Source organism: Tiliqua scincoides, chromosome 1 (assembly GCF_035046505.1).
Source record: "Tiliqua scincoides isolate rTilSci1 chromosome 1, rTilSci1.hap2, whole genome shotgun sequence".
Classification (NCBI taxonomy): Eukaryota; Metazoa; Chordata; class Lepidosauria; order Squamata; family Scincidae; genus Tiliqua; species Tiliqua scincoides.
This window is the reverse complement of record NC_089821.1, coordinates 228,399,649-228,686,828: the sequence shown is the minus strand read 5'-3', so window position 1 is coordinate 228,686,828 and position 287,180 is coordinate 228,399,649. Positions and strand designations below refer to the sequence as shown.

The 287,180-nt window shown below is 43.3% G+C and overlaps 2 protein-coding genes and 1 pseudogene across 2 annotated transcripts; 2 read left to right on the top strand and 1 right to left on the bottom strand.

Annotated features, from left to right (window-relative positions):
• Nucleotides 1-79,637: 79,637 nt before the first annotated feature.
• MAP3K21 (mitogen-activated protein kinase kinase kinase 21) lies at nt 79,638-125,719 on the bottom strand. Its single transcript, XM_066611443.1, has 11 exons — nt 124,924-125,719; nt 104,428-104,608; nt 100,792-100,940; nt 99,496-99,671; nt 96,784-97,024; nt 95,342-95,464; nt 90,003-90,119; nt 89,341-89,491; nt 83,416-83,510; nt 81,757-82,518; nt 79,638-80,031 (listed from the first exon to the last, which is right to left on the bottom strand). The coding sequence occupies exons 1-11, from the start codon at nt 125,717-125,719 to the stop codon at nt 79,643-79,645; spliced, it is 3,180 nt and encodes a 1,059-aa protein (XP_066467540.1). The 3' UTR covers nt 79,638-79,642.
• An 8,424-nt stretch (nt 125,720-134,143) lies between these two features.
• PCNX2 (pecanex 2) lies at nt 134,144-284,186 on the top strand. Its single transcript, XM_066611442.1, has 34 exons — nt 134,144-134,296; nt 143,888-144,087; nt 144,886-145,003; nt 146,535-146,571; nt 148,815-150,092; nt 154,864-155,014; nt 155,179-155,324; nt 157,229-157,322; nt 171,654-171,789; nt 177,325-177,467; nt 179,009-179,162; nt 179,262-179,294; nt 185,739-185,910; nt 186,626-186,736; nt 188,189-188,280; nt 194,106-194,215; nt 197,855-197,951; nt 202,221-202,313; nt 204,390-204,540; nt 208,158-208,299; nt 211,937-212,114; nt 219,476-219,586; nt 227,068-227,195; nt 241,417-241,475; nt 245,174-245,389; nt 255,415-255,668; nt 258,992-259,225; nt 259,908-260,011; nt 271,005-271,149; nt 272,848-273,078; nt 274,843-275,117; nt 275,679-275,857; nt 281,051-281,511; nt 284,013-284,186. Exons 1-34 carry the CDS (start codon nt 134,144-134,146, stop codon nt 284,184-284,186), a joined length of 6,360 nt encoding a protein of 2,119 aa, XP_066467539.1.
• On the top strand, nt 189,905-190,024 carry LOC136637425 (5S ribosomal RNA; annotated as a pseudogene).
• Nucleotides 284,187-287,180: the final 2,994 nt, after the last annotated feature.

Sequence of the window (287,180 nt, the reverse complement as noted above, 5' to 3'; positions counted from 1 at the left end):
ACTAGGGTTTGTACCACCTGGTGCGAGGGGCCAGTGCAGCACCACCATGGACCTTCTCCCATGCACTAGGTGGGGCAACGCTCTGAGCATTGGACACATGGTGATGCACCATTGCCCCACCTCTGCTGGTTTTTTGACTATAACTTTTGATAGAATACGGATATTTCAACACAGTTTGTTTCATTGCGTTCTGCATGAACTTATGCATGAACTGATGAACTTCTGCATCGATTGATATATTAACATGATAGTATTATTCAAAAATACCATGATCTTAACAGCTTTGGCCAGTAGTGGTGTCACACATACCTCATGCACGTCACCTGGTGCAGCCTTGCACCCCCTGGCAGTGCCACTGGCACCTGCTCCAACAGCATTTTCCTGTATCCTCCTTGGAAATACAAATGAATCCCTTGTTACTTGCAGTCTTGCTGCAACAGTGTTGCAAAGCATGGAAACCCACATGTGCTTTGCAAGGGTTTTGTTCCCTTAGCTCAGACTGTTTTCTCATTTCTTCTCCCTGCTCGGAAGGCAATAAGTTGTGTAGCTTTTATCAATAGCAACCAGGCTATAGCAGCCTTGCAAAGCAGAAATACTGCTAGTGCCTTGGAGTCTGTTCCAAGTTATTGTTTCCTTTTCCTCAGTGGGAGGAAAGAAGTAGGAAATTTCAGTACTGGTGCCCAGCTTGCAGGAGCTTTGCTATACAAAGAGCTTTACAGGCTTGAGCTAATAGGGCTTTCAGAACAATGGAATGATCAAGGCATCTAGTGATCAAGGGCTTCCAATGCACATGCTAAAATTCCCTCCTCTATACAATTGTTAAACGTCCAGGAGCCCTAAAGTTGAGAAGTTGGCAACCCTTGAATTAGAGCAAGGGTCTCCAGTATATTTTGACTAGAAGCACATCCAAGAAGCTGGCCTGTAGACAGGAGTGCAGCAAATGCTCTTTTGAGAAAGTAAAACTACACCAAAGTCTCTGGTCCCTGGGTGAGGTGGCAAATGTACATCTCAGCCCTACACATTTACCCTAAAGCATGGCACACTGTGCTCAATGAAGCCGACTCCTTAATAGAGAGCTCATAGTACCAGCTCCTATAGAGGCCAACATTAGCCTTCTGTACTTGGCAGGGTATAAATACCTGAATAACTAAATAAGAAGCAATCATATTGTGAATCTGAGAGAACAGGATGGACTGCTCCATGAACCTAACAGATAATAAAGACAGCACCCAGTGAATATGCCTAAGGAAGATGTTTCATTTTTTAGGTACCAACCCTGAAAAGTCCTTCTCTCTACCAGCCATCCACACAACTCAAATGATTATTACCCAACAGGGATGTACACATGGAAGAAATTACTTGTTCAGAGCTTTTTAGACTTTTAGAGCAGCACCAGCAACTATCTTATCCTGAGGAAGGTTTACCATCCGCCCTTCATTGTAGTTCCTGAAGTAAAGAGCAATGAAGCAGTGACAGACAGTAATGGTGAGGGATGCCCTTTCTGGAAAAACTGAGACACTTGGGCTTCAGAGGAAGGAAATCTCCCTGGCACTGAGCTGTGGCAATGAGTAGTGGCCAGTGTTTTGCCAAATTCCCTTCCCAAAGTCTAGAGAATTTATACCCACTTTCAGCTAATTAGTTCCCCTCTTCAATCAAAATAGCCCTAATCCTACAGAAAGCACTGCTGGACCCCACCACTAAGGTAGTTCACCTGTTCAGCCTGCACAGTTCCTCCTTCCTCCACTCTTCCACAAGCAGCTTGTGCAGCTGCTGCAACACCTTGGATGTCAGCAGCTCCTGGGCACGGCAGCCACACAACAATCTCCAGCAGCCTCCATTGATTCAGTCTGTTCAGTCTGTCTTTCTTCCACGCTCCTTCCTTCTGTTCTCTGTACCTCTCAAACATCCTTCCTTCTACACCCACCCACTCACTGCTGCAGGTTCTGTTTTCATCCCTGTAATGACATGGCTGCCTCTAGTGGCCACAGCTGTGCAGCACACCCATTGCTCAAAGCCTAGGTTTTAACCCCATACTTGCCTGCCAGAGCAAGGGGCCGCTGTTGACACCACACCCTATCTCTTTGATGGATCTTGTGCATTTCCATTATAGTTACCACTGAAGAGGCAACACCAAAGAGACAGCCCCTTAGATCACAGCTTCAGGTTGCTCTGAGACTGAGGGCACCCAGCCTCTTTAGCCCTTAGATTGGCCATTAGGTAGTGGGAAGGTTACCACAGGGACTGCAGATTCTGGGATGTACAAGCATCCACCTGTATCCACAGGGGATATCTACAACCCTCCCCATGGATATGGAAATGATGGATACAGAGGAACCCTCTAAAACAAGTTCAGAAATCCCCACCCCCACTGTGCAAATTATCTGCTGGTGTTTGCAGACTTCTTTGGTCTTGCTGGCTTTTTGCTGCCTACAAAATGGAAGCAGGAAACAGTCACAGGAAGAGAAGGAAAGGACTGAAAAGAATGTAGTGCTAAACCCTTTGAACTCTATGATAAGTATTGCATTCTTTTCAGTCCTGTATCTTGCTTACTGTGAGTGATTCCTGCTTCTATTTTGTAGTGAGCAAAGAGCCATCGAGACCCAGGAAGACTGCAAACACCAGCAGATAAGTAAGGTAATTTGCACAATTTGGGGCATTTTTGAACCATGAATAATTGAATTGGCAGATACTGGGGCCATGGATACAGGAGGACACCTGTCCTGGTTGCGGGAATCCCCTGCCTAGTTCCATCCGATTGTAGTGAAAGGATCTGTGATTTCACCCAGTTCATTTTGTTCTCCTGTCCAGTGGGTTCTGGCTTGGGGTGGTGACAGTCAACTTTAACTCAAGGTCCAATCCTGACTAAAGGCTGCCCAAAGGGTATAGCAGCACTGGCACAGGCTCTGCATGTATTAAAAGTTTAGTTGTACTGAAGGCAATGGTTCAAGCTGTATCCTCAGCTCTGTATAATATTATGCTATGGATAATAAATTAATACAAAGGAATGATCTCTTGTGTTTTAGAACAGAGCTGCAATATAAATGCTTTTGTGTCCTAGTGTGAAACAAATAAATCTGTGTTCATGAAATGTTGTTTGTGCTTTTTAAAATAGGATTAGAATGAATATATTCTAGGCTAGGCAGGCGGGAAAAGGGGATGATAAAATTATTTTAGATAATTTAAAAATTTTTTAAAATTTGATAAAATTGTTCTAGAAAAGAACAAGGAGCAAATTATTTTTAAAAGATTCATGCCGTAAACATGTATTCAGTCCTGACCAGTGGCGTCACTAGGATTCACGTCATCTGATGTGGGAGGCCTTCGCATCACCCCATGCAGTGGGCGGGGCAACACCCCAGGTGGTGGGCGTGGTGATCTACCATTGTCCCGCCCCCACTGGTTTTTTGGCTGTACCTTTTGTTAGAACACAGATATTTCAATGTGGTTTGTTTCATTGCATTCTGCATGAAATTACCCATTGATTGATATATGATGGGATCATTCCTCCAAACTCTGATTTTGAAAACTTGTAGAGTCTCACACACACACATCCCGTGTCAACTTACTAACACCTTATTGCAGCAGTTCTCAAACTTGCAGCATCAGGACCCACTTTTTAGAATGACAATCTGTCCAGGACCCATTGGAAGTGATGTCATGGCCAGAAGTGACATTATCAAGCAAATTAAAATAAATTATAATTAAAATGAAAGAAATAATTAAATAAGGGGGAGCCAGTCCTGTTCCACCAAGTAACTTTTCTCTGTAGTCTGCCTCCAATAACCCCCCCCCAAAAGAATCAGTGAGTTTTCCAGCCCTCCCCAGTGCCCAGTTTAAAGTCCTTCTATTTCAAGTACATCAATACGAAGACCCACCTGGCTTTACAAGTCTGAGAGCCAAATCCTATGCCTGTCTACTCAGAAGTAAGTCCCATTAGAGTCAGTTGGGCTTACTCCCAGGAAAGTGTGGGTAGGATTGGGCTGTGAGGGAAACTGTGAGTGTAAAATAGAAAACATTCCCCTTACCAGTTCAAGCCTCTTTGTTGGTCCTTTCTAGTGGGGGGGGGGGGCGTGACTGCATTCTGGGGCTTTTGTTGTGCTTCAGTCCGGATTGGGACCATTCTGGTGTCCTCAGATTCCCCTTTGCCTGGCCTGACTACCAGCCAAGGCACGTCTGCCTACTCATAAACGCTACCGTGTGGCTGCTTCGCTTCCCATAGGGCTCCATACACTTGTGTGAACTCCTCCTCCAATGATTGCAGCCCAAAAAAAAACACTGGATCAGGACCATTCTGAAGTTGTTAGAGTCCTCTCAGCCTGCCCTTTCTGACGGACTAAGGCAAGTGTGCCTACTCACGAGTAAACACGGACACATTTTGCTTGCTTTCCATAGGGCTGAATAGGGACCTCCTTCTCAGGTGTTTTTTGGGGGCTGCATTTACTGAATTGGGACCATTTACTTGTGAGTAGGCTTACTTGCCATCATCCGTTGGAAAGGGCAGGCTGAGAGGAATCCAATGACTATGGCAAGTAAGCCTACTTGTGAGTAAACACGCGATACGGCTCACTTTCACTTTCCATAGGGCTCCATGCATTTTTTCCTTCCAGTTTATTGGCCATAACTTTTGAAGGAAAGGAGCGATTTCAATTCTGTTTTTTGCATTTCGCTCTGCTGGACATTTGGCATCCAACGGTATAGGGCACAACACTGTAGCTCCTAAAGCTGCAATTTTAGCGCATCATCCTCCCGGGCGCGTCACCTCCCCGCGCGTCACCCAGTGCGGCTCGCACCCCCCGCACGCCCCTAGCGATGCCACGGGTCCTGACAATGTGCAATTTCATTTAGAACATAAGAACAGCCCCACTGGATCAGGCCCATCTAGTCCAGCTTCCTGTATCTCACAGTGGCCCACCAGATGCTTCAAGGACCTCACAAGACAACAAGATACCTGAATCCTGGTGAGACCCTTGCAACAGGAGACCCTTGTATCTGGCATTCTTTCTAATATCAGGAGATTGCACATACACATCATGGCTTGTAACCCTTAATGGATTTTTCCTCCAGAAACTTGTCTAATCCGCTTTTAAAGGCATCCAGGCCAGATGCCATAACCACATCCTGTGGCACAGAGTTCCACAGACCACCCACACGCTGGGTAAAGAAATATTTTCTTTTGTCTGTTCTAACCCTCCCAACACTCAATTTTAGCGGATGTTCCCTTGTTCTGGTGTTACGTGAGAGGGAAAAGAGCATTTCTCTATCCACTCTGTTCGTCCCCTGCATAATTTTGTATGTCTCAATCATGTCCCCCCTCAGGCACCTCTTTTCTAGGCTGAAGAGGCCCAAATGCCGTAGCCTTTCCTCATAAGGAAGTTGCCCCAACCCAGTAATCATCTTAGTCACTCTCTTTTGCACCTTTTCCATTTCCACTATGTCCTTTTTGAGATGTGGTGACCAGAACTGGACACAATACTCCAGGTGTGGCCTTACCATAGATTTGTACAACGACATTATAATATTAGCCGTTTTGTTCTCAATACCTTTTCTAATGATCCCAGCATAGAATTGGCCTTCTTTACTGCCGTAGCTCATTGGGTTGACACTTTCTTTGAGCTGTTCACCACCACCCCAAGATCCCTCTCCTGATCAGTCACAGACAGCTCAGAACCCATTAGCCTATAAAGAAGTTTTGATTTTTTGCCCCAATGTGCATGACTTTACACTTACTTACATTGAAGTGCATCTGCCATTTTGCTGCCCATTCTGCCAGTTTAGATAGATCCTTCTGGATCTCCTCACAGTCGCTTCAGGTCTTCACCACTTGGAAAAGTTTGGTGTCGTCTGCAAACTTAGCCACCTCACTACTCAACCCTGTCTCCAGGTCATTTAGAAATATTATTTGCCATTGTACCTTTAGAACAGTGATTTCCAACCTTTTTCACCTCAGGGCATACTTACAAGGCACTAAAATTTTCAAGGCACACCATTGGTTTTTTGACAAGACACACCACACTGACAGCAGGAACTCACATTCCCCAGTGGCCCAACTAACAAGTGATCCTCCCCCAAATCCCCGGGGTATACCTGCAGACCTCTGTCTCTGCTGGAGAGAAGGTGGAGTACCTCAAGACATGAGGGATGCAAACATCATCACACTGCACAAGAACAAAGGCGACAGGTGTGACTGCAACAACTACCACAGCATCTCTCTCCTTAGTGTTATAGGAAAGTTGTTTTCTTGAGTTGCACTAAAGAGGCTCCAGGTACTTGCAGACAGCGTTTATCCAGAATCACAGTGCGGATTCCGAGCCAACAGGTCCACCACTGATATGGTATTCTCCCTTAGACAACTGCAGGAGAAATGCAGGAAACAATGACAGCCACTTTTTATAGCCTTCATAGATCTCACGAAGGCTTTTGACCTGGTCAGCAGGGACAGCCTCTTCAAGATCCTCCCCAAGATCGGATGTCCACCCAGGCTCCTCAGCATCATCAGATCCTTCCACAAGGACATGAAGGGCACTGTAGTCTTTGATGGCTCCACATCAGACCCCTTTGACATCCGAAGCGGCGTGAAGCAGGGCTGTGTTCTTGCACCAACCTTGTTTGGGATTTTCTTCGCTGTCCTGCTGAAGCAGGCCTTTGGAACTGCAACAGAAGGCATCTATCTCCGGACCAGATCAGACGGAAAGCTCTTCATCCTCTCCAGACTGAGAGCAAAGTCCAAAGTCCAGCTGAAATGTCTGCGTGACTTCCTCTTTGCCGACAATGCAGCTGTCACTACCCACTCTGCCAAAGATCTCCAGCAGCTCATGGATTGTTTTAGCAAGGCCTGCCAAGATTTTGGAATGATGATCAGCCTGAAGAAAACACAGGTCATGGTTCAGGATGTGGACTCACCTCCCTGCATTACAATCTCTGCACATGAACTGGAGGTTGTCTATGACTTTGTGTACTTTGGCTCAACGATCTCCGACACTCTTTCTCTCGATACCGAGCTAAACAAACGCATCGGTAAAGCAGCTACCACGTTTTCCGGACTCACAAAGAGAGTCTTGTCCAACAAGAAGCTGACGGAACATACCAAGATCCAGGTCTACAGAGCTTGCGTCCTGAGTACACTTCTGTACTGCAGTGAGTCATGGACTGTTCGCTCACAACAGGAGAGGAAACTGAACTGAAGGGATTGTCACTCCCGAATTGGCCTTTTCAGCCACACTAGACGCTGTTCCAGACCCACCTTTCAGAGCGCGATACCATAGTCTTTCGAGACTGAAGGTTGCCAACAGTACCTGCAGACCATCCACAGCACATCAGTCTGCCACAGCACACCAGTGTGCCACAGCACACTGGTTGAAAATGGCTGCTTTAGAATCTACAACATCCCCTTAACCATATCAATAATAAATATTTTCAGGTTTAACTTTGATGGGGCTTTGTTTATTAGGAGTTCATGTAATAGCCTTTTTCATTACAGATTTAGTCCCTTTTCTTATTCTCACTCTGATCCCTGATAATTCTGACTGCCAAAGAGTCATCAATGGTTTTCTGACATTCACCAGCCTCTGAAACACTCTTTATAAGCACCTGCCTAGATATATTGGGGGGGGGGGGGTGTTTCAGCTGAACATGAAACAAAGGACTCTCCTTAATCCAGCTCAGAATGGTATAGTGCATTATGCACCTTTGTAGAGTGGCAAACTCCGGAAATTAGTACTAGAACAGTAACACACCTTGAGAAGGGAACTTGTACAAAAACGTATCATCTCATCACCCTGATTTCCATGCACTTGAAGGCATTATCAAAATGAACATGATTTTTTAAAAATCTCTGTGGCAAGAGCATTTTATTGCCTCATTACCTAGTCTTTTGAAAATAGATACATAACAAAAATATCAAAGCATATCCATTTGCCTAGGACTGCTGAGAGATACAAGAGGAAAAGAAGTTGAATGCTGCATCATCAAAGTCTAGATAGCCTTAATTGAACAATAAGGCACTCAGATATGAGCTTGCCAAGATTTAATTCACATTAAAGCTAAGTCAAGACTAGTGTTGTTTCCAAAAGGTTACTTTTCAATTGATCTAGCACTGCAAGTTTCTTTGAAAATCTGGTCAGAGGTACAAAATGGAACTGATAAGTGCTCACTGCCTTTGAACCTCTGAAGAAAAAGGTAAGTAACAAAACAGAGCTAGCAATAATATTGATATGGTTGGCAATCTTCAGTCTCGAAAGACTATGGTATAAGCCTACAGCACCCAGTATTCCCAGGCGGTCTCCCATCCAAGTACTAACCAGGCCTGACCTTGCTTAGCTTCTGAGATCAGATTGATAGAGCATTTCCCAACATGCTCAAAGTGTTGAAAAGTTCTTTACTGTGGCAGGAGAGCCTTGGGCAAATGCAGCTGTGCACATATAGTCTTCTTCTGCTGAACAATGTAGAAGTTGGGAGTGGTGACCTCATTCTGTTTCCCAACAGATTTGATGTAGTGTATAAAAAGGGCTTATGCTTTGTTCCTGGGCAATAAATTATGTTTATGACTATTATGACTAAAAGTAAAGAGTCACATAACCATAGTGGTTAGACTTTCAAAGGGTGTTGCTATGGCAATGAAAGGCTGCTGTTTCTCACACTAATAAAGGAACATCAGGGGCCCCAAGAAGGGGTGCAGTCTTGGCTTCCTGCCCATAGAGGCAGCAGCCTACATAGGGCCTCCAGGGCCACACCTACCTGACTTCTCTCTTTTGAGCTACCTTCCTCTTGCTTCCCTGGGGCGGGGGGTGGGCGGGGTTTACAGTACCCTACTCCTCCTCAGTCCCTTCTCCAGACTCACTAGGTTCTGGAGCCTCCCTGCCAGCCAGTCTTTAATCCTCAGATAGCCTTTTCTCATCCCTGGCCCTCTCATTATATTCCCCTGGTTGGTCTCTTCCTTCGTCCACTCATCATCTGGGTCCAGTCATCTTCTGGGTCCTAAGCTGCCTCTCCTAGGAAGTGGGAAGGCTCCTGCAACCACTTGCCACACTGTGCTGCTCCTCATTTGCTCCAGTAGGTGTGGGCATGCTCTATTCAATGGGCTGCTTGCCCACGCCAGTAGCGTATGAAGGGCGGCAAACGGAAGCAGTGCTCCTTGTGGTTCTCCAGGTGTTTCCTGCGCTCTCTGCAGAGGGTAAGTAGCGCTCATTGCTTAAAGCGGTGAGTGCTGCGAAATAGGGCTCATGTGCCCCCCCCCTTGCTTTTGTTTGGCTCCGAAATGGAGCCACTCTAGAAGGGGGGCTGTCAGGTGCAGGTGTGCATGTGACACAGTGATGCAGGGGGATGATGTTTCTGGTCACCCTGCCCAGGGCACCAGGAGGCCTGGGACACCCCTGGCCCCTGCCCTGCCCTGCCCTGCCCTGCTGAAACCTTTCCAGCCTCTCTCAGCCTGTATCTGGTTCTGTGCCTGCAGGGCAGGCTTCTCTCTGGTCAGGTAAGTCCAAGCCTGGACAAGTAATAAGCACTTCTCACACTAATAAAGAATAACATACCTTTTATGCTGCTATCTTCCAATAAAGAATGTGCCACTGTGCTACGTATGTCACATTCATATAATGTGGTATCAGTTGGGTGTTGGAGGATAAGTGAAAGATATATTCTGGATGCTCTCCATGCATGATATAACACAAATCTAGAACATGCTGTTCCAAATATATTTTTGTTATCAATATAGTCAAAGCTGCAGACAGGAGAATGATATTTCTTGCCATAGAGTCCTGCGCAATTACAATTTCAAATAGGAATACATTAACATTTATCACATTAATTTATACAATTACACACAAGCCAGTCAGCAAGCCCACTCTATGTTTATTTTTTTCTCCCAAAAACATTCCTAATGAAAGCAAGTTGCTTCAAGGAGCTAACCAAGACAACCAAAAAGATAGCCTTTAGATTTTGAAAAGTGATGCCAAATTCTGACATTGATTGATGGACTGCTGCCTTCATCAGTCCATCAGAGACAGCTGTTCTGTAAACACATTCCTTTCAACTTTAATACACAAATTCAGATATATTATCACTCCTGGCAGCCATTTATAGAAGCCCTGTGAGACTAACTGTAGGGCATAAATAAGTGGGCCCAGATATATATTCACTTAAATTGAGTTTTGCTGCTTATGACACTATACATCTCTCAACAGGAAGCAATGTGGCCACATGAAGAACCTCTGATTTGGAGGGGAGAGGGGGTACCCTAAACTTATCTATACTATTTGGATTCTTTTCCTGATGTGCTTAGAATGACATGGACTATGGGCCCAATCCTGAACAGTGCAAGCCAGTTTACCTCCAGGTGAGTGCCAGTGGTAGCCCAGCGCTGGACGGCGCTGAGGTACTGCCAGGCGACCACTGAAGCTCTGCTGCTCAGTGGTCGCATGGACCGCCAAGCAGTGGAGAGGTGGGGGGAGGCAGGGAAGAGGCATTCTGTGGAGGGGAGAGGCGGGTGAAGGGCAGGAAGAGGGTGGGGAGGAGGCATTCCGGGGGGAGGGAGTGGGGATGGAGAGAGGCGGGACTGGTGGAGCAAAGCTCCACCCTACATGGAGGCTCTTGATTCACCACTGACCTTTTGGTTGGCGGTGAATTGAATAGCCCCATTGCGAGGCTACTCTCTTTACCCGGAGGAAGGGGGCAAAAGTCCCCTTCTCCCAAGGAGCTGCTGGTGGCTGCCTGGAGCGTGCAGGATGCCATGGCAGCTATTTTCGGCGCAGCTGCAGCCCCACGCCCCAAGCAGCTCAGGATTGGGCTGTATGTCAGCTATAATACTTTTTTAAAAAATTGTCCCAGTGATCTATTACACTCTGCAAATGCAGTATGACATTTCTTGAATGTCCTCTATGTGTAAGTGTGACAGCATGTTTACGATTTAGTAAAAATTGTTTCTTTTTCAGAAAGCTTTGAGCTTAAGTGCTACATGGGAAGTCTTTTTTTATACAACAAACCAGTTTTAGACGTGATATATAATTCAGATTTGACTACGTATGCTTGTTGATCTACATTAATATTTTATTTTTATTATCTCTCCCATTTCATTATCTCAGAGTGGGATTTTGTATTTATTTGTGAAGGCAAATAAATTGTTACATCCCATGAGCAGTTGAGCACAAATCACTTAGCAAATGGAAAAAATGAATAGAGAACATTGCTTATAAAGGCAGTGAAATACAGATTTTAACAGCCATATATCACCATAGAATGGGCTTGGAATTGTTCAAGGAGTAGCCTAATCCTGTTTAAATTCCTGTGTGCCAATGCAGTAGGGCCAGTGCAGCTTGCACTGTGTCCCGTGGGGGAATTTTTTCCCTTGCCCCAAGGAAAGCCCCAGCCAGCACTATGGTTCTGCTTGGGCCTGCACCTGCTAAATTGCTGGCATAAGTCTGTGAATCCTTGTCAGTGGGTTGGGCCTTGGGAAGGGAATAGGATATAGTTTGCACACTGCCACCAATCCTGCCCCCTCCTGGGCCCAATCAGTCCTCCCCAACACCTCCCCACCCTCCCCCCACCCCTGTACTGCTCTGAGAAGCTCTGACCTGCTCCAGTGCATGCTGGGTCCTATACTGACAATGGCAGGACAGTGTGGCCTTTCTGCTGGCGCTTCCTATAGGTGCACTGTTACAGCATGCTTAATGGCACGTTGCAACAATCTGAGCTGGCAGAGTGCTTGCTTCCTGAGGCTGGTGCTGCTTCAGCTCACCTTGCAGCAACTCAAGGTCCTTTATGGGGGCACAAAAGTTGGGCAGCCATCATGTGCTTCCATGCCACTGTGGCATGGTCTGCACAGCAGCAGCTCTCAAAGCCTCCACTGGTACCAGTAACCTGGTGGCAGAGGCACATCACATGTGGGAGGGCAGGGGGTAGTTCTCAGCCACAGCGACTTTCGTGAGGATCCCACCCTTTCTTTTCAAACCTGGCCCACCCCTTTACTCTCAGACCTGTGCCAGGAAAATTGCTGATGTAGGTGATGTGGACCCATAAGCAATCAGGCAGCCTACTGGGGATAAGCAAAAAAATATTGTCCCCCTCCACCATTGGACACAGTGTGTGGTCTGTCAGTGTGGCTACACTGGTACCAATGGGCTGGATTAGGCTATAAATCATTTTAAGAGGTATTTGGAATATGCAACCAATAGCTTCGTAACATTTTATGGATTAACAGAGTGACCGTTTCCGTCCTTGTCTGTCTCTTTAGTCTGTCATCACTTCATTGCATCTTACATAGGAAAGCCTAAGGACCGAAGTCCCTGTAATATTCCTCTTAAGAAGTGGGAGAACAAAAGAGCTAGCTAGAGCAACTTGTCCTTTCTTCCCCACAGCTTAACCAATATACTGGCATCCAGAATTTATGCCTCTTCCATACTGAAACGGAATGTTCTGGAGTTGAAGGTGATGTCTAACATCTATATGTACTTGTAATCATGAAGGACAACTCTAATGGAGTTACTTTAATGAATTCAGAAAATCCCTTGAGTCTTCAGTTGCACAGTAGGATGATTTCTTGCTACAGAGCTTAAAATGAATTATTAAGATGTTTTCTCACTGGTACAGGCACGTGGCATTAGCATGGGGGAGCATCAAAAAAGGAATGAAACCCTCTTCCCATAAAATCTTAACTGACACACGAGCAATTAAAAACATTTCTCCCAATTAAAAATATATCTCCTCAAGCGTCGACTATCAACTATCACTTGGTTGTCAAATATCTCTTATGACCAAGTAAAAAGTGTTTAGAAATATCAGAAGGATTGAAAGAATGTTTTGCTTTCCATACCCTGACTCCTTTGGACTCACAGTCCAATCCTGAGCTGCCTGGCTCCTCAGGAGAAAGGGATGAAAGTCCCCTTCCCTTGGGTAAACTGAGTAGCCCCGCAGTGGGGCTACTCGATCCTCTGCTGACCCAAAGGTCAGTGTAGAATCAAGAGCTTCTGTGTCAGGTGGTGAGCCTTACACGGAAGCTCTGGATCCGGCTCCATCTCTCCCCATTCCTTCCCCCTGGAATGCCTCCTCCCCACCCTCTCTCCAACTACCCACTTTCTGGAGCACCTCCTCCCCGCCCTTTCCCCTCCCTCCACCCGCCTCCCCCTTCCCTGAAACACCTCCTCCCCGCCTCCATCCATGCCCTCACGTACCTCTCCGCTACTCAGTGGTCTGCGCAACCACAGAGTGGCAGAGCTTCGGTGGCCACCCAGCGCTGGGCTACCACAAGCACTCGCCCAGTGGTAGGGCCTGCAAACGTGCCTTACGGCATTTTTGCGACAATGTGCACCAGCGGTTAGCCGGCACGCAGTGTTCAGGATTAGGCAGTTAGTTACCACATAGGGCAAAGCAGTGAAGATTTTCCCAGGTCAAAAGACAGAGTACTGCAGTGTATGTTGATATATTGCAAGATACAAAATATGCTGAGATGCCCTTGTGCATTTTAATGAACGAGCAAGCCAATGTCCTGAAGACATTTCTCTAGTTTCATTGAATTGAATGCATGGGAGGAAGATATAACACAGATCAGCACAAAAGCCTAGACAGTGTTTCAGTGACCGCAGTCCACCATGCTCCTGTGCAATTCTACTGAAAATGAATTTCAATTAGACTTGCATAAAAGAGCATTTTGATAGTTTGTGCCATATATTAATTAGTGAAGGTATGGGTGGTGCCATTTGAATTTTCCAGCTCAGGAACTAAAATGCCTTAGGCTGGCACTGATTGAGCATCAATTTACATGGCATTTTATAAACAGACACACATTTTGCATTTCCTCAGCCATCAAAATATTTATTCTTATGATAGAATATTCAACCAAGAACTTTGCTAAATACCAATATAAATTGTAAATTAAAATGTATTAAAAAAAAAAATCTAACTCGTGGCTTAAGAAACCATTCTTGGCTGCAAGACATAAAATACACCCGAAGGCTGAAAACCCATTCCACCCCACCCCACTTCTGCTCAGCAGCACCTACAAAGACAGTGCAACAATTAAAACACATAGGATGTCACTTTTATAATGGGACTTCCCAGCACATGCCGGATTTGTTCATCTGATCTCAGAAGCTAAGCAGGGTCAGGCCTGGGTCGTACTTGGATGGGAGACCACCTGGGAATACCGGGTGCTGTAGGCTTATACCATAGTCTTTTGAGACTGAAGGTTGCCAACCAACCAAAATCTCTTATACTAGGATTATACTTTGAGATGCTACCTGTTTTTCCACAATATTTATTCTGCTTGTTTGGTTAAAAAATAAAATGATTATGCGGCCAAGTTAATTTTCAGATGGATCATTACAAATGAGCCTTGTAGACTCATAAGACTTTAATCAGCACATCAAATTAGATTTTAAACTCTCTGAAATCATATTCTGATATACATCAACCATTATTACATTACATGCACAATTCTAGATTAATTTATGCATTTCTTTATTGCATAATATTGAAAGTGGGTTGCTGCCCCAAACCAACATCATGCCATTAGCTATCTGAGCTGAATGTTCTTTACGGCAGTAATATGAAAAGGGCAAAAATATGGGGAAAGCTTTTTTTTTTCCATTGCAGATCGATTTCAGCCTTTGATTTGCAAGTTGATTTCACTGGGAGCTGTACCTTTATAAACACACTGGTTTCCTTTCATGCTGTGGGCATGATGTGCAGTAGGAATGATCCATCAAAGGAAAAAAGATTTTCATTAAAGAAGAAGGAAGTTAGAAATCCAAATAAATAGGTACGGCTCCATAGCTGAAGACTGGTGAAGTGTATGCCTAAGACCCATGTCTACACAAGGTTCCATATCTAGGCCAGGCCACTGTCTGAGGCAGTGAGAGTCCACTGCAGTTACTGCTGCCCACTACCATCCAGAAAGTCAGTACTTCACTCTCCTGTGGGGATGCTTAGCATGTGAATATGAGGGAACAGGCAGTAGTCTCCTGTCTTCTTTTTCCCTAGTGCTCTTTTACAATTCCCAGGTGCCCTGGGTCAGGGGCTGGGACATCTGTCAGTTCAGTTCCATTCTGTCAAAAAAACAGCTTGGGCCCAAACCACACACACAGCAATCCACATGTTAATGGGCATTTTCCATGGAACAAGTGCATGTTAGGAAACAATATTCATGTGGGGTTCCTTAACCTGTGAGTTCATGCCATGGAATATCCAACTAAGGGTGCAATCCTAACACGCACTGGAGCAGGCAAGCCAGGAGGCTTGCGCTGCATCCAATGCAGGATTGCAGTGAGCAGCGGCTCGGCCACAGGCAAGGGGAAGCTCTTCCCCTTACCTGTGGGTAAGGGCTGCGCACCCCTATGGGTCTCCTCAGACCTGTGCCACCTCCGGAAGTGGTGTAAGTCTGAGGAGAGCGGAGCGGCTTGAAGCTGCTCCGCTCACCCAGAGACGGGAGTTGGGATCCGGCATAACCGCCGGGTCCCAGCCCCGCCCCTGGCTCCCCGCACTCCCGCCCCCGGGACCGCGGTCCCCCCACACAGTAACGCCCCCTCCCACCCCCTCCCCATGCCCCCCCATGCCTACCTTTGCTGCTTATGTCGGCGCGCTCGCGCCAACACAAGTGGCAGCGCAGGAGCCGCAGCAGAGGCTTCTGCCTCTGTCCGTGCGTTGGCGCATCTGAATGCGCCAATGCAGCTATCACCTAAGGAGGCGCAAACGTGCTTTACAGCACGTTTGCGACCCTACAGGGCCACGTATACCGGCATAACTGCCGGTTAGGATTGCGCCCAAAGTCTGCAATCCTAACCACACTTTCCTGAGAGTAGGCCTATTGAACAAAATAGAACTTACTTCTGAGTAAGTAGTTCACTTCTGAGTAAGTAGTAACCGCTTTGTGAACTTTTTTGTTGAAAAGCGGTATATAAATACTGTTGTTGTTGTTGTTGTTGAGTAGACCTGGTAAGGATTGTGCCCTAATTTCTTAATCTGTGAGCCCACTAGAATCGGACCTTCTTGTGGAGGATTTGTGCTATATGTTATAGTATATGCATAAGACAAGACTGCATACAACCACTCTGTGTTCATGTATTGTACAATACTAGGCAACACCTTGTGGAAAGATGTGCACTTTTGCCTTAAAGATGATTATACATACTGTGCATACAATTTGGGCACAACCTTACCCTCACTGGAACAGGCAAGCCAAGAGACTTGCGCTGTATCCAGCGCAGGATAAGGGCCCAAGGCGGATCAGCTAGAGGCAAGGGGAAACATTTCCCCTTACCTCTGGGTAAGAAGGCCTTTCCCCTATGGGTCTCCTCAGACTTTCGCCACCTCCTGAGGTTGTGCAAGTTCAAGGAGAGCGGAGTGGCTTCATGTCGCTTGAAACTCCCTGGAAACAGGGGTTGAGATCCAGCATAAGTGCTGGCTCCCAGCCCCGCCTCCTGCTCCCCACCCACCGCCTGCTCTTCCCCCGCTCAGGAACACTTCCCTCCCACCTCCACCCCGCCCACTCCACAGGTTAGTGTCGGCCCAACCAGGCCAACACAAGCCTCACTGAGGAAGTCGGCGTGGAGGCTTGTGTTGGCCCCTGCAGGCTGGTGCATCTCCATGCTCGAGCCTGGCTTGCTCCTGAGGAGGAGGAAACATGCCTTATGGCATGTTTGCGACCCTCCAGGGCAGGTGCAAAGGACTTGTGCTGGCCCATGGGTGCCTCAGGATTGCACTCTTTGTCACATACAGTGTACACCCACAATCAGTAAAGCATACAGTTGTCTGAGTTTTGAAATGGAAATCAAAACTCAGTTCTACAAAGAAGGAACTGACTCAAGGAACATGTCTTTTGGAGAAATTCCATTTGATTTGCTATTGACTAAATCTGTGAACGCACAGAAGGCCTCTAAAATATTGATGAGGTGGCAGGAGCTTAAAATCTAACATAATTGATCTAGACCCTAAACAGAGAAGAAAGACAAACAAAAAAGTATGGAGAAACAATACTTCCAACTTCTCAAGACGAAACAATCTGTTTTTATCACACGCCTGCATGCACACTCACCCCTGCCAAAGACTCCCGACTCTAAATCACAAATCAGCCGCACTTTCATTGCCAAGCTCCATAAAGAAAGTCTTGTTTTCCACTCCTGTTCCTCTCTGAGCCTTAGGGACAAGAAGAAGCTAACAAGAATCAACTACCCAGGTGAAAACAACAAAAATGAATGTGCCTATGAGCCAGCTATTGCAAACATCATCTTTGTAAAGCTAATGTCACAAAGAAAAGAAGCAATTGCCTGCAACAGTTGTTAAAATAAGTGAAGACTCTCTGGATTCCAACATCAAAAATTCATTTTCTATGGTTTGCTGAAAGGTAAACTATCATTACATTAATACCAAAACAGCCTCTGCAACCATGGCATGAAATAAGAGCATAAAAGTAAAAGCTCTTCCGGAGTAAGAGGTAAGAGGAACAAAACAGTGGAAGTCAGGATCAGCACCAGCAGAGGCAGGATAACTTGATTCCTGTAACATTTGTTCTGCGATGGCTAACAGCCAAATCCTATCCAGATGCTGTGCCAATGCCTGTCATATCCTAATCCCAAATTGGCAGTGTTGCATCTACAAACCCAGAAGTCCCTCTGTGGCAAGATTTTGAGTTCTGTGGGGGTATCTGCCTGCTGGAAGGAGCCTTGGTGGTGGAGAGGTAGAATTTCCAGTTGGATGTCTGTGTGGAATCCTCCTGGAGCAGAATACTGTGCCTGCAATCAGAATTCAGATGAGACAAGTGTTAACAAACTACCTTGCTGTACATGTAGTGAAGAACGAGAGGTTATATGTTCCGATTGCTCCCTTTGTGCACCAACAAGTACTCTTTTATCATGGTTCCCATCAACAAAGATACCCTTTGTGGGACCAAAGAAGTATAGCCCCATGTTGTGGGGCCCCATTATCAGTCACACATGTTGTGTGACTGATAATCGAAGCTCAAGTCTCCCTGGCAGGGGCTTAGTACTGGGGTGGATGTGCTGTGCTTGGCTGCCAAATGTAGTCTGTGGCCTATGCTCTGTTGTGAGGAAGCGGGTGGGGCAGGGGGTGGCAGGAGATGCCATTTCCTGCTGTTCTTTCTGGGTTTGTTATTGTTCTTTATGGGATTACGCCCACCTATGCCAACCCTATTGGCGATGGTAGCATTTTTTTCTGATGTCAGGGGCATGTCTGTTGCTTGAAGAAGGGTTAAGTTATGGTGCACATCGACTCCTCCTTATTCCTCCCACATCCCTCCTACATCCTTCCCACATCATACCTCTCTTTCCTCCCTGTTTTGGCTTCTCTGCCAGTTGTACTGGGGTCTGAGTGACATCTGAACTATGCCATTGCTGCAGGGTTTCCAATATTATGCTGGTGTACATGTTGCATCCCTCAGTGGGTGCCTTTTACACTGGTTCCACCAGCTAACATGGAAATACATTGGCATATCTCAAGGAAAGGATTGGGCCTTCAATAGCCAGATTTTCCTGACATCTGGGTGCTGACTGATGCCACATTTTGGATAGGGAAGGAATGCAAAATTCCCAGCTGTTAAGGGTCAAACTAAGCAAGCATGTGTTTGACGTTTTATCTTTTTTCTAGTTTTAAGAACAACATAGGAAAAGAAGCCACACAAAATATCCTGAAACCACAGCATGGGGTGGCAGGGCTTATCATTTCATTCCCACTGCAATTCCTAACCCAGTTCTGCACTCCCATGTGTGCTATTTATAGTAAAACCAGAGGTTCTATTAGCCGTTAATAGAAGCTTTTAAAAATAGTGCCAGTTGGCACAATCCATCTCAGAACTCTGGTGGAACTGCTGAAGCCCCCTTACCTTCAGGTCACCCCACCCCCATCATAGCATGCAGCACATGTGGCAGGGGACATGATCGGGCTGCTATTCTATGTGCTCATCTATTTTGACCCTAAGCTATGACTTGAGATAAATTTTCATGGGCACATTTGTAATTTCACACGAAAAATTAAAAGCATGTTACATGCAAAGTATATGAATACAGTTGCGTGTTCTTTTTTTTCTGCTTTCTGCGCTCCATGTACAATGCATTATAACTGAAGGTCAACACTATGCAAGACATTGACACTAAATCTGCCATACTACACTTCGAGTGTTGCTTTGGATTCTCGAGGGTTAACTGAACTTCAGAGCAATCTCATGCACTTCTTTCAAAAGTAAGTCCCACTGGGTTCATTGGGCCAACTTCCAGATAAGTGTGAATAGGATTGCAGCTGTCGTCTATTTCAGATGCAAGTTACAGCTTACTATATTTGTTTTGCTTTCAGAATACAAAGTATGCTCAAATGAACATTTTAGCAGCAGTGAGTACAGAAACCATGATGAGCCTTACCCTAATTAATTTTAATGATTGATCTGCCATTACTTTGGCTTTCCAGGCATTTATTAAGACACAGTAATAAGAAATTGATGTAGGTCAATGTAATGTAGGTCACTGAAACTCAGGAGCTAAGCAACATCAAAAAGGATTTGAAAGTAACTGAATTTAAAGCTGTCAAGAAATGTATGGTACTCACAGCAAAATCTACAGCTATAAATTTCTGTTGTTTAGACATGATTAGCAGCCCAATCCTGTCCAGACACCCCCTGCCCTCCAGTGCAGTTGTGCCCCTGGAGCACATGCTGCATCCTGCAGGGAGTGCACTCTCCAAGGAATATTTGTTCCCTTGCCAGGGAGTAAGCATCTGCTGCCCTGATGGGTCTACTCAGACCTGTAACAGCTATTTTGGATCAAGGCCAGGAAAGGAGAAGCTGCTGCCACTGATATCTGCCCCCTTCTTGCCCTTGAAACACCCTCATTACTGACCTGTTCCCCCCCCCCATGTTCCACTACCTGCCCCCATGCCAACTTTCTGGCACAGGGGCTCCCACAGAGGCCACTGTCGCCTGGCTGCCTTTGCTCCTCATTTGACGGCCAAACTGCACTCTGTGGCACCATTGTAACGCATGCTGCCCCACTTGAACATGAATTCTGGTGAAACAAGAGGCCAACAGCAGGCCATTGGGCTGGAAGTTCAGTTACATGATTCTTAATTCAACTTGGTTGTGTTAGATACGTCATTGAATTTAGTTGGCCCTGTTATTGCTGGTGTCTCTTTAGTTTTTTTCTTCTTATTGTGAGCCTTTTGGGGACAGGGAACCATTTATTGATTTAGTTTCAGTCCATCCTATCCTACACTAAAACAGACAGGCTGTGTGGCCTGTGCTGTATCCGGTGCAGGGTTAGGGCTGGCTGTGGTGCAACCTGGGGCAAGGGGAAATCACCTCCCCTTACCTCATGTTACATGAGAGAAGCCCAAATGGGGCTACTCATATCTGCACCACCTAAAGAAGTAGTGCAGATCCAAGCAGCCTGGTGTTAGAGTGGGCTACCTGGGAGCAGGGTTAGGATCCAGCCTAAGGAAACTGGCACCACCTGCCTCCCAGGCCTACCCTGCGCAGGGGCCCACCCACCGCCCACCCAGCCCCAGAATTCCCCATTTACTCTCCCCCACCCTCCCTGAACCCCTGTGCTGGCCAAGGCAGGCCAGTACATACTTATCCGTCTGCTGGTGCAGCGGGGGCCCAGTTCGGCCTCGAGAGACTGGCACATGGATGTGCAGTGGCCTACCTCCTCCCATGGTGGCGCAGAAGTGCCTTCTGGTACTTTTGCAACACCTGGAGCTAGGCATAAGGGACTTGCGCCGGCCTAGGGCACCGTTGTGCCCTTAGCTGTGTGAAGTGCTTTGTGAACTACTCTTACTGAAAGCAGTATGCAAATATTCTTAAGAATAACAATAATCCCAAAGAAAAGATTCAAAAGATCAGTGACAACAGTAAATATCAACTTTGAAAGATGAAGCAGTCAACTGTTTGGTCAGTGCCTGCAGTAAGATTGTCCAAACTGACTATAAAGAATGTCATGATAGGGTTGCAGCTGTTGTTCACTGGAATCTTTGCAAAACAATTTTTGCAATACAATTTTCCATCATACCAAAGTTCCTGGGATCATAAACCTGATAAGATCACAGAGAACAACCAAGCAAAGACCCTTTGGGACTTCAGATTGCAGACTGATAAACATCTAGAACACCATATATCAGATAAAACAATGGTTGACAGAAAGAAAAATCAAGTTTGGTTCACTGATACAGTATTGCAGTCCCAGGTGAGAGTGGAATTGAAGACAAAGAACATGAGAAGATGACAAGATACCAAGACCTGCAAATAGAACTTGGGTGTTCCTGGGAGAAGAAGGTCAATATTGTGTCAATTGTCACTGGAGCTCTTGGAGCAGCGCCTAAAAGTCTGAAGAAACACCTCAACATTCTTCATCTTGAGCAAATTACACCAGCTAAACTCCAGAAATCAATGTTGCTTGAAACAGCAAGAATCTCTGTGATTCCCAGGATCTTGGCTAGATTTCAAATTACAGATTATATTACAGCCCAGCAGAGGAGGAGGAGGAGGAGGAGAGACGACGACGACGACGACAACCATGATGAAATAATCTACCCAGCCAGTGGCATCACTAGGGTATGCATCACCCAGTGCAGGAGGACAGCACACAGTGGGCAGGGCAATGTCTTGGGTGGTGGCATGGTGATGTACTATCGCTCAACTTCCACTGGGTTTTTGGCTATACAGTTTGACAGAACACAGAATTTCAATGCAGTTTGTTTCATTGCATTCTGCTGTAAAGTATGCATCGAATGGTATATATTATAACATGATGGTATTATTCCTACAAATCACCATTTTAGCTACTTTGGTCACTAGTAGTGTCACCCCTCCGAGGGTGTCACCTTACTAACACCTTATTGGTTCAATGCTGTGTCATAATAATATCTCATTGGCTCTTTGAACAATCAGTCTCATTGCTCCATTTTGAACTAAGAAATGTATTTTTTGTTACATAAGACAGTTGCATTTTTTTCTGGGTTTTTTGGCCGTAATTTTTGATAGAATGGAGATATTTCACACCAGTTTTTTTTTAATTGCATTCTGCTGTAAATTACACATCGAATGGTATATAACATAATTGTATTATTCCTAAAAACCGCAGTTTTAGCAATTTTTGGTCACTAGTGGTGTCATTCCCCCTCCCCGTGCATGTCACCCGGTGTGGCCCACACACCCATGCACCCTCTAGTGACGCCACTGTGCCCACCTTAAAAAAAAAAAGCACTTTCCTGTTGTTCCCCCCACACTGGTGTCTCAGAGGTACTCTTTATTTAAACAGTAAACATAATTTAACTTGTCTTAGAAGATTTTGCAGATTATAAAATGTGATGAAAACTCTTGGAAAGCACACCTGATTTGCATCTTTGCCTCAAGGTAGTGTAGTGAGGATAAACAAGATAAGGAATATAAATCAGTTTACACAGTGTTAGCCCAACACTGTGCAGTTAGTGCAGTTCTTCTTGGAACTGAACCCCATTGATCTCAGACCCCCATTTGAAATCAGCATGCTTCAGATTGCAATCCCAAGTGCTGTATAAAGAAGTGAATAATTTGGACAATTTGAATATTTTGTTATAAATTATAGTCAGGATTATAAAAAAAAGAATCATGGACAGACAGCCTTCTAATATGAATATCTGGCATATTGTATTGTGAAGACCACTACATATGCATATTATAAGATTCAGTTTCTGTCTGTCGATGATTGACATGTCAGTATATGATCTGGACAGTTTGGATTTTTGACATTTGTCCATTATGAAAGTTGTGATAGAGAAACTGTGCACTGTGAGAATTCCTTCTGAGTAAACATATATAAGATTGCACTGGTATACTAGCAACATAAGAACAGTGAATTTAATGTGCTTCAGTACTGTTAGATGAATTTCCTGTTAATTCAATATGCTTGATTGCCCTGGTTAATTAGAATGAAAGATAAACCACTATATACAAGAGAATGATACAGATAGAAATGGCATCAGCAAAATTAAAAATATGTGGAAATCTGGTAACAGAAGACTTCTTAAGCTATTAGTCCTCAATATCTAATATTCAGAGTGATAGCTGCACTCTTAAGCTACAAAGAAGACACAGAATCAATCTTTCTCAAGAAGATAAGAGTCTCCTTCTCCACTCTTATGTCTTTATTATCCCCCCCAAACTCTTATAAAAAACAGGAACATCTGAACTTCTCAATAGAGAAGAGATGCCAGGACACACACTGCGTTTATTCTAATGTAGAACAGGTGCAGGATCAACTAACACATTCACCTCCATATTCTAGCTCCCGGGGTCTTAGGCCCATGGAGCCCATCAATCTTGTGTGTCTTTTGATTCAGCCTGTAGATAATTAGCTAGAGCCCACCCATCTAACAAGGATGATGAAGTGACTCCCAAAGTTTGCAGAATATAATTGCTTGCCTGTGAGGAAAAATTATCCTCCCTGAGAGCTGTCAGGTACATCATGTATCTTTTTAGTCCTCTTGCCTTCTGTGTCCACTGATTTGCCTGGCTCTGGTCTTGGAAGAACATGTTATACCAGCTGATAATTCTATTGCTCTTAGATACACTTGGAAAAGCTTAACTAATGTTAATTTACTAAACTAGTAACAATTTTTATCACATAGAGCACTCATTCAGTCAGACACACTCGATTTACACTCTAAGAACAATACCTGGTGTGGCCCTGTAGACTGGTGGTTGTGATGGGGATCTTGTAAGCTCAGATACTCCCTCATTTGGGAGGAAAAAAACCCAGGACACATAAGACAAAGGTTCTTACTTAACACTTTCCCTGAAGTACCCGTTTTCTCCAGGCAGTGAGGACCTTTTTATATGAGGGGGCTGGATTATTTTAAATCTATAGATTAGTTGTAATTCTACTGCTTGTACCTTATGTTTATTTTCCACATTTTTATACTGCCCTTCCTCCAAGGAGCTCAGAATGGTGTGCATGGTTTCCTCCCTCCTCACAACAGCCCTATGAGATAGGTGAAGCTGAGAGATAGTGACTGGCCCAAGGTCACCCAGGAAACTTCATGGCTGAACAGGGATTTGAACCTAAGTCCAACTCCCGAACCACTACACCAGCCTAGCTCTAGGATTTGTTGGCAATAATATATCTAATACAGGATTTTTGACATTTTTTTTGGATAGGGAGCAAGTACCAATTCTGCAAGTAAGCAACATTGGCCTTTGTCAGTGGCGTAGCTAAGGCGGTGTAGGGGGTAGCAGTTGCACCGGGCATCAAGCTTTAGGGGGGCAACAAGCTGAGCTTGGTCACAATAGTGACCAAAATTATGAAAATCTTGGTATGTATATCATGTTATATATCATTGGAAAAGTAATTTACTGCAGAGTGCAATGAAACAAACTGCACTGGAATATCTGTGTTCAATCAAAAGTTATGGCCAATTAACCAGAAAATGAAAACACAACTGTCTTGTGGAATAACAAGTGGATTTGCTTAACTCCAAACTGACCTATAAGACTGATTGTTCTGAATGCCAATGAGATGTTATTATGATACAGCATGGAACCAATAACTTCTTATTTATTTACATAATTAAATTTGATTTTATCATGTGGGGGGGCTACAAAATCTTCTTTGAATCTGGGTAGCAGATAGATGCCTTAGCTATGCCACTGACTGGCAGGAGGCAGCAGAGCAAGTGGGTGGTGAGCTGCTGGGGGGAGGAGGTGGGATCCTCCCAATTTTCACGTTTTAAAAAGCCTGGGTGCGATGTCACTTCTGGTTGTGACATCACTTCCAGGGCAACATTTTGAACTCGGCACCGGGCTACATGATCATTAGCTACGCCACTGGCCTTTGTAAGCACCACTGGCCTCCAAGATGACTGCTATGTGCAGAAGTGGCTTACTGTGCAGTTGTCCCAGCAGTGTGAGAGAAGTGTCTCTAGGTGCTGCTGCCTCTTGATGTCTCCTGCACTCTGCACCCTCCTGTCCTCCTTGTGAAGTGTTAGGCCACTGCACAACCACACCTCGTCACTGGTGCCCCAGTTCTCTCCTCTTGTGGCAGGGTCAGGCCAACTGGGTTTGTTCCATTCAGTCACCATGGCAGTAGGGTCAGGCCATATGCCATAAGTGGTGCTACTAGTGATTTTCATGCCACTAGCTGAGAAACAAGATCAGGTTGTTTTTCCTGTATAGCCATGATCATAATACTTCAGTGAAAGGTTTACTAAGTTTAGAGGTTTGCATTGTCCATGAAGTTAAATGAAGCATGCTCATGAAGAAATGTGATTCCGTAATGGAAAACAACTGCTGAAAATATCTAAGAGCCTCTTCAGCATTGTGGCCCAGCACATTGTTTCTGAACACCTATTTCTTCCTGGTACACAGTGCAAATTTAGAATGAGTAGGAAAATGATATCCATTGATTCACTGACCCAGCAGTGCTTATCTGATTTTCTTTTTCAGATGGAACATCTAAAGGAGAAAAAAAAAACTCCAAAGAAAATGCAGTTCATTACTCAAGGGATGTAATTCAAATGAAAAGGTAAAAAAAGATTCCTGCTTTCTCATTAGACTTGCTTTTCTTTGCTTTTCACTCTTTATCACATCCATTTGATAGAAAATGTTTTAGAGTCTTAGAAGTCAGGCATAGTGAATTGGCCTTTCAAATTCAATCTCTTGGCTTTTAACCTGATCACTAGTTAATGGGAACTTTTTTTTATATGTGCTGAAAACCTATGGAAACCGAAAACCTAAATCACTTAAATTGAATACACAGCATTCATTGTCAAAGGTAAAATAGGCATATCCCAGTCAACTGAATGGAATTAATTATATCTGTTTTTCCATCTCTTAAACACCACTCAAAAAACCAAAAAGAACGTGCAGAGGCATGAACATTGATGAATTCTGCAGTGATTACCACAAATTGGGGTGGGAATGGATGCAGGCTCATGAAACTCATGTGCATATTGTCAGTACATCAACAATCGTAGTGTGTGTGTATACATACAATATATGAGGTAGGCAATCTCTGGATTGCCTATAGTGATCTGTTTTTGTTGGTAGTGACTGTCCAGCAAAAGTATTTACCATTATTGCTCACTGCATCCTTTTAACTGGAGATACCAGAAATTGAAACTGGGATTTTATGTACACGAAGAACCTGCTCTACCACTGAGTTTTTCTCTCTCGCCAAAGGGATCTTGATTCTAATTTGTCTTTGTTTTCCCCCTTATTTAGAATGACCGCTTAATTTCTTTTGAACACCACCAAAATTGTTGGAAAGCAGAAAGTAGGGGTTTGATGTTTTAATGGTTACTAGGGAAGAAGGCATGAGGAAAGGCTGAACACTAAAAGGAATGTACGAAGAGAGAGAGAGAGAGAGAGAGAGAGATAGAGATGTGAGTATGATAAAGACTAAGCAGACTAGTAGTGACAAAGAGATCAGATCACTAACACTCCCACCCTAATTTAGGAACTTTCTGCAGCCATGTCAACTGCTTCTGGTTGTGTATTTCTGCTGAAACCAAATCTATAATCTATTTTTGATGCAGCACCTGACCATGAAACTTGGAAAATGATGCTAGTTTTTGACTGTGACCTTGTTCTCACTGAGGTTAGTCAGCTTGTGACTGGACTATGCCACTTCTGGTTGTGGGGAGGAACCAAAGTATCCTCCATGTTGAAAATGAGGTGCTAGGGAGAAAGGATCTAGCCTAGTCACCTTCTGATTTCCTATGTGTGGTGACCTTTCTCTGTGGAAGAATATTCTCTCAGGTAAGCTCCCACCTGCAGTCTGAAGTAATATAGGCCCAGGTTTGCCACCTATGTGAGAATTGGACACGTTATTTCTAACTTAGAACTAAAAAATGAACTCAGATCTCAGCCAGAAATCAATCTCAAGGCAATATTTTACCATGGTAAAGTGGTTGCTGAGGGAACCTGTCAGCTCATTTCTTGATGACGGAAATGATAAAAATGGCGTGACGCTGCCATTTCAACTTCTTGTCTTCTTGATTTATTGTAACTCCCATTTGAAACACGAGCCAAAGTGAAATGTATTTGTCCACAGAAATGTTACCACTTACGACATATTGAAAAGTGGAAGAGTTCCAGAGAGTATTCTGGAGTAATCTCTTTTTAGCCCCAGATCCATAAAGCTGATCTAGCGTAAGTGATTCATAGACTGCAAATGAAGCATTTGTTTTATAGCACAGACTGTGGCATGGATTGCAGACAGCACTTCTCAAAGAGAAGCAAGCAGCACAATTGATGATAAAATGTATCGTCAATCTCTAAATTCAATGTGTTGAATAGTAATAAAAATGAACTCTGGATATTAAAGCTATATTTTGAGCACCATTGACATTCCCAGTTTCTTGGCATTCTCCTTCTTTGCATTAATGTTGCCCTCTGAACCTTCACACATCTGCTTTAGAGGATAAAGGGTGTTTACCTACTTTTCAGCCAAAAGATGGAGTGGGGTGCAACACTGAGGGCATATCTATAATCCAAACCTAAGCTGATTTCACCATATGACATATAACATTGGAAACTGCAGTCTTTACAGCAGTAGTCTCCTGGAATGAGTACTGAATTTGAATCTCTCTAGTTCTGAATTTGAATCTCTCAAAATTTTCTAATTTTGAAAAACATTCCTATGGATGTGTACCAGAAAGTAGACCCTACTTCATAAGCATGTAGAACAGTGTTTCTAGTGGCAGAGTGTTTCTAGTGGCAGAGCTACCACCAGTGGCACTTTAGGTGGTGTCTGGTGGTACGCTCCTGGCTGCAAGACCAGCAACACAATGTGACAAGCAGTGGTAGGAGGCTTGGTTTGGCAGGCAGAGCTCCAGTGAGTGCTTTTTGTGTGCTCAGGAAAGCGCTCCCGTCAGTCCTGAGCCCCTTACTAGCGTTTGTCATGTTGCATCTGGCCTTCCAATCCAGAAGTAACTGGTGATGTTACCAGTTACACCATCACAAGTTACTTCTAGCGGTACTTCCAAAAGGGTAACAATGCAGAATGGTATAGCAGGGAACAAACATTGAGGAAAACTGAGGTAGAAACATCTCTAATAAGCAGGCCTTTCCTTAAAAACCATAAACATTTGCATGATAGGTTGAACGTCATATACGTCATCATAGAAAAACATAGCTTTGTCCCCCTGGATGTGGCCTGTCTTGCACTATTTTGAAGATCGGATATGTTATATTGTTAAGAACACATAACAGCTAAAATTTTAGAAAACTAGTTCCACAGCAGTGAGAATTCAATTGTTAGAGTATCTTGTGAAAATTACCGTAACCTTTGGTCAAATCTAGTAAATTTTCTGAGATTTTGTGCCAGTATTTCAGAGACCCCACCTGGGTAGTAAGTTAAAGTACCCTTCTTCATGCTTTACTCTTAAATGTCCTGATACTGGTAATAGAACATGCATTCATTCATATGTTCATGAAATCTTCTCATAGAAGTTGGTAGCAGGAGAGAAAGGATCCCATCAAAAGGATCCCAGTCTTCTTCCAGGGGAATCCCTTTGGAACTATGCCACTTTCTGTTGCTCAGTATGCAATTAAGAGTTTAAACAGCACTGGGATCAAATTGAGCCAAGTTCAAGGTCTCTTCTATTTGCATTTAGAATGCCTTTTGTAACGGTGCAACTTAGCACCTTTTCCCAGCGTGCACTGATATATTGCAGTGGGTTGTGAAAAGTCATTATCCTGCAGTAGGAAGGGAGCTCTGAGTGCAGCTGTCAAAGACTAGAGAGACAAAAAGCAATTGCCTTCTAAAACAAGGGTAGTAAGTGGGGGTGGAGGAGTGAAGCTTTACTGAAGCAACAGCATTCTTCTCAAGGACAGCAGTAAATTATGCTTACTGCGTGAAAACAAAAAGCAGTGATGGAGTTCTAGGATATGCAAAGAAGTGAAAAAAATGAGCAACAAACCTACAACCAAATAATTTATTTTTTGGGAGGCAGTTATTTTCATAACTGTCTTCCACAGTTTTAATTCTGCTTTCCAGGAACTATTACAAAGCTGCTCATTGCACTGGCATTCCTGGAGGAGGGGGCAAAACACTAAGATTTTTCAAGTGCAGGGATACCTGTGCAAAGTGTCCCTCCCCCTTGCCTTCAGAGCCAGTCATGGCTTCAAAAGCTTTCACAGCCCAACTGGCACTGAAGGCAAGAGGGAGGAGGTCTTTACACAGGTTTCCCTGCGCCTGAAAAAACTTAGCATTTTGTCCCTGCTGGCACAAATCCAAGTAATTCCATAGGGTAAGCTGGATCTTGACATGGGAAAAATATCCCCTTTACCCCGTGGTGACTTCCAGCCTGTAGCTAACCTGCACTGGATAAAGCTCAGGCCACTTGGCCTGGCTGTTCCAGCACAGGTTAGGACTGCACTCTTAGAGAGCAATCCAAACCTGTGCTGGAGCAGGCAAGCCAGGAGGCTTGCGCTGCATCCAAGGCAGGTTTGTGGGTAGGAGCAGCTCAGCCACAATGGGTAAGGGCTACTGGCCCCAATGGGTCTCCTTGGACCTGCACCACCTCTGGAGGTAGAGCAAGTTCGAGGAGAGCGGAGCGGCTTGAAGCTGCTCTGTTCTCCGTGGGATCCGGCATAACTGCCGGGTCAAATCCCCGCCTCCAGCTCCCTGTGCGCCTGCCCCCGGGGCCGCCCATTGCCCATCGCCCATCGCCCACCCTCCCCCTGCCCAGAAACACCTCCTTCCCTCCTCCTCCCCACCCCCCGTGCCTACCTTTGCTGCTTGTGCTGCGCGAGTGCGCCGACACAAGCAGCTGCGGGAAAGCCAAGGCACAGGTTTATGCCAGCCTCTGCAGGCCAGCACTTCTCAGAGCACCGGCCTGGCTTCCCCGCAAGGAGGCACAAACGTGCTTTATGGCACGTTTGCGACCCTCTTAAGCTGGCCCATGGGACTTGGGCCGGCATAAGGCGCTGTTTGGATTGCGCCCTTAGTCACTGCTAAAGCATGAGATTTGAAACACACAGATGCTAACCTTATAAAAGCTTTATTTGATTACAAATACATGAGATTAATTACATTAGTTTGCTAATTTATCCCTGTGCTATTTTGTTAATTTTCTGTTGATCCAATCACACTGACATACAACCAGAGTGGCCAGCTCTGGTGTAGCTCAGTGTTTGAGTCTGGAGTTCTGGCAAAAACACATTGCCTCTGTCTTTTGTTCAGAGAGCTCAGATGAGCTAATATTTGTGCTCCCTTTTAACTTTTCTGTCAGCCTTTGCTTTTTTGCTCCTAGAATCATCCCCCCCCCCCTTTGTTTTACCATAATCAATCTGCCAGTCCAGGACTCTTTCTTCCTCCTCCCTTGGCATCCTTTGATGACCTTCCATCTGGTACGGCCTGACCAATCATCCCTATCACCCTTCTCCTTCCTTGTCTTTGGACGAGTGATCCTTCTGGCATCCCCTGTGTTTTATGGCCCAATTAGAGCCTTTTTCCTGGGAGCAAAAAGCCAGCTTGCATTTTTGGGGCTTCAATCTTGCTTGAAGCTGGAGAAATTCAAGTTACCTGTCTGCAAGCATGACAAAAGTTCCAATAATTTCAGCCCTTTTCTTTGGTTCACATATGCTAAGAAGCACCCTGAGATATTCATCTAATATCTGCTCAAAACTCAAAGCTTAGCTGCCTTATTACACACACACACACACACACACACACACAGAGCGCAGCATCAGGGCAACAGCAAAAATAAAAATATGATTAAGAATTAATCAATGTGATAAAAAGAATCAGTCAGACAGAACAAATATTAACACTGTAATAACAATAATGAGGTTTTGTTCCTTCAGAGCAAGGAATTATTCCTTTGAAGTAAGGAAATCCTAGGATACAAAGAAAAATATCCATGTGATATTAATGAGAATGCTTTGCTCTACCACTGAAAGAAATGGGGCTTAACAACCCAATCTTATCCCTCACCATTGATGTTGATGCAGCAGAGCTAACAGGGCCTGTGCTGAACCTGGGCACACCCCCCACCTGGTGGGGGGGTGGCATTAGGAGCCCTGGGAGAGGTAAGGAAAAAAAATATTTTTGTCTCCATAGGCCTCCTGGTGGCCTGAGGGTCTTCTTGAACCTATGCCAGCTATATAGCTGGCGTATGTCCAAGGGACAAAAAAAAGGGGGACAAAGAAGGGGTAGCATCCTAGTGCTCTCTGGTGCCACCAGGATCCACCACCTCCCTTCTCCAATGTGCCCCCTGCCCTCCCTGCTCCTAAATCCTCCCCCCCCCCAATTTACAGAGAGCAGCGGAGCCTCCAAAAGCCCATTTGCGGCAGTGACCTATGGGTTTGTGTCAGTGGCTCAAATTTTGTGGCACCACAAAAGGCTTCATGCTGCCAGAATGCTAGTTCCAGCAGTGCAGGACCTAGATAGGATTGGGCTGTTAAAGTGCCAAAATAGACTGGACCATGGTCACAAGTGTTAGAAAGCTTTAAAAAGCCTGAGGAGAAAAAGCAATGCTTCATCAAAACATAACAACATGTGGAACTAAAAGACTGCAATAGGCACGGGGAAGTTATGAATTCGGTTACAAATGTTTATGAGGTTGTGAGGTCTTCAACTGCATAACATAACATTAAGCAGAACTGGAAGTGAAATGGCATGTACGTAATACAGTGTCAAGTACCAAAGGGAACATTACATGAATTGAGCATAGTGATCTGTGGTTGAGAGACTTCAATAAATGCAAGAGTTTATCTCTGAATCTCATTTATTACTATCGGAGGAAAAGGCACACACAAGCATTTTCAATGAACTGTAATAATTGACCATTCAGGGAAATCCTTAAATGCATTTCAAGTAAATTTTCAAAAAGCAATTGCAAATGATCATTAAAAAAATGGTCACAGTTTATTTAGAAAGTACAGTATTATAACTTGTTAAAGGAAATTGTTGAACCTGTTAAGCACAAAATGTAGCTTGCCTACAGATAATAGTTCTCTTTCTTTGTACAAAGTCCATGACTCCATTCACCCATGAATTTGCATGCCAAAATCAAAGAAGAGTGTATCAGTGTATCAAGTGTATCAAGAGTATCAAAGAAGAGTATATTTGTATCAGTGCTGGTGGCAGGGTTGGGGGAGGGTAGACCAGTGGTCTTCAACCTTTTTCGTGCCACAACCTTAATGAATGAATAAATGAATGATGAGACTCGGGGCCCACTGCCAATCCCGCTTCCCTCCCAGGACCCAATCCACCCACCCCCTGCCCACCCCCTTTCCCCCATCTTTTGTGTTTTCACAAAAACCCTGTGAGCAGTGCGGGCAATTGGAGCTGCAGGCAAGTCAGAGAGAAGAGACTGTCCAGGAAGAACTCAGTTTTGATAAGGCAACACCATTATTTGATTGGGTCCACGTCCTCTCTTGTACAACCTTTGAAAGGTTGCCATGACCGCCCAAATGGGCTTCGCCACCTGATTGGGGTCGCAACTCATAGACTGAAGAACACTGCTCTAGACCATACCTGATTATGGGCCCATCTCAGTGCTTGCATGTGTGTGCTTGTTTGGAGAGGAGCACACCACTCCTTCAGCACTGTGGGAGTCGACCTTCCCATCAGGTCAGGATCAGCTTAGGGAAATGGAGAAGGGGAGCAATCTCAGCATGGAGAATCCTAACTAAGCCTAACCTCTGCAATGCTCTGGCAGTGCTACAGCATAGTTCCTCTTCCTTTCCATGTTTGGGATGAGTCAAGGAATGGAAGAGAATTATCAGAAGATGTCTCTTCCTTAGTGCTGTTGGGGTGCTGGGCACCTAAGTATTCTCCTCTCCTACCCACCCCATCCATGAATGAGCTTTCTCAGAGGCTTTTGCTTCATCACAGAGGCCTCTGAGGAAGCCTAACTGTGGACGGAGAGCATGGGACAAGCAAAGACAGTGCAAGTTGTTTGCTTGGTTAACTTGTGCCACTGCTGCCTGCACTGAAGAGCTTCAGAGGTCAGACATTTGGGGTCCCCAGGGAGCCTGTGGGCCTTTAGCCAGTGTCTGAGCTGGCCAATCACTGACACCAACCCTGCTTTTAAGCATTATGTTTACTGGCAGCTCAAAATCCTAAAAATAGTTCAATTCCAAAATTGCCTTTGGTAAAATTTCCATCTTTTTGATGGATGAGGGAAGACCTGTCTATTACAGAGACTCCAGGGGTACAAAATATCTCCATGTTACCTGTGCACAAAAACATATTATGTCCCTTACCATGAGATCCCTGTCTTAGAGGCAAATATCTTGTGATGCACAGTTAGGACCAAACTACATTTTCCAGTAAATATGTGTGTCTGGCTCTTCTTTTTCCTTTTAAAACAAATGTTATGGGGGAGGGGTGTGTGTGCAAAATGACCCAAACTGCAGCAGGGGTGGGGCACTCACTGTGGTTGCAAGAATGACTGCATGCCCCTTCTGCTATTTACAGAAAACAAAATGTTTCTATTTGTTTTCAATAGTATTTTTTTTTTGTTTTCTACAGACAGTGTGTGTGTGTCTTATTTAGGATCTGTGTTGTACTAGTGGGGCAAAGACCATCCACCATTCCTGCCACTGTGTAACCTTGCCTCCAGGATGGGGATCCCACAGTGAAGACTCACAAACATGGGAAAGCAAGCTGCAAAAATCAGCATTTAGAAATGGTATGTGTGTGTTTCTTCAGTCTTGAAGAATCCTTGATCTGGCCCAGTAAAGCTGCTTTTCTGCAGAAACACTTACATCAAGTTACATTAATCCGGTCAAAAGGTATTTGACTTGACATCTTTATGACCCTGTCAAGAATTCACATGTCATACAAAAATGTTGAAGATATACCCAGTTGTCCAATATGTGAGCTTAATCTTGACTCAGGTTTAAGATGGAATGAAATCTCCTCAATAGGAGCTATACAAGGCATGCATATACACACACACGGACACACATGGCCGCAGTTGACTAAGGACAAGTTGATTTTGCAGCTTGCTTTCCCATGTTTGTGAGTCTATTTCTCAGACTGTTTTTCAGTGGATTTCTAAAAAACGGATCAGGTTCATGCTTGTCTGAATATTGCAGTGACTGACCCTTCCTGCCCCACAACCTAGAAGTTGTTCTTCATCCCAATCCTAGCTGCCCAATGCTACCTAAATCCCCAAGTGGTGATGCAGTGATGCTGGTGTGAGCTATGCTCCATCCCACAGGAGATTTTCGGCTGCTGGAGATTTGGGGACATTTGTCTCCTTGCCCTGGAGTAAGCCCCAGCAGCCACAATGGATCAACATGGTCCTGTGCCAGCAATATCTGCACTGATCCAGGTAGGTGGATCAGATCTGGGAAGAGGGCTGGGATTCCTGTTGAAATCAATGGGACAGAAAAGTGTTTGCTTTGGCTGAATTGTGCCACAGCTCTGTCTGAAATAATGAGTAGTAAAAAAAAATGTGCATTCAAATTCTGCCAGCCTTTCATCTTTCACCTTTCACTACACTGTTTACCAGCCTGTTAGCCCTAGATAGTTCTTTCTCTTGTGAAATACCTGTGCATTTTGTTGAGGGAGGATGGGAATATGAAATTGACTGACATGGAAGGTTTCATAAATGTATTCGATTTCATAACCCTGGCTAATTAAACTATTAACTGATGCGAGATCACTTTTAATGAGACCTCAGTGAAATTGGGAATCACATCTGCATCCAGAACTGATTCTCACTGGAGCAAAGTCAGTTTAGTGTGTATCGGTTAGGAGGTCTTTAGACAGCATTTGAGAAATGGACAGAATATTTGTAGAAATCAAATTATGTATTGCTCATCAAGAAAGGAAGCAGGGTGTTTGGAGCAAATGTATTCATTTATTAAAGAGATTTATTGATGATGGCAAGCTTTATGCCTTGCAAAATCAAACTTGCCCTGGCTAGAAACCAAACAGAATTGAGGATGACAAAAAAAGGCTGCCATTAGTTCACCAATAAATAACCATAATGAGGTTGCAAGTCAGCTAAAAGCTCCCTTAAATTAGATTATGGGCTTGGACAGTGAAGTCTGAAAACACGCGCAGCTTTGTAAATCACTTTTTCCTGATGATCTTAAGTCAGCTTCTAAACATGCAAAGCTGGAATGCCTCCAAGTTAACCAACAGAGAAAAATAAAATCCATCTAAAACAAAAATGATTCTATAGGTACAGCTGCGGCACAACCTGGAACACCACCTGATGCCACCGTGGGACCACTGCCTCTGCACAATTATAAGCCCCCTTCCCCCCAATCCCAGCCTCTTACCATGCTCCTTGTGCATTTTCTTTACACATGGAGCAGCATCTATGAGGTTTCTGGCTCAGTGGCTACCACAAGATGCTGCTGAATGCATGCCTAAGGGCCCAAACCTATTCAATTTTCCAGGGCAGGTGCAGCTGTGCCAATGCGGTGCGTGCTGCATCCTTTGGTGGGGAGGCAGTCACAGAGAGCTCCTCAAAGTAAGGGAACATTTGTTCCCTTCCCTCCAGGCTGCATTGTGGCTGCACTGGTGCTGAAAAGTTGCATAGGATTGGGCCCTAAGCCTCTGCAATTGAAGGCAGAAAGTAGGGACAAAATGGAAATGCTGTCATCCGGTGCAAAAAGGATCATTTATTACAACTTTTGAAGACACCAGACTGTGAGAAAATGTCAGGGAGTGATGCCAGGGCAATAATATTGGTTATTGAAAGAAGCTGGTAAGTGGGATGCTTGATTCCTCTGACTCCTACCATAGCTGGATTTAACATGGCAAATGTCTTGGCCATTCCATCCACCCTGCATCTGGTCCGATATCTACAGGAAAACCTGTAAAAAAGCAGTAAATAAATGATGATGATGATGAGGGAAGTCACCTACCACCATGCAAAGCTGGTCCAAGGTTTCTTAATGCCGGTGGCAGCATGCAAAATGCTACCCCCCTTGCCCAGCCAGTAATGTGCCAGCTTCTCCTCTTCCCAATCTGCAGTATTCTCCTCCCCTCCCCCAATTCCTCTTGCTGTCTGCCCCCCTCTTCCTTTAGCAATCCAAGGAGTGGAAGGAAGAGGAGGAACAGTGGAGATAAATTGGCAGATAAAGATGGGCACCCCCCACCAATCTGCTTCCTGGGGCAACTGCTTTAGTTGGCCTCATGGCTGAACCAGTCCTGCTATCATGGGCCAGTTTGGTGCAGGCACTAGTAAGCAAATAAGCACCCATGTGAACTGCCACAAGTCTAGCATAATAACCAAAAGAGAAGATTCTTAAATTCAAGGATAAAAATAGAGATCAAAGAGCTTTTTTCTGCTCCAGCTGAAGACTTTTCATAAGTCTTGTCACCTGTTCTCACCTCTCTCTCAATTTTCCACACTGACATTTTTTGTTAATCCACCTTTGCTATACTTTAAGAAAACTGGACTGATTCCTACAGCTACTTGTTTGGTAGATCCTTTCCTATAAACATTAAAATTGGGAAAGGTTCTTAAAATAAGATGAGCTTTTAAACTCATTTTTCAGAGTCATAAGCACTCAGCTTATGGGCCCAATCCTATCCAACTTTCCAGCACTGGTGCAACTATAATGCAGCTCCAAGGTAAGGGAACAAATGTTTCCATACCTTGAGGAGGCCTCTATGACAGCCTCCCCACCACAGGATGAAGCGCACACCCCATTGACACTGTTGCACCAGCACCAGAAAATTGGATAGGATTAAGCCCTGAAACACCAGCTCTGGTCATTTATTGTTACTGAGCTGTTCCAAGAAAACAAACCTCAATGAATCGAATGGGAGAAAAAAAAAATAACAGGATATAATTTGCATATAAACCGTAACAGCACACTTCTTTTACTTCAGTCTTGGCCAATGATAGTTAAAATTAATGTGGAAAAATGAGGGTTACAAAGACTAGTTACAAAGGTTATTTTGAAAATGACTTTTGATTACACTGCTTCTGTAAATGAAACCCTCATCCTTTTCATCCAAACTGTGGCCTACCTGTGAAGTCACCATAATACTTGAAATTCTTTGCTTCCCCTGGTATATAACGAAAAGGCAAAAACAAATGTTGAGGCCGCTTTTTGCTCACCCAAATTGGAAGAAGTTTAAACCTCCCCACGCACTAAACCTATGCTCATTTTCCATACTATCCCCATAGGTCTGCATCCGAAATTGCTTAGAAAATTAAACTGGGGCTCTCTGCAGAAATTATTTGAAAAGATAGAAGCAACTAGGTCATCAATGTGAATTGTGTCTGTCCACTTCTGCCAATTCTCTGAGACGCTAATGTACATGAAGTGCTAATTTGATGTTCTCTTTAAAGAAGTTAATGTGTTAACCTGGGCAGATGGTGCTTCAATGATTCATATCTAAAAGTCAGGGAAAATAATTTCATATGAGACAGTAAAAGGACTGTTTCATCATGGTGTGATGAAGTGAAGGCTGGCAAGATATTACTCTTTCTTTTGAATTTCTTAATTCCTCCAAATACAGCCATAAAGTCAATTCTGCAACATAAAAGCAAATTGCAAAAGGTTGCCTTTTGTCCAAAGTAAGTTTGGATAATGTACTTGAGGGCTAGTGTAAGATAGTGGTTAAGTGACAAACTGCCCAATCCTATCCCCTACCACTAGTGCTGATCCAGCCGCATTGATGTAGCGTGCACTGTGCGATCAGACAGCCAGAAGGAGATAAGTAAAAGTATTATTTTACTTAAAAGTATTTTTACTTACCCTACAGTATGCTGCCTGATTGCCTGTGGGCCTTCTTGGACCCATGCCAGTCATTTTACTGGTTTAAGTCTGAGGACAGAAAAGGGACGGGGCAACCTGGGAAAGAAGATAGGATCTGGCATACTCTGGTGCTGCCAAGATCCACCCCTTCCCTCCCCTTACCTCCCCCTGCCATCCCCATCCTCAAACTCCCCTGCCCTCCCCTGTGTCTGGCTGTGACACATCTCTGCCACCAACTTGCCAGCACTTTTTAGATCAGCGATTTTCAACCTTTTTCATCTCACGGCACATGGATAAGGCATTAAAATTGGCACACCATCAGGTTGTTGACAATTGACAAGACATACCATGCAGTCTTTGGCAGCTCACATCCCCCCACTAATAATTGACATTCCCCCAAATTCCTGTGGACCACTTGTGGCACACCAGTGTGACACGGCACAGTGGCTGAAAATGGCTGTTCTAGATTGTCGAGTGATGGGGTTTTTCAGGGTGCGTGAAAATTAAAAATGAAAAACAAATCCTCTAAGCTCAGTGGATAATGCTTTATGGTGAGAAAGAATGACATTGCTGTTTACAAAGTCACTGGATCAGTTTTATAACAGATTACACTGGAGGTCAATTGTTTCAGAGGATGTAATTGATCATCACATTTAAGGGCATGCAATATAATTAACAAATCTATAGCAAGCTCTGTATGGGAGGCAGAATGAATTTCTGGTCTTTAAAATGTTTCCCAGTACAGTTTACAAATGGCCCATAATAAAGACTGCAGAGGGGAAAGCTTCAAAAAATGCAAACACTTTTAATGAGATAGAAAAAATGTGATAAATGGAAAGAGAACTGCAGCATAATTGGTTAGAATCTAGTGATATTACCTACCATCATATCTGTGAAAGTACATCGCAATCGTGCATTCAAAGAAGTAGGGATTGTTCTCCCCCGGCAAAAAAATAATAGTTTTCTGATTTATTTTGTTCACTCACAGTCACACTGAATGAACTGACTGAGGGAAAAGCAGAATCACATCTGAGTGTGAGGAAATATGAGACCCCTGCAATGGAAGCATTCCCTTAAACAGAGGCATTTGCAACTTGTGACTGTGTAATTAAATTACAATTAATTACACCATTAATTGTTCACCATTAATTGTTCACCATTCCCTTAAGTACAACCCAGCCTCTTGGTGCTAAATGGGGAAGAGTTCTGATACATTTTGAATAAACTGAAGGACATGCTACTACAGGGATCTGGAGGTGTGCAGGAACAAAGCCAAGAAACTTTGGAAGAACTACACTCTGTCAGGGATAGCAACAGTTGACCTGGGCATCCCAGGACAGTAATGCCCTTCTTCTATGTCCTGGACCAGTTCTGCTGCATCATTTCCTGCCTCAGTGGCTCAGGGGTGGTGCAGTGGAGGAGCTGCACTGCCACACTGAGGGACATGGGGGAAGAAGTGGGTGGAAAGGGAGAAGGGATCCTTGACCTGCTGCCCATTGATGAGGGCAAGCTTGCCTCCCTGCTTCCACTGCAAGTGGGTTTAATGGCTGACCTGTGTGCTCAGAGGATTCCCCTCATCTCCAACGTTCACTTGAAGGCACTGTGAGCTTCTCACTTTAGCAGCTGTCTGACTCACAGAGCCATTCCTGTCTTTCAACTTGGTTGCCCTCAGTTCCACTTTCACCCCATCTTCAGAACCCCAAAGCCATCATAGTCTTGGCCCCTGCCATGCTGGGATGTACAATTCCACACATTCAAATGTGTGATGTTCTCCCTGGTGAGTGGTGCATTGATATATGGAAAATTATTGCCATGGCCCAGCTCCACTTGCTTCCCTCATAATGACCAGCCACACAGTTGGGCTAGCACACCTGGTCTGGTGACTGCAGCAGTTTGTCAGTGTCGTTGTGAGGTTGCAATGTTTTTAATATTTTTTTTAGGGGGGGGGGGGTTACTGTTTTTTTAGGGGTTTGGATGTTCCTTTATTTCCAGTATGACTTTTTGGGTTTTGGTAGTAATTTTTCCTTAGCAACTGTCTTCGACTTACTTTGAGTCTGAGTTCAATTTTCAACATGCATCCCCATTGGCCAGAACAAAATTCTAATGTTCTTGATTCCTATATAGTTTTCATAGTTTTGATCCAGACAGAAGAGTAATACCTATTCTTTTCGCCAGTTCTTCTAGAGATATTTGTTTTGTATGTAATTAGCACATTTGATGCAAATTTTATTTTGTCCAGAAAATTAATACTGTACACAAAACCAGATTTGGAATTATTTCTCCAGTTCAGGAATGGCTCTGGGACAAGAAGATTGAGGACCTTATTTGGAAAAGATAATTTTGAGTTGGTGCAGAAGACAGTTTTGGTTTCTTGTTGAAAGAACTGAATTCATCTTCCCAGACGTGACATTATAATACTGTAATGCCTTGAGCAATATATTATCTTCTGTGCACCTTGGGGGTCTCCTTTTTTTGTTCCGGCACTGTCAGTGCATAATCTTGAGACTGGTAGGTGGTGGTATTGCATGACCAAACACTGACAGATGAAATTTCTTATTGAGTGTATCTTTCAAAAAAAAAACTGAGCAAGAAGAAAAGAGAAATGGAGTAACACTACAATTTGGCCTCTTTAAGGTAATCAACACATTGGAAACAAATTTCAAAAGATACTTCAAGCTTGTTGCATTTGTGGTAAACAATTTTAAAAGCTTCCTACTTCAAATTACTCTCACATTCAGATTGGATTCATAATACAGACCGAATACAGAGAAGCCCCGCTTTTCAGTCCTGTGGGTATTCAGCAGTGTAAACATAAATTTATCTTAATTTGCATTCAGCCCTTCACACCATATGCACAGACCCGTAAAACTCCTACCAAGGGGATGACATGAAAGCATCTATGACTAGCTGTAAATGTCCTGCTAATGAGAACAAAAAGAACAAATAACAGGTTTGGGAGTATTTAATATAGAATAATATAAATATGTTCAATATCACTTTTGTAGCCACATGTGCTTAAAATAAGCGACAATGTTATACAAAAATTGGCCTTCCAAAACAGCTTGTGTACATATTAGGAAAATTTGAGAGCAGAATTCTACAGACACACAATATTTAACTGCTGTGCCTGTATCTTTTCCCCATGGATAGAAAAGTAACTGGGTTGTGATTTTGACTAAAATATAGCTGGAGGGAAATGGTTTCTCCTGAATAGAACTGAGGTGATTTTTTGAAGAGCTCAAATATGTTAACATCCATGTTCTACTTCAACCCCAACCTGAGGCAGGCGCAATGCTTCCACCCCTTGAACAGGCCCTTTCCTAAACTGGGGCTTATACCCCGCCTCTGCTTCCATGCCATCTCTACCACTTTCCTCTTCCCCAAGCAAATAAAGGCTTATCTTGAGGAAGGAAGAGGTGGGAAGAGGCAGTTGAAGTCTCCCACAGCACAAGAGTTCTCCTATATCATTAACCACCAAGGAGTAGACCAACCTCTCTTATCATTTGCATCATTTGTTCTTTGTTTTTGTTGTAGCAGTTCATTTTTTTAGGTGTGGAATGGTTGTGGACAAGGAGGCAAGGGAGATATAGGCTGGTGTGCATGAATAATACAGAGACACAGACAGGGAGCTGTGAGAGTGACAGGCAGGGCTGGCCCATCCATGAGACCAACTGAAGTTGGTCAGGCAGCACATTGGTGGGGAGTGTCCTCCACTGCTGCTCCTTCTCCTTCAACTCCCTGGATTGGAAAAGGATGAGGTGTCCAGAGATGAAGAGAAAATGCGTAGGGGACAAGAGTGCTGAGTAAGAACAGTGGGAAGTGGAAGGAGAAGAGGCTGGAACATCATCATCCCCCTTGATGGGGGATGGACAGTATTTGTCATGTCACCTAGAAGTCAGGATGGTTTGCATTGACCCTGGTGACAGGGGTGCTTTGCAGGGTAGAAGTTCTAGACTCTGGCCATTGGGAACCCTCCATGAAGCCCTCTTTGATTTCCATACCTTCAACAGATGCTACACCTGACAATTTTGAGAAACAGAAATCATTCTTTTTCAAAAAAAATAAATAAATTAAAGCTGAGACTCTCAGAAAGCCACATCCTGGATCATGTGCGATCTCAATTTTCAGCTGTGTGATAGGTACGTGGACCCAGAATATGCACTCTGCTAGCTGTCGTACAGGAAGAATCAGGTAGCCTGGTGTTTAAAGCATTGTTGATGCTTTATTCAGTTTATCATCCGTGTAGCCTCTCTTCCCATCAGACTGCACTTACATTTTACACATTTGCACAAAATGTACATGCACCGCAGATGTGATAAGATGTTGTGTCAACAAAAGACAGCTGGCAAGGTAGGAGAGCTGGCAGCATAGTTTACCAGGATGCACCTTGTCCCTATTTCAACAGAAATGTTCTGTCATAATAGGAATCCTCCCATAAACTTGACAACAGTTCTAACACTGCATTAAAGGTGCTCTGTCACTCCAGCTTTCCCTTCAGCCTTAAAGGGAAGACAGTGGAATGCTGGATTTGATTAAGTCACAATCTCTTCTTTCCATATTGGAAACTGACTCTCTCGACAAGGTTGCTAACTTTGTTTCTGGGGTACTGGCGGGATGGAATTCTGGGTCTTCTGCTACATTGTGGTGAATGGGGGGAGGGGGTAATGGATGAATATGATTGCTGTATTGTTCTCTGTTTGTTCTGTTTGTTGTTATGTATCTCCATTATCTATGCCAATAAAGGTCTAATATATGTATGTCAGTGGAATGCTGGAAGGATAAGGAATAATATAATAAAACCCATACCTGAATGATATTGCTAAGAAACAATATTGGAATAGACTCGGAGCAATCCTAAGCACCTCTTTGGCCATTGCAAGTCCCTTGTGTTGGCCAAGGAGTGTTGCAAAAGTGCCGTAAAGCACTTTCACACCACTCTTCAAGGAGATAGGCTGGCGGAAGGATGTGCACCAGCCTCCCTGTGCTGATGTGGGCCCCAGGCATTGGTGGGTTTGCGTCGGCCGAGCTTGGCCAGCGCAGGGGTCTGGGGGGGCCTGGGGAGAGCGTGGAGGAGGCGGGAGGCAGGTGTTTCATGGGGGGGAGGGCAGACAGCAGGTGTTCCCAGGGATGGACGGACGGGAGCGAGAGGAAGGGCCAGGAAGGGCCACTTATGCCAGGTGGCCCAGGGCAATTTTAATGTGGGAAATACTGGAGGGGGGACAGTGTCAGTACCAAGGTTTTGGCAGCCCTTGGGCACAAGCCTGGCAGCCCCCCCTCTTAAATGCATGTTTGCATTAGTGTCTGCGCTTGCCAAAACCAACCACCAAAAGGGAGCTCCATCCATTGCTGCTTCTACTTTCCTCCCTCCCATTGCCTGATAAGTGTCACTGAATCCCAGATCTTACTGGACAATGACAGGGGGAGCAGCAGAAGTCTTTTAACATGGAGTCCCAGCAAAGGACTGCTGTGGCTATGGCTATGCTTTGGCTTCTCCCCACACCAGCCAGTAAGTGTCATGTTTACTGGCCAATGTTAGAGGTGGGGAGCCGGAGCCAAAGTCGCAGAGGGCTTTCCTCCTTCTAGATTTTATCTTAGAATTCCAGGCAGCCTGCCCTGGCACTGTATTGGTAATTGCAAACTCAGAATTTAAACATGGAGCTTTGCTGAAGGAGTTAGGACTGCTGCACTTGCAGCTCTGGCTCCTCCCATACCTTACCAAGGCAATAAGAGGGGAGAGGAAGCAGCAGATACCTTTTAACATGCCTCTGGGGGGAGGGGGATGAAGTCAAGGGGAGAAAGCCAGCAGGGCTAAAATTCTGGATGACCCACCTGCAGCCAGGATTTTAACATAGAGACTCCCAAAGGAGACAGATCTGTCATGTTTGCTGCTTTCTTCCTTTCTAGTGCTTAGTAATGATGGGGATGCCAGGCTCACAGGAGAAGGAAAGTAGCATCTACAGCACACCCCCAGTGCTAGCATAAAGGAGAACATTCCTCTATCTGCTGTTGGTAAACTATGCAGGACAGAAGAATGTTCTCCTTAATGCCACCAGTGTTCCATGTGGGCATAGGGGCTTCAGGGGTCAGCTGGGTGGGCCGTAGGGAGGTCTGAGCCTTCAGTCAGTGCCTAACCTGACCAATCTCTGATGCCACCCCTGGTGGGAGAGAAGGGTTAAAAACGTCCTACACTGTTGTTCTGATCTCAATCCTGTGATTGCTATTAACAGTTAAATAAAGACACACCTGGCTATCCAGTCAATGCCACATCTAGATATCACAATTAAAACATGTCTCCAAGATTCTCTGCCTCTTTCTCTCACCACTGTTGCAAACATCAGTGATCAAACAACGATTGCATGATATACTCAAAAGCTGCTTTGAATACAGGCTGCTTTAAGGAGCACTGGATTGAGGCAAACAAGTTGTCAAGGCATTTCAGAAGCAATGAATCCTAACAGACAGGTCCCTGAGGGGCTGCTTGTGAAGTGCCTTCTCTGCTACAGGGCAAACTGAAACAGGTCTGCTTGTAGCACAAGAACTGCTGGAGGCGGACTAGGCCAGGCTTGGCATTTCTGCTCTCGGACTATTGTGCAAGAAACGCTTCTTTGGTCTTTTCTTAAGCAAGCAGATGGTTGCTTGGTGCTGGGCAGGAACCCAAAGATTCCCCCCCCCCCAATATTGTTTATTTAAAAAATAATAATCCGTATTTGTATGTTTCCATGAAATGAGTGAGGGCAGGTCCTAACCCAATGGGAAGAGTCCTGGCAGTGTTTGGGGACAGGCTGTTATCCAATGTGTTGTGGCTCTGAGCCAGTAGATGATACTGGGCAGTAGGGCTGGCCTTAGGGGCTGGAGGGGCCAATTGGAAACATTTTTTGCAGGGCTCCAGGTTCACAGCCAAGGTCAGTAGAATCTTAGCGATATAAATAGATTTTATTATAGACTTTATAACTCTATGGAATGGAAAGCAATCAAAATGCGCACTTAAGAAGTGCACGTGAGTTAACGGACCAAATGGATTCAAGCACATTTTAATATAAAATTGCATACCTGTAAGCCTACAAGAAAACAAACAAAATGTGTAGATTACCATTGAAAAGTAAATAGCTACAGAACCGTTTTTTCAGTGATTGTGAAATGATTTAGTAAAAGATGTTTTTATTTTCTAATTTTACCCAAGCGGCAGGGCCCCCTTAAGTGCGGGTCCTAATTGGGAGCAAGTGGTCCAATTGGCTTAAAGCTGGCCCTGCTGGGAGACAAGCATCAGGCAGCAGCATGGTTTCTGGCTAAGCACTTCCTTGCTCACGCAAAATGCAAATCACCAGCGTAGCTACAGTTTACCATTCTTCTCTGTCGAAAAACAGCTTATCTTCCAAACAATTTGAGCAGCTAGCCACGACTGACGCCATTTGCAACCCTATGAAAATGCACAACGCAGTCTGCTTTTTTCATGGCTATGCCCTTCATTACAGGAATTGGAGTGCGTTACGATAGCATGATTCACATTATTTTTTATTGCCAGCACTAAAATATGCTTAGCATAGAAAAAGAGATTTTTCATCCTACCATCTGCTCCACCTGGAACTTTGCTTTTGAAGCAGATGCAACGTGCTAGCTACTGAAGCCAGTTCACTGGCTTTTCTTTTCTTTTTAAATAGGACATGTTTGGCAATTATGAGTTCCAGGCTGACCAAATACCAACCTAGTCCAGTCCTTCTTTTGTGCTGTGTGTACTTGCCAAGCACACAGCAGCTCAACATTGAGAAAGTGACCTTGAGATGAGGCTGGTCCCTTAATTCTGAGATTCAAACTTACTCCTGGATCCAGACCATGTCATCTTCTCGAACTGAAGGTGAACAGGAGTCAGTTGAATTTAGAATCTGTGGGAGTTACAAGCTGTAGAGGCATCTGTGTAAACAACCGGCGAGTCAAGTGAAGTTTTGAACCCTTGGACGGTCAAGTCTTGGACCCTGTGCAATGCAAGTGTATTGTTGAGGTTCTTTCTTCACAGAGGGCTAAACACAAGCTCTGTCCTCTCCCTTTTAGAATCCTCCTGTCTACTCCTGTCTACTACAGGTGTAGTGTCAATCCTGGCCTGGACAACTGACTAGTCTACAACCAACCCAAGGCCTGTCAAGCCAAAGAGTGGCTCAGTTACTAATACAATAGGGCCATATGAACCTGCAACCTTCCACTGCTTCCACTGGCCCCTCCACCTGGGCCATAGCTAGGGGGGGCCAGGGGGGGCTTTGCCCCCCTGAACGGGCAGTTTGCCCCCCCTAGCATTTTTTCCAAACCTGTCCTCTATCTAATCTGGCGTCAGTTAGGGTTGATTTGAAGCCCTTTTTGCAACATTTTTTGTGCACAGGAAGGAAGACGGCTCAGTGCTTCTGGCAGGGATTGGGGAGGAGAGAGAGAGTGCACGTGCGTAGAGTGAGAAGAACAGGGTCCTGGGGGGGCTCCTTGGAAGTTATGACCTCTTTTCACCCTACCCCCATCCAGAGCACATGGAGAGCGGGGCTGGTCAAGAACAGCTACAGGAAGGTTGGGAGAGATTTCTACTTGTACTGGCTGGGGGAAGGGAGGGTGCTATTTCTTCCACGGTGGAACATGCTAATTACTATAATGGTACTGCTGTGGGGGGCAGGGAGAAATGTTTCTCTTTGGAGAAATCATGGGGGCAGGTTCTTGCCTTTCAGATATACTTTTAAAATTAATGGCTGCTCCTTGGGGGCTGGGGAGACCCTTTTTCTGGTGGGAGAAATCATGGAAAGCATTTGAGCTAAAGAGAACCAAGAACTTGAGGGTGGGAAAGGTTCTAAGCAGGGGCAGATCTGGAGGAAGCCATGGGTGCATACCCCCCCCCCCCACTGTCCTGCCAGCAGGGAAGGGCGCCTGCCAGGATGGAGAACAAAATCAGATGTCAGGGGAACACCCATTGGGTGGGTGTCAAGGAGATTGGCAGGAATGGGAGCTCAGGTCTACCCACCCAGCAAACAGCCACAGAGGCTTTAAGCTCAATCAGGAGCCCAGGTCTACCCAAATAGGTAGACCTGGGCTCCAAGTCCAGAAGGGAGCCCAGGTCTACCCACCCAGCAAATAGCCATAGAGGCCTGAAGGGAGACATGATTGAGACATATAAAATTATGCAAGGGATGGCTAGAGACATGCTCTTTTCCCTCTCACATAACACCAGAACCAGGGAACATCCACTAAAATTGAGTGTTGGGAGAGTTCGGACGGACAAAAGAAAATATTTCTTTATCCAACGTAATTAGTCTGTGGAACTCCTTGCCACAGGAAGTGGTGATGGCAACTTGCTTAGATGCCTTTAAGAGGGGATTGGACAAATTTCTGGAGGAAAGTCCATCACAGGTTACAAGTCATGATAGGTATGTGCAAGCTCCTGATTTTAGAAGTAGGCTACCTCAATGCCAGATGCAGGAGAGGACACCAGGATGCAGGTTATGCCTTGCTGTCTTTTGTGCTCCAATGTGTCATTGACAAATGTTACATAGTTGCTAGATAGGTGCTATATAGGCATTATATAAGTGATAGGTGCTATATAGATGTTAAATAGGCTCTATATAGGTGTTAGGCATTATATAGGTGCTATATAGGTATTAGGTGCTAGATAGGTGCTAGATAGGAGTTTTATAGGTGCTAGATAGGTGCATAGGCAGTAGATAGGCATTATGTAGGCGCTAGATAGGCGCTATATAGGTGTTAGGTGCTAGATAGGTGTTAAATAGGTACTAGATAGGTGCTGGATAGTTGCTAGATAGGCGCTAGATAGGTGCTAGATAGGTATTGTATAGGTGTTAAATAGGTGCTAGATAGGCGTTAGATAGGCACTACATAGTTGCTAGATAGGCGCTAGATAGGTGCTATATAGGTGTTGCATAGGCACAAATAGGCATTATATAGGTGTTAGATAGTTGCTAGATAGGCCTAGATATGTGCTATATAGATGCTAGATAGGTGCTAGCTAGGTGTTATATAGGTGCTAGCTAGGTGTTATATAGGTGCTAGATAGGTGTTGCATAGGCACTAGATAGATATTATGTAGCTGTTAGATAGGTGTTAGATAGGTGCTAGATAGGCATTATATAGGTGTTAGGTGCTATATAGTTGCTAGATAGGTGTTGCATAGGCACTAGATAGGCATTATATAGGAGTTATTTATATAGGTGCTAGATAGGTGTTGCATAGGTACTAAATAGACATTATATAGGTGCTAGATAGATAGGTGCTAGATAGGTGCTTGATAGGCATTACATAGGTGTTAGATCGGTGCTATATAGTTGCTAGATAGGTGTTGCATAGGCTCTAGATAGGCATTACATAGGTGTTATATAGGTGCTAGATAGGTGCTATATAGGTGTTAAATAGGCACTTTCAATACAAGTAAATACTACCTGCATCACAGTGATATATTTTACTTTTGCAGGGTTGCAGGCCTATGCATTGCACTGGCGCGTAAATGAAAAGATCTGTTGCATGTTATTTCTATGCAGGCAATACATTTGACATTGCATGCAGAGATGCATTTATTCTATGCAAATTATTGTTATATGGCTTTACAGATACTGAATGCATCTTTCAAAAAAATACCCACATTATTTTTTCTTCATGAAATTTGGGGGAGTTACGGGTATTTGATGTTTCTCCATACTTATCCTTTCATTTTGCCCACCAGTATAGATACCTGACATCATTGCCCCCCTTGAAAATATAGTCGCCCCCCCACCTCTAGAATCCTGGCTATGGGCCTGCCCTGCACCTCACCCCATTCCAGTAGTTCATGACAGGCACTGGAAAAAGGAAGCAGGGGGAAACATTGCGGTGGCCAGTTTACTCTTCCCCACTTCCTTTCTTGCAGGTGGTAGCAGGCATAGGGTTGGTTGGCTCTTAGTCAGTTCAACTGGCACAATGACTGTACCCCCCTCCACAACTTCATTCCACTACCTCCACCTCCTCCTGTTCCCTCAGTAAACAAGCAACGAGTGTATATGTGTAAACTTACCCATATAGGCGCATTATGAGGGGACGACTTCCAGCAACTTGCAGAGAAATACTGTACTAGCATAATACTGGCCTACGTTTGGTGGCGCAGTTTCACTATGCTCTTTTAGGATGTGATCTTATTCATACATGTCTGCAATAGGATGGAAAAAACAGCAGCAAGCCCTATAGATTTTGACATAGGACAGGTATTTGCAAATCCACCACCCTCCTTAAAATATCATTTGGAAAATATTTCTTCTACCAAAACTACTACCATCTACATCATTTCTCTGGGAGTTGTCTCCAGAAATTGTGCCAGCTCCATGGCATTATCAATTTCTGTTATTTACTGCCTCCCAAAATGTCAGATGCCTAACCTTTTCCGGCTGTTCTCTTCCAAAGCCAATTACATATGGCAGTGCCCTAAATGGGGTTGTAAATCACACCCATAACCATGCAAGTTAGGCCATGCTAAACACAAATGCGGAAGACTTGCTTAGCGTGGGCTGACACTTCCCGTGACTGAGATCTCACCCACAGTGTAAGATATGGGTGCATGTGCTGTCCTCACAGCGTGCATTCATGATTCAATCTCACCATAGTAATGTTTGTTCTTCTTCTTAGGTCATTTCACTGGATGTTCAAAAAAGCATGCACAAGTTGTTCTCATTTCTGCTTTCCCCACAGAATTGTAATACCCAAAGCTGCTCCTAGATGGTGGGTTGGGAAAAGGTCCCAGGGCTAAGGGAGAAAGGGTGGTGCTGTTTGAGGTAGTGGATTAGCTAGTGGGTGGTCCAGGGTGGCAGATACTTACGGATGGTGTTTGCCGCAACCCCCCCATGCCACTGCTGCCCCTAGAGGCATTTTGAGGGCTGGAGAGGCCGTGCGCAGCATCCCTGTCCCTCAGAAAGGCTTTCTGGAGGCCAAAAATCATCACTTTGGGAGGTCTAAGGGCCAGGGAGGCTGCACAGCTTCTCTGGCCCTCAGAAGGCCTTCAGGGGGCTGAAAATATCACTTCCAGTTTTTGGCTGAAAACCAGAAGTGACCCATTTTTTTACTCCAGAAGGCCTTCTGAGGGCTAGAGAGGTCACACGCAGGCTCCTCGGCCTTCACAATGCCGGGGGGGGGGTGGGGAACAGAGGCAGTGGGTGTGGGGGTAGCATCTCCAGGTGGTGGGGTGGCACCCCTATAAGTGTGTGCCCAGGTGGCACAGCGGTGAGTAATGCCACTGGTTTGAGGGAGCAGGAGACCTTCAGACAGTTGAGAATCATGGAACCAGAGGAGTGAGAGTCAGGGGCAGGAGTGTAGCAGCTGATCGATGTCTCCTCTCTTACTTCCTTCAAATCCCTGCTCAGAATCCACCTTCTCTGTGAAGGCTTAGGCATTACTTCCTAGCCCCATAATGAGATGGCTATGAAGTCTAGGTACATGTACCTGAAATAATCATATATTCGGCCCCCATGTTCTCTGGTTCCAATCCCTTCTCCTTCCTCAATAATCTCCCTAGTGTCAGTTTCTAGATTTTGGGACCGTCATGGCACAGACCTGACTTCTATTCTATATAGCACTGCACATACTGATAGCACTATATAAATACATCCCAGTAGTTTTGGAACTAGGCTTCAGTGCCATAACTGGCAATTTCTATGCTCATTCCCCCTCCCCCCCTTTACCCAAACTGCCCCAAGTTGCATACATGGTAATCCCCCAACCATTTTATCCTCATAGTAGCTCTATGTGGCACGCTAAGTGACTGGGCCAAGGTCACCCACTGACCTTAAAGCTGAGCAGGAACCCAAATGTCTGCATTTTATGGACTACACCAGCCTGGTTTCACTTCTTTTCATCTGTAATGCCCTTTGTAGGACTTGGCCAGTATTTCCCATTTTTCTCATCTTCATTCCTTTCCCAGTTCCACTAAGTTCTGCATCCCCACTGCATCTTCAGTGCAGCTTGGCCTCCTTTGCTCTCAAGGAGTGGGCTAATAGCAAATGGGCTAGCAGCCACCTCTCCCTAGATTTTTCCTTCTCTCAGATGAGCTGCCTTCCCAGGCTGACGAGTCCCATCTACCCGGTGGCTGTTAAGTCACCTCTTATGAAAAGTACATCCAAACCGAGGGCCTATTCTTGTCCCCAGCCCCCAGGGGATCCCCAGGGGATATCATAGTTGTATATGATGCATGTATATAACTGCAAAATACATCAAAGTGGCTATCACGAAAGGCAGGTCCGAATCCACCGTAGAATCTCTGTGGGTTAAATTACCAGGCACGTGGAGCAATGTAATATTGGGGGCATGCTATCGTCGGTGACTGTAATAAAACTGAACTGAACAACCTCTCCCTGCCCTTTTTTGCCCCCTCCCCACCGTGTTCTGTCCCCCCTTATCACCACCCTCCCCCACTCTGTTTCATCCCCTCCCCTTCCCTTTTGGGAAAGGGCCCAAAATAAACTTTGTAGCCCTTGATAAAATTCCTCTTGGAGACCCTGGGAAGGAAAGCTAAGGCATGTATTGACTGCTGGCTGATATACTGTGCACAGTGATTGATTTGGTCAGTGGGTTGCAGCAGTGAGACCCCAATTTCACTTAATTCTTGAGAAACATTCTTGCAACCTGGGGTGAAATATCTTCCTGTTCTCCAGATGTTCTGTGTTATCCTGGTCAGTATCCAGATATGGATCCACCCCACACAAATACACACACAGGATTACTGGAGAAAAAGAATGTCACACTGGCTGGTTTGAATCTTAAAATAAACCTGAGTGTTCCATTTATTTTAAAACTTTTATATCCCACTTTTCTGTTCAGAACAGAAAATTCAAATTAAAATGACAATCATAGCAATCATTTTTATAAAGCAGCAAAGAAAGGGAAAAATAAACCAAAACGAAAACATCAGTGCTGCTAAAAATGTTTTGCTCAGTGGCAAAAATTGTGACAAATGAGTTTGGCAATTGATTCCTGGAAGTCACAGCAGATGTGGCCAAAGCCCTCTGCGACCCTTCCAAGGTAGAGAGCAATTTGTTTTTCTTTTTGTTTCTTCGAGGCTGATTTACCCAGCAGAGATGTTCCTCAGAACACGTTTTAAATATTAAAGAGTGTGCTGGGATGGAGGGAGTTTCCTTGTCAACAGCGCAGCGTAAAATTAAAATTCAGGCATTTATGAGCGGCATCTGGAGGAAGCCAATAATAAATAAGAATTTTATTTGCAAGGAGATGTAGGTTGGGAAAACATAAACGGCCCTACAGGTTTCTTGAAAAATTGCACACTATTCATAATACTAATCTTGAACGTCAGAACTCCTACATCTTATCAAATAGTGAATAATTCCTGATGGTGCTGCTGAAATTTCTGCTCAGGTTCAGCTACAGAACATCTCCGCTTTTCTAAATTTAGAAAGGAAATCTATAAAGAATCAATACACTTTCTGAAGAGCAAAGCACCTCCATTTCGCACGGATTTTAAAGGGGATTTAAATGTTTGGATTTAAATGAAAACTGTTGCCTTCATTTAACAAGGTAGTTCAGGGCAATTGGCAGCCATTTTGTTCTTGGAGTAAACCAATTCTCTCCCCTCAATGGAATTGCATTGCTTCAAGGTGGCAAGGGGTTTTTTTTTGCGTTGTAATAGGAATTTGCCATTTTAATAATAATAATAATAACAACAGGTATTTATATACCGCCTTTCTTGGTCTTTATTCAAGACTTTATTCAAGGCGGTTTACATAGGCAGGCTTTTATTTAAATCCCTTATTAAATAGGGATTTTCCTTTGAGGATACATATACCTCACCCTTGCTACAAATTAAATAACTCAACGGATTGCATTGTCCAGTTGCTATATGTTGCATCAAAGAGAGATGGGGCTTTGGAATCTTCATGTCAGCCTCAGGCTGTAGTGGAGAGTGCAGTACCATGAGAAATGTAGGGTGGCTTCATTCGGGAGGAAAGATACTATTGGTCACATTAAATAATCACAGCTGGCATGCCTGTTTCATTGCTTTCAAAGTACACTCTGTTCCTGACTGTGTCAGAGTCAAAAGTATTCTAGAATTCCTTCCTGATTATACTATTTGGGAATGGAAAGTAGTTTGATGACCAGATATAGTATTTGTCTCTACATGTGTCCAAAGGAGGAAAATGATTAGAACTGGTTATTGACTCAAGTACTTATTCAGTTATTGAATATGTATGAACTGTGCTGAGGAAGCCATCTGTGTAAGCAGAGTGGACTTTAAAAGAAGCTTTAATAATTATAGCTATCTGAATCTTGGGTAAAATCACTTCTACTCTGACCAATCTCCTGTTTAAAAAACTCAGGTAATTACAGAATTCTTTGTATATGTCAGTGAAGACTCTATCGTCTTGCTCTGAATGGGGTTGTAATCCCTCTGAAGGAGCAGGTCCACACTTGGGGGTGATCCTGGACCCACAGCTGCTCCTGGATTCCCAGGTAGCGGCTGTGGCCAGGGGAGCCTTTGCTCAGCTTTGGCTGATTTGCCAGCTGCCACCCTACCTGGCCACGGTGACCCATGTCCTAGTGACATCCAGATTAGATTACTGCAACACGCTCTACTTTGAGCTGCCTCTGAAGACGGTTTGGAAACTGCAACTAGCGCAGAATGCAGCAGCCTATGTGGTTGCTGGGGTTCATCGGTTCAACTCAGTCGGGCTGTTGCTTAGGCGGCTACACTGGCTGCCAGTTCATTTCTGGGCTGAATTCAAGGTGCTAGTTTTGACTTTTAAAGCCCTATACGGCCCGGGTCCAGGGTATTTGAGGGATCCTTTCATACAGTCCTCATTTCATACAATCCATCCCTCTTAGGTGGGAGAGGTCATCCGGGGCTTTGGAGTGGGGTGCCATCAATATGCCGATGACACCCAGCTCTATCTCTCCTTTTCTCCAGACTCCAGGGTGGCGGTTGAGGGCCTGGAGCGCTGTCTGGAAGCAGTGAGGATCTGGATGGGGGCTAACAAGCTGAAATTAAATCCGGATAAGACAGAGGTTCTCCTGGTTCGGAAATCCTCGATGCAGGTGCTGGATTATCGACTTGCTCTGAATGGGGTTGCACTCCCTCTGAAGGAGCAGGTTCGCAGCTTGGGGGTCCTCCTGGACTCGCAGCTGCTCCTGGATTCCCAGGTGGCAGCTGTGGCTGGGGGGCCTTCGCTCAGCTTCAGCTGGTGCGCCAGCTGCGGCCGTACTTGGATTGTGCAGACCTGGCCACGGTGATCTATGCCACGGTGACATCGAGATTAGATTACTGTAACGCGCTCTATGTGGGGCTGCCCTTGAAGACGGTTCGGAAACTGCAACTAGTGCAGAATGCGGCGGCCCGTGTGGTTACTGGAGGTAGGCGGTTCGACTCTGTCAGTCCGCTTCTCCAGCGTCTGCATTGGCTGCCCATTCGTTTCCGGGCCCAATTCAAGGTGCTGGTATTGACCTTTAAAGCCCTATACTGCTCTGGGCCAGGGTATCTTAGAGATCGCCTACTCCCGTACAATCCGGCTCGACCTCTTAGGTCATCAGAGAAGGCCTTTTTACAAGTGCCGCCGCCTAGGGAGGTACGTGGGGCGGCTGCAAGAAATAGGGCCTTCTCAGTAGTGGCACCAACGTTGTGGAACTCCCTTCCCCTTGACTTAAGAATGGCTCCTTCTCTTGAGACCTTTCGGCAAGGCCTGAAGACCCTTCTGTTTAAACAGGCCTTCTGAGTTCTCGGCCTTTTAACATCTTTTTAACATCTTTTAATATTTTTTACAGGCCTGATTCTTTTATGACTTGCTGCTGCTCTATGCTCTTTTTACCTAGTTTTTATTCTGACTGCTGTTTTTTATGATGTGTTAATATGTTTTTATTTGTTTTTAAATTATGTTTTTAATATCTTGTAAGCCGCCTTGAGTCCCTTCGGGGAGAAAGGTGGGGTAAAAATAAAGTTATTATTATTATTAGGTCATCAGAGGGGGCCTTTCTGACTGTGCTGCCACTAGCGGAGGTGAGGGGGATGGTGGCTAGAAAGAGGGCCGTCTTGGTGGTGGCTCCCCATCTGTGGAATTCTCTCCCCCTGGAACTGGGAACGGCTCCCTCTTTAGCATCCCTTTGGCAGGGGCTTAAGACCTTTTTATTCAGGGAGGCCTTCTATGCTGACATCAGGGGGCATGGCACTTTTTGAAAGTATTTTAATTCGGGATCCAGGTTTTATTGTATGTCTTTAATGTATATGTGTACATTTTATGTTTAGCATAGTTTTAATTGTGAGCTGCCTCGAGTGTCCTTCACTGGATAGAAATTCTATATTTCTATCGGGATACAAATTCTATAAATAAATAAATAATAAATAAAAACAATCTATCGTGACCCACTAAACAAAAAAGAGACCTAGAAGTAAGCAGTATTTTATTTATTAATAATAATTGAGGTCCTGTGCTTCCAAGGTTGACCTTATATAGAAACTGAGTTCAAGGACTGTTTCCCCAAATCTTTACGGTCATTCCAGGGTACCCAGAAGGCTGAAATGGAGAGGAAGATGTGCGGTTAGGGACGTTCAGGCCAAACAAAGGGCTGAAACTGGACTCCCTTTTTGGGACTCAACAAAAATTGGCTCACGACCCACTGGTGGGTCCCAGCCCACAGTTTGGGAAACACTGGCGTAGCATATATGATTAATGCTAGCATTGACACAAAAAATGTTTTCTATTAGCTTATCACACAAGGAAGAGCTATCTTGAGAAACCGATTTCAAGATTTAATCGGCAATTGAAGAAAGAACAAGAAACAAACTTGTAATCATTAACTGGACAAAATCAAGCACCACAAGCAGAGTTATCAAATTAAGGTTTCATTTGACTTTTATGATGCGTATAGTTCATTCATGTTATTAAAGTCAGGTCTCCAGGGTGCCAGTAGAAGTGATTTGGCTTTTAAATGATGCTTAATGTTTTCATAGAGCCTAATGACATTTTGGAGCCCTGGCTTGGAAACAACAACATTCCGTTTGCTTTCACAATACTTGTGAGAACAGGCAAGAGCTGCTAGATGAGCAACAAGGGAACTATTCAGACAAGAGTTCACATAAAAAGCTGATTGAAAGAATGACAAGTGCTTGCTGGAGGAAGGTACGGTCACCGTGACATTTTTGATGGTCGCTATACTGCTGACACTGAGTGTTGGGTTCAAGAAGGATGTATATGTACGTGCCTATGTGTAGATTCAAACATGCATCCCTACTGAACACACAATTTTTAAGCATGAAGCATGGACATCTTTGTCCCAAGGTTTAAATATGTTTGCCCAAGTAGCGAATGGATGGTGGTGTTAGGTTGCAATCTTTTGTACACTTTTCTGGGAATAAGCACCACTGGATACAATTGGGATATGGTTCTGTGTAAATATACATAGGGCTGGGTCACTGGCTACTTGGCAAACATTTGACAAGTTATGGGGCAAATTATCAGCCATTGTGTGATTAATTGTAAAAGGTTAAACAAATACATTGGCAAACATCTGTTGAAATGTCTGCTAAGGCTTAAAGCGAAAGGTCTTCATTATGCATTTGTGTGAGAGAGATTCCCCTGCCGCGGCTGCCTCTTAGTACGCAGCTAACTTTGGTTGTAAGTCAACCTTTTCTTAAGCTTTGGAGACCCATTGTCATGCTGGTAGAGTTCAGTTCAAAAGAAAATCAAATCACTTCCTGTCCACTGAGGCTAGTCTCATGAAACACAATTATGAGCACAAAATGGAAACAAAATGCCAGCCGGTATCTGGACCAGACAAGCATTCCTCTGGATGATCTGCCTAGAGACACCAAACTTGTCAGGATGGTAGGCGAGACAGAACTGACATTTCCTCACACGCTCCTCTCAGTATGGTGTCTTGTAGAGCTGTGCCTGATAGCACATGGAAAGCAAGGGAAGATTTGTTCTTTCTAACTACTGCCATTTTTATGCGTTTTGCTTTGACTTTTTAAGCACAAAGACTGCAGGCCCCCTGAGTGAGTTCTGAACAATGATCTGAAAAAGTTGGCGGCTCTGTCTGTACTCAGAATAAATTATCGTTTTTCGATTACCATAGTGGAGGTGTTTAGTGCAGAGTGTACCTCATCTGCATCTTGATTGACATACACAGCCATGGTCATCGGCCAAGATGGCATAAGGAGAGAGCAGGAAGCAGAAATATGAATTCTGCCAAACATTCCCTTCATGGGCATTTTACCAAGGCTTGACATGTCACTGATATCATGAGATTCAAGACGATTTGGTTCAAATATCACATTAACAATGCATTTTGTATCCTTTCACTCAAGAACTGTTGCAAATGTGCATACCAACTGGGCAAGTCTCAATGGACGGGGGAGTCACAGCCTGGGCATAGAGAAGACACTGCTCTAAGTCCTCCTTGCCTCACCTCTAATGGTGACAGAACCTGGAGCAGGACCTCCTCAGGTGGCCTCAGAGGGCAATCAGTTTCGGATGGGGCCAGGTCGTTGTTCCACATGTGAAGTATGGACTCTATACCAGTGGTTCTCACACATTTAGCACTAGAATCCACTTTTTAGAATGAGAATCTCTCAGGACCCACCAGAAGTGATGTCATGACCCGAAGTGACATCATCAAGAAGGAAATTTTTTTACAATCCTAGGCTGCAATCCTACCCACACTTACACAGAAGTAAGTCCCATTTACTATCATTGCTAAAAGAATGTACATAGTAGCTTGTTAAAAGTACAGGTCTGTAACATTTCCCCAAATGCAGTCACATGCCATGGTAGCATCAAGTCTAATATATTAAAAATAAAACATTGAAATGAATTGCCTTGCATGAAATTGGCTCGCAACCTACCTAGTGGGTCCCAACCCACAGTTTGAGAAACATTGCTCTATACCAGTGGTACTCAAACTTTTCTGGCCAGTTGCTCCCTTGACCCCGTGGCTGTTGGCCATGACTCCCCATCATGTTCCTGAGGGCTGGAAGTGATATCATTAAACAGGAAGTGGCCAGAAATATTAACTATATTAAATATATTAAATATAATATTATAATATTATATTTATTATAATATATTAAATATTAAATATATATATTAACTATATTGATATTAATTATATTAATCATATCATTAATTAAATGCAGATCGTAAAAATATATTATTAATACACAGCAATATACATGCTTTATAAATGATCAGCTGCTGCTCACTGTTGGAGGCAGGATGCTGGAGTAGGTAGATTTTGTCTGGTCCAGGAGGACTCATTTTTTTAAACTTTGTAAGCATACCAATAGAATTGTTTTATCAAATGAACTTTGTGAACAACCAGTCTGACCAACATCACACACACACACACACACCCCCCCCTGTGGACCCCAATCCAACTAGTCATTTCTCCCATTCTCCTTGGATAGGATTGAACCCTTTATTAATTTAATGAAATTAAATTTTTCCAGCAACTGTGGGGAAAACAAAGATAGACCATGAAAATATATCAGAGCTGATAAGGGTTTGGTTAGGAAGCTGATTTGTCTCCTATAGAAGAAGATGCACAGCTCAAGCCTATGCATGTCTACTCAGAAGTAAGTCCCATTAGAGTCAATGGGACTTACTCCCAGGAAAGTGTGGATAGGATTGGGCTGGCAATCACTTCATCAATGGCTGATAAGTATTCCCTTCAAATAGCAAGATTCATCACTTTAAAAATACAGCCTTTCCTCTTCAGTCAAACAACAAGATTAATAAATCACTTTAAAAACAGTCCCCTTTTTCTGCTCCTGGCCAAGTAAAGTGTGTGCTTGTCTCTCCCCTCCCCCTTTGCCAACTGCATGGAAGCAACTTTAAGACCCCTGGTGACTGGTAAAATGGGAAGCGTTTTATCTGGGGAGGGGGAGGAAAGCGGGAAGGTTTGGAGATCGAAAGGGGGGAGTGGAAGAGGGAGGGGGTTGAAAAGAGAGATTTCACTTTGATGAGAAGCGATCCCAGGCTGGGAACTAGGAACCAACCAGACAGGGATCAGCGAGGGTTAAGGACTGCAAGCTGAGCATGCTCGGAAGAGGGCGGGGCGGCAGCAGCCACTCTCATAGCTGAGCAACTCCTGTTTCTTCTGCTTAAAAAAAAGCACAGATGATGGGCTCATATTCTGCCCAGGCGTGTGACTGTATCACTGCGAGAGGACATCCCACGCCTCCCCTTTCAGTTCCTGGCGCCACCCTAAAGAGCTGTGCCTCACAGTTTGAATAACACTGCTCTATACCATTAAGAGATTGCCTCTCCCATCCTGCTCCAGAGTCAAAGTTTATTAGGTTAAACAGCCCATAAGCCATACACCTATAAGTTTGAAATTAAAAACAAATTAAAGCAAAAATTGGCCACATCCACAGTTCATCCTTTACAAAAACTGCTTAAAAGTAGTTTCAGTCTTGGAGGATCTGGGAGCATCAAGTACTTCTGCAACCACTTATTCAAGTTTCTGTCCCTAGCTGTTGTGCATCCTGCTCCATCGATTAAGATCTTTGTAAATATATGTTAACTTACGTGCTTATAATTAGTACATGTTTGTAGATGTACCAACAATTTGGAACCAAGTTCCCTGAATTTTGAGAAGTTGAGGAAATACTGCTGCTTTGATGCTGCTTATTCAAAGAGATACTGCTGGGATTCTTTAAATTTTCTTGGTCCTCAGGGAAAGCATTTATAATTTCTATTTCATGTTCTATTTCAGTCATACACCAGAACCAAGATGGCTCCAAAACATAAATAAGTGTGCCTCAACTCTCAGCCCCATGATTAAAGTTTTCCTTTTCATACTAAACTGGGCTCAGATGATTAATCAACTGAAGCTTTGCTAAATTGTTTTTGCCATTAAACCTTTCAGCCTTAGTAAGGACCCTAGAGAGAGTTTTCAGCTTTTGCTCAAAGTCTACCCTAGAGAAGTGAATGCACTCAGAAAACACGTGTCAGTAACAGGGGGCTTAAAAAGCAATCTCATTTTAATTGGGCATCTGTTGTTAGCCGGAATAATACAGAGAAGCTGGCCAAAGCATTAAGGATGGGTCCAACAGCAGAATTCCAGCAGATTTGCTTGTTTACACCCAGATTAGTTCTGCTTCTGTAATTTCCCTTCTTTCTCCAAAATGAGAAAATTGCACTGCTCTCAACAAGATGATAACCAGTTGTCAATCACCACGACTGGGTTGCTTTCTGGTGGACTGCTAAGATCCTAGAGTTGACAGTAAGAAACATGAGCTGTTCATCTTGCATAGTCCACCTCTAAATACAAATTTTAGGGTGGGCAGTAGAAGAGACTGTTCCAAGATATTAGCAGTGATGAGCTGTTTGAATAAGACGAAGAGGAGGCAGGCTTGAATAAAGTGACAATTTCAGGACATGGGATTGAGTCCAGAGAAGCAATGACAGAACTCTGCTCAGCGTGATGACACTGTCAACACTGACAACGCAACAGCATGACAACACTCAAAGCACTATGGAAACGCAACATATCACATATTATTCTCCTTCTTCACTCTTTCCCTTGTCTACAATGTAAACTGCCTGTCCAATCCTTCTCCTCCCTGTGCAATACCGACTGGTAAATGGGAAATTGGAGAAGGTTTGAAACTCCAGGAAGTAATTTGGCCTGGGAGAGTTGAAGAAAAATTTATCTATTTATTTATGTCATTTGTACCCCGCCTTTCTCCCCAAAGGGATCCAAGGTGGCAGAAAAGCACAAGCTCTAATTGAATCTCTAACTGAGTCTCACTCTCTCAGGTGAAAGTCTTTTCCCCCACCTGGCTTCATATCCTTGCCTTGTATTGATGAGGTATGGCTGTCAATCGGTGGCATTATTCTCCCGCACAGAGCTGGCTTCAGGTAGAATGAAATTGTTGGCAAGGTTGCTTCTGGTAGTACCCCTCCCCTTACCAAGATGCTGGGGCATGATGCTCGGAGACAGTTGCTGCTGCTGCTGGCCTTCCAAGAATGGGAAAAAAAAAAAATCATGCCTGGTACCATTGTAAAGGAAATCATGGCTGCAGTACAAAGCGGTAGCTGTCATTTGCTGGCTGGGCCCCATGGCTATATCAACAATGCCCTCCCCCCCCTCTGGAATTGCCCAGGGATGCCTGGTGTTGCTGCTGATCCTGCTCTTGTCTTTTCTGTCGGTCATGTGTTCAATGTTCTTTGGTTCTCATAACTTTACTCTTGCTAAAATGATTAGTCTGGATTTTTCCCCCTGTTTTATTACAGTTTCCCCTCTCATCAAGAATTTAACAAAACTCCTTAAAACAGTCAGATTTGCCATACCAATTAAAGAGAACCTTGAAAGAATCAGAAATTCTGAGAACAATGGAACTCTTGTCTTCCTATGTTAAAATTATTTCTTTTTTAGACAGGCCTGCTTCCTTGACTTTCCTTTAGTTGAAATGACTGACATACGATCAAACCCAACAGTGGAAGAGCTTCAGCCAATAAAAGCAGCTAATGAAGAACAGTCACAAAAACATAGGGACCTTAACTAGGGTTGCAGGGAAAGCTGAGGTCTGCAAACATAATGCACATCTAAAGCAAAAGTTTTCCACATTTGGACACATAATAAATCTAGACATTTTATAAAAAAGGAAACAGCTTAATAGTAATTTCGTTTAACAATGTTTTAAAACTAGTGAGGTTGGTTCAGAACAGAAGGCATGGAGTTCGATTTGAGCAGTGGGGCTTTTCTGTTACTTTTCTCCCCATTGCAGTCTCCTGTACCAACCAAAACCACTTGTGTGTGGAGGATCCATCAGAACAGTATAGAATGGAGAATTGCTGGGTATCTGTGAGTGCTGCAGCAGACATGGAGAAGTGGCAGAAATTGGAGGCTGTTGCACAAGTGGAGAAGCTTTTCTTCTTGTGTGAAGCACCTTTGGATCTAATGCTCTCTTGGGGTAAGCCTCCAACAGCTATATTTTCTATATTGTTGCTGTTCTGTGTCCATTAAACTAGCCCACATTTCATCATGTTTTTAGAATGATGTATTTCTCGGCTCCCACTTATTGTACCTCCCTGCTATGCATTTTCCACAAATGTTTAGGTTGGAAAAGCATCAAACAGCACCTGGCAATTTTGGATTAGCAGGCAGAACCTATTCCTAGTCCTATGGGATAAGTGATATATGCTTCTGCCCCAGTCCACTTAAGAGTATTGCACATGTGGGAGCATGACCGGCACCTGAATCTCAAAGGACAATGACATGCACAGACACCACTACACAGATGGTTTCCTTCTCTGTCCAGCAGCCAGGACTGCACACTCTTCCCCTCCCACTTAAAAATTAAACCCTAATCAAAGTGCTTCATGTTACAGTTAAAATGCCCCAAACCAGAATTTGCAACATGAACAAAGAAGGGGCACCATCCACAAAGCATTGAGGTTGCACAGCTTCCCTTAAATTTCTGCAAGTGGTTTTAACTTCCTATAGCAGGTTACAAGCTGGCTGGCTGATTGTGCTGTGAAATATTTGGTTGTTAGCTGCCTTGAATGTTCCCATTCAGATTAGAAACACAAGATAAAAATATTTATGGAGGGATAGACATCTATACATGTATTCCTTTGAAATGAATGGAGGAAGTCCATGTGCATGGGGGCCTGGACCGACCCATAAGAAATTTCTAGATTAAGGTATCCGTCTTAATATCTTCTGCAACAGAAGAGGCATAGCAAATCTACTATGGAAAAACAATACCTGTGTAAATCATATGGAAGCCACATTATCCATTAAAATCTTGAGCAGTAGGAGAGAGAATTATCTCTCTAGATGTTGAACTTTCCATTTTACATTCTCATAGGCCTGTGTTCTGCAGATTTAAAAAGAAATAACAATAATTTCCTTGCAGCCGGAAAGTTTGAGCTAGACACATGTTACCATGCTGGTTTTAGAGAACAGGAGATGAGAAGCCACACGATCCCTGCCCTCTTCTGTTAGCCCATGCTAAGCTGTCAGAAGGAATTTGTCAGCCCAGCATGGGTTGAAGGAACAAGTAAAAGTGTGAGGACAGTTTGGAATGAAGAACTACCAGTGCTTCAAATTAGGACCAGAGAAGATCTATCCAGCTTCCCGTTTGTGATGATCCCCTTAGCTGCCATTTTTAGAAAGGAGGCTTCCCTTGGCTAAAACGGGAGTGTGGGGCTTGAAGTCTGCAAGGGGCCCATTACCTTCCGCCCATAATTAAAGCACTGGCAGCCACCCCATGGCCTAGATGAAAAGTGGCCATGGCCTCATACACACTATGCCCATGTCAGTAGGAAAAAAAATGGGGAATGTTGCCTGAACTCTGAAGGTTTTTCAGAGACTTCAAGCAGGGACTTGCTCTAAGAACAAGGTCTAACTATTTCTTTGTTTCTAGGAAACTCCCACCTATATCTGTAAACACCACTTTGGGGGGGGGGGGAGAAGAAGAGGAAGGTCTCATATATATGTTCAGATATTCACCTCATCACACCACAAAACACTTCTTGAAAGAAGACAGCAGGTTTTGATTTCAGTGAGTAACATATCGGTAGAAGTTCAAATTCAGGCCCAGGAAGTGCTTGTGCACCACCTGAGCCAGCCCAAAATTGCTGGCCTTCTCTCTCATTCTCATAAAATTGTTGGAAGGTAAGCCTGGTAACAAGGTAAGGGATGCTTACCTGAAATGTAAACAGCATGGTTTTGATCTCTCGGTATGTGTAAGTTAAATGTCCAAGCAAGTTCAAGAAGAGAAAAGAAAACCCGAAAGTTACAAACGGTTTGCTGGGATTTGGCTGCGTGCTGCAGTGTTATCTCACAACAGATAAGAACGCAAGCACAGTGAATGTTCCTTTGTCTTCAAAGCACAGAAAAAAAATATATTCCAGCAGTTGGAAATTCGATTTGAAGTTTTAACATTGCTTTAAGTTCAGAAATGTCCAGTTTAAAGACTTTCAGAGCAAAAGACTGCACAAGCACACGCTGGAACAGTATAAGACACCAGATCCCCCAGATATATTATAGAGGATCAAAGTTTTAAGCATAGATCTCTTTATATTTTGTTTTTCATTTTAAAACCAGTTTTGGTGCATTAATACATGTAACTAACACATAACAGTCTTTTAAGTAAGATTTAAAGGTCTAACTACATTCTAGGGTTTAAAAGAGAACACACCAAAGTCATTTCCAGGTTCACAGGTCAGATTCCCAGAGAAAATCATTTCGCAGCAGTTTTTAGATGAACACACACACCGTGACGTCAATGGCAAAGTAAGTTGCATTCCGAAGGCTAGAAGAACGTATGATGAGATGAGGTCAGCTTTTGAACTAAGGGATTGCAGTACCACCTACAGCCTGCTCAAATAATGAGATGTACGAAGTGAACATCTGGTGATGTGTAACAGACCAATGATGCATGTGTTTCAAGGAGGGAACCCCAGATTGTAATAAAAGTCAGCTGAAGGGGGTGTTACAGGCTTTTTTCCTTCCCACTTTTGATGCTTGCAGTCTCCTTTGGAGACGTGGATGGATTTACCACCTTTTGCTGATGGATTACAATAAAGGCCTGGATTTGATCACTTTTGTCTATTGAGTTTGCTTTGGAACCTGGGATTACTGTGCAACATCTGGGATCTCTTGTAACATCTTGGTTTTTGCACCTTGCAACAAAATAACATTTTAAAGCCTCTTGCCTGCCCTTCTGGATGGCTGAAGGGGAGCTGAGTATAGCCACACCAAGACCATCTTTCTACCTTTCCCTTCCCTTAGCCAAGGCTGCTCTCAATGCAGTGGCCTCACAGGTCCTGTTTCAAGTGAGCAGGAAACTTGGAGCATGCATCAGAAGGGAAAGGGAGGTGGACAGAAGCTCTCTTTCTCCCTGCTGGTTGATGGGAAAAGGGAGAGGCAGCAAGAGCAGGGTTTAGGGCAGGAGTCGGCAACCTTAAACACTCAAAGAGCCACTTGGATCCATTTTCCAGAGGAGAAAAACCTCAGGAGCCACAAAACCCTTTTGACATCTAAAATGAAGATAACACTGCATATATAGGTTTTTTCCCCCACCTTTATGCTCTTATAGGTCCCATTTTTATAGTATAGCCCCCTCTTGTAGCTTTTAGTTAGTTTTGTCATACATTCTTGTCCTGTGTTTTCAGACGCCTGATCCTCTATGGTGTTTTGCCTGATTTCAAGGCTATTCTCTGCCTGGAGAATTATGCCCACTTTAAGCAAATTAGCTCCCCTTCTTTCCCCCAACAAATGACCCTGGTTCTGCCCTGCAGTCCTGCTGGACCCCACCTCCAGTGTAGCTCGCCTGTTCAACCTGCAGAGGTCCTCTCTCCTGCCAGCAGCCTCCCACCACTACAGCAGACCCTGGGTCATCAGCAGGTCTTGGGCACAGCAGCCACACACCAAACTCCAGTGTCTCCAGCAGTCCATTAGTCACAAAGTCAGTCAGAGCATCCAGGGCAGAGTCCAAAGTCAATAAGCCAAGTCACAATCCAAGGTCAGATTCCAAAGTAAGTCATTCAAATCAGTCAGAGTAGCCAAGTCAAAGTCAATAAGGCAAGTCAGTCTCCTCTCCTACCTGCACTCCTTCTCCATAGCACACTCCCTCTTCCTGCCTCAGGTGCTCCTTATATCCCTGAGGGCCCTATTGCCTTCAAGTGGCTGCTGCTGTGCAGCACACTCTACTGGATGCCCAGGCCTTACCCTTAAAGGGGCCACTGCTATCACCACATCTAGCTCCTCACCAGATCTTCCAGGATTCCAATACATATGGAGGTTATGACATCTGCTTATCTTACATGGATACTAAAGAACTCCCCCCACCTTCCAGAGGCACCCTGCTGGAAGGAAAAAAGGACACACACTCCAGAGGTGGGGAAGAGAAGAAGCCAGAGCTGGGGGGGGGAAGGTGGGGGGGAACCACAGGCCAGCTTCTGCCCTGCCTGCCTGCAACCCTCTCCACACTATCCTGGGAGTAAGCCCCATTGGCTACAATGGGACTTCTGAGCAGACAAGTTGGTTTGAGCTCTGAGGCTGCAGTCCTCTCCACACTTTCCTGGGATGAAGACTACTTGTGAGTAGACCTGCATAGGAGGGGGCTGAGGCTGCAGACCTCCACACCTTCCTGGGAGGAAGCCCCACTGACTACAGCGGGGCTTACTTGTGAGTAGACCTGCAGAGGAGGAGGCTGAGGATACAGCCCTCCACACCTTCCTGGGAGTAGCCCAAGGACTACATCAGGGCTTACTCTGGAACAGACCTGCGCATGCTCCCACTCACCCGTCCTTGCACTTGGCCTTGAGCAGGCTTCAAGGCTGCCATCCCAGGCACCCTTTCCTGGGAGTAAGCTTCATCCTCTGTAATGGGGCTTACAACTGAGTAGACAAGCATTGGAGCAGGCTCCACGGCTGCAATCCCAGGCACCCTTTCCTGGGAGCAAGCTTCATCCACTGTAATGGGGCTTACTACTGAGTAGACACACAGGATGTCTCCTCTGCTGTGGAGGAAAAGCCTCTCCTTGCACTGAGTGGGGACCTGCTCAGGGAAAGGCGGGCTGCAAGGGCTCCCAATGGCTGAGGAGGAAGGTGGCTCAGGATTGGCTGGTGGTCAGCCAGTGAAGGGCCCTAAGCCATTCCAACAGAAAAAGCCAGAAGCCTGCTGGATGCTGATTGGCTGAGCCTGCTGGAGAGTTGGGGAAGGGAAAAACAGGGAGCTTAAGCCTGCAGAGCGGGCAAAATTGAAAAGGGAAACCAATGCGGGGCAGGTGGGGGTGAAGGGAGAGGAGGGCAGTGAGCTCAGGGGGTGGAGGGAAGCAGCCTGCCCTCCCAACACAGGTGCCTCCTGTTACCCCCTTTGCCACTTTCACCAGGAGGAGCCGCAGCAGACAGCTGAAAGAGCCGCATGCGCAGGTTGCCGACCCCTGGTAGGGCTACCCAGATTTTCTTCCTGCTTTCAGTGAGAAGGAAGTGGATCAGAGTGCTGACTGGAGTGACTCCATTAGTGGTGTGCTGCAGGGGCAGCAGGCTGGCAGAGAGAGAGAGAGAGAGAGGACGAGAGAGAGAGAGAGAGAGAGAGAGAGAGAGAGAGAGGGCACCGCTTGTCAGCTTACCACCCCTTCCAATTTGTGACATTTTCCATCTGCCTCATCAGTGAGCCAACCCTGCCCAGGCTCGTCTCAGAGGAATTTGAATAGAAGATGTACAAGGTATTCCTGTTGATTTCTATTCAAAAGTACGTTTCATTAATGTCGGCATGGCTCACTCCCATGTAAATACATAGGATGGCAGCCTTACAGCGCAAGCCAATGCATGTCTACTCAGAAGTAAGTCTCGTTGAATTTAATGGGACTTACTCCCAGGCAGGTGAGAATAGGATTGCAGCCTAATTTATCTTAAAACACTTGTTCCTGCCTTTTCTGATCTCACAAGAACAACTCAAGACAGCTCACAATTCAAATGAGATTCAGTGAAAACAACACAGTGTAAATAATAAATATATGCCAGGTCAACAAAAGGTGTATGACCAATAGAGCTTTCAACTAATACTAAATAGAAAACAACACTTTAAAAAAGAGGAAATGTCCATGTGATACTAGAGAGAGGCAAGGGAACAAATATGCTCCCTGGACTACATTTGGATGAACCATGCCCAAATCATCATTAGCGGTAATACAAACAATAAAGGATAACACCTAGCTTTCAAATAATCTGAGGTTAAGCTTTGGTCAGTTTTCTGGTAAGGGTGTGAAATGCAGTATATTTTTCATGTGTATTTTAGATTCAACCCAAACTCCAAGTCCCTGGGTGTATAACCACAAATGTGTCAAAATTCAGACAATCCAGCACTGCCCTCTGGTGGCACTAAGATGATCTAAGGATGCTGCTGAGGACCAAATGATTTGAACTGAAAATATACGAGTTAGCTGAAAAAGAAGAATGTTCAGGTCATTCAAAGAAAGCTTCATCTGGACACTTATAGTGTGTATTGATCTGTAAGCGAAGGGCTTTGTCAATTATGGCAAACCTTTTGGGTTCAAAATTTGGAAAACGCCTAACTTTGCTGGCGTGTCACCACCTCTCCAAAGCAAAAGAGAAACAATTCTTTATATATTCGGTATTTAAAAAAAATACAGTCCAATCATGCGTAATGCGCTCATGCCTAGGGAGGGAAAAGGGAGGCATCCCCCACCCTTTTGTTCCTTTACTTAACCTGCTCTGTTCCTGTTCACTTCAAACAGAAGCCCTGGGGAAGAGAGGCTGTGCATGGAGCTCCCATAAATAGGTAGATAGGCAGGCACACCCCTCCCCTGTGACTAAGGAGGGGGAACAGAGGTACCCCAACCTTCCTTTTCTTTTACTTACTGGAGCATCATGTGCAGCTTGTCTCCCTCCTCCACACTACTTCGCTTTGCTTGGCAGGATTGGGTGGGGGTGGGGGTGGGGGTGGGGGGGGAAGAGGTGGGAAGCCTCTGGTGGGTTTGCAGCATTGGCATTTGCTGGTCAGATCTGCAGGTGCTTGTGCAGGAGTGGGTAGGAGGGTGCAGAAGGGAAGGGAAGGGAAGGGGGAAAACCAAGGAGGCTGTCACACATGCACCCTGGACTTTGTCTCCAGGGCACAATCCTATGCAAGTCTGCTTAGAAGTAAGTCTCACTGAGTTCAGTAGCACTTACTCCCAGGTAAGTGTGTATAGGATTGCAGCCTAAGTTCTTCAAGTGCTCACCTGCACAGACATACATAGTGAAGTTTTGCACATGTGCAGAACTGACCTCAGAGGTTTCTAGAACTTTTTTGTGCATTCTACCCCATGGGAAACCCTATGCGTACCATGAGCCTCAAGGATAGGAAGAACACCCAACCCCTCAGATCCTTTGAGAACTGCCACCTAAATTCAAATTATACTATTGGAAGAGAGGTTTCAGTTGCTGACAGACCTGCAGAGGGAATGACCACTTGAAGAACTATAGGTGCAGGTAAGCAACCTGTTGTCTCCTTTGTTGTCTCTGTGTAGTCACCCATAATAGAAGTTAGCTCGTTTCCCCCTTACCAAGGAATGGATGCAAGTTGTTCAAGCGATTTTCTGCTGAATAGCCCATGTTCAAGGTTACTATTCAGAATAGCATGTTGGGATCATTACAGTTTGTTAACAATGCCTTTGAGACATGGATATTATTATATTAAGAATATTTATATGCCACTTTTCAACAGGAGTAGATAAATGGATAAGAACTAATAATAATAATAATATTAAACTTTATTTATATCCCGCCCTTCTCCCTAAAGGGACCCAGGGCGGCTAACAACATGTAAAAAAAACAACCAGATTTTAAAAAACATTAAACACATAGCAGATAAAAACATTTAAAAACACATTAACAGAGGCCATAAAAACAGTAGTCAGATAAAAGACAGAATAAAAGAGCAAATCACAGAGGAATCAAGCCTGTAAAAAGCTAAAAGATGTATAAAAATGTTAAGAAGGCCAGAAATCAGAAGGCTTGTATAAACAACAGTGTTTTCAGGCCTCGCCGAAAACTCTCAAGAGAGGGAGCCATTCTCAAATCAAGAGGAAGGGAGTTCCGTAATGTTGGTGCCACTACTGAGAAGGCCCTATTTCTTGCAGCCACCCCCCGGACTTCCTTGGGTGGTGGCACTTGTAAAAAGGCCTTCTCTGATGACCTGAGAGGGCGAGCCGGATTGTACGGGAGTAGGTGGTCTCTAAGATATCCTGGCCCAGAGCTATCCTGGCCAACTATTGTTGTAAAGGCCTCATGCATAGTCAGGTCAATTAGATTACTGCTGTCATAGATGCCACGTGACCTAAAACTCAGTGGGTCTGATACGCTGGTTGAAACAATGATCTCTGAAACGCCGTGATTAGAGACATTATGGTCTTACCCTTGAATTGGCATGACAGTGTGTAGAATCCAGTGGTACTCCTATGAATGGAATATGCTGATTTGGTTTCAAAAGGGGCTTGTGATTGGCATACAGGGATATTTGCAAGGGCAGGGTTGAGTTGGTGTTTGGATTCTGCATTATACCGCAGATACTCGCCTATAAGGCAATCTCACAGATAAGATGAGGGCAGGTTTTCAACCAAGAATCATGGAAGGTTCCATGACCCTTGGATAAGTCGGGGGTAAAACTTGGGGAATGGTGCTTGTGAGGAAGAGCTGCAGCTTGCCCTGGAGCCTGATAAAAGAGGGAGAAAGAATCTGAGCCATGCCACTGTTTGTGAAGACATTAACAAGGGGCTTCAGTAGTACTATGTGCCATTCCCCTCAAAGCAACTTGAGCATGGTATTGTATTGTAAACAACCACAACAACAACCCAGGTCTGAAACTGCAGAAAAGTGTTTGCAGTTTTAAAAAACATCCAAAACAAATGCAGCACCAATAAAAGCAGCATACACAGCCTATCTCAGCACAACACCCTGCTTCAATTGCTGCCAGACAACTTTGTATACTGTTCACTGTTGTTTCAAGAGGCACTCCTGGGTTTGGAGTTAAGGAGCATGCTCAGAAAACTCTGTAAGAGAGCTCTGACAAACATACTCAAAGCTGTTTGTTTATAAGCTGTCTGCAATAACTTAAAATGTTCGTCAGACACTTCACAGACCCTCCGCAGGGACTATTAAACCTCCTCCAGGCTTCTCCTGCAGCCGAGACATGCGTGAACAGCCTTTACCCCTGAGTGACTTGCAGATGAGGTGACAATCCATACTTGATCTATTGGTAGAATGTCTTGCCTTACAGGTGAGTGGCAAGTCAACTGTCCAGCTAAGAGAATGCCATTATCTCTTGATGCCAAAGAAACTCCTCATCCCTATGGGATGGGGATGAGGATGGGGAGGTTAGAGAACAACAAGACAAAGGCAGAGTAGGAGAAGAAATTGGGAAAGGTAGCGTGATGGAATGTGATAGACGGTTTGGCACAATGAGAGGATGCGGGGACAAAGGAGCGAATAAGCAGCCCATCCTGGGGCATTCCGTGTACAAATGCTTTTATGCGAATGCCCGAAGTCTACGAGCAAAGGTGGGAGAACTGGAATGTCTGGTGACAAGGGAAAATATTGACATAGTGGGCATAACGGAAACCTGGTGGAATGCGGAGAATCAGTGGGATACCGCAATCCCGGGCTATAAACTCTACAGGAGGGACAGGCAGGGGCGTGTTGGAGGTGGGGTGGCCGTTTATGTTAAGGAAGGGATAGAATCCAGCAAAGTAGAGATTGAAGGTGGGTCTGATTCCACCGTAGAATCTCTGTGGGTTAAATTACCAGGCTTGTGCAGTGATGTAATACTGGGGGCGTGCTATCGTCCTTCAGACCAGAAATCGGATGGGGACCTTGAAATGAGGAAACAGATCAGGGAGGTGACAAGGAGGGACAGGGTTGTAATCATGGGGGACTTCAATTATCCTCATATTGACTGGGTCAATTTGTGTTCTGGTCACGATAAGGAGACCAGATTTCTTGACGTGCTAAATGACTGTGGCTTAGAGCAGCTAGTCACGGAGCCCACCAGAGGGCAGGTGACTCTGGATTTAATATTGTGCGGTATGCAGGACCTGGTTAGAGATGTAAACGTTACTGAGCCATTGGGGAACAGTGATCATGCTGCGATCCGTTTTGACGTGCACGTTGGGGGAAGAATACCAGGCAAATCTCTAACAAAAACCCTTGACTTCCGACGGGCAGACTTCCCCCAAATGAGGAGGCTAGTTAGAAGGAGGTTGAAAGGGAGGGTAAAAAGAGTCCAATCTCTCCAGAGTGCATGGAGGCTGCTTAAAACAACAGTAATAGAGGCCCAGCAGAGGTATACCGCACTTTGCGGTATACACAGTATACCGCAAAGAAAGAAGGGTTCCACTAAATCCAGGAGGGTGCCCGCATGGCTAACCAGCCAAGTTAGAGAGGCTGTGAAGGGCAAGGAAGCTTCCTTCCGTAAATGGAAGTCTTGCCCTAATGAGGAGAATAAAAAGGAACATAAACTGTGGCAAAAGAAATGTAAGAAGGTGATACGGGAGGCCAAGCGAGACTGAGGAACGCATGGCCAGCAACATTAAGGGGAATAATAAAAGCTTCTTCAAATATGTTAGAAGCAGGAAACCCGCCAGAGAAGCGGTTGGCCCTCTGAATGGTGAGGGAGGGAAAGGGGAGATAAAAGGAGACTTAGAGATAGCAGAGAAATTAAATGAGTTCTTTGCATCTGTCTTCATGGCAGAAGACCTCGGGCAGATATCGCTGCCCTAACGGCCCCTCCTGACCGAGGAGTTAAGTCAGATAGAGGTTAAAAGAGAAGATGTTTCAGACCTCATTGATAAATTAAAGATCAATAAGTCACCGGGCCCTGATGGCATTCACCCAAGAGTTATTAAGGAATTGAAGAATGAAGTTGCAGATCTCTTGACTAAGGTATGCAACTTGTCCCTCAAAATGGCCACGGTGCCAGAAGATTGGAGGATAGCAAATGTCACGCCTGTTTTTAAAAAGGGAAAGAGGGGGGACCCGGGAAATTATAGGCCGGTCAGCCTAACATCCATACTGGGTAAGATGGTGGAATGCCTCATCAAAGATAGGACCTCAAAACACATAGATGAACAGGCCTTGCTGAGGGAGAGTCAGCATGGCTTCTGTAAGGGTAAGTCTTGCCTCACAAACCTTATAGAATTCTTTGAAAAGGTCAACAGGCATGTGGATGTGGGAGAACCCGTGGACATTATATATCTGGACTTTCAGAAGGCGTTTGACATGGTCCCTCACCAAAGGCTACTGAAAAAACTCCACAGTCAGGGAATTAGAGGACAGGTCATCTCGTGGATTGAGAACTGGTTGGAGGCCAGGAAGCAGAGAATGGGTGTCAATGGGCAATTTTCACAATGGAGAGAGGTGAAAAGCAGTGTGCCCCAAGGATCTGTCCTGGGACCGGTGCTTTTCAACCTCTTCATAAATGACCTGGAGACAGGGTTGAGCAGTGAAGTGGCTAAGTTTGTAGATGACACCAAACTTTTCCGAGTGGTGAAGACCAGAAGTGATTGTGAGGAGCTCCAGAAGGATCTCTCCAGACTGGCAGAATGGGCAGCAAAATGGCAGATGCACTTCAATGTTAGTAAGTGTAAAGTCATGCACATTGGGGCAAAAAATCAAAACTTTAGATATAGGCTGATGGGTTCTGAGCTGTCTGTGACAGATCAGATCTTGGGGTGGTGGTGGACAGGTTGATGAAAGTGTCGACCCAATGTGCGGCGGCAGTGAAGAAGGCCAATTCTATGCTTGGGATCATTAGGAAGGGTACTGAGAACAAAACAGCTAATATTATAATGCCGTTGTACAAATCTATGGTAAGGCCACACCAGGAGTATTGTGTCCAGTTCTGGTCGCCGCATCTCAAAAAAGACATAGTGGAAATGGAAAAGGTGCAAAAGAGAGCGACTAAGATGATTACTGGGCTGGGGCACCTTCCTTATGAGGAAAGGCTACGGCGTTTGGGCCTCTTCAGCCTAGAAAAGAGATGCCTGAGGGGGGACATGGTTGAGACATACAAAATTATGCAGGGGATGGACAGAGTGGATAGGGACATGCTCTTTACACTCTCACATAATACCAGAACCAGGGGACATCCACTAAAGTTGAGTGTTGGGCGGGTTAGGACAGACAAAAGAAAATATTTCTTTACTCAGTGTGTGGTCGGTCTGTGGAATTCCTTGCCACAGGATGTGGTGCTGGCGTCTAGCCTAGACGCCTTTAAAAGGGAATTGGACAAGTTTCTGGAGGAAAAATCCATTATGGGGTACAAGCCATGATGTGTATGCGCAACCTCCTGATTTTAGAAATGGGTTATGTCAGAATGCCAGATGCAAGGGAGGGCACCAGGATGAGGTCTCTTGTTATCTGGTGTGCTCCCTGGGGCATTTGGTGGGCCGCTGTGAGATACAGGAAGCTGGACTAGATGGGCCTATGGCCTGATCCAGTGGGGCTGTTCTTATGTTCTTATGTAAACACTGCGATCACAGTCATACACTTTATGAACACCTTTGGTGCTGGGGACATGTCAAAGAGAAGCATACAATACTGAACACTGAGCACAGATAAGTCCACGACATTGGAAGTATCACAATGTAAAAATAGACATCCTTTAAGTCTACAAAAGTGTCTGGTTCACAGCTGTAGAGAGGAATCAGGATATCCGGTATTGATATCATGTGGAATGTCTTGGTCTTGATGAAAGTGTTGACATTGTCTCGGACGGTGTTTCTCAAACTATGGGTCGGGACCCACTAGGTGGGTTGCAAACCAATTACAGGTGGATCCCCATTCATTTCAATATTTTATTTTTAATATATTAGACTTGATGCTCCCATGGTATGTGACTGCATTTGGGGAAATGTTACAGCTCTGTACTTTTAACAGGCTACTATGTATATTCTTTTAACAATGATAGTAAATGGAACTTACTTCTGGGTAAGTGTGTGTAGGATTGCAGCCTAGGATTGCTAAAAATTTTCCTGCTTGATGTCACTTCCGGTGGGTCCTGACAGATTCTAATTCTAAAAAAGCGGGTCCCAGAACTAAACATCTGAGAACTGTGTCTAGGAATATTACACAAACTACCATCTTGCTTTGATACCAAGTACCACCTAGTAAAAGCCTCAATGACATTGACCAGGAAGCACTAACTCACTGACACCATTCAAGGAAGGCATCTATTTTGAGCAGAGGCTGGGATTGTTCAGTAACATAAAACACACTTGATGATGGAAATTCTAGGGCACAGCCAGTGCTGGCTATGTCGATCACTTCATTATCTTAAGCCAAGTGCCTAATGAGCAAGATGGAAGGTTTAAAACTGCAGCCTGCCTCAAATGAGTCAGGGCCCCCTTCCTCTGACACATGTGCTTCATCAGAACAAGACATACACATTAAAATCTGTATGACCTTTGGCCCTCAAACACCTCCCAGCAGACAGATCTAATAAAACTGACACTATTAAAAACATTTTTTAAAAATATATTGTATACCTTGTTTCAACAAAAATAAAGATGAAAATTGAGGTAAAAGTCTGTTGATTTTTTTCTAAGGAATGAAGGGTAAAAGAAAGTGCCCCTCACAATGCCATTTTAGTGTTGGTCAAAAAGGTACTGAGACGCAGAGATTTTTCTCGCTTCAAAGGACAAACTGCTCGTGTGGTTTTGTTCATTTGAGAGCAGTATAAATGCTTGCCAAAGCTCTGGTAGTTTCTGACATTTGCTCTGTACGTGTGCAGAACTCCACTATGTGGACTGCGCAGAAACTACAAAGAACCAAAGTGATATGTGGACAGACTAGGTGTGTACGGTTATAAGCTAAGCTGGTATTGTGAGATCTGAAAGGCATTATGAACTGGAGGACACAACACTGAACTGATACACATTTGGCTATCTTGGCAATGCAAACTTACCTTCTAGTTTGCATTGAAAAGGGGTGCTTTGTTTGATGTTAATATGAACTTTACTTGCATGATGCAAATGTTCCAATAGTAGATACCTTAGAAAGATGTCTCTGGAATTAGCAAACTTTTTTTTTTTTTTTTACTTTTGCCCCTGAAATAACTTCAGTAAAAAGTGAGATTATCTTTATTTCCTGAACAGAACAATGCACAAAGGGATTACGCCTACTTTTGGTGGTAATTAAGACTGTGATTTCTTCCAGGTGTAGCACATTAGACATTTTCCCTGTAACATTATAAAGCCTTCTAAAGAGCTTTATATAAAATGCTCTAAAAGCTCAAGGGGCACATGCAAATCTCTTAAATTTCCTCCAAAGAAACTAAGGGAGCATGACACCAATGTCACTGCGCATTTGTGAACTAGTGGGCAAGAACATAAACCTAATGGATGTGAATGGGCAAACTGGTGATTGTGTTCTCTTAATTTATAACACAAATTTGGAAGAGGTATCTGGATGGGGCAGTACAAAGCACAGTACACTAGAATTTAAAATGTTCACCACAAGAAGTATTTTTATTGGAGACAACAAACAGTATTTTTTCTTGTTGAGTTGAATGCTTTTTCCTTTTTCTTGTCTGTTTCTTTACACAAACATATTGCTCTACATAGATGGGAAATTCAGCAATATTTTATTCTTTCTGGTAATATTTTATCAAGAAATCAGAACCTGGAAAACATCTAAACATCTAAACCCATTTTGGATGGATGGTGCTGCTAGACTGCATGATTCAACATGAAGTATAGAAGGGGACAGACCACACAGCGCAGTTGCATGCACTAGGTGCCAGGTTCAATCTCTGACATTGCTAGGGAGGGCTAAGAAAAGTCCATTGCCTGAAATCCTGAAGAGCCACTGTCAGTCAGTGTAGACCAGTGTTTCTCAAACTGTGGGTCGGACCCACTAGGTGGGTTGCAAACCAGTTTCAGGTGGGTCCTCATTCATTCCAATATTTTATTTTTAATATATTAGACTTGATGCTCCCATGGTATGTGACTGCATTTGGGGAAATGTTACAGACCTGTATTTTTAACAAGCTACTATGTATATTCTTTTAACAATGATAGTCAAAGGGACTTACTCCTGTGTAAGAGTGAGTAGGATTGCAACCTAGGATAGTTAAAAATTTTCCTACTTGATGATGTCACTTCTGGTCATGACATCACTTCCGGTGGGTCCTGACAGACTCTCATTCTCAAAAGTGGGTCCCGGTGCTAAATGTATGAGAACCACTGGTGTAGACAATACTGAGCTCAATGGATCAATGGTATGGTTTAATATAAGGAAGCTTCACAGGTTCCAAAAATGAAATTTGAATTGCTTTAACAAACACTTGCACAACATTTGAGTGCAAGACCTGAGAGATTCATGGTGAGGGCACACAGAAGTCATCACAGGATGAGTTTGCTGCATAATCCAAAATGTTTCTCATCTTAGAAAAAAAATGTTACGCATACTGTCCTTAAACCTCTAGTTGTAATTTTCAAAATAAAAATACACACATACCAACTAAATGCAAGACTTATGCAAATTTCCTACAGCTGTGTGTCCTCCTTACATATAATCAGCCAAATAAAAAGATGAAGTTATGAACTCCAGTTGAACTGTACCTGATTTTAAAGGGACACTTAAAAAGTATTGTACAGCCTCTGATAAGTGGGTAAAAAGTTTCTGTACTTAAGAAACTCATAGACCTATACAAAGTATTGACGAGAAATGGAACTGAACAACAAATATAACTTAAATCACAACCTACTATACAGAAAGAATGTAAATTATAATGAGCAGACAATATGCCTTTAAGGCAATACTTCAAGTCCTCAGAAATGCCTGCAGCTTCCTTTGCAGGGAGGTTGTGTTAGACCAGGGATTGTTACATGAGGGGGGGGGGATATCAGAAATGACAAGCTAAAGAAATGACTTTTAGCACTCAAAACTTAAACTGGCCAGGATTGGGTAAAAGGTGGGTAAGTTCCCCTATATGAGCATGGCTGAACAAGAGCAGAGATCAGAGTTTGGAAAGACAAGAGGCAGAGAAGGAAGAAATATGGAAAGGGTGGGACAGCACTGTAATGAAAAAAAGAAATATGCGAGAGGAGTGGACTGGAATTAAAAACAAGCTGAAAAATATTGCTGCATGTCTATATCTACAATAGGAAACAAGTCCAGTTAGATTTAGCTGGAATGCACTGATTTCTGACTGCTTTCTTACCCTTTGTGCCTTTACGTCTCCCCCCTCTCAAAAGCTTTTAAAATGATTTGTTCTAGTATGTATTTCTTTATTCAACCCTTTCCCCAAATTTATAGTGCAAATACATTCTTGCTGCTTGATTTCTACCTTGCTTTCTGAACTTTGGGCTTTCCCACCCCACATCTAATCACCATCTCAGATGACCCAGTGTTGGCAAAGTGGCTGTATCATAAAGAAAAAGATTCCCAACATGGAAAGAGAGGGATGCTTTTGTGGAGACAACCATTTAAGCAAAAACAACTTCCGCTTGGTGGCAGCAGGAGAGTCTACAAGAGAAGAGCTATTTTTGCTCCCCTCCCACACTCAGCGTACAAATTACTGCTTAACCATGGAAGTGGGCAGTTTTTGTTCTGTGATATATGCAGATCTACTAAAATGGCAATTATGAATTACAGGTCCAGCATATTTATACACTGATTTTTTATACACGGATTTGACTCAACACAAATGGTCCCTGCAAATGAGAAGGAATGTGCTGATCCCTGGAGAAGGGGAAAATGCACCCCTTTAAAATCAGATTAAAAAACTGAACAGTCCCTTAACAATAGCCTACTTCATGAGAGAGAAGGAGGGCAGCTAGCTGACAATCCATCAATCCTTCTCTCTCCAGCGGACCCCTCCCTTCCCCTGAGCACATGAAAGAAAGGTGATCGCTTTGCATTGGTGAAGGGAGGGGCTAAGTGAAGATTTCTAAGCCCTTGGAGGAGGACTGGTTGATGGATTGTCTTCTTAATGACTCTTTATCTTAGGGTCAAAAGGTCAGCAAGGTTGTTTTTAAATCACTGGAGCAAAGAAACTTTGTTTTTTAAATTGATTTGCTATAGTGCGTTTTTTTGCCATCCACGTGAGTGCTTGGAACGGAACCCACACAAATAATTAGTCTCAACCTGTAGTATTTTAAAAAGAGTCAATCTCAGAAAACCACCAACTTTACATAGTAATGCCTCAACATTTGAAAATGTCTTCAAGAATTCATTTAAAATGAATACTGTGATGTTATAACCCATCAAAAACAAGCTGTAAATTAAACTCACATAACGAACGTCAAATACATTTTTGTCAATAAATAAGTATTACAATTAAATTAACTGCTGTACATTAACTGACACTGAATAAGAAGCCAGATTCATAAGGCTTTAGCTTAGACCATATACTGATAAGGAAATTCAAATAATGATCATTGGCAAAGGAAAGGAAACAAAAAATTAGAAGTTTCCAAAACCAGGGTTCTCCAACAGCATTTTCAGCTGTACCAGACAATAAGTATATAACTAAACTATTTTTAAAATGCCCGCCCCCTCCCCATCAATTTCTTCCCCACCAGCCAAAAGTACTTTAAAAGTCATTTTGGAAATTGTGATCAAGTTACTACTAAGCAATTCTCAAGAGGGAACTCTTATCACAGAAAACCAAATAGATTCATAAACTTTAGTGTATCTCTACCCGTATATGAACTTTCATATGAAAGATCTTAAATACATTTAATGAAGTTACCAGCTATGGAGAATGTGTGATAAAAACAAATTTCACTAAAAAATTGTGACCACATATATGCCAATTTCTGAAACAACTTTGGGTTGCATCCAAACCCAACACTCCACTTGCAATACTGGTACTGCAACAAGCCCATCCACCCTGGGAAATCTGCTCCTGGGAATTATCCTTCAGACGAAGTGCAATATTTGTTTACAACTCCTTACTTACTTGGGTAAATCCTGCATTTGGTGAAATTTAAATAATATCAATTTATATTACTTACACAGCTATCTTCTAAAACTAGAGTGGATTCCAATGGTGAAGAAAATGACCAAATGCAGTTTAAAAAAGAACCATAAAGCCACATTCACAAAAGTGGTTTTTCCTACATGCCATCTGCAGGCAAAACTCCCTTTTCCAAATAGGACCTTCAAACTGCTAATGGGAAAAATGCATGGCAATATCAACACTGGAATAAAAGGGTGTTTTCACATTTTTGCAGAAGGGAAAGGTATATTAAAAGTGTGAAAAATGTATTGATTTCCATGTGAATATATTCATTCAGAATATTGTTGAACACCAACACCACAGACGGAGCAGCAGAGCAGTGCTCCCCTCCCAGTATATACTTTCAATATTTAATATTTTATCTATCTAGTGGTAGTACTATTGATCACAAAATTTACTATTGTTCACACAATTTAAGAAAAATCAGCATAAAGTTGTTGTACAGACACACATACACATACAAATCTTGATTTTTTTTTCCTTTGAAAGAGGGCATTAAAAATAGACCCAAGGCACTTAAGACAAGAATTCACTCTCTAGTTCATATATTGATGGCCGGCAAGCCTTACTCTTTATCCTGCACAAAGGCACTGTACAGTCTCTGTTCTGACCTTCTACATCAATATCAAGTAATGAGGGCATATGAGATTTAGTTCTCTCCTTGGTGTCGGTCAACAAATTAGTCTTTGAACTTCTGTCACCCTCTAAATGATCCATCTCAAAAGGGCTTGACTTCGTACTTTGTGGAATGGCTTGCCAAGGATCTAGCCTGCTTCTTAAAGAAGAAGGTCGAGGTCTTGGTATAATGTTGACAGTTCCGTTCTTTTCAGCTGACCCATCACTGTTTCTTTGTTGGAAAGATGGAGTGTTCAGTCTCTCATGGGCTCCACTAGCAATCCCGTTAGCTAGATGAAGAATAGAAATAACAAATAATATAACTATTCACCTTGTGATGATGAAATAAACACAAAGAATAAAAGACAATGACATTTCTTTTGGTACCAGTTAGCATTTAGCAAATCCAGAAGCAAGAAAGCAGAAAAAATGGTAGATGGCACACAATCTACTAGACACTATTTCAAGGAGCATCTCAGGGATAGTTACTAGGGCATCTTCTTTGCTCTTTTCATATGGCACAAAAATGAAATGGTTTAACTAGTTGGAAGACTAATGTGAAATGTGGTAAAACACCTGCAAGGTCATGTATTTCAGGTGATCCTTAAATCCCTTCCACTGAGTTGTTGCAAGGTAGACTATAACGTGACCAACACCAGGAGTGAGTGGCTAAGACAAGGCTTAACTTAACCAAACCTAAGGGTTTACATACATCTCAGAATATGGATAAGTTTTATATATTTTGTGTTCAATAAACAGCTAATGGTTTCTGGTTACAGCAAGCCAGGATGCTAGATTAATTCTGGATTACTAACTCCAAATGCTTAAATCATGAGTTATAATCTAGCCATCAGACTTCTTTGAGCCCCAGCTATATCTATAAATGCATGTTCTCTCTATCTTTTGTTCCTTCTGCATAGGAAGAACTGCATGCATTTTTGAGACACATGTTCCCAATTAGTCTAGCATCACAAAGGTACAGATAACATTGCCATCATTGACAAATAAAACAATTAATCAGTGGATTGAAGACCTTTTGACTTTATCAATTTCTGAATATATTGATAATAAATTTCTGAATAAATTGAATAAATAGCTTACAGACAACAACTATGAAAGGATATATTTGTGGATATTTGGAAGCCTTTCCTAGACTTATACATATAGTGTGTGAAGAATCCAGTAGTATAGATTGCTTAAATATATTTATAATATCTTTATAATTTATTTCTTCCCCTCCTTTTGAAATTTGATACGTTTTATTTTCTCTTTGCATTTGCTTTGCTTTGTTTTTATCTGTATTTTAAAGTGTCTTCAATGCATTTTTTTCTCACGAAGAAAAATTAAACAATCATAATCCGTGTTGTACAGAGATACTGAAAGTGGTTACAGCAATGGTAGGACCCATAGTTACCCTCTCCCACTCTCCCAAGATAGGACATGTACCAAAAACAAGTAACTTATTTATTACCTAAATACATTACTGTTCCATGGTCATTTCAGTGTTACTTGAGACATACAAAATTATGCAGGGGATGGACAGAGTGGATAGGGAGACGCTCTTTACACTCTCACATAATACCAGAACCAGGGGACATCCACTAAAATTGAGTGTTGGGCGGGTTAGGACAGACAAAAGAAAATATTTCTTTACTCAGCGCGTGGTCGGTCTGTGGAACTCCTTGCCACAGGATGTGGTGCTGGCGTCTAGCCTAGACGCCTTTAAAAGGGGATTGGACGAGTTTCTGGAGGAAAAATCCATTATGGGGTACAAGCCATGATGTGTATGCGCAACCTCCTGATTTTAGGAATGGGTTAAGTCAGAATGCCAGATGTAGGAGAGAGCACCAGGATGAGGTCTCTTGTTATCTGGTGTGCTCCCTGGGGCATTTGGTGGGCCGCTGTGAGATACAGGAAGCTGGACTAGATGGGCCTATGGCCTGATCCAGTGGGGCTGTTCTTATGTTCTTACTTGTAATACATAGTGATAAGCAAATATATTTTTTTGTACTCACTTGTGATATAACAGGAATTTCCATCTGACATGGTTCGTCTGTGACCCAAAACTTTCACATTTGAGGATGAGGAATTTGCCAAATGCAGAGATCCTTGCTTCAAAGGAAGAGTGAGAGATGGCAAATTAGGACTCAGAGCAGGATTAATTTTGGCTATGTGTTCTTTTTTGCTAACAAGGGTTTCAGACAAAAAGCATTTAACAGGAGCATCCTGGTTATTCGGCAGTGAGCTTCCAAGAGCATCTTCACTGTCACACTGAAGAAGGCATTTAGTGGAAGCAGAAGACATAGAGAGAAGATTCACAGTGCTTGCAGATGGATCCAGTGAAGGAACATGGGTCTCCTCTTTTCTGGACTGTTGCAATCTTACAGGGCTTGAACTTCTGTGAAACTTAGAAGCTCGCTGGAACAGTCCATCACGCTTTTTCTTTTCTTCCTTGGGCAATACTTCATCTGGAGCCTGAAATTTGTTCAGCTCCCTAACATCCAAGCCCAGCGCTACTGAAGCAAGGAGGACAGCACATCCATATAAAACACAGTCAGTTTTCTTCTTCTGTAATGTTCTGCTAAGACTGTTTGTGGGAGTCATTTGTGGAGTGCTATTTGCAGAACTTGCTGAATTTCCTTCTTCAAAGCTCTCCTGTTCGACAGAATTTAGTCCTTGATCATCCTTCCAAAGAGGTAGATCAATGTAGGCTTGATTTGGAAATTTTAGTTGCTTTGGTCGCTTAGCATCCATACTTTCAGAGGAATGTCTCTGCTCTGTACAGACACAATACTCAGATGTCAGTAAGTGTTCAATTAGAACATTGTTGTTTCATTACAGATATGAAATGTTGCCATAGATCTTTTTTAATTTAAAGAGGCAAATGAAAACCCTAACAAGTCAGAAGCAATTCAATTTAGATAGGGATTGCTTACTTATTAAGTTATGTAAATATTGTACTACTCTTCAGGCTACAGCACCTGAAAGCAGTTTTGGGGAACTTGCTTTTTTTAACAGCCACCTATGTCTATTAGCCTTCTTTGGCCTATGTTGATGGTGAACGTCTTTGAATTTAGTGCTTATTTTGAATGCAACTGCTACATATACTGTAAAAAGATATGGAGATATGGAGCTTTTTTGTGTTATCCCTTTTCTTTTTCCAGCTTTTATCAATACCTCTGGGTTTTTTTCTGCTAAAAAATATTGTGGAGTTGCTTCTTATTGTGAAAACTCATGATTTTCATATAGAAGACACCATGTTTAAGCCCCAAACAGTCCATTTAAAATGTCTTAGGATCAGAGCAAGACTTGAATGCTGTAGCACTATTCTTGGAATGCATTTCTTGCTCTTACAAACCAGATCATTTGTGAAGCAAACTGGTAGCTTATTCTTTATCAGCTATGAAATTGTCCTCCAGGTAAGAATTTAGTCAGGAGAAGCAAGTCAATCAACAAGGGAAAATTCAAGTACCACAATCTCCACCTCTCAAAACACCCTTGGGTTCTGTGAGCTCCCCATAGGAAGAGAAGGGATGTGGTAGGTCACAATCTGGGAGCCTCTGGTTTAAGGTGAAGATTCAAGCACTCTACAATTTGTGATTTGACTTTGTGAGTTTAATTATCACTACAGTAGTATTCTGTGTGCTGTACCACTCAGTTATATACTCATTTACCTTGGTCCAGGAACAAGGAAGCTAAGGGAACACCTTTCTGATTCTTCATCAAAAGGGTTGACCAAGGACTACTACCATCTGAGAGGGGTCTTATTCTGAAATCAGAGAAGCAGTTTGACATGAAGAAAATTGCATGTTTCCATTGATGAAAGTCTATTGATAAAAGTCCATCATTGCAGAGGGCTGTATAATAAGCAGTGTGTGCAGAAGAAAGCAAACCTCCCGACTTTCTAGAAAAAAACCCACTCATGAGGACCACTGAACCCCCTGCAAGTGGATGGTATGAGGTCCAGGGGGGTGCAGTGTTAAGGGAAAGCAGTGAACACCAACACCATCACCCTTCTGCACAAACGGAAATGACTTTTATTTGCAGAAGAGAACACAGAAGAGCCCTACTGGATCAGGCAAAGTGTCCACCTAATCCACTACTGTGTATCTCACAGTAGCTTATCTGATGCCTCTGGAAACACACAAAACAACAAGATACCTGTTGACATATAAATACAACATATCCTATTGCCACTTCCTTGCATCTGGCATTCAGAGACAGGTTGAATGTCAAACCTCTAAAACTTGAAGGTTTAATACAGTCATCATGACTTGAAACCTGTGACATATGTTTTCTCCACAAATCTGTCCAATCACCTTTAAAGGCATCTAGGCCAGGAGCTATCACAATACCTTGTGACAAAGAGTTCCAAAGATTCATTATACACTGGTTAAAGAAACAGAATATGGGCCTCATCCTGTATTCATGGATCCAGTATCCACAGTTTCACTTATCTGCAGATACAGGGAAACCCTATATAAATAGTTGCATCCCCCTCATACATACCCATTACTTTTGTTTTTAGCAGTGATGGAAGCATAAGTGTTTCTTGTTAACAAAGGAACATTCCTGCTTAACTGAAGACAGAGAGACTAACTGAATATTAACAGGAAGCATGACAGTTCCTGCTGGTTGGCTACACATCCTGTTCTTCAGTTAAGCAAGAATGTTCCTACATAAAAGTACATTTTTTGACATTTTGTGCAGTACTGGATTAATTTACCAAATATATAGGCCATAGCCCATAGTACAAGGGCAAACAAACAAGGACAATAAAGGAGTAATATCCTATACACATCTTTTGGTATTAAAACTGCATTGTGAAAAATTAGCTTCCTTAAACTCTAGTTTTGGATATTACTAAAGAAAAAAGATCCAACTGCTTGGCCAATTTTCTTCCTTATCCTTATCACTAAGAAAAGAACTCACCTTTTCTTTCACACAAATAGCAATGAAATATTATTCAGAATTATTTAAAATATAGTATTTATATAGAACAACTTTTCAACAAAGATGTTCTCAGTGTGGTTTGCACAGCAGAAAGAATGAAAAGATTGTGAGCCTGGACTATCAGCAAACAGGCACTAGAAAAGTTGCTATGCTGGGGGGGGGGGATAGGGACAGATGCTCTCTCCCTGCCAAATCAAGAAACACTGCTTTAAAAAGCCACCACTTTGCTAGTCAAGAAATCATTTCTGGTCCTTGAATAGAAAGGATGAGGAAAAGACTGCAGCAAGAAAAGTCCCTGACTATACCTGAACCAAAGCTAGAGAGCTTAAAACCTACTGGGCACCGATTGAAGCAAAGAGCAGTAAAATCTATTATGGTAACACGCCAAATTTGCAAGGTACTTTCCTACTGAATGCAGTTCTTTTAGTAGACCCTTGACCAGAGGACAAAGCAACAAGGGCAGTTGTATCTTATGAATCTGGATCTGAGCAAAGGTTCAACACAAAAAGACATCCTTCGTTAGCTGATCTAAGAAATCCCACCTTCTCTATCCCAATATTAATTAGGAGCCTGAACTATCTATTTTTCTGCTTTGCTCTAGAAGGGTAGCATTCATTTTCTGCATGCAGGGCCAGTAGTTAATAGCTACACTGCAAATACCGTATTTTTCGCTCTATAAGACGCACTTTTTCCCCCCCAAAAAGTGGGGGGGAAAGTGTGTGCGTCTTATGGAGCGAAGACTGCAAAAAAAAAAAAAAACTCCGCCCCTGGCCCCGCCCCTTGCCCGCTCTGCTTGGCTCGGCTTCCCAGGAAAGCGGGGGTGGGGTGGCAGTCTTGCTGAGCAAGCCCGCGTGTCTACTCAGAAGTAAGTCTCAGAGTCACTGGGGCTCACTCCCAGGAAAGCGGGGGTGGGATGGCAGACTCGCTTGGCAAGCCCAGGTGTCTACTCAGAAGTAAGTCTCAGACTCACTGGGGCTCACTCCCAGGAAAGCGGGGGTGGGTGGGTGGGATGGCAGGCTCGCTGCGAAAGCCCACGTGTCTACTCAGAAGTAAGTCTCAGAGTCACTGGGGCTCACTCCCAGGAAAGCGTGGGTGGAATGGCAGTCTTGCTGAGCAAGCCCCTAGAGCAGGGGTGCTCATTATGTCGATCCTCGAGCTACCAGTCCATCTCCAGGCAAAATGAGTCAATCGCGGGCTTCTCTCCTGTCCACGCATCCCTAGGAGTGAGCCCCTGGCAGGCTTGTGAGCCCAGGGAGCGAGCCTAGGGAGTGAGTCCAGGCAGCCCAGGGACTGAGACGGGCTCCTCCCTGGGAGAGGAGGCGCTGGCAGGCTTTTCTCCCGTCCACTCATCCCTGGGAGTGAGCCCCATTGGCTCTACTGGGGCTGACTTACCTTTCCCCTGCTTTTGCACTGGTATGTATGGAGATCTGCGCCCCCCCCCCCACTTTCATCTGTTGGTTCTGTGTGCAAGGGGTTTTGCAATGGTCTTGCTGTGATGTCTATACAGAGATCTTACCTGCCCCACACTTTTCCCCTGCTTTTGCACTGCTATGTATGGAGATCTGCACCCCCCACTTCCATCTGTTGGTTCTGTGTGCAAGGGGTTTTGCAATGGTCTTGCTGTGATGCCTATACAGAGATCTTACCTGCCCCACACTTTTCCCCTGCTTTTGCACTGGTATGTATGGAGATCTGCCCCCCCCCCACTTCCATCTGTTGGTTCTGTGTGCAAGGGGTTTTGCAATGGTCTTGCTGTGATGCCTATACAGAGACCTTACCTGCCCCACACTTTTCCCCTGCTTTTGCACTGCTATGTATGGAGATCTGCGCCCCCCCCCACTTTCATCTGTTGGTTCTGTGTGCAAGGGGTTTTGCAATGGTCTTGCTGTGATGTCTATACAGAGATCTTACCTGCCCCACACTTTTCCCCTGCTTTTGCACTGCTATGTATGGAGATCTGCACCCCCCCACTTCCATCTGTTGGTTCTGTGTGCAAGGGGTTTTGCAATGGTCTTGCTGTGATGCCTATACAGAGATCTTACCTGCCCCACACTTTTCCCCTGCTTTTGCACTGCTACGTATGGAGATCTGCGCCCCCCCCCCACTTCCATCTGTTGGTTCTGTGTGCAAGGGGTTTTGCACTGGTCTTGCTGTGATGCCTATACAAAGATCTTACCTCCCCCACACCTTTCCCCTGTTTTTGCACTGGTCTGTATAGAGATCTGCTCCCCCCCCCTTGTATTGGAATCCAGGAAGATCTGGTGGGGAGGTAGATGTGGTGTCAGCAGTGGCCCCTTTAAAGGTAAGGCCTGGGCATCCAGCAGAGAGTGCTGCACAGCTGCAGCCACTGGAAGGCAATAGGGCCCTCAGGGATATAAGGAGTACCAGAGGCAGAAAGGGTTTGTGGGTTTTGAAGGAGTGCAGGTTGAAGGTAGGGGAGGAGACTGACTGGGTTTATTGAATTTGGAATCTGACTGTGGATTGTGACTGGACTTGGATACCCTGATGGATTTAACTGACCTACCTGGAACCTGACCTTGGACTGTAATTTGGCTTATTGGCTTTGGACTCTGATTTGGTAACTCTGAATGATGGGACTGATTTACTTGGCATCTGTGGACTGGAACTGGACTCATTTTTGCTTGCTGCACTGGTGAGTTGCCCAAGGGGGACTGATCAGCCTTAAGCAGGCACGAGGCCCAGTGGATTGGAATTTGGCAGAACATCATGGTAGCAGAAAGATAATGTGATCCCCTATTTGTGTGCACCTGCTTTTGTCAGCTTCATAAATTCTGACTCTAGCGATGATGAGTTCTTGGTGTTTCCAGAAAACTAGAGTGCTCAAACCTTTAAGTCTCTCCATTTGTTAATGACAGTGATAATGGTTCTTAATGCCACTGTTGACTGCTGTTCACTTTACATGGTTCAAATGTTGTTCTGTTATAGTTTTAAATATTTTATTACACTATTTGGTTCAGAATATTTTTTTTCCTTGTTTTTCTCCTCTAAAAACTAGGTGCGTCTTATGGTCAGGTGCGTCTTATGGAGCGAAAAATACGGTATGTGAAATAGTTTTCACCTTTTGCTGCAAGCGCAAAAAAAAAAGAAAAAAAGATGTACACTGTTCACAATAAATCCATACTATTCTGAGCCAACTCTAGATCTCCAATTCCCCCATTCCACCCCGCTTCTCTTATTCTGGACATCAAGCCCTAGAAATTCATGTTTGCATTAAGTAAAATCTAAGAATGTTTCCAGATGAGCTCACCTCTACCCTCAGTCCTCTTTACTTTCATCCCAACTGAGTTCAGACTGTACTGCCACAGCTTCTTATGCCTATTTATTACATCTATAAATATATAGATAGTGTAACAAGGCCAATGGAGGGGGTAAGGTCATGTATAGTTATTAGCCATTATCGAACTAAAAGGAAGCACTGTTATACAAGCTATGTGTTCCAAGCTGCCTCTGATTTCTACACAATTAAAGTCTGGTATAATCTGAGTGATAAACAGTTCAGAGCAATTTAGATTAAAGGTAGTGATTAACACTACGACCAATCTGACTAGGAACTTGGATGCTATAATGTGCTTACCTACCTTTCCTACCTGCTTCACTGCTGAATAAGAATGCAATGCAGAATGGGTTGCTGTTCAGGGGCACCACATGTAAAATATCCCTGTATGTGAAAGGCTAACAAGGAGGGAGATTTTGATGAGAGGTCCTTTAAAACAAGCAACAGCCTCTACATGTATACATTCATCTTCCTCCCATGCCTTCTGAATAAGCTTTCAGTCATGACCTGTTCTATTGGGGAAGGGCTGTAGTTCAGTGAGAGAACACACGCTTTGCATGCAGAAGATCCCAGGTTCAATCCCTGGCATCTCCAGGTTGGGCTGAGCAAGACCCCAGACTAAAATCCCAGAGAGTTACTACAGGTCAGATAGACAATACTGAGCTAGATGAACTAATGGTTGGACTACATGTAAGGCCTCTCCATATATAAACAGTTGCTTAAATTTAGTTTTCACTATGGTTTGGTTGAAAAAGCACTTCACATTTTTTCAGTGCATTCTCAACTACTCCCTCAGAATTTACATGTTTTTTGTTCATGTCTTCAGTACCAGGATAAACTGTAAAAAGGTTGGTTTTTAAGGCTCCAGTGAATTGCACGTTCCTTTACCTTAGCCCATAGGCACAGCTCGGGAAATCTTCTAAGACTTGGGAGCAAAGAAGTTATTTGATCCAGGTGTTTGTTTGACCATCATAACTGAACTTAATACTTCAACAGCATCTTTTCATATCTCCTCTCAGCCCAAGGGACTGGTAAGACACTGCCCTAGGCATCCCTCACCATTGCAAAATTTTGCAAAGCTCAGCCTGAGTTATTGTTAAATGTCCAGGAATTAAACAAACAATAGCAAAAGTTTTACTTTTCCTGTGATTTTCTTAGCTGTTCAACTAAAGTTTTCCCTCCCTTCCAAATACACATATTTTGTCACAAGAATTCAACTCAAAACAAATTTAGGCTCATTCTCAACCTAGAGTTGCTGGTTTTCCTTTGCTCTCCCCCCCCCCCAACAGGGTAATCAGTAACCTGCAGATTAAAATAAATGTCATTTCCCCATGTCACATAGCAGTCATACCTCTCTTTACAATCTGCACGCTCTTTTGTTTGAACCGAGTTTGGCCCCCAAGTACAACCTCTCTTCTTAAAGCTTCGCTTCACATCTTCAAATTCTTCCTGCTGAAAAGCTGTGCTTCTTCCCCATGTTTTGTTGCTTTCATCTGAGGTCACTATAGAAAGAAGAAAAGGACTCAATAACAATTCAAAAAAGTGTTACAAGCAGTATGGCAAGGCATTTTTGCAAATGCTGTAAACATTCATATTATATAGTGTGAAAGATGATTTTTTTTTACCATTGGAGGACGGATATGCATTAAGATCACCAAGTTAAGCAGGCAAAGAATTAATCAACTAAGGTAGGAGACTAAGAAAGGAAATTGAACTAATTAGCAGAAAGTATCCGATTTCTTTTCATGCTTTAATTTTCTTTTATATAGAAGTTAGATAAATTCAGATAAGTGATAAGACACTGAGCACAAGCATACTGTACCTACAGAGTAGCCTTTTGCAAAACAACTTAATAAGAAAACATCTTGACATAATATGCAACAGGTATATCTGCATTAATCAAAAATGCAATCATTGTAATGGATATCCAAGTGCTCAGGCTACCACCATACAAATTTAGCTAAGAGATAATTATAACCAACACCTTGTATGATTTAACATGCCATGTCTTGCCTTTTTTCTTAACCCAACTGGGAAGCTCATATTCGCTTGTGATATCTACATCTTGCTGGTACACATATATACTGTTTCTTCGCCCATTAGCTGTATTTGAGTCGGTTTTGGAAATCACTGAAGGAACATTTAGAGAATATGGATGAAAATGTCAAGTTGTACTTGAATGACTTGGAAACATCAGTATTGAAAATATATTTAACTAGACGTTCCAGAGGTCTGAAATGCATACTAGAAAAAACAGCAAACAGGCAGAGTAGGAAGTACACGCGGCCTTTGGTGATCCATTTTTAATGACTGAATTCTATGACACATAGAATTCTATAATACAATGTACCAACAAGAAACTATATAGGATAAAAGACAATCACAGTTGAAATCAGCACAGTATCTCAATTTACTGTGTTGTGGTAGTCTGTCAATTCAGGCGTCACACCAAACTATTGCTTTTTTAAAAAAAACTTTTATTTATTCTTTTGTTGATGGCAAGCCAATTCTGAGCTACCTGTTGCACCAGGACTGCTGTGGTATCCTGCGCACAACAGGGCAGCCACCGGCGGCTCCTCAGTGAAAGGGGACTTTTATCTTCTTCCCCTGGCTAAGGCAAGCAGCCCTACAATGGGGCTACTTGATTCTGCGACAGCTCTTGGGCTGACATAGAATCAAGAGCCTCTATGTTGGGCTACTGGCCTCTTTGGGCATTTGCATAAAAGCACTTGTATACAAAGTCCCTCAAGATGGGCTGCTTATTATCTCCTTTATCCTTGCAGTCTCTTGTTTTGCTGGATGGGCTATCACATCCTATTATGTTTCTGCTCCCAATTCCTACTCCTAATCTGTCCCTGCCTTGTTCTCTAACCTCCCCATCCTCATTCCATAGGGATGAGAAGTCCCAGATGCCCCCCGACTCTCCTCCAGGGATCAGTTTAAAAGCTGCTCTGCCACCTTTTTAATGTTATGCGCCAGCAGTCTGTTCCATTCTGGTTCAAGTGAAGCCCGTCCCTCTTGTACAGGCCCAGCTTGTCCCAAAACGTTCCCCAGTGCCTAACGAATCTAAACCCCTCCTCCCTACACCACCGTCTCAACCACACATTGAGACCCCTGATCTCTGCCTGCCTAGCTGGCCCTATGCATGGAACAGGCAGCACTTCTGAGAACACTACCTTTTGGGTCCTGGCTTTCAGCTTCCTACCCAATAGCCTAAATATGGCCAATATTGGGTAGCTTCCTACCCAATAGCCTAAATATGGCCTCTAAGACTTTTCGGCCACACTTCCCCACGTTGTTGGTGCCAACATGCACCACAACAGCTACCTCCTCCCCTGCTACCTCTATCAGCTACCTCCCCTGCTACCTCTATCAGCTACCTCCCCTGCTACCTCTATCAGCTACCTCTATCAGCCTATCTAGATGAGAAGTGATGTCTGCAACCTTTGCACCAGAGAAGTACCAAAGTATAATTTAAAAAATCAATTTCAAACCATGACTTTGAATTCTGGTTACTGGTTGATGTCAAAGCATGCTTTTTCAGGTAAGACAGATATCACACTGAATAACAATTTATCTTTCTTTATTATGGTTTGGTGTGACATCTAAACTGAGTCAATTACAACCTTACCAAAATACTGCACAAGTACAAAGATGGTTGAGGTTACTGAGAGGAATTAGTAGCAGGGGAGTTGTTGCCATGTAACACAACACTATAAGACAACCCAGAAATTAGACAGTTGTATGTGGCAGGGTACAACTTATTTCCACACCTACTTTATACACTGTGGCCCAAAAGAGAGGCCTTTATTTGTATGGGTAGAATTAAGCTTGTGACTCCTCACAAGCAGTTCTTTAATCTCTGCAAATTCCCCACTGTCCCTGGAACTGATCCCACCTGGATATGGGGGCAAGCTTGTACATTAATTTGTTCATTTACAGACTTCAAGAGTCTCTCATATACTCAGGCATATTCAAGTTTGGGCACTATGTCAAACAGAAATTCAAAGTATAACTTCTAAAGGAACAAATGACTTAGGAATAGGACTGCCTATAACAGTCTTTATGAGTGGGAATGACCTTTACAAAACAGAATCAATAACTTAAATATAATACCTGAAATATAATATTTAGAATTCAGTAAACATAATATATAATATTCCATTAAAAATAAATCTTGCATGAGCAGGAACTTATTTTTCATAAACTTTTTAAATTAACACAGACATGATAGGTCTTTGAATGCCACAGTTACAAGAAGGGTTTTAACAAAAACAAAAAACCCACTATCTAAATTTTCAGTTGTATGAAAAGGCACTCTTTTCTTTCAATATGACTTTGCAGTGCAGACCTAATCAACCAAGTGGGAAACACGAAGTGCAGGAACAAGAAAATATTTTGGCTTTACCCAAATAAGTACACAACTTTTAATGTTTGTACAAACTCCTCTCCATCTTTATCTATCAACTGTGGAAGAACAGAAGATAATGGGAACAAAGGATTAAGGAAATGTTTTCAGAGAGGAAAAAAAAATCTTTTGTTTACAAGACATCCAAGTCGAAAGACTGACACACAATGGTCCCTTTCAGTTCTGGGAAACAGGAGTGATAATTTATTACACTCAAACAGAAGATGCTGAATAATTAACTAGCATTTAGGGACTAAGACCTATGGGAAAGCACTTAGAACTTAACTGAATGCAACAGTCTCCCCGCCCCAGCTCCCAACTCTGGAAATCTCGTGGTATTCCAGCTTCTCTTCCTAAACCATATTTAGGAATTTACTATTACTGTATTTTAAAAACATTCACAGATATATAGGAGATCACATGATTTTGCACTGAAATACAATTTCTAACACTTCTGACTATCTCATGCCACCAACCTGTAAATGTATGGATTGCCTGTGTAAAGTTAATCTAGGTAAATATGGATTAGTAATTAAATGGAAAATTCCATGTTCAGGGACAGTACAGTTCTGAGTACAAGATATTGAATGATCAACAGGGAAGGCCACCACCACCTTCATGCACTGAACTTGAGTTCTTCAGGAAAAAAAATCTGCCCCACAGCTTTTGAAAACAGAGTGCTTAACTAGATGGATAACTAGATGCTTAACTAGATGGGGCTGTTCTTATGTTCTTATGGACCACTTTCTGATCCAACAATTCTCAATTTCCTGACCCAACAATTCTCAATATCACAGAACAGAAAGATAAACCTTTGCATGAAGTAATTTTTTAATTTCCATGTCAGCTGCCAATGGCGAAAATCCTGCAACCAGTCATTCATACAGGCTGGGTGCAGTAGGGCTTGTGCTGAACACACTTAAGTAGATGAAAAACCACAGCAACCACTTCACATCCAATACCCTTCCCCCCCCCCAAATGTTTTGCAACAATTTTAACAACTGTTCTCTTTCACTGTCTTTTTTGTACTGAATTATAATTCATCATCTGTCCTGTCTTGGCTACAGAACTGTCCACGCTTTGTTATTAGCTGACCTTGCCAAGCACGCCTGACTGATTTATGTCCCTTGGAGAGGTTAATGTATTCTCCCAACACTAGCAAATACCATATCCCTGAACAATTTGTTAGGGTCCATGCACTTATAACTAGAAGTGCCTAGAGATGAACACAATGAGCTTACTTCTGAGTTTAATAAATGACACTGTTTTCAAACACCTCTACATATAATCTTTGACCATAACTAAGAGAACAGGACAAGTCCATGAACTCCATGAATTGTGGAGTTCCATGAATTGTCCATGAATTGTCCATGAATTGTGCAAAGTCATTCTTAGAATCTTTTCAGCATGATACTAAAACATGGTTAAAGAAGCTTAACCATAGTTTGGCATGGTCCAAATTGCATCGTTTGAAACTGGCAAACAAAGAGCAATCACGCTGCGAAGTGGATTTACAGTCAAAGGTTTGGTTTGTAAACTATGATTAGTGGAAACCACGAATTAGGGTAATGCCTGAATTGAGTCTTACAGCACAATCATATGCATATCTACTCAGAAGAAAGTCTCATTTCAGTGGAACTTACTCCCAGATAAATGTGTATAGGATTGCAGCCAGGAAGTCGGATCCTGTACTGCCCAGCGCCGATGCTCCAGCCCCACCACTAGATATCATAAAAGTGCTGTAAGGCACTCTGGAAGCAGTGGTGAGCCCACTGTGCCAGTGGAAAAGTCAGTGCCAGTTGGAGCTGGCCCTTAGCACTGTAAGGACATGTCGCTGAAGTGGTACTTCAGTGGTAAGGACTTCACTGAAGTGGTAAGTTTCCCTGCTGGGCAGTGAGGAAGCCATTTGGCAAAACACGGTGGAGGGAGAACGGACCAGAGGGCAGATCGGGCCCAGGAGAGGGGCAGGGATGGCAGCAGAGGCTGTCGCAGAATCCTCTGCCCCCTACCAAGTCACCCAACACAGGTCTCCCTGGTTCTGCGCCAGCTCAAGGGCTGGCACTGAGTACACCCATCAGGGCCAGCCATGTTCGACACTGGATAATGGAACTGAGGTTCCCTTACCCCGAGGAGAACTTTGGCACCTTCCCTGGTCCCACAGGATACAGTGGCAGCCATATAGATGCTGCTGGGTGCTGGGGAGGACTGGGCCCTTAGTCATGGTTTCATGTCAGTGCCAGTATAACCTTTAACATGACTAATGCTAACCATGGGTTGCTCTTTAACTGCATAGTAACTCTGAAAAAAAACCCTCTAGTACACACTATTGTTCTATCTATTATTTTGCCACCTTATGCAGCATCTTTGAGCTTTAGATTAAACTGCCTTTGAATAAGCACCGGCAGTCCAATCCTAACTTGTGCTAGAACAGGCAGACCGACTGTGGAACAATTTGCAGTAAACGGGTATTTATCCTCTTACCCATGTTGTGTGCCAGTCAACCGTATGGGGCTACTCAGTTCTGTGCCAGCAAAATCACCACTGCTAATCCAAGCAGCCCAGTGCACCACTAGGCTGGCTGGGAAGGGATTATGATCCAGTCTAATTTGCCAAGGCCAGTCCCACCCCCTCCCAGGCCCAGTCCACCCACTGGCCTGCCCTTCCCTGAACAAAGACACCCTCCTTCCGCCCTCCTACCACCCTCGGCCAGTGCAAACTTACTCTCCACTGGTCTGGATCCAGCATGGAGAGACCAGTGCGTGCCTTCATGCTGACTACCTGGCTCACAAGGAGGCACAAATATGCTTCCAGCACATTTACAACACTCCTGGGCCAGTGCAAGTGACTTACGTTGGCCCATCTATCACTCTGGATTACGTGCCCAGTCACATAAAATGTGCTCATATTGATCAGGAGAATTTAAAAAAACCTGATATAGACTTACACTGTATAGCTCGAAGACGAGGAATTATTGGGGGACTACTTGGTGGACTAGAGCTGTTACTATTTAAACTTCTTCGCTTATCCAGATTTGGGGAAGCTTGTACTGTTATCTTATGCTGGAAATCTGTTATAAGAAAAAAAAAAATAGTGAGTTTCATTGTTCGTAAACGAATAATTCAAGATACAGACCAGCATGCTACTATACATTAAAACAGGACTTGTATGGTACAGATAATATTTGAATATAACACAAGTATAAATTAAGCATTTGTTACATATGCAATCCTGCCCCAATTCTTCCCCGACTCAGGGAAGCATTTTTACAGTGCAATGTTACACTAGTTTATTCAGTAGCAAGTCCCTTTAAGTTTATTTATTTAAGGCAATTTATACCCTGTCTTTCTTCCCAATAGGAACAACCAAGGTAGCTTACAGAATATAGGATATAGAAGTTCCATGGTGTTTATCCTTACCAAATTTTGCAGGAGAAATACAGCCTTAGCCTTATAACTACTTTGTGATGCAAGTTTATCACCTGGTAAGCCCCAAAGATGTGTGGATTTGAGCCTGGCTTCTCTATATCCAGATCAAACATATCAGACATTACACAACACTGTTCTATGCAATGTTGTGTAAATTAGTAATTTAGTGGAATCTAGATTGAAACACCCACACACTGTCTTACAATCTTCCTAGTAATCGTGACAACAACAAATAGAAACTGGTCATAGCAATAACTAATCACTTTGAATTCACTAATAGGGAGTTCAGTTTTACCCATCAAGGAAAAAGTACCAAGTATACAAGCTGAAGAATAGGTAAGCAGATAAGGTTATGGATGTCCGAAAAGAAGCACCATATAAATGACTCTTAACATCAATGAATCAGGAATTTCATCCATCACTTCCATTTCCTCATATGTTTTAAGTACTTAATGCCACCAACAGAGATTATGCCAGCCTCTGCACAGCCAAATGAAACTTGAGGTTTAAATGTTGTAAGCCAAGGCAGAGAAAAATGCACAGGATATTCTAAATTGCCATTAAATGCCAGATACAAAGTTCAATATAACACAACCTAGAATAAGGCATCCATACCCCACTCCAAACCGTGAGACATGAGCAACAGGTGAACTGAAGTGAGTACAAAATACAAAAATCAAGAGAAGAACTTACAACTTGCTGGTTCCACCCTTTCACAGTTCATTTGGTTCTAGAGGCAACCTTCACGGCCAATTGACTGGAAGGCAGAACAGAACTCCAACACAACTATTCTGACCTGACCCTCAATCTCTAACCTAACCCATAGACAAGAAGGTAGCCATCTCTTTCTGTACTTATAACAGTCATTGTTTTCATACAATTAGACAATGATTCTATTCGATTCAATATTTTGATGGTAATCTTTGGATCATGAATTTCCACAGGGTGGACAGAAGCATACCTGAAGGCAGGCTAATTCTATGCCCGTCTTTAAGTTTTAACCGGCTTTTTTTAAACTTTCCCTTTCTCTTTTTCACATTGGGTTTCTCTTGATTTAACTGAAATATCAAAATATTTAGCTCTCGCTCCAATACGTTGATCTCTCGCTCTGCTAGCTGCTGTTCACGTCGTTTCAGCAACTCTTCCTGCGATTTCTGATGAAGAGCTGCTCTCGTTAGTTCCTCTTCTCGTGACCTCAGCTCCTAAGAATAGTAAACAAAATAATAATAATAATAATAATAATAATAATAATAATAATAATAATAAACAACTTTATTTCTATCCCACCCTTCTCCCTAAAGGGACCCAGGGCTGCTCCCTAACAAAATACTGGTTAGGACACGTATTAATTTCTGCCTTGTGAAAAGAAAAATTCCCAAGCCCTTTATGGATCGCATATTTGCAAACATTTCAAATAAAGCTACAACAGATTGCTCCCTCTCCAATCCCCCCTCACTTACTCTCTTTAAAAAGAGAAGAAAGCTCTTAACCTGAATCTCTCCACAAAAATATAAAACCCTTTCTATTAAAAAAAACAAACCTTGAGTAGGTTACTATTTATCAAAGGGCAGGATAAGTACACTAAGATACAGGTTTTTCCAGTGCAATCATTTAAGATTTGAAGTTCTAACTGCCATTGCATCTAGACAGAACTGTGTGGCAAGAGCAGTCAGAACCACCATTCATACTGCTGAGGGTAGAAGACAACTCCAAACACTTTCCTGTAAGCAGAATGTTGTCACACTGTACTGTAACTCAGCAGGTAGTGGGCGGTCCGGGGGGCAGGCAGGTGGGGAACAGGAGGCGGGCTGGGATCCTGCTGTTCTGCCAGATCCTAACTCCCATTCCCAGGGAGTTTGAAGCAGCTTCAAGCTGCTCTGCTCTTCTCGAACCTGTGCCACTTCAGAAGGTGGCGCAAGTCTGAGGAGACCCATAGTGGCAAGGGCACCTTACCCAGAGTAAGATGAAAAGTTTCCCCTTGCCTCTGGCTGAGCCACCTCGGGCCCCTAACCTGCACTGGATATAGTTTGCCTGTTCCAGCACAGGGTAGGATTGCGCCCTTAGGGAATTTCTCCTCAAAATTTACTAACCTACTCCATTTTCTGTATTACAAAGCAAACAAAAATAAGGTCTCAGGTATCATATAACTGCAATACCATTCATGATAAACAGACCTTTCTAAATCAGCTCAGGATTGCACTGATAGCCACACGTGTATGTTTTCTTGCCAGTAGTTGAATGTGCCCTGATCCACTGCAAAGAGGAATGCTAGTCTACATGAATGGTCCCAATCCGATCACCATGAAGCTCAACAAATGCTTCAGAAGGCAGTCTACCCCCACCCCCAACTATGGTAAAAAAGATAAAAACAGGCTTGAATAGCTGGTGAAACAAACTTTTTTTATTAGTCTCATAAAGCTAGGTGGGTCCTGATAGAGTCATTTTGAAAAGTGGGTGCTGGTGCTAAAAATCTTGGGAACCACTACTAGGAAGTATTAGATTTTCTTAAGATATGCAGCATCATGTGTTTTGTAATGAATATAATCATATATAAATATTGAATATTTATAATCTCCACTATTTCTTGAAGGAAGATTCAGATTTATAAGCCACACTGCCTCTTGCACATTCACAGATTATGTCAGGAAAATACAAAAATATATGGAACGCTATCTTCTCTCTCTACTTGGCTGCCCAAATTATTTTTTTTACTTGATCAATCATATTACCAGAACTTAAATATATAATATTGAAGGAATTATGAAAATGTGAAGTTCAAATGTTGTCGGCTACCTTCAGTCTCGAAAGACTCTGGTATCGCGCTCTGAATGGTGGTTCTGGCACAGCGTCTAGTGTGGCTGAAATGGCCGATTTGGGAGTGACAAACCCTTCCACACTGGGAGCAAGTGTAGTGTGTCCCTGGTCAGTCTCCTTGGCTATGTGCCTTCCTTCTTTGCCTCTTTGCCTCAGTCTGTTGGCAAAGTGTCTCTTCAAACTGGGAAAGGCCATGCTGCACAGCCTGCCTCCAAGCAGAACGCTCAGAGACCAGGGTTTCCCATCCCTTCAGGGGCACCCTATAAATGATTGCCATCTGCCCCCTTCCTTTGTCCCTTCTGCCACCACTGTTTGTGGTTCTCCATTCCCCTCAAGCTCTTCGCCAATGGGCATGGCGTTGCGCCACTCTGTGCATATGCCTGCATTCTGGAGCTCCCCGAGACTCCTTTTAGGAAGATTAAAAAGTTTGGAACCTGCTGTACTACTGTACAAGACAGTCCAGTATGACAGAAATAGGATATTAAAAACAAGACAGGAAATCTGTACCTTCAAAGAGAACAGTTAGCAAATACTCTCTCTTTTAAACATGTTTCTCCCTGGAGCTTCCATGGCTTATGAGGGCTAGCAATATCTGAATAATTGATTTTATTCTGTCTAACCGAATAGGTAACAAGAAAAATACATGATCTAAATAAGAGTCATACAGTATGATATGGCAAACAAGACAGCAGTCTTCCTCATCCATCAAATGTTAAGGTGTGCTATATTGATTGACTCTGAGTTGGAGCCATAATGGGCAAGACTCCTGATCTTTCCTATCATACTTTGCATTTAGAAACACATATGCATACACAGAGTAACAAAATTTATCAGTGTCCTTTCTTTAAAATGCACTCACTTTTTCCTTGGTCCTCAATTCATCAAATATCTGTTGTATTTCAAGTTTCCAGTCATCTTGCATTGAATGAAAAGATTCCTGAGGCATCTCAGTCATAACGGCCCTCTCAATGGCAGTAAGCTGCTCCAGAATCAAGGCAAATGATGGTCGGATATGAGGATCCTGTGCCCAGCATTCTAAAATTCATCAATGGTAACAGTCAGAAGAATTGGGAGCAGCACTTTAATTTAAACCAGATTGCAGGAATTCTAAATTATGTAGCATTTACTTTGAACAATTTGAGCTTTCCATTCACATGAGTTTGTTCCTGTGCAAATCCCATAAAAGCTATGGGGGTGGGGTTCGGTTCAGACGTTGTCAAATGGAGCAGTGACCAACACATAGTGGGTCATGAGCCTAACACATGGAAAGTACCATGTCACTTGGGCATATACATGAATCAATGCATTCATGATTTACACAATGTCTATGGTCCTGTTATTACCAAAAAGGGATGAAAGAAAAGTGAGCATACAGTGCATACACCTGCACATATGCCTAGGTTACACAACAAGTTCCTAGGTTCAACAGAGACTCTGCATGATCCCAGGACCAACACCATCAAGATTAATTTTCCGTCAACACTGGAAGCAGCTTTATGGAAGGTCTGGCATGCAAGGGTTTTTAAAACATAGCATTCATTTTCCATTTGAAATCTTCAAGGAGTGATGAAGCAAGACCACCAGCATTAAACCACAACTGAGTTGAGTTATATCACTGAGTTGAGTTATATCACTTTCATTGACAACTTAACTGTAGTGGTAAAGAGAGTGACTGCTAGGGACCATGTCTTGAAATATACCGAGTCCTGCAAGATTTCACCAGGTATTACCAACATATTTCCTAGCCTACGTTTATAGCTTTAAAATATTTGAGAGCCAGTGTGGTATACTGGCTAAAGTATTGGGACAGGTTGCAGAAGCCAGTTCCAATCCTCACAGCTTGGAATTTATCTCCCAGTTTAAGCTACCCTATATTGTTGGGAGGCTACACAGCTGCTCTGAGCTTTTTGGGGGGCAGGGTGGAATACAAATTAATGGATAAAGCGAGCAAGCACTTTTGAAGATAAATGCAGATTTAGAAATGAATGTATTCCAGTGATTAATGTGTTAAAATGCTTTTAGTACAGGACTGCAATGAAATGGAAAACCAGCGTTAGCACCATACTGAATGAATGTTGAAGAAACAAAACCTACATGACAGACAACATGCTAGTTGCCTTCTAATTTTTTTTTTTTAAATAAGCAGCACAAGTACCTTTCATTAGTTTAGCAAATGGTTCAGGACAGGTGGATGGAATGGGCAAAGTAAGCTTATTGACAGCAACGCCATAAGCCACAGCAAGACCATCAATGCCACGGTAAGGGACTTCTCCCGTAAGCAGTTCCCACAGCAATACGCCATAACTACAAAGTAAAATTTTAACAGTTAGATGAATTTCCTTAATGTAGACATATGCCTAAGCAAAGGGCAGGAAAGGAACACGACCTGTCTAGAAAGCTCTTTTTTAAAGAAAGGAAGCTAGCCAAGCGCACCACTGGGAAGACTACTCCAACTCAATCATCACCCTTTCAACAATGCTTAGTAATGCTATATGTGTTCACAAACACAGATATTATTACTTGGTAGTCAATGTAAATTGGCATGCAGAAAGAAGAATCTCATGAGGAGTACTACAGTGGCTTCAGCTCTCTTTTTTTCCAGAAAGTTAGTACTTTGCAGGCTGCTACTGAAAACAAGTTGAAGAACTCCTATTTTCCCACACCTCTTCCTAACATTTCAATCTGAAATGGTCAAAGGGGAGTTTATTGTAATATGCAATACTGTATTTGAAAAGTATGACAGCAATTTCCTTCTGTTTAATGAATTTTATCCTTAGTCTCAAAAGTAAAATTTAACCAATCATTTCACAGAATTCATAGTAGTCTTAAGGAATGAGAAAAGGCAGCATACGAAGAACTTAACTCCCTCAAATGCCCCAGTTGCGGGCAGAGCTAATTTATTTTCCTCACAATTACGCAGGCAAGTGTTTTATATCCACATACTTACATTTATTCTGGTGAAAACCTCAATTTCTTTTCTCAAACTGAGGCTACAACACAGAATAAGGGACAATTCTGCCAGGTAGTATCCCAAGGAGAATAAGTGAAAGGAAGCTTCCACAAGCAAACGTCCCTGCCATCTCCTCAGCACAGTTGTTCCCTGTTCCCCCCCCCCACCCTACCCCTTATAGAGCCTTGGGGAACCCTAGAACAAGTTTTTATGGAGTGAAAAGGGCTGCAAGGTGAAAATCTCTCCCCCATGCAAACAGAAGTGACTTTCATTTATGAGAGGGTCATTTACAATCCAGCTTATTAAGCAGATATAGTGCATTATGCAGACAAACACGGAATGCAATATAATTTAGGGAGCAATCCTAACCAATTTTCCAGCACTGACATAGCTGTGCCAATATGGCGTGCACTGCATCCTGAAGTGGGGGGCAGTCAAGGGGGGGGCCTCTTCAAGGTAAGGGCATGTTTGTTACCTTACCTTGAGTCTGCACTGCTGCTATGTCAGTGCTGGAATATTGGTTAGGATTGCACCCTTACTTTTATACAGTGTCACTCCCTCCTTCCACACACATGCAAGCATCACACCAGGCCATGAGAGGAAATAGGAGACCTGTATAATTTCCCTAATTTCCATTGAGCCCTTGCATCTTCTCCTTGGTCATGGAATGTGAGCTGTATGTATTCACATTCATTGTAGGTATTGAGAGCAGACTAAACAAGGAGATGGGAGGCACATACATTTTCCTGAAACATTCTGGAATGATGAGGTATGGGGGGGGGGTAATCCTCTCAGGTCAATTTATAATCACTTACAAAATAGAAACCACACTTAAAACTCTACCTATGCATACTTACTTCTGCAATATAAGGAACGCATGCAAGAAAAAAGGCAGAGAAAAGAAGTCTTGAAATGTTTTCATAAGAATAATTTCAAATCCTCTCCCTCGAATAACATAACAACAAAAGTTAAACTGGGACCTTTAATTAAGCTGTTTAGAATATACCACCTTCTTATACTTCACTAAATACAGCAAAGTTCAAAGTGGCAAGTGCTCAGAGCAGTTGCATTAAATCCACAACACTATGCTTCTATTTAAATTTCAATGAAATCAAGGAAGGCATGATAAATAGAGGGCAAATAAATAATGTTTTAAATTAATACACAATACTTGTATAGTTGAAAGATATATCGCTGACAATTAATAGAAAAATATCCTAAGAGAATTATGTAACAATAAAATGCCTAAGAAGGCAAACCCTTTATCCACCCCCGCCCCATTACACCCACTCCCCACTTCTGGAACACCTTCCTGCCCCAGCCCCTCCATGACATGGTGCTTAACTCACTTCCACTGACTGCCAAGAGCTCAGATTCAGCACCAACTGGCTCATGTGTAGTCCAAACACACTTTACAGCAAATTTGCAGCACTCTAGGCAGTGGCAGACCTTGGAGGGGCAGGGGTTGCAAATGCCCAGGTGCCAGGAATTTAGGCGCCTGGAGGCAGCACCGTGACCCGCCACTAGCTCCGCCCACCACCAGCTTTTGAAGAAGTGGGGAACAGTGCTGACAGCGGCTGTGCTCTTGAGCCACTCTTGGCGTGGTGCCAATGCCAATCTGAGGGTTGCTCCCCTCCCCTTTCTTTAAAGGGAAGGAGAGGGGGCAGCACTCCAATCAATAACAAACCGTGCCTATAGTGGCTGCAGGAGTGCAGCCACTCTAGGCACAGTCTCCAACCATGTCTGACGGCCACCCTCCTCTCCACCCCTTTAAAGAAAGGGGCAGCCCTCAGAACAGCCAAGGAGTCACCTGGGAGGAAAAGCTATGAGTCTCCTCTAAGTTTGAAGGAGATGTGTGCCGCTTCAAGCCCCAAAGGAGCCGTTCGCCCTGCTTCTAGCCGCGCAGACAGCTCCTTCAGAGCTTTTTTGTGTTGCTGGAAGGTGCCCAGGAGACAGGCGGCACTTGCCTCCTGGGCGCCTTCCAGCAGCGCAAGAAAGCTCTGTTGGAGCCTTCTGTGCCACTAGAAGCAGTACGGAAGATTTTATTGGAGCCTGGGCTGCTTCCTCCCTCACCCCTTTTTAAAAGGGGAACAGAGGAGGCTACATGCCTGAGGTAACTGAGGTGACGATGATGCCACCGCAATTACTTCTGGGTCGGGGGGGGGTGATCAGGATAGTGGCCCCTGGTTCAGAAAACACCAGGAATGCCACTGACTCTAGGTCAGCATAGCAGCTGCTGCACTGGCTGAGTCAGCACTTAGGATTGCACTGCGAGTTACTTAAGATATTCCAAGCAGCCTTACAGAAACATGAGAATTTTACTGTTAACATTATACTTCCTGAATGCCTTTCATAGCCAAGCACATTAGTATGGTGTAGTTGTTAGACTGGGAGAGAGTGACTGGCTCAGGGTCACCCCACCCAGTGAGGTTAATGGATGAGTTGGGAATGGAACCTAGGCCTCCCAGTTCCTAGTCCATCACTCTATCTCTAACCTATCTTACAAGGTTGTTGCCTGGATAAAAAGGGCGTGTGCGTGTGGGACAATGTGCACCGCTCTGAGCACCCTGGAGAAAGGGAGTTGAGTATAAATGCAGAAAATAAAAAGAACACACATTTATCTCCTGTCCTTTATCTCAATGGATCCAAGAAAGAATTTATTTTATAAATGAAGCAGCCACTGCTTAAAAATCCCCTTGTGTCAGCTGAAAGTCTTATTTATATAGGACTGATTTGCAAGTTAATTAGGGAAATGGTTCAACCTATGATTGTCTCAAGTTAAATTTAATTGTACAGAAGTAAAAATTTTAATTAAAAAAAATCAGAATACTGAATACTTACCTCCAAATATCACTTCCTTTAGAAAACATGGAAGACTTGATAACTTCAGGAGCCATCCACGCGTAGGTGCCTGCGGCACTCATTTTAGTTGTTCTGTGCCACTCTCTAGCCAAACCGAAGTCTGTTATCTTCAAAGTTTTATTTTGAATATCATCATTCTCTATCTTCTCAAGTAATAGAACTATAAAATGAAAACATGTTAACAGATTTTTATTAAGCCAGATTAAGCACAATCTGTCTACAGCAGTGGTTCCTAAAGTCCTCCTTAGGAGGAAGAAACCATGTAAGTGTTTGCAGGGGCGGGGGGATTGCAACAATGTAATCCCCAAGATCACGCTGCTGAAAGGGGGGGGGGTTCCTTTCTTACTTGAAGCAAGTGACAGGGTTCAGGAAGGAGCCCTGCAGACCCCTATGTAAGGCTCCCAAATTGCTGAAAATTTTTCTTTTTTTTCATGATTGGAAAATGGAAGCCCACTTCTGATTGCTTTTTAAAAAAAATTTTCAAGGTTTGGGGAGACTTGTGGAGGGGTCCGCAGGGTTCTCCACACCTCCTGGACTCCATCACTGACTTCAGGTAAGCTAGGACCCCCCCCCCTTTCTTCAGCAGCAGTGCGATCCTGGGGATGCGTTGTTGCAATTCCCCTGCCCCCACCCCTTAAAGGGCCAAATCTAAGTGCTTCCCTGGCTGGTGGGTCACAACCCACCAGTTTGGGAACCACCAGTCTATAGTGATTGCAAATGGGTGCAAATTAGTTATATTTAAAACATAGCTATATACACATTTCATGGATTTACATTATAGCTTTTCTTATTAAATCAGTGAGAATTTGAATTTAGCTCACTGTAAGAAATCCAGGGTGCAATTCACCATGTATGGCAGTTGTGCTTCCATCACTTTTCCTCCCACTAGGATAAACATGTTTAAATGCTGGATTCAGACATGTGCAGTGCAATCCTATCTTGCACTGGAACAGGCAGGCCAGGACACCTGCACTGTATCCAGCGCAAGATTGGGGCCATAATCGGCTCAGCCAGAGGCAAGGGGAAACTCTACCCCTTACCCCTGGGTAAGCCACAGCCCCAATGGGTCTCCTCAGACCTGTAACACCTCAAGAGGTGACACAATTCTGAGGAGAATGGAGTGGCTTAGAGCCGCTCTGTGCTGCTCAGGGAATTGGGTTGGGATCCAGCATAACTGTCAGGTCCCCGCCCCACCTCCCACTCCCTGCCTACCTCCTGGAACACCCGCCTCAGGAACGCCCCCCCTCCTGCCTTCTCCCCAGTGTCGGCCGAGCTTGGCTGATGCAACTTTCCCTCACCAGGTTGGTGCAGAGGCTGGATGCAGCCTCTGTGGGCTGGCGTGTGTCCCTGTGCCAGCCCAGCCAACACACAAGGAGGCACAAACATGCTTTACGGCACATTTGCGGCCCTCCTGGGCCAGCGCAAGGGACTTGCACCAGCCTAACACAAGGTTGGGATTGTACCCTTAATGGTTCCGTAACAGCTCATATAAATGGCCTATCTGCATGAGGTCTCCAACATATGAATATGGGAAACACACACAACACTGCAGATTCAATTTTCAAGTACAGAAATTTCTGGTTTTAGATCTCATTCTGGTCACAGTTGAATCTGTGACATAATTCACAAGAATACAGTATAGGATGATGAAGCAGTAAAGTTATTGCCTGACTATATCATTACAGATGGAAGAACTGTACAGTAAAATTCTTCCTAATGACTAGAAGTACTTGCACGTACAAAACATATCAGGGAGAAGGCTAGAAAAACTAAACTCTGTTTACTGTTACAATGAAACTTTTCCAACACGTTGTAGCCATCTTTGTACAAAGCGACTGTGTTCAAGCCCACTTGAGAGATATACAGTTCGAAGTCCAACTTACAGATAAAGAGTTGTGATTTAGTTTTTTCCCTGGCCATATAAATTGCAAAGCACCTTTAAGAGATAACCAGTTAACCTGTCTGGGGCTGTGGAATGCATACCAGCAAAAGACTCGTGACCCTGCAATTGCAGAAAATGATTAATATTTTACTAAGTTGTTTTTTGTTTTTGTTTTTTAAAAGACATCGTTGCTGGTGCATAACCATCTGTCTTGAAGCACTGGTGAAATGTAGAAAAAAACTGAAACTCTGTGCCCCAGGTGGCACTTGAACTGGAAAAAAATGCTGGAACTCTGTGCCCCAGGTGGACAATAATTAATAGCCAAAGAATGTCGCTAATGTAACAATATGAACATGATGCCCTTTGTGTTTTAATGAAAGGCCTATTATTATTGTTCATTCAAATCACGCACAGTAGAATTCCACAAATTCCATGTCAGTCAGTGCGACTGAAACTAAAAAACAAACAAACAGCCTTGGAAAGGTAATAGCTGGCACACCACCAAGTTTCATTTTACCCAGGCAGGAAGGGAGAAGCAAGCATGGAACAACTTTCCATAAACAGAATGAACACTAATTACTATATATACTCTGCATATTTTTTTCTTCTTTTCATTTATCAAACTGGGTGGCCAATGAATGACAACCTGTAAGGGACTCCACTGCCTTGTGACTGAACAAATTATTGTTGTCTGTTGCCTAGCAACCTGCACTAGGCCATCTCTTGCAGATCTCAACAGATATTTGCCCCTCATTAGCTTCATATCAAGATAAGTGACCTTTAAAAACTTTATAGACGAATTCTGTGCATTCAATGATACGTGACTGAAGTTCGTAAACAGGAGATTCAGAATACAGCAGCTATTTTGAAGCACATACACTGTACAATGATTCAGGGTAGGAATGCTATATGAAAAATGCTCCATAGAACAAAGATTTGTAGAATTTGATCACGCACAACAGCAATTAGTAGCCAGGACCACAGAACAAACCCAATCCTAAACTTTTGTAAACATTGAGTTTAAAAGCACCCAACAGGAAAGTGCATTTTCAGAAGGGACACAAGGCCTATACAATAAAATATTTTAGAACGGATACTGACAGCAATAAGATATACGTACATCTCACCTATTTAAATACATCAATTAGTATTTCATTTTACCCCTGGGGCTGGGGGATAAGAATAAGCCCTCAGTTTGGCTGTACTTGTCGTAAGAGGCGACTAAACAGCCACCGGGTAGATGGGACTCGTTAGCCTGGGAAGGCAGCTCATCTGAGAGAAGGAAAACTCTGATCCCAAACTTCCACTGCCTTGTGGCTACATCCAGTTATGGAAAAGGCTTCAGGAGTCAACCTCGAGGCAAAATCTGGAGCCGGAGTCCCTGAGGCAGTTCATGGCTGAACACAGTCATGTTCTGGCAACTCCTGCGACGCTGCTGGAACCAACCGTATTGGCCTCTGCCTTTCCATTGGACCATTTCAGCGACGTGGAGAGGGGGGATTTGCTGCATGGGTAACAGTCTATCCTCCATATCTACTCTACCCAGGCTTTGTGCTCTGGAGGACACTCTGTTCCAGAACCACCATTCAGAGCGCAATACCATAGTCTTCTGAGACTGAAGGATGCCAACAATAATAGTATTTCATTTAGTAGCAATATCCAAAAAATCCAAAACCCGTTTCTGCCCAGCCCACAGGTGTACACATTTGATCCCTATTGTGTATACACACCATTGGATAGAAATGGCTTAAATCCCTAAATTAGACTAACAAGTTGTCACAGCATTTTAAAATAAGATCAACACATATGAATCAATACATATATACCTACTGTACAATCGGAGACGTTAGCTGCACTAATCCGGACCAAGGTGGTTCGTTTACAAGGGTGTCAAGATGATAACATGATCAAATTAGAACAGTGTTTCCCAAATTGTAGGTCAGCACCTGATTTTTGGTGGGTCGCAAGCATGCTGAGGCCATGACACTGCACAGTAAAATGGCAGACAACCTGATGTCATTTCTGGGTCACATACACACACCCCATGTCATTGACCATGTTGTGCTGCATTTCCCAAAGCATATTGTGTTGGTGGGTTTTGACATACTGTTTGGGAAACACGACATGACACAACCAATAACCTGGGTTACGCAAATGCAACCCAGAGGCAATTTCAGGTCATCTACCATTTTACTTTGCAGTGCCCTGGAAATGGACCCCGGATTCACCATGGACGAAGCAATGGGCCACCAAGATAAGGAATTTGGGAACCCCTTTGTTAGAGCATTTCTTTCCCAAAGCACCAGTGTCTAACCTCCTACATTCTCTTCAGGATGGCAAGTTACCCCATCCACTCAAATTCACAGAGTTAATGGCTTAAACCCCTAACTATGTCTGAAGGATGCCCTCCGTCCCATTTTGACAGCAGTTTCCATCATAACATCATCTTCTTCCAATATCCATTTACCAGATCTCCTTGATTTTCATGGCATGAAGATTAATCAAGCAGGATGTGACCATGGTGACTGCACTGGGGGAAATATTACAGATCTGTACTTTTAACAGGCTACTTACTATATACAGTCATAAGCAACAAGGATACGGACCAGCACTCCCATTGCCAAGTGAGGCTTGACATTATGTGAAGCCTCCAAAGGCGAGGGGAGTGAGGCCTTTCTGAACCTCACAGAAGCTCAGAACGCCCATTTGGCCAAAAACACATGACTTCCTGTTCCCAGAAGTCACGTGTTTTTGGCCAAAACAGCTAGTCTGAGCATCATAGCTTCTGGGAGCACAGCCCCCTTCAGCTTTAGAGGTGAAGTGAACAGGGGTGAACAGGGACCAGTGACAGCCATTGCAAATGCGGGCCATTGCTGGTTGGAATGTCGCAAAGCAATGCTCACCTATACATGCTTTTAACAATGATAGTCAACAATGGGGTCTGCTCCTGGGTAAGTGTGGATAGGATTGCAGCCTTTGGATGTTTGTAGAAATTTTTTTAAACAGATCAGCAACTGCTTAGGAGGGTTAGAAAAGTGGTTATTTTAAAGAAAGTTTTAAACTTTACTTATTGTAAACTTTCAATTTACTTAATTGATTTGATTTTGTCATGTGGGGATGTTAATTTTCCTCTTGATGACATCATTTCCAGGTTTATGACATCAATTCCAGTGGGTACAAACAGACTCTCATTCTAAAAGGTGGGTCCTGGCGCCAAAAAGTCTGAGAACCACTTAGAAAGTATCTATCTAAAGGTGATTACAAGGCTCTTTGGTCTGGGTAGAGAGACACAAAGAGTAATGCTTTTATAATCCGCAAATGGATTATGCAACTACTTCTCTGTTGCCTTTTTACAGCAATTGATGCCCAAAGGAATTATTCCAGGTGGTGGACTGGTTCTCTCCACAGATCAATTTTTTGCATGCTCCAACTAGTTTAAAACAAATTTTATAGGTAATATGGTCAACACTTGAACACTATTATTTTTAATGCACTCAGAGTGCAAGTCACTGGGTGTTCAGGTCTGTCTTGTTTTACAAAAGTCATTCAACATGCCCTGCACAAATGTAGAGGGCTTTTTGGAAATAAAGAATTTTCCCCCCTCCCCCATATCCACAGGGGTTCCATTCCGGGCATGCTGTAGATACAGAAACTGTGGATATGGGGGAACTCTATACAGCAGCGTTTCTCAGTGGTACTTGAGGTGGTGTCTTGTGGTACATGTGGGACCCCCCAGACCCCCATCACCTGGTAGCAAGATCAGCAATGCACCACAACAAGAAGCAGTAGGAAGCTCGGCTAGGCTTGGTGGGCAGAGCTCCAACACGTACTTTTTGTGCACTTGAAAAAGTCCTTCTGTCTTCCCTGAGCCTCTTACTGGTGTTTGTTGCATTGTGTCTGGCCTCCCAATCTCAAAGTAACTGGCGATGACATCATTGCCAGTTACTTCTGGTGGTACTTCCAATAGTAGTCGAAGTGGCACAGCAAGGGACAAGGGACAAACACTAAGAAAGGCTGCTGTGTAGAATAGCAGACTCCCGCATCTATTACCTTTGGGTTTTTTTAGTATCGGTTGAAGCATGTATCGGTTGCTAGTATTGGTTTCTTAACAGAGAAACATTTTTGCTTAACTGAAGAACACAACACACAGGCAATGAGCCTGCATGTTACAGGAAGGAGACTAACTAAACATCAACAGGAAGCAGGAAGCTTCCTGTTAATATTCTGACTGTGTCCCTCTATCATGGAGGCTGCCGGCCTGCCACATTCATCAGTTAAGCCATGTCTGTCCAACATTGCATATACGCAACAGGAATCAAATGTGTACACCTGTGGGCTGGGCAAAAATGGGTTAAGCAAGAATGTTCCTCTGTTAAGCAAAAAACACCTGTGTTTCAACCGGTACTAAAGAAAAATGAAGATAAAAGGTGCCGGGAGGGGGTGGAGAACCAAATTCACAGATACGGGGGACGCCTGCATACAAGCAACCTTGCAAAAATGGAATTTGTGCCCATATAGGTTACTTACTATTAGTATACTTAATATAGGCTATTTGCAATTTACTATTAGTATTACTGCCTACCAGAAGATATCAAGACCTGATTTTGGCTTGAACTATCAACCTTTCTTCAGAGAAGTCAGGGTGCCAGGCATAAGTAGCTTGTCCTATTTAAAATGCAAGGGGAATTCCAACATTCCAAACAACATGAATATCTTCTCTACAGAGAGAGTGTTTGCCTCTTCAGACAAACACTCTGTGTGGGTGGAGCAGAGCACAATTCTAGCAGATGCACTGATGGACACTGTCCAACCCCATAGAATCTCTACAGTTCTGACTTTACAGAACCCCATACAATCTCTGAATAGGGCTTCCTGCTCAATAAGGCTTCCCAAATCTATCTCATACATTACTGTGAAAAGGGACTGGGGGAAAAACATTATCACCCTGAGTGCCTTGGAGAAAACATGGAACTTTAATCATGCTTAAGATAACACCCCTCCAAGCATTGCATAACTGTTACTAATTATTTAATGTTTCCCACCTTTTGATCAAAATGGTTACAGCAACAATACAAAACAGCAGCTCTTTAGGCCTCTGGCCAATGGCAGAAGCCAAAGTACGTTTCCCTTTGCCTTCACCCTCCCCGCCTGAAAGAACTCTGTTCCAAGCCTTGAACTAACCTTGAACTAAAAAAGCAATTTCCTTGCAGCTGCTCTTTCTCTGGACAATGGTTGGGACCAGGCTGATCTTTCTCCTACCATGATTATCACCCTGGGAATTGGGGTGCAACTGAGGCCAATTGTAGAGTATGCTTCTCTTTGCTTTTCTAGGCACCAGGCAATATTTCTGGCAAATGTTGCAAACCACCTTTAAGCCACTGAGCATCTGAAGTGCTGATACCATTCAAAGCAAAAATAGATACCAATGTTTCAACAGTACAAGACTGCCACATAGCTGTAATACACTTTGCACCAACAACTCAATCTCTACTTTTTGACAGTCACAAGATTACCACTATGGAACATCTTTGGAAGAAAGAGTGACCAGAACAAGATCACTGATACAACAAGAGGTTTGGAGTATCTAATAATGGGAATAGTTCTTGTACATGTCAGCCGCCGGATTCAATCTGTCACTAGCTTAACCTAACAATTAGGCAACCATTCAGCTTGTTACTCGCTTTGGAATGTTCTCCATTACACTTTTCTATACTCATATTCTTAACAGCCGCATGAATCTCAGATACGTTTGTGGCATATAAAGATCCCACTTTTCAGCTCAGAAGGTTTCCAGAGTTGCTTGAAAAATATTTCACAAACAATAAATCAGAGTGCAATCCTAAACGTACCTTGTGCCATTGCAGGCCCGCTGCACTGGCTCCCAAATGTTGCAAACGTAAGCATGTTTGCAGCGGTTCAGGAGCAGGCTGTGCTGGCACAAAGACGGGAGCCAGCCTGCTCATGCCGGAACCCATCCCTGTGCTGCCAGGACCAGGTACATTTTTGATGGCCAGGGTAGGTTGATGCAGGGCGGAACAGAGGTGGGGAGGGGGTGGTTTGGGAGGCAGACTGGGCTGGGGGGTGGTAGCAGCTTTATCCAGAGTTGCCCTCCAGCCACCTCCTAACAGCGTAGGCCAGTCAGCCTGCCTGTTCCAGCGCAAGTCAGGATTGGGCTGACAGTAAAACAATAAAAAGCATTAAAGCAATAAGCAACAGGCAATGATATTCATTACTGCATTACGTTCATTACACTACTAGTTATTCATTATTGCAAACACCTAAATCTGTGAAAATGTGTTTACCTTGAGGAGATTCTTTCAAATCACCAACCACATCATTGTCATTAAGTAAACCAATGGTAAAAAAGATGTCAAGGGTTTCAGTCCTCAAGACTAAAGCTTAATTTCAAAGCCAGGTATAGTGCATTACACTAACTCGTGTGCCTGATCACAAAGCATAGGAAACCAAGCAACTCATGTATGAACTGACTCCTTGAAAAATGCATGAGAAAAGGGTTATTTACAGCCATTTTGTAGCAGGGAATAATGAAGATACTACCTTAAAATTATATGCAAATGTAAATCTTTGGCAGAAGTTTGATGCCACAGGTACTTTCAAATGCATTGTTGTTCTTCCCTAAACCTCCACCTTGTTCATGTTCAACATAAATTGTCAACAGTTTCTTCCAAGGCTTATACTCAGAACTGCTACCCACTTAAGGGTTTGAGACCATTTAAAATATACAACTGTCAAGGGCAGATAATCCCTTCTTAAAAGCATGTGCAAATTAAAGATTGGGTGTATCCAAATACTCCTGAAGAGATCTAAACCCAAAGAGCCTAGCAGAGCATGCCCAGTCATATTTCTAGCAGTCTACCTAATCTGACTCAAGTTGTATTATGGAATTTCAAATAGGCAGGATTTGGAACTGTTCTAGTAAACAAAAAGCTTTTTGATGAAGAATACTGAGTAGAGACTGAATGAGGGTCTTCCTGCTCTCACAAAAAGAAAAGTTAATCTAACAGAGTAAGAGCATCATTTCTACATCAGACTGGGCCAAGACATTTAAGACGAGAGAAATTGAGTTAGGTAAAAATGTTTAAAAACTAGGATTTGAAAGAAGCTGTTCAACTTGAAGGGGAAACCTGCTATTTAAAACAAACAAAAAATAAAGTTTCCCTGTAGTTTTTACAAAGCCATGATTATAATGTTTACCACTTGATGCAATACAAATACAAATGTTTAACACTGCCTTTTGTTGTTTTATTTGAAGCACTTGAAGATTAGAACATCTGAAAAAATTATTCAAAGTAAGTTCTCTCTCTCTCTTTTTAAGTTTTCGCTGCTTTGCCACTCTCTTTTATCTTACCATGAACAGCGGTCCACTGTTAAATTCACACTGCCCAGGAAAGGCCAGGTACAAAAATCCCACAGTTCCATTAATTCATAAAGAAATTGTTTTTGTTACCTTGGCCTTCTATGACAGGGTAATAACTTATGAAAGATAAAGCATAAAAAAAAAAAACATTCTACTGTTGTCCTGTTGGAATGTTAAGACTACAACAATAACACTAAAAGCTGACTCAATGAAAGTTCCAATATTGTTATATTTCTCAAGTAACAAAACTTGTAGAATAAAGTCATTGCTTGCTGCAGTGTTTTGGAGGAAGCAGAGGGGACTGGCTTATCAGGCTTGAGTTAAAAGCACACCTGCAAAAACAAACATTTCATTAGCAGGGAAAAGAACAAAGCAGAACTGTTCTGCCAACACTGTCTGTCTGGGGCTGATTCAACAACAGCTATGGCCCTTGGCAGTAAAGTTCAGAGAAAAGAACTGATTTGGGACTACCATACTGGTATACTCTGGTAGGTTCCCAAAGGACTTTTGAGACATTTTTGAAAGATGGAAGGGGGCAAAAAAGCAATATAGTAAGAAAAATCTAAATACTTGGTACATTATTTGTATGATTTCTTTTCAAGGACTATCAAGCAAAGTTGTGCCCCTCTGAAGAAAAATGATACCAGCAGTCTCCAAGTTCGGAACAAACACTTCCTTCTATGCACATCACAATTCCCATACTAGAGTGGTTCAGACTTAAAGCCAAGCATGCTGTCTGCCAGAGATCCCGACCTCCTCTATTTGAATACACATTCATCAAACTCCTGAAATGAAATGAGCCCCCTTCCCCCTCCCCCCAACAGACATATATGCTGGCCTATTCGGCTAAGGCTGCTGCCCAGCCAGAATTCATTAACATTTTCCCCAGTCTCCAAGTCCATCAACTGGTATCTTTTCTCAGATACTTCCAGATACCACAGGTTTCATGTTTTTCTCCCACCTAGACAGTTTCCAGACCATCCTACAAATGGTAACACTTTCAGTGGAATCTGACAGATGGTAATACATTGATTCTAGAATCCATCAGGAAACAGAAGGATGGATTAGATTGCAGCCAATTTTAAAAGTTGATTCATGTTTGTAAAATGATGTAGAACACCAATAATGTAGTGAAAACATTGTGAAATTCCCTGAAAACTCTCTCTTAAAACAATCACAAGCTACTAGATAATGGCTTCAAAAGTAAGACACACATACTTTCAGTCTCAAGGTTATGAAAAATCAGCAGAAGCCTGACACCCTTTTTGAGTACTTTGTTACTGCACAAGGACATCCGTATTCAAATCTTGCAACATAAGAGTTTACAACAAAAATTGAGATAAGAGCTGAAAGTTGACAAAGAAGTTATTGGTCCAGCAGATTTAGTCACTTTCCCAGACCAAGCCTAGCAGGCCAAGGCCCTTCAATTTTGTTGTACATAAACAGACACTCAAGAGAAAATGTTGAACAGAACAGAGCAATGCAATTATGGAACTCCCTATTGGGGGAATTAAGATCTACCCCATCCTTCATGGTGTTTCAGAGAGGGTTCAAAACTTTTTGCTTTGATTGGCATCTGAGCAATGGGTTGTTTGCCTCCTGTGCCTCTATAGCAGTTCCTTGAGCATTAAGAGTTTTGTCCTCCTTCAGTTATTGTATTTTTTTTCTTTCTATAAATTGTAAGCTGCCTTGGGCATTTTTCTGGCAGAGGAAAGGCAGGATAAAAATCTGTCAGTTAAACAAATCAAGCAAGCAAGCAAGTAAAAGGAGGGGATCATCAGTAGCTGAAACTTTCAGACCTCTCAAATCACAGAACTGAGAGACAGAGTGAATTATAGCACAGAGTATTAAACGGGACAGAGTGACTGTGTCCAGCTACCACCTCCAAAGGGAAATTTTCCAGTAAGCAAAATCTCTGCTCCTGAAGTGCTAGGGGAAGGAAGCCATCACATCTGAGATCTACAGAAGCAGCATCCACCGCAAAGCTGTATCCCATAATCAGCGGCTCACAGACTATGTGGGCACCACTCTGTACACCCTCCTTGTACAGGATGTTGTTACAGCATTAGAACCAATTACATTATTGAAACAAAAAACTGTTCAGAGAAATTTCAATAGAAATCAATCAATGTTATCTGTGATGGTTAAGATTGCACCTCCATTCTCAGAGACTGTAAAGCTCAGCACTTCCCAAACTGCGGGTTGTGACCCAATTTTTGGACCAGAACGCTGCAAGGCAGTCCGACGTGATGCAACTAATAAAGCAGGTCATGCACCATATCCCCCTGCAGCTTCCTGGTCACTGTAGGCCCAGGACCCACTTGGGACGATGAGGGGGGTTGCAAAGGTAGGGAATTCAGGAACTGCTGTTATAGCATTTATTATCAGGTGCTTGCTTATCCTCCTCCCCTTTCTATCCCTGGATTGAAGAAGATAGAGGGGAGGAATGGAACAGAAGAGGAGTTGTGTTAGAGAAGAGAGTGGTGGGCTAAAAGTAAGTGGAGGAGCATTTAACATACTGTATAGGGCACCAAGAAGTTGTGTTCCAGGCCTAGATGATGGGACAAGCACAAGACAGCTATTCTTATCATATGGCTGGCTGCTATAGAGGACAAAATGCTGGGCCAGACAGACATTTTGTCTGATCCAGCATGACAATTCTTATGTTCTCATTACTGGCCCAGAAAGGTCCAGAAAGTTTATAAACTAAATTAAAGATAAGCAAGATCTTCTGCAAGACCAAGAAAGCACAAGTAATCATATTAAAACAACCTCAAAGTCAGGAAACTAATCAGAAAAACTTTAGGAGAACAAAGGTCTTCCATGATGAATCTCATCACCATGGTTTTTGTGTTGCTTGCCAGAAATAATTTTACAAAAAAAAAATTCGAACAAAGAAATGCTTGAATTCAGTTGCTACCCATGCACTACAGGATGTGCCAGAGCAAGCAGAAAGGGATCTGGTTAACCTCTGACAGCAATGCAATTCCTAAGTGATCCTTTATTATTTTCTCTTGCATCAACTATTTCAGTAGTTCTTAATGTTTTCTTGGTTCACAGACCCCTTTGATGAATCTGATGAAAGCTATGGACCCCCTCCCCAAAAAATACACATATGCAAAAAATTGTGGATTTTGTGCCCAGCTCATATATCTTCTGAAGCCCATTCGTGGACCTGAGGTTACATTATATCACTGACAGGCCAAACCCATTGGGTATCACTGCCAGCAGAACATGTGTTCAGCCAGTGGCAACTGCTGAAAAACAGCTGTAAGGCATGTTTTGGCAATGAACTGAGTAGCACACTGCCCAAACACTGGTGGAAAGGCCAGAGCCTTCCTGCCTCTATCAATGGACCCAAAAGAACCCGTCAAAACAGGTAAGATGGTGGGGGAGGGTGGAACAGCGGTGGAGAGGGGGAGGTGCGGGGGGTGGGGAGACTGCAGGAGGGAGTGGATCTGGCAGCAATGGTGCATGCTGGATCCTGACCCCTCCAACAGCAGCCTTCCTGCCCACTTTCTTTCCTTGGATTTGTGCCAATGATTTTCTGAGACCCACTGAGGGACAGGAGGCTTAGGGAGGGGAAAGGGGAATATAAATCCCCTTTCTCTTCCAAATCCTCCTCCTTCAACTCCCCCGATATAGCATATTTCTTTTTGGCATAGCTGCACCCGGGAGGGGGAGCATAGGAGTGGGCTGTGAATGTCCTTGTGCAAGGTAAAATGACTAGACACACCTAGTAACCTTTGTACACTTACCATGCATTAGGGATGTAGAGAAATCTTACATTTATCATAATTGTTAGTTACTTCTTCACAGGAAGGACTCCTAATCTTAAAAGTCAAGATAATAATGGCACTCTCTGTTTTAGGTTATCATAGCTCTCTGTTGATGAAAAGAAACTGCAATATAGCCTACATGCTTCCTGTGTTTAGGTGATTAAGGGTGCAATCCTAACCGGCACTTCTGCCGGCACAGGCAGGAGGAGGCCAGGAGGGTTGCAAATGTGCCGTAAAGGACGTTTGCGCCTCTGTGGGAGGAAGCTGTGTCAGCGCAGCCAGATGCGCCACAGCATGGAGGCTGGCAGAAGCCTCTGCGGTGGCTTCCTTCCCGCTGCTTGTGCCAGCGCACCCGCGCCACACAAGCAGTGAAGGTAGGCGTGGGGGGGCAGGGAGGAGGCAGGAGGGCGTTTCTGGGCGGGGGGGAGGGTGGACAATGGGCAGCCCTAGGGACAGGGGCGCAGGAAGCCAGGGCGGGGCTGGGACCCGGCGGTTATGCCAGATCCCAACCCCCGTCCCCAGGGAGAACGGAGCAACTTCAAGCCGCTCCGCTCTCCTCAGACTTGCACCACCTCCTGCAAGTCTGTGGTGGCACAGGTTCAAGGAGACCCATTGGGGCCAGCAGCCCTTGCCCAAGGCTAAGGGAAGAGCTTCCCCTTGCCTCTGGCTGAGCTGCTGCTGGCCAGTAACCCGCGTTGGATGCAGTGCAAGCCTCCTGACTTGCCTGCTCCAGAGCGGATTAGGATTGCGCCCTAATGTACCTAACTTTTGCCAATAACACAGGCCAACACGTATTTTGCTTCCTTAAATGTTACACCAATTAATGGGTATATTTGGGGTGCAGATTCCAAAAATGGCATCTGTTTTGCCCTATCATGTCTAGTTTTGAAGACACGGCATAGCCTCTTTAGTGAATGGTTCAAGCAGCTTCCTCATGAGGAAGCCTACACCATGGCTTCCTCATGAGGAAGCTGCTTGATCCAATTACTAATGAGGCTATAGTATATCTCCAAAACTAGATGTGATAAGGCAAAACAGTTGCCATTTTTGGAATCGGCACCCCAAATTCATATAAAACCACCATAAAGTTTGGGTTAAAACTTTTCTGACCCTCAATTTTGTAGGCCTGTGTAATTAAAGCAGTAATCAACCAGATTTAATGTGACCCTAATGTGCTGGCAGTGACAATAAAGTATTCCCAACTCCTAAATGTTGATTGCCAGTAACTTTCCTTTCTCCATCAGTTACCACTGTCCTTTTTTCTGTCTTGTGCATACCATACCTCCCCTCCACTGTCTTACACACCCACTCCTCTTGCCTCTTTGTCTACCAATTAAATGGTGAATAAGTACACCCATTGCCTGGGCATTCCATGTTTTTCAGTTTGGCACTTGTGGATTGAGGAAGTTGTTTTTTTCCCCAGAGATCGTGATCCGCTTTGTACTCCAAATCCGTACACTAATTGTTATACCACCACATCTAGCACCAGATTAAAAAAATTGTCAGGGAAAAAATATTACGTTTATACCCAGCTGTTGGTCCCGCAAAGATTTAAAAGATACTGTTGACTGACAGACCTGTTACAGATTTCTGTAAAAACTGACTCGGAATGCATTTGTTTCTTGATTGTTGCACCAACACTACTTCTGCTACAGGGATTTCAGATTTTCCCCACACTCACTTTTTTGTACCTTAGAAAATAACAATTACCCAGATAATGCATTCATTGTTTTTTTGGCCCTTGAATCAAATATGGATGCCCAAGTTTCACAGATGTTCTGTATTGTTTGTGATGCAGTTAGCAACCAGTAAAAGAAACTAGTCAACACATTTTTTTGAAGTTTTATTTTAATGCTTTGGTGGCTCTATGCTCCTCTGCTGTATAGTTTCAAGAAAGGCATTCATTGCACACATGTATGATCTAATAGCAACAAGCACCTCCACCACATTGCCATTTTGTGAACCTTTATTTCCATTTTATTCTTGGTGGCGTCTACTATTTTCCACTTGTGCCCTGAAGTGAACAACTAGTCAATTCTTTTGTTTTATTTATTTAGTTGAAATATTTGTATCCCATCTTTTACTCCCACTGGGAAGCACCCAAGGATACAACAGCAATTCATCCAAGCCATACTTGCTACACACAATGGCTATCTTACCCACTTAGGCGTGAACAGGAGAGTGCACTATGCTTTTTAGCAATTAATCAGGGAAACCTTTATGCTAAGGCTAAAGCGCAACTGGGGCATGTTTTGACAACCCTTCAGAAACTTTAGAAAATAAGATGCCAAACATGTTCACCAAAAAAAAGAGGAATCAACAGAACACATGTCCAAGCAGATGTGTTTAAGACAGAGCAGGTAAGCACACAGCGTATGAGCAATCCTTTATGGGGAAAGATTAACTGTAGCATGCCTTCCACCATCATTTGTGTTACCTTACAGTTCTCTCCTAAACATGGGTGAAACACTGATATTTTTGGGACTTATTTCTCAGTTAGAAGTGCAATTAGATCTTCAGCTCAAGAATATTTGTTCTTTTCTGAAATAATGCAGCTTCAACTGGACTTGCAAATGATAATAAGCTTCACAGAGCAACAAATGTTCAATGTCTCCCTTGTACTTGCCATTTACTCAGAAGCGTTAAATAAGACTTATTTCACTCTTCTGAGGGCTTCTTGCATCTCTCTCGTAATCCTATTATATTATTACTTATGTACAAACCTCAGCCCCATATTCATGGACCATATCAGATGGGTGTACAAGCTTAAACTACATAGGTAGGACCTAGTTTAACTCCTTCCAGCTGTGGTAGCACCCAACCAAATAAAAGAAGAACTCTATGTACTTTATGTGAGTGTGTGGGGGGACGGGAGTATGTGTTTCCCTTTGTGTATATATGTGCATAGTGTAGCCTGCCAATGTAAATATAAAAGTAGGCATAAAAATGGTCTTACTAGCCAAAGTAAAACTGATATGACTTTCGGTCCTCATGATGAGAAAATGTTTACAACTGTTAACTGCAACAAGCTGATGTACACACTATTCATCACACTACACATTATATAGTTCGAAATTAATGCAAAATGCCAGATCTTAAACTCCCCTGTTTTCCAGAACAGGCATAATTTTCCCTCATTACTTTTCAAAGAGTATTCAACGGTGCAAGGAAACTCTTCTGTTGACTTTGCATGTGACCGATACTGAAGCATGCAAGATTTCACGGCTAATGCTCCCAATAATTTTCCTCCTCCTATCTGAACATGACATCAAAAAGGAAGCATAAGAGGAGCCAATCAACATACAAAATTATTATTTTCAATCTAATTGTGATGAAATAGTTAACAGTTGTGGTTTCTGTGGAGGATTTCCCCTCCACTTCTCAGGTACTTCATTTTCCCTCCAATATCTGAGGTTCAAAGCGGAACCAGCTAATTGGAGAGCTGGGGAAGCGAGGCCAGGGAAAAGAAACACCAGGATTAAGGAGATTTTCTCTCTCTCTTCTGGTGCTTCAGCCTTGGCAATTCAGGGAGAGCCCACTTGTTCGTGAGCAGAGTGAGAGGCTGCTGGGGAGAGCCCCAGGTTCAGAAAGACTGTCTGCCAGGAGCATCAGGTTTTGTTTATGTTAGTTTGTCCTTCAGACACTGGGAGCTCTTAGTTACCTCAGCTTATGCTAGGTCAAGTTGGGATCCAAGCTCTTAGCCTGCCCGTGAAAGCTTCCCCGCAGCTTATCTGCAGATTCAGGGTACGTTTATTCATAAGAAGCCAAGTCTGTTTAAATCGTTCTTTTCCCATCTCTTAATAAATCTTTTTTTTGCTTAAAACCTCTGCCATGCTCTGGGAACAGTGAATTTGTCAGCCTCCCTGCTCTGCAGGTACTACTAGCAGAGTGAGCACATTTTAACAACCCCTTCTTTGGGAGGGGTTTTGCCCAAAGAACCCCTCTGGGAACCAGATCTCTTGGGCAGGTGGCAGCCGACTAGATCTACCAGGTCTGGTCCCACCAAGCTGCACATTAAACTGAAACTGATTGGAAGAGTGGAGGACAGGAAGGGAGTGAGTGCTTGGTACTAGGCATCACTGCCCTGGATCAGCAGGTGGTCGCTAGAAGTCCCCCTCCTCTTTCATGACACTAATCTTCACTTTGCTTTGCCAAAGCTTGGTTCTAAGCTCCTTCTCTTTCTCTCTGTCCTACCAAGAACTGATCAATTCTTCACAGAGTATAAATTAGGTATTGAAGTACTGACAGGCTGCATCCTGTACAGGTGCTCCACTGTATCCATGGGGGGAAAATTTTTGCTCCCCCCACGGATACCAAATCTGCTGATAAAATGGGGAACCTATTGTTACTATGGCACTAAGCCCTCATATCTCTTCCACTGTAGCCTGTTATAGAATACTAGAAGCAGCCATCCAGAACACTAGAGGAGGGAGACTAAGAGAACGCTAACAGGAAGCCTTCCTCTTCTATAATAGGTTGCAACAGAAATTAGTGCTTGACACTACAGTAAGAACAGGGTCTCCTTTTATAGATAAGTAATGGGTGGGGGGCATAGAGCTACAGATAAGTAAGTCAGTGGATACAGGGGGACACCTGTGGATACCATCCACACATAGCTGCAACTATCCTCATTCAAGACCTGCAGTATGCTCATTCAAATGTTAACTGAGCTAGTCCCTCAGTCTAACATGGGTGGCACAGTTCTACAACTGACTGTGAAGACATTGCAAACTTGTAGTAGTTTTTTTGGTGTGCTACTCTTCCCATGCTCTCATTTCTGCACCAAACCATGAAAAAATTTCATGTGGGAAAGCTGCCACACTGTTTGTTTGTAGAACAGCAGATTCCTCAGGCTGCATTTCTCATCACGAAAACTTCATTCAACCAAGTGTTGTAAAAAACAAAGGACTTCATGGCCAGATGAGTGTGTAAATCCAATTATGATGGGGGGGGGGTTTGAAATTCAACTGTTGGCCTAGTAGCAGTACAAAAAGCTCCTACAGAACACAGCACCATATGCCTACAGACATAAAATAGTACAGGGAATTGTTTAGTACCCCACCAATATTTAAAGTGGAGAACAACAACAGTGAATCTCATGGATAATGTGTGAAAAAAACAGACATAAACACATGAGAATGAATCCCATCAAACCCAGTGGAACTTATTCCCAAGTAAACATACACAAAATTTAACATCTATGGTTACTTATATGATTATAAAGAAGGAGGAACATAGTCTTGGAGAGGTGGACACCCTTAAAATGTAAGGCTTGACCTGGAAGGGGAAGGGGCCTGAGGTGGCTGAGTAGCCATGTTTTTCTGAGCTCCTGGAAAGCTCTTGGAAAACACGCTATTTCTTCCCAGAATCATGAGTCTGATGAGATCCAAGGATCAGTGGTCAGGAGAGGCCTTGATCCTACAGATAGTGTACGGTTTCAGAGAAGAAGGGTCCAGCCAGGGACTGTTTTTTCTCCAAGGGAACCCAGCCATCGATGTCGGTGATGGTGAGGATTCAATGTTGAAATTAAGCTGAAGGCTCCAAGCAGGGAAGGAAGTTGAAAGAAGCAAGTGAGTGTTGTTTCCTTGTGTGTGTCTGGCATTAATTGACTAATTGACTGCCTGATGAAGCTTTTGCTCCAGAGAAGGAGGGACAGGCTTTCCCCTCCTGGGAGAAGAGGAAGGAGGGGGAAGTTTTCTCTGTTTATTTGTTTGTTGATGTGAGAAGAAGCTTTGGAGGAGATCTGCTGAGCTTGTTGTGGAAATATGAGTGCATAACTCTAACTTTATAAATCTAAAATTCGTTGGATTACAAATTAACCGTCTTAGAATACAATTATTGTTGTGGAGTGTTCAGTTTCATTTTCCTGTGCAGAGCTTGTGGAGTGCCTGTGGAGAGTGGCTGGAGACCTGCATTTTTTTTGTTTTGCAAAAGTGGTTGATAGTTTACATTCCTTTGATTATCGCTTGGAAAAGAATGTGGTTGACATAGAAACAAATATAAATAACAGAAATAAGATCTAAACAGAAATAAGAACATCAGGGACAACTAGTGGACTAAAAAAAGAGACTACAAGGGCAAGAACAGGACTTGACAAGTGAAGTAAGAAGAAAGAAGATATAAGAAGGAAGAAAAAGGGTGACAGGAAAAGGAGAAAGTTAGGAGCTCTTCTGCTCCAGAGTCCAGCTTGGGAAAACTAACACAAGAGGAACCAAAAGGGAAAGAATAGAAGCAGATAATACAAGACAATATAGAGAAATTTGTGGCGATGGGACAGCAACAAACAAATCAATATCTGCGGGTTCAATCTAGTTTGGATGCGTTAACTACACAACTAAATGATCTTAGTGTGCAACTTAAAGATGTTATATCCGAATCACATGAGAAAAAACAAAGGATTATGGAAAAAGTACTGGAAATGGGAAAGCAACAAGTAAATCGATATTTACAAATCCAAATTAGCCTGGAAATCTTAATTCAACAGACAAATGAGTCTAATACTCAACAAACAGGAAAGGATCAACAAAAGAGCAAAGAAGATGGAAGATAAATCCAAAACACTGGAGATAGGACAAAACAAACAATTGGAAGAGACAATGTTAATGGAGATCACTTGGAAGATAAAGACTCAAAAGTCACCAGACCAGAAAGGAGAAAAAATACTTTCTTCTTCTTGAGTAGGGGTGTCAAACTTGTTTCATACCAAAGGCCTAAGCTAGCATTCATGGTGACTGCTGAGGGCCGGAAGTGACATCATTAAGCAGAAAATGATATCATTAAGCAGATGATGGCCAGATATAAGCACTCTGTTCTCACAAAGAAACTCATTAGCTGTAAATGACAGAAGAGAAAGTGTGCAAATCTGGTTCATATTTTCAAGATATGAGACAGCCCAATTATTATGGGGGCCAGATAAATTGTTTCCAGGTGCCGCATTCAGTCCACAGGCCTTGTTTGACACCCCTGAACTAGAATACACTGTTCCAGACAGGCTGGGCCTTGAAACATGGATGCTTTAGCAAACTGGGTTACAACATCAGTTCTCAGAGTGTTTCACTACTGCACACTATTCATTGCATGGGGGGAAGGGTCACTTCCAGTATTTGATAAGTTGTTCATTTCTTCCTTTCTCCATTCGAAATGGTAGGGATTGGCTTTCTTTATACACACATCCACTACTATTTGGGCCATCTCAACAACCTATTGTCATCCACCCCCATCAAACTTTATGCCAGAGCAGTCACGTAAAGAGCACAGGATGCTTTTTGTAGCTTTTTCCAAAGATATTTGTTACACTTATGCAGCTAAGTGGTCGACACTAAACAAGAATGAGTTGTTTTAAACTAATCTGAGGCTAAAATCAGAACATATGCTTAACAAATGCAACTTCTTAAAAGTAAAAACAAAAAACAAACCACCCAGGTCCAAATACTTACTATTGCTCGACTTGAGGTCTCTGTGAAGGATGGAAACTATGGCTTCTTCGTGTAGGTATAACATTCCACGAGCTATCTGTACTGCCCAGTTGACCAGGGTATGAGGTGGTATGCGACGGCCCCAATGGCTCCCACCCGTGGCTGGGGATGCCCCAGACAAAGCTCTGTTGAGAGGTCCTCCCCTTGCAAACTCCATAACCAGGCAAAGGTTGGGTTCCTGCAAACTTACACCATGAAGCTCAATGATGTTTGGATGTTTCAACATGGAGAACAGTTTCGCCTCTTGCTTCACACTCTCTGCAGTGGCCATAATGTCCTCATCTGGGTCCTGCCGGGCTGCTTTCACTGCCACTTCCTGGCCCTTCCATATAGCTCTGTAAACTTTGCCAAAGCCCCCAACTCCAATGACTTCCTGAAGTTCCAGATGCTGAAAGTTAATCTCTTCTAGAGAATCCAGATGGCCTCCACCACTTGCAGGATGCCCATCACTTACTGTTAGGCTTTGGCCAGACTTGTCCAACACTCCTAACTGAGGATGTTGGTAACGTCCTGGTTGGTAAGTCACATAGTTGGCTGGGAAAATGCCTAGGCAGTGGCGGATTTTGCCTGCCCACCAGCCATCATCTCCGGAGACTGCTGCATCTTTAGAGAGAACTTCGACCACTTCTCCCCGCCGCAAGCTCAGCTCATCTTCTCCAGTTGCTTCATAGTCATACAACACAGTCCACAGTGGGCAGGACACGCCACTGGTGCCCAAAGTCCCTTCAGTCACTCCCTCGGAGCTCAGTAAAGCCATGGTCAAGGCAGTGGCACTAACCACATCAATTTCAACTTCAGCATTGGGAAAGATCAGGGAAACCAGGTAGGAAACTTACTCCTCACTGTTTTAGCCCAGCTTAAGGGCAGTGGTAGAGAACATGCAAGAAAGGAGGCCCTGAGGGAAAAAAGCAGCATGGCAATGGTGGGAAATTTGGGTGAGGTTGAGGAGATGATTGGGGGAGGGAGAAGAGCGGGGTAATGGGAGGAGACAATTCCAGGGGGGGAGAGGAAGTGGGGTAGGGGAGGAGACGATTGGGGGGAGAGGTAGTGGGGTAGGGGAGGAGACGATTGGGGGGGAGAGGAAGTGGGGTAGGGGAGGAGACAATTCCTGGAGGGGAGGGGAAGCGGGGCAGGCGAGGAGACAATTCTGGGGAGGGGAAGCGGGGCAGGGGAGGAGCCAACTGGGGGGGAGGGGAAGCGGGGCAGGGGAGGAGCCGATTGGGGAGGAGGGGAAGCGGGGCAGGGGAGGAGACAATTCCTGGAGGGGAGGGGAAGGAGGAGGGAGTGGGGCAGGGGAGAAGACAATTCCTGGAGGGGAGGGGAAGCAGGGCAGGCGAGGAGACAAATCTGGAGAGGGGAAGCGGGGCAGGGGAGGAGACAATTTTGGGGGGAGCAGGGTAGGGGGTCACAGAAGCTGAGCACAGGGAGATGCACAAACCAGTTGGGCCCTAAGGAGCAGAAAGAGAAGCCAGGGGGACAAGGGGGGGGGGTCAGGAAAGGCAGGGAGGTTGCAATGGTCTGGGGTAAGGCGTGGAAGAGGCTGCACCCCCTGCCCGGCCTGAGAATACACCGAGGAGGAGAAGCTGGTCCAGGCAAGCGCCAGAGGGACGCAGAGCGGAGAGGGCTGGAGGCGGCACAGGGGAGCTGCAGGGCAGGTGAGAAGAGCCGGGGGCGGCCACAGGTCAGGCGCCAGAAGCTTCCGACGGCGGAGCCTCGCCCGGGACCGAGGGGGTCTCGGTCCGCAGCAGAACAGGCGCCGCCACTCGCCGCTCACTCTTCCTGGCCGACTCCGCCGGGCGCAGCTCTCCAGCAACTCCTCGCTGGCCCGGATTGGCCGACCGGGGCACGTGACGCGCGAGCCCCGGCCCCCGGAGGGGGTCAAAGAGTGAAGCTGTGCAGGTGCCTGCCTGCCTCCGCCCCGGCGAAGCGGCGCCCAGAGCAGGAGGGCGGGCGCTCGCAGCGCGCTGCGCTCTCGGAAGGCTCCGGGAACGAGAGGCGGTGAAGGGCAGCGCTGCGCTGCGCTGCCTTTGGTCTTCTGAGAGTCGAGGGAGGGTGGATGGGAAGCTCCTGCGGCCGCGGCACAGCCCCGGGGCTTCCCCCTTGCGCACCCCTGGGCAGGCCGTTTCCACCCACTGCGCCCTCGTGCCAGCAGAATATTTGGCATTAAATGAGCTAAAGCACAAGCAGGCTGCTGGAACTCGAGTTGCAGCCGGCGCCGGCCAAGCAGGACGAGGGGACGAAAGCCCTGGGCTGCTGCTCACGACGACCCCTCGCAGAGTGATATTACACACAAGCACAGCTTGGGAGCCGTGGGTGTAGCTGCTCTGGCAGCCCTCGGGAGGCTTCACACAGAAGGGGGGGGGTTTGGCGTTGCCCTCTTTCCAGCTTCCGTCGCTGACCTTCACTGCATAGCATCGCCCAGTGCTTCTCCCACATTGAGCACCGGGACCCACTTTTGAGAATGAGAGTCTGTCAGGACCCACCAGAAGCGATGTCATGAACAGAGGTGACATCAGCAAGCAGGAAAATTTTTCACAATCCTAGGCTGCTATCCCACCCACACTTACCCAGGAGCAACTATCATTGTTAAAAGAATATACATAGTAGCTTGTTCAAAGTACAGGTCTGTCACATTTGCCCAAATGCTGTCACAGACCATGGGAGCATCAAGTCTAATCTATTAAAAATAAAATATTGAAATGAATGGGGACCCACCTGAAATTGGCTCACGACCCACCTAGTGGGTCCCAACCTACAGTTTGAGAAACACTGGCACAGCCTTATGTCAGTGGTTCCCAGCATTTTTTCATATGCATACCCCTTCATAGGCCTTTTCCATAAACTGTACCCCTAACTGTACAACTGTACAACATAAACTGTACAACTAACAAAATGTTTGTAATTAATATAATTGCTGTTTCAATTTATGTGTTTTCAACTACTGATCCAGATCTGATAATACACAGTTTGATGACCAAAAGCTAGCAGTTGGTGGGGCTTTCACAGCCACCTAGCTGCCTCCCTTCCTGCCTTGCCAGTCCCACAAGGCATTATATTACAGACTTTTCCATTTTTTCCACCATTATTCACTTCTTTCTCAAGTAACCCTAAAGGTCCTAGCAAGTACCCCTGGAGGTAAACATACCCAAGTTGGGGGTCAGTGGTATAGACAGGGGTCTCCAAACCCCAGCCCAGGGGCCAGATGTGGCCTGCAGCAAGCCTCTATTCGGCTTGCGGCCAGCCTCTTGTCCCCTGAAAGCCTCTGGCCCACTTGGCCAAACATGACTGGAACTGTGCTCTGGTTGCGTCTGGAGAGTGTTCTAAGGGCCAGAGAGTTTGAAGGAATGAGCCCATTCATTCATTTATTCACTCATCTCAGTTCCATTTCTCATTTATTTATATAAATTTTATATTTAAATTTTTTTTCCAGCCCCCAACACCGTACCAGATATTTGATGCGGCCCTCTGGTCAAAAAGTTTGGAGAACCCTGGTATAGACCATGGAAACATGTATTCTAAACTACTTTATTTCAGAAAGACCTAAACATTTTTTTTGCCTCCATTCTAAAGCCCTACTTTGTCATGATCTCTATTTACAATATACCTACAGGTACATTCAGTAGGTTTCATGCATTAAAAATTGGTACAGTACTGTGTTTAATAAAGTAGCACAAGTTCAACCCAACTGCAATCTGGTGTCTTTGCTGGGGGGTGTGAGTGCACATAGAATGCTAGATGCAGGGAGGTGGCAGTGAGATGCAAGTATCTTGGGATCTTGTTTGTGCATCTGGTGGGCCGCTGTGAGATACAGGAAGCTGGACTAGATGGGCCCCGGACTTGATCCAGCACAGTTCTTATGTTCTTTTATACAGCAAAATACGTATATGGATCTGCTGCTAACAGAATGGTTTTTGACCATTTTTATCTGTCAGAAATCCTGAAGTCCAGATCCCTCAACTGGAATTCTGCTTGACAGTACAGATGTTACAAAGACATGGCGCCTTTAAAAACAAAACAAAAAACAAACACCCTACATGTTGCTAACTCATTTGCAAGTCTGTGAACATTTGTTATATGTCCTATATGATATTTCCTCTTTGGTACAAGTGCAGCACATCTGACTAGTGGTGTTCAAAATGACCAGTTAAACTGGTCCAGTTTATCACGCTTATTCTGGAGATTAAGGGCCCAATCCTATCCAATTTTCCAGTGCCAGTGCAGCTGTACCCATGGGGCATGCACTGCATCTTGTGGTGGGGCAAGAGTCACACAGGCCTCCTTAACATCTGTTCCCTTACCTTGGAGCTGCATTGCAGCTGCAATGGTGCTGGAAAATTGGATAAGATTGGGCCCTAAGAGTCCACGCCTATGCACGTCTATTCAGAAGTAAGCCCCATTATAGTCAGTGTGGCTTAATCCCAGATAAATGTGGATAGGATTACAGCCTAAGAACTGTTCCAATCCTGCTTCCTTATTCACAGTGTAGAGCTACAATCCCACACACACTAACCTTGAAGTCTCTCACTTGCATACTCTTCCCCAGTTTATCTCTGCCTTTACTTTCCTCTGTTGGCTCCCTTGTGTAGTTTTTTACATTGTGATCTTCTTGGCACAGGGACTGGTCTTCTAATACTTTGTAAACAGCAGAGAGAAAGATTGAATATAAATCATTTAAATAAATAACTAAATGGTGACATGTAAATAATAATGGTTATTATGCCCCATTGAACACAGTGAGTAAACCTGCTTAGGACTGTGGTGTGGGTGAATCAATGGAATTCATCATGGGGACACCATGTTCATAAGCCTGTTTGTACCCCAGTGAATGGAGTTGAACAAACTATTTGAGTGCCTCATTAATAACAGTATCTCATTGACATAGACATATGAGAGTCCAATCCATGAGCTCATGTCTACTTAGAAGTACATCCCATTATAGTCAATGGGGTTTATTCCCAGGTGAGTGTGGAAAGGATTGCAGCCTGAGCTGGTAAGGCCCAGTAGTTACCATAGGGTGCAGTAGTGTTCCTTTGGCAGTTTCTTATGCAGGTGAAACAATAAAACTATTGGGAATGCTGTATCTGAGAGCCTTTTATTGCAAAACTTTGGGCTGAACATGCTCTGGTGCACTTCATAGGCCACAACTGTTAGTTTCTTGGACATAGGGTTTGTCATGGAAGATCAGAAAATCATCAGGTGGATGATGTGGTGTTGACAGTGATTCCATGTTTTGACAGCTGTTTGACAGCTCTGGGAAGGGCAGGGCTAGCTCCACTGTAATCAGTCAAGGCCAATGGAGACCTGGATGGATGTTCTGCCAGATTTCCCTTCCAAGCTCCACCTGGAGAATTATGCCCACTTTTAGTTAATTAGCTCCCCTTCTTTCTTCAAAAAATTACCCTGATTCTGCCCTGCAGTACTGCTGGATCCCACCACCGGAGTAGCTCACCTGTTCAACCTACAGAGGTCCTCCTTCCTGCCACTACAGCAGCCCCTTGGTCCTCAGCAGGTTTTGGGCACAGCAGCCAAACACCAGTCTTAGTGTCTCCAGTAGTTTTCAAAGTCTGTTCGCACATTAACCCAGTCTGTCTTTCCTCCTTCTGCTACCCACCCCAAACTCTCCCTTCATCAGGTGATTTTATGCCTGAGGGCCTTATTGCCTTCAAGTGGCTACAGCTGTGCAGCACACTCTGCTGGATGCCCAGGCCTTACCCTTAAAGGGGCCACTGCTGATACCACATCTATCTCCTCGCCAGATCTTCTGTGAGTCCAATACAATGGACACCTGAGCTTCATTTGACCTTGATGGGACTTTGAATGGACTTTGACTGAAGAGATGGCTCACCTGAGCCTAATTTGGACTTAATGGAACATACAAGGATAAAAGGTAGCTTCAGAAGGTGTAAAGCTACGTGATCCAGAGGAAACCTGACCAAGAGCTACCTGATCCAGGCCTACAGGACATGGACAGACCAGGACCTATAGGAGAGGATTGGACTACCAGGATCCTGCTGGAGGAGAGACTCTATTTCAGAAGACTGAACTGTGCTTTAGAGATTGGATTGGACTTGGACTGGAGGCTTCAGACCTTTACCCACTGAGTTGTGAAGTTTTGGGGAGGGAAAGCCTCTGGACAAGAGGACTTGCAGGGAGTGTTTGTAGTAATAAATTCTTGTTAATTGCTCAACTGATAAGGAGTTCTGTTCATTTCTTTGCACACCACAGCTGTTGTTCTTGGAAAAGGAGGGGGTGTTAATTGGCCAAAAAGTGGGCATTAGAAGGGAGTTGAAATATTTGGAAAGGACAGGATTTGGAATGGTCCAAACTGTGTTTAGAGGGTGTAAAATGGAAAAGAAAAATCTCAATTCCTTATTTGTGCTGTCCCTCTGCCTCTGAAGTGACTAATGAGCCAGAGATATAGATTAAGAACTAGAACCACTTTCAGCCTAGTATGACATGCTGTCTATTTCCTCCCCCCCCACAATCTCTGGACATATTTGGATGTATTACTTATAGATATCTCTTCTTTCCATAGGCTCATTTTTAAAATCTTACAATGCAATCCTAGGCATGTTGGTTTGAAAGTAACTCCCAGTATGTTCAGTGGGACTTAGTTCAAGGTAAGTATGCATAAGATTGCAGCCTTACAACATAAACTTATCCATGTTCACTCAAAGTAAGCCCCACTGATCAGTGGACCTTATTCTCAGAGTGTGTAGGATTGCAGCCCTATGCTATGAATAAGGAAGTAGAACAGATCTACAGCAAGGCATAATGTGTATAAAATTACACCCTGTACACACTTACCTCAGAGTAAATTGAACTTAGTGGGACTTAACTTTTGAGTACATTTGTACAGTATAGCATTGGGCTATAAGTGTATCTTTTCTGGTCAAAGTTGTGGGAATATGATTTAGAATTTGGCTAGGCTGTCAGTTAGGATTGGTATTTGGTAAGCACATACCATACAATCATGACTGTTTCTGTGTAGAAATGGGATATTAGCTTACCAAAAATGGTTTTGTTCAGCAGTTGTATTCTTTGGGGTCTAGATCTGTGCAAAAGAGTGTCTTGGCTTGGAACAGAGACCTCCTGCCAACCACAGAGAAAATCTTCTGAAATGTGAATGCTGCTGAGTTCAATTATCTTTTGAGAATTGTTGTTTCTAGTTTCTAGTTTCAGCCACTTCTTACAGAGAAAGCTTGTTGAAGCCTCCAGGGTAATACAGGGAGCCTGCTAGAATTGAGTGGGTGCATGTAAAATTAATGACTAATATGTGATGAGAGAATTAATCATAATTAATGATGAGGAGCAGGACAGAGCTTGCTCATCTTCTTCAGCAGCAATTAATTCTACTTCCTAGATTCAATCATCTGGAATTATTTTTTAAGTCTCGGCTAGCACTGGGCCTATAGACTACATACCATATAGGGAATCTATATTCATATCTGATCTATGAGTTCAATAAGAGCACACACACCAAAGCAAAGTTAAATTATTTGCATATCATTAGTATTTTAAAGTATTAATATTAGTAATGGTAAATAAAGTTGTGGGGTGAAATTGCAGAACTAATAATACAAGTCTTCCTCTTTTTGCCTTCAAAATGTTTTAGGAGTGTTTAGAAGAGATTTCCCATTGCTCCCTCTAGTGGATACATTGTAAAATGCAAAACCTCACTGAGCTTGATCTTCCTAATCTAAGGAAACTACTGTACTGTATGTACTGTATGTAGCTGCCCTGGGTCCCTTTAGGGATAAGGGTGGGGTATAAATAAAGTTTATTATTATTATTATTGTCTTTATATGCATTGGAATGCTCCAGTGTCCCTGTTAACCTTAGGCTGCAATCCTATACACACTTTCCTGGAAGTACACTCCACTGAACTCAATGCGACTTATTTTTGAATAGATATGACTAGGATTGCTCTGCTAGCATATATTGCATTTACAGTACCCATTTGTTGTAGGTGCAACCAATGTTTAAGTACTTTAAAAATATGAAAGTTTGATACAGAGACAGACGAAGGGCACAATCCTAACTAAGTCTATTCAAAAGTAAGTCCTATTTTGTTCAATGGTCCTACTCTCAGGAAAGTGTGGTTAGGATTGCAGATTAAGATTCTAAATAGAACAAATTTTATTACTATGTTAACCTTAGTAAGCTTATGTAGCATAAATAGTCTATAATGCTGTTTATTAGGGAAAGACAACTGAATGACTGCAATCCTATGCATGTCTACTCAGTAGCAAGTTTCATTGAGTTCAGTGGTACTTACTCCCAGGTAAGTGTATGTAGGTTTGTAGCCTGAGTTGGAAAAACATGGGGTTTTTCCATGAGAAAGGGTGCAATCCTAACCAACTTTTCAGCACTGGCATAGCTGTGCCAGTGGGGCATGTGCTGCATCCTGTAGTTGGGGGGCAGTCACAGAGGCCTCCTCAAGGTAAGGCAATGTTTGTTCCCTTACCTTGGAGTTGCATTGCCCTTACCTCTGGAAAGTTGATTGCACCCAAAGACAGGCACATAAATGTAAAGACGGACAAGCGACCTTGAATGTTTGAGGCAATTTAGAGCCCAGTCCTACTATGCATGTCTACTCATAATCCCATCATAGCGAATGGGTTTACTCCCAGGAAAGTGTGGATAGGATTGTAGCCTCAAAACCCAATCCTATGTCTACTCAGAAGTAAGTCCCATCATAGCGAATGGGCTTACTCCTAGGAAAGTGTGGATAGGATTGTAACCTTTGAGCCCACTCCTATGCATGTCTACTCAGAAGTAAGTCCCATCATAGTTAATGGGGCTTACTCCCAGGAAAGTGTGGATAGGATTGTAGCCTTACAGGATTTGCCATGAACGATTTGAGGATTTGCATGCATCCAGCGTGCCGTAGATACGATTCTTCTACGCGTTCACACGTGGTCTGCAGAGGAATCGGAGCAGCCTGCAGAGAGGCTTGGGCTGGAGCCGAGCCGAGCTCCGCCTTTTCTTCCCAGCCTTGCGCTCGCAGGAGAAGTGGCTGCGATGCTGCTGGGCGCCCCGATGCACGATGGGAAAATCCTTCGAGCATCCGGCATGGAGGTCCAGCAGGCGCCCGGCTCCAAGAAGCATCTCAGCAGCCACCGCCTGAAGCCGCGGCGGGGAGTGTGAGCGGGGGAAGAGGCGGCTGCGGCGGGAAGCGATGGGGTCTCAGGCGGTGCAGCTGCTCCGGCAGGGGGTATGGGCGGCGCTGACCGGAGGCTGGTACCACGACCCGGAGCTGAGCAAATTCACCAACAGCTGCCATCTCTATCTGTGGCTGTTCTTGCTGCTGCTGCCCATGGCGCTGCACCTGGTGAGAAGGGAGGTCCCCACGGGAGGGGGGGAGGCGAAGCTGGGTGGGAGGGGATGGAGAAAGAAGGGGAGAGGTAGGCCTCACCTCTGGGGGATGCACACAGTACCCCGCCCTGGGCCCAGGATGTGCATAGGGCTTGGGGGGCTGTGGGAAAATGCGGAGACCTTCAGAGAGGTGCAACAGGAGATGGTCACAGGATGAGGGGAAGGCATGGTTGTGGAGATGAAGAGCTGAGGAGGACCAAGAGGAGAGGTCTAATAGCAGCTCTACCATTTCCCTTGCAGGGGCTATTATTTTATTAGCATTTTATCCTCATTTATCATGGAGCATCCGAGTATATTCAGGTCACATTGTTCTCTCAAAGCTGAAGTCTTGGGAATGAGTTGAGTACTCGGACTTGGTTTTAGGTCAGCGATTTTCAGTCTTTTTCATCTCAGGGCACACTGACTAGGTGCTAAAGTTGTCAAGGCACACCTTCAGCTTGCTGATAGTTGACAAGACACACCATGCTGCTAGTGGGGGGAATAACATCCCCCAATGGCCCTCATAATAAATGACCCTCCTGCAAATTCCCACAGCACACCTGCAGACCATTTGCGTCACTCCATGTGCTGTGGCACACTGGTTGAAAATCACTGTTCTAGGTAAGCAACGTTAGGAATTGATTGTAAGATCTGTAATATGTTTGCTGTACTTATGGAATAGAATAGAAAATTTATTTATCATTGTACCCATGTACACAAGTACAACGAAATTAGGTGCTTTTGCAAGGTAAAACAAGACAAAACCAAAACGAAATAACAATACAACAAGGTCAGACAGACTACATATACAATCACCACATTACTAAAGCTCTGTTCAGCATATCACTGTACCCCCGCATTTAATCTAGACACTGCACTAGGATAGAAACTGTTCTTTAATCTACTCGTTCTTATCACCCTGCATATTCTTCCTGATGGCAATAATTCAAAAAACTGGTAACCAGGATGTGAAGGATCTCTCAGAATTTTTGAGGTTTTTGACATTATGGGAAAAATAGATCAAAGTAAATAAATTGTGTAGATAACGGGGTTTCATTTGAACAATACGGTGTACTTAATTGTATAATTAGAGAACTTTTATGCCACTTTTCAAATAAAGAGTTTGTAAGGTGGCTTACAAATCGAGAATCACACCAGCACAGCTAAAAGTTCCATTACATTTAGCTGTTCTATTGACTGACAGCATTTGACATTTAATTCTGAAGGGCTACCAGAGTTCAGAACGTCCAAATGCATCTGCAAGAGTTCATTATGGGGACGGACGGACACCTAAGACCAAAAAAAAAAATCACAGAAGAGTTATGGAAAGTATTTTGGTGTATTGCAGTGAAGTGCGTTTGGGAGAGTGTTATCCGTGAAGTTTAGTATAATCAAATATCTGAAAAAATTAACATATCCAGCAACTCTAATGTTCTGGACTCCTGAAGCCTTTTCCACAACTGGATGTAGTCACAAGGCAGTGGAGGTTTGAGATCAGAGTTTTCCTTCTCTTAGATGAGCTGCCTTTCCAGGCTGATGAGGCTCATCTACCCGTTTGTCTCACCACTGCTCCTTCTCCAATTTCCTGATACCCACAAGCCCCTCTTGCCCCTCCCCCTGCATCCCATTTGTCTCACCATTGGTCCTTCTCCAATTTCCTGATACCCACATACGTACATGTATACATACATACATGTATACATACATACATACATACATACATACATACATGATGCGCTACATACTGTCTCTGGAAAGACAACTGCTTCAAAATCAACAAATAATCCTAGGCAAATTTCTTAGTTTGGCTCCATTCAAATTCAGTGCTCCAAGTCCTCTAAGAATTTTAAAGGCAGCATCAGAGAGCTCCTGTGGGCAACATCACTGGTTGTGTTAGCGGAGAAGTCTCTGAGCTTCACTTCCTCTGCCCTTCCCCAACTACGTCTTCAGAAATTCCTCATGTCAACTTTTTCCAGCAAGTAACAGCAATGATAGGAAAAGCTTCAGTCACTGAATTTCTTCCTCTCATATAAATACTGTATGTGGAAGCACAAAGCTCCACAAGAAAAAAGTTGACACCCTTATCCAGAACAATTGAAATGTACATAGGAAGTACTTGCATGCTTCCCATCAGTTCTCCTGCATCATTACAGCATTCATGCATACATTTTTCCATCTGAAAACACACTGGCACATGGTACATGCCAAATCACTAATGTTCAACCTTTTTGGTAATTATGCTCTAATCAAATCCTAAGTACTAGATCAAAATATGATACTTAACACAATACATCTACAATAGTCCTCCCCACCTTGCTTGGTCCCTCCTGCCCCTGGTCAGTGATATCACAGACTCAACTGCTGGCACTATCAATTGAGCACCACATGCTAAATTTAGGAGAAAGTAATAAAACAGTGTCTTTTCCAGTTTCATTTCTGCAACTAACAGAACAACTACTTCCAGTTTCATTTCTAAATCTACCAACACAACACAAACCCTACAGCATCTGTGGTGTTTTAAAATCACAACTCCAATCACTCTGCAAAACTCTCACTTCTATTTATGTGCAAACGGAAGTGGAAGGAGCAGGCTTTTATCAACAGCCCCATGTAGAAATGAGGAGGCAAAGGTGACCTTGTAAATATTAAATACCTGCACCAACAGTGCTCTAAATGTCCCCCTGCTCCAGTCCCCAAAAAGTGTCCTTTGAAGTACATATTGCAAAGGAGGCTTCAGGAGTCAACCTCAAGGCAAAATCAGGAGCCGGAGTCCCTGAGGCAGTTTGTGGCTGTACACAGTCACGCTCTGGCAACTCCTGCGACGCCGCTGGAACCAACCGTATTGGCTTCTGCCTTTCCATTGGATCATTCCAGCGACGTGGAGAGGGGGGATTTGCTGCATGGGTAACAGCCTGTCCTCCATACCTTCGTTACCCAGGCTTCGCGCACTGGAGAGGACACTCCAACTGCATCGGCACAACACGGGAAGCAGCAGTTACCGGTTATAAGTCTTCGCTCGATTGGCGTAGAGCGTGACGCCAGGGGCTGCTTCCGACGGTGGGAGAGATCATTGCATCTCATTGGGCAGCTACCGCCCGTCTTAAGCTGGGCAGTCCCCAGCCAGTAAGGTGTTGCCTCGCCATGGTCCGTTAACCTCACGGGGTGCGTGGGGTTTAGGGTGAAAACCGACAAGTGGATCGACAACTCTGCACCATGCAACAGAAAACTAAAAACTCCTGCCCTAAAACTGGGCACCTGGAACGTAAGGACAATGACACCTGGCTTCTCTGATGACCTGCAAGAAATAGACGACGCACGCAAAACAGCTGTCATCGACATGGAGCTGAGCAGACTGCAGATGGACATCGTCGCTCTTCAAGAGACTAGGCTGCCAGATTCCGGATCTGTCAAGGAGAGAAATTTCTCATTTTTCTGGCAGGGAAAACCACCAAACGAAACCAGGGAACATGGTGTTGGCTTTGCGTTCAGAAATACCCTGCTGAAATCCATCATCCCACCTACTGTGGGAAGTGAAAGAATTTTGTCCCTGCAGCTCCAGTCTTCAGCAGGACCTGTCACTCTCATCAGTGCTTATGCACCGACTCTGTCGTCTCCAGCAGAAGCCAAAGACAAATTCTATGATGACCTGGCCACCACTATCAAGAAGATCCCCGTAAAAGAGCCATTGTTCATCCTCGGCGATTTCAATGCTAGAGTTGGTGCTGATAACAGTTCGTGGCCCACTTGCTTAGGTCAGTTCGGCACTGGGAAGATGAACGAAAATGGCCAACGCCTGCTAGAGTTTTGCTGTCTTCACGGTCTCTGTGTCAGCAACACATTCTTCAACACGAAGCCCCAACATAGAGTCTCCTGGAGACACCCAAGATCAAAGCACTGGCACCAGCTCGACCTGATTCTCACCAGACGCTCCAGCCTTCCCAGCATCAAGATCACGCGCAGCTATCAGGGTGCTGCTTGCGACACCGACCATTCCCTGGTGTGCAGCAGAGTGAAACTGCAAACAAAGTGACTGTACCACACGAAAAAGGAAGGAAGACCTCGCATTGATACCAGCAAGACCCGGGATCAGAGAAAAGTGGAGGAATTTGCACGAGTGCTTGAGGAATCTCTTCCAGGCCCGGTTGATGCAAACGCATCCAACAGATGGGAACATTTCAAGAATGCCGTTTACAACAACGCCTTGTCCATATTTGGCAAGAAGACCAACAAGACGGCAGACTGGTTTGAAGCCCACTCTGAGGAGTTGACACCAGTCATTGAGGGAAAGAGGAGAGCTCAAGCAGCATACAAGGCCTGTCCCAGTGAGCGCAACCTGCAGGTCCTCTGAGCTGCTCGAAGCAAAGTCCAACAGACTGCCAGGAGATGTGCTAACGTCTACTGGCTCCAGCTCTGTTCCGAGAGACAGATAGCAGCTGACACGGGCAACATCAAGGGGATGTATGATGGTATCAAGCAGGCCCTAGGTCCAACACAGAAGAAAATTGCCCCTCTGAAGTCTGCCACTGGCGAGGTCATCCAGGATCGGATGCAGCAGATGGAACGCTGGGTGCAGCACTACTCTGAGCTATATTCCAGAGAAAATGTAGTCACCGAAGAAGCGCTGAACAACATTGAGTGCCTGCCTGTGCTGGAGGAGCTTGACAGTGAACCAACCCTAGAAGAACTTCACGTGGCCCTGGACTCCCTTGCCTTTGGCAAGGCACCTGGAAAAGACAGCATCCCTGCTGAAGTCCTAAAGTGCTGCAAAGAGATCATCGTCACTGAGCTGCATAAAATCCTCTGTCTCTGCTGGAGAGAAGGTGGAGTACCTCAAGACATGAGGGATGCAAACATCATCACACTGTACAAGAACAAAGGCGACAGGGGTGACTGCAATAACTACCGTGGCATCTCTCTCCTTAGCGTTGTAGGAAAGTTGTTTGCCCGAGTTGCACTAAAGAGGCTCCAGGTACTTGCAGAGAGCGTTTATCCAGAATCACAGTGCGGATTCTGAGCCAACAGGTCCACCACTGATATGGTATTCTCCCTTAGACAACTGCAGGAGAAATGCAGGGAACAGCGACAGCCACTCTTTATAGCCTTCATAGATCTCACGAAGGCCTTCGACCTGGTCAGCAGGGATGGCCTCTTCAAGATTCTCCCCAAGATTGGATGTCCACCCAGGCTCCTCAGCATCATCCCATCCTTCCACAAGGACATGAAGGGCACTGTTGTCTTCGATGGCTCCACATCAGACCCCTTTGACATCCGAAGCGGAGTGAAGCAGGGCTGTGTTCTTGCACCAACCTTGTTTGGGATTTTCTTCGCTGTCCTGCTGAAGCATGCCTTTGGAACCGCAACAGAAGGCATCTATCTCCGGACCAGATCAGACGGAAAGCTCTTCAACCTCTCCAGACTGAGAGCAAAGTCCAAAGTCCAGCTGAAATGTCTGTGTGACTTCCTCTTTGCCGACAATGCAGCTATCACTACCCACTCTGCCAAAGATCTCCAGCAGCTCATGGATCGTTTTAGCAAGGCCTGCCAAGATTTTGGACTGACGATCAGCCTGAAGAAAACACAGGTCATGGTTCAGGATGTGGACTCACCTCCCTGCATTACAATCTCTGCACATGAACTGGAGGTTGTCCATGACTTTGTGTACCTTGGCTCAACAATCTCTGACACTCTTTCTCTCGATACTGAACTAAACAAACGCATCGGTAAAGCAGCTACCACGTTTTCCAGACTCACAAAGAGAGTCTGGTCCAACAAGAAGCTGACGGAACATACCAAGATCCAGGTCTACAGAGCTTGCGTCCTGAGTACACTTCTGTACTGCAGCGAGTCATGGACTCTTCGCTCACAACAGGAGAGGAAACGGAACGCTTTCCACATGCGCTGCCTCCGACGCATTCTCGGCATCACCTGGCAGGACAAAGTTCATAACAACACAGTCCTGGAACGTGCTGGAATCCCTAGCATGTGTGCACTGCTGAAACAGAGACGCCTGTGTTGGCTCGGTCATGTCGTGAGAATGGATGATGGCCGGATCCCAAAGGATCTCCTCTATGGAGAACTCGTGCAAGGAAAGCGCCCTACAGGTAGACCACAGCTGCGATACAAGGACATCTGCAAGAGGGATCTGAAGGCCTTAGGAGTGGACCTCAACAGGTGGGAAACCCTGGCCAGGCTGTGCAGCATGGCCTTTCCCAGTTTGAAGAGACACTTGGTCAACAGAGTGAGGCTAAGAGGCAAAGAAGGAAGGCCCATAGCCAGGGAGACAGACCAGGGACAGACTGTACTTGCTCCCGGTGTGGAAGGGATTGTTACTCCCGAATTGGCCTTTTCAGCCACACTAGACGATGTTTGAAAACCACCTTTCAGAGCGCGATACCATAGTCTCTCGAGACTGAAGGTTGCCAACACACAATGTTCTGGAGGTGCCCAATATTGCAACTTTTACTGTAGTTCAGTTTTATGGTGCAGTTCAACAGGAAACTGTAAGTTCTGTTGTTTTTGACAGGAGAGCTAGTATGTGTTTTTGTCTCCCTCACTGGAATCAGTGGAATGTAAAAGTGCTTGATTTTGATTGGACTGTTAGTTCATGTAGTGATTTTGAACTACACTGCTTATTGATTAACTTATATTTAGCCTTGATTTTAGTTAATGAATTCATTTTTTAAAATATTACAGTAGTCCAACCCAGCTGATAGTTAGCAGCATTTTTAAAGAATGAATCCACCCCTTAAGTAAACTTTATAGTGTGTAAAGATATTTTCAGACACATGTATATTAAGAGATGAAGAAAGGTTTTTCACACAAAACATTACGTGAATATCCCTTTCACATATTCCAAGTCAGATTTAATATCTGACTGTAGTCTAGAAAATTACATTAACAGCATAATGTTGTGCACACATTTCTGTGCCTTGGAGAAACAGGGTCTGGTGCAGAAATCTGGGCCACATGCCATTTCTGTGAGTTAAAGGATTCCACAAACATTATTCCATTGCTGTAGGGAGTCTCCCTCAGCCTTCTTTGTACCTGGTGAAGTTGATTCACATGTGATTTTGTCATTTCCGTATTTTCATTTACTTTAAACATTTATATACTGTCTAGTAAAAAAAAAAAAGGTTTGCCTGAAAAAGATAAGAAGCAATAAAACCATCATGAAAATCTAGTAGCAAATAAGTGGCTAAGTAGAATTGATGAACAATACATTTCAGGCTTTCAGAGCAAGCAGCAGGGAGTAAAACAACTGTTACAGCCCAATCCTAACCAGCGCTGGCTCAGCAGGGTCACACAGCACATGCTGCATCCTAAGCTGGCTAGAAGCAACCTGGAGGTCTCCTTGAAGTAAGGGGACATTATTCCCCTTACCCTGGGTAAAGCCCCATCCTGAGGAATGGGGCACTTAGATCTGCACCAGCAAAATCGCTGGTGCAAGTACAAGAAGTCCCTTGTTGAACTTTCAGGCCCCAGAGAGGCAATAAGATACAATGTGCACTGCTGCCACTGATCCCTTCCCCTTTCTGGACCTGATCCATCCCTCCCCTATCCCTTTTCCTCCCTCCCTGTGCCACCCAGTGAGAGCTTACCTGCTTTGTCAAGCACTACTCCTGCATTCAGCACCAGCAGACAGTGCAGGCCTTCCCTTAAGCGCTACTTAGTCTCCAGGCGCCGTAAATGTGCTTTATGGCATGTGAGTGACACCTTAGGCCAGTACAGCAGTCGTGGTGCTGGTGTAAACCAAAGATACGATTGTGCCCTTAGTCTCCACAAAGGCTGGAGAGAAAATAATCATTTAATGCTGCTGTTTAAAAGGAAAGAAGCTAGGTGAGCATTTCCAAAGCCAGTGTACCAAGAAGTTGCTGTGTACTTTTTTTGTAAGCACCTCCTGTACACAAGCCATCAGAAGATGACAGTGATCCGACAGGCTCATATTGTACATTGTGTTTCTTTAATGTTAACATTTGACGTGATTCTGTGCTCATGGCATATCTAGCCAAACTGGCTCTCATCACTAGCACAGATAGATGCAGTGCCTGTGCTTTATTGATGATAGTGAGGAGTTTCTCTTGGATGCCTCTTGCAGAACAGCATAGGATATTAAAGGTACAATCCTAAACATGCTTACCTGTGAGTAGACTCAGTGGAACTTCTAAGCAAAAGTGCGTAGTTTTGTGCTTTAAGGCTTGTTGACTGGAATAACTATTTGTGTGTGTTTTAGTAATCCTAATGCAGTCATCTCTGGCAGTGCAAAGAAGATTAAAGCGGAACTTGATCCTATTTATGTGAGATAAACATACTGTTCAGGATGTAATATTAGCATAGGAAACTAGTAAATCCTGGTTTAAAATAGTGATGCTGCAGAAGCACAGGACTTTGAAGTATGAACTTACCAAGTTAGGAGACTTTGGGCTTGTTATGAGCCTGTTTGAATGTGTCTTGGCCTTTCTTGCCTCCGCCTCCTTTTTGTAGCTACTGAAATACAGTACATGTTAGTGACCTTCTGCAGGCCCCTACAGCTTTGTGGGTAAGAAGACCACTGGTAAGTATAGCAAGGTATGCTGTTCTTCCTGCCGTGTTCTAGGGCCTTATCAACAGTCTTCCTTATCACTGCTACATCATATGTTTTAGCAAATGGAAAAGCAGGAGAAGTGAACTCATGGCGCCAGGATTAGGGAAGAAAGGCCTCTAGGCTTCGTAGTGTTCCTAGTGACATTATCAGAAGTCTGATAAAACCTGGAGCTCTGAATGGCCCAAAGCTTATAAGAAGTTAGTTAGGGATCAGACTGAGTTGAGTCCAAATTAGCTTTCTCTTATTTTAGGGAAGCATATAGTAAATTAAACCCAGGGTAGTTCATCTGTCTTTAGTTTAAAATGGGTTTAGAGAACAGTTGTGCAGTTGCCACATCTTAATAGAGTTCTTAAGAGTCTGAAGAATTTCAGCTACTATGACAGGCCAAAGCTAGTTTACACAGCAATCATAGGGTCTGCAAATCCAAGTTGCATAGATAATGTTATTGTGAAAATTGGGTCACCTGCAAGAGAGAATCTTTAGGGAAGGAGATGTTCTTTCCCTTAGCCCCTCCTCTCCAGGGAGTTTCATAAGTGGTTTTTGGTGGAAGAGTTTTGGAAAATTCTACTGGACCTACCTAAGGTAGCAATGGTATCTATGTTTCTTCTGCCCTCTTGCAAATCTAAAGGGGGGGGGGTTGTGTACACACAAACTTTGAAGAAGTCTCTAGTCCTCATCTTTCAACTTTTCCATGAATTTACAGAGAGAAACACAATTGCTGTCTCCTTATGTATTTTAGGAGTTTAATAATACCAGCATACCTGACAGCTTTGTTGTAAAAATGACTGAGATGGTATATGTCACGTACTTTGAAAAGCTTTTATGTACATATAAGCACTATTATAATTTCTAGGTATTAGGATGACATTAGTATCAGTTATGTTCAATATTGTTAGAAATTGAAATTGTCACACAGTAAACACATGATATTTCTTTTGGTAAGCCAATATATTAATTGCATTAACTCTTCACTATTTTCATTTCTAGGCATTCCCTCCCAATACCATCACAGCATTCATCTATTGTAGTTCTGTGACTTTGTTTTTCACAACGATCAAGGTGATCAGTTATCGCCTACATCTTATGTTTGACAAAGGTGAAGTAATTCAGCAAAAAGTCATTTGGAGAGATGGGAAGCAAAGCAAAGAAGCCAAAAGAGATAATGCTGTCCGGCATATAAGTCTCAGGTAGGTTTTCTTTCTTGTTATGTAATACTATTTTTTGTGACATAGGAACATAAGAAAAGCCTGAATGAATCAGGCCAAAACCTATCTAGTCCAGCCTCCTATATCTCACAGTGGCCCACCAGATGCCTCAGGGAGCACACAAGACACCAGCATCCTGGTGCCCTCCCTCACTTCTGACATTCTGAGGTAGCCTGCCTCTAAAATCAGGAGGTTGTATATACCCATCACGTAATCTGTGATGGATTTTCCTCCAGAAATTTGTCCAATCCCCTTTTAAAACCATCCAGGCCAGATGCCATCACCACATCCAGTGGCAAGGAGTTCCACCGACCAACCACACACTGAGCAAAGGAATATTTTCTTTTGTCTGTCCTAACTCTCCCAGCACTCAATTTTAGTGGACGTTCCCTGGTTTGGTGTTGTGTGAGAGGAAAAAGAACATCCCCCTATACACTTTATCCATCTCCTGCATAAATTTTGTATGTCTCAATCATGTCCCCACCCCCCAGGCACCTTTTTTCTGCTCTGGTTAGGAGGCATGGATGTATGGAAAGAGGCATTTGCACTGCTTACTGGATAAGAATCCATGTATGCAATTGGGTGCAGCAGATATGGTTTCTCCCTCTGCCAGAAAACTGTTAATTGTGCTGGGCAGCTTTTAGGAGTAGGAGAACAGCTAGTTGATCAATAAAGCTGCCAGTTTTCTGACAGTACTATGTACATGCACATTTGAATCAGGATTAGTGATTGTAAGTAATAACCATCATTGACTTCTTTGTTCTTTATTGTATTGAACAGCAATAATGTAGGGGATGGTAGTTTAGCTGAAGAGATCAAGCATAATGGTTCAACACCAACCATCCACAGCAGTGTCAAAGTGCAGGCAATACTCTCTCATCACTCTTCAGGACTATTGGTTAGTAAACTTTTTTTCTGGAATGATATTCCCATGCTGTTTACATAGCTATTCAGAAAAAAACAAGACCGATATAGTAATGGCATATTATATGTTCTCATACTTCAAAGGAATACTTTAAATTGACAACAGTTATGTTGTATTAAGGTCTGATTAGTTGCAACTAAAGTCTATCACATGTGTTATCATATTGGTTGTGTATCTATTCCGCTATCCTCTAAACAATCCTGAGGCAGCTAATAAAAGTGTGAAAACAATTTGATTTGTAAATTTAATTTACAATAAAATCAAATTTAACAATTTAAAATAGTAATTAAAAACAGACAACAAATGAAATGTAACAGAAGCAGCAGATACAGGGACAACTTGCAGGCCGAAGCTTGGTGAAACAGATATGTCCTGAGCACCTGTATAAAAACAAAGAGAGAAGGGGCTTCCTTGAGGTAGGGACTTCCCCTTCTGGGGGCCTATCACAGAGAAGGCTTTGTCCCACATTTATACCATTCAGATGTATGAACCTATAATAGCACATAAATTGCCTTTGTTCCTAGAAGTATTTCACATTAACGTTAAAAATATTAACATAAGAACATAAGAACAGCCCCACTGGATCAGGCCATAGGCCCATCTAGTCCAGCTTCCTGTATCTCACAGCGGCCCACCAAATGCCCCAGGGAGCACACCAGATAACAAGAGACCTCATCCTGGTGCTCTCCCTTGCATCTGGCATTCTGACATAACCCATTAATACGTTTTATACGTATTAATACGTTGAGTATAATTGCATCTAGTTTGCGTAAGTATTATTTGGGGGCAGTGAAACAAACATAATTAGAAAAGTCAGAAGTATGTGGCTGCCCAAACAATGTTTTTAACTTAATAGAAATTAGGAGTGAATGACAAGTGCTTTATACAAGGTTGAATTTATTACACAGAAGAACACGATGAAAACTAAGGTACAGTGGACCCTCAATATCTGCAGGGGATTGGTTCTATGACCCTCATGGATGGTTCCATGGATTATGAAATCTGCGGGGCTTTGGGGGGAGGAAGGATTGAGGCATTGCCAGAACTCAACTGGGGGCCGTGTCAGGCCCTCTGGAGGTTGCACCAGCCTCCCAGTCTCCTTAGAAGGCCTCTTGAATGCAACCGGAAACAACTTCCAGTTTGTGTCTGTAACTTCTGGTCACATCTGGGAGGTATTCTGAGGCCTGGGAAGAGCTGTGCAATCCTGTCCCAAGACAAACTTCTGAGTATCTTGGGAGGAAAGGAGACAATGAAACTAGGACACTTTTGGAAACTGCAATCAATTCTAATTGGTCAAAATCACAAAAACCTCAGGGATTTACCCATGTTCGCTTGAAATGTGCAAATCTCCAGCCCTTTCAGGCCAAGCAAGTAGATGCATGTGCCTTCCTAAATTTAATGGGCTGTGGGTTGTCTCCACTATGATTTGCTGCTGCAGAATAGTCAAGTTCTACAACATTTAAAGAGAGTCTGTTGATTGTATTATGCATCTGCTTCATTTTAGGAACTGCCAGCACAAGAAACTCTTGAAGATCTGAAAGGTACTTTGTGGATCATTTTTGTTACAGTAATTAAATTGTTCTAAGAAAAGAAAATAGCACTTCTCAAAGTGTGCTCCACAATCATAAAGTAAACTGTGACCAAAACTTATATAACAAACGTGTTTGTTTAATTCAGAGAGATTACTTGCATGAACAGACACCTTTCAAATTTAATTTAGTTTCTCTCTTCAGCTAAATAAATGATCTCTACCTCACTTCCTTCCCATACTTGAAAAGTTTTCTCTCTCTTTGTGTCTTCCCCTTTTGACTGTAGACATCCAAACAAGAAGCTAGTTGTTAAATTTGAAAAAGTGTTGTTCCCCAAAAGCTTTGTGAGTTCCCTCGCAGGCATTGTCTTCCTGAGATGAGCAGAGGAATCCTAAACCTGGCTACCTAGATGCAAATCCTTCTCAGTTCAGTGGAACTTACTCCCTTGTGAATGTATTTAAGATTAAAACCTTGGGGCCCAATCCTATCCAACTTTCCAGTACTGGTGCAGTTGCAGTGCAGCCCCTAGGTTAGGGAACAAATGTTCCCATACATTGGAGAGGCTACCATGACTGCCTCCCCATTACAGGATGCAGTGCATGTCCCATTGGCATAGCTGCACAGGCACTGGAAAATTGGATAGGATTGGACCCTTGGTTAGCTTTCTTCTGCCTGCCCTTATCTCCTTCCTTTAAACTGAGATCATTTTATTTGAAACGCTTGACTATTTGTGCATTTTTTGTAGAGAGGAATTAGCTCCTTCTCTGACCTGTACATAGTTCAGATAAACTAGACTTCTGGATGTCTGATTGGGTTCTGAATCAGTCTTCTGAGGATCTGAAGTGGCATTTCAGAAGTTAGGAAAAAATACGTTCCTGCCAGAAACTCCAAGGCTTTTCAACTTTGGCATGAGGGCAGGGCCAGACAGTCAGTGAGGCCAGCTGCAATGTTACCTCAGGCAACAGATTAATGGGGAGGGGCACTCATATCTGCCTACCTATTTACCCTCACTGCTCATTCTTCCACTTCCTCAATTGGAAAAGGAAGAACGGAAGAGGAAGTATGGAAGGAGGAGAGTTCTGAGTTAGATTATAGAAGAGTGGGAGGAGCAGAGGTTGGCACATATTGGGTAAAAGGTGGCAGCATTTGACATGCCACCTCAGGTGTCTGGAGGTCCTGGGATGGCCCTACATGACAGTATTACTTCTTCAACACACACTATAATCTACACAGCTTGGATCACTGTGGCCTTCCCAGTAAAAACTGGGTGGTTCTTACATTGCATTAGATGCTGCAGGTGGGCGACAGATTATTCACCAGGTGGGTCATCACTTTGCTCCCAATGACAATTCATGTTGTCTTTACCATGTAACCACTGCATAGGAAATTATCATATCTCTAAGTTTTTCTGTTCTGATGTTTGTTGTTTTTTCCATATGCTCTTACTGTTAGGGTCAGCCATCGTGTCCTTATAGTCCCTTCCATGGTTCTCCAAAGCAATCTTTGAGACTTTTTTCATTATCCTAAATCAGGGGTGTCCAAAGTTTTTGGCAGGAGGGCCACATCATCTCTTTGACACTGTGTCAGAAAGATGGGGGAAAAAAAGAATTAATTTACATTTAAAATTTGAATAAATTTACATAAATTTACATAAATGAATATATTAAAGATGACCTTATATGAATGAATGAAGGTCTTGCAAAAGCTCAAGGCCTATAAAAGGCCTTGCACAAAGCAAGGCTGGCCTTTGCTGCCGCTACTGCATCAGAGACGTGAAACAACAAGCAGTGGAGGGAGCCCTCATCCCATAGCTCACGCAAGAGGTCAAACAGTCATCCTCATGCTGGGAGCTGTAGCGTCAGCCCAGTGTGGGCTCCAACAAATCTCTGGAGGCTCACTGGAGGCTGGGGGCTCCCTGAGGGCCACACTGAGAGGCCTTGAAGGCCACAAGTGGCCCCAGGGCCGGGGTTTGGGCACCCCTGTCCTAAATAGTCCTAAATCCTAATCTTCCCTTCAACTTTGTGTTGCATACAAAAAGAGAATAAAATGCCAGTATATTGTGGTGTCAAAAGAAATGCAGTTGTGGCTATATTCAACTGAAAGCTATGACTCTTGAATGCTGCATATTTAAATGCACTAGGCACTGTCCCAATTATTTTCATGGGGAATTTAATGCAGAGTTTTCTGGAATGCGTATGATGACAGAACTTCAAGCTTCATTTGTCAGAACTTTTCTTTGTGTCTTTTCTTATTAGGAGTAATGGTTTTGGATGACCCACCTGCCCCACCACTTTCATCTACCTCACCCTGTGTCAAAGCAGATATTTTGTCTGCTTCTATGGCACTTATGTCAAATGCTACCACATCAGCAATTGTGGCCAAACCAATGGAGACTCTTATTGGTAGTGCAACCAGTGAAAAAGAAGAGAAAGTGCAGCCTTCTGGCATAGAAGATACTCTTCTTGATAAAAGTGTGGTTAAAAAATTGCCAAATCTCTCTCTGTCTCAATATGACGTTTTAAAAACTGGCATTTCCTTTGAGCCTTGGAGCAATGATAATTCAATCATTCTTTCTGAGCATTTTAGCAATCCAAAATGTTTCAAGAAAGAGAAATTGCTAGATACGTCTGCTCAAGACAGCATTACTAGTAGTTGTCCACAGTGTCATACGGTGGCAGCCAAGGGAAATGACGGACCTTTGGAAAGTTCTTATACTGATGACATGAAAGTACGTCTTGATGATTCTGAGAGTGAAGTAGCTGTGGCTCTTGTTGACAATTCTCTCCCTGGAGATCCACTGTCGCTACATGAACCCATTAAGATAGTTATAACTATGAGTAGTACCCAGAACTCAACCACTGATTTGGAAGGGTCACTCCATCTGAAAATGTTGAACACTGAAAAATCCAGCTCAAATCCAGATTCTGGTGTTGCTATGGTGGATCAACACAATAAACAAAACAATAATGACCAGATGAGAATCCCTGTGATTACTTTTGAACTGTCTGATGATAGTGGAGGTCATGCTTATCAAGAAGCAAGTGAAAGTTTACGAACGCCAGACAATTTAAATGTAGATGCGTCATCCAACCAGTGTTCTGGCTATGAATCTGGTGAACAAGACAATGTCATAAAAGAACACAGTGATAATCCAACAAATAATCATGTTGACATAAGTAACTGTCCAGAAAATGCTTCTGGGAATGTGGCAGTCACAACTTCACATTCAAAAGAAGGACAGCAAAGTTTGGGTCTCCCGTCTTGTAAAGCAGCTCATGAAAAGAGACATGCTCGTGTGCTCAGTGTAGACAGTGGGACAGATGTCTTTTTAAGCAAGAATTCTACAGAGACTGTAAGTGACAAAGAAAAACTTTTACCAACCTCTAAGTCTGACCTGGAAGCTAAAGAAGGACAGATACCAAATGAATCTAATTTCTTGGAATTTGTCTCACTGCTGGAATCCATTAATACCTCAAAGGCAACTGTATCTGACTGCAAACCAGAGACCAGAAAAGATAAGGGGGTAGCTGCAGGTATGCTGCATGATTTAAAAATTATTTGTCTCTTCTTTGTATGACAGATTTCCAGGCACCTGGTTGCATTAACAGTGGTTGTCACTTAAGCCAGAATAGCTGCTTATACCCAAATGTGGCAAGGAGTAACACAGTGTATAACCTTTTTTTAATGGAAAAGGTTTGAAATACCACATGCTATTGCATATAATGTTGAACCAGTGATGTCAAACTCATTTCACATAGGGCGCAATCCTAACCCCTTATGTCAGTACTTTCCAGCACTGGCATAGCAGTGCAAATGGGACGTGTGCAGTTGGGTGTCACTCATGGAGGCCACCTCAAAGTGAGGGAATGTTTGTTCCCTTACCTCAGAACTGCATTGCCTTATGTCAGTGCTGGAAAGCACTGACATAAGGGGTTAGGATTGTGCCCATAGTGGGCCAAATAACTTTCATGACACTTGCTGAAGGTTAGAAATGATGTCACTAACCGGATGATGACTGCAAAGTAGCACTTTGTTCTCACGTAGACACTCAACTGCAAATGACAGAAGAGATAATGTGCAGATCCCAGATATGGGAGAGCCCAATTATCATGCTGAAAAAGCCCAGTTACCACTGAGGCAGACTCATTGCCAACGCCGCTTCTGCTGCGGCATCACTGTAGTTTAGCAGCTCAGTGGTGGTCTGCAAAGTGAAACCTTGGCAGAAGTGGAACAAATGACACCTTGGCATCATCTCTCACCCCTCTTGGACTGTCCCTTCACTTGGAGTGTTCCTTGCCTTCCGAGGCCTTCTTCCATCTCTTTTTCCCAAAACCTCAGCAGAAATGGCATTGCTGAAAGGGCAGCACCAGGAGGGTCCAGTTGTTATGGGGAGCCGGATAAAGAACTTCCAGTGGCTACATCTTGCCCACAGGCCTTATCTTTGACACCCCTGCTTTAAACTATTTAAAAGTAAGTTTCACACACTCTCTCTCTCTCTCTCTCTCTCTCCTGACATGAAATTGATGCTGCAATCCTATGCTCTTTTGTGCAAGGCAGTACATAGGCATAAAGCCTAACATTTTGGGTTAGCTTCCATCACCAGTATCAGGGATCACACAGATCTGTGATTATCCCTCCTGTGCTTGATCAACAGCGGCAATCTATATTTCTCTATTAGTGTTTCAAGGATGTCCCTGCATAGCTCAGCAACAAACAATCCAATCCTATACACATCTACTCAGAACAAAATCCCGCTGTAGTCAATGGGGCTTACTCTCACATTAGTGTGGATAGGATTGCAGCCAGACACCTTGCTGTTCCCCCCGTGGATAATCAAAATACTCCCTGTGCCCAGTAATCCAAGAAAAATCATATGTATTTCTCAGTACATAGTTGTGCCAGATGGTGTACGCCTGCAGTTGCATACAGTTGATACAGCGCAGTTGTTGTTAATAATAATAATAATAATAATAATAATAATAATATTAATAATATTAATAATAATAACACCTCACCCCAGCACTGTCTGTTTTAGTGGCTGTCTGCTGGTATTCTTTTGCATCTTTTTAGATTGTGAGCCCTTTTGGGACAGGGAGCCATTTAGTTATTTGATTTTTTTCTCTGTAAACCGCTTTGTGAACATTTAGTTGAAAAGCGGTATATAAATACTGTTATTATTATTATTATTATTAACAGTATTTATATGCCGCTTTTCAACAAAAGTTCACAAAGCGGTTTACAGAGAAAAATCAAATAACTAATGGCTCCCTGTCTTGAAAGGGCTCACAATCTAAAACAGGGGTCTCCAAACTTTTTGGCCAGAGGGCCGCATCAGATGTCTGGCACGATTTTGAGGGCCGGAAAAAAATTTTTAAATATAAAATTTATTTAAATAAATTAGAGATGGAACTCAGATGTGTAAATAAATGAATGGGCTCATTCATTCAACCTCTCTGGCCCTTAGAACACCCTCCAGATGCAACCAGAGCATAGTTCCAGTCATGTTCAGCAAAGTGGGGCAGGAGCTTTCAGGGGACAAGAGGCTGGCCTTGGGCCGGATAGAGGCTTGCCATGGGCCGCATCTGGCCCCCGGGCTGGGGTTTGGAGACCCCTGCAAAACACCAGCAGACAGCCACTAGAAAAGACACTGCTGGGGTGAGATGGGCCAGTTACTCTCCCCCTGCTAAATAAAAGAGGAGCACCCACTTGAAAAAGTGCCTCTTACCCAATTAGCAAGCAGTTTGTGAGGGAAGCATCATAACACCTGTCCCAGTGCAGGCAATTCTGAGTTTGGGGAGATTTTTTTCAGGCACTGTAAGTACAGCCATGACAGGAAGGAGGTAATGGCCATTTAGCTTTGAATAGAGAGAGCTCCTGAAAGCAGCTTTGCTTCCTGGACAGAGATGGACTGTAATTGTGACACATGTAGTGAGTGCAGAAATTGTAACTGCCTTCTGCTTATTGCTTTGCATAGCAATAAAAATAGAACTTTAATGACTTTTCCCCATGTGCAAGCTATCCCTGTGCAAGCTATCCTTGCCACAAATGTGTGCCCATCTCTTGGGAGGGAAGATGCTCTGGGAAGCTTGTGATCAGGATAGAAACTATAGCAAGTGCTAAGATCTAAAGCCTCCCCAACTCTATACTTTGGTTTCGTAACATTTCATGCGCTCCTTTGCATGCTATTTAAAGGGAACTGGAGAAAAAACAAGGCTCAGTTCTTGAACTGGTAGGGAATGAGATGGAGGCAACAGAAACAGAGGGGAAGGGATCTGGGTGATCTCTGAAGGAAGAAGGCAGTGTAGCAGTCTTGCGGGTTATAGAGACAACAGGGGCATATTCTAGTAGTGTGAGGAAGGCAAAGACAAGGATGCAAATGTTGGGCTGGAGGTGTGAGAGAGGGGCAGCCCAATCCTGAGCTGCATGCCGGGCTGGTGTGCAGGACTGCAGTGGCACAAAAAATGGCTGCTGCTGCTGCAACTTGTGCACTCCAGGCAGCTGCCAGTGGCTCCTCAGGAGAAGGTGACTTTTGTCCCCTTCCTCCAGGTAGAGCAAGTAGTCCTGCAATGGTGACCCAAAGGTCAGCGTAGAATCAAGAGCCTCCATGACAGGCAGCCAGCCCAACATGGAGGCTCTGTATCAGGTGGAGCAAAGCTCCACCATCCTGCCTTCCTCCTGCCCCGCTCCCTCCCCCTATATTGCCTCCTCTCTGCCCTCCCTCTGCTTCCCCCCTCCCCGGAATACCACCACCCTTTATCCCCCCATGCCACCTCTCCGCTGCCTGCACGACTGCTGAGCGGTGGAGCTCCAGCGCTTGCTGAGCACTTCCCCAGTGCCGGCTAGCGCTGGTGGAGCATCAGTGCTAGGGCCTGCAAATGTGCCTTACAGTATATTTGCGACAGTGCGCACTGGTGGTGAGCTGCCACACAAAGCTTAGGATTGGGCCCTGAGTAAGTAAATGGGAGATGAGTAAGTAAGTGGGAGGTGAGAGACTAATCCTATCCAACTTTCCAGCAGCTGCACTTTCCTATCCAGTGCAGCTGCAATGCAGCCCTGAGATAAGGGAACAAATGTCACTGTGTCTGTACCACAGGATGCAGTGCATGCTCCAAAGGCACAGCTGCTCCAGCACTGGAAAATTAGATAGGATTGGGCCTTCAGGCTGCAATCCTATTCATGCTTTCCTGGGTGTCAGCCCCTTTGAACTCAATGGGACTTATTTCTGAGTAGACACCCATAGCTTTGGGCTCTAACAGTCTGATCTTGTGAATACTTATGTAGATAGTAAGCCCCACTAAGCTCAGTTTTGTATAAAAGTACTTGGAACTAAGTGTTAAGTAGGGCTGCTGTCTGTGATGGGTGCTATACCTGGATTTTTCCCCCCTAATACGAGGTAAGATTAAGAAAGGGTCACCCTGTTAAAATTTCCAGAATATTTTCAGTAATCATCTGGAGATACATGCTGATCTCTAGAGACTCCCAGCCAATTATGGAGGTTGACAACCCCTGCTATCAGAAGAATTTAGATGGGAAGGTAGAAAAAGGATGAGGGATCACTTTGTTGCAATATTGCCTAGAAACCTAGTCATAGGTCAGTTTTACATAGAAGAAAACATCCTACAAACATAAAGGAAAATGTGGCATCTGATATTATTTATACAGCACCACCAATGCACATGAGTTAGATTTGCACAAAGGCAGGTCCTTGCCCCAAATAGCTTATAAGTTATGTTCTGTGGACGAGAAGATGTCTTGCAATTGTTGATTTTAAAATTTCTATCAAACTCATAGTTGACCCTATGTGTGTGAGATTCTTCTAAAACACTCTCTTTTAAAAAGGGGGGGCAGGAGGTCTGGGTAGAGCCTCAGTTAGCCCAAAGATAATATTGGAAGGTTGCCAGTTTGAGGACACTGGCAGCTCTGGGAATGGCGAGACCTTGAAGCAGCTGACAAGCTGAGCTGACTTCTACTGGCTCTTTGGTGTGAGCGAAGAAGTGTCTTGGCTGCCCTTCATGTGAGAGATGAAGGAGCTGCTTGTCAGCCTGCGTGGGAGGCAACTGGAGGCCAGAAGTGATACCAGACCAGAAAGATCCATCTGAAATGTTGTGTGGTTCTTGCAAGACAGACCTTCCTTTGATTGTAAAAATCCCCTCAGGGATTTAGAAACAGCCTGCCTATGTAAATTGCCTTGAATAATGTCAGAGGAGTAATTCGATGACCAGAAAGGTGGTATATAAATACCCTGTTGTTGTTGTTGTTGTTATTTCATGACTTGCAGAGAGAGCCTTCCTTTGTGTATTTCAGACTGCTGTATAGCAGACAAAAAGGAAGGACATCTGGAAACAGAGAAAGCCTGTGCACATGGTTCTTCTAAACAGGACAAGTCAGAGGTGCACAATCATGATTGTGGTGCTGTTAATCCAATAATTTCAGAGCCTGCCAAGTTCACGGCACAGTAAGAACAATTTCTTTCACATTTCCAGTGACTGTGATGTTGAATGTTAGTTGCCTTTATGGGGGAAGAGTTAACATACACTTTTATTTAACCTCTATTGTTGTTTTGCTGAGGACAAGAGAAAACAACTGCTCATTTTAGTTTTGAAATATTTTTCTGACAAGTCACCAGGGCACCAGGCAACGACAGATCATCTACCGGGTCACTTCACAGCAAGACGGTTCTGTCTTACAAGTGATAAGTGGGCCTGAAGCTTCAGTGCAAGAAGAAATGTCTGTGGATGCAATGCATGTCTTCATAGATGAAAATGGTAAGCTGAAACAGAGACGCTGGGGTGAAGGAGAGTTTTCTGTGAATAAAAATTCACCTCCAGTTTAGCCTGGAGAAGAGAAGGCTGAGAGGGGATATGATAGCGCTCTTCAAATATCTGAAGGGCTGTCATGGAAGAAGGGACAAATTTGTTCTCAGCTGCCTCTAAGAGTAGAGCTGGGTACAAATTGTAAGAGAGGAGGCTCTGGATGGGCTTCAGGAAGAAATTCTTGATGGTAAGGACAGTTTGGTAGTAGAACAGATTGCTGAGGGGGATGGTGATTTTTTTTAGGTTTAGATTGGCATTAACTCAAGTTCCAAGGAGTCATAAAGTAAAATAAGATGTAAAGAGAAATAATGAATTAAAAAATAAGATAAAATAAGATAAAGGTCACATGAATTTTAGGGTTAAAATGCAAACAAACCAGACAGTAAACATTACACCAATCTCTTTCCATACTTTTCTATGACTGACAAAAGAAAATTAGCAGTGCCCTGCAACACGTAGATTCATCTGCTCTGGGAGCCCATTCTTCTTAGCTAGATTAGGTTCTATATCACGGGTACCCAAACACTGGCCCGGGGGCCACTTGTGGCCCTCGGGGGCTCCCAGTCCAGCCCATGGGGATCCCCCAGTCTCCAATGAGCCTCTGGCCCTTCAGAGACTTGCTGGAGTCCGTGCTGGCCCGACACAACTGGTGTCGGTGCGAGGGTGACTGTTCAACCTCTCACCTGAGCTGTGGGATGAGGGCTCCCTTGCTCCCTAGCAACACTACTTGCTGTTTCACATGTGTGATGCAGCAGTGGCAGCAAAGAAAAGGCTGGCCTTGCTTTGTGCAAGGCCTTTTAGAGGCCCTGAGCTACTGCAAGACCTTCATTCATTCATATAAGCTCCATCTCTATTAAATTCATGTATGTAAATTTATTCAAATTTTCAGTTTTTCCCCCAGCCCCCAGCACAGTGTCAGAGAGATGATGTGGCCCTCCTGCCAAAATGTTTGGACACCCCTGTTCTATATAAATAAAGCGCATAGCTGAGTGAATTGGACAAAAGAAAAATATATGGGAGAGGGTCTCAACCTGGAGCAAAGAACAAGGGCAGAGCTGATCAAGAAGAGGGACCTTGGTGGATTCTTCCTTACTGGAGATCTTTGAGCAGAGTCTTGACAGGCACTTGCTGGATATGTCTAGGTCACATGGGTCTCCAAACAGTTTGGCCAGAGGGCCGCATGAAATATCTGACGCAGTGCTGAGGGCTGGAAAAAAATCTAAGTATAAAATTTAAATAAATAAATTAGAGATGGAACTTAGATGAATGATTAAATGAATGAGTGGGCTCATTCTGACCTCTCCAGCCCTCAGAACACCCTCCAGATGCAATCAGAACACAGCTCTGGTCATGTTCAGTCCCCTTTCAGGGGACAACAGGCTGGCCGCGGACCGGATAGAGGCTCACTGTGGGCCTCATCTGGCCCCCAGGCCAGGGTTTGGAGGCCCCTGCTCTAGGAGGATTTCCTGTTACAGGCGGGGGGGAGGGGCTGGACTAGGTAACCTTGTAGGTCCCAACTCTATGATTCTATAAAAATATTCCTTTATTTTTCCAAAATGTGTTCTTTATTTCTTTGATTGCAGTACAATTACATATAAACCAAGCATGAGCCAAAGTCGTGCATGCATGGGGGAATTCACTTTTTTAATTAAGAGAGGTGCTGCATGTGTGGATTTTGTTCATGTATCTGTTGAGCAACTCTGTCCTTACAAGAGTAACTTGAGGCAGTATTTCTGCTGCTGGTGAGTGGTGTGACCATATGACCCGTGCTATCTCATAATGTTCTAGTTCTTAATTAAGTAAATGAACAAATAAAAAATTATGGTACTGAACTGATTGGAGTTTGTTTTTTAAAGGGGAAATTAGATCCTGTTATTTAAAGACTGGCACTCAAAAAGAAGGAAGTGTCCAAAATCCAGCACCCAACTGTGACTTTGTTTCCAATGCTCAGTAAGTAACCCCTTCTTCTTGAACGTATGGCCTTGTTCATTTTTGCATGCCTATAGTTGTAAAAGAATTATGTGCTGAATAATAGGAAAAAATAATCTAATGTGCTCTAAAAATGTCATATTTGATATGTGATAGGAGAGATTTTTTTTAAAATGATTTCATTTCATGGTATTATTTTCTAGTAGTTGTCAATTGGTTTTGCAGAACGAAATATCGGGAGTCAGTCTTTTGTAAAATGTTTGAGCCCTTGGAACAATTTTGGGGGAGTAAATTTTAGGAATGTGTTTGGCACAGACTTGGGTTTTGCGCTAGCAAGAGGTAATAGCTATATTCCTCAATGCTCCACTGGTGCAAGTCATGGTCTGTTGAAGGCCTCCCCTCATCTTTCTGAGGCTTCCTCACAAGTCTTAAGTGGGCAGCAATATCATCACCCCCTGGGCACACCAGAAGACCTCCAGAATCAGACAGAGGAATTCAGGATGATCCAGGTTGAGGAGTACCTATCACTTGTGCTTTTCTAGAACAGCCTCAGCTCTCTGAGCTAACTGTGTTACAGCCCAATCCTGAAGGCAGCAGTGTGCCAAAATGGCGACTGATGTATCCAGCAGTCCTGACAGGGCTGCTGGAGGCCTCCTCAGGAGAAGGGGACTTTCATCCCCTTTCTCTGAGTAAGGACACAAGGACTGCAGTGGGTCTCCTCCAGTCTGCACCAGCTATTTTACTGGAGCAGACTAGAGGAGCTCTGTGTCGAGCTTTTCAGTCTGACATGGAGGATAGGATCTTTCAGAGCAGGGCTCTGCTGGTCCCATCCCCCCTCCTGTCCTGGTTTCTACCCCTGCCCCATCCTCCTCTGCCCTCCCCCCACTCCAGAGCACCTTCCCTCCCAGAAATTCCACACCGCTGTCCAATGGTGCGCCTTACTGTGGGTGCTCCCCTGGTGTTGGTCTCTCAGTGCTGGACCTCCTTGCTCTCCCAGTGCTGTAAACATGGTGTACACACACAGTGCTGACACTAGAACTCAGTACCAGCACTAGAAGGGTATAGGATTGGGCCCTTTAGTGTTTTTGTAGCAGAAGCACCTTAGTAAGGACTAGATCTAATGGGCTTACTAGATTTTGATTAAATATTAGGGGAATAATATAATAATAGCACTTATTATCTGCAGGGGGTGCAATGTCTCTTTCACACTGGAGGGAGACCTCCTTGTGGAGGCTGGGTGGCCATCTGCTGAGATTGCTTTAACTCTGGGTTTTATGCATTGAGTAGGGGGTTGAGGTAGTTGGCCTTAGGAGCTTTCTGTAATTGGGAAGAAAAATAAAAGTATAGCTAGGGAAAAGTTCAGACATAATTATTAAATAAAGATATCCTCATTGCTTTAGCGCATCTGGTCCATCAATACCAATGTATAAAGTACTTCAGTCTTTGCCAGTCCTCCATCTGTCCATCTATGCCACCATGAACATAGGTGATGTTGCCATGGCATAACTCAGAATGGTGCCTCAGGTCTGCAGTTTCAAGTTGCAGAAATGCAGGGCTTGTGGTTTGATTTAAAGAGACAATGTGAATGAAGGAACTCTTTTATTTGCACAGTGCCTGTAAATCAAACAGGCAGTCCCAAACTTTCATGTTTGGAAAAAATCATGCAAGGAGCATGGTAAGAATGTGGGTGATTCAGTTTCTGCTCACTTTTAGTAGGTGGAAAGCAGATCAGTGCAGGTTTCATCTGAGGCAGGCTGGAGGGAAGCAGTGACGTCAGCAGACTTGGGGTGAAAAGCTCCCAGAATCTACCTCATAAGAACAGCCCCGCTGGATCAGGCCATAGGCCCATCTAGTCCAGCTTCCTGTATCTCACAGTGGCCCACCAAATGCCCCAGGGAGCACACCAGATAACAAGAGACGTGCATACTGGTGCCCTCCCTTGCATCTGGTATTCTGTCATAGCCCATTTCTAAAATCAGGAAGTTGCACATACACACCATGGCTTGTAACCTGTAATGGATTTTTCCTCCAGAAATTTGTCCAATCCCCTTTTAAAGTCATCTAGGCAAGATGCCATCACCACATACTGTGGCAAGGAGTTCCACAGACCACACGCTGAGTAAAGAAATATTTTCTTTTGTCTGTCCTAACTCTCCCAACACTCAAATTTATTGGATGTCCCCTTGTTCTGGTGTTGTGTGAGAGGGAAAAGAGCATCTCTCTATCCACTCTATCTTTTTCGTGCATAATTTTGTATGTCTCAATCATGTGCCCCCTCAGATGCCTCTTTTCTAGACTGAAGAGCCCCAAACGCTGTAACCTTTTCTCATAAGGAAGGTCTCCCAGACCAGTAATCATTTTAGTCGCACCTTTTCCATTTCTTTTGCACCTTTTCCATTTCCACTATGTCCTTTTTGAGATGTGGTGACCAGAACTGGACACAATACTCCAGGTGTGGTCTTACCATTGATTTGTACAACGGCATTAAAATATTAGCCGTTTTGTTCTCAATATCTTTTCTAATGATTCTAAGCATAGAATTGGCCTTCCTCACTGCTACTGCACAATGGGTCGACTTTCATCGAGCTGTCGAGCACCACCCCAAGATCTCTCTCCTGATCTGTCACAGACAGCTCAGAACCCATCAGCCTATATGTGAAGTTTTGATTTTTTGCTCCAATGTGCATGACTTTACACTTACTGACATTGAAGCGCATCTGCCATTTTGCTGCCCATTCTGCCAGTCTGGAGAGATCCTTCTGGAGCTCCTCACAATCACTTCTGGTCTTCACCACTCGGAAAAGTTTGGTGTCATCTGCAAACTTAGCCACCTCGCTGCTCAACCCTATCTCCAGGGAGGGAGGGGGGAGGGAGGGGGGACCAGTGGAGTGTTGCTGCACTGGATCCAAAACCTCCATGTTGGGCTCACATTTACCATGCTGGGGCTACTCCCTTTACCGGGGGGGGGGAGGGGACAAAAGTCCCCTTCTCTCAAGGTGCCACCCGCAGCTGCCTTGGGCGTGTAGTATGCAGTGGCAGCCATTTTCAGTGCCGCTGCAGCTGTGCGTCCTGGGCAGCTGAGGATTGGGCTGTTAGTCAAGTGTTTTGGATAGGTAGGCCTTGTCTTTTAATCTGGCCTACTTCATTGTGGTGTGACGATAAAATGGGGTTGATTCATGCTGTCATCCAGTTAACTTTGGGAGGAAGGATGGGATACAAATGTTAATAATAATATCAAGCATCAGACCTAGGGTCCCTTTAGTTGAGCATTCCATCTCTTACTCCCACAACGGTTAACCAGGTGCATCTGGTTAACAGTGAAGTTGTTTCATTTGTTTATCTTTAATATTAAAAATTCAGTACAGTATAAAGATACAAAATATTGGTTAAAATTTCAAGTTAAGTACATTATATATAAAGCACAGAGGACCTTGATCATTGTATGGTCTGAATAAAAAATGACAGTAGGTTGTCTTATGATTTTATTTATTTAATGTATTTATATCCTGCTGTTACTTTCATGGCATGTTTGAAATAGCAGTAGTTGCATCATGTTGTCTGCAAGATATGAGATCAAAGCTGTGCTGCCTCTGAATTTGGTATGAGCTTCCTTCCTAGAAACACATCCTAGTTTCTTGTTTTTTCACACAAAGAGGTGCAAAAAGCAGACTAAATGGTACACACTCACCTTGACTGACAGTAGGCTTTATGACAACTTCTTCATGCAAAATTCATTTCTTCAGATAGGGAATTCAGTTGAAAGCTTTATGATTAATTTGTCTTGTTTGTTTTGGGGACATGTTCGTCTTTCCAGTAGCAGTAGAAGCCCACAGGCTACTAAGAATTAATTCTAGGAAAAATAGCAGTTCTCCACTAGTAACTAGGGGGAAGGTTAATTATAAAACACCCTGTTAAAGCAAGTTCTTAACTGCTATAGAATACAAGTGTGTCTGGCCTCCGGCATGCAGGAGAGCTTGTCTAGTCAGTCTACATACTCAATTTAGATTCATTCCCTTAAATAATTAGCTACCGAGTGCTTTGTACTACACAAAGGCACCATCCCAAACACCTTAATGGTACCGGAACTCTTCTGGGCAGTTGCGTTTGCTTTTGATAGTTTTCAGTATTGCAGTATTCTCCAAGCTCTCAGCAAACCTATTTGGCACTCCAGGCTTTTTGTTGAAACAGGAGCAGGCAATCTTTTTGAGTTCTTTGTCCTTGAATGGCATCAAAAAAGCAGGCTTTTCCTCTCCTCCCAGGCAGCAAGGTGATTTTAAGTGACAGGGATATCCTTCAGCTTAAGCAGTAAGCTGCTAATCCTTATTACTGATGCAGAGTAGAGACTGGTATTTGACAGATATTTTCTGCTACTCTGCTGCACACATTCAAACAATGTGCAATGAGAATCCAAGTGGTTTCTGAGGAGTTATTATGGAATGTGTGGTTATTTATTATTAATGGCCAGACTGGGGCTTCCAGGATACTTTAATTTATGGATCATTACATTTATGGATCATTTATACCTTTTCACTGCAGTCCCGTGCACATTTTCTTGCAAATAAGCCTTACGGGTGTGTAACCTGGGTCCAGCCCAGGTGGCCAGGAACTCCTCAGGGGTAGGGGCCTCCTTGGGAGTAAGACCTAAGCACCATCAGGACTGGGATCCCAGGCAGGACACCTCCCTGGGAGTAGGGCCTAGTGCCTCCCGGGAGCAGCCACGTGGCCAGAAGGGGTGTGGCTGGCCCAGCCCAAGACTGACCTCCTAAGGAGGCTGGGCAGCCTAGAGAGAGGACACACCTCTCCAGGTGGGAGCAGGGTCAAGGGGAAGGCCGGAGGGGGTAGCAACCCCAGCCTTATTCAGGCCCCAAAGGGAACTTTGCCTACCTCAGCCCTGGAGAGAGGGACTGGGGGTTGGGAGCTGCCCGATCCTAGACCCGCCCGGGCCCCAGGGGTGACATCAGGAGAAGCGAAGCTACAGCCCCAATGACTTGGAGCCAACTACCTCCACTGGAGGCCAGCTGATTGGGGGGCAAGCCCGGAGGTACCAGGGGTTCCCCTGAGGACAACGAAGCTGACCCCGGACAGCAACACGGCGGCCATCGGGAACCCATACCCCTGGCCAACAGGCATAAGCCGGAGAGCCGAGCCCGAGTCCTCAAGGGGTCAGGGAGGAACAGGGAACGAGCCTATCGTGCGCCAACGGCACGAGTCTGTGTAAGGCAAAGGGGCCTGTGCCGTAACAGGCCCCATGAATGTCAAGAGGTTGACGCAAACAGCTGTGCAAAACAGCTGTGTCTTCCTCCCGTCCTTTTTTCCACCGATGACCAACTCTCATCGACAGGGTAAGCCCCCCGCGCTCGGTCACACCCCAAGGGGCGGGGTCTCCGCCCGCCATGGACATTACAGGGTGCCAGCAGGTTTAATTCCCAAAAAGCATGGGTGGAATTGCAGCCTTAATGTATTTGGTATCGCTTAAAAGTTGATTTTAATCAAATGTTCATGATCCGGAACTTGCGTGATCAGAAAAAGACAGTCTGGCCTTCTTTTCCATCTTTAACAGTCATTTGATCTGTTAAAAAATGAAGATATTAGCAGTGGAGAATATATGAAGACAGAGTTACTGCTGAAGGCCCAAGAACAGCCACTGATAAGAACGTTGTCAATCATAGCCACAACTGTTGGGTTGGCTGGCTAATGTACCCATGAAATTGGCATCATTACTTATGCTGCAGTCAGTTTTTTTTTCCCCAGTGGCCATTGTTGATCATCATCAGCTGTGATGTACTGAGATCTCTGTATATAGGTTGTCTCTTTTCAAATCCAGTAGGTGTTACTGAGCAGCTAAACTGAATGTATGAATTTACCTGAGATAGCTACTCCAGATCTGAATCACTTCTGAAGGTAAAAGCTGTGAACATTTCTTTCAAGGTCAGCTTTTAAGGCTTTCGAGTTCCTCTTTCAGAGAGAATAGTTCATGACTAATGTGAGAAACCAGCAATTTTCCTCACTCACGTGTGATCAACCAGTTTTCTTCTGTAACTTAATAATTTCATCTCGATGGCATCCTTAGTGCAAAAAAGTAAACAAAAAAATTCTAACCCTGTATGTCAGAGGTTCTCAAAGTGGGGCATTGTGATGCCCCAGCCTGAGTCCCTGTACCACTTTAAGGGGCAGGGAGGAGGAAATGCAGCAACATGATCCCCAGGATCACGCCACTGTCAGGGGGGATGGGATGGGACAGTGGCTTTCTTTCACTTACACATCAGAGCAGCAGGCTCCTGGGAGTGTGGGGAGCCCCATGAAAGCCCCTGTAGGTCTCTCTGATGCATGCAGAATGAAAATAGAACAGTCACGACTCACTTCCAGTTTTGCTATAGCAAGTAATTTGCAAGTGGGTTGTGATCATTATTTTCATATTCTCTGCGCATCAGGGAACCCTATGGAGGTTTCCATGGGTCTCCTTGCACTCCTGAGAGCCTGCTACTGCGATACGTGAAGTGAAACAAAGCCCCTGACAGTGGTGTGATCCTGGGGATCACATTATTCCATTTCCCCTCCCCCACAAGGTACACGAGAGTTTTACAACTGCCTGTATGTGTTCAAATCAAAGAATCTTGTGGCACCTTCAAGACTAACAAATGTACTGCAGCGCCAGCCTTTGTATACTGCAACCTGCATGATGTGTGTTAATGCCATGACTGAAATTTATTTGAAGCCAAATACATAAAATTTTACATGTTGGTTCAAAGACAATATAGCCATTAAATTTTACTGGCTCCTGTTAATACTCTGGATCATGACACTATTGATTATATGATGCAAGTTATTGTGGAAAAGTAAAGAGAAAGAAGTATCGCCTCATGGTGGCAGCAAAATATCTTTAATCAAACATCTTTCACTGTAGCAAATTTAAGGCAGGTGCAATCATCTGGAAGGTTATAAAGAAAGAATATCTTCTGTAGGAATTGAAGGGAGCTGTCTTACGAAACTAGAATATCAAGTATTTTCAGAAGTATTTGACAACAATGTTATTTTACTCACATCATCATCATTGGCATCCTTCAGTCTCGGAAGACTATGGTATTGTGCTCTGAAAAGTGGTTCTGGAACAGCGTCTAGTGTGGCTGAAGAGGCTAATTTGGGAGTAACAATCCCTTCCACACTGGGAGCAAATTTAGTCTGTCCCTGGTGTGTCTCCCTGGCTACAGGCCTTCCTTTTTTGCCTCTTAGCCTCATTCTGTTGGCCAAGTGTCTCTTCAAACTGGGAAAGGCCATGCTGCATAGCCTGCCTCCAAGCAGGCTGCTCAGAGGCCAGGGTTTCCCACCTGTGGAGGTGTGCTGTCTGCTGTCTTGTTGGTCTTCTTGCCAAATATGTTCAAGAACAGCATTCAAGAATGTCCTTGAACAGCATTCTTGAAATGTTCCCATCTGTTGGATGCATTTGCATTGGCTGCGCCTGGAAGAGATTCCTCAAGTGCTAGTGCAAATTCCTCCACTTTTCCCTGATCCTGAGTCTTGCTGCTGTCATGTGAGGTCTTCCTTCCTTTTTCGTGTGATACAGTCGCTTTTTTCACAGTTTCACTCTGTTGAACACCAGGGAGTGGTCAGTATCGCAGACAGCACCCTGATAACTGCGTGTGTTTTTGATGCTGGGAAGACTGGAGCGTCTGGTGAGAATCACATCGAGCTGGTGCCAGTGCTTTGACCTTGGGTGTCTCCAAGAGACTCTATGTTGGGGCTTCGTGTAGAAGAATGTGTTGCTGACGCAGAGACCATGATGACAGTAAAACTCTAGCAGGCGTTGGCCATTTTCGTTCATCTTCCTAGTGCCACACTGACCTAAGCAAGTGGGCCACAAACTGTGATCAGCACCAACTCTAGCATTGAAATCGCCAAGGATGAACAATGGCACTTTTCCAGGGATCTTCTTGATAATGGTGGCCAGGTCATCATAGAATTTGTCTTTATCTGCTGCTAGAGATGGCGCATATGCACTGATGAGAGTGACAAGTCCTGGTGATGATTGGAGTTGCAGGGACAAAATTCTTTCACTTCCTGCAGATAGATTCCAGCAGGGTATTTCTGACTGCAAAGCCAACACCTTGTTCCCTGGTTTCGTTTGGTGGTTTTCCCTGCCAGAAAAATGAGAAATTTCTCTCCTTGACAGCTCCGGAATCCGGCAGCCTCGTCTCTTGAAGGGCGAAGATGTCCATCTGCAGTCTGCTCAGCTCCATGTCGACGACAGCTGTTTTGCGTGTGTCATCTATTTCTTGCAGGTTGTCAGAAAAGCCAGGTGTCATTGTCCTAACGTTCCAGGTGCCCAGCTTTAGGGCAGGAGTTTTCTTTTTTCTGTTGCCTGGTGCAGAGTTGTCGATCCGCTTGTTGTTTTTCACCCTAAACCCCATGCACCCCATGAGGTTAATGGACCGTGGCAAGGCAGCACCTTACTGACTGGGGACTTAAGCTGGGGAGCCAGCTTAAGGCAGGCGGTAGCTGCCCAATGAGATGCAATGATCTCTCCCACCATCGGAAGCAGGCCCTGGCATCACGTTCTATGCCAATTGAGCGAAGACTTATAATCAGTAAACTGCTGCTTCCCTTGTTGTGCCAGCGCCGTATGAGGAAGTTGGAGTGTCCTCTCCAGTGCACGTAGCCTGGGTAAAGTAGATATGGAGGATAGGCTGTTACCCATGCAGCAAATCCCCCCTCGCCATGTCACTGGAATGGTCCAATGGAAAGGCAGATGCCAATACGTTTGGTTCCAGCGGCATCGCAGGAGTTGCCAGAACGTGACTGTGTTCAGCCATGAACTGCCTCAGGGACTCCAGCTCCTGATTTTGCCTCGAGGTTGACTCCTGAATCCTTTTCCATAACTGGATGTAGCCACAAGGCAGTGGAGGTTTGGGATCAAAGCTTTCCTTCTCTCAGATGAGCTGCCTTCCCAGGCTAACGAGTCCCACCTACCCAGTGGCTGTTTAGTTGCCTTTTACGACAAGTACAGCCAAACTGAGGGCCTACTCTTATCCCCAGCCCCCAGGGGATTATTTTACTCAGAAGTAAGCCCATTGTGTTCAATATGACTTAGGTTGTAATCCTTTCTTGTAAAAGGTTTCCCCTGCACAGTTGTATCTGACTCTAGGGGACGGTGTTTATCTCTGTCTCAAAGCCAAGGGAGCCAGCATTGTCCAAAGATATCTTCTGTGGTCATGTGGCCAGCATGTCTAAACCGAAGCTGTTACCTTCCCACTGAAGTTGTACCTGTTATCTACTTGCATTTACATGCTCTCAGACTGCTAGGTTGGCAGGAGCTGAGGCAATTAACAGGAGCTCACCCTGTTCCATAGCACTGAGGTCTCAAACTCCTGGGCTGCAGAACTTCCAGTCCAGTGTCTTTAACCACTCAACCACCGCACCTCAAATCCTTTCTTATTCACCGGAAACAAACACCTCTAATTATCACTTTCATAATTTTCCTACTTGCCAGTTATTTTGAAATACTTAATATTGGATATCCTATGAAGTATTTTTAAAAGAGAACATTTAAACTGAGCTTTGTATTTGGGTTTACAATCCTGAGCAGTAGCAATTAACAGAAAAATCTGTCATTAATTTCAGCAGGATCAGGATCACAGTATTGCTTGAGGATTTGAGTGAGCAAATTATTCAGGGCAGCAGCTTTAACTGAATGTTCAAAGTCAAAGATGGTTTTTTTCATAATCCAATTTTTAAAAAATAAATATGCTTAGAGACGCTAGCAAATTTCTCTACATTCCATGCTTGAGAAGAATTCTTGAAGTCCAGAAAAGTCACTCCAAAGGAGAGGCAAGCTCTAAAGGTTCCTGAGGAAATTCTCCCCTTCCTCCTTGCCACTGTCCATATTGCCTTGCCATATGGAAGGTGTTGCTTTTCCCCTTCTCTCCTGCCCGTTCTTCTCCCTTCCCGCCATTACGCTCCCCTTTCTGTTGTTGTTCTGTGACTTGTTAAAGCAGCAACAGAGAAGGAAAGGAAAAACCTTTATTAGTTTAGGGCCCAATCCTATCCAATTTTCCAGTGCTGGTATAGTTGTGCCAGTGGGGTGTGCGCTGTATCCTGTGGTGGAGGGGCTGTCACTGGGACCTTCTTAAGGTATAGGAACATGTGTTCCTTTATGATGAGGTTGTGTTGTGGCTACACCGGAGTTGGAAAGTTGGATAGGATTGGGCCCTTAGTCCCTATTGGCAGCTGCTGCTCCTGCTGGAGCCCATCATAGTGCCAACAGAAAGAAAAAAAAGTTCCCATCTCTCCAAATGAATATTCTGCTGTTGCTGCCCTGCTGCTGCTGAAATGGGTAAGGATAAGGTGTAGGGTTGGCAGGAAGAAGGGAGAGTTTCTCCAGACTCTCCTGATTGACATGGTTAACTACCCAAGTGTTTTCCATTGTTGGATAATCATTTCCAAGCAAATTCAGGGTGAGTTTTCAAAAGCTTGCCCATCTCTTCTACAAGCTTGCCCTTGTATCCTTCAAATGAAAAATGCTAAAAGTCAACCTTCTTGTTCAAATGTAACAGCAAATTACAAGTTTTGGACCCGCACATTCTTCTCTCCTTCCCCCTAATTTTTGTGTGAGGGGAGGTGATTTAAAATATTTTCCTTATGGTTTCTCAGTGTGGCAACTTGTAGACTTTTTCTGTTATTCCAATGCGAGAACAAACTATGGTTTGCACAAATCACAGTTTGCTACATTCAGACACATTGGGAAACTGTGATTTGATGCAAATCGGAAGCTGAAATTCCTCATTTTTCCCCCTTACACATGAAGGAGGGAAAGGAGGAGAAGGGAGCACAGAAATGTGAACCTCATGCCTGCTCATGGTCAAAATAGTAACAACCATGGCCTGGACTAGGCCTCAGGAACTTGGGCACATTGCTGTTTTCAGTATTTTAGGCTCTCGATATTTTTGGCTTAAGTGACAATTTCACACTTGGAGCAGTGCTTTGTTTGCTGCCTGAGCTTATTGGGTCTGATCAAATCATGTTCCCTGAAGAACAGGAATTTCCGTATTCCGATCATGGACATGCATGAAAACACCTGTTAGGCAATAGTTATGCCAGATTTCTTCTCTTATCAAATTAAGCTGTGAACAAAGCTTTCTGTAAACAAATTAACTTCTGAAGCTTCAGTAGAGGGCACTACATACCTTATTATATAGGTCATGCCATACATAACAGGCTTATCAAATAGAATTTTATTTACTAATTTACGTTTCAAAATGCATTTATTAATTCCATTGCAGATATGGTTTGGTTTACTGTGATAGATCTCTGTGAACCCAACCTTATGCATTTTTCTCCCCCCCACCCTCCCACCAAAGCAACAATGCTAAATGGGCTAACACTGCAACCATAGTGGGGGGTGGCAGCAGCCAGGAGCCTTCAGCAAGGAAAGGGGATTGTAAAATTCCCTTACCTCCACAGAAATCTCCCAGCCTGCAATGAGTCTTCTTGGACCTGCACTGGCAAGTTTGCCAGCGCAAGTCTGAGGAGAGAAATGGGGCGGGGAAGCTGCTGCTGGAAGAGATAAGATCCATTTTAGGCCACCCATGATGGATCCTCTCCTTCCAGCAGCCTCCCCACACCCATTGCACCCTCCCTCCCTCCCTGGTTTCGCCCCTTCCTACCTCTGTTCTGCCCTCCCACCTCCCCCCCCTTCTGTCATTGTGCCTTCTCCTGTGAGAGGCATTTTCCTTGCTGGCGGGGGCAGAAAGGCGCAGGCCTTCCTGCCGGTGTTCCCAACAGGTTGCTGACTCGCATGCTGTTGGAGTGTCTTGTGCGACATGCGCTGGCTGCTTTGCAGCTGTCAGCTCCGTTGGGCAAGCCTTGCCACCGTTGGGCAGCAAGGGAAGAATTGGGCCCCGTATTACTTACTGGATTCTGCAGACTACTGAAACTCTTCTTCAAGATCCTGCATACGATTGCTACTTAAAAAAAATTCATTTATATTTCACACACTTCAAACAAACACAGAAAGAAAATGACTAGTCTTCTAGTTAGTATTTAGTGATTGTGTGGTGGTTGCCCTCTGAAGTGGTATGCGTTTTTAAATATATTTAAGTATGTGAAAATTAGAGCATTCAGAGTCTGAAGAGTTTTTGAATATGTCAAGTGGAAGAAGGAAGACAGGGGAACTGAGGTGAATAACAGAGGATGCAGAGAAAATATAGCTCAGCCCTGCTGTGATGGAGCACATGCAACACCTTTGTACTAAAATAGTTCACTACTGGCCACAAGCTGCATATTGCTGATAAAAGTTTTATGCCCAAATGAAAAAAATCACTTGCTGTCATAGCTCAGATGGAGCAGGTAAGGCTTCCTGAGAGTACTAGACTACCCAAGAATAATTTGCATCACGTCTGTTTGTATAAGTCACATCCAACTCAGGGTATTCAGGCATGTTCTCAAAGATGCTTTCCTGCATTGACTAGGTAGGTTCCATGATGGCGTGTATTTTGTGTGTTGCTGTAGCCACCCTTCCTTCAAATGGAAACACCACCTGCATGCCAAAGGTCCTCACAAAGACCTGGGAAGAGTGCAAGAAGTTGTTTGTTCATTCTCTATATGTTAAAATATGTCCTTGGTGTAAAAAGGAAACACAAAGGGAAAACTAGTGCACATACCAGCACTTGGCGCGTAATGTGTATGCAGATGTGTGTATGTGTAACCTGAAGATAAGAAACTTCATAGTTGTGCTTCACATGTAGTTGCCTTAGAAACAAAATCCCACAAGGACTGTGAATTGGAATTAGTAATGAAAGAAACATACCAAGTGTGTCAAAACCAAATATAGGAGAACAGATCTTTTTGGATGATATTCATTCCTCAGTGAACCTGGTTGTTTGCATGCGGAATGTATACATATATGGCCGCAGTAGCTCCTGTCTGCTACTTGTCAAACTTGTTTCATAGCTGTATTAAAGAGATAACTGGGCAGCCCAATCCTGAGTTCCCAGTAGCAGATGCTTACTACTTTATCCAGCAGGGCCAGAGAGGCTGCTGAAGGTCTCCTTGGGGGAAGGGTACTTTTGTATGCACATACTGCTGGTGCTGAGAATAGGATTGGGCTCTTAGAGACCTCTGCAAAAATAGTGTCTTGCATTTGTGATTATGTTTACAATAAACGGAGGTAAGTCCACAATGCCAAACGTAATGGCTGTGAAAACAATCCTGTTGGGAGGCTGCAAGCTCAGTGGTAAAGTATATGTGTTGCGTGCCGAAAGTCCCAAGTTCAACCCCCAACATCTGTAGGTAGGGCTGAGGGAGCCCACCTGAAAGTCTGGGGGCTGTTGCTGTTCAGTTTGAACAATACCAAGCTATATGCACCAATGGCTTGACTCAATATAAGGAAGCATCATGAGTTAATATATGATTTGTTTATTCCGTGAAGTGGAGATTCTTTGCTATATTTGATTCTTATCCATGGTGAAGATAAAATAGTGTGGGAGAAGAGAACTGTCTATGCTGCCCTGAGCTTTTTGGAGGAAGGGTTGGATAGAAATGCAATGAAACAAATATCCCAAGTTTGAGGTGCATTTCACCATAAAAATGCAACTATACAAACTTAGAAAAAGTCATATTGATCTCCACAGGGATTATTTGGACTATGTAAAAGATAATTTGGGGACTTCCAGGTGCATGGAACATTCCCCTGTAATAAGGGACTAGTAGTCAGAAATGTTTTAGTTATACTTTGAACCAAGCTTCTGCAGTGATTCCTGCATTGTTTGTCCAGTGATTAAAGAATCAAGGTCCACAAAATAGTGTTCCGGTTCAAGATGGAAATTAAGGGAAATTGTCTGTGCATGCTCAGACATAATATTGAAGAAAAATGTATTTACAAATATAAAAACACAGGCATTTGCCCAATACAAAGCTTTGTCCTGATTTTAGGTTGATCGTTTTGCTACTGTTGTTCTGTTAGCTGAATGCATGCCACCTCTCTCTTAACTGCCCTGCTAGGTATCTCAAATTTTTCTTTTCTAAACCCACTTTTCAGATATCGAGCAAATTATATAATTATTCTTCTCAGTCACTGAGTAGACAAAGCATCAATAGCTGTTTCAGGTTTTTTAACTGTAAAACTAAAAATGCCAAAACGACATGCCTCGTGGATAGGAGACTGATTTGAGATAGGATTGAAAGCCATTTGGTGAACTGCAATATTTTGTAAATGACTATTAACAGAAACTTGAGGGAGGTTTTCTTTTCATCCAGTCTGATGGGAAGCTCCGGATTTTACCATCCATCCCTAAAGCCTCCCAGTCATAATGCATTAATAAAGCACAAATTAATTCTACTGCCTTTTTCTCTTGTGTACAGTGAAACACATTACAGCTCCTCTAGTACAACTACCTCAGAGAGCCAAGAAGTATCTTCGGGTGATCATGGGCCAAGTGCATTGCAACAGCAGCTGTTACTGATGGTGGCACGGAGAACCCTTTCTGAAACCCCACGGGTACAGTGTAATACTTCAACCCCTAATGTTTTTTTGAAACGTGTTATGTAAATATGTTCCTCAAGGGGACCTTTTAAAATTACAGCTTATATTGATTCATTCATGGATTTAAAGTACTGGGTTTATAAGTATTAAGTTTCTAACTCTATAAATATTGATGTGCACACATCAACATTATTTCAGGATACTTCTTCTACATAACTAGGACAAAAGACCCCATAGATTCTCCAGGCTTAGAGAAATGGGTATTAGCTTTCTCTCCCCTTCCGGCCACCCACATGCCTCTAATCACCTGGATTATGCTGATTATGTGTTAATATTCTTTATATATTCATTTATCATTTATTGTCATATACTTCATATACTCTGGCTATGGTATACAGGTGTGCCCCGGTATCCTTGGGGCTTAGGTTCGAGACACTCCCCCACGCACATACCGGGGATCTGCAGATACCAGGGATGCCCTTTAAAAAGATAGGGAAAGTGAAGGAGAATGCTAAAAATAGCTGTTCCAACCACAGTACAGTGAAACCTCAACATTTTCAGGGCTGCAGGCAGTCCTCTGAGCTGCCTGCAGCCTCTTCCTGGTTGTACCAAGGCTCCTCTCTTACCCAAATGTCACCCCAGAATGCATTGCGATGCATTCCCTTCCTGGTTGTGATGCATTCTGGAGTGACATTGGGAAAGGGAGGAGCCTTGGAGCAACCTCAGAGATACTGCAGGCAGCTCGGAAGACTGTCTGCCAGTGGCGTAGCTAACAAGGGGCGGGGCACAGACTGCCCCAGGTACCAGGCTTGTGGGGGTGACACCACAAATGCCCCAACATCGTGGAGGTTATGAATAACCCCATCATGCTGTATGCCGTTGGATGCAGAATTTCCAGCAGCATGCAATGGAAAAAAGCCAGAGTGAAATATCTCCTTTCCATCAAAAGTTACGGTCAATAAACCAGAAACTAAAAAATGTATGGAGCCCTATGGAAAATGAAACCAAGCCATATAGCGTGTTTACTTGCGTGTAGGCCAACTTGCCATAGTTCATTGGAAAGGGCAGGCTGAGAGGAATCCAACGACACCAGAATGGTTCCTATCCAATGAAAGTAGCCCCCCAAAACACCCAAGAAGGAAGTCCCTCCCTCCAAGCAGACAAATGTATTGAGCCCTATGGATAGCGAAAGTAAGCCACACGGTTGCGTTTACTCACAAGTAAGCAGACTGCCTTGGTTGCTGCTCAAGTCAGGCAAAGGGAAATGCAAGGTTGGCTGTATGGTCCCAATCTGATGAAAGCAGAGCTCCACAAATGCTCCAGAAGGCAGCACCGCCCCTGCCCCCCCCCCCCCCCGAAAGAATAAAACAGCGTCAGCTGGTAAGGTCCATTTTCTTTGTTTTTAGACTTGTAAAGCCAGGTGGGTCCTCATAGTGATATGCTTGAAATATAAGAATTTACACTGAACCAGGCACTGAGGAGGGCTGAAAATCTCTCTGATATTTTTGTGGGGTGGGTGTTCTTGCAGGCAGGCTACAGAGAAAATTCACTTGGTGAAACAGGGCTGGCTCCCCTTATTTGTTTGTTTGTTTGTTTGTTTGTTTGTTTGTTTGTTTGTTTGTTTGTTTTTCTTTAATTTAATTATAATTATTTATTGTGCTTGATAATGTCACTTCCAGTCATGACATCACTTCTGGTGGGTCCCGGACAGATTGTCATTCCAAAAAGTGGGTCCTAGTGTTAAAAGTTTGAGAACCACTGCCTTAACTCAAAACAGCCCAATGAGACATCCTCGGGGGGTGGGGGGCGGATGACACCTTAGTGACCAAAATTCTGGAAATCAGTGCTTTTAGGGTTAATGCCATCACGGTATATACCATTTGATGTAGAATTTCATCCATTGCTTGTGGGGAAGTATTCACTGCATTTATTTTCTGGCCATCATTATTATTCATTTCATGTCGTGACTATTACTTTCTCTGTCTCATTCACCTCACAGGGTTGTTGTGAGGACAAAATAAGGGGAGGAACCACGTACACCACCCTGAGCTGCTTAGAGGAAGGGTGGTATTAAAATGTTAATTAATTATGTCATATGGGATGGGCCCCGGGTGTCAAATGAGCTAGCTACGCCACTGCTGCCTGCGGCCCTGAAAATGCAGTGGTTTTTGCTGCGCTACAGTAGGAACAGCTATTTTTAGCATTCTCCTTCATTCCGTATCTTTTTAAAAACCATTGCAGGTATCCTCTGGATCACCAGATAATTGAAACTGCAGATACTAGATTAAGGGGGGCCCACCTGTATTGAAATATTATAAGAACATAAGAACATAAGAACAGCCCCACTGGATCAGGCCATAGGCCCATCTAGTCCAGCTTCCTGTATCTCACAGCGGCCTACCAAATGCCCCAGGGAGCACACCAGATAACAAGAGACCTCATCCTGGTGCTCTCCCCTACATCTGGCATTCTGACTTAACCCATTCCTAAAATCAGGAGGTTGCGCATACACATCATGGCTTGTACCCCATAATGGATTTTTCCTCCAGAAACTCGTCCAATCCCCTTTTAAAGGCGTCTAGGCTAGACGCCAGCACCACATCCTGTGGCAAGGAGTTCCACAGACCGACCACGCGCTGAGTAAAGAAATATTTTCTTTTGTCTGTCCTAACCCGCCCAACACTCAATTTTAGTGGATGTCCCCTGGTTCTGGTATTATGTGAGAGTGTAAAGAGCATCTCCCTATCCACTCTGTCCATCCCCTGCATAATTTTGTATGTCTCAATCATGTCCCCCCTCAAGCGTCTCTTTTCTAGGCTGAAGAGGCCCAAACGCCGTAGCCTTTCCTCATAAGGAAGGTGCCCCAGCCCCGTAATCATCTTAGTCGCTCTCTTTTGCACCTTTTCCATTTCCACTATGTCTTTTTTGAGATGCGGCGACCAGAACTGGACACAATACTCCAGGTGTGGCCTTACCATCGATTTGTACAACGGCATTATAATACTAACCGTTTTGTTCTCAATACCCTTCCTAATGATCCCAAGCACAGAATTGACCTTCTTCACTGACGCCGCACATTGGGTCGACACTTTCATCGACCTGTCCACCATCACCCCAAGATCTCTCTCCTGATCTGTCACAGACAGCTCAGAACCCATCAGCCTATATCTAAAGTTTTGATTTTTTGCCCCAATGTGCATGACTTTACACTTACTAACATTGAAGCGCATCTGCCATTTTGCTGCCCATTCTGCCAGTCTGGAGAGATCCTTCTGGAGCTCCTCACAATCACTTCTGGTCTTTACCACTCGGAAAAGTTTGGTGTCGTCTGCAAACTTAGCCACTTCACTGCTCAACCCTGTCTCCAGGTCATTTATGAAGAGGTTGAAAAGCACCGGTCCCAGGACAGATCCTTGGGGCACACCGCTTTTCACCTCTCTCCATTGTGAAAATTGCCCATTGACACCCACTCTCTGCTTCCTGGCCTCCAACCAGTTCTCAATCCACGAGAGGACCTGTCCTCTAATTCCCTGACTGTGGAGTTTTTTCAGTAGCCTTTGGTGAGGGACCGTGTCAAACGCCTTCTGAAAGTCCAGATATATAATGTCCACGGGTTCTCCAGCATCCACATGCCTGTTGACCTTTTCAAAGAATTCTATAAGGTTTGTGAGGCAAGACTTACCCTTACAGAAGCCATGCTGACTCTCTCTCAGCAAGGCCTGTTCGTCTATGTGTTTTGAGATCCTATCTTTGATGAGGCATTCCACCATCTTACCCGGTATGGATGTTAGGCTGACCGGCCTATAGTTTCCCGGGTCCCCCCTCTTTCCCTTTTTAAAAATAGGCGTGACATTTGCTATCCTCCAATCTTCTGGTACCGTGGCCGTTTTGAGGGACAAGTTGCATACCTTAGTCAAGAGATCTGCAACTTCATTCTTCAATTCCTTAATAACCCTTGGGTGTATGCCATCAGGGCCCGGTGACTTATTGATCTTTAATTTATCAATGAGGTCTGAAACATCTTCTCTTTTAACCTCTATCTGACTTAACTCCTCGGTTAGGAGGGGCCGTTCGGGCAGCGGTATCTGCCCGAGGTCTTCTGCCGTGAAGACAGATGCAAAGAACTCATTTAATTTCTCTGCCATCTCTAAGTCTCCTTTTATCTCCCCTTTCCCTCCCTCACCATCCAGAGGGCCAACCGCTTCTCTGGCGGGTTTCCTGCTTCTAACATATTTGAAGAAGCTTTTATTATTCCCCTTAATGTTGCTGGCCATGCGTTCCTCATAGTCTCGCTTGGCCTCCCCTATCACCTTCTTACATTTCTTTTGCCACAGTTTATGTTCCTTTTTATTCTCTTCATTAGGGCAAGACTTCCATTTACGGAAGGAAGCTTCCTTGCCCTTCACAGCCTCTCTAACTTGATTACATATTGATTAAATATTGATACATCATTTGTAGTTTTCAAGCTTTGTGAATTGACAGAATCTGCATAATCCTTGCCTCTGTAGAATAGATTTTGGAATGATTCCTATGAAGGCACACACATCAATAACATTAAACACATATGTTCTGAGTGCCGTCGTATGTTCTGAGTGCTCCTTTGCATGTATTGAGAGCTACATGGCCTGTGACTGTAGCCTAGCCTCCTGGGCTCCCTCGGACTGTGTGTGTTTGAGAGCCCACTCCTATCTTTATTTCCTCCCCAACTGGTGTAGCCGCACCAAAAACAGGTGCGCTGTACCAGCAGGGATGGGGGAGCCTAGATTGGAAGGCTTCAGAGGCAAAGGGAATTTAAGTTCCCTTACACCTCTGTAAGCTTCCCAGTCCACAATGAGTGTTCTTGGACCTATGTTGGCTATTCTGAGGAGAGAAAGATGGTGGGGAGGTTGCAGGAAAGGGGGATAGGATCTGGTGTACACCATTGCTGCCAGGTTCACCTCCTCCTGCAGCCTCTCAACCCACTTTTGGATTGAAGCTTCCAAACTGTCTTCAAGGGTAGCATGTGTGCTATAGTTTTGCATCAGAGATGGTACTAAGGCATAGGTTACTATAGCCCAGGGGTGGCCAACTTTTCAACCTTAGGGATCCCTGGACCTTTGTGTAGAGGTGGGAATGTCAGAAGGTGCAGCTTGTCGTCTGTGAGATGGCAGCCAAAGAGTGCTTCTGGCCATGGCCACAACCTGTTCCTCCAGGAGCAAAGCCATGTCCAGGAACATTGCAAACTTTGTCCTTTGAGAGGTGCACCCCAGGTCCAAATCATAGGAAACACCTTAGTGCAATTCTTGTCTTTCTGTTTACATTGTAAATGGTGTATGACATGCTCTCATTACTACAGTGAAATAAACTTAGGTTTTAAGCACAAGAAGCTAGCATATTTGAAATGTGTTGTGTTCACAATGGCAGAATAAAATGTACTAGAAAAGTTTTTAATATGAAGAGTTTTTCTGTTGTACAAATTATAACAGGACAAAGGTATGGAACTGCTCTTGGGCAATGCAGTGTTATGGAAACAATACATTGTTTTGTTCATCTGTTGATTTTATTTTAAAGCACCTTAGCCAAGACCTCGAGGATTCTTCATGTTCCTCAGTACAAAGAAAAATTAATAGACAATTCTACAAACTGGTTGTATTTCCTGGCAAGTGGATAAAAATATGGTATGATCGCCTTGCATTGCTGGCACTGCTTGATAAGTAAGTTATTTTTTTAAATCATTAACATAGGATTAATGTCATTCGGTTGTTCCTCAGGTGACATTTCAGAAGATAGGACAATGAAATTTCAGTAAAAGTAAGGTTTATGGTATAGTACTACTAATATAATCTTGAAATATGACTACAGTTCGTTCTTGTTATCCTCTAGGGCAGTGTTTGTCAACCCTTTTTGTGCCACGACCCCAAGAAATAAACAGCCCAATTCTAACTTGTGCTGGAACAGCCAGGTCAAGTGGCCTGAGCTGTATCCCACTCAAGGAGGGCAACTATGGGTAAGGGGATATTTTTCCCCTTATCCCGAGTAATGCCCCAGCCACCCCTTTGGGACTACTCAGATCTATGCCAGTGAAATTACTGGCACAAATCCAAGCATCTTGTGTAAAACTGATTGGGCTGGGAGTGGGGGTTAGGATTAGGTCTGTGCTGTCATGGCTGATCCGGCCCCCGATCTGTCTCCCAAAATACCCCCATTCAGCCCTCCCACCACTGTCTCCCAACCCCTGTGCTGGTCTCCCTCAGCTGATGCTAACTTACTCCGTCCAGGTGTGGATCTGGTGTCCGTGGGCGGTGTCGGTTTCTGCACCAGCCCAACTGGCTCTGGAGGAGGCTTGAACGTGCTTTATGACACGTTCGCAACTCTCCTAGGCTGATGTAAAGGGCCTGTGCTGGCTGATATCGGTCTCTGGATTGCACTTTAAATAAAGTATGAGAGGGGTGATCTTTTGCAGATACAGGAGTTCCAGTGTTCTCATATAGCTCTTCCACCCACAAAGATTTTTCTGTTCACCTCTGTGAAGTGGGTAGCTCTGCATGGACCAGCTTGTGCAGAACTCTGTGTATTCATCAGAACATACATGGAGATTTGGACTGGAGGCATGCAATAGCATACCAAAAAAAGTTAAGTTCACTGAACTCCTGTGTATATCAGTGGGAAGTGGATGCATAAGTTATGGGTTTGTTGGCATCCTTCAGTCTCGGAAGACTATGGTGTCACGCTCTGAATGGTGGTTCTGGAACAGAGTGTCCTCTCCAGTGTGCGAAGCCTGGGTAAAGTAGGTATGGAGGATAGGCTGTTACCCATGCAGCAAATCCCCCCTCTCCACGTCGCTGAAATGGTCCAATGGAAAGGCAGAGGCCAATACGGTTGGTTCCAGCGGCGTCGCAGGAGTTGCCAGAACGTGACTGTGTTCAGCCATGAACTGCCTCAGGGACTCCGGCTCCGGATTTTGCCTCGAGGTTGACTCCTGAAGCCTTTTCCATAACTGGATGTAGCCACAAGGCAGTGGAGGTTTGGGATCAGAGTTTTCCTTCTCTCAGATGAGCTGCCTTCCCAGGCTGACGAGTCCCATCTACCCGGTTGCTGTTTAGTCGCCTCTTACGACAAGTACAATTTTATGGGTTTAAAACCAATTTTATGGGTTTAAAATCAATTGAAGTCACTTAACTTGTCAGTACTGGTGTACTCGTGGTTGCACTTATTTCCAAAAAAAGAAAAACAACCCTGTGTTTTATTTTTACAGGACAGAAGATATCAAGGAGAATGTTTTGGCAATTCTACTTGTTGTTTTTGTTTCCTTTTTGGGGTTTCTAATTATGAACCAAGGGTTTTGTAAGGATATCTGGGTCTTCCTATTCTGTCTTATTATGGCAAGCTGCCAATACTCCCTTCTAAAGGTAAAAAAGAAAAGTTCAGCACACACATATATTTCCTGTTCATTTTGGATCTTGGATGCAAACTCCTTGCTAATGTGATTAATTTTGTCTTGTTTTTAGAGTGTTCAGCCTGACCCTGCCTCACCTATACATGTAAGTTCCAGCAGTTATATATAGGCTGTAATCATTGACATTGTTGGTCTGTCAGGTGGATCCATTAATTTTTCAAAATGTTTGGAGCAAGCCGTTTTCCTATAATTGTAATACAGTATTCAACTAAAATTTCACCTAATTATTTTATTTTTAATTCGCTATTGTTGATGCATGGTACCAAGTGATTTTGGAAAAAACCCACACAACTACTGATTATGGATGACTTATGTTTTCTCATGGTTAATTTAATCTTTTCCTTGTAATTTTGTCTTTCCGTCTGAGTTATCTGTTTATCATGAACATCAAAACAGGACAAATGAGAAGCATAATTAAGGAATCAATAGTGGATAGGTATGATATATACTAGCAATGTGTATTGCAGATCCTATGTGTCTCAGCTTGACACTACATAATAATGTAATGTCAAGCTGAGACACATAGGATCTGCTAATTGCAAGAACAAAATTATCTTATCCCTAATTGACAAAATGTGGCTTCAGATGTTGCCAGGAAACACGCAAAAGAGAATGTGCAAATGGCTGGCACATTTGCTTTTTGCAATTCCTTAAGTCTGACTTGGTGACTTGCACACATCTTCTTGTGGGTTGATGGTGTCAGCTAGATATGCATCTAGAAATTGCCAGTCTCCCTAAGGCTGCAGTATATGAGCCACTGATTTGGATGTTAACTTGATATGTAGAAAGATTTGTGAAGTTATTCTCTTTTTGTCTGCAGATAATTTCCAAAGCTACTCAAAATGTATAATAGAGGAAGATTTCTCTATCTTTTAAAAATTGGCTTATGTAGTAATCTTATACAGGTCGTCCATGAGGGTTCTGTCTCGGACAAAAATCAGTGGATACCAAATCAGTGGAAAAATAGGTTCCACTTCCAGGTTTCTATTGTTACCCCAGAATGCATTGGTATAGAGACTGTACCGAATTCAGCCACTAGATGGGGTGAATAATGGAATGAAATTATAATTATTTAAGGTAGAAAATTGGATTTTGGTGCTTTTTTTCCTTGTTACAAGGCATTTAAAGGTGGAACTTGATATCAGTGGATACCACTTGGTATCGGTATCCACTCGAGGTCCACCTGTATACACTTACGTGGGAGTAAGTTTTATTAAACTCAGTGGGGCTTACTTCTGAGTAGACACCATATGCTTGCTCTGCCAGTGTGCCAGATTTTAACCTCCTAGATCAGGGGTGTCCAAAGTTGTTGGCAGGAGGGCCACATAATCTCTCTGACACTGTGTCGGGGGCCGGGAAAAAAAAGAATTAATTTACAGTTTAAATTTGAATAAATTTACATAAGTTTACATAAACAAATATATTAAAGAAGAACTTATATGAAAGAATGAAAGTCTTGCAATATAGCTCATGGCCTATAAAAGACCTTGTACAAAGCAAGGCTGGCCTTTCCTTTGCTGCTGCTACTGCATCACAGACGTGAAACAGCAAGCAGTGGAGGGAGCCGTCATCCCACAGCTCATGCAAGAGGTCAAACAGTTGCCCTCACACTGAGAGCAGTTGCGTTGGGCCAGTTCGGGCTCCAACAAATCTCCAGAGGGCCAGAGGCTCATTGGAGACTGGGGGCTCCCTGAGGGCCGCATTGAGAGGCCTCAAGGGCCGCATGTGGCCCCAGGGCCGGGGTTTGGGCACCCCTATCCTAGATTATGTTAGTTCTGTAAACTAGCATCCAGGCCAGAAGTACTTTAAGATGAGAAGTATTTCTGGTGAGAATTCATCTGGTTACTAGTTTGATTTATTCTGTGTTGATATATGCTTGCATGTTTTAGATAAGCTAAATTTTTTAGTGAGCGTATACAGCAGCATTTATGCGGCTGTTCAATTTGTTGTTGTTATGTTTTTAAACTGATGTATATTGTTTTGGGAACTGTGATGCTGAAAAGCAGCCTCAAAATATTAAATACTAAGCAGATGAATCATTATGCAACTTCATTCTACTCTTGTCTTATTCTGAATAACAGAAGTTTCCAAAGTCCTATATGCAAACATGTATTTGTGTGCTGATTTTCAGTTCCAAAATATTCTGTGGTGTAGGGCACCTTCTCTTCCTTCAGAAAGACTGTAGGATTAAAACCCACACCCTACACCCACAAAATGTGATAAAATAAATAAAAACCTATCAAGAATGCATGACTGAATCACTGAGCGTTCTTGCTTTCTCTTCAAATGAGAAAGTAAATAAGTAAACTGTATTCCATAAAGTTTATAAAGTTTAGCAAAATTTATTCCAGTTTATGATTGTAGCAGATACCAAAATTTAATCCTGTATTTCACTGAGTTTCTTCTCCCTGCAGAAATAAGCATATGGAATTGCTTAGATACACCAGAGTTTAAAGGCATTTCATGCTTTGATGCAAGCTAGGCATTGCCATTAAAGAACATATTAGTATGTCGTTTCAGTCATTATTACATATGCTGTTTCCAATAATTTCTAAGAAATAAATATTTCAAACCTCACTAAGGAGGTAATTTTCTCAGTGCTAAATATAAGTTTTGTTTGTTGGTTCAGCTGTATGCAATATTGCGAGTGATAATCAAATCAGTTGCACGGGCAGACATTAATAATGTGTACATTTGTGTTAAAATGAGAAGAAATTGGTTTAATCAAAATTGCATTATAACAACATCAAAGCCTGATTTGCTGGTGGTGTCAAAGGCAAAGTGCTTAATGATTTTTAATGAAAGCATTTTTCTCATGACAATAATGGGATTCAAGTTTGGTAATTCTCAAAGTTGTGATGGAATACTCTTTATTGAGTCTATAAGTTGCTATTATATAGTAAAACTTCCTCGATTTGAATTTCTCTGTTTCTGATATCTGATTCTAAAGGAGATATCTGGGCATATCTTAAAAGGCAAAGTACTATAGGACCATTATTCCATGTAGCTCACAATAGTCTAGTTCAATTATTTTCAGCCCATGTTCCGTGGCACATTGGTGTGCCACGAATGGTCCACGGGTGTTCTGCAAGAGTTTTGGGGAGGGTCATTTATTAGTAGGGCCATTGGGGAATGTGACTACTCTGCCAGCAGTGTTTTGTCGATTGTCCAAAAATGGGTGGCATGCACTGAAAATTTTAGTGCTTTGTCAGTGTGCCATGAGATGAAAAAGGTTAACAATTGCTGGTCTAGTCTGACTTGCAGCAGTTTTCCAGGGATTCAAGTAGAGTTCCTTTCCTTTCCTACTTTGAGATGCCAGGGTTTGAATCTGGGAACTTCTGAGTACATGGGTTAAATACATCAGTCTGCCCCAAATGCCTTACAGAAGAAGACAGTTTTGACAAAAATCTGAAAATCTGGGCTTGACCTATCATACCACCTCTTGAACTGAGATACCCTAAAGTTTTGTCTTCTCATGCCTGTATTTGCTTTCCTTCTGCTCCAATATTTGTCTTTGGCAAGTTTTAAAAAACTTGTCATTAATATACAGTGGACCCACCATATCCACTGACCCCGTACCTGTGGGTTTAATCAACCGCAGATTGAAAATACATATTTCTAAAAATTCATACACTCTGCTGTAGCCTTGTTCATCTTGCACACTGCCATTTCACAGTGTTTGCCTCACTGTAGCCCATTTATGCCAATTACCAAAAGTTCAGGCAATTTACGCAGGTTCAGGCAATGTCCCAATTTTATGTGAATTTATGCAAATGTGCACCATTTTGTCAGTGTAACCTCTGCAGAGCATCTGTGGTTTTTGGTATTTGCTCAGGGTTTCGAAACCAAACCCCTGCAGTTGCAGAGGGCCCACTGTATTTCATATAGTTAACACCATTCTTTTCCATGCCTCTCTGAAAATGTAATGCACATCTAGCAGGGATGAGAACATCAGAATGATGCTGTACAATATAAAATGTTGTGAGCAGCAAAAGTGTTTTACATTTTAAAATACATGCAAATTGAAGCTTATATGCCATTCAGAATGATTCCACGGCTAGGCATGACAGGGAGCCATATTGTACTTCTTCATAATTCACATCACTGCATTAGAGTGAAACTGCGCAAGGTGGCTTGATGCTAATGTGAGGACACATACCCCCAGGGAAATTAAAGCATGATTAGCTTTTTGGCATTCCCAACATGCATGGCCTTCAGCATTTAAAACCTAGTTGGGAAGAGTGGGATAGTGGAGGAAGTCTGTTCAGTCTGTTCCTGGGTTTGTATAACCCCTGTGGTTCTGGCGTCTTAGAAATGGCAGTAGAACCGGAGGCTCAGTACTGCTTCCAACATTACCTAATGGTGTAGTGGTTCTGCTGTTGGACTTGGATTTGGAAGAGCCAAGGTCAAATTCATGCTCAGCCATGAAGCTACCTGGGTGACCTTGGGCCAGTCACTATCTTGCAGCTTAACCTACCTTACAAGGTTGTTGTGAGGACAAAAAGAGGAGGAGGAACCTTCCACCATCCTGAGCTCCTTGGAGGAAGAGCAGTATAAAAGTGTGAAAAGTAAATAAAATAAACTTTGCTATCCCCCCCCCCCCAGCAAATGTCAGGGAGGAGTTCACCCACTGCTTTTCCCTATACCAGCCATTTTCAACCTTTTTCTGTTCAGGGCACACTGACAAGACACTAAAATTGTCAAGGCACACTACCAGTTTTTTTTTTTTTTTACTTACATTAAATCATTACAGTACAATTGGTTGGTTGGCAACCTTCAGTCTCGAAAGACTATGGTATAAGCCTACAGCACCCAATATTCCCAGGCGGTCTCCCATCCAAGTACTAACCAGGCCTGACCCTGCTTAGCTTCCAAGATCAGACGCCAGTACAATTAATTTTTAATATAATTAATACAATCAAATCATTACATGATAAAGAAACTCACAAGAAGTGTGGAAAGGAAAGTATACGTGATTCTGGAAAGGAGGAAAAATGTTGTTGTTAAAGTGTTATGCCAGAAAGTGTTGGCAAAAGAGGTCAGATTAAACACATAGTGGAGAGATGTGGGGTGAGGGGCAATGAAGAGACTTGATTGAAACAACTGCAGAATTCAGCTGGAGTGGGAGGGGGAAGAGAGAAAACGTGAGGCAAGTGATTCTGGACCTTTGGAAGGTGAGGACGAGTGAGGGGAGGGACAGTAAGATTGGTGCTAACTGCAATTATGAGATTTGGGGGGGAATGTGCCTGTGGGCGGGAGTGGGGTGAGGAGAAGTGCCAATTGCCTGCTCCTGTATTAAGAAAAAAGTGAGACCAAAAGCCCAATCCTTGGCATGTCTACTCTGAAGTAAGCCCCATTATAGTCAATGGGGCTTACTCCCAGGTAAGTGTGGATAGGATTGTGGCCCAACGCCCTTCCTCTAAAAGGCAAAGTAGGGCGGGTCGCTTTGGGGAGTTGCCAGCAAACTGTGGCAAGGAAAAGAGACTGGAAGGACCCTTTTAGCCAGCCAGTTCTTCTGCTGGTGGCCTCTGCAGACTCATTCGCTTCCTACCTGCTTGCCTGCTCCTGGCTCCCTCTTCTCACTCACTCTGCCTGCACCTCCTCCAGGTTTCTCTGCTGCCCAATCAGCACGCGGGGCAGGCAACAACCGCCTCAATGCCCAAGCCTAGGCATGTCTACTCAGAAGTAAGCCCCATAATAGTCAATGGGGCTTACTACCAGGTAAATGATATGGTTGCAGCCTTTGTCTTGCTCAGGAGCAGGAGCAAGAGACAGCAGGAGGTGCAAAGCAACCGTAACCAGCCCCTTCGCTGGCTGCCTGCTCCTTTTTCTTCTGCTGCCGCGTGAGGCTCAAAGCAGCCACTTCCCCCATGTGCGCGGCTGCTGCCTGTCTGATCTCACCCAGCGGCACACCTGAGGCAGTCTCATGGCACACTAGTGTGCTGCGGCACAGCAGTTGAAAACCGCTGCCCTATACTGACATTTTGAGCTTACAATCAATGTTGATACAGGTAAGAATTGCAGCATGACTTCCTACCATGTGGCCTAAATTTTCTGCCATTACAGAGGAGCGCAAGAAGAATCCGTCCTACTTAGCTGTTACGCCACTAGAGATAATGTTGGAAGAGGCTGTTGGGGTAGGCTTTCATAAGGGTTGGATCAGGCTCTTAACCCATTTTTGCCTGACCCACAAGTGTACACATTTGGTCCCTGTTACGTATATATGCAACTTTGGGAAGAAATGATTTTTAATGTTTAATTACTTTGGAGTAATGCTTTATGGTCATTAATGTTGCTTGTAATAGAATTAAAATGGTTGTTGTGGAAGTCTTTTATATATTTGACATTCACTTCAATTTAAATTAGATGACATTTCCTAATGTGCATTACTGTATTTAGTAATGTATTGCCATTATTCATTAGTATTTGTCTATATGCTTCTTGGTTTTGTGCAGCCTTTACAACTACATGTATAAGAAACTATTATGTCAGTATTAAATATATATATTGTGTGTCTGCTTTTTTTCAGGGGCACAACCAGGTGATAATATATAGCAGGCCTGTATATTTTTGTATCTTGTGTGGCCTTATTCTCTTGCTAGATGCTGGATCTAAAAATAAAAGTCCCTCTATTTATACAGTATACGGCTTGAAAGTCTTCTCACCTGGATCACTTCAGGCAGCTAGAGATCATGCGATGGGTGAGTCAAAATTGCTCAGTCAAAATGAATAATGGGGCAGTGCAGTCTTCCACTTCTGTCAGTGTGGAGTTCTTTTGCGCTCCAAGGAGTGGGGATATGATCAAGAATAAGCCTTTAAGCACGATCACTTGTCTTATGTGAATCCTGCACATATAGAACTTTACTGTCCAGGGAAGAAAACTTGAGAGAAGATATTTGTTTATATATAATTTATTGAGCTTGGAAGTCCTTAAACTCTATCATAATGGACCTTCCTGGGTCATAAAGAAATCCGTTTGAACCTCCTTAAATGAAACAGTGCTTTCCATCTGCAAATGTCTGTTTAGAGAAGGCTGAAGTGGGATGTGATAGCGCTCTTCAAATACCAAAAGCATTGTCGCCTGGAAGCAGGCAAGCATTTGTTTTCTGCTGCCCCAGAGAGTAAAATTAGATCTAATGGGCTTAAGCTGCAGAAAGGGAGATTTTGATTGAATATCATGAAAAAAATGCATAATGGTAGGAGTAATTACCAAGGAAAGTGGTGAGGTCTCCCACACTGGATATCTTCAAACACAGGCACCTTTTGGAGATGATCTAGAGAAAATTTTCCTGCTTCAGACAGAGGGTTGAAGTAGATGGTCTTAAAGGAGAAATTGTCCCAATTTTTCATTTTTCGTATGAAGCCATTGAATGAAACCAATAATCTTTCTATCTCTTTGTGTGTGTTTAATTTCAGCATTTTTATATTGCTTTCCCGCAATTTCTCTTCTTGGCCTTTTCCCACAAATCAACACTTTTTGTGTGTATGTCCTGGAACAAATAGATATGCTACTGTTTGGTGGATCTGGTAAGTGTTACCGCCCTGCTAAAGCTTGTAAATGGGGAGGGAGGGAACTCATGTTGTTCAAAACTGATTTCGGTCCGAATCCTATGCTCATCGGGTGGTGTGCAGTACAGAGAAGGAACTGGAGGTCTCCTCGGTGTTAAGAGCTCCGGCAGCTGCAGTGGGTCTATTTGAAGCTATTTGGACTACTCAGAGCTGTTCCAGCAGGCGCAGAAGGAGACCCGTGTTGGGTGGAAGGGGGCAGTATTTGGCCGCAGCCTCTTCCACCATCCCTTCCCCCTCCTGGCCCTCAGTTTAGGGCAGTTTACCTAAACATTAACAGTTAAACATTAAATTTTAAAAAAATTACAACCTTCCCCCACCTGACTAGTAGTTAGAAAGGCTACTTTTAATTGATGGTTCTCTTATATTTAGCAGACAGAGAGCAACTGTCCCTGTTCACCCCAGCCTAGAGTCTTTTTAAAATTATGAGCCCCTCTGGGACATGGGCCCTTTGTGATAGGATTGTTTGCAAGAAAGTAAATAGTTTTATTTTCCCAGGTTTCTTGATGATTATATTAGAGGTTCCATTTGTTTGGCTAGCTAGGAACTCTAAACTGGGGGTTGGAGGTAAAACTCATAGCATACAGCAGGCCAGATAGTATTCACGGCATCTACTGAAGGCCAGAAGTGATGTCATTAATCAGGAAGCGACCACATTAAGCAGGTGATGACCAGAAAAAGCACTTTTTTCCTCAGTAATTCATTAGCTGCAAGTAACAGAAGAGAAAACTTGCAAACATTGATCATGTTTTCAAGATATGGGAGAGACCAATTACATGACCCACCACTTCAGCATTGCTGCCTCTGCCAAGGCAACACTTTACAGCTTGGCAGCTGAGAGGTGCTCTACAAAGTGGCACCTCAGCAGAAGCAGTGCTGGTGAAAGTGGTCCGTGTGATAATTAGGCACTCTCACCATTGCTCTTTCGGCAGTGCCACTACTTCCATTGCATCACTTTGCAGCTTAGTAGCTGATGGTGGTGCTGGGAGAGCCCAGTTGTCACGGGGGCAGATAATGGCCTTCTGGGGGCCATATTCAACCCATGGGCCTTATTTTTGACACCCCTACTCTAGACCTTTCTGCATTATTCTGCATTACAACTCCTGCCCTTGAAGTTGTGCAACTTAAAAGTTCCTGGCGACACGTACCTTTATGCATTGTATCACAGCAATCTGAATGTTGTGGTTTCATTTAATTTGTATTGCGGTAATATATGGAAGATTGTGTTTTTAAGACACATCTCTGGTTTCTTTGTGGTCCAGTAATTGTCTGAATTTATGATCTAATTTAATTCATCTGAATAAAACTGCTGGAGATTGAATTAAAGTTTGCCATAAATTTTGTTAGTTTTCATTTGTGCTACAGCAGCTGTAACTAGGTCAAGAGTAGTAAATTTGAATGTCTGTATTTCAGCTGCTGTAGGGATGTTATCTTCGCTGTACAGTATTTCTCGAAGCTGTATCATCGTGTTTGTCCTGTATGCATTCTGCTTCAATGCAGTAAAGGTAAGGAGGTGGGATTCTGGCAGCAGAACATTCAGCAGCTAATAGGCTGTAGCCTCAGTTTCCTTACTGACCTTCTCCCAAAGACTTGTATGCATCAAGCCCTAATTTGCATGACCCTTCTTCACCCACCCCCATCAGAAAAAATGTTAAGGAAAGTAATGTTATATAAACTGGCGCCTTGTACATGTGGGTCTTTACATGAAGATCCTGAATTCACACATTACATCCACTGCACGGTGGAAGAGACACTTTGTACCCCCTTCACATCCTGCAAAGAATTTTGCACCACCTTCTGTGCCTTTTGTGTGGACTGAAAAAAGGGTATTAAAAGTGAAAGGAAGAAAAGCTGGGGAATATTGTTTGAGATTAGGGAGGAAAGAATGAGAATTTAATGTGAACACATTTGTCAGTTGCTCCGTATAGTTTTGTTCCCTCTGAGGGTTAACAGAACTTCCAAATCGTCTTTGGTAAATAGCATTAAGGACAATCCTTTTTAAATATATTCTCCCATTTGCACATTTTTCCCCCAGCACAATCGTCTAAATTACGCCAGGCAGGTGGCTTTGTAGATAAGCAATCATGCCCATGGGCTTGACTACATACCGCTTTGAAATGTGCTTATGATGCTACCCAAAGTTAGGGAGTGCTGTGAGAGATTTACAAGATATCTGCTGCAAATTACACATATTAACTTCAGACTTTTCCAGTTCACACAGGAAAATTACACCTAATTTGAATTTTTATGGCCCTGTTCTTCTGAAGATACTCTTAAACTGAATAATTAAGCATGCAAAAATGATACTACTAATTTCATCTTCCAACCTTAGTCCACTCTGGTGCTGAAATTTTCCTTGATCCTTACATAATGTGAAGGGCTTTGAATAAACCTGATTTCTTTCTTTTTGACCTTAAATGCCTTCCATTGCCCATTCAGAGCACATTTGTAACAGAGGAGCATGTCTGCTAGTTCTGTGGAAAGGCCACTTACATAGTAGTGTTTTGCACCTGTCCCCGATGTGTCCTGAATCGACAGAATAAATAGTATGAAAAACCACTTTTTCCTCAGACAGCCACTTAACCTCTAGGCCAATCAAGGTATAAGACATGCAAGAAAAAGATAAACAAGGGAAGATTAATTTGGAAGTTGAGGTGATAATACAGGAAGCATGGATTTGGGAAAATAAGCCGGCAAACTGTCAGAACAATCCATAATAACAGTGAAAATGAAAAAGTATCAAGTTCCTTTGTAAAAACAGTGGTATACAGTTCTACACAAGCCCTTGCAAAAAGGATAAAAAAGAATTGGAAAAAGTATAATGAACAGCAATAACAATGGAATGGCTTCCATATGAACAGCAACTAATAACACTGGAGCACTTTGAAAAGCAAACGGATGGAACAAAGGATGCAAAAAGATTTGTGAAAAGTAGCATGTTCTCTTTGAAATAACATTCTCTATGGAATTTAACATCCAATGGGTTTAAAGCCGCTCCAACCAACTTTCATACTGTGTACAGTTGACTTATGGAACGGGTTACTAAAGGCTGCAGTGATTTGTGCACTCTGTACCCATGAACTCTGCACTGGATTTATTGTGAACTGCTTTGGTGGTCCCTTTTATGTAATCGAAAGCAACTGTTATCCTGCAGATGCCCAATCTCATTTGATCTTGGAAGCTAAGCAGGGTCAGGCCTGGTTAGTACTTGGATGGGAGACCGCCTGGGAATACCGGGTGCTGTAGGCTTATACCATAGTCTTTCGAGACTGAAGGTTGCCAACCAAATAAGTAATCTATATTCAAGACAACTATCATCTTGATTGCAGATGTTTTCCAAAAGGTGTATGGCGCCCCCTTCCTGATGGTGAGCCACTTTTGTTGGGCTGTCTCTTAGCTTTTATCTCTCATGAAATTAGCCCACAAAGCAGTTTTATATGTGGCCAGCTTCATGTGCCATGTTGCATTTTTGTAGATACTTCTTGAAAACAGTGCTGCGAGTCACCAGACTCCACCATCCCCATCTGGCATGACCAGTATTAGTTCACAACTACTTACTCATGGGCAGCCCAATCCTGAGCAGCCCAGAGCTGCGGGACACGGCGGCTCCACAAAGGGCTACTGCAGGAGTCTCCTCGGGAGAAGGAGACGTTCATGTAGGGTGAGCAGCCCTGCCCAAGAACCCTGGATCCTGCGGAGCTCGGCTCCATAGACCCGCCTCTCCCCTGCCCCCATGAACGCCCCCGACCATGCCTCCCCCTCCCCAGAATGCCTCCCCCATGCCCCCAGGAACGCCCCCATTCCCCATTGCGCAGCCCGGCAGTTGCAGGCACCGCCGAGCTGTGGAATGCGGGCGCCCGCCAGGCAGTGGCTCAGCACTGGCCGGAGCTGAGCCACCTCCAGCGGGAACCCAGTGATAAGCTCCGCAAACGTGCCTTATGGTGCGTTTGCGACTGTGGTCCGTGCCGCGGAGGCGCGGTGCAGAGCATAGGATCGGGCCCTTTCACTTATTTTATAGCTAGTCTTTGCAGGAGGCTGTCCTGCTGTCTCTACTTGCAGTCACATATTAAGCCAGGACATCTGCTATCTGCATCCTGTGCATATACCCTTTAAGTACAGAACTATTCTCCTATATAAATGTTTCACAGGTTCCCTTGGCTAGTTACAGTTCAACTAGATGAAGTTGATAGAGTTTAAGCTGTGGATCGATACTATTCCCACACTCATATATCATATTAATGAGCCGTGAAATACTTTGTGATACCTGATTTTTTAGAAGCAGTAATAATCCATACACCCATGATTCTAATACTAATTTGTCTTAATTAAAGTCTTGACATGGCAATGTGCCGGAAGTGAAGATATCCTTCAAGCTGCTAGAAGTGTCTGTAGATATTTTTAAAAAGTCCTGATAGCCACAGATGCACATTTAAAATAATTCCATGATTCATTAAGAATCTTTCATAAATGGGGGGGGGGGGAGGAGACCCTACCAATTCAGCATATTAAAATAATGCAAAATATTTTTTGAGATTTTGAGAGATTCGTTTTATCCATTTATAGCCTTGGAATCTTCTGTGGGTATTAGAAATATGAACTTTGGAAATAGCTATCAGATTTTGTGCTGCTCATTAAATAATGAGCAATAAGATGCTCAATAAATGTCGAGCTGAATGTGTTATGTGTCTCTTAAGGCTTTCCCCTAGAGATATGGCTTTACAGAGATACAGAATCACACCCCTGAGTTTGAAGAAAGATTACTGTAGTGTGCTAATAGGAGATACCTTTGAATTGCAAAGTAGATGTCGTGCAGGAAAGTAGAAAAATTATTGCCTGTGCAATTATGACTCACTTAATTCTGGCATATTTAGGCCTATTTGTATGTGCAAGCAGTAGTAATAGACACTGGCTGAAATGTAGCCCATATGGCTAGCCCTTGGTGTAAGGCAGTACCCTACACAATTCTAGTCATGTCAGTCATCCCAGCACAACCCTGTTGTTTTCTGGCTTTGTGGTAGTGGAATGAGAATTTCTTCACACAAGTGACCTGCCATGTGAAGTTTTTTCCATGTGATACAGTGTAGTGTGATGTAGTGGTTTAGCATGTTGGTATGGTGTAGTGGTTTAGCATGTCAGGCTGAGAAGATCCATATTTATATTCCATGACCATGTTCATAGGCCATGGCCTAGTCCAGATGTGTCAAACATAAGGCCTGGGGGCTGTATACGGCCTGCGGAAGCTTTTTATCTGACCCTCAGACTCTTAGCTGCTGAGCAGTGCTGAGGTGTTTCTGCTACAAGGGTAGCCCACATGAAAATTGGGCTCTCTCATATCTTGAAATATGATCAAGATTTGTGTATTTTTTCTTCTGTCATTTGCAGTGAATGAGCTCCTAAATGAGAAAAAGTGCTTATTTTTGGTTATGACCTGTTTAATGTCATCATTTCCTGCCTAATGACATCACTTTCGGCCCTCAGCAGGCATTATGAATGTTATTCAGCCCTCTGTATGAAACGAGTTTGACACCCCTGTCCTAGTCACTTTCTCTGATGTTAACCTGAGGATGAACGGGTAGAAAGAACCAAGTTTGCCATACTAAGATCTTTGAAGAAGTTATGACCCCTGCTCTGAGTAGCAGCGTGGTATCTGTTCTTGACAAGGTGAGACTAGTAGGATCATGCAGGCAATACTATCCCCCATCTTGGCCCTCCCACCAGGCCAGAGCTTGAAAATCTGGAAACATGAGTCCCCCCTCTGAATAGGACACTCTTAGCACCATCTCTTCCATGCCAGGGAAATTCACACTTCTCAGTGGCTGTATTTCAGAAACAATAACTGGCACAAAAAAAAACAACTGATGGAGAGGGAGGAGTGTATTCCTAGGGAGTTTTCCAGTCTCTCGGCAGGGAAGCAAAGCTTGGTGGGGGTAGTTTGAGCCTAAGGACATTTAAGGCCTCTCTGCCTGTCATTCAAGTCCACAATATGTTGTATAGAAAAAAGTCACTTCTGGTTCAGTGCTACAGGGTCCAGTCAGGTATATGCAGGAAGCTGCTGTCTGTCCAGTAATGGGATTTGTATCTGGAATTATACTGGGGGGGACGGGGGGACCCTGCAGTTGTGTCACATAATAACACTAAATACAAGCAAGGCCAAGCTAGAGCATGTATATAAGCATCCACAACACATGCAAATTGCTTCACATGTAAATGGCACATGTGTGTATAAATTGCCTCTTTTCAATTTGAAATAATCGCAAGTGAGAACTTAATCCCTTTTGATCACCCACTTGCATGGAATTGGAAGGGGAAAGTGGCAGAAAGTGACTTTTTAGATACAATGTACCTCGGAGTACCAGACACTAAGGACAAATAGGGGAAGGCCCATTACCTTTGTCCTGTGCTAATGAACATCTCTCCAAAGCTTCTAACTAGCCACAGTTGAAAACTGAATCATTGGTCTCATCCAGCAGGGCTCTTCTTTCATTCATTCATGTTTAATGTACTGCATATCTATATTTTCACCCAATGTTTATCCCATAGAATGAAATGTATGGCAAGATAAGAGATCCTGAGACTTTTCTGAGTATTATGGGGTTGAGCCAAGAGAATGCTAATATAGGAAAGCTTGGAGGAATTTACATTCATCCAGGGCTAGGCAAGAGGTTGAAGAGGAAGTACCCTGAGTGAACGCAGAAGAAATTTGTCGCAGAAGCTGGCTAAGGGGGTGTAGACAGTTGAATAACCAGCCTCTTAAGTCTGTAGTCATCATTGTGCGGTTTTTGTACTGTGCAGTCCATTTTCCACTAAGGCTGTGAATAAGGCTTCAGTAGAGGCAGCAGTACAACTATGAGAATCACGTATTTGACAATTGATTATGCTGCCTATTTTGTATCCTTTTCTGAACCAAAAAGGCAGCAGCTATTTGTACCGAGCAAGCAAGAGAGGGTATTGACAGTCAGTCACGGTTTTGCTCTTTTGGGGTTTTATTTCAGGTTACTGTGTGCCCTGCACCAGCTTATTTCTTTTAAATTTCAATGAGGATTATTTGCTTTGCCTCTGAGTCTTCAGGTATGAAGTGAGGAGGGGGAAATCTGACTTTCAAGTAGGTTTGTTTATTTCTTTAGCTAATTACTGATTTTAGAGATATTGTGGTTTGCTTAATTATTCAGTGTCTTTAACATCATTTCTTCCATGTTAGGAAGTCTGAGACGCAATAATTCTTTTAATATGTGGAGGCATGGGTGAACCACAGTGCATTTATGAGTGCAGGTACTGTTTAGATTCCTTTCATGATGTAAAGATATTATTATGTTCCTTTTCACATCTGCAGGAGCCATGGGATGCTCAGCACATTCCTGCCTTGTTTTCTGCTTTCTGTGGCCTCTTAGTTGCCCTTTCTTATCATCTTAGTAGGCAAAGCAGTGACCCCTCCGTTTTAATGTAAGTAACTTGCAAACAAGTTTTCATCTATTTGCCACAATACTATGACTTGTATTGATACATCCATTTCATGTTTTGTAAAATGTTTTAGGCTAATACTCTGGGCAGCTCCACTTTAGTTATAGGAACATAGCCATCTGCTTTATACTGAATTGGATTATTGGTGCATCTAGGTTAGTATTGTCAACTATACTAAGTGGCTTGAAGAGCAGTGGTTCTTCAGGGTTTCTGATGGGAATTTTTCTCTGCTCTACCTGGAGATGGCAGGCATTGCAACTGGGACCTTCTGCATGCAAAGCATGTGTGCTACCTCTGAGCTGCAGTCCTGCCCCTAGAACCTTTCCTTCCCCCATGCTCACTCTTGACCATTTAGTCATCTGCCAGGGAAATAGAAGAAAATTTCTGTGTCTTTAGAATTGTAGTCTGACTTCTCAGTCCTCAAAACAAATTGAGAGTGCGTGAGTCATGCACATGTGCATACATTGATGTGCAGACTTGCTGCTTCTCGTGATGTGCTGGGATGCTGCAGATGTTGCAACACAAATTTTCATAGCTGAGGATGTAGGAATGGAATTAATCACCATGATCACAATTTAAAATCCCATAAAACTGTGATTCTCAAACTTTTTTGACTGGTGGCTCCCTTGACCTACTGGACCATTGGCCATGGCTCTTCATTAAGGCTACAGTCTATTCCAGGGGTGTCGAACATAAGCCGGATGCGGCCCGCGGAAGCTTTTTATCCGGCCCTCAGGCTCTCAGCTGCTGAGCAGTGCTGAGGTGTTACTGCTACAAGGACAGCCCATGTGAAAATTGGACTGTCCCATATCTTGAAATATGATCAAGATTTGTGTATTTTCTCTTCTGTCATTTGCAGCTAATGAGTTCCTAAGTGAGAAAAAGTGCTTTTATTTTTCTTTATGACCTGTTTAATGACATCATTTCCTGCCTAATGACATCACTTCCGGCCCTCAGCAGGCACCATGCATGCTGTTTGGCCCTTGTTATGAAACTAGTTTGACACCCCTGGTCTATACGTTGTATCGGACTGAGGGTTGTTTTTTTATTTGCAAGGATTCCATGGCTCTCCTGGCTGGTCTTGTGGCTCCCCAGGGAGCCATGATTCACAGTTTGGGAACCATTGCCATAAAGTACTTACATGTGTTTTTCTTAACAAAAAAAAAAAAATCAATATCACTGTTTTCGTCCATTTTTATTTCTAAACAAATTAGGCTCTTGCTTTTTGCTTTAAGTGAGGAAATTTTGTGTCCTTGAAATCATTGCTTGGTTGCCTTTCAGAGTTCCTAATCTCTTCTAATACCTTTAATCACATCTCTGCAGTTTGATTTGCTCTTAAATATCTTGTTTGGGATTAAAACAATTTATTTCTCATATTTAAAAAGCATCAAATATTCATGGAATAACCGTGATTAAAGTGCATAATCCTCTTCCCCCTCCCCATTACTTTGAACTAAATTAAAGGGTATTCATGGGATTGGGAATGGTATAAAGGGAATGTGATGGCATAAAGATGAAAAAGAAGTTGGAACATAATTTGAAATTTGAAATTGGCATACTTTGTACTGACATGACAATTTTTAATTCTAAATGTGACTATTGGGAAGAATGAAGGTACTGCAATTAAGGGTAATTTCCCGAGCACCTGAAATCAATATCTATGCTGTTTTGAAGTATTTTGGTCTCTAGCATATCACCTATAGTATAGTATATTACCTACAGTATATAGCAAATTTTGGGGAGGAAATGCCACAGGGTGTGGTGATGACACCTGACCTTGATGCCTTTGAAGTGGGATTGGACAGATTTATGGAGGAGAAGTGCATTGCATGTTACAAGTCATGACAACTATATGCAACCTCCAGGTTCTACAGGTAACCTGTCTCTGAATGCCAGATGCAAGAAAGTGGCAACAGCATATAGGTAATGTTGTCTTTGTATGCTCCCAGAGGCGTCTGGAGAAGCTGGACTTGATGGGCCCTTTGCCTGATCCAGCAAGGCCTTTCTTACGTTCTTATGACACCCTTCACCAGCTGATACATGAATTTTTAAAATTGCATTGTATAGTTATAAAACTTTAGACAAAAACGTTTCATACAAAAAGCAATGCATCCCTGTTTTGGACACATAGCTACAAATTTCCTTTCCTCTTACTCCATATACTATAAAATAGTCAGTACTTATTATTTTAACATTTTCATATGAATTGGTTCTAATGAAACAATTTCCAGCTTTCCAAAGATTATGCACTTGTTTTCTTGTCATCCCAGAGTTTCTGTCAGGGTCAATTGATACATGAGAATCCTCAGCTACATTTGCACAGCAAGTGCTCTTCCACCCAGCTATGGCTGCTTTCTCTGAAATGTGGAATTTGTTCCCTGTTTTCCCTGTGTATCCCAGTGCACATCAGTGCCACACTGAGGAAAAATTACTTTTTCATTGGATTATTGCACGATATTTTGTGTGTGTCAACATTTTGAGGGTAAAAATATTGTATGGAAAGTTGTAACTCATTCTGGGAGCTGATGTCAGAAATGCAGTCAGTGCCAGCCACTTCCTGAACATAAGAACAGCCCCACTGGATCAGGCCATAGGCCCATCTAGTCCAGCTTTCTGTATCTCACAGCGGCCCACCAAATGCCCCAGGGAGCACACCAGATAACAAGAGACCTCATCCTGGTGCCCTCCCTTGCATCTGGCATTCTGACACAGCCCATTTCTAAAATCAGGAGTTTGCACATACACATCATGGCTTGTGAACCGTAATGGATTTTTCCTCCAGAAACTTGTCCAATCCCCTTTTAAAGGCGTCCAGGTCAGATGCCATCACCATATCCTGTGGCAAGGAGTTCCACAGACAAACCGCCCGCTGAGTAAAGAAATATTTTCTTTTGTCTGTTCTAACTTTCCCAACACTCAATTTTAGTGGATGTCCCCTGGTTCTGGTGTTATGTGAGAGTGTAAAGAGCATCTCCCTATCCACACTGTCCATCCCCTGCATAATTTTGTATGTCTCAATCATGTCCCCGCTCAGGCATCTGTTTTCTAGGCTGAAGAGGCCCAAACGACATAGCCTTTCCTCATAAGGAAGGTGCCCCAGCCCAGTAATCAATCATCTTAGTCGCTCTCTTTTGCACCTTTTCCATTTCCACTATGTCTTGAAACATGAAACGTAAAACATGAAACACATCCATGTTTTATAATTACACCCAGCAGCAATTCATGTTTGCTGGAGGGCTGCCAGTTTTGGCCGGAATGCCCCTGTCCAGGAAGGGAAGTCTTGATATTCTCACCAGAGGACATTCCAAGCTGTGGGGATGGCAGAGGGGTTGCTAGCTGACCACAACTGAAGTCTGACCAGATTTTTGGGGGCGATAGTTGTACAAGATACTCATTCTGCTTTCCCAAAAGAAATGTAATATTTACAACTTGGCATTGGATACTATATGGGTTTCAGGTGCCAGATTAGCTACCATAAACTGCCTTTGACTACCTAGGTTTGTTGGAAAGGTTAGGCATTAGTGTCTATATTGCCTTCTACTAAGAGTTCTACAAATAGATAACTGGCAAGCTACTAAAATGAGAATGTTCTAAATGAGATTAATTTTTTTTTTAAACCAGGTCTCTAATTCAGTGCAAATATTTTCCCCACTTTCTGCATCAACATTTGGAAGATTCACAAGCTGATCCACTTCCTGAGAAGATGAGAGAATCAGTGGTAGGTGTCCTTTGCTGGATTTATAGGTTCCTGTGCACAGGTGTCCTGTGAAATCCCATAGTCATAGTAATAGTAGTAGTAGTACAAGATTTCATGTTGTCTCATCAAATTATTTAAATCTCTAGTGGAGACACAAGTTTGGAGTAGAACTGTGAATTGTTTCGGATAGCATCTTGGTTGAATGACAAAGTTTTTAGCAACAAGTTTTCCTTGCACTGACTTTAATCCCCTGGAAGAAAGGCATTGGGTTCTTTCAGGTTGTAAAATGGAGCAAGGTTGCATATTGTGTGGATGGGAATGACTAATCGTCATGTGGAAGTTAACAGCATTTTTTGCTATATTCAAGTAAGGCCAAAGCAATCTTTTGTGATGTAAAAGATCTATGACAGTATTTCAGGTTTAAGTTTGAAGTTTAAATTTAATGTGCCCTTGGTAGGGGAAGAAGATTTAACTCTCTCCTTCCATGCAATTTTCCTGCTCCAAATTGTTCCCCCTAATCAGCTGTTCCATGAGACAGGAACCTGGGTTTTCTTCTCCAATGGACTCATAACAATTTCAGTGGGAAAGGAGGGTTGACATTGGGAAAATAGCATGATGAACAGGGTGAAATAACCCTCCTTCCTGCTGCTGCTCCCATAAGAATGGAAGTCCCTGCCCCAGTGGCTGCTTTAAACTGTTTTTTTGTTTTAAGTTGGGATTTCTCTGGTCTGATCTCCGTTACTGCATCTGTTTTGACTCATAGATAGGCAACTTGTACAACTCCCATAAGAAAAGATGAACAAGGTACACAGGCACCTGGAAATCATGTCAGGGAAATGCATGCGTTTCCATTTAATACTTTATATGCAAGAAGAGGAACCTCTAGTCACTTCACTGCCCTTTGTTGTCATTTTTTTGAATATCCAGAGCTGGTTTGTATTTATTACCAAGTATGATTACTGTGATCCCGGTCGAAAAAGATGAGATACATGGTTGTTTTTGAGCTCTTGGTAACCTGAACGCAGATGGATCTAGTCATGTTTTCTTTTACAGCAGACTGACGTAATTGCCTTGCTTATTTTCTCAGTTTGGTTTCATGAAATCCCTTCTGCCTAAGGGCCTGTCCATGTGGCAGCTTCCTGCACCCTGGTTAGATACTGTATACCACAAGGAGGGTGTTGACCTTGGAAAAGACATATTTCCCCTGCTTTCTCAGACACTTTTTTCTACCCCACATTACTTGATAACCAAACATCCTTTGTAGTGCCGATTCTGTAATGCATTGAACAATATTTTATAGTTCCAAACCACATTATCATATAGCTTACACTGCAATCCTGAGCTGTACTTGGGCTGGTGAAAGTCCCTTGTGCCAGCCCAGGAGGGTCACAAACATGCTTTATAGCTAGGCCGGTGCGCAGAGGTTAGAATAAGCCTCCGCACTGACTGACACCGAGTCTTGTGTCGGCCAAGGTTGGCCAACACGACTCTGGGATTGGTGTGGGGAGGCGGGAGGGAGGCATTTCATGGCAGGGGGAGGGCGGGCAGTGGGCAGCCCTGGGGGCAGGTGGGTGGGGAGCAGGAGGCAGGGCTGGGACCCAGCAGTTATGCTGGATCCCGACCCCTGTTCCTGGAGAGTTCAGAGTGGCTTCAAGATGCTCGGCTCTCCTCAGACTTGTGCCAACTCAGGAGGTGCGCAAGTCCAGGGAGATCCAAAGGTGCAAGGTTGGCTTACCCGAAGGTAAGGAGAAAAGTTTCCCTTACGGCTGGCTGAGCTGCTTTGGGCATCTGTCCTGCGCTGTATACCACGCAAGCCTCTTGGCTTTCCTGTTCCATCACAGGATAGGATTGCACCCTTAGTCTACAAGTTACAACTTTCACTAACTGCAATTACAGTGGGTCTGCATTATCCATGGTGGTTCCACTCCCGGAACCCCTGTGGATAAGGAAAACTGTGGGTATTCCAACCTTTGGTTTTCGGTCCCCCCCCCCTCTAAATCTGACTGGAGCTCAGCTCAGCATCCACAGATGGTGAAATACATGGATGCTGAACCTGTGCATAATGCAGGCCCCCTGTATGTACCTTATCTCCCAGAGCCAACCTCCATCAAGAAAAAGTATTAAATTGTAAATTAACGATACTATGTGAAAACATAACATTATGTACTTGAGCTCCTTCCTATGAGTTCCTATGAGTTCACGTCCTATGAACGTGAGTTCAGTCTAATCATAAAGTATATGTCAGGAACTTCATATTAATCTATTGTGTGTGTGTCCATAAGTTTACGTGTGCGCGCGCACAGAGAGAGAGAGAGAAAAAAAAAATATAGTGTTGTGGATAATATTTATTCTAAATGAAGTCCCTGGAAATCAGTACCCTTTTAGCTGAAGATAATTATCCCACTCCTCAAGATCAGACCAGAGGGATTTACTGTTTAAAACAAATGTATTTGATTTCTCATCCGTATTACTGACTTACATTACTTTTCCAGTGACCTCTGCTACATTTTAGTTCTTGAATGGCCCTGTAACAATTGTCAGCTTTGGTGACTGGAATTGCAAAACGGCTATGTTGGATAATTAACCACTCAGCTTTGAGGATGGAGCTGCCTAGATGTCTAATTAATTTCCTAGGTATCTGCATGGTTGATTACTGCATTAACCAGCAGCCTAGGGGTACTCATGTGTTACATCCACACTGAACTTCCTTCCTGGCCTTAAGAACCAGTAGTCAGTGACTAAAGCTATTCATACAATGCTCCAAAAGCTTCAATTAAGGGCAAAAAGAAGACACCACAGCATGTTTTCTGTTTTAACATCTCAGGTTTGAGTTATCCCAAAGAGCTTTCCAAGAGACATTTTCTTTGTAGTACGATAGGAAGAAAGAATATGATAGAAAAGATAGGAACTTTTCTCCAAAGTTTAATTAATCCAAAAGCACAACCCAAGCTATCTTCTCATTAGACTTTTTATTTCTGAGTCTGTTACTGAAGTGAATATTTAATACGCAGTGGGTCCAATCCATAGATGCACTGATGTAGACACATTGTATTGTCTAGGACTGTGACAGGATGAATACGGATGTGCATTTCTGCCTGTTTTGCAATATTTCTGTCTGTTTTGCAAATTGGAGGATATTTCTCCTCCAATACTGTGTCTTGCAAATAATATATTGGAATTCTGTCTGGATCTGGATGTACATTTTGGTTCATTAGGTCCACTTCTAATCTGCAGGCACATAAATTTTTCTGTACTTGTGAATCTCCTTGACTAGATTAGGTTAGTAGTGTTATAAACACTTTTACCCCAGTAGTGTGTTTTTTTTTTATTCTCTTAGGACATTCAGAAATTTTCTATGTAGGAAATTGTTTTTGCTAAACTGATTCTAGGGTGCTTATAGGAGTGTTGTTAGACTGGGATTCCCCTGTTGGGAATTGCTTGAGTAAAAAATAAAACAGTAAAACTCCAGCTACTTGGAATTAATTTCAGCTACACTGAAATTAATAATAAAATGTATGTTTTTAACATGCAGAAATGTGCATCTCATCCTTTGTACACTTATTTGTGGGAAATAAGTCCTGTCAAGTTTAAATACATAAATATTGTGTCTGAGCACACTGTGGACGTGCCACACTAAAACAACCTTTGTGAATGGCTGTGTGCATATCCATGAAGGTTTTCATTATGCTTTTGCAAAAATTACTCAGTCTAGAACTTTAAGAAAATGCTGCTAGTTTAAAATTATGTACAGTTGCCATTGACAGAATAATTACCTCATATGTATAGATGTCTCACATTTTATTTATATATGATGCCCATTTACCGCCCTTCCTTCGAGGAGCTCAGGGAGGTGTACATGGTTTTTTCTCGTCCTTCCCCTGCCCAATTTTATCTTCACAGCAACTATGAGGTAGGTTAAACTGAGAGAAGGTGCTGACCCTAGACCATGGGTGGGATCTGAGTAGGATCCTAGTCTATTCAGGCCATTAAATACTGATCCCGTATATCTTCTTTCATTTCAGATGTTGTGTGGAGGGACTCCTCAATAAACTCTGTATCTTGTGTTGGTTTTAACTTTCTTGTATTACAGTGGGCAGGTTTAAAAGTTTCTCCAATATAATTTTGCCTGAACACCAACTGCTGAGCCGAGTGTTGATGGGGATTTTACTTTAAGTGATGACTGATATAGTTATAGTGCAGCTGTCAACTGCTGAGGATGGAGTAGTTTAATTTAGCAAGTCAAATTTGGTATTTGCCTAAGATTTTATATTTTAAAAATTATGTTCACAGAGGGAAACCTTGAAATCCGATCTCATTGTGTGCTCTGTGGCTGCCGTGCTATCATTTGCAGTCAGTGCCAGTACAGTTTTCTTGTCATTAGGGGTAAGTATTATAATTATTTTCTTCTACATTATTCTTAAAATATCTCTGTTATTCAAAGGAATGAGACATTATAACAGGCTATTATAGAAGACAGAGTAGGAGAACAACAAAGATGTGCTTGTAAGGGGTAATGGAAGTGTCATATTGTTTCATGAATACAAATATGTAGTTTTAAATATATCCTAAAATATATTGTAATGCACTGGAATTTTGTGGCAGTGGTAGCAAAGCCTCTGGCATAGTTTGAGGTTTTTATAATGCTTTAAATGCTTACAAGCATTTTGCCTGTCAAGAGAAGTTGTCAGCCATGGGATACTTACCACAGTCTTTCATGAGTTGAAGTAAAAGGTCAGTTAGGTCAATAAGACAGGCTTCAGAACAAAATATATAGCAGAACAGAGGGTAGGATAGGGAACGGGCAGCCCAATCCTGAGCTCCCGTGGTGCGCAGCTTTGTTGGCACCAAAAACGGCTGCTGCAGCATCCTGTGCACCTCGGGCTACTACAGGCAGCACTTTCATCCCCTTCTCTCAGGTAAGAGAAGTAGCCCCGCAATGGGGCTACTCAATTCACCACTGAACAAAAGGTTAACTGAGGTAAAAGTGTTTGTGTAGGGCACTGAGCCCGCACAAACGTTCTGGATCCAGTGGAGCTCTGCTCCCTCCCTCCCCACCTCCTGCCTCCCTGACACACCTCCTCCCCGCCTCCCCGTCATGCCTCCTCCCACCCTCTCTCTACCCTCCACCTGCCTTCCCCCTCCCTGGAACGCCTCCTCCCCACCTTCCCCCTACCCCCACTTTCCTCACTGTGGCTCAGTGGTCCGTGCAACCACTGAATGGCGGAGACCAGGTGCCCAGTGCCACCCCGGCATTAGGCCTCGCAAAAGTGCTTTACAGCACGTTTGCGACAGTGCATGCTGGTGGTAAGCTGTCTGGTACAGTTGGTGTCTCAGGATGTGGACTTGGAAAACCTAAGGGGAAAGCCTGATTTTATAAATTGATCTAGGCATACACTGTGGAGAATGGGACGAGTGATAAACCCTAAACTGGACCGCACTAAGCAAATCTCCTTTGTAGAGCAAAAGAAAGTAGAAAAGTGAACAGCAGTAGTGGCACTCATGTTGGTTCACATCTTCCACCCTGGTAGTAACAGGCTGTGCCTTAGAAAGGCATCGTTTTTACCCCAATTGATGGTGGAGGCAAAAAGCACCTAGAACTAAACAACTTCTGAGGTGAATTTCTGCATGGATGGCTGTCCTATTACACAGAGCAGGTTGTCACATGTATGGAATCCATAGTGTGAAGCATTTCTATCCCCCCCCCCCAGCCATGGCCAGGGATGTCTGGTGATGGTGTAGAACTCTCCACAAAAAAAGGGATTATGAATGTGTCAAGTTGTTCCATAAATTACTGCCAAAGTATGGAACTGTTGCCATGCCTAACTGTTTCAGGTGATCTTGTGTTTCAGGTAGCTTGTGGACCAAATATAATTGGCCTTACCAGTCCTGAGGAAGATAAATTGTAAACATTGATTCACCAAATGAGAATGACAAGCCTTAGGCTGGATCACTCTAGGCTGGCCTCCTCAGTGAAGGAGCCTCTTCATATCTCCCTTCAAATTTATCAGGGGAGAGAATTTTACTGTACTCCCCAAAGTGTTCCTTGCACTTCATTTTTATAACTGGCATGTTCTAGGTTTCTGGTCTTTTTGCGTCCTGTTAGCATTCCCTTATGAGACACTTTCTGTGTTTTATCACCCAGCACGGTGGACTCCCTGAGCTGTGAATTCCTACAGAAACATTTCCTTTCTCTTCTCCTGAGCTGGGAAATAAATAATTTTTGTGTTTAAAGCACATTATAAAAAGAAAATGAGAAGAGTAACTTTTGCTTTCATTTCCTCAATTTCACATGTTCCCCACCTGCAAGTATAGATTTTTCAAAATAAAAATAATCAATTCTTGAATGAAAAAACTTCAAGAAACTCATGGTGTATAAAATTTAGAAAGCATATTTATTGTATCTTAAACATGGCTTTTAAATAAGATTCAGTTTTTTCCCTTTTCTTTTTCTTAATTCAGCCATTTCTCAGCATTGTGCTTTTCGCTTTAGCATGGACAGTGGGATTCATAACGCACTACGTACTTCCTCAGCTTCGCAAACACCACCCATGGTTGTGGATTTCCCACCCTATCCTTAAAAATAAAGAATATCAGGAGAGAGAACTGAGAGGTGAGTACAGGATTGGTTTGTTTGGTTTCTATGGTTTAAATGACACTGTATGCCTATACCTATCTATATAGATGCATATTTTATATTTTTCATATTCTCGTACATTAGAATTGGTGTGATAATTTTGTACATCAGTGTGATATATGAGGCATTGTCATTCACAGAAGACAAAGGAAACTGAAAATAAACGGAAATGCAAGACGCACTGGATACGGTTAGCACTAAGTCACTTAGGGCGTAATCATAACCAACTTTCCAGCACTGGCCTAGCCACAATGTGGCCACAAGGTAAGGTAACAAACATGCCCTTACCTTGTGGAGGCCCCCTTGACTGCATCCCCACTGCAGAAATGCAGTGCATGCCACATGGGCACAGTTATGTCAGGGCTGGAAAGTTGTTTAGGACTGCACCCTTACTGAGTGTAGGGATAATAGCATACCACAGCAGAGATAATGCAGAACCTCTCAGCACTTGCCATAGAGACACTGAGAAGAAGAGGGAACATTGAAACAGAATCCTGGTGTTCTGTGTTGTCTTTCCCAGATTCACAGTAAATGTAGCCAGTGTAGAGACGTTCTGAAAAAAAAACTGTGGATTCCATTCTTAATAAAATCCTTTGTGGGTTGTGCATACGTACACCCCATTTTGCATTACAAATTGTTTTAAATTGTTTACATTTGTTTGTAGTGTTTGAAAATATCAGAATAATCACTTTAATAATTCGAAAATTGCAAAAACAACTCCTCCCTTCAGTGTTTCTGTAGCCCAAGCTAGGTTGAATCAAGATACTGAGAAATTCTCCATTTACTTCTGGAGTGGTGAGTGGTTTCAGGTTTGTGTGTATCTAGGGTATCATTTATTACGATAAATACTTCATCTTATGTAGTATCCTCGTACTTCATCCTATGATTATTCCTGTTTAAAGTTGTTAATGGGGTGAACTGGAGAGGAAGTTAAGGTGATCTATGGTGCTGTACAAAAAATTTCCAGTTCTCCCTGTAACTGTGCTTTCACGTAGTTTGTGTTACAGTGATTACAACAGAGACAACACATGTCTCTGTTTCCAGTGATAACTACAAGCCACAGCTAATGAAGCCTAGGTGCAAAAGTACTCATTCCAATGGTAGGAGTCTGCTCAAAGAAGATTAGATTGCTGCATGCACCCAGGGAAGAGGGCTCCATCTCTCAGCAGCAAGTGTGTGCAGAGTGTGAGAAGAAGGGGAAATAAAATTATTGTCTGCTGTTGTTTTCTCTGATATTCTCACTCATGTATCAACTGGCCCTTGCTTGCTGACTTCATGTGTTGTGGGGGTGGTTGATGGCTTATGTTATCTCTGTGATATTGGTGTTTACTAAAAATGAACAGAATATATGACAACAACATGTTAAAGATAAGACAGCACAAAGTGATTTGCTGAAGCTGGGATTTTGTTATCAATTTTTTGGTACATATGAAGTTCACATAGTCTTGTAGACTGCTGAATTTTTGTTATCTCTGTGACCTCAGCCCACCAAACTCTGCTGCTATGCAACTTCCTGGGGGTCTGACTGGGATTCTGCACGAGACACTTAGGAATAAACAGAGCTTGTTCAAGAGCAGTTGGTGGTGGTCTACTCCCTTTGTTTAGAACAGTCTACCATCTGTACTCTCCCAATGTATGCAGCCAATTAATTGAGGCACCTGTAGTTATTCTGTCCTTTGACTTTGTTCTGTTGCCGTTACTGGCCCTTAAAACTTAACAAAATAAAATAGAAACATCTACATTGATGTTTAATCAGTATGTAAGCCATCTTTTAAAAATCAACCCTTCCTCCTTTATAAATGCATTTCAGTGTTTAAATTTCTGGCACAATTATTTTTCAGATGTTTGGATGTAAAACAAGGTTTGAGGGCAAGATATAGAAGCCTGCAATTTCCATTTCCTGCATTGCACTCTCATGAGAAATATTCAAGCTGAATGAAAAAAGGTCACATTGTTGATAATTTGGTTTTAAATAACTGCTAGCTTCAGCAGATGGTGCCTTGAACAGTAGGGATATCTGTAAATATTTGAAAACTCGGAGACTTATTTCCAGTTCTCTTGAAATTCTCTCAGCTAGGAGCTGTCTCATGTTTGGTAACATTGGCTGTTTTTTCCCCCCAGCTATTCTCTTTTTTTTGTCCAATTTAGAAACTTGCTGTCAACTTTTGATGGGTCTGTGCTTTAATCATTCTCAATGTGTGTTTTTGACACATTTGAAGAGAAGAATGTCAGGACAGGGGGCACTTGTGTGACCTCAGTCTCTTTCTGAAACCTGTTCAACTGCTGAAAAAAACATCTTCATAAGATGCATTATAAAGTTAAATGCTTGTGTTGGGAAAGGGAGGGGAGTAAGTAGAATAATACATTTCAAAACAAATCTTATATCCCAAAATGTCCCTAGTTTAAGAAAAGCTGCATCTTGGTGTTTACCCTAGACAGAGAAAGTAACAGAAGTATCACTCTAACGGTTTTAATTCTAACTTAAAATAAAATAGCTGACGTTGCATAATGTCTCAGCATTACATACATTAGAATCCAACCTTGTAGTACAGTCTTCAAATATAGTTGCTAAAATCTTGATATAGTCCCATCCCCCCTCCCCCCCGTGTATATTATTTTTATACAGTACAGTCATTTTTGTTCTCCAGAATATTTATGAAGACATTTTCTCCCAAAGCCAATAATATTACTCTTATTCTAAATTATGGTTTATGCCCAGAGAGGAAACACAATACATTCAGAGCTAGAGCAATGATTCCCAAATGTTTTGGCTGGTGGCTCCCTTGACCTACTGGGCCATTACTGCACGTCCTCATTAGGGCTACAACCCTATACATTGTATTGGGCAGCAGGTTTTTTGCAAGGTTTCCGCAGCCCTCCTGGCTGGTTTCCGAGGCTGCTCAGGGAGCCACAGCTCACCATGTGAGGACCACTGAGCTAAAGTATGCTGTTAAATATGGTGATTGGTGTGTGTTGAAGTGGGGGGTGGGTTTCAATTCAGAAACTCAATGTCTTGGTAAAAAAAAATAGAACAACTAATAGAGGAACCTGTTTCAGTAGTTACATTTTGAATTGGACTTCAGCTCTGAAAAATGCAATAGAAGAACTTAATGATCCATCATAAAATAGGCATAGTTTACTGTTGGCTTAATATACTCCAGTCTACAGCTACTATTGATGTATTGTTCTCTGATTTCTTTACTGATTGAGTGCTGCCCTCTTCCAACAGTGTGTGCCTCCTCTAAGCAGTAGTTAGTTTTCTTTATTGTTCTCTTTCTAGTTACCTTCTGTCTTGAGCTGCCATTCATTTTCACTCTTATTGAACTTTGACCTGGTACATTAACAATACTGTTCAGTGATCTGGAGCTTAGCCAGCATCCAGTTGTTCATGATGGTACCTTTGGTATGGCCCCCTGGGATTCTTGCTTGTCTTTTAGGTTCTGATGGAGCAGCAACATCCTCATAATGAGAACTTATTTTGGCATTCAAATGAATCAATTTGAATCAACTGTATCAATAGAATCTATAAACCGTAGTCATTATTTGCATTGCAAGTGTTTTGACAAAATATTGTTTTCTTTTGAACATTTCAGATGCTGCCCATTTAATGTGGTTTGAAAGACTCTATGTGTGGCTTCAGTGTTTTGAAAAGTACATCCTATATCCTGCAATAATATTGAATGCCCTCACCATTGATGCTTTTTCTATCAGCAAATACAAGACACTGACTCCACAGTGAGTTACTTATATTTCATGGTGCATAGAATTAAGAGTTTAGGAACTGTAAACATAAGTCACTAGCAGTGTTTGCAAGAACTTGCAGCGCTGTATAAAACTAGCGCTGTTGTATAGCAGTTGTCATGTTTCTGAAAGATGTCGCACAAGCAGGAAAAGGTTACAGTGGTTCCCAAAATGTGGATCTGTGGCCCACCAGTGGGTCATGACCAAATTTTTGTTGGTTTGCAAAACTGACAGGGCAGATTAGGCCGTGTGCATCAAGGGTTAAACAACCTGCTATTTGGGGGGTGCGCTGCTGCCCAATCACAGAGGCTTCATCAACTGGGAAAGTGAAACCTTTTTTTAGGTGGTTGGCAACCTTCAGTCTCGAAAGACTATGGTATAAGCCTACAGCACCCAGTATTCCCAGGCGGTCTCCCATCCAAGTACTAACCAGGCCTGACCCTGCTTAGCTTCCAAGATCAGACAAGATCAGGCATCTGTGGTGGGTCCCGTTGCAAAAAGTTTGGGAACCATTGGGTTTGGATTTAGTTGCACTTTTCTTGTACAAAGTGTTAAAACAGTCATTTCATGAGCAGAAACAGATTGTAGCCTAATAGATCTGTATTGTGGCCTGCAAGATGCATGGTTTCTCCCTCTTTGTAATTCAAGGCAGATAACAACCAGATAGTTTTGTTAGAATCTGTGGTTGGTTACCATGTATGATCTGGTGAGTTGAATTTGGCTTCCATGAAGCACAAATTATGCAGATCTTTTATAGTGATAACTTCTTCTCTTCTGGAATGCTCTTGCCCCTTTCCCTTCAAATTTCATTCATCCTCATTTATGCCAAATCCAGCAATTATTCTCATCACATTGAAGGGTACCTGCCAGCACAGAAGCAGTTGTCGGTATTTCTTTATGTTGCCTTCAAATTTGAAAGCATGAATGAGAGAAGAAGATCTGACAGGCTAAGAAAGAGTTTCTGACAGTTCATTTACACAGCAATGTTTGGAATAGCCTCATTGCAAGCAAATCTAGAGATCTGCATGAAGGGACATAGAGCAGAGAATAAGTGCCATTTATAATCAAATCTGCCTAAATCCAGCCATGCTGAGAACTTTGATGAAATGACAAGAGCATAACCTGCATCTAGGTATCCTGGAGGTCTTGAAACAACTTGCTTGTGTCACTCATTGCTGAAAGGCATTCTACCATTTTGTAGTTTGGTGGGTTTTTTCCTTCATTTAATTTGGAGGTATTGACCGTAGCACAATTTTCTCATTATATGGTATGTTTGGAACTCATTCAAAACAACCTTTTATCATTCCTTCTCTGAAGTGATGTAATTTCTACATGGCTAATTTCAAGGGCCAAACTAAAATTTACTTTAAACTAGTCTCTGAAGCAGGACTCTCCAGACCTTTTGTTCATGGATCAGATCTGGCACCCGGTCTAATCCCTCCCCTGTGTGAATGGAACTTAGCATTCCATTGGGGAGCCTCCGTTTCATGCCACCATGTCTCCCCCAAACTGCACTTTGACCAACTGCTTCTGGGACACTGAGCAACAGAAGCGACTGCCCAGAGCGTCCCTGTCCCTCGATCAAGTAGGAATACTCATGGCGATCTAGTGGAATAATAAGATGCAGTCCAAACGGGGACCACATTTTCATTACGCAGTGGACACAGGTTTGGCAATCGCTTCTCTAAAGGGTGGGTTTTGAGTCAGAAATTGTCTTTGAAGTTTTTGAATAGCTGCAGAACAGAAGGCCCAGTTTGGCACGGGAGTATAGTGCACCATGAGTCAATGAGTGGGGGCTTTATTGCTTTCCCTTTCACTGTTTTCTTGGGCAAAGGTTGCTCTCAAAGAAGTAATTTGAAGGATGCACTGTACCCAGCGGGGGAGGAGTAGTGGAGGCTTCTGAAGGGAAAGGGGATTGAAATCCCCTTCTGTAAGCCTCCTACCAACAATGGGGCTTCTCAGGCATGTGACTGATTTTGCTGGCACAAATCCAATGAGAGAAAGGGGTTGGGAGGCTGTAGGTAAGGAGGGTAGGGTCTTCTGGATCTACCCCTCCCACAGACTTCCTACCCCCATTCCCCTCCCTGCTTCATTCTGCCCTCCCCCCACCACCTCCCACTTCCTGCACTGGTTTATCTTCTCTGACAGGTGGCCAACATGATGGCAATGTGTTCCACTGGCACTCTGGCATAATGTGCTGCCATAGCGCACTTTATGGCTGTCTGGCAAACACTAGTTCTGCCAGTGCAACAGCCCAGTAGGATTGATCTGTCCATCTCTGAGCTCTGTTCTTTCCCTGACGTCATTTGTTGCTGATTCTACTTTGATATCCAAAGCCACATTAAGACCCAAGTACTCCCACACATGACTTTTGGAGTGGGACAGTACCTTTGGTAAAGAACCAATTGCTTAGTTCAGTGTTTCTCAAACTGGGTCAGGACCCACTAGGTGGGTTGCAAACCAATTTTAAAAGGGTCCCCATTCATTTCAATTTTGCATTTTTAATATATTAGACTTGATGCTACTATGGTACATGACTGCATTGGGGGAAATGTTACAGATCTGTACTTTTAAGAGGCTACTCTATATGCTTTTAACAATGATAGTCAATGGGGCTTACTCTTGGGTATGTGTGGGTGGGATTGCAGCCTAGGATTGTTAAACATTTTCCTGCTTGATGATGTCACTTCTGGTCATGACATCACTTCTGATGGGTCCTGACAGATTCTCATTCTAAAAGGTGGACCCCAACGATAACAGTTTGAGAACCACTGGCTTACTTCAGTGAGGTGCAATAACAGAATGAATGGCAGGATAGTTCAAATTTGAAGGCACTGTATGAAAGTTAGTGAAGAGTGATTGTAAACTCTTCACCCAAATGATACAGAATTGTGATCACAATACAGTTAGTCAAGAACTTTCCAATAACAATGAGAAGCTATGCCATGCATTTAGATTTAGTAAATCTAAATTTACTAAAGATTTACAGTTAAGAATGTATCTACAGGTTGAGTCTTGTAATTTGCAAGGGTTCCATTCCCAGAATTCATGTGGATGACAAAAATTGCATTGAAGCAAATCCATTTAAAAAACAATGTCTCTTTGCTGGGCGATTTAAAAACAGCCTTATCTTACATCTTTGTGATGTAAGACAGAGTCATTAGGCAGATAATCCATCAATCAGTCTCTTTCCAGGTGCTTAGAAAAGCTTCACTCCAGGGCAGCAACCTCTCCTTGCAGAGCACAGCACTGGGAAAAGAAAGCAAAGTGATTATCTTTCTTTCACATGATCTGGGGGAAGGGAGGGATCGCTTGCCTTGGAGTGAAGCTGTTCTAAGTGCCTGGAGAAAATGATTGATAGATTGTCAGCTGACTGCCCTCTCTCACATTAATGAGGCTATTGTTAAACAACCTTTTCCCTTTAATTTCAAGGGCCCTTCTCATCCTGTTGAGATAAAACTGCATAAAAAATCTGTAGATAATTGGGTTATACCTGCAGAAGCAGAAATAAAGGTCTGGTTTACTTGGAGATGAATTAAACCAAGAGAAGCAGACCAAATGTGTTTTCTCATTGTCCTATATGTGTTAATTTACCTGATTTGAGGTACATCTTTTCTTTTTCCTCTTACAGCTGTGATATCTTCCTGATTACAATTGCAGGAATGAAACTCCTACGGTCTTCATTTTGTAATCCAATTCACCAGTTTGTTACATTAAGCTTTACTGTAATCTTCTTCCAGTTTGACTACCACGATATCTCGGAAAACTTCTTGTTGGACTTCTTCATGATGTCCATTGTGTTTAATAAGGCAAGTGAACTGTTTCTTAAAACTTCAATATAATTTTGAGCAGTGATATGTTCGCTGTTTGAAATATTCTTTAAAAAAAACCACCCATCATGCTGCTATGCTGTCAAATGCTTCTGGCATAACTTTATAAATCTAATTTGTGTTAATCTTTTTTATTATCACAACAAGCATTTATACAATTATATCCTTCCATAGCGTCAAAATGTCTTTAATAAAATGTAATAGACTTTCATTTTATTAAAGTAAAATGTCTTGGAATGTCATGTTGATGTCCTGTGTTGACATGCTGAAGAAATTCTCAGCTGTAGAGCAATTATTAAAAATAGAATAACTAATGAATTGGAACATGTCTTCCTAGGTCACTTGTGAAGCTCTTCCTGCCAGACTAATTGCTTGCATTTTTCTTTATTTTTTCACTGTTTCTGGTCCTTGACTTAACAACCTCCTCTAGGAAACTATCCCATTATCTAATTAACTTTAACTTAAATTAAGCCAGACACTATGAATGAAATAAATCTTTCTTCTTTGTTTCCAGGTCATAATCCCTTATTGTATGTTCCCTTACACTTGCCCTCTAAATTCCATATTGATTTCTTTCCAGTTAATGCTGTGTATTCTAGTACAGAACTTCTTGTGTGGCACAAGTGTGCAGTAGATACTTGAAAATTATGCTGCCCAAAGCATTTGTTCCTGATAGGTGCCCAAACTGGACAGGTCAAGAGTGAGGGACCAGTCAAAGTACAGTTCCATCTACCATGCACTTCCTATGTTTCACCTTTTTTATTAACATTCATTTAAATTTTTTGGTAATTGAAATCCCACAAATCACATGTTTCGGTATAAAGATTGTTGTGACATGCTGCTTAGTGCTGGAAGATACATAACACACCTAAAGAAAAAAAAGCATGATAGCAAATGGTTGGCCTGCCCATGTGTGAGGGGTTCTGTAAGTGCAGCCTTATGGCTGCAATCCTATATAGTTTCCTGGGAGTAACCTCCGTTGAACACAGAGGGTTTTACTTCTGAGTAAATATGCATAGGATTGCACTGCAAGACTGATTTCTGGAGAAGGAAGTAACCTCTGCAAAATTTGCCCATCTTTATCATAAATTGAATTCTCTCACAAGTTCCCTCATATCAAAATGAGTTCTTTGCATGTTGGTGTTCAATGCCACAATCCAAAGCCTGGCCTTTCACTTCTAAATGGAGCTCCTGACATATATTTTGGCTATTGAACCTACTGCTATTTTAAATCACCATAAATGCATCACATTTGTGGAAGGAATACTATTGGTCAGGAACCAAAGTGAAAATCAAAGGGCAGTGTTTGACACCCCTTTGAGATTTAGAAAATTAATAATAGTTGATACAATTTTCTTTGTAGGCAGAAGTCAGAAGGCAGAAGTCAGGATAATTCTTTAAAAGTAACTCTTGTAAACTGCTCAACAGCTGAGGGAATGAGACTATGGGCACAATCCTGCCCTTTACTTGGGCCTGTGCAAGTCCCTTGTGCCGGCCTAGGAGGGTCGCAAACATGCCGTAAGGCACGTTTGTGTCTCCTCAAGGTGAAGCCAGGCTGGTGCTCAGAGAAGTGCCAGCCTGTGGAGGATGACGCAATCCTCTGCGCAGGTTGCATTGGCCCAGCTGGGCAGGCACAAGGAGGACAAGTAGGTGGGGGAGAGGCGTTCCTGGGTGGGGAGGAGGGCGGGCGGGCAGGCAGGGAGCCGGAGGCGGGACTGGGATCCGGCAGTTATGCCAGATCCCAACCCCCGTTCCCAGGGAGAATGGAGCACCCTCAAGCCACTCCACTCTCCTTAGACTTGTGCCACCGAGGAAGAGACCCATACAGGCCAGCTGCCCTTATCTGGAGGAAAGGGAAAATGTTTCCCCTGGCCTCTGGCTGAGCTGCTTATGGCCCCATCCTGCGCTGGATACAGTGCAAGCCTCTTGGCTTGCCTGTTCCAGTGCAGGATAGGATTGTACTCTATAAATAACATGTACAAAGTTGTAGCACTAAATTTTGATCCACAAGGAGCTATGGCAGGGTAGTGCATTAAATACTGGGGTTGTAGTTACTGAATTGCACTGAGAGTGTAATTAGGATTATTGGATTTTGCAGATTAATTATCCAATTTGCAGGTGGTTATTTCATCACATAGGTTTGATTCTCAAGAATTTTCAACATTTTGTACTCTGGCATTTTAAAAGGCACATTTGGGGATATGACAACTCTATGAAAAGACTGTGTGCACAATTTCCTTTTCAGTCAACATCAAACAGTATATCCATCTCTGCTTTTGAACTCATGTTGGTCTACTCTACTTTAGCAGGAAAAGGAACTGACAGCTCCAATCAATGCACTATGCAGTCACTACAATGTTCACAACTATACCCGAGAGACAGAAAACATATTTTTATTACTGCCACCTTTGGCTATGCAGAAATTATCTGAAAGTGACAGCCAGGATCTTATTATTCACTGAAGGTGTGATTTTTCCCCCCTATGTCTGAAAGGCGAAATGCTTTTCTAAGCCTTTTAGGTCTATGTAATCATCTTGATAGAAATGTGCATCACATCTAAGCCATGGCTAAGAGAACATATCCACTTTCTTTTCTGCTAGTCATAGAAGACAGTGAAATAAAAACACAGCAGACAACCCCATCTTTATTAGTCAATGTTGGCTAACTAACTTTTGTCAGTTGCATAATCATTCACTGGGCAGATAAAAGAGTACTGGAACTCAGATGTCTGTTCCCTGGTTATCCACAATGCCAAATAACTGTGTAACCATGCAAGACTGGGCTAGATAAATTGGTAATCCTAGTTTTTTCTTTTGTGTAGTTTCTGTGCAGCCACACATAAAGGAGTTCTGTCATCCTGACAAAATAACATTAAGACCGGAATTACCTTCTCACCTAGGGTGGTCTAAGCATTCCATGTTAATCAAAACTCAACACTGTCTATTTTCTTCAAAGCTCGACTTTATAGGGTGAAAGGGACTCTACAAAGGCTGAATGTCAAGCAAGCTCTTTCCTTCTGTATTGACAGAACTATATCAGGCAGGGTTGTTCCTTAGCCTCTATCTACTAAGAGCCCTGCAATGGCAAAACAAGTTTCTACTCAATATGTGGTTCCTTGAATAAATACTCCCTGACTTACCAGTTGGCTGAGAAAGCATTATTCTTTTCCTTGGTACCACATTCTACCAAAGTGGTTTCATTCTCTGCTGTGAACCTGTGAGGTGTTCCTAGAATACTGCAGAGCAGTACACACCATCTGTGGACACATCTGTGGTCTACTAGCACTATGCCCTTAACACACAGTTGAGAGGAGATGCCTCAATGAGGGCACTGTCCTGTAGAACATCTGATCAGTCTGCATCCACCTACAGGTAAGGGGGAGCTAGCTGAACTCTATTCTGTGTGACTGCACAGAAATCACAAACGAGGAGGACAGATTGCTCACCTGTAACTATATTTCTTCAAATGGTCATCTGTGCACATGCATTCTGTTCCCTGTGCAGGTCTGGCTCTAGTTGTTTGCTCTCTCTAAATACTACAATTTGTAATACTTGGAAGGAGATCCTCAAAGGAAATGAGGAATTGAGCATTTTCCCCACATAGCATTTTTCCCATTCAAGCACAGGGACAGAACACTCCACAAAGCTCTGAAAACTTTCAGGACCAGCTCTTTGCCCGTGTAGAATTCCACTACATGTGTCTGGGCAGATGACCACTTTAATAACTTTAATACAAGATAACCAGTCTGTCCAACCTTATCAATACCAGATTTGTTTCCAGTTTCTTTTCATACAAGTAGTCAAGTAGACAACCAACCACTGAAGGTGTTATTCCCAATCTAACATTTGAAGTTTGGTCATTTTACTTAATATCACAAATTGGCTAAATGGTGCTTGTGTGTCCTGAACAAGAAAATGAACAGGATGAATATTTTCCATGCTGACAATCTTAGTTTTGGAACCCTATTTTTTCATCATTTCATACATGATGAATGTATGAAATGTATGTATTTGGCACCCCAAATTCATATCAAAGCACCATAAAGTTTGGGAAAAACTTTTCTGACCCTCAATTTGGTAGGCCTGTGTAATTAGTCAATGTGAGATGGTACCCTTGTACTGCAAAACTTTGTTGGCCAAATTTGTTGAGAAGACATTATGCCAATGGTGCAGAAGATAAGGCCTCTGGATTCCAGGAGCTCTAGTTTGAGGCATACATGTGGACAAGTGGATGGCCTGCCTTATGTCATTGCTTATAGAGCTAATTCTTCCAGACAAAAATTCCACCAGTTATACAGAATTAGTGGTGTGGCTGGGCATGAGGGCTTTGGAACAGACAAAATTTGAAACAGAATTACTGGTTTGGCGTTTTCCAGCAAACAGTGGATTCAGAAATATTTTTCACCAGTGTGCAACTACTTTACAGTCACTAGGAAAAGCAAATGGAGCGAATTTGTCCAGAAGAGTTAAAATACACAAATGCTCCTTCAATTTGCGCTCCACAAATTGCAAATATCTTGTTTTCCCATTGAGTGGTGCTCATATAGTGCATCATTTGTTATATCTGTCTCTCTGAAGCCTGAAGAGAGGTTATTTCCGCTACATTCAAGCTTCCTGTATTTCAAAATTTCTGAACACCTTTTTCCCAGACTATAGAATATTTTGGGATATCCTTTTAGTTTTAATAATTTATCTAGTCTGTTTTTACAAGGAGGTTTTGACTAAAAAAAATGAGGTGTCTGGACAGCTGAGTTCTTCAAGGCTTTTGTTTTTAATCATATGGCATCTTGTGGTTCTGAAATATGTTCATAGGATGACAGGAAATCCTGGACTTTCATTGTGGTAATCAGATTAAATATTCTTTCTAAGCACAAAATGTTTGCTGAAGATGTCTTTACTACCTTTGTCTGAAATGTTTTATATGTTCTGCTTAACCCTTGTCCTTTCACAACTGTGTGTTTGACTCTGATTTATCAGTCAAGGTCAAAACATGTCAGAATTTCTTATGAAAAAATGTTACAAAATGTATCTGTCAACTTAATCTGCTTAACAGAAGCCCACCTGCTGGAGGCTCTCCTTGGGTGGTGGTGAGCAGTTGTACTGTAGCTTCAAGAATGACGAACTTCAAGAATGACATGTGCATTAGAAGTTTAAAAAGGGGGGGGGGAATTTCCATTATAATATTTGGATTTGTGTGTTGTTTTCCAACAGTTTTCCAGCATTTGATTCATCAATCTTAAATTCCCAAGGAAGTGTTCAAATTTTGTGATTTCAGCTCTTAGTGACTTTGAACATGTGTCAGTCCTAAAACATTTGGTGACAAAAGAGACATTTTACATGTAAACTACATATCAAATATATTGGTTAAAAGCATACCAAAGATTTTTTAATTAAGAAAAATAGCTCATTGGAAGGTATCTGCTATTCTCTGCAGACAAAAACATGGGGGGGGAAAACCTAAGGTATACATAATAAGCAAGTTTTGATGTTTATGGGGCAGTCAGATTTATAGAAGAGAAATTGCTCTGCAGAGAGGAATTCTTTTCCATCAGCACCTTGGCAGTCCCCCAGCTCTGTCAATTTTCTCCAAAGACGCAAAAGGATTTCTAAAGACATTCATGAGCAATGCATGTTGGTGAGATAAACACTAAATTAGACTATAAATGGGCAAATATTCTCTCTAATTGGATATACATAAAAGAAAAGCATTATAGTTTCAGTTCAATAATGGAAACGCTAGGATTTTTCAAATGAGGCGTCTGACAGTTATGTTGTTATAACAGGGCTATGAATTCAAGGATCTTGAATTCTGCATTAAAATACCCCAAGGTCTGTGATTACAAAACACAAATGTAACAGGAATAAGTTATGCTAATTGGGCACATTCACATAATGTTTCTTAATATGCATGATTCACGTGATTTGCATAGCTGCACAGCTGATGAATTCTGCAGACTGCTTTCAGCAATTTTGTCCCTCTTGGAATGAGTTTTATGAGTAAGTGAGGGCTATTGGAATGGGAAGTAACTGCAATAACTGTATCCTATTTTAGAGGGTTCTTATCTTTTTGTGTCGACACTTTTCTTGATCAGCTGGGGGGAGCGCAGTGACATGATGGTGCAGTCAACACAGTACTTTTCCACTTGCCCAGATTTTTCAGATCAAGGAAGGTATAGCTTTCTTTCATGTAGCATCTTATAAACTGATCAGCTTTGCACCATGTTCAATCTGGGCTGACAAAACAAGTCACCGTAAGTGAGCATAAAAAGTGGCTGCTCCAAGATCTCCAAGAGATCCAAAGTGGACATGGGAATCTGCAGAAAATGATGATCATGTACAGAACTCTTCGTCCCACCCCAGCCCAATGTCTTCCTTAACATCTCATACAGTTTAACTGTGTCCTGGTATTTTGATGCTGTGTGTTTCCCTGAGTGGTTTCTACAGGATTTGATTCATCAGTGAATTTTGCATTAGATACCTTTTTCTATACTCCATGAAGCAGATTTTTAGTCACTTGCTACAGCCCTCAGCAGTGGTAGAGGGGTAAATTTTGAAGCACTGGGTCTCTTCATGATACCCCTTAGCCATGCCTCCATAGCAACACTACCACCATCATCATAGCCGCATCCCATGAATAAATCACAAATCAACCAACAGTCATATTTTAACAATTCCACCTCCAGATCCCCTCTCCTGGTTAACCATCCATCCAGGATTTTTTGTTTTTCCCCTTAGCCAGTTATAGCTCCCCACTTCTCTTTTTAAAACATAGAATCCATCCATTTCCTTTTCCCATCACAGGCAACAACTGGCCACCACCTTCTTTCTCCCATACCAGGTCTAGATGAATTTAGGTGGAAGATTTCACTACCCTCCTGTAGAGTGGGAGAGGGAAACTGGCTTACCCACCACTGTGTTTCTCCTCCAGTTGGGTGCACCCACTGCTGCTTCTGGAATCCTGGCAACAGAGGTGGAAGGGAGATGTCCAGTGGGCTTTTTTGTGTGGCCTCTGCTGCCTCACCTCTTCACTGTGTGCCTCAAGCTGCAGTATCCTGTAGATGCACTCTCTGAACTGCAGCACAAGATGCACAGAGAGGCCCCTGTGCTCTCCTCTTCTCCACTTTATGGTCCTATGTGGAGGGGTCCAGATTTGTCAGAGCACTGCTGCTCCTCAGACTGAAAGGAGTACTTCCACTTCAGTATCTTTACTGTAGCAACGTGTGATGTAGCACAGTTGTAAAATGGGTAGCTGGGCAGTGTGGAAGACATAAGGCAAATGCTCTTTTGAACAATGGCTATGACATAGTCTATCATAACTAGTTTTTTTTCTTTTGCTTTCAGCTGTGGGACCTACTGCAAAAATTACAGTTTGTGATGACGTATACTGCTCCTTGGCAAATTGCTTGGGGCTCTTCATTCCATGTGTTTGCTCAGCTCTTTGCAATACCTCATATCCTTTGAAAAAGTTTCTGTTTTGGAAAAGGAGGGTATAGAGTGTTAAACAGGTAAAATAAGAACAAGTAAATGAACTGAGGAGTGCAGTTCATTATTGTCAGTTATACATTTGACTGCCTATCTGCTTCTAAAGTTTCTTTGCAAATACTATGTAAAGATGGTTAGTGTACATCATTGGCACCAAGACAGATACCCTGACTGGACAGTACCTCAGGCAGCCCAATCCAGACCGGTACTTGATCTGGCACAGGACCCTTGTGCTGGCTTCTGAGTGTCGCAAACTTGCCATCAAGCATGTTTGTGCCAACTTGGGAGTCAACTGGGCTGGTGTGGAGATCTGGATCCAGTCTCTGCACTGGCCAAGGATAGTAGGTATGCACCAGGTGGCGCAGGAGATGGGAGAGGGTGTTTGGAAGGGCATTCCAGGGAGGGGGAGCGACATTTCGGGAGGGCAGAATGGAGGAAGGATTGGGCCTAGGAGGGGCAGGATCAGTGGTGGCAGTTCACACCATATTCTAACTTCCACTCCTGGACCTGTCAGCCTTACACATGCTGCTGGGATTTGCATCGGCTAAACATCTGGTGCAGATATGAGTAACCCCATAGGGCATGCTGGAGTTCAACACAAGCAAGGGGAAAAATATCTCCGTACCCCAAGATGACCTCCAACAGCCTCCCAACCTGCACTGGATACAGCGCAGGCCACTGTGGTCTGTTTGTACCTGCATAGGTTAGGATTGCACGCTCAGACTCACAAATGTTGGACATTTATCCTAAGCTAGTTGTGTGTACTAATTATTCTGATATTACATTTTCATTATGGTTCCATGCCTATGTGCATTAAATTGTAATATGGGAAGTGATCTTCAACAATGGAGAACAGATTTTTGACCAGGTTGCTTCAGTAGTTCATATAATTTAGAATTCTGTCCCTAAGAGTATAACATAGGCAGAGGTATAATGTACTAAAATCAGTGGGACTTGAGGTCTAACACAGTTGTGATCCTGTCTACAAAACCACAGAAAAGCCCATCCAGGTTTACAAAATCCACATGGTCAGGATCATGTTTAAAAGGTTTTTACTCATGACTTTCCCATGCATGCACCTGTATAGCTCTTACCTGTCTCATTGGACACTAGTATGCAAGATGCTATGCATATGGGGTACCCACACAGGACTTTTCAGCAACAGTTTCAGTTCTAGTAATTTTAGGCATTCAGAAAAGTATTGATAGAGTACTGTAAGTGATTTGATTTTTTTTTTCCTATGTAAAGCCCCCCAAAATCTATTACAAATTCTTTAAGAAAGAACTAGCATATCTGCACCACAAAGGGATGTGCTTATGGAACAAAGTATAAAACTGGTACATTTCATCACATGAAGATAGTGAGGGGGCATTCTACCATGGAACATCAGAAATGAAAAACAGTTTTCATGCACCTATGACACTTGTGTAGAAGACTACAACATTTCAGCAAGCTTTCCACAACCTCTATCCAAATTCACTTGTCTACATTACTAAAGGTACAGGATCTAGCTAATACAACAGGATCCCAGCTAATGAAGGGGTATTTTACAGTGGAAACTTCAACATTAAAACAAAATGAAGGTTGCCGTTTAATACTATTAGGTGCCAATCTTATGCATGTTTCCTGGGAGTAAGTCTCACTGAGCCTGTAGGACTTGTATCTCAGCAGACATGCATAGGATTGTACTGTAAAATATTATTTCAGCTTTAGTGAGTTGTGTGCTTTCCAAAAAAAGAGAACTGCTTTCCTTTCTGTCTGGTTATCCTAGATTTAACAGTTAATTCCCAGTATGGGGATTCTGATGTTCCCTGAGCATCAGAGGTTATTCATTCATTTCAGAGGAGCACCTAGTGCTGCATTGCATTTGGGTTCAAATAGATAGTTGGCATTATATATCATTTTTTAAGATTAAATATTTTGAAATAATCTTTAGTGTCCTTTTCCTCTTTAGTGTCCTTTCTCCTTTTTGTTTCTCTACCTTGTATATACCTGGTGCTGGTGGCTTTCTGCCCTTCTGAGCCAAAATGAATCACAACTCCACTGTGTTATGACAATTGAAGTTTGTTGACATTATTCCCACCCCACCTTCCCTCTTTATGTTCTCTTCATTGGTTTTTGAAGTTGGAGGCTCTAAGGGTTACTCATCTCAGACACCCACTAATATGCTTAGACACCATTCTACAGCATTCTCTCTTAATACATGCAAGGAATTGTCATTATAGTCTTGACAAACAGTTTTTGAAACTCCTGACTGTTTCAAAAGCTCAAGTAACTTGTAGCAGAAAAACCTAAGCACGTTCTTTGACTTGTGACAAGCAAAAAAGAAAAGCATTCTAAACTGTGTTTTTAGTTTCTCAACTCTATATATCCATTTATTTAAAAAGTTGGCAAATCTGTTACTCATGTGACATGACATTATTAACTGTTTTAGATACCCTTCTATATTATACCCTGGGGGCTGGGGGCTAAGAATAGGCCCTCAGTTTGGCTGTACTTGTCGTAAGAGGCGACTAAACAGCCACCGGGTAGATGGGACTCGTCAGCCTAGGAAGGCAGCTCATCTAAGAGAAGGAAACTCTGACCTCAAACCTCCACTGCCTTGTGGCTACATCCAGTTCTGGAAAAGGCTTCAGGAGTCAACCTCGAGGCAAAATCAGGAGCCGGAGTCCCTTAGGCAGTTCATGGCTGAACACAGTCACGTTCTGGCAACTCCTGCGACGCCGCTGGAACCAACCGTATTGGCTTCTGCCTTTCCATTGGACCATTCCAGCGACGTGGAGAGGGGGGATTTGCTGCATGGGTAACTGCCTATCCTCCATACCTTCTTTACCCAGGCTTCGCGCACTGGAGAGGACACTCCAACTTCGCCATACGGCGTCGGCACAACACGGGAAGCAGCAGTTTACCGGTTATAAGTCTTTGCTCGATTGGCGTAGAGCATGACGCCAGGGGCTGCTTCCGACGGTGGGAGAGATCATTGCATCTCATTGGGCAGCTACCGCCCGCCTTAAGCTGGGCAGTCCCCAGCCAGTAAGGTGTTGCCTCGCCACGGTCTGTTAACCTCATGGGGTGCGTGGGGTTTAGGGTGAAAACCGACAAGCGGATCGACAACTCTGCACCATGCAACAGAAAACAGAAAACTACTGCCCTAAAGCTGGGCACCTGGAACGTTAGGACAATGACACCTGGCTTCTCTGATGACCTGCAAGAAATAGACGACGCACGCAAAACAGCTGTCATCGACATGGAGCTGAGCAGACTGCAGATGGACATCGTCGCCCTTCAAGAGACTAGGCTGCCAGATTCCGGATCTGTCAAGGAGAGAAATTTCTCATTTTTCTGGCAGGGAAAACCACCAAACGAAACCAGGGAACATGGCGTTGGCTTTGCGGTCAGAAATACCCTGCTGAAATCCATCATCCCACCTACTGTGGGAAGTGAAAGAATTTTGTCCCTGCAGCTCCAGTCATCAGCAGGACCTATCACTCTCATCAGTGCTTATGCACCGACTCTGTCGTCTCCAGCAGAAGCCAAAGACAAATTCTATGATGACCTGGCCACCACTGTCAAGAAAATCCCTGTAAAAGAGCCATTGTTCATCCTCGGCGATTTCAATGCTAGAGTTGGTGCTGATAACAGTTCATGGCCCACTTGCTTAGGTCAGTTTGGCACTGGGAGGATGAACGAAAATGGCCAACGCCTGCTAGAGTTTTGCTGTCATCACGGTCTCTGTGTCAGCAACACGTTCTTCAACACAAAGCCCCAACATAGAGTCTCTTGGAGACATCCAAGATCAAAGCACTGGCACCAGCTCGACCTGATCCTCACCAGACGCTCCAGCCTTCCCAGCATCAAGATCACACGCAGTTATCATGGTGCTGCCTGCGACACTGACCACTCCCTGGTGTGCAGCAGAGTGAAACTGCAAACAAAGCGACTGTATCACTCGAAAAAGGAAGGAAGACCTCGCATTGATACCAGCAAGACCCGGGATCAGAGAAAAGTGGAGGAATTTGCACGAGCGCTTGAGGAATCTCTTCCAGGCCCGGCCGACGCAAACGCATCCAACAGATGGGAACATTTCAAGAATACCGTTTACAACACCGCCTTGTCCATATTCGGCAAGAAGACCAACAAGGCGACAGACTGGTTTGAAGCCCACTCTGAGGAGTTGACACCAGTCATTGAGGAAAAGAGGAGAGCTCAAGCAGCATACAAGGCCTGTCCCAGTGAGCGCAACCTGCAGGTCCTCCGAACTGCTCGCAGCAAAGTCCAACAGACTGCCAGGAGATGTGCTAACGACTACTGGCTCCAGCTCTGTTCCGAGATACAGATAGCAGCTGACACGGGCAACATCAAGGGGATGTATGATGGTATCAAGCAGGCCCTAGGTCCAACACAGAAGAAAATTGCCCCTCTGAAGTCTGCCACAGGCGAGGTCATCCAGGATCGGGCGCAGCAGATGGAACGCTGGGTGCAGCACTACTCTGAGCTATATTCCAGAGAAAATGTAGTCACCGAAGAAGCACTGAACAACATTGAGTGCCTGCCTGTGCTGGAAGAGCTTGACAGTGAACCAACCCTAGAAGAACTTCACGTGGCCCTGGACTCCCTTGCCTTTGGCAAGGCACCTGGAAAAGACAGCATCCCTGCTGAAGTCCTAAAATGCTGCAAAGAGATCATCGTCACTGAGCTGCATGAAATCCTCTGTCTCAGCTGGAGAGAAGGTGGAGTACCTCAAGACATGAGGGATGCAAACATCATCACGCTGTACAAGAACAAAGGTGACAGGGGTGACTGCAACAACTACCGCGGCATCTCTCTCCTTAGCGTTGTAGGAAAGCTGTTTGCCCGAGTTGTACTAAAGAGGCTCCAGGTACTTGCAGAGAGCGTCTATCCAGAATCGCAGTGTGGATTCCGAGCCAACAGGTCCACCACTGATATGGTATTCTCCCTTAGACAACTGCAGGAGAAATGCAGGGAACAACGACAGCCACTCTTTATAGCCTTCATAGATCTCACAAAGGCTTTCGACCTGGTCAGCAGAGACGGCCTCTTCAAGATTCTCCCCAAGATTGGATGTCCACCCAGGCTCCTCAGCATCATCAGATCTTTCCACAAGGACATGAAGGGCACTGTTGTCTTCGATGGCTCCACATCAGACCCTTTTGACATCCGAAGCGGAGTGAAGCAGGGCTGTGTTCTTGCACCAACCTTGTTTGGGATTTTCTTCGCTGTCCTGCTGAAGCAGGCCTTTGGAACTGCAACAGAAGGCATCTATCTCCGGACCAGATCAGACGGAAAGCTCTTCAACCTCTCCAGACTGAGAGCAAAATCCAAAGTCCAGCTGAAATGTCTGCGTGACTTCCTCTTTGCTGACGATGCAGCTGTCACTACCCACTCTGCCAAAGATCTCCAGCAGCTCATGGATCGTTTTAGCAAGGTCTGCCAAGATTTTGGACTGACAATCAGCCTGAAGAAAACACAGGTCATGGTTCAGGATGTGGACTCACCTCCCTGCATTACAATCTCTGCACATGAACTGGAGGTTGTCCATGACTTTGTGTACCTTGGCTCAACGATCTCCGACACTCTTTCTCTCGATACCGAGCTAAACAAGCGCATCGGTAAAGCAGCTACCACGTTTTCCAGACTCACAAAGAGAGTCTGGTCCAACAAGAAGCTGACGGAACATACCAAGATCCAGGTCTACAGAGCTTGCGTCCTGAGTACACTTCTGTACTGCAGCGAGTCATGGACTCTTCGCTCACAACAGGAGAGGAAACTGAGCGCTTTCCACATGCGCTGCCTCCGACGCATCCTCGGCATCACCTGGCAGGACAAAGTTCCAAACAACACAGTCCTGGAACGTGCTGGAATCCCTAGCATGTATTCACTGCTGAAACAGAGATGCCTGCGTTGGCTTGGTCATGTCGTGAGAATGGATGATGGCCGGATCCCAAAGGATCTCCTCTATGGAGAACTCGTGCAAGGAAAGCGCCCTACAGGTAGACCACAGCTGCGATACAAGGACATCTGCAAGAGGGATCTGAAGGCCTTAGGGATGGACCTCAACAAGTGGGAAACCCTGGCCTCTGAGCGGCCCGCTTGGAGGCAGGCTGTGCAGCATGGCCTTTCCCAGTTTGAAGAGACACTTTGCCAACAGTCTGAGGCTAAGAGGCAAAGAAGGAAGGCCCATAGCCAGGGAGACAGACCAGGGACAGACTGCACTTGCTCCCGGTGTGGAAGGGATTGTCACTCCCGGATTGGCCTTTTCAGCCACACTAGACGCTGTGCCAGAACCACCTTTCAGAGCGCGATACCAGAGTCTTTCGAGACTGAAGGTTGCCAATACTACTACTATATTATAACCCCAAACTAATTTAAATGGCAAAAAGTCAGTCAAAGTTTCAGTGACATCAACTTCAATGGAGAGCTTAAGCAATGGAAGTGCTTATATTTTGACTGGATTGTGGCCCAAATGCATCCAAAAGACTATAATACTGAAACTGGATGTACCGTGCATGTAGTATTTCATTGGCTTGGGTAAATGACAGGTACCCAACAAACTGGGGTAATCGAATAACTGATATTCAGGTGAGCGTTGCTCTCTGTCCTTTAATGTTCATCAACTGCATGTTTTATTTCAAGACCAATGTGTTTGGTTTCAAGACCAACCTCTTTTCATTTTTCCTTCTCAAAATTTAATGTTCATGCATTTGTCATTTTGTTGTAAGTGCAATATCCTCATTCTTGATGTTTAAGAATCTGAAGACCTGTGGTGTAAAGGCCTTAAAAAAATTTGCCATGAGTAATGAATGGATAAAACTGCTCTACTAAAGCAAATTAGTTCTTTATAGCTACACATGATCCTAGGGACTCCTGGAGTATAGAAATCAGTAGACTAAATTCTGTTTTTTCCTTTGTTACCCATCCTAAAGCCCTGCTCAGTTAAGCTTAGTCCTTACTGAGGTGGTGAAGTTGAGCCTGAACTGTAATACTTCAGACAGCAGACTGCGAGCCATGTGGTTGTATGCCCCTTTTACAACACCATTTTCTGCACGTGGAAAGCTAGCATATATGGAGGGTAGGCTAGGCAAGAACCTGTCTCCCTGTCCTGCAGTTGTCTGCATTGAGATAATTTATTGGCAAGTAGTATTGGCGAAGAGTATTCAATTATGTGAGCCTCCATTTTGCAGTCTGCAGTGGTACAGCTCAGAGACTGGTTTACTGCATCACTGAGAGCTAGGCCTTTGACTTGTGTATTCTTCAAGTAAGAGTACAGGTAGTTGTAGTTCTTACCTTGCTCCTTACCAAGTTACCTGTTTGTTCATTGCTTCTGTGTCTTTGGGAAGAAAAAGTGCATTAAATAGCTCAGGAGGTGCCCGAAGGAGACCATAAAAATGCAGAGAGTTCATTTGTGTTACCTTAACTTGATCTTTTCAGACTCTGCAATGCTCCTCTTTCAAACTCTGGCCACTGCGGTTTTTTCTACTCCACTGAGTCCATTTCTAGGGAGTGTCATTTTTCTCACATCATATGCCAGACCAGTCAAGTTCTGGGAAAGGAATTACAAGTAAGACAAAGTGCTATAAATTTGTGTTGTTGTTGTTGTTTTAATTATTAGGCATTGGGGGGTTAATAGCTGATATTTTGTACACAATTCTATGGATTGTTAGGATTGCTTCCTTATTTTACTGTTCTTCTTGGAATTGTTGCATTAGTGTTTGGTAGAACGTTAGTCATTTCTGAAAAGAAAAATGTATTTAAACAATAATCAGAATGGAGTTGTCACATCACATTTACTAGTCATAGAAGACCAGCAAAACTGTGGGGGGAAATCATAACTGTCCTGAATGTCAGCAGCTATTGATTCAGCAGCTACAGTTGGAAACTAAATCATTTTTGGCCTTTGGCTATAGAAGTCAAAATGAATTAATATAGTTTGTGTTCGCCAGTTAACATTCTGCCAGATAAGTGGTGGTGGGTGGAGAGAGGAGTTCTCACCTTTTAAAACTGAGCCTGTAAGAGTCAAACTACATATTGTATTTAGTCATATGTAAGACATGTGTTGGCTTTCAGGATTGCTCCTGCTGCATCCAAAACGTTGCCTCTGCACAGTCACAGAGTATGGCTGTGGTTTTCTACAAACATCATTCATTTCAAGGGCTGCAACATTTAAAGTGCAATCCTATCTTGTGCTGGAACAGGCAGGCCAGGAGACCTGCACTGCATCCAGTGCAAGATTGGGGCCAGAAGTGGCTCAGACGGAGGCAAGGCGAAACGTTGCTCTAATAGTTCTCCACAATTCTAATAGGTCTTCTTGGACTTGCGCTCCCTCAGGAGGTGGCACAAGTCCAAGGAAAACGAGCCGCTTTGCACTGCTCAAGGAACGGGGTTGGGATCCGGTATAACTTCCAGGTCCCAGCCCCGCCACCTGCTCCTAGCCCGCCTGCCCTCCCCCCCCCGGAATGCCTCTCTCCTGCCTCCTCCCTGCCTCCTGTGTCGGCCGAGCTCAGCTGATGCAACCCTCCCACTCCAGGTCGGTGCAGAGGTTGGAGGCAGCTTCTGTGGGCTGGTGCACCTCCCTGTGCCGGCCCAGCCAACTCCTGAGGAGGCGTGCGACCTGCCTGGGCTGGCGCAAGGGACTTAGGATTGCGCTCTTGGTTGATGTTCTAAAGGCACTGCCAGTAGAGTTCTACACATCCTGTTAGCCATCCCCACTGTGGCCATTGGGATTTACAGCACTGCAGACAACACTGCTGTTGCCACCACTGGCACCCAAATCATAACCTCCAAGGGTACCACTGCTCCCCCCCCCCTTGCCTTGGGCAAGAATCCCTGCATTGGGAGAGCAGAACCTTGCAAGAGGAATGCTGAAACCGAAAAGCTGTCCAAGAAAATCCTGCTTCTTACAAGGTGTTTGAAGCCAGCTTTTCTGTTTCTAATGCTGCAACAGATGTGCTGAAGTGGGTAGGGAAGGGGAGAGGGACCTAGTGCAGGTGTGATGGAGAGCTTTAAGGGCAGTCTGTACCTGCGGCAAGGAGGAAGAGGATATAGGGCTGTGGGCTCCGCAGAATCCACTGCAGAGGGAAACAGAAGCCCTAAACCTTCCCCAAGGAAAAGAGAAGGATGTTGGAATGATATAACCTTTCCCTCTCCCTTTACCTGAGACACTGATGGAGGAGAGAGAGAGAAGGTGTGACCATGTTACGAGGATCACATGTAAATGTAAGACCAAGTTAATTCCAGTGGATAGTATTCTGTGCATAATTATTTTGACATGCACATGCACACAATCACAACAGATTAATCGTAGATTTAAAAAATTACCCATATTGAATTGCTGTCAGTTCCAGTGCAAGGTATGTATGTATATATTTATTAGATTTATATACTGCATTTCTTCCTGAAGGGCACCCAAGGCAGGTTACAAAAGTATTAACATATAAAAACTACAAAATACACAGAGAGAGAGAGAGAGAGAGAGATGCAGAACCGCAACAATAAAACCACCAGTTGATAATTAGATTATTAACAAAAAAACCAATCAGCAGACATACCCCTTAAAGTACCTTGCTGAGGTCAGAAGGCTTTTTGGAAAAGTATTTAGGCCTCACTGAAAGGCTTCTAGAGAAAAAGCAGTTCTTAACTCAAAGGGGAGGGAATTCCATAAGACAGCTGCCACTACCAAATTACTACCCCCCCCCCCCACACACACAGATGTTAAGAAACATTCACAATGTGAATTGAAACCATTGGATAGTGAATTTTTCTGCTCCTGCAGTGCCCACCAGAGGTATGAAAAGCAGCATGAGTAATGTAATGAGTGTGGCTTGATGTTAGGAGTTGGGAGTAGAACATTTGGTGTATGGATGTTTTATTTAGTGGCTTCAGTGTGATATGAACCACATATAGACCAGCTCTCAGGGCTGCCTCAGCAAGAAGCCATCAATACTGGGAAGTAACTGAGGTGGGAAGAAAATATTTGAATCAGCTGACTCACATTATTGTTTTCTGTGTGTGTTAGAGTGACACAAGCAGTGGCTGTTGTTAGAGTGGCCCACAGAAGTGGCTGTTGCCCTGCTTAAGTAAAGTATAGATTGGTTTGAAGTGGGACTGGATGGCGGAAAGGGAACAACTCTGCTGCACTGCCTCATTTGCGAGGCAGAGATGTGTGTTATATGATTTACCAGCTTATATCCCTCAACTGCACATAGATAGATTTGGGTTGTCCAACTTCAAAATGATAGCAATACTTGGCATTTGTGCTTTTGAGTGTTCAAAGTGCTTCATGTGAACTTTTCATCAGCCCTGCAAGGTAAGTAATCTTATTATCCCCAAATTACAGAGAAGGGCCTGAGGGTGAGAAGGGTTTGCTTGCTTGAAGACACCTCGTTTGGTCATGGCAGACTTGGATTTGAACCAAGAAAGTCCTGATTCAATGCTCAGACGCTTTTGTAGTTGACACAGTGCCCCAACTCTTTCAATGTACTGCAGATGTTATTAATTTTTGACTGCTATGGGCATCATCATAAGAACTATGCCCTCCCTGGAGGCCTTCCCACAGAGGCTAAAGAATTTTCTTTTTCAGTTAGCCTTCCCACCATAGTGTTGGTTTGTACACTGCTGTATTGACCATTTTTAGATGCTTTTCTTATTGTCATCACTGCTACATTTTACGGTACTTCTTGTACAGTACTATGTATGTTTTGCTGATGCTTCTGGTTTTTTCTTATCTTTTACTGTTTTTACTTTTCTTGCTTTTCTATTTTAATGAACCTTAATTTTAAGCTGACTTGGGTGACCTGTTATTGGAGGGGTGGGGGCTAGGGCAGGGTATAAATCTTTTAAATAAATAAATGGTGTCACCCAGAGACAAAAATGACTGGGTCCTGTAAAATAAAATTTTTGAAAGACAATTTCCTGACTACTGGCTCAGAATCTAACATCAACCAATACAGCAGAAAAGGTAAGGGAGAGAATGAAGGAAAGGAGTGAAAGGTATAAAATATACCATATAAATAGAAAGCATTTATATATTTAAAGACCCTGTCGACTGAATTGTTCAGTTTATCTTGCCTTAGTATAAACTAAACTCTGACCACTTCTTTGTTAGAGGCCCTGTCAATCTTGAATCATACTGCCATGTTCCTTCCCCTATGTGGAGGCTGCTGTTTTATTCTTTATTTTTACAGCTGTTCAAATGATTGCATCTTAAAGGTAGGAGGAGTGAAAAGGAAATGGCAGTAAATTTCATTTAATGACTAGGCACTTGAAAGCTTCAGCTCTATGTTCACAACTTAACCTTATCCTGACTTCTGAAAAGAGAACAGTAGCAGAACTATGCAGAACTATGCACCTTACTCATCACCCCTTCTCTATCTTATTTTTTTCCCTATCTTTTAAAGAAGTGGCTACAACAGTGCAATAAGCTGACTTTCATTCCCATGTGTTTGCTGGATCCCAAGCACTAGGCTGTATAAACAAGTTCTGTGTCATGAGTCTGATGCACCTCTGTTATAGAGCTGCCATCAGGAATCTTGCATTTCCATTTACAAGTCATTTTCTCATCTCTCTCCTTTCTTCCTTCCTTCCTTCCTTCCTGCTTCTGTTCTTTCAAAGTCATCTGTCACAGTTTCTATTTTGAGGATAGCACAGCTTGTGTTTGCTTGGGGGTCTCTGGTGAATTGCTGCAAAGCATAACTAAGTCAGTTAAGTGTCTCTAAAGAGGTTAGGATTAAACTGCCAACTTTCTTTGTGTCACATTCCCAGCTTTTCTGCTATACTGAGAGAAAACTATAACAGGTGTCCAGCTGTTCAAACGCATCCCATGCATTCTTCCAGTAATTATGGTCCAGAAAATAGCCACACAAAGTGGTATAGCATTGGGGAAAGCAGTGGAGGTGAAGAACTCCTTTATTTTCCTGAAGTTAATATTCTATTTTGCTGCTTAACTTTCTATTTGTTGGTAAGAGGAAACAAAATTGTATTTGCCAGGATGCCCATGTTTCCAGGTGCCTCCATGGCCCAATTCAAGTGAGTACTTTGGGGCCTTTAATTTCAGTCCTTGTTGACTTCTTTTTCTCCATCATGTACTGAATGGACATACAGGCTAGATACCTATGACCACTTGCTCCATGGTGACCATCTGTAAACTTGTCCCTCCAGTCGCATAGGGAGCCATTTATCTGTGCCAACTGACTGCAGAATGAGGTATATTTATATGCAGGCATGTTCCTGTGCATAAAAAGAATAACCATGTGGTGGCAAGACAAGTGTTATAATGCTCCCACAACCACTCACAAATCTAGAAAAGTAAAGGGTTCATTACACCTGATTCTACCTACGGTGTGCAGCTGTGAGCCTGACCTAAAATTATAGTGAACCCAGGAACACTCATCTCAGGGCTTAATATGATTTACACAACTGAAACCGATCCAGTTTACATGTTTTGATAGTTCATAAAATGACAAATTGTGAAACATCATTTTTTGCTGTCTTACCCCTTGGTTTGCTCCTCATTTTTTACATTGTTCTTGCCTATGAAACTTCCCTGTAGACCTCCTAGCAAGTAAATGCTTCTCATCTCTTTAAACCAATTTCTTGTCCTCACACTATGGGTGATTAATTTTGATATGAGACCCTCTAGCAAAGCATTTCAGACCAAAATGTGATTTCCTCTCCCACAGTAACTTGAATCAAATTGAGGGCCAATACTTAAGAATCTGCAAAAAATAAAGCCCTTCCTTTTTATGTCTCTGGACGTTTGTGAAAATTAAAAGGTACTGGCACCTTCTTTGGCCTACAAAGCCACTGAAATACCAATGACAGTGTCATTTTAAAAAATGTCTTGTTGGTCCATGATATAGATGACTATATCCTAATCCTAAGCACTTATTTGCTGGTCCCATACATTTTTGGCATAAATGTTTTTGGTTTTTTAAATGTATTTTATTTACTGCTTTTAGCCCTTGAGAACCCACACAGGCTTTGGACAGCAAATCTAAGTAAAGAGCACAGTCCAGGGTAGCTCCCTGAAAAAGTTGTAGGAGCTGAGTCACTCTTTATTGGGGGGGGGGGTTATGTTGGCAAGAGAAAATGTCACACATAAGAGCAGCATGCATGGGAGGGAAGAATTTTGGAGGGCCCATAATCAGTGGTGGGATTCAGCAGGTTCTCACCTATTCTATAGAACCCCTACCTAATCCAGCTGTTGGTTCTAAGAACCGTTTGCTGGCCAGGGAGCTCGCGCCTTGAAATGTCAGGGCTAGCCCTCCTGGGGGCAGCAACAGTGCAGGACAAACCCATCCCGGGGGGCGGAAAGGGGGTCGCTCCCAGTGGATGCCGAGGCTGCTGGGGCTGAAGGGGCGAGCCGGACACGGCCAACTGGAGTCTCCCGCGCCGCGGCTGCTGCTCACCAGCCCTTGTGAGCTCGCTTTCACAGCTCCTGCGAAAGGGGTGCGCCCGCAGATGCAGCCTGCTGACGAGGGTGAGAGAAGCAGCCCAGCTGCCCACCCCGCGCTGCGCCTCCCCTTCCCCGGCCAAGTTGGCCGACTGGCGAGTAGACTGCTCCTGCGCCTAGAGGCTCCTTGGGCTCAGCTCTCCCAGTGGGTCAGGGGTGCCAGCGGGATGAAGAGGAGAGCGCCAGAGCAGCTCCCGACCAAAGAGCCCCCACCAACCCCGAGGGCGAGCCCTCCGCTGCACGTCCATGGACACACAATGGAACTTACCTCTGGGTAGGCACTGAGCACAATCCTAACTAGGTCTACTCAGAAGGAACTCCTATTTTGTTCAATGGGGCTTACTCTCAGGAAAGTGTGGTTAGGATTGAAGCCACTGTCAATCAGAAGTCGAAGGGAGGAAGCATCTCATCCTCATCTCTGAGTTTGCCACACTTTCCTGGGAGTAAGCCCCATTGAATACAGTGGGACTTACCTCTGAGTAGACACTGTCAATCAGAAGGCAAAGAAGGAAGCATCTCATCCTCCTCACTGAGGCTGCGATCCTATCCACACTTTCCTTGGAGTAAGCTCCTTTGGTTATAATGACTTACTCCTGAGTAGACATGCCTAGGGGTGTGCTCAAAGGCTGCAGTCCTAGCCACACTTCCCTGTGAGTAAGCCCCTTTGGCTATAATGAGACTCTATAATGAGTAGGCATGCATAGGCTTGGGCTCTCATGCTGCAGTAAGCTCTGTTGACTATAATGGGACTTACTTCTGAGTAGACAGGCATAGGGATTGTGCCCTTACTTCCCACAAGCACAGGACTGCAGCATGGGGTTGGTTTTCATCCTTGGGGTTTGGGAATGCAGTTTTGTGCCTGGGATCTTTTCATTGCAATACAACGCGTTGTTACACAACGATTGTATAATACACTATCAGACACATAGAGGCAATGCTCCCACAGCTGAAATTCTTCAGGTTAAAAAAAGGCAGGAATGTGGCACAAAACATTACTTCATTAAGGGTACAATCCTATGCAGGTCTTCTCAGAAGTAAGTCCTATTGTGTTCAATGGGTCTTACTCCCAGGAAAGTGTGGATAGGATTGAAGCTTTTGTGCAGAATTCTATGCATATCTACTCAGAAGTAAATCTCTTTATAGCCAATGGGGCTTATTCCCAGGAAAGTGGAAGTAGGATTACAGCCTTAGGGCACAATCCTATGCATGTCTACTCAGAAGTAAGTCTTATTGTGCTCAGTGAGGCTTTCTTCTAGCACCTGTGCAGTCACAATGCAGCCCTGAGGTAAGGGAACAAATGTTCCCTGCCCTCCACCACAGGATGCAGTGCATGCACTATTGGTACAGCTGCACCGGCACTGGAAAATTGGATAGGATTGGGTCCTAAGTCCTCTTAACTGTAACTTTCCAGCACCAAGTCCTGGAGGTCTCCATGTGACAAGGGAATGTTTGTTCCCTTACCTCGGGACTGCAATGTGGCTGCATTGGCTCTGGAAAGTTGGATAGCCCTTAGGCTGCAATCCTACTCACACCTGAGAAGCAAGCCCAATTGACTATATAATGTGATTTACTCTCTCAAACCCTGGAAGTCAACAACTCCCCTTGAAATGGTTGGGCTTCTGAGTAGATGGATTCTGAGCATTGGATTGCAGAGTTGGAAGGGGAAGCTTTAGCATTCACTGGAATTCTTTTTGGGGCTGGGTGGTAAAAGCAATAGAGCAGCATTTCTCAACCAGTAGTACTCATACCACCAGTGGTACTTGAGGTGGTGCCCAGTGGTACTCATGGCAGGACCCCCCCCACCTCCACTGCCTAGCAGTGAGACCAGCAATACAATGCAACAAACAGTGGTAGGAGGCTCAGTTCTGCTTTTCTTGCACTCAAAAAAGCCTTCCCATCTACTCTGGGAGCCCAATCCTATGCATGTCTACTCAGAAGTAAGTTCCATTATAGTCAATGGGACTTACTACCAGGAAAAAGTGGATAGGATTGTAGCCTGAGCCTCTTACTGTGGTTTGTTGCATCATGTCTGGCCTCTTAGTATGGAAATAACTGGTGATAAAGTCATTCCAGTTACTTCCAGTTGTACTTCCCAGAGGTGGGCCATGCAAAATGGTACAGCAGGCGAGAGGCAGATGCTGAGGAATGCTGTAATAGAACAAAAAAGAAGGGGAGATATAAAGATGTTACTATGCTGTTGTTGCTTTTGGTTGATGATGAGGTGTCAGACTATGTGCTCAGTGCACTTTTGCTGACCAGATGTTCACCACTAAAAGTGAACCAGATCCTTGAGAGGATTGACTGCTCTGGTAAAAATCACCAAGTTCCCACTGAGAAGGAAGGTGGCCCAGCTCAAAGCCCAGTGCAGCAAGTTGGTTTGTGCAGATGTGAAGGTGCTATGCTGCTGTGGTGTCTCCAGAGGTTGGTAACCTGGAGCCCTGGCAGTTCCCACCTCCTCTTCTTGGTGCCTTCCTGATTTCATTATACAACTGCCTTGAGAATTCAAGAAAAAATGTCCATTTGAAGTGTGCATTTCAGCCGCATGTTTATCCTCCTTGGAAACTAGTGGCCAGAGGCCTGTAAGTATGACTATAGAGGACAGAATTGCAGCCTTGCAATTTGGATTTAGACATTGGGTTAAAGTTACAGTGCAATCCTGTGACTATCTACTCAGAAGTAAGTCCCATTATGTTCAATGGGACTTACTCCCAGGAAAGTGTGTACTGTACAGTATAGGAGTGCAGCCATAGTCTTTCAACTTCCTTTGCGGCAAACAATTGAAGCTGAGTTGCTCATTGCTCATTAGGACATAGAACCTGTTGTTAATTTATTTGAATCCCACCACTGCCCATAATGTACAATTAAGTGATTTTTTCCATCTAGTGCAGAAAGCTCCAGCCATTAAAACCTTCTGGCACATTCATTGTAGATGTATTTATTTGAATGAATTCTGAGCTGACCCCAGAAGCCTTCTGCAAAGCTGTCAGACCCTTGATTTAAGGTGAAAGATTCAGAGAAGTAGTTGGCAATTTGCATCCACACAGTGCAAAGAGGCTGTACGTACTGTAGAGATAGTCACTGTTGGGGTATAAAAGGTCTCAGGGCCAAGCATTAATGATGAGCTTAACACAAGGAGTAAATTGGAACAACTTTTTGATGTAGAACAGCAAGTCTGAGGAAGAGGGGACACAGTGCAGTTTGGGATTGTGGTATGCAGGAAACTGAGTCAACACTTTCCCTTTGCTATGTTTTTCTGTTGAAAATCCCCTCCCCCCCCCATAGTGTACTTCAGTTTATCCTGAAGATATGTTACTATTCAGGGGAGGGTATTTGCAAAAACAATGCAGAGAGAAAATGTTAACTCCCCTCCTCATGCACTGCAGTCCCAAACTGCTCGCCCCCCTACCTGTCTTTTTTAAGTGAAAGACCACTTCATGCTTATTTCTAACATTAAGACTGTCAATTAATGAATACCTTAAAGACTCAGGCCTACAGTGTCCTATAGCATCAGCTTTTGTGAATTAGAATCTGCTTAAGCCATTTCTGCCCAATGTTGCATATGTGGAACAGGGAACAAATGTGTATATCTATGGGCCGGGTTAATGATTAACTAGAAATTGATTAATCAGAAGATAAAACAAAATGATTCATTGATTGAACAAAAACATCAAAACTGTTAAGCTGTGATTGAGAACTAGGAAATAGAGGTTATATGCAGGGGAAAGCAGGATGAACGTGAATATTGAGGAGGCTGCCAGAACAGGCAAAAATGAAAATAAACAATAAAAGCTTTTGGAATTTCCAAGATAATGCAAAGAACAACTGAAATGGAAAAACAATAATTCAGGGTCTCTTTTCCAAAAAGAAAATAAAAAATCAGACAACTTCTCTTTTAGCTGCTGCCATAGTCCTTCTTTGGAACTATTGCCTGTGTCAGCCCATAATGCACTTTGAACAGAAGCCACATTTGTGAAAATTAATTGGGAGCACATCCAAGAACTGTTGGTCAGTAGTTCCTTGCCAAATGAAGAGACGTACAATTTCAGTTCATTGAATGACTTGAAGATGCAGCACAGTAAAGCTCCTCAGAGGGAACAAGTCTTTATAAGCCAGCCAAGACCCTGAGCTCAAATGCTGAATGGGAAAGAAGAGCGGAATGAGACAGAAAGAGAGGTACCTACTCAGCAGTACAAGCTATAGAAAAAAAATATGAATAATCCATTTGAGAACAAACTTAGTAACATTTCTTTTCAAAAAGGTAGAGCTCAGTATAAGTGAGGGCTTAACTCCACAAGTTATTTTTAACACCTGTGATCAAATCTGGGATATATGAAGTAATAGTAAATAACAAGGTGCTGTTGAGCATGTGCAGAGTTTTTTTTACTTCCAGTGTAATCACAATTGGCCTTCACACATGATGATATTTAGAAAGAAATCTGGACTGTTAACTTTTAACAGGTATCTGAATATGGAACTAAGATGGCTAGATTTTTCTGGGTGCTAGACTTGCGTAAATGAGGTACTGATATTTTATATTAGCAATATATTTCAGAGACGTCTCATTACTATAATGTAACATACTAATACAGTAATGTGATGATATAAGGCATAAACCTGGGCATTTCCCATTTACCTTTCTGGGCCTTGAGAGAGAGCAGGAAGTAGTAAAATCACTTTAAAATGTAGTGTTGTCTTTCAGAATTAGTTAGTTTCTTGCTGGAGATGCGCACAATTTTCACATACTCTTCAGGGCAAGCACCAAAGGACCTGCACTCAGCTTGTGTGGAATAATGCCACTCAGGAAGAAATTCAATTACTGGGCTAATTATCACCCTGGCTGAGTGGTAAGAACAAAATTTAAAGTAAGAAGCCACTGGAGAAAAGCCCAGATTGCCCAGTAGTCCCCGAAGTTCATTTTTAAAAGATATCCTAGTTGACAGCTGAAAGCCCAAGGGTGAATGTGCAGCTGAGTCCAGAATAGAGGATATTAGAATTTTAATACTGTACAGATTCTTCTAGCTTTTAACAAGTTGCAGCAATCCAGCTGCCATAATTGTGTGGAGGTTTTAAGGTCCAAAATAGACTTTGTGAATGTCCCTTAGCTAAACTACTTCATATTTCCTAAATGTTAGTAGTGAAATGGGTTCTCTGAACTTTGTTGTACTATAGTCATGTTATATTAATTGCTTGGAGAAATAGGGGTTAAAATATTTAAAAGAAAGATAGGGGAAAAGTTCTGGGTTCTCTTTACAGAGATGGTGGGGTTTTTGGTTTGTGTTTTTTGGTGAACCGCTAGGTCCACTTCACTTATTACTTTTTATGACATTGAGATTAATCTCCCATGTTGACCCATTTTGATCTGAATGGTAGGATGGATGGGGATGGAGATGCAACACATACAACAGAAGCCACTCTGTAAATTTCATTTCTTCTCTTTATGTTGATGTGTGAAGTGAGGCTGCACACTAAGAGTCTGATGACTCTCAATAAGGCTGCAGTCCTAACCCACTTTCCAGCCCTGATATAAGGGCAATGCAGCTTCGAGGTAAGGAACAAACATTGCCTTACCTTTAGGGGGTCTTCTTTACCACCACCACCCCACCGCAGGATGCAACACATGCCCCACTGGCACAGCTATGCCAGTGCCGGAAAGTTGGTTAGGCTTGCACCCTAAGAGTCTGAAGAGTCTGAAGAGTATTTTACCCATTTCGCCTCCCTCTATAAACTTATTTTGTAAAGTAATGCTTGGTTACCTTCAAGAAGTCTTTGGGAAGTTTAATCTTCAAAAGGCTACTTCAACTGCAAAGGGATAAATGAAACACCATCATATGTTAGACTGCTAAGACAGAGTTATTTTGCTGAAAATGCGACTCTCCTCTAAATTTATCTTCTTTATAGGAAAGTGGAAAGTGCTGTCTCTAGCTCAGAGATTATGTTGATCACCAGCCACTATGTTGCATGGGCTTCTTCATTCATTATGTGTTTACAGTGGGCCTCGCGGGGTATCTGCAGGATCTGTTCCAGAACCCCCTTCCCCATGGATACTGATTTCTGTCGATAATTAGATTCACAGAAAGCCGTCAAAGAACCTCCCACGTTCCGGTTGTGCCTTCCGGTTGTGTCCAGGTGGTGTTCTGAGGCACAGGGAAGCCACACATGGCCTCTCCAGGTCTCAAAATGCTCCCAGTGGCATCCAGAGGCATTTCGTTTTCAACAAAAACCAAAAGTGCCTTTCAAATGCCTCTGCGATGCTTTCTGAGGTGCAGGGAAGCTGCGCATGGCCTCCCCACATGTCAGAATACCTTCCAGACATGACCAAAAAGTCATGTGAGACCCTCCAGCATGGGCCAGCACTTACATTGAGTCAAATCCATGAGTGCCAAACCCGCGGATAAGGAGGGCCCACTGTGTTTGTATACCTTGGAGCAATAGTCCCCAAACTTACTGTGTCCATGCTGCCCTTTACACTGACAAGGACGCGTGTGGCCTCTTTTTCCTGGCTTGATGGGACAACAACATGTGAAATTCCATGCCGCATCGGAAGAAGAAGCCATGCAGAACTGTGTGACACCCCTGTGAGTGTTCTGTGGCACCCTCGAGCCCCACAGTACACACTTAGGAACTTCTGCCTTAGAGCAAGGATAGGTAAGCTATGCCCATGGGCCAGATTCAGGCTATCCCCCAAATCATCCAGCCTGTAGTCCCAAAAAGATATATCCACCTGGCCCATGGTCCTAAAAAGGATTTAAGTTCGTAATTCTGGTTGGCAACCTTCAGTCTTGAAAGACTATGGTATAAGCCTACAGCACCCAATATTCCCAGGCAGTCTCCCATCCAAGTACTAACCAGGCCTGACCCTGCTTAGCTTCTGAGATCAGACAAGATTGGTCATGTGCAGGGTAACGGTTGCTACATAATTCTATATCTGTATAATTTACAGTGTAAGTAGATGAAGGGCAGAAGCTTCTTTTGAGCATCATTTTCTGTTTGGGAATGTGTCACTCCATGCCGCACCCATCTCTTTTTTTTCTTAGCTTTATGGCCTAATTGAGAGGTATGGATTGGCCCTGGGAACCATTGTAACAGTACAATAGCTGTTGCTTGCAGTACTGCAGGCTGTGTAGTGAATATTTTTTACTCGTCTCGATTTTAGTTGGTCTCGACCAGTATGAGTAAAATGGCTGCCATTTCTGTCTCATCGCTGGAATACATGACAAGACTCCTGACTTGCTCAGGTCTCAGGCAACATTGGGAGCACCCAATCTAGATAAAGGGAAGCTATGTTGTTGATGGAACCTACAAAAAAGAGAGTGTTCTGTACTTCATGCCTTTTGAACCATAAGCTCAGTTACAGAAATTATTTGAGATTGTCTTTATAGTTATTGCAGTGGCATTTGTGGTTCTCTTGATACCCTGCACTGTAATTTTGATAGCCTTCAGAATTCATGTGCTGGAAATAGAATTGCAGAGGTTCCCCCCCCCCTTTCTATGGTCCTAGTAAGGCTTATTCCCTCATATGTCTTGGTATGGGAAGCATTTTAAAATTATTTCTGTGGTAATATTTGATACTATTTAAATGTAAAGTGGGGAGACTGACAGTATTTCTTTCAAGTTAGAATTAGCAACAAGTGCAAATTTTAATGAAAGATATAAATATAAGATTGCACATAAATGCAAGAGGTATGATATCTATTAGAGGTGGCTTCTTATGTGAGATACCCCACTTGTTTGAAATAATCAATCCTAGACAGTAAGGAATCCAGTTGACACACAAAGTAGGTGCCTTATAGGTACGCAGAGAAGATTGTAAGACTGAAATATAGTACATAGTATAGTGTAAGGGGAACAAGCACATACCAGTTAGATATGTCTCCTAATGCACATGATCTGTGGCCACAAACCCTGCTGCCCCAGGTTCAACACTTTGCCTACAGAGGCAAGTGCTGAACTGAAGGAGAACTTTCTCACTGTGATTTGTAATGTGAGTGGCTGATGTTTCAAATCATGAGTGGAAACTATCCCTTTATTCAGTAAGGGGCCTGGCCACATAAGGCATCAGTACGCAGGTGGCTAGTGTGCTTTTGTTCCCCCTTAAACTGAGTACAGTTGTATTCAGGGATGAAACATGTATGGACCCTTTCTCAGTCTTTCTACGCAATGTTGTGAGAATTTTTTAAATTGTGCCTTGGCTCACTGGTTAAAAATCAGTATCTTAGTATGTGGGACGGGATAAAAATGCAATAATAAGTAAACCCTCACTTGTACAGCGTGACACTGGAAATCATTCCTGTTGCTCAACCAGGATAATCTGTAAGCATCTTTTTATTTCCAGCACAAAACGAGTGGACCATTCTAATACAAGACTGGCACTTCAAATTGAAAAGGATGCAGGTATGGAATAGGATTTATTTTATTTGTGTTTATGAAGGTGACCTGATTAAAAATCTTGAACACATTTTATTGTACATGTAGTTAAGTATGTAAAATAAATTCAGTTTCCTTTTACATTTTAAAATGCTTTCTGAACACGTGGCTTATGGGTTCGACTTATTTTGCGTGAAAAAAGCATTTTTCCTGAAGGGGATATTTTTCTCTTTATACCTAGTAAAGCCCATTGGGTATTTACTAGCCCATTGAGTAGCCTATTGGGCAGGCTGGGGTGTTAATAGGGTTAAAGGAAAAATATCCCTTTCAGGAAAATGCTTTTTTCACACAAAATAAGTCAAACCCAGATCTGTGCCAGATAAGTTTGTTCAGATCTGTGCCACCTATTTAGCTGGTGCAAGTCCAAGAACCCCCAAGGGCATTCAGGCCCGGGAGGGAGGAAAGGATATGGTGGAAGTCTGTTATGTCAATCCTGTCTTTTCCCAGGCCTGATCTGCCCCTATTTCTGCACTCCCCTTGCCCAGAAATGCCCCCCACCCTGTTCCATATCCTGCTGCCCTGCCGCCACACGGTGCAGCTCTTTCCACTGGTGGCAATATGCAGCATTGATGGGGCAGTGCAGACCTCCCTGCCGGCGCTGCTTATTCTCTGGGTGCCGCAAACATGCTTTACAGCACATTTGCTACACCCTTGGCCGACGCAGGGACCACTGCGCCTACGGAACACTTTGATACGATTGCACTGATGGTAAAGTGCAGTCACTCTAGAAAGGCCTAGAGAAGTAACTCTAGAGTTGGTTAGGCACATTTCAGGAAAAATCTTTAAGACAGTGACCAAATGCAAAGGCTGGCAAGACTCCTGTATTTTTGTTGGAAGACAGAAGTATGGCAAGAATCTCACAGTAGCCAATAGTGACTTTAGAATTTTATAGTGCCATAATATAGATAGATAATGATATAGATAGTGCTATGGATATGTTCTTTAAGGACAATCAAACAACAGAATCAGGTACACGACATTGTCTTGCACCCAGATTTCTGGTTCACATTCAGTCCTCATCAGAATATTCAAAACGAAAAGTTTTCCACATCTACTTGTTGAAGGACTTCGAATAGCCTTTAAATGACTTTAAAACGCCTGATGGTGAGCACCAAGAAAATAAAAGCACTGACCAAGCCAAACTATGTTAATTAATTAGGTAAGAGAATTCAAACTGACTGGCACTGTCAGACTGTATGACACTGTTTTGGCACAGGTGGAAGGTTTTGTTTCGTTTCATTTAATCACATATATTTAGGTTCTCATTTTAATTTGCCTTTAGCACACTATCTGCACTTCATGGATGCTTAGACTTGTGAATTAGACTTCACAGTTCTCTGAGGGCTGATCATTCTAAGAGCAAGGTGGGTAGGGACACTTATGCATGCTGAGGAATGGAGAAATGTGATAGTGATTAAAGCACTGCATGTGAACACCAGTGTGGATATCAGGTCTGAATCCATAGCTGGTGTTCACTGTGGTCCATGGTGAGCATATTGCCTACTCCAGTCTGTTTGTCTGTTTCTTTAACAAATGTATATCCCAATTTCCCTATTCCTAAGCAGATGTCCAAGGCAGTTCACAAAGCTCCATAAAAATAACAAATTTACAATATACAGAATTCCAGTAATCAATAAAAATAATTGGGGGTCAGCTATCTGGACCAGAGCAAGGCTGCTTAATGAAACACCACACATAAAGGCATAGAGGGCAGACACCAACACCATCACCCAAATACCTGGCAAAACAAAAACATTTTGAGCTGTTGCCAAAAAGCCATGACGGAGGGTGTAGTTTTTAATTCCCCTGGTAAGGAATTGTGGTGCCATTACAGAGAAGGCTCACCCTTGCATTGCCATCTCTCTAACTTGGGACAAGGGTGGCTCTTTCAAGAGAGATCCCTCAAATTACCTAAGAGGGTGGACCAGAATGTATGGGAGAAGGTGGTCCCTTAGATAACCTAGTTTCCAACTGTGAAAGGCTTTAAAGGTCAATACCAGCACTTTGAATTGGGTCCAGAAATGAATGGTAGTTGTCAAAGCAGCAGTCCAACAGAATCCAACCACCTAGTACATGTCCCAAACTACACACCCATTCTTGTCATGGGCATGAAGACGGTCTCAGTCGCCAGAGAACCCTCTCTATGTCCTCAGACTGTATAAGGTAAAAAGAGTCCATAATAATGGGACAAAGGCCATAGGGACAACTTTCAGAACTGATGATTTCAGTCCAAATCATGGAAAATGTCAGCAATTTTTATCTGCAAAGTGACTTGCAAACTTGTCGCAGTGGTCTATTGAGCAATCCAACTCACTTGCTAAAGGCTAAATTATGGACAATTGCAATTCACTATTAAAAATAAAAGTGGAGAGGGGAGCCTTGCTGGTCTGTTAGAAAGAATCCAAATGAAAAAACGCATCATAGTAACTTCATTGGGACCAACTAGAACTCACAAAACTGATATACCATTCGGGTTTTGCAAATCTCTTCATCGGAATTAGCTGTAGCATGCTGCAGACAGAGCTTCTTCTATGACCTCCAATAAAAACATCTTTTCCTTCCCCTTCTCACTTTTTTTTTCTTGTTTAAAACCTAACCCGAGGGAAAATTCTATGCAGCTTGGCAGCTAGATCACAAGTGCAATGCAACTCTGAGGTAAGGGAACAAACAGTGCCTTACCTTGATGAGGCCTCTGTGACTGCCCCCCAACTGCAGGATGCAGCACATGCCCCACTGGCACAGCTATGCCAGTACTGGAAAGTTGGTTAGGATTGCGCCCTTAGTTGGTCTCAGTAAAGCTATTATGGAATTGTTCAATGGAATTTCAGTATTGTTGTTGGACTTTGATCTTTGCCAATTTGTTCATTCAATAATGCCCTTGGTTGGTTATCCATGATGAGTGAAACTGGAGAATTAAACTTATGTGTCCTGTAACAGAAACATTTGCTGTTGAGCTACTAAAACCTGAAGTAAGTACAGTTCAATGCTTTTATTTATTAACTACATTTTTTCATACAGTTAAATTAAGGTAACATCCTTACTTAAACATATGGAATACAGAAACTCCAGTTGTTTTTAATAAGCCAGAGTGGTGGAGGTCCAAGGCTCAGATTTGTTGTAGAGCACCCATATAAATAAGCAGGTGGGGGTTTCCATTCATTTCAGTGTTGGAGAGTGTCCTATCCACTGCTATTGTGAGTGATCCAGTGGAGCTCTCTGGTGCTCATTAGGGTTCTGCATTTACAACTGATCCACTGGCAACTGGGCCTGTCCTGCATTTTAGAAAAATCCCCTAATATTCATTAATTAAAGATCCCCCCTGACTTTTCCTCCAAAAGAGCTCAAAGGATCTTAATGGTTCCCAGACACTCTTCCATCCAAGACCTGTTTAGTTGCAGGGTTCAGCTCTGTATCCTGTGTCTTCAGACCATTCACTAGGCTCCCTGGAACATAAGAAATATGGTCACAGCATATGTAGTGTAGTTAAGTGATTTAAGCAGAACTGACTCAAAATATGATATTGTGTGTTTCCAAGGGAATGGTTCTAACTGTCTACAGAGGAGCTTCTGTTAAGTAATTATAATATATAATTATTTTTAGGGTTTTTAAACTTGGTGATTTTGTTCCTTATCCCTTTTACAGTTTTTGTGTTGCTGTGATTTTAGGAAATGATGATAACAACCTCAACTCCATCTTTTATGAGCACTTGACAAGATCTCTGCAGGAGTCTCTTTGTGGAGATTTGATTCTCGGGCGCTGGGGAAACTACAGCTCTGGGGACTGTTTTATTTTGGCGTCAGATTACCTGAATGCCTTTGTTCACTTGATTGAAATTGGAAATGGTCTTGTCACTTTCCAGCTCAGGGGACTAGAATTTCGAGGTAAGCACCCTATGTAGCTGAAAGAGCAAAGGTCCAGGGAGAACAGAAGGTTCAGATACCATATGCTGTCTGCATAATTAAATGGCACGGCAAGTTTCAGTGTAAGCTTAATATTATTTATCCATATAGGTTGTCACTACATCATTTTGAATTCTTTAGATGTAAGTAGTTTGAGTCATTTAAAAATTACCAGTACTTTAAGGGACATCCTTTATGAAATGGTCGAAGGAATGGTAAATCTGAAGTACATTTTGTACTGCAAAATTAGTTTTCACTTATCACATTACAGAGGTTCTAATGTCTGATTCCATTGTATGCTAATAAACTCATGATACAGTGGTAGCCAAATGGAAGATTAGATGTTAGCTCTAGTCATCATTTGAGATGTAATCTCAAATGCATTTGCAGCCCAATTTTATGTATGTTTTCTCAAAGTCCTGCTAATTCCATACAGTTTACTCCCAAGTAAATGTGCATAGATATGCAGCTTTAGAGGGCAATGCATATCTTACAGGGCAATGCCTTGCATGTCAACCCAGAAGAAAGTTCCACTGAGTTCCCCCCTGTGTTTGCATCCATAGAGTCCTTTACCATCCAATAATCATCTTCTCCCCTGATTCTAACTTAGCATATTCCACCGTGGTCTATCCTAGGAACTGAATCTGTGATGTATAAATGTACCCAGAGGTAACTGTAATGTGACTGCTTCAAACCACAGGGTTCATTTTCTTTGTAGTTTTCTTCCTGAGTTATCCCAGTAGTAGTAGAACTAGACATGACAAAACAAGACAACTTAACAAGATGCTCCCAATTCTCAGTCTGGTGGAAGAGAAGTTGGGGGTTTGAGCAGTGAAGCTTAATTGATTAGAAAGGAAGCAGTGTGAGGCTCAATGGTTTCACTTCAAAGAGGTTCAGATGAATCGCATTTGTGTTTGATACATGCTGCGCTTGTTGGTTTAGTCCCCAAAGTATAACTCCAAATTTAAATAAAAAAGAACACTGCAGGCCTTGCCTGATCAATTACCTTGCTATCCCATATTGAAGCAACTGATATGGAACACCTGTGTGTGTGTGTGTGTGTGTGTGTGTGTGTGAGTGAGAGAGAGAAAAATTTGTAAAGGGTGTGATTATGAAACTTGGAAAACATTGTGATTCTTCTGGATTCTTCTAATGTTTATAACTAATCAATCATTATTCTTGGAAAAAGTGTGCACTTTGGAAAAGAACATTGAAAAAAAATCTATTTTTCAAAGATTGATTTGCAAAGTTTATTATTGGGGGGGGGGAAGCTAGCATCTACTATTGTTCCTTCTTGCCTGCATTTGCCTCTGTTATGACTTCCTCCATTATGACATTATGACTGACTAAGAAGTTCCAAGCGAGGACACCAGGCTGCCCTTGTGAAGGGAGTACTGGGAAAAATACACATTGCAGCCAGCCAAAGAACCTGCTAAAAGAGAGCCAAGCTAATGTTGCAACAGTCCCTGCTAACTGAGCAAAGAAGCACCTTTTTATGTGGTATTTAGCAAGGAGAGAGCAACTGTCCCTCTTCACCCCACCACAGCATCTTTTCCGGTTTGCTGTTCGGTTGTGTTTCTTCTGTATCTTTTGCAGAATCTTTTAGATTTTGAACCCTCTTGCAATTGGAAACCTTTTATTTATTTAGCCATGTAAATCACTTTGTGAACATTTTAGTGAAAAGTTGATATATCAATATTCTTAATACAGTACTAAACTTCGTCTGCTTTTCTCTAGCTTCATTAAAAAAAATAACACAGAGGTTGGTTCTCGTTTACTGCTCAGAACTTTCTGTATCTAGTTTATACAATGTTAGATGAGGTCTGATGTGAGCCTGTAGTTTACCTCTGTTTGATCTGTTTACCATAAGCAAAATGGAATCTTGGCCAAAATGGGGAGAAACAGGTGACTACTGACCCAGCGGTTGGGTAAAAGGGCCCTCAGACAAGACATATGAAGATATTACTTTTAGGTAGCTTTGCTGATACTTGAGGTACTACTGCTTTCTTTCTGCAGTTTCAGTTGTCCTTCAAATAGCATTATTAGCTGCTAATGGTTTTATGACATATAGTAATAATAGGGGCATTCTGCATTATACTGCATACAGCCTTATTGTAGGGAACACTTTTTGAACAGATGAATGTGAACCATTACTCAAAATCATTCTTTACTGAAAGAACAGCTCCTACTCCCTTTTCCTTTTGCTAATATGTACGCAATTAATTCACTGGATGTGGGGGGAAAAGACCATATTCTTCTAGATTAAAAGCATTATGGTCATAATACATTGACTCTTTAGTGTGTAAGACACAATGGTGGGTCAGAAGATTGAAAGACTCTTTCTAAGGGATTTTCATTTAAAGGAAGACTAAAATGCTCATTAAGTAATATTTGACTACAAATTATTCAAGATTATTCTGAGGGTAGTTATATGAGCCTGTTGCTAGAAGGAATGCACTAGAGTCTGTGCATCAGCCTGATCTTTCAAGAAGGCTGATACAAATCTTCCTTCATTGACCATGTTCCAGAAATTATAAGAAGGCAAAGCAACTGAATCAGATCCTTTCATCTTTTTTTTTTTTTTTTTTGTCTGCCGGAAGAGAAACTGTATTTGCAGCAAAACCAGCAGAATCCTATGTTGCTCTGAGTACTCTAACCCAGGGGTGCCCAAACCCCGGCCCGCGGGCCACTTGCGGCCCGCGGTGCGTCCCCATGCGGCCCCCAGGTGGGTCGTGTACCTCCAATGGGAACACGGCCCGCGGAAGAATCACCGTGGCCCGCGCTGCCCCAGCGAGCTCACGATATGTCTTTCCCTCGCTGCCGGCAGCAAGGGCAAGACTAGCTTTGCGAACAGTGCAGGGCCTTTTATAGCGTTAAAGTAACGCGAGACTTGCAGGTCTCGCGTTACCTTAACACTGAAAGCACTTGTGCCCATGCGCAAGCTGAGTCTCTCCCTGCCTGGCTCCGGTTAACACGTGGAGCCTGAAGCAGCAGGGAGAGACAGAGCGCCTGCGTCGCCACCTCCACGAGGGAGGTTGGGCGGGCGGGAGAGCGTGCGTGCGAGCAGCCAGGCAGGCAGGCAGGCAGGCAGGTGCTTCAGCAGCAAAGTTGCCGCCACCGCCAACTGTATGCAGCAGCAGGCACCTGTGAAGAGACCAGGCACCAGGAGAGAGACTGCTCCACCGCCTGTACGCAGAAGCAGCAGCAGCAGCACGTGCCAGGGAGAACTGGCGAGCACCACAACAGAAGCAGCAGCAGCAGCCACCACTCTCACCTACAAAGCTCCCTCCTTTGGTTCAAAACAAAGAGTGAGTCCCCATTTAGAAATACTTTATTCTTTATTTACTGTTGCCTGCAACCTTCCTGCCCAAAATATGTGCTTGCTCTGTTGTGGAACTTTACCAATGGTTTCTCTCCTCCTTCCACCCCCCTTTTTCCTGGATAAAACATGCACACCAGCCCTGCATTGTCTGCCTCTGGTTTCTAAAATGCCTGCTCTGTTGTGGAATTTTACCAGTGGTTTGTTTCCCTCCCCCTTTTGGATAAAATGATGCACACCAGCCCTGCATGGTCTGCCTCTGGTTTCTAAAATGCCTGCTCTGTTGTGGAATTTCCCTCCTTTGTCCCCCCCCCCTTTTGGATAAAATGATGCACACCAGCCCTGCATTGTCTGCCTCTGGTTTGTAAACTGCCTGCTCTGTTGTGGAATTTTACCAGTGGTTTCCCTCCTTTGTTTCCCCCCCCCCTTTTGGATAAAATGATGCACACCAGCCCTGCATTGTCTGCCTCTGGTTTGTAAACTGCTTGCTCTGTTGTGGAATTTTACCAGTGGTTTCCCTCCTTTGTTTCCCCCCCCTTTTTGGATAAAATGATGCACACCAGCCCTGCATTGTCTGCCTCTGGTTTCTAAAATGCCTGCTCTGTTGTGGAATTTTACCAGTGGTTTGTTTCCCCCCCCCCCCTTTTGGATAAAATGATGCACACCAGCCCTGCATTGTCTGCCTCTGGTTTGTAAACTGCCTGCTCTGTTGTGGAATTTTACCAGTGGTTTCCCTCCTTTGTTTCCCCCCCCCTTTTTGGATAAAATGATGCACACCAGCCCTGCATGGTCTGCCTCTGGTTTCTAAAATGCCTGCTCTGTTGTGGAATTTCCCTCCTTTGTCCCCCCCCTTTTGGATAAAATGATGCACACCAGCCCTGCATTGTCTGCCTCTGGTTTCTAAAATGCTTGCTCTGTTTTCTGGATAAAATATGCACACCAGCCCTGCATTGTCTGCCTCTGGTTTCTAAAATGCTTGCTCAGTTGCTGTGGCCATGTGCGGTGGGCAGCACCCCCTCTGGTTTTTCCCATTTCCTCCCTCAGATATATCTGCTTTTATAATTTTTTTAAAATTCTCTTTCTTTAGGAGTGGGGTTTTGTGCAGCAAAATGTGTATGTAACTCCACTATTCTGTCACTGATGTTTCCATGTGTTCCTTGACTTTTTTCTTCCTTGCCCAAAGGTGTGTGCTTCAGGGCACATCCTGCCTGTTTCTGAACAAGTTATATCTGTGGGGGCATCCTGCCTCAGCGTCAGCTTATGTCTCCATGTATTTCTGGCTTTGTCTGTATGCTTTTTCCTGGCCAAGAGGTAGGTTCTTGCGTTTGTGTGTGTGTGTGAGAAAGAGAGAGCTCACACACATCAGTGACATTACTAATACTGCTGTCTCATTACTTCCCTCAGGTATGGATAGAAAGAGGAGAAAAGTGGACAACGAGGGCCGTATTTTCAACCCAGAATGGAGCATCAAGTACTTTTTCACACACTGCAATGAGAAAGCTCTGTGCCTTATCTGCAATGAGAACGTTGCTGTTCTCAAGGAATACAATCTGCGTCGCCACTATGAGACCAAGCATGAGAGGACATACTCGCAATACACAGGAGCACAGCGTTCTGAGAAACTGGAGCAACTCAAACGAAATTTGGAGTCACAGCGTGCTGTGTTCACGCATAGGAGAACAGAGAATGAAGCTCTGACCAAGGCCAGTTACAAGGTGACCTACAGATTGGCTAGAAAGGGGAAGCCATTCACAGATGCAGAACTAATCAAAGGCTGTGTAGTGGATATGGTGGAAGAGATAAACCCAGGTTTTGAAAGTGCTTACAACATGGTGAGTCTGTCACGAAGTACTGTAACACGAAGATTAGAAGATATTGGAAACAACATTGTCCATCAAATTGTAGACAAGGCAGACCAGTTTCAGGTATACTCTCTGGCTCTCGACGAGTCTACAGATGTGTGTGACACCTCACAGCTCCTGGTGTTCTTCCGTGGTGTCGACAGCGAATTTAATGTGACTCAAGAATTGGCATCAGTGCACAGCATGCATGACACAACAACTGGGGAAGACATCTTCAAAGAATTAGAGAAGTCTTTATTAGAATGCAAGCTGGACTGGAGTAAGCTGAAATGTGTGACAATTGATGGAGGAAAGAACATGTCTGGGGTGAAGAAAGGGTTGGTTGGACAAATAACAAGAAGAGTGGAGAGTAGTGGACTATCAAAGCCTATGTTTCTGCATTGTATCATCCATCAGCAAGCACTGTGTGTAAAATATGTGGACATGACTTGTGTTCTGAAACCTGTGGTAGAGACAATAAATTACATAAGATCTCATGGGCTGATTCATCGCCAATTTCGTGAGTTCCTGAAGGAGACTGATTCAGAGATCATAGACTTGCCCTTCTATACAGCAGTCAGATGGCTCAGTTGCGGGAAGGTCCTCTCGCACTTTTTCCAGCTCAGAGAGGAAATAAAATTATTTCTGCTACAGAAGAATCACCATGTACCAGGCCTGTATGACACTGACTGGCTCATGAAACTGGCTTTTTTTGTAGATTTGATATCACATGTGAACCAACTCAATATCTGTATGCAAAGAGAAAACAATCTAATCAGTGATGTCTTCTCACTTGTGAAGACATTCAGGTCCAAACTGCTGCTCCTTGGAAGGAATGTACAACACCAGAACTTGGAGCACTTACCCACCTGTGCAAAATTGCGGGCTGAGACTGGAGCAGCATTTCCATCATCATTTGCTGCAGAAAAAGTCAGGGAGCTGCACAAACAATTCACAGAACGCTTCTCTGACCTGGATGCTCATGCAGAGGAAATAAAAATGTTTCAGAATCCCTTTGACTGTGACGTGGACAGACTGCCAGGTCAGTTCCAAATGGAAATAATTGAATTGCAGTCAAATGATCTGCTGAGAGCAAGGCACAAGGAAGCAGACCTGGCACAATTCTATAAATCTCTGCAGACTGAGAAATTCCCAAACTTGAAAGAATTTGCTCGTGGATCTCTCTCTATTTTTGGGACAACATACCTCTGCGAGCAGACATTTTCAAAAATGAAATATGTAAAATCAAAATACAGGTCCACATTAACTGATGAGCATTTGAAGTCATTACTGATCATTGGCTCCTCCAAACTAGTACCAGATTACAGTGAACTATTGAGATCAAGGCAACAGCTCCACCGCTCTCATTGAAAGTTCATAGTGCTCAAAGTTCATAATGTTCAATGTTGTTCATAGTGCTCAAAGTTCATAGTTCTCGTGTTTTGCCTGTATTATAGTTCTCATGTGTATTTGTATTATAAAGTTCAGTAAAATTCATTTGTTCATATAAGTTCCATCTGTAATGTATTCATTTATGTAAATTTATTCAAATTTGAAATGCAAATTAATTGGGTTTTTTCTTCGGCCCCCGACACTGTGTCAGAGAGATAATGTGGCCCTCCAGCCAAAAACTTTGGACACCCCTGCTCTAACCCATGAAAGGACATATATTATGTACAGTTTGTTTGCCTTAAAGGTGCCACAGGGTTCTTTATAGCTTATGTATGAGATGTTGGTTAGCTAGAGGATCTGGTATACTGTGGAACAGCTGTTCAGATCTGAGGACACTAGGAGCCATTCAGATTGTGTAATGTGTGTGTGTTTTGTACAAAATGTGAGCATGCCCACACTACTTTCAACAGTGAAGTTGTTTTTGAAGATCAGGTTCTAAAGATGATCCAGTTTGGGTTAGTAATACTTTGAATGTCCTCCTGGAATTAGAAGCATCATTTGCTGTCCAGTGGCAGGGAGTTTCTTCTGTTCTCTCAATTATCATGTTTTTGTATCCTAGAATGCTTATCCAAGAGCCAAACTAGATGTAACATTTATGGATCTCTATTTATGTCTTTTAAAAATAATAATAATGGAAGTCTGATCCAGACTGGGACTGTGGTATGGGAAAAGAGATGTTTAACACTTTATCCAATGAAAATTCTTCCTCCAAGCTGCTGTTTATCTTGGTAGGAAAAATATACATGCTGTATGATGCCTATTTACACAGATTGTAAAGAGATTGGGATGCATTCACAGATGTCCAACCTCATGTTTAGAAAAAACTCGCAAAATGGATTAGACACTGCCTTGTCAAAGAGATAGATGCGTTTCTGACCTTTTGCTAAAAAGTAAATTTGACATAAACCAACATACAGTACAATCCTATCTAGCACAGGAAGAGCAGTGCCAAATGGCTTCTGCTGCATCCTGTGTTGGATCTGAGCAAGCTGAAGGTCTCTTCAGAGTAAGGGGATATTTGACCCCTTATCCCAAGTATAACCCCAGCCTGCTCAATGGAACTTCTCAGAGCTGCACCAACTATATTGCTGGTGCAGACTCCATGAGCCCCATGTTGGGCTTTCAAACGCAGGAAGAAAGATAGGATTCAGTGAAGAAGGTCTCTGCCTGTCCCAACCCTTCCCAGGCCAGTCTCAACCCCACTTCTGCCCTCTCCTACCACCTTCACCATGCCTTCACGCTGCTTGGTGCTTACCTGCTCTCCACCAGTGGCCATGGCTTCAACTGTGGCACCAACAGGGCAGCACAGGCCTCCCTGCTGATGCCATTTACTCTCTGGATGGTTCAAACACGCCTTACAGCATGTTTGCAACACCCAGCACCAGTGCTGCAGTCACAGTGCTGGTGCTAGGGCAGTGTTGGATCAGGCTGATAATCCATTGCAATAAGAAATTTTGCAGCAAGGAGAAACAAAATCAGAAGTTTTAGAGAAAGAGCATTTTGTTCCCTTTTGGAAAGGGAAGGAACCTTAGCCATAGTTATGGATTCACTCAGTCTTCCCTTTTAGTCAATTCTGATTGTTCTTGTCAACTCATGACTAGAATTCAGTTTATGGAAGCACCCACGGAACTAAAGCTAAACATGTTTATTGAAGGAACTGATGAAGTGCTTCTAAACTTTTAACAAGTGTACACAAACCAAAATGTTCAATAGCAAATGCCCATCATGCAAAGTTGAAAAAAGGTTGGACCTGCCAAAGTTAACAGTCCAATCCTGAGCTGCCCAGCACCCAGAGCAGCAGCAATGCCAAAATGGCTACCACTGCATCCTATGCACACCGCGCAGCTGCCACTGTCTCCTTAGGGGAAGGGGACATTTGTCCCCTTCTCCCCAATAAGGGTGCAGGACCCACAACAGGGCTACTCAAGTCTGCACTGGTTATTCTGCCAGCACAGACTAGAGAGTCCTCATGTCAGGCCAGAAGGTCCAACACGGAGTTCAGGATATGGTGGAGCAGAGCTCTGCTGATCCCACCCCCCTCCCGCACCGGCTCCTCCCCTTCCCTGCCCTCTCCCACCCTGACTGACCTGCCCATCACCCAGAGCTCTCCTCTTGCTCTGGGTGGTGGGCCTCCTACTGGCACTGGGCTCAGTATGGACTGGTGCTGAGCCGGCAGCAGTGCTGACCCAGTGCAGTCGTGGGCGTGCCTTATGGCATGTTTGCGACTCTCAATGCCACCATAGGGCCAGCGCTGAGAGCTCAGGATCAGGCTCTGATTCTTCAGTGTATTAAAGTCACATGAGCTATTTCCCCCGTTTGCCTCATTACCTAAAAGGTGAGAGGGGTTGAGATTATATCCTTTGCTGGACTAGATAAAATGGGTAGAGTGGGTAAATGGGTAGAATTGTGAACTTCTAAATTTCATCAAACTGCTTCAGACTAATGCTACTTGCTTTTTGGCACTTCTACCAAGTTGGTCCAGTAAATATTATTATCAACTCTGTGGCCAAAGTCTAAAGCTTAGTCAGTTATCAGCATGCAGATAAAGCTTTTGGGCAAACAAAAGCTTCCCATTCTGTTCAGTTTGAAGAAAACTTCAGCACATGCTGTGAATGATTGAACATAAAAACTATTCTTTGTTGTAAGAAATGGGACCGCCCTGGTTTGCTCAGGTTTCCATGTACACATAGGACTTTAAGCATGCTGTATAAGAACTTCTGGATTGGGCTATATGAGACCAAAATGGTAGCAATACCACGTGGCTAATGTTTGAATTGTCTTTTTTATGGAGTTATTTATCTTTTTTCAAAAAAATCTTGGTTTCTTTTGCACAAAATTCTTCTTAAATGTTTTTGGTTTTATTGGTGAACATGTCCCTTCTGAACATAAATCTATAAAATGGCCTAGAGAACACGAAGTTTGTGTTCATTATCCTGAAGGCTAAGTCTCTGGTATGCACTTCTATATTGAATCCTCATCCTTTCTACATTTAAGGTTAAGTACTTGGATGTAATTATATTTCTTGTAATTTATGCTCTCCCATCCAAGTACTAACCAGGCCTGACCCTGCTTAGCTTCCGAGATCAGACAAGATCAGGCATGTGCAGGACTGAAGGTTGCCAACCAGAACCAGAATTTATGCTAGAAGCATAGAATTCTGCCTAAAGCATAGAATTGGACACGTTTTACTTTATAAGGTAAAATGAGCAGGCTTCACTTCTCTCTGTTTAGCACAGATTAATGGGCACATTTTATTCATTGATGTAGCTCTCTTTTTCCCCCCTTCCAACTGCCATTTATTATGTATTTGAAAGAGGACAGACTACCAGCTCTGAACAACTCATTTGCATTGATCTCTCCAATAACTGCCTCCTTGTGCTTTTTTAACTCCCAAGGGACTTATTGCCAGCAAAGAGAGGTGGAGGCAATAACAGAAGGAGATGAGGACAATGAAGGCTGCTGCTGCTGTAAACCAGGGCACTTACCTCACTTGCTGTCATGCAATGCAGCTTTTAACCTTAGATGGCTGACCTGGGAAATAACACGGACTCAGTATATCCTGGAAGGATATAGCATTATTGATAACAATGCTGCCACAATGCTCCAGGTGTTTGATCTACGAAGAATACTCATCAGATATTACATTAAGGTAAAGGGTTACCAGTCACCTCTAGGAAGAAAACATTTGTGATCAAACAGCTTGATCTCTGATACAGGACTGTAGGTGAATAGGATTTGGTGTACCTGTTATCACATTAGAGCAGTATCATGACTTACAGTGACCAGTGGAGCAAACAACACAGAAGGCTACATTGGTGTATCATCTCAGTATGGCTCTTTTAACTTTTCTGATGCAAATGTGGAAAAAAGGCATGATGGGGGTGGGGTGCCAAAACTAGCACAGTCTTAGCTGCTTCCTTGTGCCCACCCTTTCCCTTCCATACTGATGAATGTTGTGATGACAACTCTTGTTTAAAAATCATGACTAACTGCACAGGCTCATCACTGAGGTGAATACTGCTAGTGGACTTTGAGGCACCAAAGTAATTGAGCATTGTTGCAACCTCATCAGCACCTGCATCACAAAGCCAAATTGTCAGGGAAAGGACAGTGAACAGGAAGCAAAGACAGGGCACCCAAAGCAAATGCTAATCTTTCATAGTCTTTCAGCAGTCAGAGTAGTATGCTCCTGAGCTTTCACTTCCATTAGCCATCAGCATTAGGGCAAGGCAGTCAGTGGTACATTTAGCAGGAATGAATCAGAGGTCAAGTTACACTATATTAGCTTTCAGGCATTGTCTTCAAACAGAGTTTCTTGCCTCTCTGCTGTGGAGATTGTGGAGGGAATTTATTGAATTCGGGGCTGCAGTGCTGCACACTTACATGGAAGTAAGTCCCATTGAATCCAATAGGGCATTACTTCTAAGTAGACACATAGGATTGTGTTGTACATTTATCAGCTGGTGACACTGGACAGCAAAGACAGGATATCCACTGGAGTTGGGGATACATTGCTTGAGTTGGTCTCCAGAGATCTCTCGTGTTTGCATGACTGCCAGAGGATATTCAGTATCTTCTATATTTATTCCTTACAAACTGGAATTTACTAAATAGGAGGCTTAGCCTAAAGTTAGGGTTGTTTCAGGTGATGATTGCAATAATATCCGACCCATGCTGAGCTAGTTGAAAATGTACTACAAATCCATGTGTTACATGAATTGGCTATTTTAGCTTTAACCTTGAACAGAGCAATTTAACAGCCACAAAGATGGAAAAATACTATATTCTATTCTTAATAAACTTTTAAATGTTGAAATGTAATTCAAAGAATTTAAGTGCCAGTGCTATCAAAAAGAGACCATTTTCTTTAGTGAGAAAAAGAAGCATATGAATTGCTGCTATCTTAAGTTCACATGCCATGGCAATTAAGAAATATTGCAGACTAGGAAAACACTGGGATTAAGATGATGACGATGTACCATAATACGTCATTGTTACCTGAGGCCTGAAGAATATTTGTAGGAGTTTTTTTCTCCGCTATCTTAATTTTATTGTATTGCTGCCTAGGAATGTGTCTGTGCACAGCCTATATTTACCCATTAATGAGGCAGGCGGAGGCATTGTCAAGCAAAAGAGAAGGAGAATTAGAAGTCAAAGACCTAATACATTAGCAGTCAGGCACTCGTGTTGTTGAGGAACACAGTGCAGCCACGTAAACATCAGGCGATAGCATCATTAGGATAGCAGGCGAAACGTAAACCTTGGAAAGGTTTAATTTTGCATTATCATATGCTTGAGGATTGCATATTTATCTTTTAAACAATGCCCTGCACTTGGTATTCCGAATTTATGCTTTTTTCCCCTTTAGTTGCCATTGAGCTGACAGCCAAGGGGGGGGGGGGAAGCCTCTTTCTCCACATAAAAGGGATTTTTGCTCTTCTCTAATAAAGTGGGTCAATTCCTGTAGCCTTTCTGCATATATTTGAAATAATTTCCTGTCTGGTTACTGCAGGTTATTGCTTTCCCCAGTGCTTCGCATTCTCTTTTCAATTTATTTCTTATAAAATATCTGTTTAAAGAAGGCAAAGGTATGCTGTATAGTGTGGTTTTGAAGGGGAAAAAAATGCTGTTGTTTTCTGCATGGCTCTTCTTCAAAGGCTCTGTGCTTATCACTTTCTACACACTGAAAAATTAAGAACCCGTCCTTGTTTTGTAGCCCTCTCTGTGTCGTGTTTCTTTCAAAGAAGAGGACCTCTTTTCCACGTTTAATTATTAATTTGGATATGAAACTGGGAGGGTGGCATCCAAGAATTTTAAATAGGCTTCATAGCGCTGTTTCCATTATGTTCTTTGTAACTCCAAATGTTATTGCTGCTTTTACCATCCAGTTATTGTGCACGGTTGAAAGACAATTCTATCATCTCCCACAGTGGCAGCTTTAGCTTTTGAAGGGACCCTGAAGCAAAAGCCCTTCAAGGGACCCCGCCAAAAGTTGCTCTTCCAGTGTTTTGAAAAGCACATATGGAAAATACCAACTAACCTCTGGGGTGCCTGGGAACCAGACAGCATATGGATACAAGTCCTCTTTCAAGCCGTTGCCCAAAGTGGCGGCAGGGAAGGAGAACTCTCACCCATGCATGTGAGAGCAGCAGACTATCCTCTTTCTTCCCACGGCATGTTTATAAGTCCAGGTGCCCTGGCCTCCTAATGGTGCATTGGGGTGGTATAGCTGGAATATCTGGGATTTGTAAAATGCTGCCAGAAAAGAAGAGGATGGACAGTTGCTACTGCTGCATTCCTGTAAGTCAGCCTGGCCCAATGACAAGGCATTACCAGAAAGCAGGCAGAAGCAGTGGGTCATTCTTTTCTTCTCCTGGCATCACTTAGCAATTCCCAGTCACCTTGGCCCCGAATGCAGTAAGAATTTGGATTCAGAAAGTTTGGAATTTTTATCTGCTGCTGTTTTGGTTGTCATCATTGTCTTTTTAAGTGGCTTTATTTCTTGTTTTATATCTCTGGTTATATGCACTGCTTGATGAAAATTTATTTTGAAAAGTGGTTGACGAATCTACGTATTAAAAATAAAATGCAAAAATAAAAGCACAGCATCATGGTGCAGGACATCCCTATAGACATCCCTGACTTACAGGATGGTGATAGCAAGAAGTGGCACAGGAGACCCTTGCTGTCTCTGGGATAAGTTGGGCATGAGTATGGGCCCTGGGACAGGCAAAGCTACATGATCCACCAGGCCCCTACCAGTGGAGCTCCCCCAGTCTCCCATTCCAAGACATGCTTGTGGACAGTCATGGCCCCAAAGGCACAGGAGGGGCAAATAGTGGTGCTGAGATATGGAAGAGAATCTAATTTATTCTTCATGGGTTGCTTTTCTCTCATCTTTGCAGTAATTAAATAACTCTGTACTTTATGGGCTATTCAAACAAACAACATCCTTTTACTTTTCATCACCAGAGTATTATATACTTTACTGCAAGTTCCCCCAAAATCCTGCACTGGATAAGAGATGAGTCATTCCAAAAGATATTGCAGCCTTTCTCCAAATGGCATTATATAGAACGTGACCTTGCAATGTTCAACATTAACATTGATGATGACTATGTCCCCTGCCTCCAAGGAATCACCAGAGCAAGCTTCTGCAGTGTTTACCTGGACTGGATTCAGTTCTGTGCTGGGAAAAGAATAGAGGTGCATATATGTCTTTCTTTTTCTAATTGTGCATGGTCCCCCCCCCCACCACCTCATTTGTTGCATTCTTGTTAGATCCATTGTATAGACCAGCATTAAGGTTACTTGTTCCATAATAAAACAAGGAAATGCATCATGTTGAAGCATATACCATGATTGCAAGTAACCCCATCTATGCTAAAGGGGATACTCATTTCCTAATGAATATCAACATGTCTCTGGGGATAATAGGACCTTGGTCCAAAACCTAAAAGACTCTACACTGCATAGATTTTAAAAACAGGAACCTTTACTGTAACCCTTCAGATGGGGGAAAGTGTTTGTGTCGGTGGTGGGAAAGAAGATAGGTTAATATCTGGTTAATTAGTTCCTGGGCCTGGACTGCTCTGGACTGTCTCCAGCTGAAACAGTGTTAGCATGAAAGAGAACAATGTACTGTCTACTAAGGACAAGCAGGAACTGACAAATGATAACCAAATACTGGTCAATCCTGTGAACTTTTTTTTCTTCTGAAAATATATAACAGTATCTTGATTTTCAGTGTAGCTGAGTGACTTATTGAACCTTGAACTAAGAGGAAATAAAGAGCATTAGTTAAAAGTTATAATTTTTGTGCAGCTTTGTACTGTAACACTGTGAGATTGTCCTGAAGGACTAACTAAAAGCATTGTGTGTATTTCAGCCCATAGAGTGTGATGAAGATTCTCCGCTAGTAACTCTTTCCTTTGCACTGTGCATTCTGGGTAGGAGAGCACTGGGAACAGCATCACACAATATGGCTATCAGGTAATTTTAGATCAACATCATGACAGTTATGACAGTGTTGTAATAGTTTGCTGGTGGCTCTGAAATTTGTTCATTTATCTGAAACTGGTTTGCTTTTCCATTTATCAAGAAATGCTATGGGTTAGTAGCAAAACTAGAAACACAACAAATACACCTCAAACTCATTTTGAAGTCAGCCCTTGGCAACTTTGTCAAAGAAACGTGTACAGTAATGAACTGCACTGTGCTTGTGACAAAATGCTGTATAATAGAACACCAGACCCAGTTCTTCTTTTGAGAATGAACTTAGCAAATATGACAACCTCTTCCACTAGTTGTCTCCGATAGCACTGGAGATGTGTGCAAAGATATGAACTGGAGAGGAAGACAGTACCAAAGATTGGAAATAATTTTTAAAATATTTTCCTTAGGAACCTATCAAGACCCTTTCTGGTTGTACAGTTCACACCATCTCTCATCTGGCAATCAGAAGCAGCCTGCCTCTAAAATCAAGAGCTTGCACATACCTGCAATGACTTGTAACCTGTGATGAACTTTTCGTCCAGAAATTTTTCCAATCCCCTTTTAAAGTTATCCAGGCAAGATGCCATCACTACTTCCAGTGGCAAAGAGTTCCACATACTAATTACATGCTGGGTAAAGGAATATTTTCTTCGGTCTGTCCTAACTCTCCCAACACTCAACTTTCACGAATGAGAGAGATCTTGGGGTGGTGGTGGACAGGTCGATGAAAGTGTCGACCCAATGTGCGGCGGCAGTGAAGAAGGCCAATTCTATGCTTGGGATCATTAGAAAAGGTATTGAGAACAGAACGGCTCATATTATAATGCCGTTATAATGCCGTCCAGTTCTGTTCGCCACATCTCAAAAAGGACGTAGTGGAAGAAGAGGCTACGGCGTTTGGGCCTCTTCAGCCTAGAAAAGAGACGTCTGAGGGGGGACATGATTGAGACATGGGGATGGATAGAGTGGATAGAGAGATGCTCTTTACACTCTCACATAACACCAGAACCAGGGGACATCTACTAAAATTGAGTGTTGGGAGGGTTAGGACAGACAAAAGAAAATATTTCTTTACTCAGCTTGTGGTCGGTCTGTGGAACTCCTTGCCACAGGATGTGGTGACAGCATCTGGCCTGGATGCCTTTAAAAGGGGATTGGACATGTTTTTGGAGGAAAAATCCATTATGGGTTACAAGCCATGATGTGCATGTGCAACCTCCTGATTTTAGAAATGGGCTATGTCAGAATGTCAATGCAAGGGAGGGCACAAGGATGCAGGTCTCTTGTGATCTGGTGTGCTCCCTGGGGCATTTGGTGGGCCGCTGTGAGATACAGGAAGCTGGACTAGATGGGCCTATGGCCTGATCCAGTGGGGCTGTTCTTATGTTCTTATGTCCCCTGGTTCTGGTGTTATGTGAGAGAAAAAGAGCTTCTCTCTATCCACTCTGTTCATCCCCAGCATAATTTTGTATGTCTCAATCATGTCCCCCCTCAGGCATCTCTTTTCTAGGCTGAGAAGCCCCAAACACTGTAGCTTTTCCTCATAAGGGAGGTGCCCCAGCCCAGTAATCATTTTGGTTGCTCTCTTTTGCACCTTTTCCATCTCCACTATATCCTTTATGTGGTGACCAGAACTGAACACAATAGTCCAGGTGTGGCCTTACCATCGATTTGTACAATGGCATTACAATATTAGCTATCTTATTCTCAATGCCTTTCCTCATGATCCCAAGCATGGAATTAGCCCTCTTCACTGCTGCCACACATTAGGTCGACTCTTTCATCGAGCTGTCCACCAGCTCCACAAGATCTCTCTCCTGATCTGTCTCAGACAGCTCAGAACCCATTAGCCTATATGTAAAGTCCCTCCTTAGGTACAACTCCTACCACCTTCTTGCTCAGAGAACATATACAGACTCAATATGCCTAAGCTTGTACACCCTTGTGATCTGTTCCCACATTACAATTCTGCTCTGTGTTGGGGAGGGGCGAGGCAGTCAGAGGCTCACATTTACACCTTGCCACATTTAAGTTTTTGATACCAGAGCTTTGAGTGAACCACTGCCATATCTTGCAGCTAGACCAGATGCCAGTAAATCAAATGATACACAATTGAACAAAGTATTAAGATGGAGAAACTTCGTTTGCTGTATTTTAAAGTTATGTAGAATTTAGCAAACACATAAGAGTAGAGTGTTTTTATCTTTCTGAGTGTTGATGCAATTCATTAAGAAGTTATAAGACAAGATTAATGTTTACAGAGCAATGTTGAGCTGTATACTGCTGTGTCGGAAGTGAAATTGACATCGTATACATAAGCTAGCAATTTGCATTCATTTACTCATGAATTATGTCTCGCCAATTAATCAGACAACCTTAGCAGCAAGCCACAATGGTAAATATGCCACTGCAATGTATGTAAATAACACTTCTGTTACCTGTCAGTGTAAATGCCAGTAGAAGCCAAACATTATGTCTCAAATTATGCAACATATTTGCTAATTAAGAAGCAGAGCACTGCTATATGAAACATATACGTATATCCTTGTAACTATGCAGCCTCCTCTATGGCTCAGCTGTATAAGCTGAGAAGTCATATCACATCACCAGTTGTAGCTCATGCTGTATGTGACTTTCTTTTTAATCATGGATTTTGTGCATGAGTGGGAAAAAAAGCAACAAAACTGAGTTTTTGTTTCTGAGCAAGTGGATGTCAGGACTAAAAATGTGATCTCTAAGCCATAAATTGATTCGGATCTTGCTTGAGCAACAAACTGACTAGGTGGCCTTAGGCTAACGCAGCCCCAGACCTTTGTCTGCAATCTGAGGATATTACTAACTCACCTTGCCAAGTGGTTGCAAACATTACTGAGAATGGAAACCTGAAATGTTTTCAACACTCTGAAGTGCTGCATACATTTTAAATGTTAATTGAATCATAGCTGTCCTAGTCCAGCGGTTTCCTAGTGTAGAAGGTGAGGGCTCTTTCATGCATGGGGCAACTCTTTTGGGATACTCTGTAAGTGCACAATGGGAAGGATAGAGGTCAGTCTTATGTGCATGACTCAAGATGGGATTCCACTGTGCCTGAGATACTGGTGTCCTGAATGCATGGAGAGGTGAGATCCATTGCTCTGACTCTGAATATAGAAGATCTTGCATGTGTCAACACAGATACCGCACAAACTTCTGATCAGGTTTCTAAACATTCGAGGCTCCATCCAAAAGGTATTTGCAGGCTTGCAGTACCACAAAGGAAAAGAGGAAGATACAGAACACCATGAAGCAGTTTGCAGCCAGTCCCTTTTGGCATGTCAGCATCTATAGCATATGGAGTGAGGCTTTTGTCCAACCCCCATTTTGCCTTTAACAAACCCAGTCTAGTTCTTACAATAGTCCTGTATCTGCGTTTACCTGTCCTTCTGAATGAGAGTTATGGGTGGAATGGCTCCCAGATGAACCTGCAACTGGTTTGGCAGTGCATGGGTCTGAAGCTTGTCTTGGATATCTTCATGTCCACAAAACATGACCTGTCAGAAATATGTAGGTGTTTCAAAACTGTGCATGATATGCAATCTCATGCAATATATTCCAAGGAGACATCTGTCCCATGCCTTTACGTATGCCTCTTTGCTCTTGTTCCTTGGTTAGCAGTCATATACCATCCGCCACCACACATGCACATAAAGGGCCTAGGAGACGGGGGTAAAGGGGGTAATTTGTACCTGGGCCCGGGGTCCAAAGGGGGGCCCTGGAGTCAAAGGAGGGGCCCCAGAAATTTCCTGGGATCTTACGTTTTCCTATCTACTCAAACTTGTTGCGTGCACAGGATGCTGGGGACGCTACTGATGCCATGTGGGTTGGTAGATCTGGGCTCCAAAGACTTTTCCAGCTGTCTCTACCCTCCCTTTACCCTGTTTTGCCCCTCCCTGCCCCTATTCTGCTTGCCCGTCACCACTCTCCCCCACTCTGTTTCACCCCTCTCTCTTTGCAAAGGGGCCTAAAAGAAACTGTGTAATCCCTGATAAAATTCCTCTCAGAGGCCCTGTGCGCATACTACCAAACAGATGACTGGCACTGTTGGAACTGACCGTGTTGACCCTCTGTTTGGGGATGTGCCTGCATTCCTCCCCACTCCAGCAAGGATGACCCCCATGCACCATCCCAGTACGAGGGGTTTTGCTTTGGTTTTAATACTGCAGCACCTTTTTGTACTTTTGAAGTACAGTAGGCCCTCCTTATTCATGGGTTTGGCACCCACAGATTTGACTCAACGCAAGTGCTGAGCCAGAGGGAGTCTCCTCTTCTAGCATTCTGTAAAGCAAGAAACATGGCTGCTTGGTGTCACAGCAAAGGAAAATAAATAGGAAATGGGTGGGGCGGAGAACCATGGATAACAGGTACCACATCCTCAGATACAGGGGAATGCCTGTGTAATGTAACTAGAAAACAGACAAATTTACTTCCTACCAAAGCTTTTGAGACTGAGAGAGAAAGTCATTCTCTCTGTTTGGCAAATTTAGCTTCATTGGCCTGACATCAATTCATAGCTACTTCTAAGTAGATTTGGAATAAGCTTGCACTTAACATTCTGTCCCTTTCCAAAATACCTACTTTAATTCTGCATTGTGATCTCATTAGTTTAAATATTAACAACCCCATAAAAGATGAAAATCTCATTCAAATTGAATTATGTTACAGGAACTGAATTATACTATTTGGATGTGTGGGTGTGGGGGCGTGCGTGTGGGATTATTTGTACAGAAGCTTAACTAACTCTGGCTAAGAAAGCATGATACAAAATAGCACATTAGAACCATGTTTAAATTATCCCATCTCTAAGCAATGGAAAAACCGTTTCAGAAGCCATTTATGACTTAGCATGGAAGTCTGGTGCTCAAAGGAAAGAAGCTAAACAGAACAGTCCTTTGCATATGCCCCAATGTGTTTAGAAGGATTTATTCTGAAGGGGACGCGCAAAGGATTGAAGCCAAGGATCCATTGGCCTTGCCCAAGTGAGCAGCACTCAGCAAGCTTTCTGGGTTTCTGTGTGCTAAAACTGACCTGCTAGACTGAAAGAAAGGAAAAACCCCTAAGGGAGACTTTGAGATTAAGCAAGTTAGCTAAAGCTTCCAAATGACCTCATTAAAGTCTTCAGAACAATGCATATTAAACTGAGGAACTGCAAGAGAAGTGAACTAATAGATATGCTGACCATTGAAAAGAGAAATTCAGGCAGTTCTAAAAAACTTCACTGCTGTAATAACATTTGCATATTTTAGATCATTTCTGTTTTCATAAACTGATCTCATCATACAGCATTGAAAGACATATAAAATATTTAAAATAATTGAGCTATAGAATTGTCTGCTGCTATTTTGTTCCTAATGCTAATTTCCTTTGCAATAGCAGTGCTTGCGTTTAAGATGCTGAATGGGCTCTTTCCATCCAGGCAAACTGATTCTCCAGTGTAGTTCTATAATCTGAATTATCTCCAGTCAGGGTGTATTAAAAACTTTTCACCAACATCTTTGTTGCTGCAGCTGATGTCTTGTAAGGCCGTTGCCATAGTTGTTAACATTATTATTGGTATTTCGTAAATATGCAGGCTCCTTAGTAATGAATTCAAATCCTATTGCATGCAAGTACAGGTGTGCTTGCCACTTTCCCATTCCCACTTTCCTATTCCCATTGTCATGCAGTTAGGTCATCAAGTGAACAATCAGTCCAATCTATTGCCTTTGTTGTGTAAACAGACACTCCCTCCCTGACACTAGCTGGCTGCATAGGCTACTGGAGATAGATTGCTTCTTCTTTGCATTAAGAGCCTCTCTGTTGTGTAAACAGACACTCTGCTGCAGGCTGTGGGAGATGTGATTGCTTAATTAAGAGCATCTTTATTGTGTGTTGACCACCATCATATATGCAATCCATCATTAAGCGAACAGTTGTTAAGTGGTGCATGCCCATATAGCAAAAAGATGTTCTGTGCTTTACAATTAATAGTAAATATCGTTGCACTTTCTCAAGCTGTAAGGCTTCTGCTTACACCAAGCTGCAAAAAGCACATTCAGTGATGATGCAAATTATCTTTAAGGAACTTTTGATGGCTGTGTAGTCCAGGGGTGGCCCACCTCTGTCAAGTGTGCTACTAGTGGCCCATGGACACTTTCAAAGTGATATTCATGAACTCACCTGTCATGGCGATTCTAGTGGGCTACGGCAGGGCAAAGACGTCAGAGTGGAGGCTCAGCTGATCACATGGGCCAGAGAAACCACTCAAGCAGGTCCGGAGAGGATCAAAATAAGGTAGAGTGGCACATTCAAGATTATGTACATAAAAAGTGGCACATAGCCTGCTGGGAGTTGGCCACTCCTATTGTAGACCATGTTTTCACAGTCCCAAACTGAACTCTGGGTCATTTAAGAGAAAATGTGATGGAGCAGATGGATTTTGCTACCATACATCATGCTACTTGTATTTAGTACACAAATAGCAAACATGTGCAAGGGTGGAAATTAGGCGGCAAATGGAGTCATAACACCAAACCCACCACCTTGTGTCAGCCGTCACCAAGAGGGCAGTTTGCTTGGAGAGGTTGCAGTTGGCCTGCTTTCAGCTTTGTATCAGTGGAGTTGGCTCAAAAAATGGACTGCAGCCTTCTGGCTGGGCTTATAGAAGAATAGAATTTCCCTAGTCTTAGAACGCTTTAGATTTGGGCCTCACTCCGAACCAACTTGTCTTTTTAAAGAGGATCAAGCAGCTCTTCTCCTACAGAATCTACTTGCCTGGTTACTTGCTACCAACCCTGTTTAGCCTTCCACAGCAGCCTACTTCTCTCATGACTGCGTCTTTAGATCACCTGCCCTAATGCAAAATCTGCCCCTCTGAGGCTTTGGCCCCTGCACAAGCCACACCCTGCAGTATGAACACTGCTTCAGAACAATGCAATTCTATGCTGCAGGGATCTTGTGTTAAGTAGGTTTTGTACAAGGAGATGTGATCGGGATGCCCGTGTGGTTGTGCTAGTCACACATGCTCCCGGATCACGGGCTTCCAACTCTAAAGGGCATACATGTGAAGGAAGCTTCTTGGTATGATAATGACATGTGATGGGATTCAAAGAAAGTTACCCTATGAGTCTTACAAATGCTAGGCATTCTTCCCTGAATTCACATTTGCCTACAGCATACTGGTAACCTTAAAAGAGGTGAACACTCAGAACTATGGCATCTGCCTACTAATATTTCAGCAGTGACAGTACTTTCCTTTTTTCATGTACTGTCTTGACAATATTCTGAAGAAAAGCTTTTAAGAAATTGTATGCCTTTTGCTGTTTGCCAGTTTTATTTTTATAGCTTGCTGCCTAGTGAAACTGAGATTTAGTAATGTATTGTAGCAGAGAATTGACTGGTGCCTTCTTAAACTTTATGTTCTTACAAAGCACCTTTTTGCTGCTCCTGGAATAATGAAGAAAACTCCATTACATGGATGGATTGCATATTCTTAAAATAAATACAACCTGCCCCCAAACGCTTGAATGGCAGTAAAGATATTTTAACATCCTAACATTTCTCTCCAAGGATGCAATCAAACGTACATTCTTGTAAGAATGTTAAAACCATGTCGGGTAGATTAAGTAGCAGCCTGTGGGATTGAAATTGATGCCCCAAAGTCTGGTTTCCTGAAAAGTATGACCTGGTTCCCCCCCCCCCCCAAAAAAAAAAAACAGGCTTCAGGGCTACTGCACAAGTCATTGTTACTAAAAATGTGAATTGTATGTAAACATCTGTTCTTTAGGTCTGAGCGGATTTAGGTAGGCCATCTGCATTAGATCCTGATGTCTTGGCTGGCCCTTGTAGAAAATTGGGTGCAAGTTTTCTTTGGTTGTGACTGCATTTTGTTTTGAACAAGTTGAAAGCATCTGACCACCTAGTTGTCCTCCTGGAGGCTAGGTATGCCTCTTTTTGCAGGATAAGGACCTTAAATGACTGTCGCCCAGACCTTTATGGATTGATCACAGTTCAGTTGACGGCCCTTGACTGCTTGGTTGGGGAGGGCAGTGAGCCATTGGTATGTGGTCATCCTTGCTAGCATCCCCCTGGCATAGCTGTTCAAGATGCAGGCTGTCGGCCCTAATGGGTAGAGGTGCTTGAAAACAGTGTTATTTTAGTCAGACGTAAGCCCATTGCATTCAGTAAGAGGCTGTAATCCTATCTTACTCACTTGAAATAAGCACCTCTACGAATGGGGACATTACAGTGGAAAACCCACTGCCCCAGCTAACAGAGGAATCTCAGATGCAGCTTTCCTTATCTTTGCATCTCCATGCCAAGTATAGCTGCACCTGTTATGCCACTGTCACATAGTTCCGAAAGGTACAGGAGCCCTGGGGTGAGAGAGATGGTAAGTCCACAGTGGAATGGCTGACTTCCCACTAGTCACTGCTGCTGCTGTGTGGTACTTAGTCTCTCCATGACACTGGTGGTGGGAATATCTTTTGGCAAAGTCCTAACCTCTAGGTGTGCTCCAGGTGTGCACAGTCCTACAGAGCAGCTACTCTGCCAGCATGCACGGTCACAAATATGCTGTAAAGCACTTTGTGACAGTGCACTCTCTGGGCCACTGGCAGGAAGGCCAAAGTCTTCCCATGTGCTCTGGCAGAAGAAGCTACACATATAGAGCAGGTAAGCACCAGTGCAGGGGCAGAATGGGGTGGAGTGCCAGTGGGGGTGAGGGTGGGTGGATTGGGCCTGGGAGGGAGCAGGCTTGGCGACACCAGCACGTACTGTATCCTGTCCCCCTTCCCGAACCTGATCCACCAGCACGAATAAGCTCAGACTTGCACCAGCAATTCTGCAAACAATACGTGAATGTTCCCTTACCTTTCATAGACCTCCATCATACAAAATTCTCCTGCAGGATGCAGCGCAAACCATGCTGGCACTGCTGCATCAGTGCAGGGAAATTTGCGCTAGATTAGGCTGCCCGTGTTTGCATGTTGGGACACTACCTCATTGCATGCAGAGAGATAGGGGGATGAATGAAGGACAACAGGCTCTGCTTATGACTTTCTGCTCATGGTTGTGAGTACTTCAGGTGTGTTTCCTTTCTGCATGTGTTTAGGGCTTCACATGTTGGGGACCACAGAGTAGTCACTGAGACAATACTCAACCATCTAATATAGGGTATTGCACTGAAATGCTTTCTGCAGTTGCTGTTGATGGAAAGATTTTCAGGTTCTTGTCACTGACGCAGTGCTAAACAGTCACAGACCTTTTAAAAGGGTTTCAAAGCTTTATTTACAGCTCTTTACAGATTAATTGATTCGTTTGCCCTCAGCTTCTTTCTTAGTTTCTCAGAGAACCACACCCAGAACCTCATATTCATACCTTGAAACAAACAAGTTACCCATGTGACACTGCATGTCACTTCCACCTCCTTATTTGGCATATTATGACACTGGTGCCTGGTTCCAGCCCTAACTAGGAAGTCATTTTACCCTTCTAAGGAAAAGTTCCTGTCCCACAACTTTGGTTACACAAGACCTTGGAATTTTCCTTTTTGGGAAAGCCATGATGTACGCGTTGTCTTTGCTCAGGTCACCCTGACATAATGGCTATCCTGTTTTTAAGAGAAACACCAGTCTTTTTCTTGGCTCCTATTTCAGTTATTTTTCTCATCTGAAGAGAAGTTAGGTTAACTCTCTAAAATCTCTATCACTGTTACCCTGGATCTGAGGGAACATAGTAGTGTAGGTTGGTTGGAATCCTATGTAACCATGTCCCCTGGTGTGCTCGATTTTCCCCTTTGTGCTGATTAGTCCTGCTAGAATAAGGTATTGTTAAGCTAAGGTTGTAGTGCATTGGGGTTGGGTTAGATCAAACTTGGCTTTCTACATATGCAGGAGGCCTCTTGGTGCCTGTACAGTGTGGAGGAAGAGGGGAGAGGTGTGGATGCAGGTCAGCATCTGCTCAGCCAATATATCTTCTGCACATGATGTGACACATTGGCCTGGCCAACCTTGGGCCAGCATGATGCGGTATGGCCTAGAACAACTCTCCTCTGGGCTGCTCCTGGCTATTTAAAGAGAATTAACAAAGGTACAAGCCTGTGATTTTCCAACCAGTTAGCTGCCCTAAGATAGCATTCATCCCAAGATAACCCAGTAGATGTTCTTGGGGATACTGTTTACCAGTAGGGTACTGGAAATTTGGAGCCTATGTGCTTTGCAGTACTAGGATGTTTTCCTATCAAGCTGCCATCAATAAAGTTTCTTTTTTTAATGTTTATTTATTACAAATACAGGACAGGAAATGGGATGGACTTAGGGATAGGACTACACAGGTTATAAATTTTCAACCATTGTAACTTGGTCAGGTTTGTCTGTAATTCTTGTTCTCCTCATCTTGGTTTGTTCTTGTTCTGGTCAGAATCCTATCCTGACCAGTGATTAAATCTCTGTGACTTACAAGTTGGTTTGCCTAAGCAAGCATTTTTCTCACAGCGGCGGAGTCATGTAACTCACAGTGATGGACCTAGTGCTGGGCAAATGGGGAAAATACCCCGGGCATTGAGCCCACATGACTCCAGGACTGCATGGGAAGCCATACTGAGGCTCTCCGACGCAACTGGAATCAGTACTTGCAGTTTTCTGGGAATACTGTTTGAGGCAGCAGGAAAACCTCATAATGCTTCGCTGGTCTGTCTTGGAGTCGCATGAGGCTCTGCTTCGTTGGTAAGCATGGGGGGACAGCGTGGGGTGGGGGAGTGGCATGGCGGACCTTTGCCCGGGGCCTTGAGGGCAGGTCCGTTACTGTAACCTCACTCTGTATTTTAAAGGCCATGCTCAAATATGCAGTTCAGCATGCTTACACTGAAACCAATAGAATATGTTCTGGGTTGCAGCTGCTCTTAATAGAGGGAAGAGATACATTGTTTTGAATTTGTTAAATGGGGAGGTCTGCAACTTATGTCATTATTCTACAGTTTAGATTCCTTTCTGTACGGACTCCATGCCTTGTTCAAAGGAGATTTTCGAATAACCTCAAGAGATGAGTGGGTGTTTGCAGATATGGACCTATTGCACAAGGTTGTTGCTCCTGCAATTAGAATGTCATTGAAGCTTCATCAGGCAAGTATTCCCCCAGGCAAGCTTCCCTGCAGAAGTAACACTGCTGGTATTTAATATTTTTAAATAGAATTCTTATAGTGGTGGCAATATGCAAGGTATAAAAAAAAGAACAGAATGCTCACAAAGTGGCCCAAAGAGACATGAAACCCAAATGAAAGAGCAACCGTGTGATTGTGGTTTTCTTTGGAAAAATTTACGTTCCAGAAATAAAATCATTAATTGCTGGGGGCTGAATCCTGCAATTCTAAGCAGGCATATTTTAAATCACTTCCATGTTCTACTTGCCAGAAAACTCACTTACAAACCATAACAAATTGGTCTATCAGCTCCCTATGTCAACAAATAAATTGATACGCATGAATGATTGTTTTTCAGGAAAATTGTTTTTCAGGCAAACAGCTGAACATTGTGTCAATTCTCCTAAGCACTGTAACTGCTCACCTGTTCCTTTCAAAATGGCTTGTGCCACTGGCACATTCTAAATTTGGGGGCAGACATTTCTTGAGATCGCTAGAATCCAGCAGGTCTGGCCAGTGGCATAGCTAATGATCGTGTAGCCCAGTGCAGAGCTCAAAATGATGCCCTGGAAGTAATGTCACAACCGGAAGTGACGTCATGCCCAGGCTTTTTTGTTTTTGTTTTTTAAAGTGCCTCTCTAGCAGGGGTAACTGTTAGTATACATGGAAAAAAGAGCTGACTCATACTAACACCTTATTGGTTTCATGCTGTATCATAATAACATCTCATTGGCTCTCAGAACAACCAGTCTCCTAGGTCAGTTTTGAGTTAAGAAAACCCACTTTTTGTTCCATAAGGCAGTTGTGTTTTCACATTCTGGTTAATTAGTCATAACTTTGGATAGAATGCAGATATTCCAATGTAGTTTGGTTCATTGCATTCTTCATTAAATTACCTTTCCAATGATATATAACATGATGGAGTTATTCATACATACCAAGATTTTCACAATTTTGGCCATTAGTTTCAAGCTCAGTTTGTTGCCTCCCTAAAGTTTGTTGCTCGGTGCAACTGCTACCCTCTGCACCCTCTTAGCTATGCTGCTGGGTCTAGCAGTAGTAGAATGGTTTTGAAGCAAATTAGAGACAATGACATCATCACAGCAAAGAGGGTCTTCTGCACCAATAAGGTGTGGCCTACACATACAGTGAAGCCTTCAGAGCTAACTGGCAGCAGAAACTGCTTTCAGAACATGGAAGGACATGGGCAAAGCTTCAGTAGAATCCATATGAGAAGCACAGTTGCACTTACGTAACTATATCTGGAGCATAACCCAGTGGCTTAGCCCATCTCTACCTGGGGTGAATATGATTGTTCATGTTTTCAGTTTTATACTCTTCAATCCTGAATTTCAGGACACATACTCTCTAACTCTCTAACACATATTGGGTATTCATCTCATAAACTAATCAGGTTTCCAAAGGGCTTCAAGGGAATTCTTTCAGGTCTCTTTGGAATTCACTTAACTGGGATGTGAATTCTGGTTTTTTGGATTGTGAAAGTGCCTCTAGCCTGAATCCCCATACTCCTGGATCATGTTGATCTTAAAGAAACAACCTTTTGCAACTGAAGCTGAGCTTTCTTACTGACCTGCTAGAAACGAGTCTGAGCATTTGGCTCTTAACCGATGTCTCTTCTCAGAAATTCCTGATCATAGCCATGCCTGTCATTTAATACTAGGACCAGTTTACCTGTCCGGATGAATACGAGGACTCTGCAATCCTTTATGAGGCAATTCAGTCATTTGAAGAAAAAGTTGTGATTTGCCATGAAGGAGACCCTGCCTGGCGTAGCGCTGTTCTTTCAAACAAGGAGGAGCTGCTCACTTTGAGGCATGTTGTAGATGAAGGAACAGATGAATATAAAATAATTATGCTGCACAAAAGCTACCTGAGCTTCAAAGTTATCAAGGTACCACAGTTACCTAATGTTAATTGTTTCACTGTTAGGCTCATAATGTTGCTTTTTAAAAGAACAAAAAACTGTGGCTTTTCCCATTCCAGAAACTCTAGTCTAGTGGATAGCAATTGTTTTTCAGTCCTGTTTTTTGTACACTTGAACACACACATATTAGGGCTGCACAATTTAGTTAGTTGACCTAGTGAAAATCCTTTGACAGATTAAAAAGTTTATCCCAATCAGTTGGAATTTTTTAAAAAATGTTGGTTATTACCAATTCAAAGGTAACAGAAGAAATACTGCTCTTCTGCATAAGAAAGCATCTGAGATGGCACCTGCTGGGAAAAATGCATGCATAGTTTCAAGTGGGTACTTTCCTCTTCAAAACTAGTGCTTTATTCATATGCAAATATATCTGTGTGTGTGTTTTATTAAAATCCATATGATTCATCTACTTAGTTTCTTTTGAGTGACAGCCCGTGCCATCCATATAATCTGGCACAGTTTGTGTTTTTGAACTCATGTACTATACAAATTCATGGGCTTTTCTTAAGGAGTTTCCCACCATACATGTTTAAATTATCAGAATTCCTCAGTTTGCCAAAAGTGTGTTAATCCCTTCCATGTTTAAAAACCAAGGGGTATGGCAAGCTAAACAGCCAACTGATTAGCTCTCAGTTTGCTTTGCTTTTAATACTAAAAGGGGGAGCTCTACATCTACTCCTAGGTGCAAAAGAGGGAAAATAAGATGATTGCTGGGCTGGGGCACCTTCCTTATGAAGAAAAGCTAAGGTGTTTGCGCCTCTTCAGCCTAGAAAAGAGACGCCTGAGGGGGGACATGATTGAGACATACAAAATTATGCATGGGAAGGATAAAGTGGATAGAGAGATGCTTTTTACACCCTCACAAAACACCAGAACAAGGGGATAGCCACTAAAATTGAGTGTTGGGAGAGTTAGGACAGACAAAAGAAAATATTTCTTTACTCAGAGTGTGGTTGGTCTGTGGAACTCCTTGCCACAGGATGTGACGGCATCTGGCCTGGGTGCCTTTAAAAGGGGATTGGACACATTTCTGGAGGAAAAATCCATTATGGGTTACAAGCCTATGTCAGATGTAAGGGAGGGCACCAGGATGCAGGTCTCTTGTTATCTGGTGTGCTCCCTGGGGCATTTGGTGGGCCACTGTGAGATACAGGAAGCTGGACTAGATGGGCCTATGGCCTGATCTAGTGGGGCTGTTCTTATGGTCCTTTTTAATGTGAAAAAGCTAGCAGTTTGGCCATTACTCAGCTATGCTACAAGACTCTAATCAAAAAGATCTTTTATGGAACTTTCGGGGTTAACCCTCCAGAGGTTGAAATCCCAATATTTATAGGATTAAAAGGCTGCAGCTTTTAGTATTGGGCAGGGAATGAGGGTTGGGAAGCAAGCCTTGCTTGCTTGAGCCTGCTTGCATTCAAATAACCTCCCTGTTTGAGCCAGGGAGTTTGATACCACACACTCCTGTTTGAAGGCTCATGACATCTTCATCACTTTTCACTTTATCCCATTTAAAAGACTGGTATAGCACTGATCAGTGACTTTTTTAACAATGCTACATAAACAAAAACAAAGCAAACTCTTTAAAAGACCGGAAGACTCATAGGCTGCTTATTCCAAAATTGTTGCATTTGTCTTCACCAAGCAGTCCTGCAAAGCAAGCAGCTTTCTTTTCAGGATTGCAACCTGAATTTCATGAAAAAATGTCTTCATATGATCTATTGTTTTGTTTAGGTTAACAAGGAATGTGTCAGAGGGCTCTGGGCTGGACAGCAACAGGAGCTGATTTTTCTACGCAATCGCAACCCAGAGCGAGGCAGTATCCAGAACAATAAACAGGTTTTAAGGAACCTGATTAACTCTTCATGTGATCAGCCCTTGGGCTACCCTATGTATGTTTCCCCTTTAACCACATCATACATAGGAACCCACAGGCAGCTGAAGAACATCTGGGGTGGACCAGTTAGCTTGGGCAACATCAAAACATGGTTTCGAAACAAGTGGCTTAGGTAAGCACATGGTACATTGTTGAACTGTAGTATGCTGTTCAGAAGAGAGACCTTCGATAACCTCTAAGAGCATGTGGGTCATCTTGGGGCTTTCAAAATATGAGATTAGGGTCCTCAAAGAGGCACATAAATTGCTGAGGGGTATTCAACCTTCTTAACTCTGTCAGTCCAGCCTAATGTGTACATCTTGATTGGGTCAGGATATATGTACTGACCTGCCTGCCTCTCACCCACTTCCTAATTAGAGTAAGATGGGCAGCTTGTATGATTTGCGTGCTGATCCTTTTATTCTCATGCAACTAGAGCAGCTCACTGTTTTATCTGCTTTGCTGCTTATGTGACACTTCTCCCTATATCTCATTTCCACTATTTTATTTCAAAGATCCTGGCCAAGATTCAGCACTGCCTGGGCTCTCTGTCCAAGCTCAATCTCACAGCTGTCAAAAATGTGATATGATTTGTACATACCTTTTTGCTTGCAAGAAATAATGCATGCAAAGCTATTCTTTTGTCCCATGGATGTGGTTGACAGCTTGGTGGGCCTGTTCGTTTGTTAAACAGAATGCGGAAAGACTGTCATCCGAACCACAACAGTGGAGGCAACCTTGACGAAGGAGACAGTCGAAGTGGGTCTTCTTCCAGTAATCCAGCTAATAACGCAAGCCAAAGCAGCAGCTCCCAACACACCAGAAACAACACACCCCAGATGCAGCCTTCCTTATTTACTGCTCAGTTTCCAGGTATTTATTTTGTGTTAGCATGATGTGTTTGTTGCCCAAAGTCACTTGGGGCAAAGAAAGGAACAGTTCCCATTTGATCAGAAGAAGTTATTGTTGCATCTAAACCGCAGTTGTAGCACTTCCTTTTTCAAGAGCTGTCTAGCAGGGATTGGTGGTAATTTTCAAATATCTAAAAGATAGTGGAGGCAATACCAGGACTAGGTTCCTTGACCCCTGGGACAAAGCCCTGCATTTGGGTGCCTCTGCCTACACCTAATGGCAGTATCACTGTCACCAGTGAGTAGCGTTCAGAAGTTAGTATGGCCAGGTGGGCCTTCTGACATCATCCCAGAGAAGAAGCAGTGTGGTTCAATGGCAGAGCACATGGTTTTTCTTGCAGAATGTACCAGGTTTGATCACTAGCATCACAGAGGATGAGAAAGAGCTCTGCCCAAAGAACCTAGAGAGATACTGCCAATCAGTATAGATAATACTGGGACAGATGGACCAAGGGGTCTGACGGTGTCAGACAATTTCATTTTCAACTTCCAGAAAGGAAAAGGGAGGATTGAGTTGAAGAGATCCTGTACTTGTAGGAGGTTGGACTTCATGACCCTCCAGGTTACTTTCAAATTAATGGACTTAAGTGTGCTTTAAAAAGCTTTTGGTGGATTGGATTGTGGCCATTGATTCTGTGCTTGCTTGCTTGCTTGACCTTTTTTCCTGTCTTTAATGGACAAGGAGGGAAATGATCTTCCCATAAATAAAAATTATAAGTTTAAAATAGCTGCTGCTGCTACTAACTTGGTCTGACACTTGCATAATATCCCTGTTCACTCCCATAAACTGACATTGACGTAATTGGGAAAGCAAGCTTAATTGTAAAATAATGATCTTACAGTGCCCAGGGGTTTGATGTTTCTTAATTTAAAACGTAACTTTATTGTCCAGCATCTCTTCCTCTGCAAATGCAGTTATAGCTATTTATGACCTCTTGAATAAAATCAGGCATGGTGGGAGAGGCTAGGGTACCACAGCAGTGTCCTAACGGTAGTGCACAGAAGAGCCTTTGTTTCTTAAGTGTTTGCAGGGATTGCATAATTTATGTGCCAATATGGGTGGTCTACTGTGTAGCATTGTAACCACTGAGTTAGGGATGAATATGGAATTTTTTTGTACAGCGGTCAGCTTAGCTGTTTAAATTGTGAACAGATGTTTGGCCACATTTGGCTGTGAGCATACCAGCACATCCGAGTCCCCCATCTCGCTTCCTCACTATATTTTTTATTTAAAGAAATTAGCATTAAAGTATTCAACTGTTCCAGGGACAGAATTCAACCCAGACCCTGGATTGTCAAGGAATTGACATGCCCAAGGAAGTGTGCTGTTAGAACAGCACTCTGCAGGGAAGGCATGTCCCTAATTACACTTCACAACCTTAAGACACCCTGCTTCCTTTGAAAGAGCAAAGACATCTGAAGCGGCACATTCAAAGGCGTGCCAAAGGATTAATCACACTACACCCCTTTAATGGGAATCGCAGAGCTTTTACACAGGGGGCACAGCCCTTCCAAGAACAATATGCTTTGTATTAGTCCAGGCAGTATAAATACTAATGCATTGCTAGCGGAACAGGAAGATACTCCCTCTGTTCTCCATCAGCTATAATTATCGGCTCAGTGGAGCTGCTGCATATGTATCTAGCGGCACATTGCTGTGAAAGTCAACTTAGTACCAACTTGAGTGGAAAGCAGCTGTACACCTATCCATCATTGTGATGGGGTGGGAGAGCAATACAGTTGGTGACAGTCCAAAAGTGGAGACTGATATAAGTTACCAAGGAATGTTGGAAATCTTGGCTTTTCTGGTGAATGTCCAAAAATATATGCATCTCTTTTATACGTCTATAGATATTTCAGTGGTTGCTGTGCTGGCAATTAATTTAAATGCAGGTTCCTAACATCCAATAGTCAATACCGACAGTCACCACGTTGCCAAAAGTCGTAAGCGGTAAGGTTCAGTAGAAGCTACACTGAAGCTCTGTACATGCACATGAATATAGGCCCCCCCTTTCCAATGGACAGACCTTTTCATTAAGCCATTTCTGCCAACTGTTGCATATATGCAACAGGGACCAGGCAAAAATGGGTACTGTGATGATTGCTCACTGGGCTGCCCCAAGACATTTTGCTGTCTGAGGCAAAGGACAAACAGTTACTGTAATAATGCAGTTTTCACAACACTGTTATGTGAATTTTTTTTGACTTCTCAAAAAGGTTGGGGACAGAAGAGACTGATTAAGGTCATAATAAAATCTTATACATACTTCATAGAGTCTCATGCTGCTCTGAGGCAATCATCTCTCTACCTATATACATAACTTGTGTTACCACAAGTGCTCAGTGACACATGTAAGCGTTCTTATATGTGAACCAAACCTGCATTTTTGTGAGACCTTCAGTAGTAGTTGGCTCCTATCACGACTCACTGGAAGTTGGTATTTGCCAGAAATGAGCAAATACAGTATTTATTGAGATAAATTCACAATAAGAGGGAAAACAAAGTAAAAATGCAATGAAACAGATGAACAGTGGCATTCAACCTAACAAGTACCAGTTCTTGAAGGCGACAAGAGAGGGATTGATACGCTAGCTGAAAGGCACAGGGAACCAAGGAGGAAGTGAAAACATAAGCAGAGTGTTCTGAAGAGAGTCATGAAAGAGAAATATGACTCCCTTTGTAGCCTAGAACCCTTGTACAGTCAGCTAAGCATACCTAAGGGAGACTTCTGCCTTAGTTGATTGGAGGAAAACTGTCCCATTTTTCCAGATCACATCTATCTGGAAAAATGGAACTGTGGAATACACACCTATCCACCCACCTGTGGAGAATCATTTTGAACATCCCTCATGGTGTGGATAGAATCCACGCTGTGCTACTGAAGGAGGGCAGAGGACAGGTGAGTGGCTTGGTTTGGGTGGGTCAGGTGAAGAAATGAACACAGTGCTGCTGCTGACTGGTGCACAGTTTGGAAACTGCCGTCTATCTGTCCCATCCCCAGTCCAGTGACAAACATGCAGATGTGTCTGATGTGGAAGAGACCCAGGAACAGCCACAGCTGCACTGATTGTCCCGGGAGGGGGGGGGGAAGGATGACGAAGAGTCCCAGAGCGGACAACAAAAAGGTGGCAGTGAGACTGCATCAGCAGATAGGAGCTTCCTTGCTCATTACACTGCTCTTATCTCTTCACTAGGCTGCCACTGCTCAGCTGCTCCAACAAAGGGCAGATATGCACTGGCTGCTGGTGAGAAACAGAGGCAAAAACTTAGTGAAAGAAGGTTTTTAAGATGTACAGAAAAGGAATGGAGTTATGAAAGTGAGCTGAATGGGGTATATTCAGGTGCATTTCTATTGTTCTGAAAAGGCATCTTAGGTGACCTAAGATGGTGCACAGCTGTGTGAATTAGCGCTCCTACAGTTCAACCGCATCATAGTTGCACCTCACACAGAGTATTAAAATGCTATAGGGCAGAGGTTTAGTTATGCTTACGTTGCGTTCACAGTACTATCCCCAGGTGAGTTAAGAGTTAACAGTACCTTTTTATCCTGGGATTGCAACTCATAGATGGCTTGATGGCCTTGCACACTTTATCGCTGAAGCTTCACTTTTGTATCTGCCCTTCCACCAAGGAGCTCCAGATGGCGTACAAAGGTTCTTCCACTTATCTTCACAACAATCTTGAAAGGTCCGATAGGTTGAGAGATAGTAACTTCAAGGTTAAATAGAGATTTGAGCCCAGGTCTCAGCCACCCTAGTCCAGCACTGTAGCCATACCAGACTGGCTTGCTGTGGCCACTGCAAGCCAGCTATGATGCACACCAATAGAACTGGGGCTTCTGAAAGCATATGGAGTTTGGACCATTGCTCTTGAAGGAACTGCTGATCAAAGCTGAGGTGCTACAAAATAAAATTTGATTTGAGTTCCTAGGAAGTTAATATATTGTTCAAGCTTGCTGTAGTTTTGCTGAGTAGTAATCACTATGCCATCAAAAGACCCTGCTGTTGACAATTTTTAGTTGGCTGGGTAGCAGAGCTAAGCATGCATAAATGTTGCTTTTGAAGTTAGGTTTAAAAGCAACATTTAGAGGCAGCAAAATACTACATGCAAGATGCCTGCTGAGCTTGTTACAGAAAGGCAAGTATTTGCTCAAGCATGTGTTCTGTGCAGTCAGGACTGACTTATTTACTGTCTGAACAAGTCATATGGAACAGAACAAAGCAAAACAAAATCTAGATACAACTTCTCCAGCTAAATGGCTCCTGCTGCTCAGTTAACCTTTTCTCAATTCACTGAGTACTGCCAAGGGGGCTCTAAAGGGCTTCTCTGCAGTCATGAAGACTACAAAGAGCAAGGCACTTAGGTATTTGAAATAGGTCAGCTCCACATTGCTTTCTAGTGCCAGCAATGAAGATTCACCACATTCTCAGGCCACTTCTGCTTAACCTTAATTCTGCTTTGCGCAAAGATATGTTGAAAGTCACACTGACACCAGTGGACAAAGCATTTCTGACTGCTTTTGGTGACCCCAATTTCTTTCTAATTCTTCCCCCTTCTCTTGTGTTCCAGAACTATGTTTGAATATTGAACAAACCACTAAATAGATGCCTGTAAGGTTGCATCATTACAGTGTTATCTCAGTCAGTTTAAATACTGTATTGCACAGGATTCAATTCTGCAGCGTTCACCTTCATAAGCCTTTGATTTCAGTATCCCCAAGCCAGAGAAAGTCACACACATCTGTAGGACTTTTGCTGAAATTCTGCACTGAGTTTCTGTTGATCAAGGTCATCCGGGAAAGCACACATAATACTGTGTTGGCATTTGTCACTTAGGCTGTTCTATGACAGAAGATGCAGTCCTAAACATACGTACATACTTATGCTTGCAGTATAAGTTTGAACAGGGATGTAAAATTTCAGTTACTGTAGCATTTACAGATATGCTGGAAAATGTAAATTATTAGTCATCCAGATTACCAATAGGCATATAGCTTTTTATGGCTCTAAAACCGTTCAGAATTTGCAGCAATACATTATCATAATGGAATCAGTTTAGGATAAAGTACTTTTGTCTATGCATTAATTGAACAGAAGCAGAGCAGAGACATCATTTCCCAGACTAAGTTTCTCTCTCTCTCTTTTTCTTTCTAAGGCAGAAGAAAATTCAGAAGTCAGTCTGCTCAGACACATGCGGCTTTAAATCAAAGGCCCCCTCGGTCAAGCCATTCTGGTCCAATCATAGAAAGTCACCAGCCCTTCATCCAAACTTCCTCTTCTGCACATGAAATTGCCCAAGGGCTTTCTGGCAGCCAGCTCTCCTTCCACAATTCAACAGCCTCCGTGTTCTCACAAACTCCTGTTATCCCTGCACTGGGCCAGCTCACTGTCCAGGAGAGAGCTGGTGTTATGCTCCGGTCCAGTTTGGCCTCTTCTACGAGTTCAACACTCAGTCTTTTGTTTGGCAAGAGAAGTTTTTCAAGCGCTTTGGTAATTTCTGGGCTCTCAGCTGCTGATGGAGGAAACACCACAGATACCCAGTCATCCAGCAGCGTGAACATAGCAATGGGCCCATCGGCCAGAGCAGCAAGCCGTACTATGCAGGAGACCACACGGGTATGACAAAATCACACTGATGGGGAAAAACAAACTGATTGACCTGTTAAGTCATTTATCAAATCAGCCCATCTATTAGTCAATTCCAAGTCTTCTTCCTACCATTTTAAAGCACTCCAGAGTGCTAAAGCAATAAAGACTTCTTAGACCAAGAGCAGCTTGGCAGATCCCTCAGCTGGGACTAGGGGCATAACTTGTATTAATATTACATCATTTGTCATCACCGGAGGGAAACAAAGTAGTGAAATATTATAAAAGGCAAATGGAGGTATCAAAGCTGTCATTTCATATGAAAAGTATGTTTTTCCTCAGGAAAATCTTAGCAGCAGGACAAGTCTGCTGTAGCTGCAATGGTGAAAAGAGTGTGTTTTGCTACCATAGCTAAAACAACAACATAAATTTGGCAAATAGGCAGAGCAGTGGCATTCTCAGCCTGCATCTCTGTCACTAAATAACTGAAAACCACTTATTAAATAGAGTGTTTAAGAAGCTGCATAATGGATCATTGCAATCTCTGCCTCTTTCCTGTCTCTATCCCTGAAAGAATCACATAAGATATTATGTAGCATGCACTACCACAGCTGGGGATGTGGAAAGGTCCCAGCTCAGAATCTAAACCTTGGCAAGAATCAACAGTGTTTCCTGTGCATGCCAAAGGAGTGCACAGGATACTGACAGTTTTCCATTTCCACTGCAGCCCTTGAATTGCAATGGATTTCAGAAGATTTCCAAGCACCTGAGCATTTTTCATGTAGCTGTACGCTTTCATATAGAAGTAGCTAGGAATAGGGGGACTTTGGGCCCTGATGCACACGTGGAAGGCTACATGCAGTCCTCTAAACCAGGGGGTCTCCAAACCCTGACCTGGGGACCACATCCAGCCCTCCAGAGGATTTGATCCTGCAGCACATGGTGATGCTTGGCCATTTCAGCTGACAGCAACCTGCTGACTAGCCAGGTACACAGAGCCTTGTGTGGAGAGATGTTTCCACTGAAGAGACTGCCCTAGAAGGCTCTGCACCTTCAGGGATTCCCTTGGAAAGAGAGCTATTCTGTCTTTTGGGGGGGGGGGAGCAAGAGAAAGGCAAACAGCAAGAGTTACTTCTGCCTGATTCTCAATTCCCCACACACTTTGGAAACTTGAGAGAAGGCATTTCAGATACATTCAATATCTGGATCAGATTGCTGGCCATTCAGTCCCATCTTTCCAACACTTACCAAAATGGCAGCAAAATGGCAGCTGCGTTTCAATGTAAGTAAGTGTAAAGTAATGCACATTGGGGCAAAAAAATCAAAAACTTATTTATAGGCTAATGGGTTCTGAGCTGTCTGTGAGATCAGGAGAGAGATCTTGGGGTGGTGGTGGACAGGTCGATGAAAGTGTCGACCCAATGTGCAGCAGCAGTGAAGAGGGCTAATTCCATGCTTGGGATCATTAGAAAAGGTATTGAGAACAAAATGGCTAATATTATAATGCCGTTGTACAAATCGATGGTAAGGCCACACCTGGAGTATTGTGTCCAGTTCTGGTCGCCACATCTCAAAAAAGACATAGTGGAAATGGAAAAGGTGCAAAAGAGAGCGACTAAGATGATTACTGGGCTGGGGCACCTTCCTTATGAGGAAAAGCTATGGCGTTTGGGCCTCTTCAGCCTAGAAAAGAGGTGCCTGAGGGGGGACATGATTGAGACACACAAAATTATGCACGGGAAGGATAGAGTGGATAGAGAGATGCGCTTTACACTCTTACATAACACCAGAACCAGGGAACATCCACTAAAATTGAGTGTTGGGAGAGTTAGGACAGACAAAAGAAAATATTTCTTTACTCTGTGTGTGGGTGGTCTGTGGAACTCCTTGCCACAGGATGTGGTGATGGCATCTGGCCTAGATGCCTTTAAAAGGGGATTGGACAAATTTCTGGAGGAAAAATTCATTACGGGTTACAAGACATGATGTGAATATACAACCTCCTGATTTTTGAAATGGGCTATGTCGGATGTAAGGGAGGGCACCAGGATGCAGGTCTCTTGTTAACTGGTGTGCTTCCTGGGGCATTTGGTTGACCACTGTGAGATACAGGAAGCTGGACTAGATGGGCCTATGGCCTGATCCAGCGGGGCTGTTCTTATGTTCTAAAGCATGTTTTCTCTTTACAAATTATTTTTCAGATTTCTCCTAACTTATTACTCAATTGTTCCCCAACTCTTTATCCTTCCAACACATTCTTTCCCCAACCCCTCTAAATAATTTCCCCTTAAAAAAAGGTTTTACCAAAAATACTGATTTTCTACCATAGTCTTCCTTTCAAAAATTTCTTTTCAGAATCCATTCCCCTTCCTTTTGTGCAAATCAATTTTCTCCTCTGCTGTCCCCAATCCTTTTCCAAAATCCATTCACCCCTCTTCTGTCCCTAATGTAGTTTTCGTTTTCTGGCCCTTTTTGTTTGAAGGGTTGCTATTAAGACAGTTGTGAAACTTTCTCTCTTTCTCTTTTTAAAGCAATTGTCTGAGGACTATGAAACGAGTGATGCTACCGAATCCAGGCAACCAAGGGATGTAGGAGCTGTGCATGCTTTTCTGATGAGCCACACACTGGAATGCAGAAGAGCCAGCCAAGAGGACATGGCCTTGGAAGACACAGGCTCTCAACACAGCCTTTCAGAAGAGCAATAAGGAATCCACTTTTACCAGGGATAGTGCCCCATCCCTCTGAAATCACTAGGTTTCCTGGAGGTGGTTTTGAAGGTATTTCAAAGTATAACAACAACAACAAAAACTTAAAGGATTTATTTTTTTAAAGTCTTCAGTGGGAACAGCCTTTAGTTTAAAAAAAAAATTACCTTGTGGAAACAAAAGATTCTACAATTGGCATTTAGTACTGTCCAAAAATGCAGTGTAACATCATCTCAGGTTCCTGAAAATTCAACTATGAACCATAAGAAGGAAAGAAAAAAAACTGCCTTGATATTCCTTCCCCTGAAGAAATGCTGTGACTCTTGGGATGGAATTTGGAAAGTGAAGAGGAAGAGAGCAAAATAGCATACTTGAACTAGGACTGAAAATCGGAATGCAGCTCAGTGAAAAAGCACATCGTCGTGATGTCTCGTCGTAAGCAAATAGATGATTGCATGCTAAATAACTGGCATTTTATACATAATGCATCAGAAAGGATTGTTTTTAATTGAAGCAATGAATATGTAATAGAGGAGAAAAGATTAGTGTACTCTCAGATTAGTATGCTGAATCTTTAAAAAGAAAGTCCACAGGAAAGCCTCATTCTTCAGTTTGTTTGAAGTGTTACACAGCTGGCAGTTATGTGCAACAACATATTAATCCAGAAGGTGTTCCACTGCATGCAGCCATAATGAAATAGTATAAAAGTGCCAGGCTTCACATTGCCAAGAACCAAATATAGCCAATGCATGAAAAGCCTTCACAAAGCCAATAGTGCTCCTTATTTGCAAACAACGCAGCTTTCTCTAAAACGTTATTCTTACACACAGCCTTGCATTCCTGTTTGGTCTGACAGAAATCCATGTCTATTACTGAATCCAAGAGACTTAACAGAAATTTAATGTACTGTACTGTAGTATTCTCTCACACACAGACATGTCAATTCTTTTGTAATTAAAGACTTTACAAAGATCAACGTCTGGGTTTTCTAAAGCCTGTAAGAAATGCACACTTTCCACTTTTTGTTGCCCTAACAAGCCACAGTCAGTTTTGCATACAAATGCTGGTGGATCCTTCACAGCCAGGGATTATCTGAAAGGTTCTACAACCAGGGGACAAAAATGTGCATTGCCTGACAGCAGATGGAAACATAAATACTGATTTTAATATCAGGTCCTAGTTTAAAAAAAATAAAATTCAGCAGAGCATTATAATGCTATATCACAAAAGCTTTCAAGATCTAGCCAACTCTGCAGCACTCATATGTCCACTGTCGAATTCCTTCAATGCACACTCAGCCCCCCCCCCATAACTATCCAGCTATGAACTGTTGTCCCCTTACACTAAGCTATGTTTGGGGGGAGAACACTGGAAATGACCATAGCAGTTTCCCAAACTGATTTTTATCAGTTCTAGCTGATTTTTTCCACCAACAAGACAACCCAGTGATGCTGATTGACTAATCCTCACATGCAGAGAAGATAACCATGCTTTTGTGAAGAAAAAAGAATACATGTTGTATATAATGAAAGACTTTTGGTGCATCCTCAGTTCAGATCTACAGAATTCTTTTAAACAAATAAAGCTGGTCAAATTCTGATGTCTGAAAACTCTCATGTGCCTACAGAGCATTCCATAGACTTCCTCTGCCTTGAGAAAAACTTTTAATGCATCAGTAAATTATTATTTATTTAAAAGATGTATATAATAATAACAATAACAATAATAACAACAACAACAACAGGTATTTATATACCGCCTTTCTTGGTCTTTATTCAAGACTTTATTCAAGGCGGTTTACAAAGGCAAGCTTATTTAAAGCCCTTATTAAATAGGGATTTTTACAATTGAAAGAAGGTTCTTTCTTTCAAGAACCACTACATTCAGGTGTTTCATTCCAATCTGGCTTCACATTCTGGCCTCCATCCTCCCACGCTCAGAGCAGATGGAAATAGCTTGGCTTCAGCTTGTCAGCTGCTTCAAGGTCACATGGTGCCTGTGGCCTTGAACTGGCGACCTTGTGGATGTTATCTTCAGGCAGATGGAGGCTGTACCCTCTAGACCAGACCTCCTGCCCTCTCCCTTCCTCTCCCTTAAAAAACAAGCTATCCAAGCTGGTTCACAATATAAAATACAAAATCTAAACACAAGTGGATATTTTAAATTAGGTATTTCACACTTAACAAACAATGCTTATTATATAAGCATACTATAAAGTTGCCTTATAAGTCAGTCCACTGGCTTATCCCTATATTGTCTAGTCTAGTCTGATGGCCTGCACAACTCCTCTCTTCCTTGTTATGCCACCTGACATCCTTCTAGCTGGAGATGCCAAGGATTGGATACATTTTATTATTTCTGTAGAAATAATTTCTGTAGATACTGTAATTATTTCTGTAGAAACAATTGTACCTGGGACAGTTGAGAGATGTTGCATAATAATAATAAATACAGGTATTTATATACCGCCTTTCATGGTCCTCAGATTTCTCCTCAGACTCTATTTCAAGGTGGTTTACACAGGCAGGCTATACTAAATCCCTATAGGGATTTTTACAATTGAAGATGGTTCTGTCTTTCAAGAACTACAACATTTCAGATGGATCCTTTTATGATCTGGTATCACATTCTGGCCTCCAATTTCCTCCCACACAAGCTGACAATCCTTCATATCTCAATTGAAGGGCGGCCAAAGAGCAGATGGAAAATCTTGGCTCGGCTTGTCAGCTGCTTCAAGGTCTCGCTGTTCACAGTGCCGGTGGCCTCAAACTGGCGACCTTCAGCTGTTATCTTCAGGCAAACGGAGGCTCTACCCTCTAGACCAGACCTCCTGCTTAATCTAGTTTTAAGCCTTTGCTTCAGGTAAGATTAATTCATAGACATTTTGGGGCAAGTATAAATCTCATCGTACATTGGATCAAATGGAGGTCAGACCAATAAACAGCTTCCGTAAACAAATGTGCTGTACTTAACTAAAAAGGCAGCTGCATTATC

What these genes read in the sequence shown, in the direction of transcription:
- MAP3K21 (XM_066611443.1), bottom strand. Translation starts at nt 125,719, where the DNA reads ATGGCTTTACTGAGCTCCGAGGGAGTGACTGAAGGGACTTTGGGCACC. An exon ending in AGACCTCAAGTCGAGCAATA is followed by an intron (nt 104,609 to 124,923) that starts GTAAGTATTTGG and finishes TTCATTTTATAG; the next exon opens with TTCTATTACTTGAGAAGATA. An exon ending in AAAGGAAGTGATATTTGGAG is followed by an intron (nt 100,941 to 104,427) that starts GTAAGTATTCAG and finishes TTTACTTTGTAG; the next exon opens with TTATGGCGTATTGCTGTGGG.
- PCNX2 (XM_066611442.1), top strand. Translation starts at nt 134,144, where the DNA reads ATGGGGTCTCAGGCGGTGCAGCTGCTCCGGCAGGGGGTATGGGCGGCG. An exon ending in AACTCTTGAAGATCTGAAAG is followed by an intron (nt 146,572 to 148,814) that starts GTACTTTGTGGA and finishes TTTTCTTATTAG; the next exon opens with GAGTAATGGTTTTGGATGAC. An exon ending in ACCCTGCCTCACCTATACAT is followed by an intron (nt 179,295 to 185,738) that starts GTAAGTTCCAGC and finishes GCTTTTTTTCAG; the next exon opens with GGGCACAACCAGGTGATAAT.